Below are 288,358 nucleotides of genomic sequence, written 5' to 3'. Positions count from 1 at the left end.
GCACTAGCCAGTATTTTCAGATGACTACATTTTAAATGCTTGACTCGAATTTTACTTTAGTTAATGACCCTTATACTGAAGTCAACATTTTTTGCTGGTTTAAGGCACTTCAGAGGTAAAGAATGAATTATCTCTGTAGACATTGACCAAATTGGATCTCAGTTCTTAATAATTTGTTTTCAGATGCATTTTCAACCTTGAAGTGATTTGCTTTTTATCACGCATTGGTTCAGCTAAGCCCTTTACTCACAGGTTTTGTTTTTCAGGTGTGTACTTTTAATAATTGTAAGTATAGGGAAAGGAAAAATTTTCTGGTTTCTGAAATTCTCTTTTTGAGGATATTTTACAGACCTTTACATGCTTTCTTTTGCTATACTAGTGGAAACTTTCTCTCCAGCTGGGGATATTAAAAGTTGTTATATTTACCATGAACCTACGGTTTGTTTTTCACATGTGGGTCTGGTTCAAATTGGCAGTGACAGAAAAGTTACCTAATATGCAGTACAGGGGAATTCAAACTTGCTGCACCAGTTACTTTCAGCATTGACCTGATGCAATTTAAGGTGCAAGGTGAATACCCATCAGTAGGAAAATGTCATTATTCACCACAAATAAACAGAATTACCTGTTCTTAAGCAGTAAGGTCATCTGTTTCACATTCTATCCACCTTGGGCTGATTAGAGCAAATTAGGTCCTGTGTTAATCAACTCAAGACATGTGCTGAAAATGTAGAAATCCATTGTTTTCTTCCAGTAATTATCAGAGAGCTTTTATGCCCAGTGAAGAATGCAGAAGTATGTAACCTTGGTAGGGCCAGATTCCACAAGGTTTTGGGAACTAGGCTGAGAGGTCTCAACAGGTTAAATAGGATCCCTTACACAAGTGAACACTGCATAATGGGCATGGTTGGAAGGTGGTTTTATAGCCTGACAACAGCATCTTTTTAGCTCCTTCTACCAGTACCTTACTTACTTCTTGCCAGTACTTACTGTACCTTATCTACCCTAATTTTGCAGAATTTAGAAATTAGTAGGTTTAGCTGCATCTTTTCACTCCCATCAGGAATGAAGTGACAAGACCAACACTGGACAATTATCACTTTATATTAGAATGAGACTTCATTGAGACATGAAAGGTCAGGGGACAGTTAAGTCACTCCTTTTTTAATTTAAATTTCATTAGTTTTGCACATTACATTTGTCATGAATATACTAAAATAAGTCCTAATTCAGGTCATCTATGAAGAATGTAGGAATGAGAGTCTAAGTAGATTGTTTCTATTTTTTACTTTACTGTTTCTTCCTATATGAGCTTGGGGAAATCAAATAAACTTCTTTTTCAGCTGCTAAATGAAAAAAATGTTTAATGTCTTCTGTGAGTTTTACTTTACTCATAGAATTAAAATCCATTCAGAGTTTCATATATACTCCATAAATCCATATTTCTAAACACCAAATAAATGCATTTATAAACAGTATTTTTTTTCATTTGTTACATCATCATTTCAGTATATTTCAATGTTGCCCAACTTTAGGGCTTTAATTATTATCTTCCAAGAGATGCACATCTTTGCCTCATAGGTGACTGCCTTAAAATCAATTCACATTAAAAAAAAAAAAATCATATTCCTACAATATATTTTTTAGAAAAATTTATGGTTATTGTAACAAAATTTATTCAGGCCTGAAAGGCAAAGTGACAAAGCAGAGATTGAACAAGTTTACAGGTCAGAAGTAGAAATTCTGCATGGACACATATCAGATTTTTTAATTTATTTCTAGCACCATACTGGTAAAATTATTCTTCTTTAAAATTTCAAATTAGCTATGTTACTCTGTTATCTTTGCTGCATCAGAGGTGTGGGGAGTTCTCCCCTCACATTTATTTGCACAGTTCTGAATGCAACATCTGTCGGCTGATTCGTGCAATAGTGTCCTATGGATAGCCTGGAAATGGTAAGAGACTTTTTAGTTCAAGGTAAAGATGCTGTAGGTTTTTGCAACTGGGGATTTCCTTCATTACAGGTGAATTCAGGGCCACGCTGAGGGGCAGCGCCAGGAGACCAGACACTACGTAAATTCCCAAAATGGGAATGAAAAAGAATTAGTGGCTCTATGACTTGTTACTGGATGAATTTCCCTGTAAACGGGAACTGCTTCATTAGCACATACCCTCTCCTTATCGCAGGACTAAAACCAAATAAATCAAACCCTGGCTAGACTTAACCAATATTTTTTGTCATCATAATGTCTCCTTTTCAAAAGAGTTACATGATTCAAGTTCATTTTAATAGCAAGCAATGAAGAAATTACAGTTGTTTCCATTCACACATAGCTCTAATGGGAAAAGCTTGACAGTAACTGCCGTTTCAAGAAATTCTTAACTTTTTCAGGAAAGGCACTAGTGTTTCTATATAGGTAATTACATCATGATTCTGAGGTTTTCCAGAAAAAAAAAAAAAAAAAAAAAAAAAAAAAAAAAAAAAAAAAGAGACAATATCTTTTGTCCCCTAGATTGGAGAGGACTAACTGGGAAAGAAAAAAATTTCTTCAGAGATTTTTGAAGTTAAAAAGTGATTGTAATAGAAAGAGTCAATTACATCATTCATTTCCATAGAAACAAAACTTGTAAAAGAACAATAATGTTAGCAAAAGTTATTTGAAACAGCTTCATTTTGAGTTGACATTAAACTTCAGTGAAAATACGATATAGATAAACAGAAAGATTTGCTCCTTCTATTCAGGACTGATCTGCTATTTGTCCTCCTTCTAGATCTTTTCCCTTTAATATTTTTGAATCTTTTTGGAACAAAGAAATATTCCTTTAGCTCTTTTATAGCAAAAAAGCAATTTCGTATTTTTTATTCATTCTTCCTTGGCCTATCTACTTCCCCCCTGCTCTTCTGCTTTCCTATGGTTTTTTTCCTTTGTTTTCGGCCACCTTTATAATTTTCCCCATCCAAACAATTTTCCTAACAGACTCAAAAAAATAAAATATGTTACATTGGAATAAAAACGAGGAGGTAAATCCCAGAATAAAAATAAAAAAATACCATAACACTGATGGCTGACCTGTATCAGCAAGGATTCCTTCACTTTTACTTTTCCCCTGAAATATTACCATATTCTTCTCTAATCAAAGCTCAATTTAAATGAGGACGACAAAGAGAAAAATGCTTATCTTTTGAAATCAGAGGCTTCTTGAATCTTCTGCTGTGCCAAAGCCTCTCTTTGCTCACGATAAATAGAAATGTGTTCTGTAAGTAAATTCTGTAGGTTTTTGCTGTGACTACTTTCAAAGTAAACTGCTACACAACAGTAAAAAGGATACTAGGCTAAAACTACTTGGGAAGTGCTGCACTGAAACAACTCCTAGAAATGTTATGAACTTTCCTTTACAGGCAATGACTTTTTTTACAAGAAATGTGGAAAACATTAGCTAAAATTGTGTTGGTCTGTACAATTTTATTCTGTTAAAGACAGGTTTTATGATACATTTAGCCTTTTAAATGACACTAATAGTCTCTGGAGATACATGGTCTTTCCTGCAGTTCAACAATTAAGTCTATTTCAATGTTATTTGGATAAGTTGAAACAATTCAGTTACTGTATGTCTGCTCAGTGGCATGTACTGTAAGGCTAATGGAAACCACCTAGAGTTAACTTAATAAGGCTTTAGCCAGCCTTAGACATCCACCTAACTTTTGGAGGGAAGGCTGAAAAGTGAGAGGGTGGAAGGGTCATTTTATTGGCAGAGAAAGGAGCATATTTTTCATCTCTCATTCCACACATATGAACCCCTCCTCCCATCCACCACCACACACACACTTCAAAAAAATGCCCTAAAATTTACACAGGTCATAAGTCTGAGTTGATAATGAGCATGATTAATCACAATTTTGTTTCTGTTTCTCCTCTCTCTCCTTTTGAAATGTGTTACTTGCTAAATTGTACTAGCAAGATTTTTAGATGTGTATGTATATATACACACATCATGCAGTTCTTACCATATATATATATATATATATATATTTACACACACACACACACATATACATCTTGTTTTGAATTGCTCACACTTCTGTGTAAAAACTGAATGTTTATATAAATTGTCTTATTTTGCTATGTCTAGACTGCTTCTACTATCAAACTAGCTCTTTTGGACCTAGCTTAAATATCTCTGCAGTAAGTTACTAAGTAGACATATATATAATCAGGTTTTTGCCACATGATTTAAGAGGCCTCCATATATAAAATATTGGCTTTATTTGAAATCTCAAGCCTTGAACTAATCAGACAGAAGAAGGATAAAATGTACGGGGGAGATAAATTAATCACTGGTTAAACTGGTTAATAGCTCTATCAACCTCTGCTGGGAGTGGGAACTAGAAAGGTGACAATAGAAATCAGCTTCCTACAAACCTCATGTTTTCCCAAAATTTTGGGTCTTGAGAATCAAACTGAAAATACTCAGTTAGGATTGATTTAATGTCAGGTATTTCTTTAGGTTCAGTTAAATCTATGCTAAAACTGTGAGGCTGCTGAGGTACATAATTAACATTGGTGTGACATAGGATAACGCACAGGCCTGATCTGTACATGAGCTACCTGAGGAGACTTGTCTGATCATGACATACAACTGGAGATACAGATGAGAAAATAATAGCAATCCCATGGATGAAAATTACACACATGTAGCCATTCAGTTCTAGAGAACCTGAGAAAAGTTTTTAAAAAACCCAAAAACATAGGAAACAGATGTGTTTTTTGTGCTGCCACAAGCTTGACTTTACACACAAGCATGCAAAACCAAGATGCTGGTGAAGTCTATTCCAACATTCCTGAAATTACTCAGTCAAAGTACCCCTAGGGCACCATCTTGTTCATCAGGACCAAAAGCGGAGAATTTGGGAGTAGAAATTTCCTCACACAGGTCCAGAGGATTCTTCAGTATTAATTGTCAAGGACAAACTGACAGTGTAAAACTCACTTTTTCACTGACAGTGTAAAACTCACTCACATTCAGGTGTTTGAGTACTTACTGATGTACCCACATTAATGTCAGGTCCATGACCACAGTCCAGATCAACAACAGAAACAATTGCAAATGCACCAGGCTCCAGATGAGATGTATCTCATATGTCCAAAAAGCCAGTACATCCTGCTCAAAGCAGCCAAATACTAGCATACAGCTAAAAGGGATGATATAATACCATATCCAGTAGGACTGGAAGGTCTACAGAGCCCTTCTCAAGGGCTTGGCTTTTCTGAAGAGATTTTCTGTAGTGATAACCCTCCTGTCAACAGTTACAGCAAGTTTTCCTCAGAAAACTCCTGAAAAAGCATATATCCAGACAAAGCCATTAACTCTACTGAATGCTGAATTTTGGGGGTACTCAACACTGATTTTGACCAAGAAATTACTAGAATACAACATTGCAAACAATTAGCTCCTTTGTCCAAAAGGTGTCTTTTTGCTAAAGCATGGTAGGTTATGAAGACGGTTCTGCATCCTTCTGTATTTATTTAAGAATTTTCAAGGGACAACAGGAATACAAAATAAGGTCTGTGGCAGAGCTTTTCTTTGATCTAATACAAACAGACTACTATTCTGCAAGCTGCAAAAGTACATTTTAATTACCACAGTGAAAGCAGATGTAAAATCAATAAGGTGTTTTATTTCTCTCATTGATGTGTATAAATACTTACTTTACAGCAAGGTTAAGCTGAGTTTTCTGTCATTAAATGTAAGGATTGATGCAGACCATTCAAACCAGGTTAGAGCACCAGAGAATAGAGTACCCCTCTATGTCACACCATTATCTGAAAATATTCATCCAGTGCTGCAAAAACTATTTTCTGGGATATTCAGAAATTTCTGATTTCACCCATTTGGGATTGAAGGCTATAATGGACAAAACTTTATACCAAATAACTGGGTCAGTGATTCCAGTGTTTATACAACTGTGCTTGCTCGTCTTAATTTATGATATAGTTCAATTATTATAGAGTTTCTTGGGGATGTCTCATTTTAATCAAATCATTAATTCTATGCTCAGAGGATGTATAGAAATTGACAGCCAGTTCCTGTTCTTCATTTTTAGCAGAGATGGATCCAATTCAGAGCCTCCCATTGAAACTTTCTCGAACTTTGTGGAAAATTCAGTCTGTATTCACAAGTATCAAAGGCCTGGCTTGTTTTGTTTTATTTTTGGTGGGATTTTGTTTGTTTATTGGTTTGGTTTTTTATTTATCAGGTGAAAGTCTCCTGCTACCTTGACTCTACTTTGAATGGAAATAAGCTTTGAAAAACTCCATGGAGAAAAAAGGCTGCCTCAGCCAGAGCAGCACCAAAATAGACTATGCCTCTTCTACAAACGCATCTATGACACTAGACAGAACAACAAACCCAAAACTTCAGAGGACTTAAAATATTTAAGCCTGGACTACCAAAGCACTGAAATCAAATGCAAAATTTTGCATTTTAAGTCTTCATAGATTTTTTATTCCAGTTTTCTTTTTTAGAAGTAATTTCCCTCCCTGACAGTGGTGCTGGGAATACACCTTCCACTCCAAGAGGCACACAAGTGTGTTGTTAATAGGTGCCATAGAAGTACTACTGATTCAAAGCCAGTTCCACATTATTCCCATAATTTTATATTTTCATTTAGAACTTGGTTTAAATGAGAACACCCCTATTTACAAGGCTTTTCAACCACAGCATTATGCACATAGTGCCCAAATGACAGTCCAATGTGCTCTACAAAAATCTGTAATTTTTCTTCTGCTTTTTAAGAAGTACTTTCTGTATTTTTAAATTTCATTTTAGCTCAGTTTATGACCTGTTTTCACACATTACTCATGTATTCCATTGTGAGGCTTCTTGGAGAAATCTACAGGAAAGAGGTACTTGTAGTGTCTGTTCAATGATGTGCAGAGGGACCCAAACTACAAAACATCTGGTTATACTGTACAGACAGGGGAACCATGGAGGCAAGTTTGCCAGTAGCAGAATTTTAGTCTTGAATAAATTAGAAGGGAGAGATCATTCACAGGCTCTTTTCTAGCAAAATGATATGAATACCAGATTAACATGGGACAAGAGCCCAGTGAGAATAGAGCCCTTATGATTCAAAATGCAGAAATATCAGAGGAAACGTGTCACAGAAATAAGGAACAGCAAGGATAAGGATGTTATGATTCTTGGATTTTCTTCTCTTTTTTACTGCAGTGACATAAGACAAAATGCCTTATCAAGGCATAGGCTTTAAGGGAACAATTTTGCTTCTAATGAAGTTGATGGAAAAAAAGCATTGAGTTGAATGATGCAACGTAATGTCCTTAATTAAAAAAAAGTGATCTCATGTTAAAACCCACTTTTGAACCCATTTAGCTTGATGGAAATATTTCTTTTGATTTCAAAAGCATCAGATTTAAATACCAAGTATTCAAGAAGGAAGCCATCTAGGAGCTCTCTTTACATGGAGCATACAGCATCTATACAAAGTTTGAACTAAGTCATGGAGAAACCAGTTCATGATCCTACAGATATGGTTGACTATTCGTGTGTTTAAAATCATCCAGGGCTCATACACTACAGGACAATAGCACCTGAATAACTTTAACTCTTTCTGCCAATAAAATTCTCGCTGACATTTATGGACCCTGCCATTTTGACTTACTGTGTGCTTATGCTAAAATTCCAAGGAAAAGGTATAATTTTTTTTCTCTCCCTGTATAGTCTACCTTAATAAGGAACAATTCATTTTACTTGGATTTTTCTTTTTTAATATCACTGTAGCCCTGAGACCAGGCAGAGAAAATATCAACTGGAATGTTTAAGGCAGGAGATGCTGGCAATGGGGGGAGGACATAAAGCGAAGAATGTAATGAAAGGAAGCTGCTGTGGCTCATCCATTTTTAAGAAAGAGCAACAGCCTGGAATGCAACTTCTCCAGTCTGAATTTGGAAGGCCCAAATTTGGGGAATAAAGGAATCAGTACTTCTGCTCTTGGGGTAAAGTTTACCTCAGAATAAAAAAATTTAAAAAACCCCTAAGTGCTGGTGGATCCAAGAGTTAGGCAAAGCTTATTTTTGTCCTGAACTAAACAAACCTTTAAATTAAAAAAGACAAATTCTTATTGTCAGGCATTAATTCTCTCATAGGCAATAGGAATAACACAGCACAGGAGAGAAAGCAAATAAACCCAAGTTGTTTTTTTTCATATTGATAAGACCATCTACTCAGTGTGTGATAGGAAGGTCATCAGTACAGGGCCACCAGGGCTGGGCCTCCACACTGATACGCTACAGGTGCACATTGGCCATAATAAGTCTCCAACATCTATAGGGATTATGATGGCTTTGGGACTCAGATTATTTAATAACACACTCAAAGCTTGGAGGTCAGAAAATGAGGTTACTTTCATCACTAGAAAGGAGAGCAGCAGAAATTCTGTTGAAGAAGACAGCAGAAAGAGGAAGAGGATCACTACTTCCACACAGCCCCCCAAACTGCTGACACTGAAATCAGAACAGGAGACCTGAATTTTAATTGCAAGACTAGACTTCCTATATTAATAAGGAGCAGAGAAATTCCACTGGCAATCAGGTCCTTAAGCAGGAAAAGCAGAGCATCCATGGGTATGACTTAACCTGTCCCACTTCACTTAAAACCTTGAAACTTAACAGTTAAGTTATCTGTGTTTTTCTTTTTAGATAGGAAATTTGTGGACAGGGACTATCTTCTTCCATATATTTGTACAACTAGACAGCACTAAAGAGACCTATTTAATATTAGAGCAGAGTATTCATCCTTTGATGCATATTTAATGTCAGTTATACATCACTGTTAGATCAGTATATAAACACACATATGCTCTTGGACAAAAGCATCCATGCATCAAAACTCTGCATCCATACTTTAATGTATTTAATTGAGTAAGCCATTATCACTAATTATGGTTTATATTTTCATAATACTGTTTTATGGTTATTACCTATTCCTTTCTATCTATCCATCTATAAGCCTTACATGCTATGATGCTATCTGAAGAGCTCTTTGTTTCACACAAGGCCAGAAATCACCACCCAGACTGATCTCAGAGCTTTGACACCAACCATTCTGTGATATTGGGGCTGCACACTGACTTATTCAATTTCACATACAGATTTCACACTCTGTGAAATGTTCACACATGCATGAGCACACTCCCCAGGGAGCTTTCCCAGTGCTATGGTGCCCTCCAAAATAGCAAGCACTACAGGGAGAGAAAAGGTGGTGCAAAGATGGAAGCAATGTTTAAGAATTTTATTAATTCCTTCTAAGGACATGAAAACAATGCATCAACACAGGCAGAAAAGTTCAGAAAAGAGCTGGACACTCACAGAGAAAAATATATTAAAAAAAAAAAGTCTTGAAATAAAAGCTATATTTTGAACATTTTGAAGAACATTGATTTGAGAACTTTTTGTATCCTCTGAAAACTTTTCATTCAAAGGACTGTCACTGAGTCTTTTTAAAAGGAGTAAAAAGACTTCACCTCCAGTGGTGTCATCATGCTACTGACTGGCACAGACTTTGTCCTTCTGAGGGGTTGCTCCAAAGGCACAGCTGGGTTGGCAGTGTGAGGATATGACAGCTCATGGTTTCCCCAATCACAGAGCAGTATCAGGAAACACCACAGGTAGCGATAAGAGAGCCACCAGTGTGCAAGCATGTGACAGGAGAAATAAGTATCACGTTAGCCCAACAATTAAGAATTGTTTTTGAAGCATACTTTATTTTATTTAATTGCAAATATTTGTATTAATTGAAAAGTCTGATTTTTATGCTGGTGGACCAGAGGCTACAGCTATGGCTTGGTGTCAGAGCAACTCAGGTTTGTTGGGTGTACTGGAAAAGCAAAGCTGCCTCCACATAGATCGGCCAGGTTTCCTAGATTTTTGACATCTGATACACAACTTTAGCTGGGGTGGTCACTCCAAAAAATAAATTGTTTTTCCCAGTCCATACTGCTGCCTTTCATTTTTCACCAGTTGCATCTGATATCAGGCACAGAAAAAACAGGGTAGTGTCTCAGTTGTCAGTACAGTGGTACAGAAACATCACAGCAAAGAAAAAAAAAAAAAAAACCAAAAAGTAGAACTATAAAACCTTTTTTGGTTTACTACGACTTGAAGCCCCAACTCCTGATAAAAAATTCTAGCAGGAATCACTGGACGTTTTTTAAGGACTTCAACCAATCCATACAGACTTCAGCAACAACGGGAAAAATAATCTAGCAATATTAAAACTGACCAAATAAAGCTCAGTTCTCAGGAATAATAATGGCAATTTTTGAGCCACAAATAAAGTAATGCATGTTAGCATATGTATGAAAGTAGGTAGCAAAAGATCCACATATAATTCAAATCATTCTACTCTATGGCTGTAATGAGCACAGAGGTAAATTCAACTTGCTACACTGAAGCTCCGTCTAACACATGCTCAGCATGACCCTCTCATCTTATCACTGATTAAATAAATATTATACAAAAAAAATTCAAGGGAATAAAAAAGAAAAATAAGGGGAAAAAAAGAGGTAGACAAAGACACTAAGAAAGAAAAGAACTATTGAAAGCCTGTGCAGACAAGTATGAATCAACTATTCTAAAAAGCAGATGCAAAATGAAGCTGCTTAAACATATAAGGCACTTCTACATTGTATTCAAATAATGCTGAAATTATAGAGCTGTCATTTGCAGACCTGTCGAGGGTGCCTTTCTTACTGCATTATGATTTAGCATTTCTCTTAGAAGGTTGTAGCAATTTTGACATTAAAGTCATTGGACAGAAAAGCCATGAAATGTACACAGAGCATCACTTCTCTTTTTTTGTAGTCTTAAAAAGAGCTCTGAGAATTTTGCTACCAAAAGAAAAAAATTTAAAACCCCCAAAATTATTTATAAAAGTGCAGAAATGCTAGTCTCAAGAGAGAGAGTGCACACATCTGTAGAACAAATGTAACTGTGAAGATTTAAATAATTTGATGGCATGTAACTTAATCTGACATGGCAGGAGGTTATTTTACAAACTGTGAAAGGCTCTGCCCACTGGTGTCATTAAAGCCTCCTTGAGAGGCAACTCAAAGATATGGATTTTTCTGAAGGCAAGCACCCAGCTGGTAAAACTGGAGCAAAGTAACTCTTGATGACTCGCCTCCCAGACTGCTCAGCTCCTGGTGAGGCTGCAGGTGTGGCACTTAAACACAGAATCCTATCAAACTGAAGGGCAGGTCCAGCCTAACACTAGCAGTGTGGAGCTCTGTATGGATGGCTTCACACTAGCTCCAGAGACAGCACTGGGCATCCATCAACAGGCTCCTGTCCCACCTCGGGTGTGTGGGGAAGGGCTGCAGATATCCCTGGGAAGGTACACTCCCCTCTGCCCACAGGTCTCAGGGCTCCTGCCTGGCTGCAGGGTGCTGCTCTGGGAGCTGGCACACGGATAAAGGCCTCTCTGTCAGGGAGCCTGAATTGCTCAGAGGATATTGCTGACCCTCACAGGTCTAATTAGTAAACGCTCGCTGAGACAGCCCCCCAGGCAGATCCTTTTTTTGCACACACATATATTGAAACTTTCATTTCACACTGTATTGTGTCTGATAGCTTTGCAGTTGGTGTTCAACAAATCAAAGGCATAACTGGAAGGCTGAACTGACTCTGGACATGCACAAATATATGAATCTATGCATACCTCCAAAAGATATGAATTGCAAATGTTGATGAAAGGTGCAATATATTTAAGGGGCTATTTTTAATTACTTTCTCAGATTGTTATATTTGATGAGATTATCCTAACCATTTATCTCCAATAAACTCACAGATCATGAGCAATGGCTGCATTAAATCCATTGTCACTAGCAGTAACACGAGGAGCAAAGGCTCAATGGCTCTTCTCACAGTGTTTGGTTTTATTCACTCAGTCTCTGATCCCACATCAGCTGCCATCTGGACAAAATTTAGAAACCATGACACCTGCTTGAAGAATAAGATGCTGATCAGATGGAATGGGCTAGGACTTTATCTTGAGAGCAGAAATGTGAATCGCTGGTAACACAATCGCTTAAAAGGTTTGTAAATTATGTGCCTTCAGCTCAACATATGGCTCATGTGAAATATGCACTTGTGAACTTTTCTCAAAACTTGAGCTCGAATGATATAGTGTGGTTGTTTCATAAACACAAGGTATAAATAAGTAAAACTTTACATGTAGACAAACAAGAGAGAGTGTCAATGTCTTTCAACACCCTTTAAAATAATGGTACTATTTTACTTTTACTTAGCAGCATACAAATAATAATTTTACCCAAAATATCCACACAAACCTCACAATACTGCTGTAAAATACAGGAAAGGAAACCTGTGGCCTTCTGGCTAAACTGTTCTGGTGTGGAAACCAGCTCCTGCTGCCATTCTGCCCAGGCAAGGAGTTGGCTGGGTGGAACACGGCCCCTCAACACTTCCTCCCCAGCAGAACTGTAATTTCCGCAAGGAGACGTATGGTCAGAACAAAGAATAGTCTATCTGGGAGAGGTGATTCTGTCTCCGAGGCTCTGGAGTCAGCAGGGAAACCCACATGAACAACCTCATCTTCTGCAGACCAGTGACCAGAGAAACTCCTAATACCTACTCACAGATGCATTTGCAGAAGCATAAACACCAGTCTGCTCACACAAGCATGGACAATGCAAGGATTTCTGGATACTGATAGTCAAGAAGAAGGATCTGAAGAAACATGGCTGCTTATTATCCTTAGTGACACCAGCCAGTGCTGCTGAGACATTAATGAATTTCTTTCCATTCCTTTCTCAATTTTGCAGAAAAAACCCCAAAATGCTAACTGTTCAGAACTTTTTTTCAGGAGAATGATAGAGATTTAAAAAAATTAGTCCCCCACTCTAATGCCAAGTTATGGTGCTTTATGGCAGCCAGCTTTGCAGTGCTAAATGATCTTCTGTAGCCTCATCTTTCTGCCTGCCTACAAGAAATAGTGACAAATTACAACTGGGGGGGGGGCGGGGGGAGAGAGACTGAAGAAAGAAATATTCCATTTTTAATTGCCTTTTCATTTTCTTTTTATAGCCATGCTTAAACAGTGAGTTATCAGAAGCTGTTCGAAGTCTTTCTTTTACCATTTTAAAATATATTCCTCCTAAAGCCAGATGAAAAATACGGTTAATGGGGTTTTGTGACTCCCACAAAGTCCCCTACAAATTAAGGGACTTTGAAAAAATGTCAGCTGCCCAGTTCCCAAGAAAGAAAAATTAAACAATAAAGGCTTATCGACTTGTTCCTGAGAAGATAAAGCACTCATGAATGAGACCCTCTCATACTCTCTGGTTTGTGATCAGAGCAATTTCCAAGATTCACAGAAAATATTCTGATTAGCCAAAAAAATGCTCCGATGAAATGAGGTTTAAGATTTTATAACTGAATCTCATCCTCCTTTCAACCTGTTTTCATACAATGTGCTGTCTTGTTCAGTCATGCTGCTATCACTACCAATTATAAGGAGTGCCATAAAAACATCACATTCATGCAGATCAGCTGATTGTGCCAAGTTCAAGAAAGGACAGCAGGATAGAGATGACAGCAGCTCCTGCTGGCTCTGCTCCAAAGTCCCTGCAGGTCTGTTGTTTTTCTCTTTTGGAGACCTCCAGGATTTCACTCTCTCAGAAAAATTAATGCCAGGCCTTTCTCTAAGAGGACCTGACTCCCAGTCTACTGACACCATTGAGGGTATTTCCACTGACTTTGACTTGTCATTTGCAGAGATCTTCATCTTTCATGTCTTCCTCTTTCACACTATTTTTGCTCTCCCTGCCCTGTGTCACCCTGCCCAAAAGCCCTATACTGCAAACTCCAGTCCCTCATCACATATTCAATACCTACATGCCACATACAGATAAAAGTAGGATTATGGCTGCCACCTTTGCTCTTCATATGGCTTCTAGATGGTCTAAAAGACCCTAGAGCAGAGTGAGGGGAAGAAGCAACCTGTGGAAGGCTTCTGATTTTAATTTTCTCTCTTGTGGAGTCTATGCCAACCAGTGAAAGGGAGACAACACAAAAGGAAAAGGCAGGCTCATACTACATTTTTATTGTCCAAGCACAACAAACCAGGCATCTTCCTAGAATTTTGCTAGACTACTGTTGAAAGCCTGTGTGGATTTCTGAATTAATTTCTTTGGAAATTGGAAACTATTTCACCTGGAAAACTATAACCACAGCTAGCTAGCTAAATTAGTCAGAATTGAAAATTGCTTTAAAATGTTCTACTTAAGCTAATGTCATTACCAAGAGTAAGCTGAGGAAACCACCTCTTCTTACAATGCTCAAAGGAAAATGAGATTTTAAAAACATTTTTCTTATTCTCTTTTTCTCTTTTACTTCGTTTTCCTGACATTAGAAATGTGAAGGCAGTTTCATCAGCAACAAGACAGTGGTCACCTGCAAAAAGGAGGATCATTCACATCTCCATATAAGCGGCAGCAAAACCTGGCATATAATGCTCACTGCGGATTTCTTTTTAAAATCCAATATAATAATGAAAGATAAATAAGGCATTTCTATCTTACTTATTCTGGTCCTAAAAAAATAAAAAAATCTAATATCAAGACACAATGTTCAACTATGCTTTGGGCCCCAATCTGTCCAGAGTTTCATATTTTTAGCATTCATCTGATTAGACTAACTAAGCAAGGACAGCATTAATTGCTGCAGGAGGCTGAAGTGTGAGAAGAGTCACATTCTTCCCTTAACGTGGCACAGTCTGCCATGACTCTGCAGAGTGACACAGCGAACCCAGAATAGCAACTGAACCAAGTGAGTCTTCCTAACGCCAGACAGGGGTGATAGAAAATGATGGAGTGTCTCTGAATTAAAAACAAGAAGCAGAAACTATGCAAAGTCTGTAAAAGTAGCTCATGCCGGGAGAATATTTGCTTTGATTTAATTGATGATAAAAGAAAACCCAGGAGAAGGGTGAGTTTGGATGACATTCAAGTGTGTGTCCTGTGTTAGGAGGAGGGTAGAGATACCATCTGCTTACATTACCCTTCATTGCTAGAACCACAATGGTACATTGTACATATGTACAACTATGAAAAGAGCCTTTGCTACACAAGAAGAGGCCATGGCCAACAAAGTCAAAGATTTGCTGTTCAATCAACTGCTGGCCTCTGCTAAGGCATCTCCTCTGGAGTGGCTGGTGGAAGGCAGAACTAACAGCTGTGGGGTGCAGCAGGAAGGAGCTACCTGCTCCTTTTGCAGTGAATTTTCCCTGTACTCATTCTCTTCCATGTAAGAGAGAAATACTAAAGCAGAGCAGTCATGTTTCACTCAGTCCAACAAAACTGACTCTAGACTCTTTGGTCTGTTAGTTATATATTGAAATTGATGCACTTAAATTCTAAAAAATGAAGTCATGTATTTTTTTCAAAGGTGATAGAAACAAATGAGGAAGCAGAGAAGACATTTTATAACCTCCAGGAACAGAAAATCCTTTGTCTCTTCAAACAAAACCAGATTCAAAGAACAGTCAGGCTTTCTGTATCTCATAAACCACCTGATGACCACCTCTCTTTCCCACCAGTATGAGATGCAGGAGGTATACAATCACTTTCCTGGTCAAATGCTAAAGAGGCATTGTATATAAAATGCACAGACAAGCAGAATAGGTTTACATAATGTTAATACAGACAAATGACATGTACAACATATCTAGCTGCAATTTAATTAGATTAATTAGATCAATATAATTAGCAGTGGTATATTACACTATCAAGACTTAGCCTTGCAAAGAACATCTCTAAAAATGGTTTACAGTCTTAAAGCATTGTAACAGCGTATGCAGTATCCATGCTATCACGCATCAATATCACCACTAACACACTATTAATACTGGGAGTTTATAGGACACTCAGGAGACACATAAAACACTACCCTTGCAGAGGAAAATTCTGATAATGGATCCTGGGAAATTATTTCAACAGTTGAAAACAGCTCATGGAACTTAATTCCAAACAACAGCGTGGCCATGATTATATAGCAAATTAATTTAACCCATCGAGGCAGGAGCAGACATAATGAAGAAAACAGACTGAGGTAGCATGACTTACCAATGAACACTTTGCTGAGAGTTCTTCCAAATTTTTGTACACATAATAAATCACAAGCGGCTGTTTAACTATTGCATCACCTACTTGGACATAGACTACATGTCATACTTGGTGAAATTTTATACAATTGTTATTGTTATCAATAGTGATTTTGCATTAAACAGGTCTGTGGGATTGTGCTTGGATATCTAAACCTCCATAGTGGTAAAAAAAATGTTAATTTAAATCTGCTAGTACTTTCAGTACACTTGGGCTCAAACTTACCAAATAAGCTATGTATGTGTAGCATCTCAAATCAACTACTGTGATATTCTATATGCTAAAATTATAGGCCTTACAAGGAGGAAAGAACAAAAACCCAGAACTTCCAGCTTGTTCAAAATAGAAACAACAATAAAATTTAACACAAAGTGATATATTCACCAGAATTTATGTTTATTGTTTCTCCAACTAAGCAGAAGAATTCATCATTACAAGTAAATCTGCATTTTTAATCTGAAGTTTGCACCAAAGTCTACTTAGAAATAAGATACACAGTTACTTAGCTAGAAAATGCTTGGGTTTTTTCTCTTTGCATGGGACACATGTAAGAATACATCTGTTAATGGAAGGGATAAAGTAAATGCCTTGAAGCTGCAATGCATAAGATACACAGACAAGGTAAAAATACCCAAATGCATATTTCCATTTTTTAGCCTTTACCAGTGAGAGATGGCTCAAACTGTATTTCCATTTGAGCATAGAATACTGAGGAAATAAAATCAACCCAATTCATAAAGATCACCTCATAGTTCAGCTACTACCACATTCACCTCCCTAGAAGACTGAAGAATGTAAGACAAAATGACTATATTTCAGTGCATGTGTCTTGACTGCCCACAAGAATTAGGTTCCAGCCATCCTCAAGTGTATTAAAAGCACAAATGTAGGAAGATTGGATGTGGATCAGATTTTATTTGGAACAGATACAGTTAAAATGTATGTATTTCCCTATAACAGTCAGAGGAGCTCATCCCCTTCTCCACAGTTTTTCAGGGTTATACTGTTCGTTATTATAGACACATTAAGGTTTGCACTAGTGCTACTCCAGGTATTCTGTCCTTGGTAATATATTTTATGGATTTTACTTTATATTACTTTCAAGAAAAAGTTATATGCACAGTGAATAGTTCCCTTGTTTGTTGGGATTAATGCTCTACTGAAGAAATCCAGCATCATTTTGGCCTTATCTGTCCTCGGTATAGTGTTGTATATGCACTACCTGATTTTGACTTTGGTTAATTTTGCATCCTTATTACCTACAATTTACAGTCTGGTCTTCAGTAGATTTACACTAGCAGATAAATAGAATAAAACATACTGAATAAAACAGACTGAAATAGAGTGCCTTGTGTCTGGAAATAATCACCTATATTATGGAAATTGTGAAAACTGGAAACAAACATTATAGCTTTCCAAGTTTTTTTAATGTGCTGATTATTTTAGTTTCTCTGATAGAAAACTTTGCTTGCTCACTTTCAGTGTGATATATTCAGAATAAGGTAGTACTATTTTCATGTGTGAGTGCAATTAGTAAAAAGCAGGTATGTAGTCCAGCTGATATTAAATTAAAAACTTGGGAGCAGAAGCCATTTGTGTCAATTTTCCATTTTGTCTCGCTCCTTTCAAATAGCTAATTTAGGATACTCCGTCACACACTAGTGTTTTATGGTATGTATGTTTTATGACAGCTAAATGACAAATTTGTCTGAAATGAAGCTATTCTTTGAAGAGTTAATTATAACCTGTGTAATATATTTAAGAAAATCAATATATATTTGGAATGAGTCATTATTGAGTCTTATTCCAAACAGAGCAAACTTATTCTAAAAATTAAAGCTCCATTTTTAACTCAGGTTTTGCTAAAATAATCTGATTTGAGAGTTAAGTAATAGAAAAGAATTAATTTGGCAATATATCTGTGCAACAATCCCTTTCTAACATAACATTATGTAGTCTGCTTGCATGATGTACAGCCAAAATGTTCATTTTTAATGTTGTTTGACAGCAAAACAATGGACCAGACTGGTCTAATTGCTGAACACCTTAACATATGTGATATTTGGACTTTGGAAAGCATCATCAAATTTTGGATATCTGTTCCGATCTTTCAACCTCTTTTAAATAATTAGACAGAGATCTGAGAATTTACTCTGAGAGTCTCTCAAGGAGAAAATAATATTTAAAAAAAAAACCACATTGCATTTTTCAGTCATCTCCACAACTAGAGTTTTTGTTCTCAAGTAACTATCAGTAATTTCAGCATATGGGTTTTGTCATTATAATTTCTTTCTATGTGTAACACTTAGAAAGCCATAGTATCTCAGTTCTGCAGCTACAGCCATCCAAAACATAATGAACCAAAATTTTAATATAAAATACCTCAAAATGTTTTGAAATTGACCCACCTTTTTCTAACAGTAATTGCAACACTTAAGAAACAGACTTCAAATCTATCACTCGTACAAACTACAAATACAGTAGTAAGAGAGAAAGGTCATGAAACAGAGAAACAAAAAGACAAGATTTATGATATTCATTGGTTTTATAGTTCCAAAAGAAGTTTGGAGAAAATTAAGGACATACACAGAGCCATTCCCACTCCACTCAGGGAAGAGAGGTTATTAGTTATATGTTCATGGTAGCTTCACATATAATTATATCTATGTATCTAGCATTATCCTGTCTCATCAGGTCATACTTTGTTAAGTAGGTTCTGCAACAGCACATTCATTTTAAGAAAACAGGCTTTATCACTGTAGCTGCAAAAAAAGGCAGTGGTAATGTTTGCAGGATTATGGGGAGATTATGACCAGGATTACAGGAGCAAATCAATATGTCATCTGCATACATCTGAAATTTATGGAGTTTCCAATTTTCATTCCTTGAAGCAATTCTTTGTTGCTGAAAAATCAGGCAAAATGTTCCATTACAATTGCAAAAAGAAAAGAGGATAATGGACAGCCTCGTCTAGCTCCCTGGTGTCATTTTAAAAAGGGCGAGTTTAAATTGCTAGTATGTACAGACCTGGTCAGGATATTACAGAGTATTTTTAATCCAATTTTTATGAAGGTCTTTCTAAAGTGAGGGTTTGCAAGGAGTTTGGAGGGGTTTTTTGTTTCATTTCCATGTATTTTTTTTTAAGAACTGTTACCAAGTATTTTCATTTTAATGAGTCCAAAGAGTTGCCCAGTCAGTTGAATGGACAAATTTATATTATCCAAGATCTTGCTTGGTTTGCAAACACAAAGCACCTAAATCATCCCCAGTGAACCACAATGGAAATAAACCAGACTGACCTATGTGGAAATCATTTGCAATGAGCTGGGGTAGTGTCTCAGATATTTGAGTGCATGTATGTGCCCTCTGCATGCAGGCATCTATTTCAGCACTTGTAAACAAATTTTGTCCAGCATTTAAGACCAATATTCAGTGATGCAGATATATAGGAAAACCAGTTCTTCAGGATTGTTGAGTTGTGTAATAATAGCCTTTTTGATTCAAATGTTCAGTTAAACACTTCCAGTAACAGTTCAGTTGTGTATCTAAGATTTCTCACTAAGTATTTACTGGCAGCCCATCTAAGCATGCATCTTTCCCCACTGTTAGACTTTAACAGCATTTATTACTTCTTATTAAGTCTAAGGTTACACTTTGATCTGTTGAAAGTTTCAACAAAGTGCTTTTGTTTACAAACTTTATCTCCTGTTTAAAGCAACTTGGAAGATTAGAGTGTCTGACACTGCTCTTTGAAAGTGCTATTTATGATTTCTAGATCATATGTCAAAGTTTGAGCCTTTAGTTTTAATAATTGACACAGTCTGGGATAGTTCATCTTATTCTTTACACAAAACACGTGCCACCAGTTTCTCATTTGTATTCTTGCTGGTTTACTTTATACAAAAGCTTTTCTGTAGCCACGGTGTGATGCCATTTGTTCACTTTTTGTCAGCTAATTCAGTTGAGTTTTTTTACTACACATATTAGTATTCATTGATTTTTGTCATTTTAAAACTATTATTCAAAATTACTATTGTTGTATCTCTCCTTTTTGAGGACTGCATCATTGTTAATTGTAGTTTTTAATGATTCACATCTTGGATTTTATAGCATATTATTACTATCACAGAATCAAGTTTCAAATTAATATTTTGGTCTGAAGAAAAGCTCTCCTTTTTTCAAGAAATGCTTGATGTTGTTCATGCCATTTCTTGCTTGTGACAATTGTAAAATTATTTTTTTCTGCTACTTCTAGAGTGGAAAAACTACTCTAAATATCTTACTTTAGTCCTAAAGTCTGTGAGACAGGGATGAAACTCATTTCCTCAGTCTTTGGCAATGAAAATTTTCTGTGGAAAATAATCCAAATCTATCTCCAAGATACAAGGCAAATCATCCACAGAATCCTCATCACCATGGGCAGTATCTTTAAAAAGCTGCAAATAGCAGATTGGTTTGGAAGAATTAAGTCACTAATGAAAAGACAAACATGTGCAACACTTCTGTCACATTTTATCTGGGCCTCCTTTTTCTATGAGATAGATCACAACATTAATCAATTTTCCATGTGCCATTCATATGCGACAACAAAATGAACTGAACTGCTGTAAGCTGGGGACATTTTGCAAACATATCACTGAAATTAGTCCTTCACTGAAGGCAAATGAGCATAGACTTCTTGCTAACCCCAAAAGAAGATCTTCCTCATCATTGCCACCTATGTGCTCATGACTGATGGCACTCCCAGCTGAAACTCAGGTCTGTGCATCGCGCTGTCAAACCATGGGGAAGAGCCCTCAACAAAAGTTGGGCTCTTGAAGTATTGCCTTTCCCTGCCAACCTCACATGGTCTTATCGACAAAGAGCTGCATCCTGATTCTTTTCAACCATGTAATTATTTCTCTCAAGCACTGGGACATCTGGGCAATAATACTGACTGCCTCTGCAAAAGCAGACAGATAGCTGTGCATGTGTGCGCTCAATGACGGATCCCACAAAGATATTGCAAAACATAGAGGTTTGAAAACTACATAGCCCACAAGGGAGGTTCTTTGTCATTTATCCAAGAGGAACAGGCACAGCCAGCTCAGAGCTGTGCATCCAGCCCAGCCAGGACCTGTGGGTGAATCAGCTGCACCCAGGAGACTGGTGGTGTCAGAGGCGCTTGGTTAATCAAGCAACAGTGACATACACATCTTTCCATATGGAATGTACACATCAGGGACCACTAAAGCTGTACTCCAGACTGATGCTTGATTGCAAGGAGCACTGGATTTTGGCAGCTGGGGTTCTAGACACAATTTTCCCAGTATTTTTTGCTTAGACATAAGAGTTAAGAAATCTCAGGTACTCACATTTCATAAACTTGGTAAGGTGAAGATAGATGGCAGAGAGAGGGCTAAGAAGCTTTAAGCATCCTAGCTTTCAATCATTTCTCAGCTTAGCTTTAATATAAAAATCTATTATTTCTAACTCTAAATCTTCTGTTAGAATTTTAACTTTAAAATTAAAGGCTTCTTTCTCCTAAGAGATTTAATTTATTTATGGATTTTTGGATTAAAATACAATCTTCTGATTGGACTTCTCCTTATTTTTATGATCCTAACTTAAATACAAGGTTTTTGGTCGACAAAGAAACCAAGAGGGAGAAAAAAGAAAAAACTGTACTTGTATGAAAGTCTCACATAGACAATATTTTCCAGTAATACAGAAAAGAAAGGAAAAAGGAAAAAAGGACAGCAGCTATATTATGCAAAATAGTTACTGGTAATTGAGAGAAATGGTGATGAATTTTTTGCTAGAGTGGTGATACATACACCACAGTACCATGGGAATTACTCAAAACACTTGCACTAAATTTCAACATATCTCATGTATTAACTGCCCCAAAACTTATATTAGAACTTCACATCAAGAATGGGCAAGTAAATTTGAGGTAACTTGAGATAGCTCAGTTTGCTTATAAAGCATGAGAGAAATTGGTAAGATCACGAATACCCTTAAGCTAGTCATCGTATATTGATGTCCTAAATTCACATTTTAAATCAACAGAAATTAAAAAAAAAATCTCTAATTAAACACAAAGAAATGTTGAAGGACTGTAATTTATTTCATCCATGCCAAGACAGCACATACAGCTGATACAGACGTAGATGCAGGGCTAAGCAAAGTGCTGATGTATTGCTTACAAGTATTAGAAGGCAACCACAAGAGCACTAGGAGCAAGGTAGATCTTCAATTTGCATAGGACAGGGTCTATACCCTACTTTTATTCAAGCTAATATAACAAATTGAACCAGGGAGATATTGCTAACAAATAGCTCCTGTTTGGGTAGGATATTAATGGAAGGAAAAAATATATGAAGGCTTAGGGTTAGGTTTTGATTGAAGATTTTAGGCAACTGAATCTATTTAGTAATTAGATGAGGACTAAAGGGAACATTTTATCTCAGAATGAATACAAGTTATTTGTTGGGTCAAAGAGCCAAAGTCCCAGGTGCCATGTTTTCATCTACTTACGGCAAATGGAGGAAACTTGGCTTCTCAGCAGTAGTTAGTAATCAAATGTGAAAATTCAGTCAACCTAGTATTTTCTCAATTACAAAGCTTTTTAATGTATTGTTTTAAAATAATTGAAAATAAGCATGAGTGGGAATAAAATTCTCATTTAAAAAATGTTTCTGCAGCAGGAATGTCTAAAGAAAATACAGCAAATAGGTCCATTCTTAATAGTTTCACTCTGCCTATTGTAAGTGCTAATGTAAATTACACCAGGGTTCAGAGCTACAACATTTTCTCTACTATATTTTTCTGTTTTCATTCCAAGGGCAATTTCACATAGGAAGGGTGAAAAGAACCACCAGGAGGGGCCAGGATTGCACAAGATGAGGGGCTTTTTCCCATTAATTTTTCTCTCAGTGGACATATCCTTAGGAACTGTTATAAAATTTTCTACATAAAGGGATGATTTCTCAAGGTGTAATTCTGCTAGATCAATTATAAATGTATATTTACAAAAATTTGGACATGGAAACTTTGAAGTCAGTTCTTGTTTGGTCAATATTAATCTGTTCACTATTGCAATACAACAAAAAAGACTAAAAGTGGCAGGAAATGATACTGCAAACTGTATCTAAAAATGACAGAGAAGCAAAAGACAATCCAGATTTACATCTTCAGATTATATGCATGATAGCAAAATCTACAGAAAAGGAGATGCTCTGTTCAACTGAGGGATAGTTATGCTTTCTTAAATAACCACAGTCTTCATTAATTTTGTTTCCCAGGGTTCATGTGCTTTTATAATTATTTTTTTCCTTTGAATTTCACTCTAAGAGAATATAGAATCTATGTAAAATTTAATTATGATTTTGAATTTAGAATTCAAGATTATTAATTTGCATTGTTTTTATAGTAGAGCCAGATTCTGAAGGATCAAAAAGAATTGGATTTTGAGACTGTTTATAAACAAACAATGTAATTCATTTATCTTCTGTCTGTAGTTTCTTGGAATCAGCCTCTCTAGTAAAATATTGAAGAATCTGATCCTTTACATTCCTTCATCTTCTATTGATAAAAGAGGAGATAAAAAGTGACATGATTTGCATATTTGCTACTAAAGCATTCATGCTTCTCTTGAGGTGCGCAAGCCCCAGTGCCATGGTAACACACAGCCTTGCCTAGGAACTTTTGCACAAGGAAGGCCTTCAAGATCCTTCACAGACAAGTCTCATGGGGAATAGATTAGGGATACTAAGAAGAGATTGTTCGTAACATTTCCATCTGAAATCTGGGAAGCATCAAGTGGTGCTATGCAAACTTAGCCAAAATTCCTGACACAATCATGAAAGTAAATTCAGTTCTGTCATCTGATTTTTGTCTCAAAACCCCATAATTTGAACTGAAAGTTTCCAGAACCTAGCTATGCTGAAAAATTGGGAACAAGTGGACTGCATTTGAGCATTTAAAATGGATGCACTCAAGAAGAGGGTGAGTTTTTTAAACTCTTAGGAAGAAAAAAAAATCCAGCCATTTGTGTATGAAGGCAACCTTAGGCCAAAAAAAGAAACAAGAAAATCAAAGACAACATGACTTCTGTCTGCATAGAAAAGAACTTTGCATGCAGAGATTTCAGATTTTATTCTAAGTATTTTAGAAATCTGTTTATTAAAAAAGTAAGATATATCTCCATGATGCATGCACGCACCAAAACAGAATTACAGAATTAATTTCTACTCCTCTCTGTTTTGGATATTGAGAGATGTTACCATTAAAAACCTTCAGCAAACATACAGCTAAATCAATCAGTTAAAATTGTGATCAGAGAAAAACAAGCTATAAGTGAAGCAGACAGAACAGCTAATATCAGGCAACTGAGACAGAGAGTAGCATAATAGATTGATCAATTTAATGACTGACTAAAACTCAGTTCTAAAATAAGCTGCAGGACAAATAGGGGTAAAAATTCTTCCTGACTACACAGTCGTTTCTTTATGATCAATTTCTTCATCTACATTGCACAGTGTTGCACAAACTGGTTGAGATTAAAATCTTGAGACTCTGTTTTTTGGATTTGTCTCAACTGGCAGCTTATCCAAGGTTGTTAGTCAGATCTGATTTATAATTCTCAAAATGTCATGAAGAGAGCTCACATTAAAAAAAAAAAAAAAAAAAAAAAAAAAAAAATCATGTATATCATGCGAACATCATTCTGGAGATGACTCAGTCACTGTAGGTTGTGCCACAGCTCTGTTCCAATATGTAGCACTGTTTGAGTCATTGATTCTAACCAGACTTCTTTAAACCTGATTTTTCCTGGAAATCCTACAGATTCTTTTTTTTCCTCTCTTCCCCTACTCAGAAGACCAAGAAGACACAAATTAATCAATCTCCTGTACATTACTGCAACCCTGCCATACCTTCAAAACACCCCAGAAAGGGAAAGGTGCAATTAAATCTGAATGTGGTTGTTTTCTAACTATACATTTGTTACAAGCAACAATAACAGCAAGAAATAAAATCAGGAGTCTAGGATAGAAAATTTTTCCTTTCATTAAGGGTGAATCAGTCACCAAAGGATTGCAAAGTTCTTCAGGACAAAAAGATCTTTTTTCATGATATTTCAACTTCTTGATAAGATGCTCTTTGAAGGGGATACAACAAATGTGGGGGGGGAAAGCCAGTGTGGAAACACCATCTATGCTGAAGGCTTTTCCATAATCCTGTGGGTCTGCTTCCATACATTAAACACAGTTGTCAGACTAAATAGGAAAGGTAGGCATGTTGTTTTGAATCAGTTCAGTTGGAACCTCAGGACATTGAGAAACTGAGTTGTAAAGTCTAGAGCCTGACCTTGATAGATGAAATATTTTACAAAGACCTTTTCCGGAGTTAACAACAAAAGGCTTAAGTCCTGAATACAATCCATTAAATAGCATTTCTCCAATTAGAATTTTCCAGGAAAATCAGTTACCCATAAGTAGTAATTCAAACAATAAAAATTTTCTTCCAAAATTCAAAACATGTTGACGTGAAAATACTCTTATATTGCCTATATATATTTATATTTATGTATACATATATATGTCAGACATTATCTGCTCTCATTGTCTTCTGTTGGTCAATTTTGCAGGCAGCTTTCACCCCCAGAAAGTCATTTCAACCTTTCCTCCAGGAGAAGTCAAAGACAATGTGCTGGAAAGCATCACGTATGTTTTTGGCTTCAGCATCTGGGTGATAAACACTGTGTATCTGGAAAGCCTGCCCCTGAAAGAGAATGGAGACAAAAAAAGATAACCCCACAACTCTCACAAAGTCTAATTTTCAAATCCAAATACTTTGGTTTTTGCTAAAATTGTATATAAAGTTCTGTAAACTTTAAAAAAATGCTTGGTTTTTAATGTCCCTTGATGAAATCTGAAATCTAAAAAATAATAATATTTCAATAAACTAACAATGTCTGATTAAGATAATTCAACCACATAGTCACCCATGTGCTTTATATTTCTACTTTAAAAAACCACAGTTTTAGCTAAAAATGGTTATTACAAGCATAGGTATTTGTAGAAATACTACTAGAGGTTCAACTAAGACTGATACAAAAAGGTTCATATGCTTCTTAAGAAAAAAATCCAGAAATCACAAATGATATTTCAGAGTTGCTTTATATGAAAAAGTCAAGACATAATTTTATATTGTTTCATATTTCAGAAGAAATTAAACTCCATAAAATATAAAATCCATCTTTTACCTGTCTATTATATAGTGTCATGAAAGGAAGGAAATAAATGTTTTATCACTGTCAACTTGAAGATGCAGCTTAGGCCTTTCTTGCTCCATTTTAAGAATAGTCAAGAAGGAAAAACAATATCAAAAGTTGATTAACATGTTCCGTATGTTAAAAGGCATATTTCAGCATCTTTTGTATGAACACACCCTGGAGTTTTACTACCTAATTCTAAAGTGTATTTTGTTTTTCATACTTAAGCTTGTAAGTAAACCAAATTCTGCTTATTTCAAAACGCAATCTTATACTATGTACTTTCTAAATAGATACAAAATGCAAATACTTTTAGTTCTAATTAAAGTACTTCTAATTTTGATTCAATATCTACAATTCTACTTAGGTTGCATAAAAAGTAACCTTGTGTCTCTCCAATTTGGGTAAGTCTAACATACAGTCCACAAATTATATATATATATATTTTAACTGGGATATTAAATCACCTTAATGAGATACATTGCATCTACCCAAGGTCTAGCATGTCACCCAAGATCACACCAAGATTCAGAACTATTTTCCTCCACTTTGCCCATAACTCCATGCTGCTGTTATCAGTGACAACCAGAGTTATTTTCTACATTGGAAAAAAAGACATAGTAGAGAACACAACACAAGAATGTGGAACAAGGCTATCACACCCTGAAGTGGGCTCTTAGGAGAGTCACATGAGAATTTTACTCTGTTTTTTTCAGCTGAACAATAGAAATAATACACATTTATTACTAAATCATTACCACAGCAAATTCTGTACACCCTCCCTTAATATATTATGGTAATGTATGCAACCCTTATTTCAATATTATTAATATAAACAAAAATGATTTTTTTTCAAGTGTACCTATTTTCCTGGACATGAACATGGAGATCAAGCACTCAAAAAAATGAAGATCATTGCTAGTACAACTGGCTGGAAATACTTTTGATGGAATAATTTTTCAAAGGAAAATTCAAAAGTGTCTTAAGATGCTTTGAAAACTTACATGGGGTTTTGCCAAAATTTTGTTTCAGAGAAAAATGAAGACAAAAGTTCTATGAATGAAGAAAAATGTACTGTTTGGATATTTTCCAAATGAATCAGTTCAGGGTTTTTTTAATGCATTACAAATCTGTGTTTTTCAATGCAAAAGCAGCAAGAGGCAAAATGGCAGTAAAAGGATGGGACTTTTGCTTTACTGACCAGCAACATTTTGATATGATCAGAAGATAAAAACTGAAATTATTCACTCCATAAAAATTTAATCCTTGCATCTCTTACATTTTCTTTCTTTCACCTGCACTGCTCAAAGTAGGCAGCAGAACATTAAAATCCAGGTTAAATGTGTGCCACAGGAAGTCTTTTTCTTAAGGTGTTTTTTCTTTGTCTTCAAGCTTCAGCACCAAAACCTTCTATTAAATAAGCTGAAACAGCCCCTATAATGTTCAATAAATGACCAAACAGGTACATTTGTAGTTCAGCCTACAAAACTCTCAATAGATGCTATTTCCCAGGGATCCAATTGCAGACCATGACTCATTCTGGAAAAGGTCCTGCATAGGTAAAGTATTTCCACAAGGTACATAAAGCCTTTCACCCAGTAGCATTGCCAATGGCACAGAGATTTTCTCAAATGATTTTGGTATAGTTGCAAATTGAAAAAACATTTATATACTTCAGCAAAAGAGCATTCTGGGTACAAATTCAAAAGCTTCATTTCCTCCAGTGTATAAGAAGAAACTTGCAAGCCTACACACAAATGACTAGGAAAAAAAATTAGGAATAACTTCTGCACAGATTTTTGGTTAGCATCAGTAGTTTTGTCTAAGGATATTTTCTGTATAATGCTGGCTGCTTGCTGCTTCATAACACTTGACAAATTCTTGGTTCTTAAAATCAACCATAAATGTTTTGAGAATTGCTTCATTTAGCAGGGAGTTTTCAGGACCTTACCATAGTATTCAGTGCAGTTGTGTCTTCCCTCTTTAGCCTATCTCTATTTTTATACATTTTCAACTCTAAAAACTTTCTTTGTCTCCCTCCTCTCCTGGACCACAGGCGAGATTTACAATCTGTAAACTGGAAGTTCCTCAGGCATGAGAATTTCTCCTGGAGGGGGGCTCTATTTTGGGAAGGCTAGGGCACACAGAAGCGGCACTTCTAAATCTAGTGTTTAGGGGGAAGAAAAGAAGACAGTAGAGCAACCAGGGATTTTTTTGCAAGTGCACAACAGTTGTGAGTTCCTAACAAAGTCGAATAAAAAGATTACCAAAATAGCTATTATATAAACTCTCTCCAGAACCACAATAACATATGTTTTGAATAACAACCATTCAAGAGAAAAGAAATTATATGCAGTATATTAAAAAAAAAAAAGGGGAGGGGGAGGAGAAGGATAGTGAAAAAAGGAATTTAGGTAGGTAACTTAGCAAAAATCACATACTGAAAACCCACTTGAGGCAGAAAGCTAAATTGATCTCCTCCAAAAACTAGCCTTCAGAAGGCAAGATATCAGCACCTTTTTTGGAATGTTTTGCTGGATAAATTTTATTCAAAATGAGATACCATACTGTAAATATAAGATCATCTGTTCAATAGTTGTGTCAGCACTCAGGGCTTCTGTTCATTCCCCAAAGTACAGTATAGCAGATATTATACCAAGGCTGTATAGTACAGGTTTCCATCACTCAGAAATACTACATTTTAAACCAGAGCTTGTAAATGAAATATTTTATTCTGCAAAACAAACCTTAGCCTCGACATAACCTTGATTCACTGCTATTTGCAGTACTACTGAAAGTAGAAATCGCAACTTGCAATAATAAAAAAAATTATGTCCGATTTTACTAAGAACCTAGAAAGTCACTTTAATAGTAAGTCCATGTTTCTAAGATTAGCAAAGCAACACCCAATTCAGAATGAAAAAAATAAAACCAAAGAGTTCAAGGTGCTTTTAATATTTCCTTATGAGTAACTCTGAGTATGTTTTGATTGTATGCTAGAAGTCCACTTTCTGAGAATTCTATAAGAATTGCCTGTATAGTATTTGTTTTGCATGCAACTTGAGATTAAGGCAAAGAAGCTATTTTCTCTAGTACCTTTAGTTGGTAGTCATGGTAATATCCAAAACATATTATTTTTTGTAGGATTCTTGAATTTTTGAGCTCAAAAACTGTATCAGAGGACAAGAATTCCTAAGTAGCACAAGCAGAGCAGCACAATTAAGCCACATAGGCAATATATTTGCCAGGAAATACCATGTGAATCCTTGGAGGTGCTCCTAGGATCTTTTACTCATGCCTGGGACAGCCCTGCCTAGTGTTTCCTTCCTATGAAAACAAAGACAGAGATTAAAGAGAAAGAGAAACCTCTTAGACTTTCCCTTTCAATGTGATATAATCTATCCTCTCACAAAGCAAGAAACTAGACCTGAAGAATAATTGTTTTATTTACATCAAGAGAACAAATAGTTTCTTGAAATTTGGGATTGTCAGGGCACTGAAAGACAAAAACACTGATTAGGAAAAGGAACTGAAAGCCATGCAATTCATGGAATTCAAGCTACTTTAAAACAGCAGGATTTTGGAAGATTGGTTGGAGGTGGTGATGGCTTTCTTACTCTTTTACTGCATTTAACTTACCAACCATGCAGTCAATATATGCTTATCTGCTCCCAAGTCATTATGGTTCATGAAAAGCCACGTTAGACTGGACAATATTAAAAAAAAAAAAAAAAAAAAAAAAAAAAAAAAAAAAAAATTTCACAGGCAGCAAAATTGTGTGGTTTTTTTTCACCTATGCTGTCATATTCTGTTTTCCCAAATTTTGGAATAGGCTTTGTAGAGCCAAGTCTGTCTTTTTTGGAAAATAAACTATTATCTCTCCAAATTTTATTTTCTTCCAATCATAACAAAAGAGTGCTAGCACTGAACAACCTCCGAAAGCTCTCTGAGTTTGAGTGCAATGCTTACAGAGAAAGAAAATCTTCCTGACAACTGCTGGTTTCTTTGCAGATGAAAGAAAAGTTCACACCATTTGAACTTTGATCACCCACAGACCTATACCATTTTGACCCATATGTTTTATTGAAATAGACTAAAATATATTCCACCTTTATAACCAGCTCTATAAAAAGTTAATATCTTGTACATCCCTCTCTAAAAGTATTTTCTTCATTCATTGCTGCCTTTTGGAAAAGCTGGTACTTTGCATTTAATTTTTTATTGATTCCAAAGTTTATTAGGAGTCTGTATAGGAAAGGAAAAAATCAATAGAAAAAAGTTGCAAGTACCCCTGCAGATGACCTCCCCTGTAGACTGCTCAAGATTTGACTGCTCAAGGACATCTGCTTTGCCAGTCAGTGAAAACACTCTGTTACCTACAAATAAGTTAAAATGGCAAAGGAGCTTTGAGAATCAAAAACACAGCACCACAAGCATTGGCTAATGCTGGAATGCGAAGCACAGTCCTTGGAAACAGATGGTTTAATACATCACAATAAATCTCTTACCAGCCTTTGAAACATAGTGTTTCAGATAAAAATATTTTTAAGTCACAATCTGTGGACAAAATGCTGTCCTCAGAGGCAGAAAGGAAATGCTTTTGACTTGACTGAAAGTTGTAGCTCAGAAAAATTTAATAAATGTTTCTAAAGAAACTGATCAAAAGCTCCTTCACAACTTATTTTGTAATTATGAAATTCAACCTAAAAGACTACATAGTAACTTTACTCTAAAAACACCTTCACCTAAAAAAACTGCCATTCAGCATTTATCGTCCTCACCCAGGCCCCCCAAAGAGCAGCTGATGAGATACCTGCATCACAGACAGGTGTAGCAAAGGCAGGGCAATCATCAGAGCAAAGTAAGGTTGTCGTTTTAGCTAAATGTTCACGTTACATACAGCTGACACATCAGAATACCTGACTGGATGTGCATAAATGAAAGAGCTATAGACCATATCTGCCACAAAGATGCCACATCAGTAAGACCATGCCTCCTTCCTCATTAGGTTTTTATGGGGGTCAGTCCTGGGAAGGAGGAAGAATGAAGGCAAGAAAGAAGGGTTAGGTATTTTGGACAACATAGTACAACTGCAGTCTCAGTTTTTGACAGGTTAAAGACTGCATTTTTAGAATTAAGAACTTAAAGGAGATGTGTACAAGATGGTAATTTCTTGATCTAAGGAGCATTAACATTCATTTCTAATTCATACATGTTGGTATGCATCTTTAATTGCATCTGCAATGTTTATTCCATCATTTGCTTCGTTTCACATGAGTTCTTTCATTTAAACAATATTCTCCTACAGTAGGGGTGATGGGTCCTCAGCTCTCTCCAGTGGCATCAGCAGCTTCTTATGTCTCCCTTGGTGAAGTTAACAGCGGGCAGAGTTTGCACTGCATAATTTATCTTACTCATGAATGCAGTTCATGAACAAACTGCAGTTTTTACAAGTTCGTTTTCTATTTGAAGCTGTCCAATAAAAGTTTTGGGCAAACCAATTTCTGTCTGCAAATTGCTCATAAACTGCTCACAGTGTGTAGTAATTGCAGTACTTTCTATTTGTAGTTCAGCAGTCAGCCTTTTGGATTGGTCAAGTTGATCATAAGGCCTGCTTTCCTTCCCTGAGCATTGAGCTAATCCCACCAAACCCCAAGCAGACCGGAAAATGGGAGGTTGACTAGGTACGAAACCAGGACACACGCCCAAGAGGACTGGCAAAGACATGAAGGTCAGTAAGGATAGACTACTTTAAACGTTAAAAAACAGTGTCAGCTTGGATGTTAGTAGTGCAAGAAAGTGCACAGCAGTTCCCAGTGAGGGCATGCAAGTTCACTCTCTTCTCTGTTTTGGAGGAGGACTCACACCAAGAAGAAATTCAGGTTTGATATTATCAAAATTGCCAAGCTTCCTGTGATTAATAAAACCATTTCATTTAATCAACATTATAGAAAGTTGTGTTTTTCACTACTTGACATATAGCAAGACCGTGCCCTTCCCAGATTATTTATTTCAACCATCAGTTCACAACAACCAGGTAGGAAAGAAGAAGAGTTTGTGAAACAACATGAACACTGAGTTTTCAATGATTCTCAAGATAAATAAAAATTGGTAATCTAAAAATGTTCTTTGATGTGTGTGAGGGTACTGTCCCCTACTTCAGGCTCCATGTTCTAGAAAATACAAGAATACCAAGCATGCAATATCCCCTCCCACTCCTCAAAGAGTTGCCTTAGAATTGAGAGAGAAAATAAAAATGTTATTTCTCCATACTACATATAAGTTTAATCACAGTGCATTTTTCATTCAATTTTTCTCAACGCAAAACAGAAATTTTAGAGTGGATTGAACAGTTACCAATAGAGGTAAGTAGAAAGGCAAGGAAAGGACATAAAGTATTATTGGCAAAGTAGAATAAGCTAAGTGGACTCAGTAGATGAAATGTAGGTCAGAGCTAAGGTCTTCATGTCCCTGGGGGCTTGCAAAGAAAGTCTGAAGCTACAGCAAAGTCACACAGAGTATCTTCCAAGATGTGATTGTGCAGTTGACTACTGGTGCTGAAAAGGCTTCAAACAAATTACTATAATAATAACTGTAATTTCTATAGCAGATATTGCAGGAGTTAAATTCTAAAACACTCTGATGTCTGGTTCCTCACAGAAAACAGTGCTAAACAATGTCCAGAAGTACTTTTCTTCCAGCCCTTGTAATCAATATTGGAAGAAAAAATAAACTTGAGGCAAGTCAAAGGAAGTCTAAAACATCAGGCATTTGCTTTGTTTCAGATGAGTGGGGGTTTATGAGATGGTGTGTACTCACATCTTGCCAGGGCCTCAACAGCTGGCCTTATTGTTTGCTGCTTCAAACACAGCAGTGGCCCAGAAATTCCCAGGGTAGGAAGTGCTCTCATGAACAATGCAGACCTCTAACCCAGACTCAGACCTTTTCACATGTAGTATCCTTCCGGTCAGGGTCATCTGACAACTAACTGGTCGGTTAGTTATCTGCAAATGTTAGGGAGAAGAAATAATATGCTGAGGAGTAAAAATAACCAATGAAAGTTTTTTAGCTGATGGGGTGAGATTTGGAGGTATTCATCATAGACTTCATGAATGAATGACTTCATTCACCAATGATGAAGAGAAAAATTCTGCTCCAGCAGAAAACTATCACAAAAAGCTTGATAGTGTGAAAATTCAAAGTTCAGAAGTGAAGCAAGTATGAAATAGAGATAGCACCAATCACTGTTCTACCATCAGTTAGTGGCAATAGCACTGAAAATCCAAATATTCATCACATCCCATCATACAGGTCAACTGTAATTTTACAGAATAGAAAAATGGCATTCTTCAACTAAGTAGCAAAATATGGTCATCATGTGTAGATACATATCATACTTTGATTCCTATTTTTCATGTAAAATTTTGATCTCCAGCATCTAAATTAAATCAGCCATTTGTAAAATACTGTTACATGAAAATCAGCAACACCTTGATTACATCAACACAAGTAAAGAAAGCATCATACTAACAAGAATAACAAAACCATTTGTCCAATATTGCTGGCTACACATATTTTCCGCCACCGTGGATGGTAGTTATTGTTCAGAGACTTCTAGAATAATAATGCATTGTGCATGTAACTCTGTTAGGAGACATAAAATAGGGATGAGATAGATGATCTTTCAAACTTTCTCACTGGAAACTCACTGGATTCTTCTCAGCACTTGGTTTCCCTAGTCCATCCATTTCATCTGGTCACTTGGGATGTCAGCAAGCAGTGATGATACAAGCACAAAGTCAGGTGCAGCTATTTACCAAGCATCGTGCTACACCTATTGCTTGAATAAATCTGAACAGCATCTTAAAGCAAAGGAGACACTGCTGCAGTAACATTGACAGAAGACCCAGCTATTAAGCTGTCTACAGAGTCTAGTATCAGTGAAATGTTTGACAGCCGCAGGGACAAATATGTATTAGCAACATTGCTTAATCCATGTTTCAAGGGCAGAATTGAAACCATGCCTTCACCCTATGCAGGAACAGATTGCTGGAAGGATACTGTCATAAATAACAGTGCTGGAGGCCATACCATTATGCACCTCCTCTTCTCCCTCATCCTTCCACTTAGCTCCCCTAGGCCAAGTATATCTCATAAAGCAGAAGATGCACAAGCTCCTGGAACACCACAGAGTGCAAAAGAAGTAATCACAGCATACCTATAGTTCCTGGGTCTTCCTTTATCAGCTCAGAGTGGGGCAGTACCTCCCAGGAAAAACTCAATTTGTTCGTATCATGGGAAGAATCTGTCCATTATGAAAGGTCTATAGGTGTCATGGGAGACCTTTTCATATGCTGGGAAGTGAGAAGTTGACTTTCGAAAAGATATGCTCTAGTTCAGACAGGAATTAATTCAGTGAAGCCTATGGCCTGTGTTAAACAGGAGGTCAGATTTGATGATTGTAGTAGTCCCTTCTGGCTTTAAAATCTATAAAGACTAACTACTTTACAGGGTGGAGGAGGGAAAAAGACAAAGAAAGAAACCAATACTGGTACTTTTAAACCTCCAAATTCCCCACTATCCAATATGTGCTCAGATTTCTTTTTCAGGTATGTGTCTGGCACTGAGACTGATCAAAAAAGTGGGTGTAATAAACCACAGCATAGAACACCTCTTTCTTAAGGGAGTGATTTGAAAGGCTTAGTAAGTTAAACTTGCAACATACAGGTGATTCTTTAAATTAGCCTAATGGAGGAGACTGCAGAGGAATCTATCAATCAAAATTCTTACAGAAGGTGAGGAGACATTTTACCAAGTGTAGTGCTTACACTCCCATTCCCTTTTTCCTCACTTCCCATATATTATATAAAAGATTTTCTCTACTATCTGCTTGAATAATTTGGCAGAAGATAAGAATTGTGCAAATCTCTGTTCTGTGAGAGCTTTTCTTGAAGCTTTGATTCACCTGGGTTCATAAATCTCTGGGTTTTGCTTGGAGGTTTAAGGATATGTGAGCTGCAAAACTGCAAACTGATCTCATGTTAATAGCGTGCAAAATTGCAAAATTACAAAGCCATAAATGGATTTACATTTGCAACTTAGGAACAATGGGCTGACTTTTCGTTTGTAGCAAAAATCTATAGCCAGGCACATTTTACCATATATCCACAGCACATGTGCCCACAGATACATATGCAGACAATTTACTTGCTGGAAATTTGTGAGTGAATCCAAAGAGTGAAAGCTCATAGCAAGTAAACAATTTGTAGAGTATTCTTTCTCAAAGTATCCCTTATTATAGGCTTCTGGATTATTTCACTTTTATTTTCTCCTGTAGTACTGAATCTTAAATCAAATAAAACCCATACCATGTAAAACAAGAAATCAGTCAAACTACAGAGACTGTAAGGTTTGTGTTTGCACTAGAATATTTAAACAGAAAATACAAATCCCAGATTTCAATGCACACATTCAGGTAAATTCAGCAGGTATGGTAAAATGGAATAACCTCTATTTTCAATGAACTAATTTCATAACACAGGAAGCTCCTTTCCAGAACAAACCAGGAAAGAACAGTTGTACCAATAACAAAGTATTATATTTACATATTTTAACTAAAAGCAAACTAAGCAAATGTAATACAAAATACAAAAATGTAATACAAAAATGGTAAATTTATCTTCATTTGAAAAGGAATATTTTTCTGAGGATAGTTACAGTGACCATAAGGTTTTATTTTGCTTTGATAAAACAAATTTGTCAGGGGACAGAGAGAAGAAGGTATTTGCTTCCCATTTTTCATTTAAATTTCACTTGCAAAACAAAAAGGGAAGGGTCTATCTCATTTTTGATGAATTTTTGGCATGTAAGAAGTCACCCAACCCAATTTCCATCATTATTCCACATTGCAGAGATGAACAAGTGTTTTTCCACCTATTATTGTTATTGTTACTGTTTTTATCTGTGTAACAAAGAGGAAACGTAGGCTTAAGGTTCGTAGTCTTAAGCTGTCTCCTGATGTTGGGTCCCTACAAGTGTTATCAACATGCACCAAATGTGTAACTTTCAGGTTAAATGCAACTCCAAGAAACTACTAAATGGCATCAGTTAGTGATGCAAAGTTGAGGAAAGATGCATAACCAGAGACAAACTATTTTCAAAGAGAATTAGAAGCATAAGAATGCCGACAGTTTTGAAAATCCCATCATTAAGGACATCTATCCCCATGAGTTACATGCAAGTTAGGCACATAGAGCAAGACACATGATAATGCTAGAGGTTTTTCAGATTCCTGAGGCATGCAAAAAGTTCAGCTGAACTGTCCAGGGGCTCCTTCACCTCCTAGCATCCCATAAAGAATGCTCTGACTATCCATATAGGTAGATCCTCCTCTCTTGACAGGAGTGCCAAAACAGCTAATCTTTCCCTTTAGATACTGTAGTTTGGAGGTGTGTAGTCTGTTATATTAAAACCATTACTTCCATGACTCCCTGTGTCACACTTCATAACATCTATCATGTGAGATTGCAAGGGCTTATGCTTCCTGGTGCTACGTGTAGGGGAAAAAGACAGTGCAGGTGGAGATGTGGCTGCCTGACCAGAAAGCAGCAAATCCTCTTGACCCAGCGCTCTGCAGAGGGGAAGAGGAAGAGTAAACACTTCTTGCCTGCAAGTTCAGACCCATTTCCCATCTGGAAAATTTCCCATTTCCCATCTGTTCCCATCTCCCCGCTCGAGAGCATCTCCCATGCTCTCAGCACTTTAATCTCAAAGATACATGCACACAAATTCACAACTACTAAGTGTCATAGAGCAGGTCAGGATTACATTTTCTCTGCTACTCTCAAGACAAGTTAGTAAAGAAAGAAACTTCTCTGTAGACCTGCTGCAGCCAGATAGCTTTATGAAATGTACCAGGCAGCTTTATGAATGCCCATCAGGAAAAATTTAGATACTTCAGGGCAAGGAGTGTGTGTGTCTGAAACCCATGTGACTTGAAACATTTTCTGCCTCTACATTCTGGCTGCAATGCTGCAGTTCTGGGTAGGTCAGAGAGGTTTCATCAGGTAGCCATGGGCACTGAAAGGCTTCTAAGGGCCAAAGTCTAGAGCCTTGGCTTCACTAGCAACACTGGGAATCCTAATACAAAGGCAATGATATTTCCTGTTGTCATTGTATAAACTACATTATTTATTCCCATTTGGAACAGACAAAGTAAACACAGTATTTAAAAAACACTTTGTCTTCCTAGATAAGACCACTCAGTGGTTTTGGACCTGTGAAGCAATAGAGAGAAATATTTGCCAAAAATCTCCTCAAAGCAGGAAGCATTAGGAAAAAGTCTCAGGAAAGCCTAATCCTTCAGTATTTTAATTCATAAAAGTTTGGCTGAATTAAGAAAAATAATAATAATAAAAAAGCCCCTGGAGTCTAATGTGGATTGGAATCACTGATCTTTTCAAAAATTCAGTTTTCCCTCAGAACCTCAGAAGCATTTGAAGCTCTCTTCTTGCTGCTCATTTCAGCTTAGGTAACGTCAAACAAGTTTTATTTCCCCACTGCCACTGAAGGCATGTCTACAACACACATAGGATCAGGCTGGCATAGGTGATGGCAGAACTCTTGGCAAGGACTTTAGAAGAGGCTGTGAGATCCCACCAGGACTTGCTCAGATCACCAGTCCCTACTGAAGCCTGTACCAGTGTGCCTTCATGCCTCTTGATAAAACTCAGCAGATTCCACCGTTTCCTGTCCAAGTAACTCAGTAAATGTGGATCACCAGCAGTAAACCATTTTTTTAAATTTATTTTATTTTTTTTACAAGACGCAAGGGGAACCGGGTCTTGGCAATCCATGCTCTATTATCACTTGCCAACTTTGCTTTCCAAGGGTGGCAAAGTTCTGGCAAAAATAAATATATAAATAACTATCTGCAGCAATCAGCACAAGGAAAACAAACAGAAGAGAAAGCTTTGCCCAGCAGCAGGCTGAGAGGGGCTGATAATGAATGACTGATGATGATTAGGTGTAATTTTTTACTTCCTGCAAAATGATAGATACTGGCCAAGTCAGCCCCACAGCACCACTGTCATAGAGCCAGGCTGGAAAGCCAGCTAAACAACAGACCTCTGCTTCCACTGTATGTGGAACATCCAGCTTCAGGAGGTGAGCTGCCCTGGGCACCCACAGGGCACCTTGCACACAGCAGCTCCTGGGCAGCACAGCCCCTTGGCAGGAGCAGTAAAGGGAAAAGAATGGCAAGGGGATGCTTTCAGAAGAGAAAGGAGAAGAGAAGAGAAGAAACCCACATAACAAAGGTGCTTATGATTAATGAATTGGAGATGAGAGGAGAGTTTACATACGCAATTGGAGAGGAGGAAAGGATGTTCACAAGCTTCCTCCATGACAAATGCAGGCAAGAAACAAGGAGGAAAGAGCTATTAATCAGTGGTACAAAGAGGGATTTTTTTCCCCCAGGACAAGCCAGTCCAGGTAATCTGCTTGAAACTGCTACTTCCAGCTTGCCCTTTAGAGAAGTCTGCTCGGCAGGCCCCACCACCCTGCAATGAGCCAGTGCCCTTTAAGTCCAGCACCTCCTTTATCTCCTCACACAAAGTGGAAAAGAGTCCTAAAGACGGCAAATGAGTAAAATCCTTCATCTTCATGTTTAAGCCACTGTTGTTATTCACAGCGCACCTTACACGCATGGCCACCTGCCAGTCAAACAAATACCACTCTGCCGAGTCCCCTAAACAGCCATCTGATCCTTTTCTAACTGTTGTTTAGAGTTGTTTAGGGGTGCCCATGGAGTGATGATTAACAGCCCCAGGCGCTGTGCAAGCACTTGGAATATGCATTTCTTTCTAGTAGGGACATTTTTTCTTTCATATTTTTATTGGTTGTGTTTTATTAGTCACATTGCTCTTCAGCCTCCCTGCAGCATTGGCAGCAATGCCATTAGCTCGAGATGGAGGTGCGTGTCCTCCCTTCATGGCTGAGGTGAGGTACCACAATAAAGGCAATATCAATAAACAGTACATTGCAGGAAATTAATAAGCAGTGTAGAGTTGTCAGCCAATAGTGACTACAGAAAAGGTAACACGCTTAATATCAAGTCATTTCTTGTTTTGGTTGCTAAGAAAGTATTTAGGAATCTCGATAGAATGTAGTAAAACTGACTGGTGAAGGCACAGAATTATTAAAGGAAGTCCATGAACATTAATTACTTAATAAGAGCTTGTAATTATCTGACAACCGGAGCACCTTGCTTGATCTGACATATGTAGTGTTACTCCCTTGCACCAGCAGCAAGAAACATTGTGGAAACATTATGTGATAAAATATCCTGGTCTTATAGCCCAGTATGTCAGAGATTCCCAGAGCAGGGTGAAGCCTCTCAGCATCCTAGCAGTTAGATAAGCCTTTCCATACCATTTTACAAACAAGGACAGGTAGGGACTCTTGGAAGGTCTCAAAAAATACAGTGAGGTAAAAAAGAAAAGCATCATCATGCAAGATTTTTGATACAGAAACAGGCATATCTGGTTTTTAATTTTTGGCTTTGTCTGTAGCATGATTTTTCCCTATTTAAAATAAGGATGACACAACATCTCATCATATGCACATAGTTCCTCCATGATGATGATTAACACGTCATCCAACTAAAAGGGACTTCCATGTCACTACTATGCAGTTTAATACTAAGCCATGAACATCACTGCCTATAGGAGTGCAGTCTCAGGTGCAAATTCTTCAGTGGCTGAGGACATATTTGTTTTCTCTGCACACAGGTGCAGAACAGAGCACAGAAGGAGTCTGATTTTGCCTGATATTTTTAGGTGCTGCTACGATCCAGCCAACAAAGAGCATGAGCACACACAGAGAATTCTCCAGGTACAATGACTGAGGCACACAAATGGAGAAGACTTTATACACCACCTGCAGATTTGCAAGGACAAATAAGAGATTCTCCTACAGCTAACTCCTTTTTTTTTTTTTTCCCCAATTTCCGGAACTTTCTGGAATGCTTTATGGCCTAGTCCTTTCATTAACTTGTTTAAAGGCAATGAAGGAAAAAATTATGTGAAGGAAAGAACAGAAGATCAACATTTTTCCAAACATGCTATAAAAAAAAAATTTAATCACCTGATCCCTACCAGAATTTCACAGACTAAATTGTTAAAGGCAGGGGGGAGAACCCTGTACAACATCCCATCCAGATGGTAGTTCCAGTGCTCCATGGTCAGCCTGTTTATTAATGAACATCTGTTTTCCTTACAAAACAGGATGGACTTTCTACTATAAATTCTCCTTTCATATATTTCTTGGAAAATGACATTAGGAGTTATTTGCTGTCACAGAGATAAGCCAAATTTATTTTTAATTTTGGAAACAGCATATTAATTATAACATTTCTGTCACTCACTAGATTATTGATGAATGCATCACTAAAACATACAGCTAGTTGGATATTGAAAAAACAAAAATATTACTTTCTCTTTGAAGCTATTTGGCTCCAGTCCCTTTAGTTGTCCTTTCCTTTTAGCTTCCTGCATAACTGGATGAATGCTGCTGGTAAAGATGGTAATGGACATAAGACTTTAAAATACTTTACACATAATATTAGACATCCCTAAAACAATCACTACATTCCAGCCCATCACTGTTTGGGCATGGGTATTTTTTGAATAGAAAAATTGCTTCGCTGTAATTCAAGATACATTTCTCTTTAGTTGCATCCATACCTTATAGTTTACTGAATGTTATACATTGAATTACATAAAATACTGAGATTTGGTAATCTAAAAGGCTATTAAAATTTGAACACAGACTAGAATTGTAACTACAGAACCATATGTAGGGCAATATTTTTTATTACAAATGAGAAGGCAATGGAAGATTTCAGTCCTGTCTCAGAATCTTGAAACATCACATCAAAAGAAGTTGAAAGGGAATGTTTGGATGCAACCTCTTGAAAAATAAGGTTTAGGTTTGAATCCAAAAAGATTTAATTTTCTATTAATGATATTCACCTTCTAAGGATCTGGAAACTCATTTAGAACATTTTTTTTCCTCTGATGACAATGTCCCTTTTAAAACTGTGGTGCTGAAAAACAGTAATCTTATGATATCTTTCTTTTTGTGCTCTGACATTACCTTAGGAAAGAAGCAAGCTCGGAACTGGTATATCTGCTTGTGAAAAAAGTTTCAAAGACAAATGGTTTTTGTTTGGTTGGTTTTTTTTGTTTTTGGGTTTTTTTTGTTTGTTTGTTTTTGTTTGTTTGTTTGTTTTAACAGGAAAATTTCATGCCTTTGAAGTTATAAGGAATACATGTGTATGCATGGGGTTGGTGGGGGGGGAGTGGTGTGTACAAGCATGTTGTGGTTTCTGTGTACAGCCTGGTATTCAAAGCAATCACTTATCTGCAGTTCAATGGCTATTACTATGACACATAACAGATCAAAACCCTGTGAATAAATGGCATGTTACTTGTTTCCTGAAAGCCACAATACTGAGGGCACTGGAACTGTGCTACTTAGAAACCATGGCTCCTTGCTACTCTCAAATTATGTAGTACAGCTGCCATCAAACTTAGCTTTTCAGCTTCACCGGTGGTAAACATTTCAGCGAAAAAGTATTAAAAAATGGACAAAAATACACTAAGCAATCAAATGCACAAGACAAAACTGAGATAAAACACATAATTAAGTGGTTACATGGTCTGTGTTGTATATCCTGCAATCTGCTCTTTCAAAAAAAGTGTGGACATTACCACAGGGCACAGGGCAAAGGAGGACAGTAGTGAAGTTCAGTGAGGAGCTCTTGGGAAGGTGTTTGGCTTTTAAGAATTGATGAGCTCTCTTTTTTCTGACTGCTTTCTGTCCCATGTAATCAGGTTTGCCACACCAAAACTCAGCTAAGCTCAGGCAGGCAGAGGGATTGGCTCAGGTGTGGCTGTAGCTGGAGGGCCCAGCTAGCTCAGATGCTGAGCAAGCCCCAGACATCCTACAGCAGCAACCAGGCAGCATCCAGCTTCCCCTTGTGTTTGCCATCCCCTCCTGTTCACTCCTCTCGCTTGGGAGGATTGCACCATCCAGCAGCAAGATACTCAGCCATGGACAAGAGCTCAGTCTCTGGTGTGAAGTTCTTGCTAGAACAGTTTTGGCATCCAACCTGAAGTTTTAGATAAGCACCTAGATACCTAAACGCTCCAACCTACACCCACGTGGACTTCAGGGAGCAAAGTGAAGCCTGGGATTGTTGTTTTTTTTCTATAGATGACAAGCAGAAAAGTAGTATGCGACCTTATATGCCACTGAAACTGTGTAAAACCACACAGAAAGATCCTCCTTCCAGCTTGTAGCTGTATCATAAAGCAGAAACTCCTCTCAGATCTGTTCCAAGTCCATTACAGATGACCCAAGTCATATCATTTTTCTGTGCCTCACTGCCACCTTTGGACTACTCTGTTCAGGCAGTAAACAGGTTCCAGAAGGAATTGTCTCTGGCTGTGTCTGTGTTGCTCTGAGTTCAGTGAAGCTCAGCTGAAGGAGTATCGTAACTATCTGTTTCTCTGCTGCAGCAGAAAATCTCTAATTATAAGCTTAATTGAATGGCCTCAAAAACAGGGAAGAGCATCATCTCCTATGCATGTACATTTAATAAAAATGGGATTGTGAGACAGAGCTGTTACAGCTTGCATCTTTCAGAGAAAAATTAAATACAATGGAATATTTCAGGATTTTCAGGGTCAGCTCATGATACCCCTGCATTGCTGTGTGTGGGAGACGTGCATTTTAAGCCCCAAGGTTCTTTAAAAAATCCTGGCCTCAGTAGTTAACACTGTTTTATCACCAATCAAGAGATCCTTTCTAACCCCAGGGGAAGTCAGTGTGATCTGCTGGATAACAGAGTGGCCTGGAACTGTACGGATTTGCTTTCTAATGCCAGCTATGCTATTAGTTAACTGAGATGACCTTGAACACATCATCTCACTCTGCAAAGCTTTAATTCCCCATATGAAAATGGAGACCCTGACAGTTGCTTCATTTTTAAAGAACTTGAAGATGTACTAGTAAAGATGTCTTAGGTAACAGGCTAATATTATCATTAATAACTCACAGTCCTTATGCAATATTCTCTGTGCCAAAGATTGAAGTAATTCAATTTCCAGAACTGCCATTAATTGCTCTCCTGCTTTTAAAAAAAGCAGAATAAGTCTCAAAAAACTCTTGCAATAGAAGTAGTGGGGGCAACACCAAGATCAGCTTTCATGCGAGACTGGTGGAACTTTTTTTGGTGCAATTGCTTACAACAAAAAGAAGGTAGGTCCACTGACCTGAGGAACTTCCTCCCCATACTTTCAGGAGTGTCCTACATGTTCTTAAAAAATGCTCTTTTCAGTGCTCAATCACTGAGTCTCTAATTAAGCTGAAAAATATTTTGACCCTTTGCTCAATTTCAGTATTTTACTCAAAATAGTGTAATGCATTTTAATTAAATGAAAACTTTAAGGTGTGAATGTTTTTTCTTTCCTCACTGGCACCTTCAAGGTACCAGGAAGCTGCAAAAGAATGTAGCCTGTTAGCAGGGGTTTTTAAATGAAAAAAAAATTTTAAATGGAAACTCTAATGGGTTCAAAGCAAATGTTTGGTAGGCAAGTTGCAAGCTCTTCTTATTCCATAATTAGAAGTGAAATATTCTTTAATGTTCAGTAATAATATTCAAGCTATGCTATTTTACTAATTTTACTAACTAATAATCATATACAACAGCAAGGAGCATGACAGCTAGCAAAGATTTCCAGCTAAATGTATTGGCCACATGTATCTGCCTTTTTTTCCAGTGCCTTGGCTTTTCAATCCAGCTTTTATGCTAGAAATTTGAGACAGAGTTGAGAAGGAGTCGCTTACCTTTTTAAGGACAGAGTTTTATAGAAAGACTGCTGAGTAGCTCAAATCATTCCCATACAGAGCAGTGTATAATAGATTTCTCTTTCTTGATTGTTTGTGTCAAAAGCCCTAAGTTCTTTCCAAACTCACACAGTGTCATGCAAACAGGGGAAACCGAGAGGAAAAAAAAAAAAAAAAAAAAAAAAACACACCACACCAGAGGTCATCAAGACCTAGACCTAGCAATGTGCATCAATTTTGCTTGCAAATGAAGGACTAAATTTATCATTGCAAAGACGGCATTAGTTACCATAGGCTTGCACCATTTCCAAGATTTCTCCGGGGGTGAGAATACAGCTTTCCAGAGCCAGCTTCTCCATTAGGCTTTTAACCGCAATGCTTCCTTGTTTTCCCAATGAGGAGCTAGATTTAGAAGCACAGGGAGAAGAAGCAAACACACAGAAAAAACACCAACCCTCTAGTTAAATTAAACTAAAACCTAGGTGAAGCCTCAGTGGGAAGCCTGCTGCACAAATTGGATCTTCAAATGCAGAAAAAATTAATTATGCGATGCACAGCAATGAAGTAAGCAACACCTTGAAGTTAACCTGGACAGAGTTATTGATTCAGCAAAAAAATAAGCACTTTGTTTCACCCACTCTGTTGTTCTAATGTTAGCTTGGACTGTTGCCTAACCATTTCCAGCTAGCATTTAGTTCATTTGCAGCTGTTCTAAATGTGCACCCTTCTCCAACAGGTCTCACAAAAAACTGATCCCATCTGAGTTGGTATGTTCATTGGGAGAAAATACCACATGTGCAAAAAAGAGTTTGCTACAAACACAGCAGAACAGACCTTGCCACCAGCCTGGAGCATGGAAGTGGATGGATCTTAAAATCTCTAGGAAAGCAGATAGAACTGCTCAAGCAGTTTTGTCTACTACTGCTCCAACAGCACCACTAGAAAATGATGAGCCCTCTCCTACTCTGAGAAATCTCATTCTGTCCTGCACAGATTTCTGCCATCTCCACTTTTCCATGTTGTGTGAATGGGAACCCTGTCTAAGAGAGATGATTTGGGCTGCATGTGAGTGATGCAGGGGGCACACAGCCGACCCAACACACTTTACATACAGCTTTTTACATGCATAACTAGCCTGTTATGCAGCCTCCTGACCAGCAGTGCCTGTCTCACTGCTCAGAAACCCTTGGGGAGTCACAGCTTTGCTGACCAAAAGCATGGTGCTCCCAATCCACCATGCTGATCACAGCCAGCATTACCTCCTGGAGCAGCTTCACACTGAGGTGCTGCCATGGCTCACTGTGACACTGCCCCTATGGTCATTCTGCCCCTCTGCTCAGCCACACTCGTGCCTCCTGCCTGTCTTCCAGTGCCACCTTCCACTTAGAGGCACTGGTCTAAGTGCCGACTTTGAGTTTTGAATCCCTAAATAATTTGGATCCACCTCTTCCTAGAGGTCCACCCAGTAGTATTGTATTGACTGACAGAGTTACCTGGGAGTTACCTGAATTACCTGGGAGTAACTTGGCCACAAGACAGTTCATGTGAAGGGTTCTTGGTTCCAGACTTTTTACTTCCCTCCCTGGTTTAGCAGAGCCAAGATTTATTGACCTTCAAGCCATGCCACAAAACCTTGCTGTTTTTCTTGGCTTTTCTCAAGGAGGCTATGGAGGCAGACCAAAGCAGTATGGAACTTTGTGTTGGAGTAATTTTTCAGACACTGAGCTATTAAAATCTCTGTACTTTATAATGATGTGCTGTTGTGTCTGAAGTTTCAGTCAAGTGCCTTTATACAAACCAAAAATAGTCAATCAATTTTTTGTTCTTTATGGACAATAGTAAAATTCCATTATTTGTTGGTGGCTCATCTTTTTTTGCTTCAGTTTTAAATGAACATGAAAGAAATTAAAACATATTTAAAAGAAAAAAATTACCATTTGCTTCTTACTTGGAAGACTAGTGAGGGCCAAAGTATTGCACATAGGAGCTTCTAATCAAGTTTCTCTTTTCCTGTCCTCTACGTCGCAACAATGAAGACAAAGCAAAATTTTCCACTGTCTTAATTAGGAAGAAAACAACTTTGTCGCAGAATGAAAATAAGGCCCTCCCCAGCAGCACTGCAGTCCTTTCAGCTGACTCACAAAGAGGCCTAAAGGAGCATGATCTCACTTTGTAGAAAATCCTAACAGCTGACATCTTGTGGATTGAAGTGTGTCAACACTAAGGCATTATTCACTACAGCAGGAAAAACATTACTGTCATGAGGCTGGAATGAGGATACAGAAGTATGGTGATGCATTATTTCACTTTAAAGAGAAGTGAAAATGCTGATTGATTCCCTGAAAAATTTTCCCGTGAGTAAAGTCTGTTAGACTGTGAAATTTTTTAGAACAGGGAGAGTCTGTTGTAGAAGGGGGGGAAAGTAGTCAAAAGATCTATGAAGCCTATTGAAGACTTCTGTTGTATTTAATATTTCTAGGCAAAACCCCAAATGAACCAGATCCACAAAATGCAAAACCCCAAATGAACTGAATTCAAAAAAGACTTGACACTGTAAACTTTGTCTTTGCTATTTTTGCCATTAACCCATTAACCTCGGCACCTAATAGAAATGCCTGCTATGGGTCAGGTGCCAGCAGTCAGCCACAGGTGGAATTCAAAGAAAATGGCATGGTCGCCCAAAAAAGGCCTAAACCAGCTCAGGTAAATTGTGCTCACAAGCAAAAAAACTGGCATAAGAGCTGCTCCTCAGGCAAATTTAGAGACTCAACTCTTTAACTGAACCTTAGCATTTCTTTCCCCTGGAGGTTTTGAGCCATGTAACATTCCCTGGATTTTGAAGAAGCAAGTAAGAAACCAAGCATCAAGTACTTTCCTCACCAAAGCAGAGTTCAATTCTCCCACATTCTAGTTTGCCACTCTAAATAGCTTTTATTAATTAAGATAAGAGAATAATTACCTCCATATTATAATTTCTGAGCAGAATAATCTATGAAAAGGATCCCTAGCATATTAAATCCTAGTTACAGAACATAGCATGTGAGTCCTACTAGGTCCTAAGCACAGGCTAAGCTCAAAGTGCTTTCACATTATGAAAACAGCTGATTTTGCATACAATACAAAAATAGCCAAGAATCTATATAATTAATAAGGGTCTCTCTAGCATCAAAGAAGAGCTCTGAGGTTTAACAATTCATGTATGAGTATCTACAAAGACAGCTAGTCACACAGATTCTACCCCTCCCCAAGTTATGGTAGTAAAATTAAAGTATAAAACCTTGAAACAGAATTACTTTCTGGCTTGTACTTTCAACTTCTAACATTTGACCTTGGATTATCACTACTAAGAAATTTTCCTTTGCTAAAAAGTTCTCTACACCCACGAGTCACCCATGACTCTGTCCCTCTAAACACCAGACTATCTGACTGTCAAATAACATGACCCCGAGCATGGTCTGAACTTCAATTTCTCGAGTTCAGCACTTTCATTTCTAAAGGGGAAGGAAAGTATCATTTTCAATAAATAAAAAAGAAACCAGTTTTCCTATCCCTGAATCACTGACCAACACAGGAAACAATGTATTCTCAGAATTTTGAGACCTGGAGTAGAAGATCTGCACAGAGGATTAGATATGAAGTGGACTAAGAGAGCAAGAAGCATGTGACCAATGAAAACCTTGACAGTCTTAATATATGATACTACATCATTCTGATTTCAGGTAGCCAGTTCAGTTAAATACAGTTAAGTGCTTAAGTGACGAAAAACCAGAAAAGTTAGTCAAAGTTGTCATTGACTTCTATGTCTATTTTTAACACACTCAGTCCCTTGATGCCACTAAGTTGTTGCAGGTTAATTAATGACTACATAAATGTAAAGAGCTTTACATTCTTTTCATTTAGGCAACACAGACTACGTTTCAGGGAAAACAGAAAGCTCACCAACCTCAGTTATCCAAAATGATTCATAGCAAAATATAGACACAAAGTCCATCAGTAATACAGTAGAGCAAGGACATTGAGTATGACTTTGTTCAGAAAAAGGGCATACCATTCCCAGTGAATAAAGTTAATCAATTCTCCAGGCCTTTTTTTTCCTTGTTGAGTTACCTGTTTAGTCCCAGTTACTTCAAGTTTGCTTAATGTAGCCCTTGGACTCTTCATAAACATATGGCACAAATATTAATGAATCACTGTTGCCCCAGTGTAATTGGTCATCTAACCAAATGGCTCTGTTTGCATTCCTTGATTGGATTACCTCATTTTCTTTACAGAAGTGTCTAAAAATTGATTGTAGCTTGCTTCTTTCAGGAGGTTTTTTCATTACCAACCCCATCTTCACCCAAACTACCTATTGTAACTTGCCATCCTTAATATTATTTCTTAACCCTTATGTTCCTTTGCAACAAGATCATTCTTTTTCTCCAGTTTTAATTATCTACCTATGATAATGAGCATCACTATGATAGCTTTAGCTAAAATTACTCCAATGCATTTTTTGTACACTTGTGATTAACACTTTTTCACTTTTTCCTTCCTTGACTTCAGTTGCTCAGCTAAATATTCACAAATAAGAGCCAATGAAAGAGTGTATATTCCAGTAAAACAAGTATATGTATTTTCTTTTTTTTTTTCTTTTTTTTTTTTTTCTTTTTTTGTATATTCATCTTGCTGGAGGCAAAAGAAACCCCTAACATCTATAAAGATCTGAACCACACATGACAACAACCATTCCTCCTAGAGTTAAATGCTAATACTTTTAGATAAACAGAACTTATTTATAATAACACCATCTGCGGGATTCTGATAATGTTGGGGGAGGAGATTAATTTATCTTGCATTTTAAACAGAGATGGCCGCTGGCATAAAAATCCAGATCTAGCTTTTAGCCACCCAGTTATCAGGGAATTTCACATTCAGGGTACTGCATCCCTCACCAGAATGTCTCCATAATACCAATGGACAAGTGCTAGGAGGTGACATAATTGTAGCCTAGATCAGTTCATCCTTCTCCCCAAAGAATACAGCATGTCCAGAAGGAGCACAATGAAGAACTCCTCCAGTAATTAAAAGATCTAAGAGTTAGGACTGGATCTTATTTCTAGGTTTTTAATTAGTATATCATATGAATAGGGGTCTTACAACTTTTTTGTAATCTGTTGAGATTACTACTGTACTTACTTGTCTCAGGGAAACAGTATGGAGCTTCACATCCAGACAGAGGCTTTCAGACCCAGCAAACCTTGACTAAAAGACTACACAATACATACATAATATATTCTACTCCAAAAGAGGAGAGGAGAGGAGAGGAGAGGAGAGGAGAGGAGAGGAGAGGAGAGGAGAGGAGAGGAGAGGAGAGGAGAGGAGAGGAGAGGAGAGGAGAGGAGAGGAGAGGAGAGGAGAGGAGAGGAGAGGAGAGGAGAGGAGAGGAGAGGAGAGGAGAGGAGAGGAGAGGAGAGGAGAGGAGAGGAGAGGAGAGGAGAGGAGAGGAGAGGAGAGGAGAGGAGAGGAGAGGAGAGAGGATTCTCAAAAATCAAAGTTAGTCTTGTTAAAATAAGTCAAAACAAAAGCCCGTTATCATATACCAGCATTTCCTTCCTGTGACCTTTTAACTTACTGACTACATCCATCCCATAGCCCTTTTGATTAGACAACTTGGATTCAGTCTGTAAAGGCATGGGGAAAAAGGGCACATTTCAGTGATTAGAGGCTGCATATGCACATAGACAACATATGAACAAAGAGATATCAACAAGCAAGATCCTTAAATTTTGTTAACATTTGTGTATTTAAGTAAAGTTGAAAACCAAAATTCTTTTTCTTTTTTTCTTCCACTTAGTGGCTAGCGTTTGCAAGTGTGAAAAAATAAATTCATCTATAAATAAACTGCATAAAATTCTTTACATTCATCTCTGAGCTGGACAAGAGGGTTGCAGAGGAAAAATGGCTGCTGTTCATGCCAGGCAGGACACTGTACACTTGTATATACGATACACACCTTGAAAACATAGCCAAGCTAATTTATGTACTGGGAGCAACATAAGAGCACTAGTGCCACCAACACCATCAAGGTGAATTCTCTCCCAGGTGCCTGCACCTAGCTCAGGTACCTCCCCACAGCACTGCACAGAGATGCACTGCACAGACACACACACACCTTCTGCCACACGCTGCGAGGTGTCTGGGGAGCAAAGTTGGTAAGTAGATGCAATGCTGCAGGAGGAGAGATTGAAAGACAGTTGAGAAAGGCTCTGATACATTTGAGGCAGTATCACCTATGTGTGAGCACTATGTGTGAACCTGATACATGCCAGGCAGCATCATGTAAGTAGCAGTGGGTTTGTGTGCCTAAGGATTTTTCAATAAATAGTCAAATATATCCATGTCTCCTCATCACTCCAGATCTCAGAAACAACAGCAGTTCAGGAGGGCAGGACCTCCAATGCTGCTGCACAGCAAAAAGAAATGGATCTGAGAGAGCAGCAACAATCGTGAGGGAAACGAGGATCGGAAGCGAAGAAAGGCTTGTATTTGTATTTTTATTTGTATTTGTATTTGTATTTGTATTTTTGCTTGGTTTCCTAAGAGCTGTGTATCTTTGTGGCATTATGTCCCTTGAAAATGTGCAGCAGAAAGGGCTGATCCCCACAGGGGAGAGGAGAAGGGTATCGGCGCTGTGGGTGCTGCAAAAGCAGACTCACTGGAGCTCTGCATTCCCTTAGCCCAGGAAGAAATCCACGGGAGGCTACAGGGAAGTGAGAAATTACCCCGACAACACATTTCACCTGGCAGTCCAACATTGTTTATCAGCATAATAAAAAGTGCCAATACTTACCACCTGTCTAAAATACGCAGTAATAATAAACAGAGTTACAGGGCATATTATGGTCAATGATGAGATATTAATTTATAGCCCTGGAAGGAGAGAAGGAAAGCAGAGGCTACAGTGCCTTATGGGGGCAAAGCTTGTTGGGGATGAGGCCAAGGCCTTTTCTTCTCTGATGAGAATGAATGGAAGATTGCATTGATTTTTTTTTTTTTTTTTTTTGTGAGACCTTTTTTCTAGTCTTAAAATAATATCCCTGCTAATATGATCAAGTTAGAGAAACAAATAGCCAGGATATTACCTTTCCATTCCTATGTCAGCTGGTTATATCTGCACAAGAGCATGCGTTGGTTTTGTACAGAATTAAAGACAAATTAATCCAGGCTTGTGTATAGGGGGAGGTCAGGGATCCCTGGAGCCAGGATGGTGGGGGATCCCCATGGGGGTCTGTCAGGGTGGGTCCTGGCAACCAGGACCCATCCTACCCCCCATATAGGAACTGGGAAGCCAGGGACACCAGGGCAGTCCCATTCTTGGGCACCAGGTACCTCCCTGGAGCCTGGGAGGAGGCAGGTCCAGACCAGGCTTAAAGTCCATAGCCAGGTAGGGTCAGGCTATGGGGAGCTGAAGTCCAACCCTGGTGCAGCACCACTGGGACAGGGGATGACAGCCCTGGGGGCTGAGGTGGGGTCCTGGGCCATGGGCAGGTGAGGGGTTGGGCAGGGAGGGGCAGGGCTGTGGATGCTCTTGGGACCCTGGCAACCAAAACAGGCAGTCCCCTCTCACCAGCCTCTGCCTATTGACTTAGCTTTTTTATACTACCTGCTACTCCAGCTCTGAACTAGAGCTTTTGTGGGGTGTTTTTTTTCTTCTCACTTTGGGGTATTTCCCCCATGGAGAGTGAGAAGCCATCCATGAGCTGCCATTGCCACCAGCACCATGTGCCCAGCAAAGGAAGGAAGGAAGGTTCCAGGATGCACAGAGCTCTCCCAGTGCTGCCTAAAAACTGAGTAAAACCTCATTACTTCTGGCATAAATTTGGATGTGTGGACTCTCTGCCAAGCAAAAATATATAAATTCTCCGTGCAAGGAAGCATTTTTACCTAAAAAATCCAGAGTCACCTTCTACCCATGAATAAGAGCTTTGTCAGTATCCCAGCATGACAGAAATTGCAGGTGGTTGTTATAAGCAATGTATTTAAAGATATTTATTCTATTTCTTAATTTGGAAAAGCAACAACTATCTTCCAGGACAGGGTTTCACTTTTTTATCCCCGGAGTTTATACAGAAACTTGCTACGGTCAATCAGGCCACCCATGTAGGACATAACTTCACAAACATCACTGATTATCTGCGTAATACAAAGAACTTAGGTTGTGTTTTGCCTTAAGGTTATCGTCACCTGTAAAAACACTACCATTTGAAAAGGCCAGACTATGTATAGGATGGGAAGAGCTGACAGTGAGTCAGTCAACAACTGCATGTTTTTGTATATTATGGCACTGGTTAAGAACACAGCTGGGAAATTTTGGGGGGAAAAAAGCCTATTTTTTTTTGCCACAAAATTTCAATTAGCTAAAGTTTAATTTAAGGTCATGGCTATCAAAGGGGCTCAGTATTTTCCAGAAAATTATATGACTCGAGCTCATCTTAGGAAATAACTGTAAGTTTAAATCAAAAGAGGTCAATGTCTTCCTACCATATCAACAGCTTCCTACAGGTAGCTCTCGACATATAGCTTTAAGCCTGCAGTGAAATGGGGAGGTAGCCCAACACATAGAAATGTGGTTATGTACAGCAGCTACTAAATGCATCTAGGATCAGACTGGGGTTTCATTTCACCGGGGTTTCACTTGATTGTCTTGCAGCACAGCTGGAAGAGGAAGGCAGCTTCAGGAGCATCTTCCTCTGACTTCCACTTCCCGCTGGAAGATGAAGATGGACTCCAAGTGCTCATGTACAGGAAAGGAAAAGAAAAAGGGGAGGGCCAAGTGAAAAGCAGACCATCTCGGGCCATGTGCAGGGTGAGCAAAGAGGACAGTTATAGCATTTAAAGAAGTGGGGAGTGCCTTAAAGCCTGGCTCAAGCTTTTTACCACATGTTCCCTGGGTTAAGCAGATTAATGGTCAGGTTTCTAGCCATGTTTTGGCTAGCTCCAACTCATTCATGAATAAATTTTAGTAGAAAAAACAACTCCTAGCAGTCCTGTTAAATACAACTTATATTCAAATACCTGTGGCCTGATAAAAATCCTCCTGCAGTGAACAATAATTAGGACATTATAATACAATTGCAAGTCCCAGAAGAGAGAAACACTGGGATGGTGCTATTTAAATGTAAATACAAATTTTGCTAATGGTCTTGCAGAAAGATTGGGAACTTCATTCAGCTTTTGGGTCAGAAGTGTTTTACTACAAAGAACACTAGAGAGCAAAGATGCATGAAAACAATTTTCCTGTCTGATTATTTGGGGCAGGGATCAGACCTATTCATTGCTTCCCTGTACATTTTTTCCATTTTTCTGTAACATAATATGTGGTGTCACTCTTGGAAATGAAATAAAGTCTCACATATTGGTGAATTTGAGAGCAAACGAGTTCTAGAAATCCCACTTGGAAATTTTCTTGGCATGCCATGTGAAGTCAAATGCAAGATTTCCACATCACTCCCCCCTGCCCTCCAGTTCTCTGAGAATTATTTAGAATCAGACTCACTGCCTACCAAACATCTTTTTCTCTCTCACACACATGCACACACCCCCCCACCCCACCCCCCCACTGCCACACTGGTGTGTGCATACAGCTCTCCAGCTGTGTCCTGGAGGTTCCTGGGAGCCTGAAGGGAATGCTCATGAAACATGACTTTCCCAGATTCTCCGTCCATCTGGAACACTAGGGCAGCATATGGCGGGCAGCACAGTAACTGTTTGTGGACATGTCAGACTTTTTTTGCCTTGTGTATTACCTGATTAAGGTAAGACAAGACATGCTGATATAAGCTTCTTTCTCCCACATTAACCCTCTCCAATTTTGTTTTTCAGTTTAAAAAGAAAGTTGTTTTTTTGGCCAGCCCTGCAGGAGTAGTATCCCCTGGAAGTTACAAGAATGTGTTCACATAAACACATTGGTGATACAATTATACCAGCTTTGCATAGACAGAGATAAAAAAAGAAAGGTGAGCAAGGGAAGAATGTTTTTTAATATAAATTGTAGGGTTATCCCTGGGGCTGGAGAAAAAAGTACAGTTAAAAAAAAAAGATTAGGAAATAATAACTAAAGCTGCATGCTTTATTACTTCAGGTAAAAATATCTTATGAATAATATAATCATTGTCTCTGGTTATTGGGTATGAAAAAGATAAGTGTAATCAGTGTACTGTGATACAGGAACATTAACACTTTCACATTGACTGGATACAGACTTAGAAATGAGTTAAGAATCACTGGGTCATCTAAGTGGAGGATTATTCTACACACAGGCCCCTAGGTCAATTTAAATTATTTAATTCATCTTGGTGACTGCAGGGGCCTAACCATCCCTGTGCCTGCATTTTTATCTTGCAGTCCTCTTAGCATAAGTTTAATTCTGGGGGATCAGAAAGGCTAGACTAGCAAGACAGTGCACTAAAATGCAGGCACTGGATCTTATAGGGTTAATGATAGAACCACAAAGAGAAATGACTCAAATTATACCGAGGACATTTTATTACCCAGCAGCCTTAATCAGTATATATATTTTTTTACACATTATTATACCAAGGGTCCTTTCAGTGCTCATTGGCTTGTTACAAGCATTAAAAGAGGGGATGATGCTTTGCAATTAAATCCATGTCTTACTCTGAGTCTCGCTATTTTCTTTGAGAAGAGCTGGAAGAAGCAGACAGATGCAGCTGAAAGCTGTCCAAAAAATACTGGAAAATAAGGTGAATAAGTTCACTGGCATGCCACACTTTCACTCATTTCTTTCACAGACAGTTAAGATCAGTAGTCATTTACCCTCAGACCATATTTAGTGCCAGGGTATGCAGGGTTTTTGTAACACAAACCCACACTTGTGAATACCAGGCTGGTTTCACCAGGCTGGGTCACTATGTGTAATACTCATACTGATGTGTTTTGGAGCTGTGAAAATTTAGCACTTTGGCTCTTTTTTATCAGGTGAAAGATATTTTAAGATAAGTAGTAGTTAGCAGAATTTCTCTAGAACTTTTGGCTCTGGTAGCTTTGTTGCAAAAAGAAAGAAAGAGTACACTAGGGCCAAAGGAAGGACACTAGAGCACTGGTGATACAAACTGGGAAAGAGTTAGTGGCTACAGTCTGTATTTAAGTATTGAAAAATATAGTCATGCTTCAATTTGAATTTAAATTCTCAGCTACACAGTCAACTGTAAGATCATCTTGATCCCATAGAAAAAAAAGAGATGAAAAGCCTGCTCTCAAGGAAGATGCAAGTCTGTTGAAGATAACAAATCAATGATCCTACAGGCTGATACAATATGCAGCCAGGCCGTGAAATTTCCAAAGGCCTTGTGCTTATTTTCTGGGAAGCTAGGAAATTCATGTTATCCGTTTAGTCATACTTTACAACAGATCAATAAGTTTGAGCTTCACATTGGTTTCACTTGTGATGGGAAAGCTGATGTCCTCACAGATATTAAGGTATTTCCCTTTGTCTGGTGCTCTTTGAGCAAGCAGATGGTAGGAAGCTACCAGGTCTCTGCTGTGAAAAGCATTGGCTGAAGAAATCACAGTTTAGTGACCAAAATACAAATTTTAAAAAAGGAGAAATTACCTGGACTGAAAATCTTCCTAGTATGATATTTAAGGATGAAACAAACAATGGAGAATTGACAGCTACCTGACCTCCTTATGTGAAGTGCTATACTTCAAGCTTGGGCTGCAGCAGCAGCTAAGCTAGCACCATCCAAGGCATTGTTGATGGTGTTGAATGTTGCCTATCAGGTAGGATTCAAAACTTGATACACATTGCTTTGTAGCTCCAAAAAAGAAACTGTGACCAAGAAAGGAAACTATGTGAAAAAACTTGGCTCTCTTAATATTGCACTTTTCCTTTATCAAACTTACATTATTCAGTTCTCTTTAAATTCTAAGTATAATAACATCCCAAACCTGATGGATAATTTACCAGAAACAATCAACTTTTTTCTATTCAATGCCTGCAGATCCATACTAGCTCAAGGTTGTGTGTTGAGTGACTCAGCCTTTGCTTGAAGCAAATCCAGAGGAGGTTTCCCCTTGGGAACTTCGTTTTAAGTTAAAGCCAAAACCTGATTTATATAAAGAGTTAAATCTGGTAATTAATTTGGTTTTGTGTTTTTTATTCCCCAAAAGTAGAACAGAAATCTCAGGCAATTCTACAGTGTCAAAGAAATTCAGATCTGGATAAAGCTTCGGCAATTTTAAATCACAGTAAGGTTTCAGAATTGTTTACAAATATCTGATACAAAAAAAGTAACAAAACCACTTGGTTCTGTAGTAAGAAAAGAAAAGTTTGTTTGTTTTGCTGGAGTTTTGGGGTTTCTTTTTAATAATTAACTGCTGAGAAATCAGCCTTGTTAATATTCCCAGAGCTAATGTTCCCCCATCTCACAGGTTAGCCTGGGTTACTCTTGGTGGTTTCACACAGCTTGTTCTTTTTAGCAAACCAGCCTTTTCCACCAATGTCAGAAAAAGGACTGTTCTAGTCTCCCTGTAAAAACCTGTTTATATGCAGATTTATGCAGTCTATAGGTAATGTTTCAGGGGAAACTCAAGGTTGAAATTGTTGACTCTATTTGATTCATACATGACTGTTCAATGTGCACCTGAAACGATGGTTGAACAATGCTATTCAATGTAACTTGATAAGAGCTATTTTTTTAGTACTTATTCTTTCTTTTTAGTTGGAGATTCACAGAAGGAATGATATTTTAAAATAAAACCAGTTTCATTTCAAAATATTATTTTTCCAGAATTTACATGCTATAAGCAGGGTCCTACAAAACACTACACTTCAGCCAATCTGCTAGAAGAAAATGAATATTTCCTGACATTAAATCAGAGTTGCTAGACACCATGAAAAACAAAGAAACAAACAGAAATCCCAAAGGAATCTGGATACAACAGTAGTTTAGGTAGAGGATTGTGGAAGTCTTACAACAAAATGCTATAGGCTGGTTGCAGAGCATGTTTGTTAGCCGGAAAACTGTAGAGCACCAATTGGAAAATATTTTGAAAGCATCTATGGGTCAAATATTCATCTACTGCTTATCCAAGATGCTCAAGAGAATCAATTTTTTTATTTGCTATCTTCTGAGAATTGGCAACAGGCCTAGATGCCTACAAGTGTAAAACTGGCTCTTCCAAATCATTACAGAGGAAGTGTTTGTTATTACACTAGTGCAGCAAAGCTCCTTGTTGCAATCAGTATTTTCCTTTTATTGAAAAAATTCCTTGTTTCCCACTGCTGTATAAGTTACTTCTCCAGTGAAGCTTCAACTTTAGTCCTCTTATCCCTCAAATTAATGGAGGAAAGTGAAGTTTATTAATACACTGGAGCTCGTAACATTAGAAACTCTTGCCTGTGTTTGCAGCTCCCCAAATGCACAGCCTCATTTGCTGCCCAATCAAACTCAGTAGTTGTAACAGTTACCTATGCAGGTCTTACTCTAGAGTTTAAAATTCCCCACCTACAATATATATAGTTAGTCTTAATAAATAAATGACTTGGAGTATGCATTATATATCATTCAAATCCACGAGGACACAAATTATGTATAATACATTGGCTGTGTAATTTATTTATTAAGCAAAACGTGAATTTTCCATGGTTGTGTTTTGAGGCACAGTTTGTCACATACAGCTAAATGATGTATTCTTATTAGTCCCACTCAATTACCAAGTCATCCCTCTGTGCACTGTATATTTGTTAATGATAGTGCCACAACGCTGCATCTACAATACCTGTGATTTTAGTGATTCATAACCACTCACTAAAACTGTGAAAATGATAAATTGACTGCTGTTGATTAAATGCCGCCAACAGTGTGTTTCGTATGTGTTTGTTGCAGTTAGGAGTTAAAGAAACAGCATTGCTCCAATCATTTAAATATCTAATTAAGCAGAACCCTGTCTAGATAGAAAGAGCTTGTTGGAATGAAATATCATTAAAAGAAAAAAGAAAAAATAGTATAGCACTGATTTTTTTCATGTATGTACATAAAGACTTTTCATCTCAATCCCACTGGTCATAAATATATCATGAACAAAACAAGACCAAAAGATAAAAATTAAGAAGGCTGAAGAACTTGGATTGGAGTCCTGTGGACTCACTGCACAGCTGCAGATGGTTGATTTGATGGCTTTAGCTGATACCCAAGATTAGCTTGAAACAACAGTGGATGCCAGTAACATTAAGGCAGCCCTTAATAACAGCCCTTAAGACTGGGGGAAACAGAGAGTGGAGAGGAGAGGATGGGGAGAAGCTATATTCCACTAAAGCAAATAGCACCTCTCAGCCTCCCACTGCAGGGAAAAATCTTTGAACATTTGTAGCAGAGGAATGACAGAAGGAGGGGAAAATATCTCTTTCAAACTTAGATTAATTATTTTTATTGCTTTGCTTAATGGGGTTTTTTTTCTGCCTTTAGATTAATCCTGTATAGAGTCCTCAAGCTGGAAGAAGAGTGGAACAAGACCAAGAAAAGTGGATGTTTCTGTGCCAACAATTTGACTTCTAGCTGAGGATGCTGGAGTAGACAGTAATAAAAGCAAAGATTTGCCAACTTATGTCATCTTATTAAGATGAATTGGAAGGGGCTTTTTTTTCCCCACCCTCATTTTGAGTTTGGAGGTAAGTAGATAGAGAGTATAGTAGATTAGAAATTTCTCTTTTTTCCTAACCACTCTCCACACAAGCAATGCTTCCATATTTCTGTACCTAAGTAGTGACTTTCAGTTCAAATCACTTTGCACACTCTGTGGCAACAGGAAAAGCAGGGGCAGGGGCAATATCTGGTGCAAAGCCTTTATTTTCTATTGTCCACTGTACATTTTCTCTTAAACAGAAGAACTATGCCATGTCCTAAAATGCTTCACATTTGAAATCTGCAAGGAACACATATGTGCATTTTATTACAATTCAGGAGTGAAGGTCTAAGCCAATTCTACCTAAACTTTAACTTGTGTCCTCAAGGATAGTAAATATTTTAGACATGATGCCACATTTTCGTACATATTTTAGACATTTTATTTCACAAAATCACATCTTGCAGCAGTGCCTTATTGTTATGGCAAGTATTGAGTTTTCTCATTTTGTTTGCATTAGGTATTCTCTTTCTACAGAAAATGTGTCCATCCACATGAGTTCCTGCTCCTATACCACTGGACTCCCAGTCAGAGTTGTGTAGAAGTCCATACATTAGGAGCAAAGCAAAGATATTTGTCTTTCCCAGCAAATGCTTTTCATAAGGTGAACAAATATTGTGATAAAGAAAGCAGCTCCAGGCAATGCAGCCCTGACAGGGATAAAATAGTTGTTGAGGTGGTTAACACTATGGTTAAAGTGACATGCCTAAATTAACTCAGAAAATAGGACTAAAAATTGTAACATGCAATGAGTACCTCTGAAATTTAGACTAACACCCTATGTTCAGAGCAACAAACCATCCAATCCTCTTGTTAGTCAAAGGGACTGTTAAAAATACTTTGCCCTTAAAACCTTTTTTTTTTTTTACTGTAGAATCAAAAGTGTATATTCCTCTTTACCTGTGCATTTATACGCCACAAAGACTAGAATATTAAATATTGTTCTCTTACAGAAATTTCAAGCTTTTCCCTTCAGTCCAGTAAACAGTGATATTGGCTAAATCACTTACTGTAGAAGTCAGAAATGAGACTTATCTATGCAGGTTCCACCCTTACACTTCCATGGGTAGCAGTGGTTTTATCCCAATGTAGCAGAGTAGAACTTGTTGTTCCACGTTAAATTTCACATAGCAGCAAAGCAGTTAAACAGTACAAACTACATACAAAGTGCAGCAAAGCAGCAAGGCCCTCATTCCTTGGGATCCACAATATTCACCTTCCTAAAACAAGTAGTCCTATAGCTGACTGTGGTTTAGAAGGACCAAAGGACCAGTCTGTTTTTTAAGTTTATTGGTTTGGCTACATGCAACAATGCAGGCAGAGAAGCACTGATCTTAGCACAGATTCATTCATTCTCTCAAAGAAAAAGGAGCCTCTGACAGAAGCCCTTGGGTTTTTTTAAGAAGAGACTCTTTTTGTGAGTAAACATAAAAAACCCAAAACCTAGAATAAAAAGTAGCTAAAACACTTGAATATTGTTAAAGGAAAGAGGGAAAACCCTTTTAGTCCATGCTAAGTGTGGTCAGAGACTTTTCTTGGCACATTTCCACTACAATCTCCACCTGAAGCTCTGCTCAGTTTGCAAAATCTCTATGAATGATTTTTTGGGCAGCACGGAATTCCTCCAATACTCCAGAGAATAAGCCATCCCTGAGGACAGATATGCAAAGTACCAATAAGGAGCTGGCTACTCACTGTAGACTTTCCAAAGCCCTTGGAAAAGGCCACGTCATATCAAAAGAACAATCAACAAAACCAAGAACTTGAGACCATAACTCACAACTTCCAAAGAATCCCACTGTTAAATTACTCAGTAACCTGCCACAGAGAGGAACTTGATAGAAAGCACAGAAAAAGAGAGAAAAAAAAAAAAAAAAAAAAAAAAGAGTAAGTATCCAACAAAACCTCAGGCATTTCTGGACTAGGACAAGCTAGGGAGAACATGCCTGTGAGGATGGGTGGGTGACACTTCACATATACTGTTGTGTACCTGCACATCAGCCAATTGCCCATGGAGAGGGCAGGGAGAAGAGAAAGCTCCAGGGTGCTAGAAAAGCTCATGCTAGGGTTAATTTGTTCTTCCAGGTGAGTTTTGCACAAGAAAGTATCCAAAGCCCATCCCCCAGCTTACTGCAAGCAGATATAGGAAGAAAAGGCAAAATTTTCCCCAGGCCAGAGACTGGAGAGATCGGGAATTAATGTCTTGTCATTGTTTTTTTCCGCATTTTTACCCCAACCAGACCCTAAATGCAAACCCTGCATCTTGCCACAATAAAAATAATAAATCTATTATGCACCAATGGAAAGGAGAGCTGGAAGCATTGTTGTATGTCTAAACTGGCAAGAAAGCAGTGCATAATATAAGTCTCCTGATTTTTCATGACAGATTCACCATCCCAGCAATTAAATACTTTAAAAAGGCCAAATCTCATGTTATTTTGCATCTGAAAGCCTGCAGAAAAAGAATAAATAAAAAGCATTGCATAGAAGTGCCACACATTAATACTTCAAACACAAAATTCTACACTATAACAGGATCCTATTGAAACTTACCTTTCAGACAAAGTGCCTAAACAGATCTTAACTATAAATAATTGGGGGAGAAGGGAGTAAAACAACAATTTTGACAAAATAAAAACCCAAAGTATTAGGTGTCATAGAAAATGCACATGTCATTCTACCACAAATAAAGTTGCTAAGCAGATTTACTGTGAAACAATTTACGCTGTGTTATGTAAATGGCAAAATTCTTAAGCCTGTTTGGTTGTAAAGAACAAACCTGTGAAAAGAACCCATCAGTCACACCATACATTTAGCAGGTGTCTATTTTACCCACAAGCCTTGCAAATATGCAAATAAATACATAAATTGCCAAATGTTTTAGCTATTGTAATAAAGTTTTTCTGCTCATTATTTTCTAAAAGAAATGAACAATTGCTTTATTAGACCTGGATGGATGTCCCTTTCTAATTTCTTTGTAATCAAACAGAAACTTGGCAGTGTGCCAAAGCATTTACTCTTTAGTGAACACAATGTTTTAGCTACTACTTAGCTACTCCTTCTGTAAAACACTCTTGTCAAGGACTCTATCATATCATGAAGTGTACTCATTATAGAAAATAAACTTCTCAGCTGGCCTTTTGCTTACCCACTGCACAAGCAACACTGAAGGGAAGGTCAGAGAAGCACAGATATTGCTGGTTAAAACCCTGCTTTTGTTTGTGGGTACGAAAGCAGATAAGAAGTGTTAAATGAGCAGAGTGGCCACAAGTTACTCCTTGCATGGCATGTCTGTGAGTCACATTATAGCTTTCAATATCTATGATTAGCCATTACTGCTGAATATGTGCTTCTGTACGTTTTCCAATATTAGCTCTTCTTCCTTCATCAAAAGGAAAAATCTGAAAGTTTTCTATCCCCCCCAAGTTTCAAATAGTTATAACAGAAAGATCAATCCACCTTTCAGTTCATTCCTGCTTTGGGCCCTGTATTTATTTTCTGTGCACATCCACAGAAAGAGAAACATCAAGTGTTCAAATGCCTCTGAAAAGGGTGACTGCTATCATAATTCAACTGGTTTGAAGTTATTCTTCCATACTTGCTCGGTCTATATGGTGGTGTCCAAAAAAAGGGTGGATAGAAGGTAGGCAGAAGATGCACTTCTGGCACAATGAGAAATAAAATGCCAACAATTCAATTGGTCATGCTATCATCACAAATCTTTGATATTAACATTTGAATTCAAACCCAGCACATATTCTTCTACCTACCCAAACCATGCAAATGAAAAAACCAGGCAGCACAGAGGGATAAGCTGTCCCTCTAATTCCCCATCAACATCTGACTGGGACATACCCACAGAGGCACCAGGTTTGCACCTGCAAATCAATGCACCTGCTAAGCACAGACAAATAACATCCAAATAGTAAAAGCAATCTGCTCTGGATTTGCACTGAAGATTTAAGACTAAAAAAAGCCAGAAGACGTTTCTTTCCACTGGGTGTGTTTGTCTTCCATTCTCATGGCTGTCCTCTATCATCCTCTATTGTTGCTCACCCTCCGTGATTGACCTTGGAATGAAGACCTTGCAAAACTGCAGCAAATGATTATGCAAGGTACTGCTATAAATTCAGTCTTTCAATCAAAAAAGTTGCTAATGTTAGATCGTTTATTTAAGAGTGTTAGTTTTTTAAGTTAAGCAGTTCCCAAAACTTTTATGGATGTTACTTTTCTAATATTTTTCATTCTTTTTCACTGATCACTAAGGATGATTGGCTGGCAGACTGTCTCAATCAGCCTGAGCAAGGATTTGCACAGTTCTGTATTTCCAAAAAAAGTGCAGTGAATATTCAGGCTCTATCCTCACTGGATATCCTAATTAGTCTGTCTGATTGGATCATGTCTTCCATTTTTAAGCTGTTCACTAGCAGCAAAGGTGTCACTCAGTTCCAGACTGGCGTCAAGTAAGAGAAGAACTTCAACATGTATGAGAAAGAACAGTACCAACAGAAAGTGGAACATGAAAATTAATAAAGATGTCAATTCTTAATAAACAAATATAATATTCCTGTTTTATTTCTGGCTTATGTTTGCCCCCATTTACTGTCTGCATGGAAGTAAAGTCTCAGTTTTTCCAACAATAATTCATTTGTGTTTTTGGAGGTGTTGTGGCAACTCAGCCCCACTCAGCTGATCAGTCACTTTGCCCTGTGGGATGGAAGAGAGAATCAAAGGTGTAAAACTGAGAGAACTCAGTAAAGAAAATGCCATGCGTGCAAGCAAACTAACACAAGAAATTTATCACCCACTTCCCATGGGCAGGAATATGTTCAGCCATGTCCAGGAAAGCAGGACTCCATCACCGATAGTGGTGACTTGGGAAGACAAATGCTAGTACCCTGAACATCCCTCCCTTGCTCCTTCTTCCCCTAGATCTACATGCTGAGCACCACGCCATTGGTATAGATTGTCCCTTGTTTCAACTAGAGTCAGCTGTCCCAGCTGTGTCCCCTCCCAACTCCTTGTGCACTCCCAGGCTCCTCTATGGTGGGGTGGGGTAAAAAGCAGAAAAGGCTGTCACTCTGTAAATTCTGCTCAATAATAATGAAGACATCCCTTGGTCATCAACACCATTTTCAGTTCAAATCCAAACCACAGCCCTATACCAGCTACTGTGACAAAAGTTTACTCTGCCCCAGCCCAAACCAGCACAGAAACCAAAAGGCTCCATTATCAAATTCTAAACTACAGCACAAACTAAAACTTACTGTGATTATTGCAGAAGAAGCATGCACAAATGTTATAAAGGAAGAGATCTGTGAAGTGGAAACCATTTGAGAAGAATCAATACAGATTAGAAACTGATTTACCCTCAAAATTTTGTTGAGCTGCTTGGGGTGCTGAATGGGTGGTGTTACTTACATCTTTACATTAAAAATGTATTTAGGGGCATTTTCAGTTAGCCTGGCATGCCTACTTAAACAACATGTTCACTTATTGTATTGCAAAGTATTTGTTATAATTTCTCTACATTTCAATAAACACTGTTTTCATTCATTGCTTGAGCCTACATAAATTAATAGTGGAAATAAAGAAAAACCTTTTATTGATGTTAATACTTTTAAGGAATTCCTGATAACAGAGACACTAACATTCCTGTTTACTGATACCTTCAGGTTTCATCAGATTCTTTTTCAGAAAATAAGCTTGAAATCAGACATAGGTATGTAGCCTTCCAATTTTCTCAGTCTTAAGTACAGGTAACACCTCATCAAAAACAAAAACTTAAACCTAAACAAACAAAATCCCGTACATTTCTAGTGCAACTGCTTCTAGTGCATGCAAAGTTATAAAAGGAGTCTATCATTTATAAAAGGGAGTAGGCTTTACTTCTAATGCAAGAAGTAAACTTCAATTTCTGGGGAAATTTACCCTGAGACAACTGTATTAGTCAATACATAAAATAATGACAGTTCCTAGGGAGTAAGGGAATTAGAGATTAGTGATGTATCACAGACTGCCAGAATTAGAAACACAGGGTCTAGGAGAAATTTTATTCTAAGCATTAAGTTCAACTAACCTGGAAATTTTCTTTCTCTCCCTCTAAAAAACTCAAAAAACTGTTGACTGGAGCCATACGGAACAGACTTAGCCAAATAAGGATACCACTGAACTAGAGAAACCTCAGGACTATTCATTGCAGGTCTCCATTAACTTTAAAACAAACAAACAAACAAATAAAAAACCAACCAATCAAACAAAAAACCAACCCTACACCAAACCTAGTGCTTTGTTTTCTTTTCACGGTAGTCTTAGAGAGATTATGGTTTTTTCCTGGTTTCCAATCCTTTGCAATTCACTTTTTGATCTTTCTTTCTCAGTGCAAGAGCTAAAATGCTTAGCTTCAAAATATGAAAGCCATATTTTGGTCACCCATAACCTGATTCCAGAAGGTGTAGATTTAAGGGTCACAGAAAGGTGCTACTTTTCCCCTCAGAAGACTACAAAACCCCAAATATTGAGGACTCCTTAAGTCCTACGACGGTCATTCCAAACCCAAAGAGAGGTAGGTGTTAAACAGTACAGCAGCTATTATACATTCAGATAACTTTCTGACATCCCAAATGAGTAAAAGGTAACGGGACACAAGAACTCTGACCATCACCCTCCAATATATGTTGAACCTGAGTAAAAGAAGGCTCTCTGAGTATCTCAAACCACAGTTACATTTCAGTGCTTTTGTTCTTATTTTCCACAGGTATGTAAGCTCTTACCATGCTGCCAGAATAGACCTATGACTTAACGTACTGTAAAGTTATGCTTTGAATATATTTTTGGCACTTTTCCATGCACTTCTTGCTCTGTTTCTTTAAATAAGAAGCACATTAATTACCAGGATGCATCGTAAGCAAACACACTATTTTGAGTACTGCTGCCTTCTTGATAGAAGATTTCAGTCCCCGTTTCAGTTGCAATCTACAGAAATACACCATAAATCTGAAATTTCAGAAAATCAAAAATCTACAAAATCCAATTTCAGGTACATGGGATATGAAAACAAAGTATTTCCACTGTGAGAGCTATTATAAATTTCTGTCCTTTGTAGGTGAAATCAGGATCTGGACCACTGAATTTATTTTCCCCATTTGTCTCTTGTGAAAACCAGTTCTGTGTAGGTGTCCACAGCAGAGACTAATCTGTTCAGATTCAGTTGTTTGAGCTACTTTGCATAAGTTTAGGTAAATAGCAGCATGCCTTCCATTTTTATTTTCTCAGACATTTTCTTTCTTCTTAGAGAAAGCTTTAAAAAGAAAAAAAAGAAGTGCTTTCTTCGTGAATCTTCGGCCTTACGTAGTGGCCTGTCCTCCCAGTGTCCTTCCCCAGGCCCCAAGTCATGCATCACTCATCTTGTCACATTGAACTCCAGATGCTCCTACCCTAGAGAATGCTCTGACTCTGGCAATTTTTCTTCATTCTCACTAACAATTTGGTAATGAAATATTGATTTTTAGTTAGATTCATATTGATGCTATTAGGTTTGCATTGATAAATCATGCTGGCCTCCTGTCTGAGAGGCTAGAAAGTGCTACACTGAACCCTGGAGATTACAATCAACTCATTGATGTGTTAATTTGATGGATTTTTTCGTTCTCTTAGAAGAAGTAGGAGGGGTAGGGGAAGATTTTTCAGTACTGCTGTTGTAAAGTTTTCACAGTGAAATCAGGGACAGTAATTGTGGGTTTTTCTACGTGCATTTGCTTTAAAAGTATCTTTTTCCCTATTTGTCCAGAACATAAAAAGAAAGGAGGGGGAAAAGGACTCTGGGGTTGAGAGGATATGACACACCTTGTAAACAGAGCTCCAGACTCCCACATGCAGTGGAAAAAAATAGGAACAGTTAAATCCCTATTAAACCCTTCAGAGGTCATAGTCAAAAAACATTTCCTTCTGCTAAACAGGTCTTCATGTAGAGCTAAATTCCAGGTGAAGTGAAAATATTGTGGACATGTGAACCCCCTCTGCTGGCCCTGTTCTACCATGAGCTGCAGCAGTGGGATAGTTCCCCCTCCCCTCTCCAGTGAAGTGCCACTTAGCAAACGTCCACATGCATCTGCAGCCTATTTAAAACAGCCCCTAGCTTTGATTTATAGTACTGTGCAAATGTAATGCCTGTCATTAAGGGACAATACGTGCCAAACCAAAGGATTACATTGTGATTTCCTTCAAAGGCACAGGGTTTCAAGGGGGTGCAGCAGCCACTACAGCACAGGAGGAAAGGCTTTTAGAGAACACTTAAGTCAAATTTAGCTGTATCATTATTTTGTAAAACAAAACCATTTCACATTTAGTGATTTTTTACTTATTTTCCCCAAAATGTCATCATCATTCCCTTCATCTGCATCTCCCACTATGACCCACAGCACCAAGGGACAGTAGAAAAGCCCATTCAACAAGGGACCAATCCTGTAAGCTTCATTAATGAAACCATCTCCCCCAAAGAAATAACTTCTCAAGTCCTTAAGCCAGAAGCAATTTACTTTTTTTCTTTTTTCTTTTTTTTTTTTTTTTTTTTTTTTTTTTAGCATTTCTGCCCTGTCTTTTCCTGTCCTTTTAAGAACACCAGTAATCAGCATGCCAGGTCAACAACATATCAACCAAGTTTGAACTTTGGTTCAAACCTTGGCCTATGGTTGACCAAGAAAGCTACCAAAAGAGCCTCAATGAAAGACATTGCAGCTACCTTTGATTAATAATTATTGTATGGGGCTGGGGGGAGCAGAGGGTATGTGAAAGAAACTCCATTATCAACTCTGCCTGCCCTTCCAAGAGGCTTCTCTCCTCCATTCAAGGTTGAGCTACTAAAACTAATAATGCCACTTCGCATAGGACAGTTTATTGTTACCTTAGCAGCTCTGTTTTGGTGCCAGTTGGACTAAAATAAAAAAATAAATCTTTTCATGCCATATGGAAATGGGAACCTTTTTGCTGGAACTTGCTTAAATAAACCACTTATGTAGCAGGATATTTTCTAATTAGCTTCATTTCAAGGCTCTCTCCACACCTCCCTCTCCTTCTTTGCCCTCCCAGATGAAAGCATACAAAGACTCCTGTCCTAAAGAAATATGTCCTAGTACATAAGGAGGCAATCATCTGTACCTTCAAAAGATGATGTCAATGATGAAACTGTTAGTTAAATTCTGTTGTACTATTGACATCTTAATGCCACAAACCCAGCTGGTACGAGATCAGTAACGTAAACAGTCGAGTTCAAATTAATCTCTTTGAACCTCACTGCTGAGCTGAAACCTCTGTTTGACAGTCTAAACTGCCAACTTCATCTTCTTCTCCCAGTTATACTGTAGGCTAAACATGAAAAAAAGAGCCCTGTTAATGTGAAAAGGTTTTGCATGTAGCAAGGAATTTTAAGCTCTGGCAACCACTTTGAGTACAGCTCTTATTCTTTGCACACATGTAGTATTTTGCATTACCACATATGCTGTTAAACAATTTACTCATTTATTTAGATTTTCACAGCACTTATCCCATGCTCCAAGTGCTTTTAGAATTATTTAAACATTCAATGCAACACTTAACATTTAAATTTACAATTCAGTTAAGAATACTTAGGTTATGGTAGAATAACCAAATTTAAAACTAATTTACTCTACCAAAGTACCCTCACAGAAAACCCACAGGGAGCTAAAGCTAGTGTCCCAGCTCCATCCCACACGTTTGCCTGAAAAAAAAAACTGAGGAAGAAAGCAAAGGCAAGCAAGGCTCTGTGCTGCTGTAGCTCAAACCAATACAGACTCTGAAAGGAGAAAGGAACTATATTCCAAAATCAGAAACTCATTAAGAAAGTGCCCTGCCAGGTACTCTATTCCTTTAAAAGCCAATTCCAGCCTTTCTATCAATGGCTTACCACATCCCAAACTACTTCATCATGAGTTATAAATCTGTGTCTGCCGAAGTTCACGTCAGCTCTTTCCTATGAGCACAAGGCCATTTAGGGTTTATACCCACAGTCCAGCTACCATGGCTAAGCAAGTTACCAGAGATCAGTTGAACCCAGATAACTCTCTCTGAGTGCCCTTATAGCCCATCATAAATACGAGGTAATTCAATTTAGCCTGCAATGAAAATAGATTAAGCTAAGTCAAATCACCTTACATCTGTCAAAGGCGAGGAGGACACACGCGACTGTTTCTGCAGCTTAGCTGATGCATGGTAACCCGTTAAACTGCAGTAACTCAATTGCAGGCCTGAGCCCTCACCTGCAGTCATTCAGAGGGGCTGAACCACTTGATCTGAAGCATGCCACTTTCCAGTAGGATTTTTTCACTAACCTCAATAATTCCAAGGGCCCGTAGTGTAGCACAAGTCCTGCCCTGTAAGAACCCTAAAAACGCTCTCAGGGAAACTTCCAGGCTTTGCCCTGGAATGATTTGCAATAGAGTTCCCTCCCTAGGCTGAAAGAGAAGACTTCCTTCATGGTGTCTTCCAAAACTACTGCCAATCTACCCTGGATTGCTTCCTTCATTGGTCACTTAACCCTGCCCTCCCCAATTGTTCATGCCTCATGCCCCTCTATAGGTTGCCTTGCTCTTTGTACCACCCCTATGCCCTCAGATCATTGGCACTGACCCCACACTTAACCCCTGAGCATCACATGGTCTGAGTCTTCTGTCCCTGATCCCTTTGGTGTGCTGAAATAAACCTTGCTGGAAAATATCAGAGAGGAGGCCCTTCCTGTCTTTCCTTCACTGAGGCATGTATGTATGCATGGACTTGAAATGGCTGTTCCTGTGGCCTGCTCTGAGCGGCTTCTGGAGGAGATGCTTTGAGAAGGTAGCAGCATTTCTCCATCCTGCACAATGCTACACTGCCCCATGGTTTCAGCCAAGTCTGACTTACCAGGTGTGGAAATGCCTGCACCAGACTGCACATTTGAATTAAGCTTGGAGTTTTTATGTCATCTCCCCTCATCATTGAAGTGCTCCCACCGCCAATTTAAGAAATTTCCATGGTCTGCAAGACTCCAAGAAATAAATGCAAAGCTTCTGCGACAATGCAGAATGTATTTAAAGTTGAACTACAAGTGCGCTATTACAAGGACAAGAATTACAGGAATGGTGGGAAGAAAGGAGAAAATAAGTTTAAGAGCTAATATCTAGAAATTGAATCTTTTGTGACTGATTCTGTAGTATTTGTTGATATTTTCATGAACTGGATAGTAGGAAGAGCATAGGTGTCTTGAGATCTGTATGTTCTAAATCATAAAGAGCACCAGGTATATACATATATATACCTACATCCTTATAAGCATTAAATTATTTTCTGACTATTTTTTTTCCTAATTACTTCCATATCAGATTTCCTCAAAATTTCTTAAATACTTTCAATCCAATTTAAAGAGTTTTTATATCAGCCCTAATGCTCTAATACGGAATTTCTTCCACACAGTTTGGAGATAAAATCCATCATAAAACAGCCCCTAGAAATCCTGGGACACTTCATACGTGGTCTTCAAAATTTCCACACTTTGGGCCTTCTGCACAAGTCTCTTCTTCTTTGATCACCTGCTATTTTTACATTGCAAACCTTGCTCTCCATTTTGCTTTTAAGTTATTACATCTCATACACAGGACCCTGGCCACCAGAAGGGCTCCAGGCTTCTGGTACAGATGTCAGCCATGTCCATGATGGCTTTCCAGTACATGCAGAAGTTCACTTGCTCAGGAATGGAAATCTCAGAAACTGGCAAATCTTAGCAGTACAGTAGGACATGATGCAGGAAGGGCTTTAAACTGAAAAAGTGCAGATTTAGATTAGATACTTTACTGTGAGGCACTGGAACAGGTTGCCCAGAGAAGTTGTGGATGCCCCATCCCTGCCAGTGTTCAAGGCTAAGTTGGATGGGGCTCTGAGGAACCTGAGGTCCAGTGGCAGGGGTGTTGGAACAGGATGGTCTTTAAGGTTCTTGCAGCCCAAACCATTCTATTCTTCCATGTATGTTTAGTTAACAAAGCCTGAGGGACCCTTTGGGGAGATAAAGGAAATTAAACCATCTGTACCAGTAAGCTTTTAGTGAGTTCAGCCTGAACAGACGATGAAATCCAAGGCCCCTCTCCAGAGAATGCAGCAGGGAGCAACATTTTTCCACCAGATCAGCTCCCACCTCCTTCCACAAGGTCATCCTGTCTCCAAGGGGAGAGCAGGGACCAAGGGTGCCCAATGGAGCCACTAGAATCAGCTCTTTCCAGGAGATGTCTTGCTGCAGAGGCTCATGTGGCTGGCCTTCCCCTGACCCTTCCCCTCCCCGACCAAGCTCCACAATTAGATTTCATTAAAAAGACAAAACCTCTCTTCCTCCTTCTCACCATAGGGGTCCTGAGCGGGGGGGAAGGGATAGAAACATCATCTACATGGAAAATAATTTCCTGCTTGCCAGTGTATCTGAAATTGATGCAGCCAACAGCATTCCTTACGAATGTTAAATTAATTTGGAAAGTCTTCATGTATTGTTTCTTACCATGAAAAGCACTCATCACTTCTCACTGGCTCTCTGCCCTGCCTAGGAACAGGGAGGGAAGTTTAACAGGCCACAGCAAAAAATGTTCATGAGGCTGCAGCATGTGGCTTAGCATGAGAGCTGGGAAATTCCTATCCCCCAAAACATAGGGCAGCAATGACAGCTTGCCTCAAATGCAGAGAACTCAGAATTTATTAATGTTGCTTCACCAATTGTGAAAGGGAGATTGAATTGTCCTTAAAGGAAAATAAAGGTAAATAATTACGTTCTTTTGGCTTCACACTTACTTAAAGCCTGCTTAGAGGTTTGGTACCTAAAAGCCCTCTGGACTAAAAACTGTATCGGTATGGAAAACGATATTATCAAAATGTCAAAAGAATCCAGAAATATTTTAAATACCTAATAAATCTTCTTCTGATGAGTTTGAACTGTGCATGGGAAATTGTACTGGGTTTGCTTAAATGCTATAAGGAAGCAAGAAGGATTCAAATTAAATTCTGGAGAGCAGGTTCGTTTCTTTGTTCTTTTAAAAACCACTATATTGTCAAAATTTGATTCTATATTATATTTAATTTTCCATTGCTGTTTTACTTCACTCTAGATGCCTCCAAGTGTAGCCAGTTTCTCTTCCAGTGCTTCTCAACTATTAGGTCTATTTATATTTTTTGTTATTGAACTTGCTCACGCTTTCCACCTGCCTTATATTTCAGAGGATGAGGTTACATATTAAACCATTCTGTCTTTTACCTGTCTAGTAATTTTGACTTTTTTTTTTTCTTTCCTTCTCAGAATGGATTTTCTTGTTATTAAATCCACGTTCCGCATCAGCCTGCTAAGTTGAAGATTGACCTTTAATTTCATTTTGCTTTTAGGCTTCCATTTCCTTCCCTAAAAACTATTTATGGTATTTCATTTCTAATTAGAAGTAAGTCTGAGTAGCAAGAAATCTCTAACCTTTATAACCTCCAGAACATTTAAATCCAGAGGTTTGGGCAGCAACAGCCAGGCTGACCAGCTGTGGAAGCTGGATCTGGATACAGATTTCGGTTGCCTGAAGGTCACAACTTGAGGAACCAGCATTTCCATGAAATTCATTATTTAGAGAGGGCTCAGCTATTTTATTTTAAAGAGCTTATAGTACACTAACAAGAGGAGCACAAGTCTGGTTGTCCCAGCAATTACTGAATTCCCATGCAAGAGAGAAAGGTCTCCTAGTTCACTCACTTAGGAACTAGAGTATTGCCTCATAAAACAGACTAGAACTCCCCTGTTATTGCTCAATTCATTCGCTGAAGTTTAATTATGAGATATCATGAAAAGAAGCATTCTAAAAGCCTATTTTTTAAAACTGCCCTGAATAGCACTCATAAGAGACCAGATTAGAGACAAAACAAAATGGCTGAAACAGCATTATCTCCTTTATTCCACAGAATGTGGAAGTCTCCATGTAGGTGAGAGGCTGTGTTAGAAAGCCAGAGGATTGGCAGAGCTGCACTACCCTTTACCTTATCCCTCCAGATGATGTGTGCTGCCTAATCAATTCTAAAACACTAGTTAGAGTAGGAGGTGACTTCTCCTTCCTGACCTCAAAATTCTCTCCACATCTGTTGAAATGCTTCATAGCGCATATGAAAAGGTACATCTTTAATACGTTCAAATAATCTTTCTCACTCGTCCCTCCCCCACTCTGTGCCCCCACATGCATATGCCTGCTCCAGAGGCACTAGTGGACTTGATGACTTTTCCAACCTGTGTCAGATCATGATGTGGGTAGCTGTTTTTCCAAACAGAGCTTGTGCCCATTGCAGACCAAGGAACAAAGCCGGAATGATTTCTTTTCATTCTTTCCATTTGAGACTTTTTAAGTTTTATTTTCCCTCACAGCTTTACCTGAAAATCAACTCCTCTTTTGCCAGAGACAGTGAAAAGTAAATGGTACTCCAAATGGCTCCCTGGCAGGCAGGGTAGACTAAAGCCAGGAGTAAAGTAGTATCTCCATTTGATAGTGAGAAAAAAGACACAGAACAATTAAATGGCTTGCCTAGGGGATGACCAAGAAATAAACAACTTCCTCAAAGGTCCAGCCTTTAAGGTGAAGCTTTAGTATCCATATTTGCTAAAAAAAGCACCATAGAACAGGCATTTAGGCGGGGAGGTAGGAGGAGGGGAAGGCTTAATCGGAATAGACCAGTTCTAAAGACAAATTAGTAATAGTAGACAAAAAGGAAGCATGCTCCCCTTTTTTCCCTTTCCGGCTCCACAGCAAGGATTTCCAAATTGGCCTTACTCATTCCAGGTGACCAGGAAAGCTGGAAAACATGGATTTTAATAGCACACACTATCAGGTATATAGATCAATCACAGGGACATAGTGAGACATACTGATGGCTCTGTAGATTAATAAACTGAAGGTTACTTGCCATTAGAGATGAGGGAAAGGCTACTTAGGCAGCCTTCCTAAGCAAAGGCACTTTAGCAGCCATATTGATTTCCTGCAAACACCTCAGCAGCAGCAACAATTTTGCTTCACCAGGGAGGGCCTGACCTTCAGCCCGAGGTTTGCCTTCCCAGAGCATCCTGTATAACCCCAAATGATGATACATGAGAACAGAAAGAAACGAGAAAGATCTTAACAGGCCCCAAGTGCCCAGAGGGTTTCAGGGCTTCTCACACATACATTGCCAGCCTCTGCTTAAAACCAACAATTCAATATACTGCATTTGCCTCAGCATGCAAACACCCAGGTAAATCTCAGAGAAGCTAACCATTCTCAGGGCTCTGGAATGTCACTCAAATCTCTGGAAAAATCTACTGATTTTTCAGCAAGCAATGAACCTCGCTATCCTTCCTTTCATAGTTAAATTGCAAGAAAAATATGGCAAGGGTTTTTACAAAATCATTAGTTAAAGGGGAAGACATTTTCCATTTTCTATGTCAGTAGAGAACTAATCCTAGTTGTTGTTGTTGTTATTAATTATGCACCATCATTTTTAAGTTTGGCTTTTGTGGTTTGGCTATCCCAGAAGCTTTATTCCTTACCAGCTTCTGGAATAAACTAGCTAATGAGCTTTCTCTGGGTGTATCACATGTCAAATGAAAGACTAGAGAGAGGAATGTATCAGGTATGTCTGAACAAGTTAAAGAGCACAGCAAGGGGGTAGTGGAAAAGACACCTACCTGTGACTATCCCATGCAAAATCCACACCCAATCACTCCTTCCTATTGGTAGCCCTGGTCATGGAGAAAACCATGCTCACAGATAAACAGAGAGGATATTTGACATCATAGCTAACAGTGGAATGAAAATAAATGCAAACTAACCAGAAATCCTGATAATTCTTTCTAGTGGGTCTATTCCTTGAAGGTGATGTGGATATTTTTTAAGGATTATATTTTAAGCATTTTCAAAAGGAAAAATTGACCACTGCCATGTATATTTTCCATCCATGTTGGGCTTGTATTGGATCATCTGTCGTAGGTAGACATTTTTAAAGCAGTTTGCTACAGAGTTAAGGTAGAGATTTGTTTGTATCTAATTCACAGCCCTTTAAACAAGATTTCAGCATGGCTCCCTGGACATGTAATGCTTGTGTGTTTCCTTTGTATGTGAATCAGGTAGAAGTCCATAAACCATATCAATTGGATTGCAATTTTCTAGTAATTACCAATAGGCAGCCCGTCCCTTTGTGCATACCTGCTGGGAAAAATAGTATTTATCTGTATAACCTCTATCCCACATTTTAAAATCTTGCTACTTATTCAGATTAAATCTTACTGTCGTTGTTTCTAGAAGCTATCAGGCTTTGTTGGGGAAGTACTTATCTTGCTTTTCCAGTCTATTCTCTGTGTGAAATAGGATTTTTTTGGAGTTGCAAATGAGAATTAAAAAATAATAATAATATTCATCAGTCCATCAGGATATTTTGAAAATAGGTGACACAAATAAGATACATTGCTTTAGCAAATTAATAGAAAACAAACAAAGGAAATGCTTATCTTCCTGTTTTAATACATTAGTTCACTTTTTTCTAATATTTAAAATCTGACCACCTGCAAAAGATTATGAAGAGCCTCTGTGGATTTGCAGGAATGCTTGCAGTACTTGGAACAAATGAGATACTCTCACTAGCACACACTACTCCCTGTCATTCAGCATGCTAACAGCGAGAGACAGGGCCATCAGCAATGCAATTGTTATTATTTGGTAAAGCCTGGTGGTGACTTATGAGTTTCAGAATGCAGCTTCCTCATTTGTTTAATGTCGAGAGATTACAGTCTCCATTTAGTATGGTTTTATAACATGCAGGTGGGAAAAATCTCTTTTCTGAAAGCCTGTAACTGGTGCCAATGCTGAAATATTCCTGCTTGATTCTTGCAAACGAATCTGTGCTGGTTTTGGGTAGGGAACAAGATCCAGATCCTGTAACCAGTGGCTGCTGCCAACTGCTGCCATGGGCTCAGACACAGTGGCCACGGACAGGGAGCACTGGCCACACACAGTGGGACAGGAGCCAGGCTGAGATCAGCCTCTGGGAGCTGCAGGGGTGCAGCCAGAGCTGGAGGTGGCTGGGTGAGCAGTAGGACTGCTGCACTCTCACAGTCCTCCAGCATGACTCCTGGCCCTGGTGTCTTCCTGTCTTGGCTTCCCCACCACTAAGCAGGATAAATAGAGTATTTCCTGGTATAAAAGGGGTCTTGCACTGAGTATCTCCCATGTCCTGGAGAAGAGATCCATCTGTACACTTTTAAAAGGCTGGGAACCATTTTATGGACATCAAAAGAACAGGTCTGAATTGGAAGCTATTTGAAGCATGGGCCCTTATGGCATCTTTCTCCTGGATAACCCCAGCCTGACGACAGCATGCATGGATTCACATGAGTCCCTCTGTTCCAGTCATTCATGTGATGCCAGCCTCATCCTCCAGGCTGCCAAAACCAAGTCTTTGTTTTGGAAGTTCAGGCTGAGCTGTGTTTTCATGCTTCAGCTCAAACCCAGTCTGTTGAGTAGGTTGGCAATGCCAAATCATTTTGTCAGAGGGCAAGTGTGGACAGGCAGAGCTCTGCCATGGAAAATGTCATCTCATGCTCCTTGCCTACCTCCACTCCATTTACTATCTCAAGTAGAGTTGGCAGCTCATTAGTGTCTGTACTGCATGCAGCATGAGAGTAGTAAACAGGATGGGGTACTAACAGGATTCTATTAGTGGACATTAAACATGGAAAGTTAGTAAGGCAGGACAAATTTCAGGCACAAAAGGCCTACAGTTCTTCACTTAAGGGAGCTTCTTTTCCTTCTCCTTCTCACTTTTTCCTAGTGAGAAACAGGACACTCCCACCAGCAGTAAAACTCAGCATGAACATGGTTCATTCCCGTGTTGAATGGGTCCCCACAAACATTTGCTGAGTGTGGGTAGACACAGGTAAAAATACTTAAACAGAGGTGCTGGGAAGCTGTGTGACAAGGACAAGTAGGGCACTTGCAGTCTAATGCTACCCTGCAGACTAATGTGTGAAAATGGACTTTGTGCTGAACAGGCCCCACCCAAGGGATCACTGGTTGCATCTGAATTGTTACCATGAACCAACAATAGGATATAGAAAGGGCGAGTTTGGGGTTAAATTCAAAAGTTTTCAAAATAATGTTTCAAGTTGAATTCAGGCTCAAGAAGAGGAAAGCTGAGTGGGTGAGTTGATAGAAGGGTTGTATTCTTAGTGCCCCTATATTTTTCCTCATTCATATTTAATAATAATGGTATCAATGTAAAATAAAGGCTCTTAGCACTGCTTTGAAACAGTGCCTGCTGTGATTTCCCGATTTACCATGAATGTAAGGATGTAGGCATAAGTACGTCTTGTTTAGGGAACTTTCTTCTTTTGAGATGTGTTTGTGTTGTCCAGCTTTGCATCATCACAACATCTGCCACAGCATGAAATCAGAGTGACAGAGGGTCCAGTCTGAAAGACTCCGGGTCAGCTTAGTGAAAAACCCTCCATGCTAGAGTAGGGGGCCCAAGCCAAAGCAGTCTGATTGCCTAAGCCCTGAACTCCAGTGAAACTGTGATCCAGGTGTTGCAGCTGTAGCTGATCCCAATTTAAAACCTCAGTTGAGATTAATCTTAGTCACATTAGCATTATTATTCTAAATATTTGTTCCTCTTCATCAGAGTCCAAAGGTGCAGTGTATTTAGTGTGGTTTTCCTCATCTCTATAGACAAAGGAAATGCTATTTGATTCCTTTTTTCCAAGCAGGGAGTTGGTACATGCTTCCATAGAGAATTTATCCATTGTAACCCAGTTAGTTTGTAATAGGAAAAGGAGCTCTCCTGAGTTTTATGTTTATTTAATAGACCATTTCTCCCCTGTAGTTATGAGATGGGTCAAAAATCATATTCAGATTTCATGCCCTTGGTTCAGTCACAAACAAGCCTGCAAAACACAGTAGTTGCACCCAACAATAACTTCCGTTTTTGCCTTTACTTTTAACATTGAATCTTCTTACCCACAGCTGTTTGTAAGGGCTGTAGTGCTGATCTAACTGCCAGGTAAAAGATGAAAACAAAGTTAAGAGGTTGGTGAGGGATTTAGTGCTCATCCTCCCTGACCTTGTTAGTAGGTTTCAGTCTGGACTTTTGAACACAGGTGATGACCTTCATTTAGTCATGAATTACATGTTTGGGCAAAGTGGAGTCTAACATAGTTGGCCCTGAAATAGGAAGGACAACAAAACAGTTTTATTTGCATGCCAGATCAGGAGATCTCTCTACTAATTTTAAGATCTGCTAAGGCAGGGATAGTTTACTTGTCCCTTAGAAAAATAGTGGGGTTTAACATAAAGTAAGAAACAGAGCGAGGCTTAACATATTTCCTTTATAATTAGATTGATACAGACAGATTATCTGTCCCTTCCCCCATATACAGAATTCTGTACTGTGTGTTTAATTATATCTCACATTTATTTTAGACTTTGTGTCCAAAGATATCTGAAGTTAAAGCAGAAAAATTACTTCACCCATCACTGAAATTCAGTCACCTCTGGGATGAAGAATGACAGTCAAGGGGACAGCTAGTACATAGTGACCTTGGCCAAAAACTCTTGTGCAGAAATCTGCTCCCACCGAAAGTGCCATGGGACATAGCTTTGAAAGATTTTCCCATAGTAAATTAAATGAAAGTGTATTTATCTACTTCAGCAAAATGAAATGTTGAGTTGACTCAGCCAAGCCTCAATCTCTCATTTTAGAGGCTCTGGGCATTTTAAGCATAATGCAGAAAAGACCATGCTCTTGCACTTCCAGCTTATAGCAATAATATTAAAAAGTTGTAACAATACAGTGACCAAGCAGGACTTTAAATTTCTCAATAACTCAAGCTCTCCAAAACCATGAGGTGATGGCATAATCAGAGCTTAGATTCTCCCTATTACTTTTGCTTGTCCACACCCTCTCAACAGTTAAAAAAACCCAAAAAGATCACTTTCATCAGCACTGGGACAGAGACTCACATTTATCTGGGATGAGATATCCATACACATAGCAAACATGCTAATTCAATGGTATTCCAATGCAGTGTTATTTTCCACACTAAATGATCCATTTGTGAAGTTACTTAAGCACTTATATGCATATGAGATTCTTCTCAACAAAAGGTTGTCTTGTTTCAATAAGTTTGTGATAAAGAAGAAACATGACACTGTTCTTTTGAGCATATTTAGCAGAAGTACAGCTAATGGGCACTGTGACATTACTGGGTTTTGTTACAAACACCAGACTTTTTTTCCCTTCCACCTCTTTAGGAATTGGAAAGACAAAGTTTCATTGGAAAAGCAGATTTAATAAGTGATTAATAGTGAGGGTAATCACTATTCTCTCATAATATGCATAGGGCAATTTTGGGTTGTGAGGTAGTCCGTGGGTCATGTGAATTTAATTGTCATATCCAGAGACTTATGTCACATTAAGTGTATCCCTAGTGAAACAGCAGAGTTGTAAATCGGCGAGATAGATAGATATATATATATGCACACTATTTTTTAACAGAGCTATGGGAATAGTCCATTACCTATAAAATAAAGAAACAACGTTAAATATGCCAAATCAATTTCCTCATGAAACCAGCAACAAATACTTAGCTAGTTACTACAAGAGACTCCAGTGTTGAGGCCCCCCTTTACTCCATTTTAGCTTGTGCTTGTAATGCCTATATGGAAAGGTTAAACAAACCATCTTGGAAGATATGAGAATAAAATCATCTCTTTTTTTCCCATATTTCTTTGAACAAAAATCTTTTCAGTAAGAGAAGCTGAAACAAGCTGAGAGGGACCACAAGACTTTCTATACAGAAAATCCACATTGACCATCTTGTTTGGGAACTTCTTAATCTGAAGCTGAAATTTTACCCACATGAAGTCAATAGGGATTCTACCTTAGGTGTAAACAGGACCCAAGATTATTCTGAATCGTGCACAAGCCTACACCTTGCCACTTCTTCTCTTCACCCAGTGTTGACTTTCTACTCCAACTGCTGAAATCAAACAACCCTCCTATTTGCCAGCAACCTGCAACTCAGCTATCTCCCTGAAAACTTCTTTTTCTCTCTGCTGCCTTCTGGACCTCTTAAATGATCTTTCCTTTCTGAATTATGGTTTAAGTAGAAGGAGCAAAACTAGATAACATAAAAAAGTATTTTACAGATACAACAGCACACCAGTTTGTCATTTCAGATACCCTGGCACACCAGTTTGTCAACACACATCCCAAGATAGGAATCTTAAAGGTCTTATAGTGAGCATTGCTGAAAAGATATTTGCCATTTCAGAGTGATTACATTACTTTGATATCACTACTTCCACCGAGAGAAAGGCATTGGTTACCACAGGTAACCTGAAGCAGTGTTTGAGAAATGCTTGCTGTAACAGAAAAAGAGTTTAAAAAGTGCCAGAAGAGAAGGGTGCAGTAAAGAAGAAAGTCCATAGTGGAATCTGAAATGTAGTGTGCCGCTGCAGCCTTAATGCAATTCATTTTTGTTATTATTTTGGTATGAGGCCTTGTGCCAAAACCAGAGCTGCAGCCAGGATTTTCAGCATTTACACTGAGTTTCCTGGCTTTTATAGGTCTAAAGACAACTTTTAATGGTACTTAAACAGAGCCCTAATGTAGCTGAATAGATTTAACAGTGTGCTAAAGCGAAATGGAGAATCTCCATAGCAGTTACTTCAAGAGGCTCAGAAGCTCCAATCACAGAACACCAAGGCACCCATTCAAATGTGCCTCTTAATAATGTGCTTATTCCTGGGCTCCAGGGGCAGCCACTTTCATAAAGAACTATGCTAAGTATTATTCTTATAATAACAAAACAACTGCCCTGGTTGTTGTACACAAACTGAAAGTTATTCAGGACCCACTGTTTTGCACAAGAGGACAGCAAAACCTCCCTCAAATTTTGCATCCATTTGGTTGTTAATGAGAAGATCCAGTGTTTCCAAGTGGAAGCTATTTCAAAAGTAACACCAGATTACCAAAACTACCTGTCAGGACATGGGGTGGTCTCACAGCATTGAATGGAGAACCAGGTTGTATATATTGCACAGGACATGGTAAATACACACATGCAGCTTTAGGTGAAGGGGAACTGATTTAGTATTTCTATTTGGAACTTCCATGCTCAAAATCCCTTAATTATTGTAGAGGTATGACCTACATTAAGGTTTTCTTTCTTGTTTTAGGGAACATTCTGCAGGCAGAGATAACTGTTCAAAAATGGCTCCACACTACAGAAGTGACTTGAACTATGGTGCTACATACATTAGGTACTAAAAATGAACAGCTGGATACATTTTGCTTTTGACAAACCTCTTGTTTCTTTTTCTACTGGGTTTTGTTTTGTTCTAGCCTCTAGTTATGTATTTTGTGAGCATAAAGCAATCTCGCATGCTGTAAGGCCAAATGTGTTTAAAACACAAATCATGATTCAGTGTGGAGATTTGAAGTAGTTTTTGAAGATGATAATTATTGGCTTTGGCTCCTCACGGCTTATATCTGAAAATGTAAACCTTACTTAAAAAGGGAAGGTTGTCCTCTGTAGAAAGAAAACAAAAACTAATTCAGAAGTGGCCCAACGCTTTAACTGAGCTGAAGGTACTCTGCATGGTGTGTGCACATGAACAGAACACACATGATCAAATGGGAGCACTTCCAGGTCTGTTCACCTGGTTTGGTACATTCCACAGAAGTGCTCTGCTCTGCTGTGGAGTCCCAGGTTAGAAAGGCTTGGTTGCTTCTGTAAGTAATGAGCAAGGAGGAGGGAGGGGACTCTCCGGGAAGATGGAAGGAATAGCAGGTATTCTTGCAAAATGTTACAAATGTTGCATTTAAATAGAAAAGTCTCAAATTGCGGAGCTGGTCCATGTAATAGAAGGATCAGTAATTTTAAAAGAGTGCCAGAAATGAGCCAATTTCACAAGCTATTTGAAGGATATTTTCATGTAACTTTTAGCCAAAGCAATGTTCCAAAAAGTCTGAAAATTGAATCCTAATTAGTTGCAAGTATCCCTCTGGCTCAAGTTGACTATTATATTGTGCTCCATGCACCCGAAGCAGATGAGAGGCATCACACCTTGCCAACATATGACAAGGAGAAAGGTAAACTCACCATGCCATTGCTTTCAGAAGAGTTTAAATCAAGAAAAGAGAGAAAATTACACAAATCTTGAAGGAGAATTGCCATTCTTTCCACATAATAACAGTCATCTGGGATAATACGCCTGTATTTCACTTGTCAAAGCATGCTGTTTACTATTTGGTCTTTTAATAGTGAATTTAGTGAACATTAAGAGACATTAAGGCAAAGCAGGAATTTTGATGTTATATCAGCTCACTCCCCTGCCCCTCAGTACCCAGGTCTTTACATTTCTTTCTGTGTTCTGAAGAGACCTTATACATCTTTTCATTTAGGTTTAGCTGACACTGCAGAAAAGAACCTGACTAATTTAAATCTTTATTAAAAATATAAATATATCAAACACTAAAACTGCCTATTCATAAATGATTAATAAGTTTGGGGGTTGCTCTGGGGTTAAGAATATACTTTGAGTTTTTGGTTAGTGTTCCCCCTGCACCCACCACTTCCTTGTGAATTTTTTCTTGTTGTTCTACAAGAAATGAAATGCTAATCTCAGCTCCACCTCTATTGGGTCACCTCCAGGTCAGCATATTAGAGAAATCAGCAAAAGAATGAAGACAGTCTACTTCAACTGCAGGGCAGGATGACCCAGTTATTAATCAATCTGATGGCAGCATTTGAACAATGACAGTCATCTGTCAGATAGCAGGAGGTGGCTCCTCATTAACACACCACTCACCTGCCCTGAGCTACAACTCTTTTATAATAATATCTATCATTCACCTCCAAGGTGTTGCTTCTTTCTCTGGCTACATGAAATAACAGGCACGATTTTCTGCCCCCTTGCCGGTACTTCATTTTCTTGGAGATACTCAACCAACATTGCCTTAAAAGAAGAAAAGAAAAGAAAAAAGGAAGAGAAAAGGAACAAAAAAAGCCTAAACTAGTGCAAACCAGGGGGACCAAATGACTTCTAATTTTTAAGACCTTCAAGTGTTCAGATTAAAATAAAAGTAAATTGAGTTATTTAACACAGTAACATACCATAGTTATAAATTGGCCTCTTTCTTCCAAGTAACCCTTATTTTTGCCAATCTGATTTCACCACGACTGTCCCAGCAGGTTACCTCACACCATCTTTATATTGTCATATACCTTTTAAAATTACTCTGTTTTGCTCTGACAGTTTCCAATCCACATGCAGATGTTAAGCCGCAATAATATATTAAGCAAATAACTCTTTCATAAAATACCGCTTATCAACACACATTTTTGTTATTAGATACACACATGCAGGGAGGTCAGATACAGGGCTGATGACTAACAACAGGCAGACCTGGTTATGCCATTATCTATATCTAGGGATGGGCTCACACCAATTTCCGACACTCTCCCCAGAAATCTGACCAGAAGACATATCATTAAAGGCAAGGTAATATACAGTTGCACAGTTGCATTCAGTATGATACACTGTACCAAAAAGCTGCAAGGCACCTATAGATGTTTTTCTTACTCCCCTGCCTTTGATTACAGTGCTTAAGTTACTGCACACTCTTTAAAATCTCTTCAAACAAAAAAATGGGGACCTATGTGGCCTTTCATTAAAGAAAATCCCCATGGCATTTGACATAAACACAGTGGGTGCTATTATTTTACCCAAAGGTCCTACTCAGCTTTCCACATGATCTCCTGCAGCTTTTCAGCAGCTCCCTCTGGCCCTTGACCCCACGATCCCATTATTCCCCTACCTACCCTCCTGTTGATTTTGTGCAATTTGTATGAGGAGAAGCTTACACAGGGCAAGAGCCCTAAGAGGCATCATGTTATCTGCAGTGGATGCTGTAGCATCCCTTTCAAACCTAGAACTCATGTGATGCAGTTCCTAAAATGACATCAAACACCACAATGGTCAAGGGGAGGTTCAAATTTCTCAGGCTTATTAAACTATTACTAATCATATAAAGTACAGTAATGCCTGAGCACCAGCCAAAATGAGAAGCCTTGGTGTTGGGAAAAAGCTGGCTAGGGTTGACTCTGTATCCTGAAAATCTTGCAATGAAAACAGACACAAGAAACAAAATGATGGAAGGAACTTCCAAGCACAGCAAGAATGCATTTGCTGCCAACATTCCATGAGAGCTACAACGTCCTTTTGTAGGATGTGCTCATAAAAAGGAGATCTATCCCCAGCTATGTGGGGTCTCCTGTATCAAAACCAGGTGTGGACAAGCCACCTTCCTCACACCTAACCCTGAACAGCCCAAGAAGTAAAAGGCAGCAGCTGTTTGGCAGTCATTAGTAACAGGCAGTGCTTCCTCCACATGTTTCTGGAGGACCTCTGCAATAGGGCAGCTGGAGAGGAAAGGGTAATCACTGACTCTGAGTGCCCCAAAAACACTGAGGCAAACCCCATCACAACTATGTCTGCCTGCTCAAATGGACTGGAAATGTAGCAGAGATACAAGAGTGCTGGTATTTCTGGTTCCCTTTTCACTCCTGCAGGAGGGACAACATCTTAAAAGCTGTCTTGAAAGCCACTTCCAGTTTCAGCTGGGCATTACTAGAACATGCTAAAATGGGAGAAAAGATAGCACCATAAATTCTTTCAGTACTCAAAAGTAGATATTAATTTCAAATTTGGGAGTCCAGATAATTTTTATTTCTCACTTTTTTGTTAGCAGGCATGAACTGTAATTTTACTAAAAGGTGCAGTTTCATATTTTAATTTTGTCAATAAATCAAGGCAGCATTTTCTGCATTATGCTATTTATTAGCATTAGATACAGAAAAAGAAACAACACAAAAACCCAACCCAAAACTCACAAAAAAAAGCAAGAAAACAGACAAAAAACGCACAACCAACGAACCAACCAAAAATACCCCAAACATAACCACACATTAGAAACATGAGAATTACAGTTTTTCTGTCTAAACTCTGTTTGTTTAGGCAATTACAGTGCCTGCTACTTACCCATAATATTCTCCTTTTAGTTAGAGTGCTCTGTGGATGATTTGATGCTGGTAATGTCTAGTTTTCTGGGGGGAGAAATGAGAAAGGAAATGTTACTCCCGAACTCTGACCTTCGTGGATGGCTTTCTGGGGAATGCACTCCACTAATTGTCTTCTTTTTGAGCTGCAGTGGATGTAATTGCATATATAAGGCCTGTGTTTCGCTTGCGTTACTCTTTTATGATACAGGACTGTGTCCACAATGGTGCATTAAAGTAATAATAATGAAAATAGTATCCATCAAGTAATTTCAATGCTGTTACCACCCTGGGATGGAACTGTCCTGCAAATTCTGCGTGGTTACACCCGGGCTCCATCCACCCCCATGTCATTAGCCCTCTGTTCTGGATGGCAGGGCAAGCAGCACCCACCTTGCAATTCCCAGGCTTGCAGCTTTCTTTTCATCTAAAAGAATATTTGGTGGTGCAGTCAGTCCTCCCTCCTCAGCTATAAGCACACGTGCATTTTGGTGTGTGCACATCTTCAGCACAGCTGGAGCAGGAGCTGTCAGGGAGAAGCTCATGAGCCCTCAGCTTCACCCTCCTATGAGGGAGAAAATATTATCATGTTACAGGTGAACAATCAGACACAATTAAGCAATACACCAAGCACTAGCATGTGAATTAGTTTAAAACTAATGAAGGTAGCCACGCTGTTATTGAATCTTTCTCTCACTCTGCAGATGTGCCTGCAAACCCTCCGTGGCTGACTGTTTGTGCAGTCGGGCCCCGAGGCACATACTGGGGCTGAATTCTCCCCTCAGAGCTTTTTCCTCCAAATAATGCTTTTTCTCCCAGGGAAAACAAAAGCAAAAACAAAAAACCAAAAAAAACCTCCGCCAAATATACCACCAACAACAGCAGAAAAATGAGCTTTGTTTTATTTTTCCTTTTTTTCTCTCATTTCCTCCTTCTCTTGAACAGTTACTGTTAACACTAGTTCCAGGCTAAAGTGACGTGTCTCATATTTTGTTGGGGTTTTTTTCCCTCAGTGGAAAACCTTAGAAATAAAATATTCCTAGGAGATCATCCACCTATCTTTCCCATATTATATTCTTCACTAAAGTTTTGTCTGTATTTGAACAAGAAATTTGTATTAAAACTCCTGTTTTCTCTTATTAATTTTGTCCAAGTGGATATGTTAATTTCAGTACAAACTTGCACGAATTTCTGTGCTGAGTGTCCCTCTTAGATTGCATATATAGATGTCTAGTCTCCCTCTATATACAAATAATACAACAGTACATCTGCCTCTCACGTTCTTTGTGCTTATAGACATATATATCCATGTGTATGCATGTTTATATACATATCTTTGTGTGTGTATGTGTGTGTGTTCCCCTGTATGTGTGTGTGTGTGTATATATATATATATATATATATACATATATGGATACATATATATATATATATATGGATAATACATACATAATTGCCCGGGCTTTACAAACGGATGCCAGCAAGCGAATACCTGTCTATTGCTCTGTCAAATGTGACTCGCTGGGAAAGCTATTGGGTTTATAGAAGAGACAAACATTTCAGGCACGCCATTCTGGGGTAATGAAGCATGGCAACAAAATATACCTGTGCAACATTTGATAAAGATGAGCTGACACACCAGTCCAAATAGGTTCTTTTGTGTGTCTGCACGTGTCTACCATCATTGCTTTCATCTTAAAACAGGAAGGTAGCAATAGCAGCAGCAGCTGGCAGGAACCACAAGAGGAAGAGCAGCTCACACAATTAAACGTCGTTTACCTCTGGCCTTTATTTCACTCCTCTCTCCCCCTAATTTATTATGTGTTTTCTCCATCTCTATGCAAAAAACATGGGCTCAATTTTTCTTTCTTTCTCCTGCTATCTAGCTCTTTTTACAGAGGGACTAAACAAGACAATAGGCAAAATCCCATGGCATTTAGCTTTGGATCTTAACTTGAAATGCTTCTTAGTGGGGTTTTTATGGCCTTTATTGTTCTTTGATTAATGTAAAGTAAAATTAAACCCTACAGTTACACATTAGAACATCAACTAGAGAGGAGGCAAAACTGCAGTGTGTACCTCGCTTTACAGAAAACATCCTTTGTTGTGTTTAATCTTCAGAGCAAAGGAAGGGAAAAGCCTCACCTGCTGTGGGGACTCTTCAGGGGTAGGGAAAGGAAAGGAGTCACAGACTTCAGCTGTGGTGCCAAGCACTGCAAGTGACCCAAGTCACAGCACACTCCTCATTAGGAGCTGAGCAGTAGCCCTAATTTAAGCACAGCTTCCAATAAAGTCAACAGGAACTGTTCTGGTATATAAAGCCAAACAGAGAGGTGTCTCATACTCTGCCTGACTGCCAAAGATCTTGTGTTCAAGAGGGGTGATACCTAGACATAACCAAACTTTTTGGTGGTTTTTTACATGGTTCTGCTCCAGTTTTTACCTATGAGAAAGTGCTGCATAAATCTTTCATTGTGTGGAATTATCAGGGTAAATTTAAAACTAGATTTCCATTGCCTTGAGATGTTATACAAATGTGTATGCTTGCAAATATCTGTATTCAACTCAATGAAAACTTAATTACTTCTAGTATTGTGGTTAACATCTTATACTGAGTAGGCTGAGGTTTTTTCTTCTATATATATTGTATATGGCACATATGTGGTTTCTTTTCTTTTTGTTTTAATAAATATGCCCTGCTCTCATCTCTTCTCCTTGCACAAAATCTCCTTGGTATGTGTGATTTTTCACTTCGCCAGCTGCTAAATTCATTTCTACTCCATGTTTCCAGTGGTTCTTTTCTTCTTCTTTTTCCACAGATGTTTCTAGGCAGAATGCATAACAGTCCAGCTGAAGTAAAACGTTCAGCATTACAGTTTTTGAATGGGGTTGGAATAGGGGAGTGAGAGAGAACGAGCTTGGCCCCTCATAATATCTATACTGAAGCAACACAGAACTGAAACAGATCTTTTTTTTTCCCCAGCTAGTAAAACTCCTGCTAAATCTTAAAGAGGGTTCACAGGTTTGGCATTGCATATTCCTCAGAGCAGCAGTATTTTCATTATTTACTACTACTCACTGTGGCTGATTATAAATGCCTCTTAACATGCTTATTCTTTTCAATTTTCATCGGTAGTCAGAGCATGGGAACTTCAATTTCAACCTCTGGTTGTCCCCCACCTTGCACCCATTTCATGAAATCTATTGTATCTGTAGCCAAGTTCACAAGTTAAATGACACATGTGGCCTTTCTGTTCATTTTATCTGACACTAAGACAATTCAATTGACACTCTGCATAAAAAAAAAATCCCCAAAATTACAGAGCATCTCTGCCAAGGGTAAGAATAGGTCAAGAGCCAAAGGAATTTAAGCAAACTGTCTTTTATACACAGGAAGCAGTTAACATATGGAATAAAAGAACAGGGATAGCAATTGATGAAACATTTGGGAGAAACTTAGATAAACAATCATAAAAAAGATTTAGACAAGTGCTTGGAGTAGCCAAAAAAATAAATAAAACTGGTATAGAGTGTGCGAGTCACTTCATCGTCCTTCCATTCTGAAATAGCTGAAATAAAATAGCAATGAGCAGATAAACTGCAAAATATCATTATGATTTAGTAGCCATTTCTTTCCATCAGAGCTACTGTTTTAATTTTCATTCTTCCAAATTACAAAGTAACAATAAAATATCCTTTTAGATTTATGGCAATGAGACCTTTTTAATTGAATTTCAGAAATGAGTTGATTTGACTGATGGGTAGGTAATGGGAATATACTATTTACAGTTGGAAATGCATTTCCAGTGGAAGGATATGAAAAAGCACAACAAAATAGATATTTATAAGCAGGATTTTGGATGGCTTTCATACATACACACAAAAATATATATTTTGACCTTGAGGCACAACAAACAATATTTCTATTTAATCCTAAAAGCCTCTACCTATGAAAAAAAGTTCATGAACACTTAGACTATTTATTTTAGTAACAGCCAAATGTACAAACACTATGACCTCATTATAACTCTTACTTTTTCTCTCTGTACAGAGACATGGGATTGACGGGGTTTTTTTCCCCTGAATGTTATGCCAAATCTGGAAATACTGGCGACTTATGGGCCATCTCACTCTGCCCAAGAGTTAATGTGGAGTAGCCTACATCAGCCATCACTTTTTGCATTGCAATGGCAAAGTTCCAGCTGACTTTAATGGAGCCAAAATTTCACCCCAGGTGCATTATTACAATTGACTAGGGTCTGATAGATTGATTCCTGAGATGCTCTGGATTCCAGATGTGGATCTCATAAAATTGTAGAGTGCTGTGTGCAAAGCTTTCTTCTTCTTTTTTTTTTCCCTTTTTTCCCCACCATTAAATAAATAATAATAAAACACAGTCATTGTAAGCAATGCAATGGAGAGTATATGCTTTTTTCTCCGCTCTCTTCCAAGAAATACCTCCATCTTCCTTCTCTAATGCTTATGATCTCACATTTATATAGCAAGGAGAAAAAAACAAAACAACAACTAAAAAACCCAGGCAGTGAGCTGCATCTGGTTTAATGTACATGCAGAGCTGAGTCTGTATGCCTGCTGAAATTTTATCAGGAACACCTACAATAGAAAGTCTGATCAGAAGCCAATTGTGTTAACAGAGACTGAAAAATAACCTAAAAAGCCAGGCATTGTAAGAGGAATAGAGCAAAAGAAGCCTTTCTTTTCAGGAGGACTTGGTGTGATAAATAAAGGGAGAAGAGAGGAAAGGAAGAGAGTTCTCCCACTCTAAAAAAAACAGACACTCTCAGAGACCTGGAAACCACATGATGCCATCATCAGGGTGGGTGTTTCCTATTCTTTCTGGGCTTGTCTTGCCTTGGAGAAGGGAGGATGGTTACCCTTCTGTAACTAGGTATTTGTGCTGGCTCTTCCAGTTTTCCATTCTGTTCTCTTTTGCCCTTACAAATCTTGAGGTAAGTCCATCTTCATCCATCTTCATTTCTACCAGGAATCTAGGGATTTCCAGGGAGAAGAAAAATATCTCTTTTCCCAAGAGCCAAGTAACGGTGGGACAGTTTCCACTCAGTAAGGACATAACAAAAACTGAGTATTTTTTCCCACTTCACTCAGTAGTAGCAGAGAGAAATAGTCCTCATGCATCCCAAGACAGAGATGGGAGATGGGGACCACAGAAAAGCATGGAAGAGGAAGATATGCAGTCAATAGGGTTATCCTTCTGCTTCCTTCAGCTGCCCAGGGGTTGGGAAGCTGAGGAAGAACACAAGTGACAGAGACCAGGTAGGGAAATGATATTCAGTGCTGCATTCAGGGTTTGTTTTGCTTTTTCGCACAACTTGGTGGAGCCCTCATGTGCTGCACATGAGTAAAAAAAAAAAAAAAAAAAAAAAAAAAAAAAAAAAAAAAAAAAAAAAAAAGCTAGGAGAAACAGGAGAAACATGGTTCATGTATGTGAAGGGTGGGAAACATGCTATGTAGAACAACTTGGAAATATTTCCTAGCAAGGATGTGTTGCCAGAAGCAGAGGACTGCTAAGAAGAAGCAAGGGCACCAAAAAGATGAACCTAGAGAAGAGGAGTGCCTGATCTTGGGTAATGCCACCCAGAGCTGTAGAACCTGCTCCTACTCAAGATAGAGTGCAAAGCAGCAAAAGCAGACTGCACTACACCAGGTGAAATCCCAGAAATTGATAGATCGTGTGTTAGATGTGATTGAAAGACAGAATGACAAAGAAGGAAGAGGTTTCATGAAGTTACATGAAGCAGAGATTAAAATCACTATACTCTACAAAAAACCCCAACATGCCCAGTATATACACTATCAAGGAATACTAGCAATAACTATCCCTGTTTGTGAGCAATACAGTGGTGTTTTAAAACACTCTGTAGCCACTGTATTAAAAGACATGTCTGGTCTTGTATTTCTCAACAAATGTCCCTGTTTACAATTCCTACTGTGGACACAAAAATATTTTGTGTGAATCTGTGTTTGTGTGGAATTATCAGATGCACCAACCCATGGAAGGACAAACATGGACAAGGTCAAAGGAAAATATTCTTTAGAATAGCCTTTAAGCAGGCAGAGGAATTAGGCCTGATTTATGAATGTATTTCCACAATTCACTTGAAAATTTGTAATGTCTGTGCAGCCTGGCAAGAAAAAAAGGTGAGGGTAATGTGAAGGAATGCTTCTATTCCACTTTATTGTAAAATTATCCCATGTTACCTGCTCTAATCCCCTGAAAACAAATTAAATCCTCACTAAGCTGACTTTAAATCAATAGTTTCATTTAAGAATAGTGTGACTTAATAAAAATAAAAAACTAACTGGTCCAGCCAATTTAAGAGGGAAATAAATCATTGCCCAAGGAAAAAAGCAGATTTGACTTGTATATGGGCCACAGTTTTGTTGAGGGGCTAACCTGCTGTCTAAATTAACTTTGGGTATATTACAAATTTTATCAGCCTCATTCAGAAATCTGCTCCACTGTACTAGGGAAGAAGATTGCCAAAAAAAAAAGACCAAAACAAAACAAAAAAAAACGACCCCCAAAAAACAACCCAACTGGAAATGTTATGAAATGAAACAATATTTCTGAGAACACTTAGTAAATCATATAAGGAAACATGCCTTTGAATTGCCCTGAAACATCACCTCACACTCCAGCATCTCCCTTGTCTAACTTGTTTGGAGAGGATGTTTGTGAAGTAAAAAGGATGCCATATTTGCAGCTAGGGCAAGAGCAAAAGATTAGAAATGGGAGAGAAAGGAGCAGAGCAATGAAAAGACAGGCAAGCTGCCAGCTGTTTAATTCATTCATACAACAAAACTAGTTAAAAGAAAAACTGAATAAATGATTTTTAAATCTATAGATTGAATTATCCCTGCAATCTTTGCAGCTTGGTGAAGATATTACTTCAATGTTATTAAGTGTGGACATATTTATCACTAATTTACTTTTTAAATGTTATGAAACTTGCATAATAAAAGACTTAGAGGTTCAGAAGACCAGAATATAAACAGAGGCCACAATGGAGTGGCTTAGTCAAATAAGTGCAAGTTATGCATTTGCAAGCCACTGACAGCGGGAGAATTTAATAATCCTGACTCCAGTTGACTTATTCTAAGCATTCCCGGATGAATACCTTTCTCTGTCACCATGTTTCCAGGCAAGCCTCTGAAAAGTATCTTTTAAATAACCCATGTAAGGGCACCCCACAAGTTGGCAAGAAAGGACAGGACTGGCTTGTCCAGAGGCTCAGGAAACGCTTTAACTATGCACCTGTCTTGTAGCCCACTGTGATAATCTGTAGGAGCTGACAAGGGTTCTGGCTTTGCCTTAAATACTTTGAAGTGGAGGAAGGGATTGCGGTGAATCTGTGAGCTTACAAACCTAGCTTAGAATATAAGACTTCTCATCCACCATTCCCTTACATTCATCTGATTCCCCCAACACAGTCCAAAAGGATGTTAATATCTTCATCTCATTTTTTCATACAACATCCCTGGACCAGTAGGACTAAACACTAATGATTCTGGTGATGAGAACACTAAGAAATGGTATGAACGGGGAAGAAGAATTAGAGGCAAGTGAAGGAACAGTGACAGGGTGTAGACTTTAACTTCTGTATTCTCCATGCTGCACGAACAGCACAGCCTGCCAGCATTGGCAGGTCCAACATAAAATTACCTCACAGAAATGTTTCAGCGAAGAAAGACAATTTATAGTAAGATGTCAAAGTTTATAAAAGTGAGGAAGTGATCTTCTTTGCTTACTTTTATTACTAACACAAACATTACCATAAAGAGCAATTATATTTTATAAAAAATAAAGATGCTCAAGAGTGCCTAGGTTTTCAAAGAACTGGAAGAGGTGGGCTTTAAGAGCTCTAGAGGAAATTGGAGAGTATATTGGACAGCAAAATGCTCCAAACTGCCCTGAACCTGCCTGACAGAATACTGTATGACTGTGTTTAACAGGTAGTTTGGAGTTGCAGTTATCCATATTTGTATTCCCCAGTAAGTGCTCCTAGGCTCTGCTATCCCACTGTGATTTTGAGATATGAGGTCTTAAGGGGAGCTGGATCAAGTAGTGTCTCACAAGATCATCTGCACTGGGTCTTTTTTTCTCTTGGTTATAATTTTTCTTTTCCTTTCTCAATTCTGAGCCTTCCTATTTATTTGTTATAGGGATAACCATCTGTGTTAGAGCTAGAATGAAGGATCATTGTACATGTTACATTTGTATTTGATGGACTTGTTCTCGCTAGATAAAAATACAGTATTGCTGCGGTACACAGTGTCAGACTAAAAATACAGAAGTTAGTTTTCTCTCTGGCTTGGAAGTATGCAATGAGCTTTAAGATGAGCTTCATATTCCTGCATATTTATGGCTGCACTCTACTGAGTGGGAAGGCCTTCACAGTCCTCTAAACTTCTAATTTCTTTTATTTCCAATTTCCTTAGAAATGAATGGTTTCCTTCATGCTAGCCAGAATTCTCCAGGAATCTGTGAAGAGAACAGTCAAAGCTGCCCGACTCATTGGGTCATTCAGTTCCCCCAAATCAATATTTACAAAGCATAGTCTCCTTTTGGACTTCTCAATAATTATTTTTTTAAAATTCAGCATCTCCCAACCACAATTAGGACTCTCAAAAACTGGCAATATCAGAAATTAGTGGTATTTGTTTGAAAACTTCCCCAAGCCTTGGGTCATGACATTTCTGTTTGCAAAGCCTTTCTGTCTTATTGGTCCTCCTCTTGTTTCAAAGCTGAACGTTCAGCAAAAGGTGTCTATTTTGCATTTGTAAGGTATCTTCAAATCAACTGTTGCCTGTAGTAACTTGTAACTTAAATGTGCAAACTCCAGCCTGTTAAAGAGAGAAATGTGAAGAATGCAAATCAGGTCAGAATTGTACTGACAAAATTATAACACTCAGAAAGCACTTGTAAGGTTGTGCAAAAGGTCCACACCTTGAAGCTGAATTTTGAATACTTGCCCTTTAAATTCTATTATAAGTTTAAGTCAAACCTCCAGGTTTCTTAACATTCAGTTTTGACAAGTGAATAAATTAGTAAGAGAATATAATTCATTGGTTTAACAGAAAGGGAGAATAAGGTAGCATGTAAAGACACTAGTAAATGATGCATTACAGACACCACCATTGTGATGCTCACATGATATTGTCCTGGGGCAGAAGATTATTTTTATATTTTTTACCTAGAAAAGAGACAAGGACACAGCTTGATTGGTTAAAAAAATAAATAAGTAATAATAATTAACTAATATAGTGAACACACCATAGGTACATATGGCATATACACTGCATAGGGAAAGGAAGGAAATAATTACATTTAAAAACCAAAGTGTTGCTAGAATCTTTACCTTGTTACTTGTGCTTAAAGAGGTTTTTGTTTCAAAATTCTAGGGTCCCATTATTAGCAAAAAGGATTTGTAACTCAGTATAAAATTGTGTGCTTTTCTATTTAACAAGGTTTACATATATGAGGTCACTCCATGTCCCTGGATTCACTCTACTGGTCAGACTTTCAGGATACACTTGGGTGTAACAACCAGTATATAACAACCAGTTGATAACACTACCTTTTAATTTCAGAGTGCTTCATAAATTAGATTTTGTAATCTGTTTGCTTTTACATTTTAGTGTCCTTGGCATCTAATGCACCATCATATCAATTTTTAATCTGGATAACATAAACTACAAGTACTCAGATGTTTCTGATCACCTGGATGATGAGAAAATAGAAACAGTCATTCAAACTTCTGGAGATGAAATTGCAAGAGTTACAAATTTCTGAGAAGCTCTGGCACAATCTGAGGATATGTTTAGCTAGGACAGTCCATTGTGCATCCCCACAGAGGGATGTTCCCTCTGCAGGTGGTCAGTTCAGGAAAGGTTGTGTAGTGATTACAGAAACCCAGACATCCATTCCCACAACAGAGTTTCTTTTGTTACTTGTACATGCCTAATGCAATTGGAGCTAAATTTACAGCCTGCAAATAGCTTCTCCTGAAAGAGCCAGGTTTTGGGGGCTATGAAAAGCTTTTCCTTTATAAGGGTATTTGTTGTTAATTAAAATAAACAAATGTTCTAAATCTTAATTACTTCCTTCTTTTCATGTTTGTTTGTGGAATCACAGTAAATATTTGGGGTTCTGGATTGCTTTTGCCCACCACTCTCCCCTATCATTGCCCATCATATAGCTGACTATATGTGAAAACTTACCAAGAGACCAAACAAAGAACTATAAATCTTTCTAGCTCATGGTAATCTCATGCATTCCTGGCTCCCAGCTGATCTATCAAGAGGTCATTTGGTTGAAAGCCAACTTGCCAGACCTCCTTCTCTTGTCACTGTTTTAATTTCCTCTTTTGCTTGCTTTATTCTCAGTACTGGTACCTTTTAAAAGAAATAGCATTTGCATCTTTACAAGGAATGCCATTTTAAATAAGACATTCTTGGGCAACAACAAAAAAGACCCTCTGTCTCTGATGATGTGTCTTGACAACTTGGTTTTAGTGTTTAGGAACACATACCACTTTGTTCAATTCTGTACAAGCAGATAGTTTCAGACTACTATGTAATACTACCCCAAGGGAAAAAAAAAAAAAAAAAAAAAAAAAAAAAAAAAAAAAAAAAAAAAAAAAAAAAAAACACAAATCATTGGCTACTTATCCCAAGCCTGGATACTTACTGTAGACAGCTGTCTTCTCCCTGTCTGATGGCAGAAGTATTTTAAACACACAAGCAATATCTTCTCTTGCAGATTTGTGTATAGTCTGACACACAGAGAATCAGACACAGGATGGGGGCAGCAGTCTTCCAACATTGCAAAGGACAAACTTCTTGCCTGGCTGGTTTTCCTTTAGCTTTTATAAGTGAGAAGCACATCTTGGCCATGATTGATCTAACAGTCTGGTTTTGGCTTTCTAGTCCTTGGTCTCTTTCCCAAGCTGGCTGTTGACAGACTATGGAGTATTACACATGGGTTTTAATCTTCAGGAAACATAAAGCATATGTAGCTGGCTCCAAGTCACCAGCTCTCCCATACCACAGAAAAGGAAAGATGGGGTTTAGGGGAAGGGCTAGAGTACAGAGGGGTGGAAGTAGTGGAAGCTTACGGAATATCCCCTATAACCCCAGCCACTGCTATGGTCCCACTGAGACTGAGACAATTAAAATTATTTGACCAATGTTTCAGCTATTTGAAGCTAGAACAGGAGTTGCTTGGTCTCTACAAATATCAGAAAGATATCAAAAACACAGCATAGTGTTGTCTCTTTCTCTCTTCAACTGCAAGCATTTCCGTTTACACTCAGCTGGTGCATTCAATATAATGTCATGTTTCATTCTTACCTGGGATGCAATTGGAAATCAAAACAGTCATTCAGGCAGAAAAAAAGGAAAACTTTTCCACAGATGATGTCACTTTTTTCTCTCCTCTCCCAGCATTTGTTCCTGTTGTTGTTCTTTGTGGTGAAGAAAAAAAGCCCAAAGAACTCACTTGATTTGCTGCCAGTCAGAGGATGGCAATGCTCTAATTTGATCACATTCAACCCCAGACTCTGGTGATGTGAGTTGAATCCTGTCCCAGATTCTGCAGGTCAGGCCTTTTCTAGACTAAAACTCTCTCCAGCCAACAGTGCCACAGCCCAGGGTCAGTAACACCACCAGACCAGCAAAGACCACTGTCGCCTCCTTTGACAGGCTCACAAAACAGACTCTTTAACAAGTTACTTAGGAATTTCCCTGTATCTAGGCCAGTCTTTGACAGAAGAATTGCCTGTGGATATTTGCATTGGTCACAACACATTTCACAATATAATCCAGCAACTGGCCCAGATTTTCTGTAATTAGACCAGAGTAATCCTGGCTCCTGCAAAATCCATGTCCTTTCTCCTTCAGCAACGCAACAGGTGAGGAACAACCTCACTAATCAAGTTATGCCTCTGTCCTACTGTTATTTGATATTTAGGGAGGGGGAGAGGGGAAATGTCAATAGTTTATAAGGACATTCCTGGAAGAAGAAGCCAGGAAACAAGAGATTTGTGGCACTGTAAGATCAACTACATGAAGGATAGGATTTCGTACCTCCAGCCAGCAAACACATCCTAAGACTTTTTCACCTGCGTATCTCTATATTATAGTATTATTACTCTTTATAGTTTAATAAGTTTCCCCATTGTTGTGACATATGACAGCAGCACTTGTGTTGGTGGATGAAACAAAGCAGGAACAATGCCTTGTTTTCTGTAACAAATACCTGTCAATTCCAGATTGACAATTTCTACTTAAGATAATTTACAAAAGGTAAAACACCCTCTCCTGGGGTATTATGAAAAGAAATAACGAAACATTTGATATACGCTTTTACAAATGGAACAAAACCTAAAGCTTTATATTAACAGCATAAAAGAATAAAATAGAATGAAAAAAAAATTTACATGTGACTTGATTGACAGTTGCTACCAAAAAAAATTATATCTATGCATATATTCTTATCTATAAAACAAATGTAGTCATCTGGAATCTGGGTGAAAATCTTTTTCTTTCTCTTCTCAACTGAACTAAAGGAGCCACATACTACTCCAAAAGCCATGATCTGTAGGTGATGAAAGTGGCTTTGGCCTCCAGGGCCAAGCTATTACTGATTCACTTACTCATTGAGCACAAGGCCATACATGTGGTTTCTATCAGTGCAGCCACTATGTTTATAGCATTTACCAGAGCAGACTAAAAGCTGTCATACAAAGGGCTAGATACACTTCGGAAAGGGACTGCTTTAGCAGTGCTCTCCTTCTTTTTGCTGCTTTTGGGTATTTGGTCATGGAGTTCGGCTTTCTCAGGGCGCTGACCACCTTCAACTGGACCCAAACAAGGAAAAAACATTAGGTGTCTTTCTCCAAACACCCTGTATTGTCTTGGGCAGCAGCATGCAGAGGGTGCTGTGAGAGAGTGAATGATCCCCCTTTCCCTGCTGCCAGGTGCGGTGCGGAGAGCGGCAGCCCCAGAGCCCGCAGGAGCGCGCGGCGGATAATGGACACATTAACGGGAGGCCGTGCCTGCCAGAATACGGGCAGACAGACGGTGTGCTTCCAGAACGTATTCTCTTAAACACATCACTCCCCTATTCCCTACCTTCGGCAACTCACAAAATGAGACTTCATTAATGTTATTCCAGACAAAGAGCGGCAGAGAAATGTAACGTTAAAAAAAGCCTATATTTTTAAATTGAGAGAGACCAATTACAAAAGCTATAAACACTTTAATCATTTCTCTGAACATGTGGAAATACATACATTGGGAACCTTTTTCATAGGAAATGCTGAAATCCTTTCCTTAATGGCACATTTTCTTAATGGCTTTACAGTTTCTCAGTTCATTTCAAAGGGCTGTTATTTGTTATGTGGACATAAGTTTAGATTATGGTTTAGAATGCTGAGAGATGTTTGAAAGAATTATCTTGTGGATGGTGGCAGCTACTTTTGCGTTGCCTTCTGTTCTTACTTTGAAAGATATGGGGGTGGAGATACAAGGGGTTGGAATGTGTGTGTGTTAAATATTCCTCATAAAAATGTGGGGTGAAATCCTGTCCCAAGTCAAACAAAAACATATCTGGTATATTTTCATCTTCCAGATTTTATCCAGGTATTTTACTTTATTAAGTACAAAAAGTTTATTAAAAAGCATACATCTATTATTTGCAAGTAGTTTTTTTTTTTTTTTTTTACCTTATGCTATGAATCTTTGATCTTTGGGGGCATAACCATGATATGTGCAAGACTGACAGAAAAAAAAAGGAACAAAAATGTGTTGTATAAAAGAAGTCATGACAGGGGCATTGCAGATGATGAAGTCAGAAAATTAGAAAACATTGATAATTTCTGGAAACAGAATACTCTTTCTAAAAGATTGAATGTGGGCTACATGAGTGTCTTAGAATAATGTGTAGGTCTTGGATGAAATCCCAGCCCTGTTAAAACACAAAGGGAATTTTCCTTTTCACTGTAAGAAAAATCAAGTCTTCACTTGCCCCTCTCTTTAAAAGCATGTGGAGGAGCACCAGAATTTCTCCTTTGGACAAAAATCTTGCCTGGTTTAGACATTTGCACTCCTTTCGTGTCCTGCACTCTGCTCCGTGTCTTCCAGAGCTCCAAGCCTGAGTTCCTTCTCTACTCAAGTATCTCACAAAAGGGAATTCTCACCCTAAGTCAGAGACTGGTACTGATTCCCCAAACCCCTAATTTATACAAATTGCATTGAATAACTATCAACACCCCTCTACCTTTGGTAACAAGCCCATTCCAGTGACTCTGAGCACTTACGCAGACTTGGGAAATTATGAAAGAAATTTTTCGGAAGTCCAGAAATAAACCTATGTTAAAATCCTGTTGTTCATATTTAAGTCTTGCTGGAAACGCTGAAGTATTTAGGGGTGTCTGGAAAAGAAAAAATTAAAAAAAAAAATAACAATGGCTAAATGGCTAAATCTGCCTCAGTTTCTGGATTTGTCCTTACTTCAAAGCAAAAGGGATTGCTAACCCAATGCTACACTGTGCTATGTGAAGTGAGAACTGCATCTTCCTTGGAAGCATCTCAGCTCAAGTGGGTGTCAGCCTTCACCATCCTCTGTTCTGGTTTCCATCTCACTGAAAGAAGAAGGGATATGATTGCCTGTGAATCCTAAATGTTTGTAGTTCTCATCACTTTAAACATAACTTCTAAGACATTATTCCACTGTTACAGATATTTTGCTTCTGTTTGTTGATGTAAAGGAATACTCTGGGTCACTGATCTGATGTCTTCCATCACACATCCAGATTTTGCACTAACACCTCTTCAAAATAACAAGGCAGGTTCAACATGACCAGTGGGATACACCCTGTGAGGCACCACCATTTGGTCCAAGACAGTAGAGTTCAGCTGATGTGGACACAAATCCATTGAAAGTTTGGGGTTTTTTTTCCCCTTAATACTGTGCCTGATTTCACAAGCAACAAAGAGTTTTATTTGCTGAAACACTAAAATCTGTGACTTTAATATTTTCCCCCACCACCACACACACATACTAGAAGTCCATCTGGCATTTGGAAGACAGGTACACATCCTCCATATTACATAGCATTGTGGAAGACTATATCCTATTACTTTTTTTGTTTTGATCAAAGTCTCACATTACCTATTCTACTTGCAGACTACAGTCTTTGCAGGACTTATTCTAAGCAGAGGTAGATGCAAATTGCCTTCCCATCTGCATCATGGATTGCTGCTTGCCGCATGCAGGCTTTCCACATGCCCAGTCGTCTCAATTGCAGTGTTGACAGGGCAAACATTACCCAAAAATTTTAGGATAATTCATATAATTTGTGCAATTAATCTGTGGTTTATACACTGCACAAAAGTGTTGGAATGGTCTCACTTGTTGGAGGATAAATTCCCCAAACGTCAACCTCTAAAGAGCATATTCAAACAATGACGTTGTTCTTTGTCTCTGGGGGTGAAGACTGAGCCTGGAAACCAGATGTCCACCATGCTCTACACCCAGAGAAAGAGAAGGCGTGTTCTAGTGTGCATGTTTGCCCAAGCATGTATGCGTGTGGTGGGGAGAGAGAGGGAAAGGAAGAAATCCTCCTGCTTTTTAACAACAACAACAAAAAAAAAAATTTAAAAAAAAAATTAATTCAGGGTATGCCTCACATTGAATAAAGCACACTTAAAAAGGGTGAATTTGCCTTCCTCATTTAGCACAAATTATTCTTGTATTTTAATCCCAACCTGTATAGCAGGGTATTTCAATGACTTTTCTTAGCTGTTTGAAACAAGCTGGGAGGTCTGCAATATATCATGTTGTAGCTCTTCTCAATAAATTTGAAGTTGGATTGCACATTGCAGCTCTGTGTTGCACATCTTAACAATTATAACTAGTGCAATATGAACTACTTCAAAACAATGTGTAAATGGTGCCTGAAGAGCCAAAAGCTTCCTCTTAGGCATTCAGATAGCCTGGGAATCTCTGTGAATAATCATGACTGGAGCTGCATGAAACTCATGGACAAGTTACAGAGAGTTCTCAACAGTGATTTGATGGATACCACTTGGAGAGAGAAGAGGGTCCAATGGATTTTGGATGGGGGGAGATTCTCATGCCATCCTGCCCTGGGGCAGAAATACCAGTCACAGTTTGGTGCGTGAAAGCCTATGCAAGACAATTGAGCATTAAATATTTGTTTGAACACTAACGCCCATTCTCAGTCTGCCTCTCAAAGTTGAGGAGAGGACCTGGCATCTTCCAGGAAATAACTAGCATAACTACATCTACCTGATTCAACAATTTCATGCTTCCTACCTGAGGAATGATGAAAGGCAGAAGGACCTTTATGCAAAAAAAGAAATGTGTACCACTCACATAGTAAGACTGGATCAGTAATTGGATTCTCAGGAGGACCTGTAGCTCTGAGACTTCAGTGAACATCTAGAAATTCTGTGCACAGCCCAGAGACAACTTTATCAATATACAAGAGCAGAACACAGAGCTCCTCATGTCCAAGAAATCTCCATAGCCATCAATAAGATTGGATAGCTTTATTGCTTTCATTAGCCAGTGTCAGATTTTTATGCCAGCTGAGGCACAGGTAAAGAAAGGATTGGCTTCCCTAAGATATAGTGCTCATGTGATTAGCCTTTCCACCCAGCCCAGCTCATGATGCCATATGTACTCACATGACTGTCTTATAGTACTGCTCAGACACCACGAAACCTGTAATTTATTTCTTCCCCCTAATGTCTCTAAAAGGCTGGGAAGTGCCATTACCCTCATCTCACAAATAAGGAAAAAAAAAATCACTGGGAAGCTCAGCAGACAGAATCACCCCAGAAATTCACCCAGGATGAAAGAGGGTGCTAGAGTCCCTTGTAATAGACTGGCCAAGCCTATTTCTTCTTGACATCTGTGTGTGATTTGCTAATATTTTCAGAAGCGCAGATGTTACAACAGCCTTCCCTCCCACCAGTTCGTAAGCATGCTGGGAGGCCCTTCCACTTTGAAGGTTTCAGGTCACATTTAGCCTAAATCCATCTTTTTGCAATCAAACAGAGAAACACCTGTCAGTTTTGGGGAGCACACTTCAGCTTTAGGAGGTGAGGGACACTGAATATGGAGAGAAGAACAAAAGAACATCTGCTGGTGCTCGCTCCAGGGCAGGAGATCAAAGATTGCCCTTTTTCAAAGGTGGTCATACTGTCCAGGAACATGAAACAAAAGACAAACTGTGATTGATAAGTAGATTCTATCACTCCATAGACCCTTAACAAGAGAGAAAATATTTATTTATGTTTTCTATATCCCTTTACCTATTGCTTCTTTCTTCTCTCAGGCCCTATCTTTTGATTTTTGGGTTGCTTATTATTCTTTTTCACTATTGTATTCCTTACACTTTGGATTATGGTTTAGGTTCAGATTTTTGTTTTACTAGAAATGCAACATCCTGGTGGAATTAAAACCCAAATTGGATTTAGAGTACTGCTTAATTTGAGCTCCGGTGTCCCAGGGGTTGGTTAGGTGCTCTGAACACCGTAAAATCTAATAATATTTTTTGCCTTAAAAAGATCCATTAATTTAACACTAAGAATGAGATGTGCTGAGAGTGCAAAAGAAATCTGAGTAAATGTTGCAAAAGTGCTTTTTCTCCCCTCCATTCCCACCCTCTCCCTGGGCTTTAGGCACTGTAGCACATGTGGAAAGCCCCTGTAACACAAGGAAATGCTATACAGTTGTGGTTTCACAGAACAAAACAAATTGTCTTACCTCCTCTAATATTTAATCCAGATTTGTAGTTTCCCAGCATGCTGCTGTAAAATCACCCAGTGTGGCGGGGTCCTTCGATAGCGCAGGAGTGCCAAGTCTCAAGGTGGCTGAGCTGAGGGTTATGTTTCAATTTGGCAGTGGAACACCGTTTCCATAGACAAATTAACATTGTTTCATTTCATTTTGACACCATAATGTCTTTTCCATAGACCTGCACTGACATCGTCATGAAATCATTGCATCCCAATCAAGTGAATGGGAAATTAGCACCATGACACAAAACATACTGAGAAAGTAACCACATCTTAGTTTATTTGTCAAACTGAAGTACCTCAGCCACCTTCAAATGCATTTTCTGAAGCACCAGATGACTCAAGTGGAGGATTCAACACAAATAAAACATAGCCTGCTAAATATGTTCCTTTCATTCAGAATTTTAAAAAGCTGCTACAAACTGTTGGTCCATCCTACTGGATCTGCACATTAGGGCTGTCCTGGTTGAGGGCAAATTTGGGAGGAAACTTCCAAAGGGATCCCTCTAGAAGGTCTCATGCCCTCTTTCTCTCCCTTTCTTCCTCCCTCTCTCAGCATTTCTCTTTGGTGCTTGCATCTGAGCTGAGGGTTTGTAGTTCCAAAGAATCAGTGCAATCAATCTCTGTGTCCCTCAGCTGCCCAGTGTGCTCAGTTGCAGCGGGTGCTGAGAAACTTTACTGTTAGCATTTTGATGGGACTAGAAAGAGAAATCATATTGGGATTTCCATGGTTTGAGTTTGAGGACTTTGGTAATAATGCTACTATTGAGAGCTAAATTTGGAACCACAAAAATCTGTTTATATGAGAAACATCCTGTTTACATTAACATAGAGAATAAGCAGGAAAGGGGGGAAAAAAAACCACAGTAGCCCAAATCACAGATTTCTTAAAATATTTGCTCTCAGTCACATCCTAGCAATAGAAATATCCATCTTCTGGTCTAAGCATAATAAAGGGGTCACATATTCAATATTCCTCTATGTCAATGATAGTGCTAGAATATCAACCCACATAATCATTTTACTTTCTCTTCATTCCATTCATACATATACACAAATATTAAAATAAGTCAAGGTTGCACAGCAAGCACTCAAAAATGTCTGAATTTGCCTCTCTCATGCACATCATACATTATTACTCCACTCTTGTTATCTGTCACCTTTTTCTTTTGTGCCAGTCCACAGCAGACCTTTCCCAACTCACAGTATCTACTCTCTCCTCATTTCTGCTCCCAAGCCCTTTCCAGTGCCCCATTGCTTCCCCCAACTCTGTCTTGCACAACCCATCCATCCAATCTGATGGAGGAAGAATCTCTGGGCTCTGCTTCTGTAACATTGTCAGGTGAGAACACTGGGTAACAAAGAATAAGTTGTATTTTCCACAATCATATGTTTTAGGCTTTTGGAACCAAATTCGTCTGCACCACGCCCCAAACTCTGAGATTATAATCCTGCCAGCAGGACTTTGGTTCAGTAAGGAGAAGATTTCAGGTAAGGGGAAGGCAGTACTTTTAAAAATGGTGGTAATCTTGTATATCAGCTCACACTCTTTGTGCTCTCTTTTGAGCTTATGGGACCATAAACATCAGCGTTTAACACTCATTCACCCCATCTGTGAACCCCTGCCAACAAGGTACCTCTCAGCAGAGTTCAGCCAAGATGATGCCTAAGTGGGACTGCACCATAGTCCTCTCCCTGAAGCCTGGCCCCAGGCACTTTTGCTTGCTTGTACTTGTGCAAAGGGAAGAAAGAAGCAAAAAAAAAAAAAAAAAAAAAAAAAAAAAAGGCAAAAGGTTAAAAAAAAATTATTTCCACATTCAACAACAAAGCAATTTTCTTTCACTCCTACCATCTCAATCTAGTCCATTCCAAATATGGAGGAAGTGAATTAGATTGAGCCAAATTCACTCTTTTAAAAATCATCTAGGCACTGCCTTTCAATTTTCAGTGTCTTTTCCTCTTTGATATGTTCATATAGTTTCCACTTACACTAGCAAGAATCTCAGATATTCATGAAGAAGCAGCTGGGCCAACTCGCCTGTCACTTCACTCTCTTTCACACTGCCCTGACAGCATGAAGCAGATGAACTCTAGTGGGTATCACCCTCTGGATTATTTCTCTTGACTGATGGGAACCCTCTGTTGTCATCAGGCTGTTGGCCAAAGCACTGACTTGGGAGGTGTTTGCCTCTTCCCAGCTGGCATCAAATTACTGAAACAGCCTCTTGGGTCTTCTGGAATAAGAAAGGGTTCAGGATTAAAATCCTGCCCTGTTTGTAAAGACTGTAATTGCATTTCTCGTATTCATGCCAGCCTAGGGTGAGCTCTCAGATGGAGCCAGGTGTGTAACACTGTGGAGATTCGTCCATCCCAAATGCCAGCCCCTGGCTCATGGTGCTGCCTGGGTGTCTGGGACCACCTAGCTGAGCAGCCCCATAGCAAAAAATGTGAACATGTTCCTCTCACTCCAAGCAGAAAGTCCTTGAAAGGCAACCTCTGACCTTCTGGAACTATACTTGCATTCTCAATCACTCTGCAGACAGAAACATGGTCTATACTGGTCTGTAGACATTTTACTACTCCTCTACAGTCTTTTTATGCAGTTCTAAGTGGCCAGAATAGGTGGACAGATCTTGCTCCCAGACCTTGCCCTGACTGCTGTATGCTAGTTATTTCAAAGTATTAGGTGGTGAGAGACCAATTAGGGCTCTAACTATAATTTCCTAACTATCTTCATTCTTTCACCCTAGCAGATTCACTCTTAGTTATACTATATTCTAGCTCCTTTGCATGGAGAATAAACCACAAAAATCCAGTCTGGCATTTGTGATTGTTTTGAATTGCCTTTCCAGCATTCTTTAATCTCAAGTTTATGCTTATTCAAATTCTAGTTAGTCTGTTTATCAAAATCCTATGCGGAAAATATGCTAATTGGCAGAGAAGCCCTTTTTTCAGTGTCAGCTTGCTCACAGTGGATTCCTTACAAATGGAGCTGTAGTTTATTTTACAGGATACCTCACAGCCCACAACTTCCTCAGGTATCTGATGCAAACCAAGATGAGCACCCAGCTGACATCCTCCTGGGCTCAAGCAGATTCATGAGGTGAAACCACACTGTGATAAGTGAACTGAAGAGATTACTAAGGAGGAAGATTCTCAGAACAAGGCTGTAAGTCAACACATTGCTTTTGTTTAAAAAAAAAATCTAACAAGAGAAAGTTGCCACATTGATATAATAACTCTTCTGAAAATTGGCACATGTCTGTTCTTCAGGACCTGTGCTGTTATTGTGTTGTTTGGCTGGTAGCCTGGCTGTGGAGGGACAGAGAAAGGGAAACAGAGAAAAGCAAAAAAAAAAAAAAAAACAACCCTAACTTAGGAATCATTTCAAGGCCTGAGCTGTGGACAGGTTTGCTGAAAGATATCTTGGTACTGTACAAGGTAAACATGGTCTAAATCACCTGCTTTGGGAAGATAAGTACCACGAGTTCTCTAAGCTAAATGTACACCACTGAAATTTGATTGAAAACTTTGCGATGTGAAGACTGAAAATCACAAGAAGGAGGCAGGCAGCGTTTAATCTCCTGTTGGATGACAATTCAAGATAGACTGATAGAGATACCTGCTGCCTGATAAACCAGTCAATATTGTAGATGGTAGATACTTGCAGGAAACAGACACTGCAAAGAGGGAAAAATTCTCAGTATTTTTATATTTTCATCCTGTTCTCAGCTCCCTGCTAAGCAGGATGAGACTTATATTTTCCTCTGTTAAGTTATTGCACTTCAAATGCTGTGAGCACCCCAATTTCTTTTCAAGCACATGTTGTTTAAGATAGAGTAACATGTACAAAATGTATGCATTAAATCCAAGGAATTCTAAATGCCTGGAAAGTACAGGATGATAGAAACCAAGGGTGACAGATCCAGCCACTATTCTGTACTAATTTTTTATCTTGTCTATTACAGAAGAATTATTTGCCCACTAAGCTACTACAAACTCAGTAGTAGTGTTTAGTATAAGCAGCAGCTCTTTCAAACAAGGTTACCTGGGTGTGAGACCAGGAATGAAAACACATGAAGTTTTTAAAAGTATGAGGAAATCACAGACAAGCAGAAAACACTATTTTCAGTTTTCTTTGAAAGGACTTGGTCAAGTCACTGTATACACATTCTCACCGCAATACTTCAGACTTTGTGCGCACCAATCCTTCGTGTTATGTTTATTACAAGAGCTAAGACAGCAGGCTTTCTAGCAGCACTCTGCTGCTGCTGTCTTACTATGATTTTCCTATCTTTTAATTAAAAGTATATTTCACAGCCAAGCCAAATGTTTCATAATAACAAGAAGGAAATGCAGTGAAACAGCAAGAAAAACTTTCGACCTACTGTGGACTGAACATACTTCTTCTTGCCATGCAACAAGACTAAATCATCGCATGTGTTGCTGATGGACATTCATCATTATTTCTTCCCAAACTGAAGGCATATTTCATTTTCCTGAAGCCTGGATTTTCTCCAAGTTTTGCAGGGAAATGTTGCTGCCATTGGAGCTTGTTGCTGTGTGTCACCACCTGCTGGCAAACATCAGTTGAGGGTTTCTCTCTTGATTGTGCAGCTAAAACAGTGTAGACAAGGACTTTTATCTTCCTTGATAGAAACAGATAGGTGGCCACAAACAGAACATATGTTATTTAAACAGATTTTTGGTCTTGAATGCATATATTCAGACCAAGCCTGTTTGTATAACATGCAGTCTGGATCCTGCAAACCATTACTCAGGTAACTAGCTCTTAGTACAGGAGAAAAGATGCAATTGTATAGAAAAAGTTATCATTATGGGAAAATGTTCATAGGCAAACCTGAGCAGAAAAATAAATAACTAAAAAATTAAATATACTTGTCAAATACTGCTGCAACATTTAATTAAAAATAACACAGAGTGAAAACTTACAATAACCTTCTAGGGACAGTCTCAGGTTTAAATTTCCTGATCTATGCTATTTGTTTTACAGGTTTAATGATTGGAGTTTGGACTTTTCTCTTTTTTTTTTTTTTCCTCCTACAGATGTTTTTAGGAAATTTTGAACTTCTGAATATGAAAGTATATTTTTGAAGCATATAATATTTATTCTATCCACTCTAATAGGTAAAAGTACATTGCAGTGTGGGCTCTAATGCTGATAATTCATATCATTTATCTGATAGATCAGGAGCCATTACGGCCTGTTGTGTAAATTCATATTTTGGCACTCTTTAAAAAGTGGATTATTATTGACCCAATAGACCGTAACAGCTCCAAAGAAGCCATTACTGTCTATTGTGTAAGTCCTTCATGGCGCATGTTTTATTGACCCTTTGGAGCCATCATGGTCTGTCTTGTCAATCCGGATGCCATACGAGCGTATTAAGGCTGCCTGCGTAATATCCGTGCAGCGCCATAGCCGCCTTATTGATGCGTGCCCCTGCAAAATCACATTTCGAGCCACGTCACCCAGCTGGTTTTCTTCTCAGGTTCGAAAACACCTATCGTTCTGGTTCGCATCCCGAACTAGAGACAAGGGCTACAAAAATCGCCTGGACATAATTAAGCCATCACTCTTTTTTCCTTTAAAAAAAAAAAAAAAAAGAAAAGGGTGAACATCAGGCTCTCACTCACCAGGAAGAAAAGAGAAATGGCTGCAGGTGGTCAGATCACCCCAGTTCTTCTTCATGACCCCTTCTCCTCTCCCAGCTACACATGTATAGGATAGCACTGTATAAATAGTCCTTCCTTAATAGCCCACAAAAACCACCTCCCTGAACAGCAGTGTCCATCTTGCCTGTGCAGGGGGAAGACAAGAAGGGTTCACCCTCTGTGAAAAGGTGACCACTCTGCACAAGGAGAGAGCAGGCTTGCACACAGCCCTGGGCAAAAGGGTTCATGTGCACTGAGGGGCCTGGATCTGAGGGTTTTAATGAAAAATAGAAGGAAAAAAATGAGACCTCAGTAGAAAACCTGTCCTAAGGGAGTGCCTACCGCTGCTTCTAAGCTCAAAATAACTCCCTGGCCAACGCTGCAAACAAAACTTCTGCAAATTCTTCCTATCTGGCTGACCCCTCCATTAGGCAGAAGACAACTCCACCCTGAGCATTGCTCTGCCCAGCACACATCTGTCAAGGCAAGCACAGCTCACTGTCAGCAGCCTGTTACCTGTCTCACTCCTTTTCTTCCAAACAAAAACTGCACACAAACCACACAACCTAAGCCACCTCCAAAGCAATGTCTTCCTGGGGCCAGATCAAATTCAGCTGAACAGCCAGTAAGGTTAAGTTCAACCTGCAGCTGCCTAAATGCTTGAATTATTCTCATGCTTGGCATAATAAAGATCTAGTGTTGGCAGTGCTTGCTTGTCTTATACATTCATAAATATTTATCCAAATATTAATGAGCAGAAAAACAATTTATTTCTTTTTTTTCCTAATTGTAACATCAATTCTAATATATTTTGTTACTTAGTCACCTCACAAGTATATTGATTTTCTTATCCACCAATGGGTATTTAAATGTTTTACAAGTGGACGCCAGGATCCTGAAATGAGAACTGTGCTTGAAACTCATGGCAGGGCTAGTACTTTAAGATTTATTTGGGCTCTTTCCTAGCACAGTGGGATCTATGCCATAAAAATTCATCATAGAGGATGGGTAGTGGTTTCATGCAATGTACATCTCTGAAGGCTTCTTCAGACAGTAGGCAAATGCAATGTACATGTGCAAAATGCACATAGTGTTGCAGAAGAGTGTTTGCTCCTACTGCTCTTCTACACACATTGTTCTTCTCCATTCATGCCAACACACCCTTGTGCATAATATTGACATAATTTAAAAATTCTGGTTACAAGTATGAGTATCTAAATTCCAAGACGGCATTCAAGAACTATACTTGTACTTTAGCTTCAAATTCAGCAGCCTGCTGAAGCACACTGCTGGCTGAATGCAGGCAGAGAGTCCCAGCAAAGCCAGCTACCTGCTTAGCCACCTTGCTAAGGTTGAGGCCTCACTTTTGATAGATCTCAGTGACTTTTCATCACCCACCTAGATAACAAAAGATGCAGGTAATCTGACCTTGCATAGTAACTGAAAACTTTTTCAGCAATATTACTTGTGACAGCTGTATATTTCCTCAGAGGGGAAGATAAAGCCTTCGGTCTCTGCAATTCACTAAAAGAACAGTTTATTAGTTCAGCATTTCCTTGTGTGTGGTTGGAAATTTTATCAAGTGCTCACCAACACCCTACTGTGCATTGATGCAGAGGACCACAGAAAATAACCTCTGGTGCTGATAAGAATTAGTCATGAAACCCTCTTCTTTCTGCATAGGTACCCATAAGCTCCCTAGGTGGCATGTACAAAAGATGGAGATTGTCTGACATTAATGGAGTTACATTTCTGATCCAGGAAGCTCATCTATTTCAGGCTGTTAAGAAATGACTCTCAGTGCCCTTCCAAATAATAAAAAAAGGGTGAAAAGTGGAAAGTTTTGTGTGCCTTTTGTATGGACATATTTTGTCAATGCCTTTTATCCTGATAGTGGTTTATTTGTCATTATTATGGCAAAGATAATAAAAAGGTCTCCTGATTTAGCCAAAGTATGCAAAATCTTTCTGCCTTTTACTTAATAAGATCAAGAAAGATTCAGGTAGAGCTGGTATCAATGAAGTTAATACACAGGATATAATGTTTACCAAATAAACACATTTATTTTACAAATGGTAGCTTTACTTCTTTTCTAATTTACTTATTTTTAGAAATAGAAATTGATTTGTTCAGAGGGAAGAATAGCAGCTTCACCACTAGCTTCAGGGGAGTTATAGCCAATACACTTACTTACACTTACTTACATTGTACTTACTACAAGCAAATTTCAATGCAGCATCCTGAGTTAAGGGCTCCTTTCCTTCTCCTCAAAAGTTTCTGAGACAAGGAACAATTTGTAATGCTGCCAACTAAAGCACCTACAAAGGGAGGGCATGGGGATTCAGCAGAGCTCAAAGTCTGTAAGGAAGCCAGATCTTAGTTTAACTCAGGAATAGGGACTGCATCCTCTGAGCATATTATGTCTCTCTGGTCCCCACAATAGCTACATGAAAGGGAAACTAGGCCAGGTAGCTCCATCTCAACACTCAAAAAATATGCACTCATATAATGACCCTACAGTTCAGATCAGAAAAATGCACAAACACCTTCAGCAACCATTGTCATGGGTTATAGTAGGAATTTGCAGGATCTGAATCAGTACATAGCCTTATATATGAAAAAAAAAAAAGATTAGGGGTTTTGTATTTCATATATCTATAGTAGTGCTCCAATTCTGCTTACAAAACCATGGACAAGCAAGCCTTTGCCTAGCTTTCTTGGGGCACACAAGCTGAGCTGCCTAAAGCAGCAGGGCCACTGAGAAAAAATACAGCCAGAATGTTCAGCATCAGGATCACCTCACTCATAAACTCCTGACAGGCTGAATACACCAGGGCTGGAATTACTGGAAAGATGATGATTTACCTTTTTCCCCAATTGCAGACAACTCTGAATCCTGCCACAAAAGGCAAACAAAAACCAAGAAAATATTTGATGACTTTGTGTTTTTCTATGACAACCAACATCATTTATGACCCATTATGTAATGACATGAGCATTATACATTGAAAAGCTGTCTAGAAAGACGTTGTAAATAAACATTTCTGGTTTGCAAACAGGAAGCCAGAGATATTACTGTGGAAGCTGAGAGGATGGGGTTAGATTCTTGAAACGTGAGTGATTTGTTTTTTCCTTCCATCTCTCCTAAACTCATGGTGCAGTCATATTGTTATTAGCTAATGCATGTCATTTTCTCTCCACTGTTATAGCTAAAATATAACTTGGGAAAAAATGAACAGCAATAGAAAGACAGACTCGATAGATACAAGACAAGAAGGAAAAGAGGCAAAAAGCTAAAATAGGAGGTATAAAGTATCTGAGGCTACAGGGATTCAAACCAATTGCTGGAAGAGTCTAATCTCCAACAGTGGCCCATTGTAGGGGCTTCTACCAAGGCAAAAAATCACCAACAATTAATATTCTGATGAGAGAAGCATCTTCAAATTCCACATATTGCATATGCAGGTATGTTTTATCTTATGGGAGGTGTTTTTCAGATGTGAGTAGTCATCATGGCAGTTAAAAGGGTACAAAGAAAGGTAACACTTTATGCTAGCCTAAGTATTTCTGGGAAAAAAAGCCAGAGTTTGGGTCTCAAAAATCGTCTTTGAGGCTAAGCCAAGCAACAGGCTTTAAGCTAGGCTTTGGTGATTCCTTTTCAGACCTGAAGAAGGGTCTGTCCACTCAAAATCCTGTGTGGTTTTTGAGCTATGTGTCTCAGTCCAGAAACAACCTCTCCACAAACCCTTCTTGGCTCCTATCCTTAAGCCATTACAACTACTACAGCACTGCACCTGCCCCTGGCTTGAGTGACTGAGCAAACTCCTGACAGCAATAGGTCTTAGCTGGCCAAACCACACACTTTTCTCACTGCAGCCTGCACAGGGGATCACACTGCCAGCTCCTGCCCAGCCCTCCAAGTCCAGTGCAGTATGGCCTGCCAGTCAACCTGGGAGTTAGTGGAGGGCTCACCACCACAATCCATCAGAGTAGGACTAGGCTCTTTCTCCTTCTGACATATTTCAAAACATCCCTTTTTTTTCTAGCTGCTCATAACAGTTGCTCCATCCAGCCATCAAATAAACACTGAGGTTTCTTTATCCTGGCACTGGTGTTGTTGTGAAGGAAGTTTTCAGTCAAACAATACCACTGAATAAAATCTTTTTTCCTAGTGATGTCATGTGACAATTTTTTTTTTTGTGCTTTAACCTGAATTTCTAACCCATTTTAAACCTGCCATTTTTTCACACATTAATGGGGAGAATTTTTTTTCTTCTTTTTCTTATTTCTCTGCCTTTTTCCCCCCTTCAGTAGATGAACTTTAAATGCAATAGTGCTCATCCTAAGTGACCCTGCCTGCTGGGAGTAATTGTCTAGAGGAGAATAGAAGAATATAAGAGCTTTTGTGCAAGGGAATAGAGAAGACAGACTTTATTATGATTCTGAATCATAAGCCTGCTCTCTCTTTTTTTTTTTTTCCCTTTCTCTCCCTTTCTTTTTTTGGGAGGGGAGGTCCTAACAGCTGTTTCCCATCACAACCAGTGTTTGAAAGACACAGCAAAATTGAGTGTATCAGTATCACAATTAGTTTCACAGGCGGCTAATAACTTACTTGCCAGCCATGCCTGATTTAATCAGGACAGTCCTGATTTATGGTTGTTTGTCCCAGTGTCCGATTTTCTCTGCCAGTTCCAGCACAAGGAGATGCATGCAGCCTGCTTCTGCACTCCGTCAGGGCCACCAGGCCACTTCAGTGGGCTCGCTGCACTGGAGGGGAAGAAGGAGGAGGCAGCCAAAATGAGAAGTCTGGAGTCCTCTAACATAACCCAGGAAACAAATTCTTCTTCCTGTGATAAACAGAGCAGCTCACACTGGTGCAGGCGTGCCAGGCTGACATGCAGGGGCTTGTACATTTATCAAGGTATCTCACAGTGGCCTGCTACCCCCCTCTTCCCTTGTGACCTGGAGGAACCTCCCGGGTTAGGGTCAAGAGGTGATTTTAGCAGCACATTATCTCAAGCCTGCAAGGCCCTGAGCTGCTGCGAGTGAGTCTTCTGTCAATGGTGCCAAATTACGCGTGGCTCATTTTTGCAAAGTGATCTACTGCTGCTGCTCATTGGGGACAGAGCTGAGACCATCCAACTCATTTTTCTTAGGACTGCAAGCTGGTCTGGAGGAAGTCCCAGCAGCAAGAGCCCGGCTCATGCCTTTCTCACTCAGCAACTCTACTCCTCAGAGCTGAAAAAAATGTCCATGAGAAGACATTTAATGGATTGGTTGCAGCACTTAAAAGATGAGATCTGAGGCAGTCTTGCCTGTGGCTACGAAAGGGTAGGAAAAAGAAAATAGGAAAACAGGTTTGTAGGAGGCTTTTGGCTGGGTTGGCTATACCACTGTTCTTCCAGCTTAAAGGAAATAGGCAAATATTCCTTAAAGAATATGGAAAAGTAAGAAATGTTGTGTTATAAACAGGCATATGAAATAATACCCACAGGACTCTTCAGGGTAGATTTCTCCACAGTCACCTGCAAATTGCTCCAGAGCTCTCCATCGTATCTCTCTGCAGCACTCTGCATTGGGATTGTTACAAGACCAGAGCAGTGACTAAGCCTCCTGCCCACTGCTATCTCACTTTCAACTTGGGGTCCCCAAAGTATGGCAAGGTAAAAGGTCTGTTTATAGATACTGTTTCTTTCTCATCTTTTGGTTTGTTTTGGTTTTGCCTATATTTCTGAAATGGAGAGAAGGCTGATTCCCAAACCCATAGCTGTGGTTTCTAGGTGCCACTACTGTAACAATAACCCTCAGAGATGTCTAATCAGGAGAGCTGGAGCAGGTTCATGTCAGAGGGAGTCTGTGCACCGTGATTAAGAGTGTTTCCAACCTGCGAATAGAGCGGGTTTGCTTTAGTTTGAAAGATTGTCATGGAAAATCCCTTGTGTCACCTGTTTTAAAAGGCGTGCATTACACTCCTGTAGTTAGCTTTGAAATGTGAAAGACAAGATGGGCCTTGTCATCACCTTCTTAAGTCAGGGATCCAGAAATCTCAGTCCTCTGGTTTGAAAGGCGAGGTGCAACCAGATGCTTTGCACTTTCCATGTATGCATTGGGGAATCACACTGCAGTGGCACCACTTATGGCTGCCACAGAGTCCTGGTCCTTGCCCTAAGGAGCTTGCAGTTTGGGTAGAAAGCCAGTAGTCCCACTGGGAGGCTTCAAAGAAGCCTGCAAGTTGTGGTTTTTTGTTTCTTTAATTTTCCTCTTTTAATACTTATCTATGGCATTTGGTAGTACATGACAGAGAATATACATCTTGGTTAGTTTTTTATCTGAAGCATAGCAGTTAACCAAGCTAAGAGAGGGTACTGAGTAGTTTCCTAGAAGACAAGACATGAGCAGAGGCCACAGTACCTGTTCTTCTCCAGCTGAAAAAGCTGAATCTACATTTGCAAGCTCCTATTGCCCTAAGGAGCAAGAATAGGGCATGTCAGTTCAGATTTCACTCAATCTTGAGTCAAAATGCAATTTCTTTCAGGTTTTGTCACTGAGTAAAAGAGGTCTTGCACAATGCCTTTTACAGGAGGTATTCACGCTGCTTCACCTGGAACATTCCTATCCTCCTCCTGGGTTTCCTACCAGCTGTTTCTAGCTGGCCCTCCCTTTAGACATGCTGACTTGCCCTACAGCAGGGACCATTCTCTCCATAAGGCCCATTAATGGGAGACTTAAGCTTCTCTCAAAGGCCTTTAGAGGGGACTCATGCTCTTCTTTGTTGCAAGCTAAAGGGGACCTGAGGCAGTCTGGACATCTTAACTGAGGCAGAAACCTCACTTTCCAGGTTTTACACTACTGCTCTGAGGTCCTAAAGCAGAACCCGGGCCTAACGTGTCCATACAAGCAGGAATGGACAGGGATTTGAGTGCAAATGTCTCTGTCATCTTTCAGAAGGACACGGGACTGTGTTCTCATCAGTGGTGGCAGAAAGTGGGACTGGTGCTGCAGAAACTCCAGTAAGAAATCTAAACTTGGGATTCCTTCCTGCCCTTCTCTTTTCTCTCTCTGTTTACACAAAAGACAGACCACGTTCAACGGTATCAGTGCAACCCAACCATGATACTCACTGAGCAGTTAACACACACGCACAAATACAAAGAGAAAAAGAAAAAGTGGCAGTCTATCCATCTCACTTGGCATGTTTATATGTCCTTCTTAACCATAAAAAAGAAGCCTGTTTACAAAGTGGAGTGTCGGTAACATTGTGTAAAGGAACACTTATCTGAGAAACTTTGATCTCCTTCTGAAGCACCATTACTCTGGGACTGAAGGGCTAATGGCTCTTTGGGTGGGAGAGAAAGTTTTTCAACAGGAAAAGAAGGAAGTTTATTGTGCTATCTAGTGGACACATTTAGAAAATCCTGCTCCTTGGAAATAAGTTGTGGCTGCATCACCAGCAGCCTTATCCCACATTGCACAGGCTGCTGAATGGGGGGAAAGAAACAAGACATTGGGGCCTCCTGTAATGGGATAGCAGGGAAGTTGTTACTCTAGGGCAGGCCTGCTATCTCACTAATTTAAGTAATGGACATATTAATGGGGCTGAGAGCTAAACCAGACACAGAGCACTGCCTATTGGAGCAAACGTTTTCCATTTACAGACTCCGGGACGCATTTTACCATGCTGATTCACATATTTAGGTCCTACTTGGATGAGTAATCATATTGGCTTTGAGAGCACAAGCAGAACATTGGCCTCAACAACAGGAGTGAAAACCACTGCCAGGAGAGTGATGGAGTTGGATCCTAAAACATCTAGTTAGATATCACTAAATATATATATATATTTAATTTTTATTATTATTATTATTGGGTTTTTTTTAAGGATCGAGAATTGCTGGAATGCAAAAAAGCAGGTTGAAAAACATACATGAGACTCAGGTAGATTCAGTTTCAGATAGGCCTGAAATCCCACAGGAACAACATCATTGACCCTGCTGCCTTTGCAAAAATAACATATAAAATCTTGCCCAATCCTTTTTTTCTTCCTAATTTCAAGTTTTCCAGGTCTCCCTTAAGATGCTGAGCTTCACTTGATGTTTCACTACAGTCAGAGATCTGGGTATCTCTAATCTTTCCTGCAAACGCATTTCTCTAAAATGTTTGTTAAAACGTACTGTCAAATTGAAACTTAATAGCACAGACCTTCCCCGCAAACATAAATAGCACCTCCGGAGGCTCACACATCACTGCTCTTCGCTTGCATCTGTCCTGCCGCTCTCCATTTTATTTCTCCGCGCTGCCGCTTGCACTTTTCAACTTCTTCTATCTGTCGCCGAGTCCTCCATTCAAAGACCACTGAAATCCTTGGGAGCCCATCCAATACCTGCCGCTGGCTTTGGGCCCCACCACAGCAATTCTGCCCTGCCAGCACTGAACACTTCCTCCGAGGCACTGAACAAACCCATTAACTAATCTCGTTAAAAATACTCCTTCACTAGCCCGGCTTTAAACAGTGGCGTCTATTGTATAAACGTGTATTTCTCTTATAAACAGTCCTGGGGAGACAATATAGAGATAGGCTGGAGCTGCCTTTTGCCAGTTGCTTGGCCTGTGGAAACAATTAGCTTGAAAGACAGACTTTAAAAGATGAGGGGTTTGTGCCCACAAAAGAAAAGCAGCGGCTTCAAAAGAGTGTGATTTATTCGAAAGGGAGAAAAAAAAAATAAAAGGAAGCAGAATAGTTAGGCTCATTGAGTTTCCATCCTGTAGTTTCCTTATTTTGCTGGGCTGTGAAAGACCGTGGCCAGCTCTATAGACGGTGCACATTTGAACCCAGATTTACTAATGACTGATATGGCAGTCACAAAAGTTCCATTTATGTTTCTCTTTTCCCCAAAAAACAAAGGCGTTCGTAAACCATCGTATTTTTTTGATGGGAGAAAAATAAGGTAACTGTTATTGCCAGGTTTTTAAAATAGATAATACCCCGTTTGGAAACCAAGATGAAGTACCCTTCTATCTGGCATAGCCTTGAAACATTTACAGAAAGCCTTTTAATGGAGATTTAATGCATCTATAATAATAACACAGAATTTGATACCCTCTAGGAAAAACTGCCTGGTGCTCTCTTAACAACCACAATTACTGCGCAACTTGTTATACCTAAAGTTAATAAACCAGAATTAAGGTTGTGAATAAACTTTATTAACCAGCACGAACCTGTGTCTTCTCCCCCTTCTGACTGTCCCACAGGCACCAATGACCCTGTGTTTGTCCTCTGGTTTACCTTTCCTGGAGCGGGTTTACCTTGCTGGCCCTGAAAGCTCTGGCAGGGACTGAGACATACTGGGGCTGAGGCAAAAAAAAAAACAAAAAACAAAAAAAACACTACCATAACAAAACAAAACAAACAAAAACAACAACAGCAACAAAACCAAACCAAACAAATAAAACACATTTTAAAAATCAACAAGGAAAGGAAAGGAAAGGAAAGGAAAGAGGAAAGGAAAGAGGAAAGGAAAGAGGAAAGGAAAGAGGAAAGGAAAGAGGAAAGGAAAGAGGAAAGGAAAGAGGAAAGGAAAGAGGAAAGGAAAGAGGAAAGGAAAGAGGAAAGGAAAGAGGAAAGGAAAGAGGAAAGGAAAGAGGAAAGGAAAGAGGAAAGGAAAGAGGAAAGGAAAGAGGAAAGGAAAGAGGAAAGGAAAGAGGAAAGGAAAGAGGAAAGGAAAGAGGAAAGGAAAGAGGAAAGGAAAGAGGAAAGGAAAGAGGAAAGGAAAGAGGAAAGGAAAGAGGAAAGGAAAGAGGAAAGGAAAGAGGAAAGGAAAGAGGAAAGGAAAGGAAAGGAAAGGAAAGGAAAGGAAAGGAAAGGAAAGGAAAGGAAAGGAAAGGAAAGGAAAGGAAAGGAAAGGAAAGGAAAGGAAAGGAAAGGAAAGGAAAGGAAAGGAAAGGAAAGGAAAGGAAAAGATAAACAAAGCAGAGCGGTCTCTCCCCGCCGTGGCGGTGCGGTGCCGGGGCCCCGGGGCCGGCCGCGGGCTCAGGCGGGCGCACGAAGCGGCGTGAGCGCCACCGTGTGGCCGCGGGCGGGACTGTCCCTGTCCCTTTCCCTGTCCCTGTCCCTGTCCCTGTCCCTGTCCCTGCCCCTGCCCCTGCCCCTGCCCCTGCCCCTGCCCCTGCCCCTGCCCGGGCCGTGAGGGGCGGGGGGGACACGGCCTGTCCTGGGCCGCCCCTCGGCCGCCCCCTCGGCACCGCCACACCCGGGCTCTCCGAGTGCCCCGGCAGAGGAGCCGCTTCTTCCTCTCGGCAGTTAGATGAGCGTGGAAGACAGAACTTGCCTTAAACTAACTCTGGGTGCTGCCGGGGAAGACATCTGCCTTTACGCTCCGGCAGGGCCGCCCGGGCGGACTCCGCAGGAATGCTGCTCTTCCCTGTGCCAGCAGGCTGAGAAAGGGAAGGGCTCTCTTTCCTCAGCCCTGGCTCCTCACAGCAGCCCCTTTTGGACCCGAAGTGCCAGGGGAAGGAGACGCGCACAGCTCACTCCAGGCCGTGCCTTTCTGGGTCAGACCCCTCGCGGGGAAATGGCTTTATTTAAAATAGACAGAGTAGGTGGTGATGAGATAGCCTGTGCTGGGCCAGCAGAGCTACAATGCCTGTGGTTTGGGCCTCTGTCAGTCTGTCCTCAATTATTTTTGTTAGTTTTGGTGCTTCCCCAAGTCTTTCAGATAGAGCGTCTTCACTCATGTTTTTGTTCTTCCAGGAACAGGCAGAAGAATCCAAGCTCCAGGCCTCGTCTGACAGAACGTCCCTGTGCCAAAGAGGCCAAAGGAGTTGTAATTGCTGTCAGAAATGAGCTTTCAGCAGGCCCCCGAGAGGAGAGACATTGAAGAAAAAAACAATCCTTCTTTTCTTTGGCCTCCAAAACGCCTGTAAGCTGTGACCTGCTGACAGAGAGAGGCCAGTGGTGGAAAGGGCGTGCTGTGGAGTCGTGACCTCTGCTAATGGACCTCCTGCTTGTGAAGCTGTTCAGGGCTGCCACCTGCTCTCCCCAGAGGTATTCAATAAAGTATTAAAAAGTTTTGTAATGTACCAGTTCTCACAGGTAGAAAAAATGCTTTTTGCCCCTCAAGATGTTGAAGATATTAAATGTAAGGTATATAAACATTTCGTGCATAATGGCAAATCTCCCATTAGCCTTTCTCCCTGTTAAACACCATAAGAAAGTCTGAGGTTACTGGACATAAATTTCTATCACTGTTTTACATGCTGTGGGATTTCCAAAATATCTTCATTATCTGAAAGAGATTATATCTGAGTTGCAGAAGATCCGTATCTTTCCAGAGAAGTGGCTGATTGCAAGGTAGGTGGTCAAAAGCATAGAATCACGGGATGGTTTGGAAGGTACCTTATGGATCACCTTTTTCCATCCCCTGTGCCATAAGCAGGGACACCTTCCATTAGACCAGGTTCCTCAGAGCCCCATCCAACCTGGCCTTGAACACTTCCAGGGATGGAGCATTCACAACCTGTTCCAGTTCCTCACCATGTTCAAAGTAAAGAATTTCTTCCTAATATCTAATCTAAATATCCCCTCTTTCAGTTTAAAGCCCTTCCTTCTTGTCCTGTCACTACATGCCCTTGTAAAAAAAAATCCCTCTCCAGCGTTCTCGTAGGCCCTTCTTAGGTACTGGAAGGTTGCTGTAGCATGTCCCCAGAGCATCACATCTAGAATGACACTAGAAATGGATGTTTAGGCAACTTTATCACACTCATGTACCCAACTGTTTTCTCTTATGTACAGACACACAAGAAATCTGGGGTCTTTTAAAGATCTCCAGCACTTAACAGAAAATAACACATGTAGGAGATCACCAAGAATCAGGTAGTATTTGAATTTGGTCAAGTGAGGCCTCTCCGCTCATGCTTCAAAATTTCAGGATAGATTTTGCTGCAATGGAAAAGTCTTCTCCATAGAAGGTTTATTTATGTCCTGCTGCCATAATCCCTAAACTGACCTTATTAGTTTGGTGGAAGGAGCGTATGCATTTCCTGGCCATCAAAACCCCATCTCAAGCTGTTGACACCAGGAGACTGTCCACCTCCAGCTGTCACCAGATCAAACAAAGCACCCACTGTCCATCCAAATCCTCCCTGTTGCCAGACTAACTTTAAAGGGAGAAAGGAAATTACTTGCACTCCAGCAAAATGTTATTTTCACTCCATTGAAAGTATGTTGAGACGATCACAAAATTGGAAACAAGGTCACAAAATAGAAAAATAATGAAGAATATTTATAGGTATGGCTTTTCAGAGGAGAGCTCTTCTCTTAAGACCCTCTAAGTCTAGGTATATAATGGAAAAGCCATGTTATCTTCAGATCAGTGTAGAGAAACTATCAAAGTATCTTCTTAAGAAACACAGTATGATGCTATATAATACAATATTATAATAAAAGAAGACTAATATAGAAACTTTTATTAATATAGTTGAGTTTAAACTGCCTTCCCTGACTGATGATTGCTATAGTGACTGGCACAACAGAAAATTCTTTCAGTTTATGCCATGATATGAAAGAGAAGCAAGTGTCAGCACCTCAAAGTACCACAGAGCCATTGATTTTTGCAATGACTCATGTGGATCCATCAGAAACATATCTGCCTGTTCTGTGTGGTGTTTTGCAGCACTCTGGTAACTCAGATGTTAGATTTCTTGCAGGAGGACTCCAGTTCTGTTGTACAAACACCTGGAGCCTGTCTGGGAAACTGGTGGTAGCCCTGCCATGGGACTTCTTCCCTCCCTTTCTTGACCCCACTGACGCCGACGCCGTGCCGGACTGGTCTACTTTGATGAGCTCCTGGGTAGAGGGAGGAGTGTGGCCCACTGGAGGAAGACAATAATACTGTCCATTCATTTTTATCCTCTTGTCAAAGCAGAAATGTCACAGAGATATGACTGCCCCAGCTCTTTGGAAAGAGATTGATGAAGGCCAGGACAAAAAACTCCAGTACTACAAATACTGACATAATATCAGCATTCAGCAGGGTTTGATATTGGAGACAGACTCATGATGTTACTGATCAATCATGATATCAGGATGAATTGTGTTACCAGTACCTCACCTCCTCCATGTTACTCTCCATTCCAATGGCTAATTCAGTGGCGAAAGGACACTGAGTGCAGGGTTCACTCAGGCAGGTTTTTTGGCTCACCTGCAAGGTCTCAGAGGAAGTGGTTGAGGGCCTAGAGGTCAGTGCCTTCAGAGGGCTGGAGCAACCCTTTCATCTCAGTAAATGGTCTTCTCCTAACTCTTAGCCTGCCTGAATTTATGTTCTGGGCTTGAAATAATGTCATTGTGCATGAGAGCTTTCAGGCAGTCCGAACAATGAAATCAGCCCCCTGATGATAGATTTGTGGTGAAGGAACTCCCAGATATTTGCTCTTTCCTTCTGTGTCTCAAAGCAGACAGTCCGTAATGTCCAGAGTTATCACCACAATGTAGCCAGATAACTAAATTGCTTAGACTGCTCTTCCAATCCCTTTGCTAAGAAACATCTAGAAACCTATCAAAGGACGTGGCTGCCTATCTAAGCATGGGAAGAGAGTTTCAGATTAGTAAAATTAGAACCTAGAAAGCCAAAGTGGAAAAACCATTACAGAGGAAGGACCCTTCCAGACCTTTCCGAGTCTGGACTTGTGTCCCCTTCCTAAAGAGCTGTGGTACTTCCATTGCCAGTCCCAAATGTATACCATGTCTATCTTCACATAAGGAAGATGTTGCTCCTTATTTAGGAGCTTACTTAGCTAAGTAAGCCCCTCAGGTAGATCTGCATCAGTGAAAACCAGAATACTGGCCCTAGCTGAAGACTGACTGGATCCCAGCTCAGACAACAGGACTATGAACACATGGTTAAAGACCCCTGGTATTCTGCACTGATTTGAGCTTTCTCTGCAAATTCAAATACCATGTATTCCAAAAGTGTCAAAACCATGAACAATAGTGGCATTTCAGGAAGGAAAAGTATATGCACTGAATTTACCAAATAAAATGAAACCATTATTCTTGATCACAGCCACTACCTTGTGAGTTAGGTCCAACCTAGAATTTAGAGGGGTGTTTAGGCAGCCCTAGTTCTGTGGCTGAAAGAAGTTTTACCAGTTCTTCTCCCTCATCTGAGTATTTGGTTTCATGTAATTAAACATCCCAACAGAAAAAAAAAAAAAATAGTCCTTTGTCAGATTGACAGCTAAGCCCTGACATAAAACCATAACCTCGAGTGTGTTCAAAGCTGAAAATCCAATCTGGTTGACATTTTGTCCTTTAACACATGTTGTTGTAATCCCAAATTAAAGGCTGCCCTTATATTGTACCAAAGTAAATCACACACATTTCAGAAACTTTGGCATGTGAAGGAAGCACAGTGCTACATAAAGATGGTGTCAGACCAAATTTTTAGCCGCCTTTGTTGGTGTTTTGGATTTTTTTCAGACCTTCAAGGTTATATACATTTCATGGTTTAATTTCTGTTCTTCCCTAAGGCACTGGTGCATATTTACCCACTAACACAAATAATTCCTTTGAAACATAATATTTTATAATAGGCATATTATGATCCTTTCAGATTTATTGTGATCTAATCACTAGGCACATATTTAGGAAATATAAAATCCTTTCAGGACTTTTACCTTGAGACAGGCTGAGAATGCACAATGCAGAAACACACAGTTATAGTAGTTCCCAGTTTGGTAAGATGATCCATTCTCCAAAGCCATATATATAAAAAAGTTAACTGAACATTAGCCACCTTTCAAACCTTAATTGCACAGCTTGCTTAAAATAGAAAAGTTTGCAGAAATGTTTTTGTCAATTAAAGGCATGTTCAAACTGGACATAGAGAGAAATGGAAAAAAAGTAATTTTTGGCCAGATTGTCACTTTGGTATGAATTTCAGTTTACAGATTTAAGTCAGAATCTGAATATAACTCAAATAATGGTGCTTTCTCTCCACTGGTGGCCAAACTTCAAGAGTTTTACCTTGAATTAAGAAGAATGCCTTATCCTGTATCAAACCTACTTTTTAGTGGTTTGGTTGTTTTTCCTGTGAGTCCTCAAGCAGCTCCCAACCCCTGTGCACTGGAGCTGTGTCAGCAGAACAAAGTCCTGGCACACCACCACTATTTTTGCTTGCAAAAGACTTTCTATAGTAGTGTTACACCAGCCTGAATGTTCCTTGTTCCTGCTAAGGGATTAATGATGATAAATAAGTAACTACAGTAGGGCAAGTAGGTGATGAGAGTTGGAAAATTTGGTAAAATTATAATGTGTGGTTTGATATGATGGATGGCTTTATTCAATTATTTCATGCCATGGCATACAAACTTCATTCTTGAGTGGATGAACTTGAGCTGTGACTAGTGTGAGACAGAGAAACTATGACTGCAATGAGTATACTTATTGCTGATAATAAAATATGTGCTCCCGACATTTCCTTAGTGAAAGAACCTCTTCCACCAACATCTCATAATTAAGCAATACTCATATTGTGTCACTACCTCTTTTTAAACTTTCAATTGCAAATATATACCAGGATGTCTGGCAGACACATTGTTTTTTGAACATAAATTTCTAATTGTAATGTCTACAAGCTAAATCTTGAAAGCATGAACACTTAAGGTTATGAGGCCTGCAGATAAGTAAAATAAATCCAAATCTTTACAATTTAAAAACCAGTTCTGTAATCTCTTCCTTATAATCTTAATTCAAATCACTCTTTTAAAACTATTCATCTCTGTAAACACACTTAGACAGTCCATTATTTTTGTTTGATACTCACCAGAAAAGAAACCCCAAACCTGACAGGCTACAAAGTTGGTGTTTCTTATGAAACCAGACAATTCTTTTACTGATAATATCTGGTTTCATAAGAAATTATTATGTTGCCCTTATATAGTGAAAGTTGAACAAGAGGGATGGGTAAAAGTGTTTCTTTGACCAAAAAATATATTCTATCCCATCGTTTGATTTTCCAGGTATTTATACTTTTTTCCTATTTAATCCATTCTCTGTAGCACAGAAGAAAATCCTGAAGCAAAATTCCTTTTTGAAAATATTCCATCAATCTCACCATCCCATACTTCCTTATGGTTTGAGCTGCCCTTGGTGGGTTCATGCCGTGCTCAGCAAAGAGAATAAAGCAGCTTAGAGAGGGGCTTGATAAGTTTTGGTCTGAAACAAAATTTTCAAAGTTCTCCAGTGCTCTTTAGAACTGTACTAACACTAAGTGCTGGGGTTAGGAGGGCTGTGAACAAAACAGGGGATGAAGAAAAGGCAGAGAACAAGCCACTGGACTAGGTGGGGGAAAATTGGAGAAAGGAGGACTGGTGTACAACCCTCAGCCATGGCTCCAACTCTGGTTACCCGAATTTCAGATGCAGATACAGTTATAGGTACTTCAGCTGTGTGTCTCCATTTTAAGCTACTTCTTAGTGTTCTAATAAATAAACTGTGTATAAAAGCTCTTTCTATAGTGGTATCAGATCATCAGCCTAGAGAAAATAATATTACTCCTCTTGGTACCAGTGAGAGTTTTTTCCTATTTTTGTTTGTTTGTTTGTATGTTTGTTTTTGTTTTGTGTGGGGTTTGTTTGTTTTTTCTGTGGGCAGTAATAGGAACCTCATTAAACTCTAATCAAAATCCATGGAAACTTAGATAGACTTTGAGTAAAAGCTTCAGTGACAGAAATAAAGTTAGATAAATAGATAAACGGATAGACAGAGAGTTATAGACAAAACAGAGGTTTTTCCTGTGATTTGAACTTCCATTATAGATGGGTACTTCCAGGTTAAACACAGACACAAATGTCCTCCCCTCCTCCTTCTTCTGTGCAGCCCTGTGGGATAGGGCATAGCTAACCTTACTCCAGTTTCTCTGTTTTCATCAGCTGAGGGACAGTGAACAGATCAGGAAGCCTGTTGTTCCAAATCTGAAATTCCAAGTGCATTACTTGTTCAAATTAAGCCACGTGATACTGTTTTAGATCATTGATTTGACAACTGTGACATTTAAAACATTGTTTCTGATACAGAAACTGCTGGAAAAGCAAATAAAAAATGTCCCAAAAGCAAACTGTTGTGGAAAGTAAGCACATCTGGACCCTAATTCTTTAATAAATTGGAATGAATGTTCCTAGAACAAATTTTCAGTATTTATCTGTGTTTTAAAATTGCAAGGCTTCTGAACTTGCATGACACCTGGAAAACATACCATCCTCCTTCTCTCCACAAACTGAGTATTTCAGGAAATTTTCTTGTCTGTACAAGAAAAAGCCTCTAAGTTCAAGCATGATTGTCCCTAATTTTAGGCATAAACTTTAAAGCTGCAATACACTGAACTTTGAAATAATTTAAGCATCTAACAGTACAAATATTTATCTACTGAGATGTTCAGGTCTACCAAAGTTGCTTAAAGCACCCCAAAAATATGTGGTTATGTGAGCTGGGGTCATAGTCTAGTGGTGAACATGGTGATGCTGGGTTAGAGATTTATCTTCCTATCTTAGAAGTCTTTTCTGACCTTAGTAATTCCACAATTGTATGAAAGTGTGTTTTAAAATGTTATCTGCTTGTACCTGTGCTTTCTGCCTTTCTATTCTCCTGTCTTCTCTTGTCCCATTGGTCTCTATTGCCAGGCTTTTTTCCTCACTTTCCTCCAAATCCAGGCTAAAAATACTTCCCTTCTGCTTTCCCCACCTAGGTCTCAGCATGCTGACCATACCTTTGCCTTGATTCCCAAGACCATTAAAAACAGTCTATGAGGGATATTGCTGCACAGCTTGATCATGTAAGTAACAATGCTCTAGTGTACCTGTAAGATGCAAAGGCACTGTAAAAATAGGAGGGGTGGGGGGGAAGTGCTGTTCTCATTCCTCCCAAGTGAAGTAAGAGGTTGTCATGGAAGTTCAGTTTCCACACTCTCTCCCTACCCAATTTTGTGGCCAGTCTGCTCTTCCTTCCCCACTCATCCGTGAGGAGTTGAAAAGGGCAGAACCAAAAGCAGCACGAAATGGGAGTGAGGCTTGTAAAGACAATGAAACAAAATGAATAGACATAAGTAAAATAATCCTAAAACAATGACAGCTCTCTTTATTGTAAAAACCGAGATGATAAAATGGATAGTAAAACTTTTAATCGCCTCTTTACCGCTGTGCAAGACTGCTGCTGTCAGAGTCCTGCAGTCAAGCCATGGCCAGGCTGAGCAGGTTTTTTAGAGTTTCATTCTTCATCTGCAGATTTCAGGAATGAAAGGATTATTCCTAAGAGAGGGAGTTAAAATTTAAATTGCCCAATTTCTTCCTTAGGCTGGCATAAATCAAAGATATCAATTGAGTTAGGCTTGTTGGGAAGAGATAAAAATCTGGTCTGCAATCTTTAAAAGAAAATGCATTTCTATTGCACATTATTAGAAAATTAATTTTTATTGCTTCCATAAGACAACAATAAGAAAGGGAGGGAAAATAAAATGTTTTAAGTACTGTACTATGTCCCATGAACTCTTTTTGGAGTCAGTCATCAGTCCCAAAATAAGATTCTCTAAGGCTGCAATGGATTCCAGGTATGCAGGAATCCCGAATTCATGGCCAGAAGCCCAGGGTCCTGATGACTGACCAGGAAAAAGAGGCAGACTTCCACCACAAATCTGTCAAACTTGAAACATTTCCATGAAGCATTTCAAGTTAAACTAATCATACCTTTTTGTGTTTTGTCCTGGCTCTACTCAGGGGGCCTGTAGTTGTGCCAGGATTCTGTAAGAGAAGAGCAGGAAAGCCTGAATCAAACCCATCCAATTTTAGATAAAGGTGATCTGCAAAGTCCTGTTCTGAGTCTGGCCTGAGGGGTGTCTCAGCTCTTCCTTTACCATTTATGATTTTTCCCCTGCATTTATTTCAAAAACACAATCTTCTTTTTTAATCTTGGACCTATTTTATGAACTGAAGGCCAACTGCCACTCCTGATGACTGGCTGAGGAAGTCTGCTTCTATTTCTAAAATAAAGCCAGGAGCAGACTAAAGCATGCCTGAGCCAGGCTAGGATGAGAGGGATGCTTGAATGAGAGAGATGGTTGCAGTAGAGAAGGGACAAGTCAGACATTTAGGCTCTGTGTTTCTTCTCAGGCTGGTGATTTAGGACAGACCACTTTGCCCTTTACCAATAAAAGAGGAACAAGATTACCCCTCTCCCTGCTGTTCTGCTGCTTTAGGGCACAGGAAGCGGGGAAAGAGAATAATGTATTTGTTTGGAGCATCCATCCACCATTTAAATCCTGGAACCCACACCCCAGTGTTATGCCCTGGCTGCACTGCTACATCCCAGGAACAGCCCTCCTGGAAGAACAAGGTGCTCCTGGCTGCTGCTGTATGTCTGACAGAGTTGGTAGGCAAACTAAGATGAATTTGAAACTTCTCCTCCTAGGACAGGAGGGAAAAAGATTAAAACAAATGGGCAACAGGATGTCTAATGGTGCTGGTACAATCACTGGCAATAGCAGCTGTAATAGAGTCAGCCTTGAAGCGAGCTGCAGTGGTGATGTTACTTTATTCTTTGTAATGATCATTGTTAACTAATATTTGTCTGCTGAATGCCCACAGGTCATTGTCAAGGATCAGGCCCCCACTATGGCTGGCCCTGAATACAACCTAATAAAAAGCTGCCGTCCTCCAGAGCTTGAAATTGAAGCACAAGTCAAAAGACAATAAGTGAATTCTGCAAAGAAACAGGTGGACCCCAGGGTAACAATGAGACAAATGTGTCATGACGTGGCCTGAAAGTGGCCAAACAGTTACATGCAAGAGAATGAGAAATGCTGCTATTTCTGTTAATTTGAAGAGTCTCTTGGACAGTCTATCTAAGTTAAAGTTGCCAGGTCTTTTGATGCCTTTTCAGAGTTGAAGTCCGCCTCCTGGTAAGCAGCTGTCAGCAAGGCAGGGAAGAGGTAGCCTCTCTCTCAAGGTGACATGAAGTGAATGTGGGAGCAGCAATGTTGATACCTAAGGCTAATTTTCTGCACATAGTCCATTTGAACTGCATCTTCCAGAAGCCAAACCGGACTTCACAGGCAGCTAATAAAAGGGATTTGTCTTCTGTAAAAACTGGCTGCTTCCAAACGGCCACTGCAGAGTAAGCAGCCAGTCCTTCCCCAGGCTCGCACTCTTCAGAAAATAATGATGGCTTTGCTGTCTCTGCTGACCAGCTCTGTACTGAAATGGGAAAGGTTCCATACGTGTAATAGGAGCTCAGAGACCATGGTAATGAGTATGGTGTAAAAAATGATAGATAGGTGGATGGACAGATACCTCTTTATCATTTTTCTGAGCCATCCAATTTCCCCAGGCACAGAGTACACCCCGGAGATTTGGGTTTAAGGCAGAGAAAGCTTTACACGATGGATTGAGTGTTGCATAAATATGTAAATAAAGAATAGCTCTTTAATTTTTTATGAGGAGTGCATTTTAAAGCCCTTCTTTGGTCTTCTCACTCAGGCAAAATTGCAACCAAACAAAATGGCAGTCATACCTGAACAAACATAACTATGTTCTGCACATAAAACACCTCTATTAAAAATTAACTAATGAAAAAATATTTGGATAATTTTAAGAAAAGCAAGAAGCTTGTGCATCAGACAAAAGCTTCCTGGTGTATGAAGTGCATTTGGCTATCAAGATGCTCTTTGCAGGCCACATGCTGCTTGCTGACATGCCTGAATCCTAAATAAACAGACTTTACACAGGGAAGCTAACAGGGTTCAGGGGCAAATGGAATGTCACAGCCACCCTACTGCCATGTGTGACGTGTCTGGAGGCAGTCTGTGCACAGCAGCGTGTAGTGGCGGCACTGTAGAGGACTGAGCTGTTCAGCAGCAAGACTGGCACCTGAGCACCCTGAAGATGCCAGGCCCTCAATTTGACTCCTGCAGGACTGTCAAGAAAGACTGCCATGGGATTTGAGCACACTAGCTCCCAAACTGGAAGCTGGCAGAGGGAAGTGGAGGGGTAATCAGTGCCCTCTGGCATTGTCTGAGCTGGCTCTAGAGTGCTGGGTCCCAGGCAGGCATATCTGCACCCTGTGTCTCCAACATACAGCCTGTGCCTCAGCACATCAGCTCAGGGACCTCTGATGTGACTCCAGTTTTTGTGGTTTCCTATGTCCCCACACAATCCCTTTGTGGGTGCTGCAGTAAGGAGACCTGCATGGCTCAGTTCCCAACTGCACAGAGGAACTGGCATGTTCTTGCCTGCCTGCCTTCCCCTGTCCTGGTCTGCCCTTATGCACTGAAACCATGAGGGAAGAGGAAGCAAGCCCCCAAAGCAACGCATTGCAATGGCTAAGGAGAATGGCTAAGGCAAAGCAATGTGTGCGTCTGGGAACAATCCCAAGCTGGTAAGAGCACAGACAACACAGTCCAGTCATAATTGCTCCATTCCCCCTCCAGGATCTCCATCAAGATGTGAAAGATTTCAGCAACTGATCACCATCATTCAAAAGGAAAAATAATTTTCGGAGCTCTGATTCTGCTTGCATATAAGAAAAAAATCTTAAAACTGTTTTACTGCTAGAAGTCCAAGTGTAAATATCATCCACGAGAACAGACTCTCTGCCATTAAAACCATCCTTGCTTTGTTCATACCACCAAAGACACAGTGTTCTGCCTAACTAAAGGTCACAAACAGCAGAAATTTGAATGCTTCTATCAATGCTTCTAGCAATCCAGGAGATTTCACATGAAGCCTGTAATCCGTCCAGTAAACATATCTACATACATACAGACAGACAGACATTTATATACACACACATACATACAATGAAGGAGGAAATACTCCCTTTAATAGCATGACCTTGTTGTTTTGTACCACTGTTTAAGAAAAGGATTATTAATGAAGCCAGCAGAAGTGCAGCAGTGTTTGTAAGGCATCGAAAAACCCATTTCTCCTTTTTTCAGCTGAACTGAAATCCTCACATACATCCACACTCTTGCAGTGTTTAGGTGTAAATAACACCCGGTGTGTACAAAGCTCCCCCTTTCATATTCATTACTGTCATAGCTTTGAAAGGAAAAAAGCAGAGGTCATTTATTAGAGGTTACTTTTCATGCAAAACACCCTGTGGTTGCTGTCATTCAGAACTACTTAGTCTACGCCCTCAGTCATCTATTAGCAGGGCTTCAGGTCATAACCTTTAGTGGCATTTGGAATCCCAGAACCTCTGATTAGTGCAGGATTTACATATCCTTCAGTAAAAAATGCTCTGCTATAGAAATGCATGAAGTGTTGTAAATTTGTTTGGCCTTTTGTCTGGAATACATATGAACTCTGCATTCAAAGTAGGTTGCATTAAACTATATTTGTTTATCGTGTTGTAGCTCCTCTGTTAATGTGGTGTCCATTAACCCATTAAAGACAAACTGTCCTTTCAAAATGGGCTCATAATTGAGCACAAAGAGGAGGTAGACCCCAGTGCAATTAATAGGTTCAGATCCCACAAGCCAAATGTTGGTGCTTCTTTAGGTCTGTCCTGTTTTTCTCAGAGAAGTAGCCATGCCTTTACAAAGTTTGATTTAATGGTCTCTGCTGGGATCCGTATCATGAAATTTTACTGGAAGGTGTGAAAATACTACCAAGTTGCTGCCTTGGCAGATGGTAGCAAGGTGTAACCAATCACACATTTTTGAGTTTCACTAGTGTAAAAATGTAATTCGTTTGCAATATAGGATCAATACATATTGGGTTGTTTTGTTGCTAGAATTTAGAAATAGAGCCAAATTACACTGTTCTTCTAACAGAAATGCTATTAACAAGCATTAGCATGACTAATTGGCTGATTTAGCTCAGCAGAGAGGATTTGTCAAACAATACCAAGCCAGTTTCCCAGATATTTGAGTACTTGGGGTGCTCTTCTACACTCTAAGGTATTTCAAAGAAGACATTTTTAAAGAGTGTAACATTCACAGCACATGGCTGGAATCAGTCATCTGTGTGTTTGAGAGGACCTCAGCTGAACTGAAGTTCTCTAAGTCCATACACAGTGAGAGACCATCTATGTTTTATTTAGGTTGGTTATGACTCTCTTGCCTGGATGTGAATCCTGATAGTGATAACAGAAGTGGTACCCCATGCAGAGGGGGCTTCTCCATACCACCACAGAGCTTCACCTGGACATTCCAGCCTTTGAGTCAAATGAAATTCCAGCCACAAGTTCATTTAGCCTGTGGTCTTCCTCCTTGGAAAGTTAATTCAGATGCCAGTGAGCGCCAGTGAAAGCACAGCAAACAAATACTTGCCAGGAGTATTTTTTATATATACATTATGACTTTTTGTGGTTACATGTCCCCTCTAGGTAAAGCTGGGGATATTTTCACCATAAATTTACCAAAATAATTATTATTTGTAAATATTATTAATACCTCCTCACACCAAATTAATACATGACCTTGTATACAGGCCAGTGGACATATCTGGCCCCCAGTTCCTTTCAAATTAGAATCCAACTGAGAGGTGATGCTTACAAGTCAGTCTCTAAATTCTTTGTTGAAAGAGCAATCTCAGCCGCCTCTGCCAAATCCATCCTTATTTCTGCATGTCTTGGTGTTTCATGCATTCACATGTGAGAGGAACCCCTTGATGTCCTGAAAATATCAATGGGAGACTCAGTGTGAAGGGATGCTCCCTGCATGGATGGTGTTTTGGCAGACTGATCCATGGTCAGCAAAGAGGATATTACCTTTGCATATCTATCACATATCAACATCCAAATGACTGTCCAGTTCTGTACCTACTCTTTGACTTGCCTGCAAGTTGAGAATGTCAGAATGGCCTGGCCTCTGAGTATAAAACTTGACTTTTGAGGTCACACCTGTGCATTGCTTCATTCAGAGGCTGCATCTCTAGAGGAGTGAGGTCAGGTACTTAAATGTATTTCCTGGTTTGAATTAAACTCAGTGATAAGAACCAGAGGGACATACAAGCTGAAATCAAGAGCACAGGTCTAGACACAGCCCAAGAAGAAAACCTCTCCCTTTGTCTCTTTCTTACCACAGAGAAGCAATACCTTTTCAATTATAGGAGACATCAAAAGGTCTATCTGTGACAGACAGAAGGCTAAAATACTTACCTAGAAAATGTCATTTTCCTGCAACATCAGGTTCTGGCATGGGTATCTTCACTGGTTAGGCTTTATAACTCCTCAAGGTCACCAAACTCTTCAGGGTGGAGTCACGTTGCTCACCTTTCATATTTCCAAGCAGAACTAGAGGAAAGGGAGAGTGCAATTTTCCATTCTGCAATATCAGAAAAGAGAATGACACAGAGCCTACAATTATGTGAGCTTATGAGCAAAGCTGAGGACATTTCCTGTGGGAATGTGAAGTGGAGAATGATCAGCCCCAAGATGCACTGAAAATAACATCAAGGGTCCAGCCATGTCTTCCACTCATGTTCATGCTTAATGCATGGGACAGTGCTCACCACCCACAGAATAAGAGTCCTGGGGGACATCTCAAGGGTAAGAAAGGATTAATAGAGGCAAACAATGAAAAGTAATAGAGAATGTAAAGTAAAAAGCAGGAAAAGGCATGGAGGAATGGGATCAAAGCAGTAAAATCACTTTGAAAGCAAACTTTCTCACATGGTTGGTTGAAAAGAACAGTTGGCCCATGGACAACCCTTAACTTATTACAGCTGCTCGTCAGCACAAGTAAGAAGTCAAGCCTACAGATACCTCTGAGCCCAAGGACTTCTGCTTGCTTGTGGCATGCCATTTATTCAAAGTTTAAAGGGTTAAAGTAGCACTCTAAAACAGAGATTTTTCTGGTAATATGAAGAAAGTAAGTTGGAAACCTTTGTTCCACAGTGACAGAAAAGGTTACCAGCTCCAGCAATTCATAAGAGAATTTGCTTTCTTCTACTATTTAAGCAGTTAATCTTCATTCATCAAAGCTTTTACACCAGCTTTTAAGCTGTTTTATAACAACAGGACTCTAGCCCACCTTTAGTTAAGATGGAACACAAATGTTTTGCTAAAATGACATCCAAGGAAAGCATTGTTTACATAGAAGTCAGGGAATGCTTTGTGGCCACCTTCAGTGAAAGACTGAATTCCATATTGCACAGTTACAAACTGTGTTTTAAAAAATTAGTTTAATTTAGAAATAATTTTATTAATATAAATACCATTTTTCCTCAAATAAATCTTCTACCCTTTGTTTTCCTCAAAACTTGGTTATATGAAAGTATACTATTCAGGAAAATATTTGAAATACTGCTGTTGTTTAAACTGAAGATGATAAATTCGAACATTCAGTTCCTGCTACTGAACAGGAGGAGCTGCTGTTGAGGTCAGCACTGAGAAGGGTTGTCACCAGATCCCTGCCATGTCCCATCAGTTACTCATGCACTTTTGACGTACCAGACACCTACTGTGGTTTAGTTAAATTAGATGGGTTTAGCTTCTGTTGGACCTTGAATGTGAATCACATATTCTCAACTGAATTAGGAAATAAAATTAAATACAATTTTGGTCAAACCCCTACCACAAATGACAGGTTTATATTTCTATGTACAGATACTTAAATCTCCATACATGCATACAATTTTTAGTGGATTATTCCAATTGTCTGCCTTACAGCTGCATCGCATTTGCTGTGTTTAAGAACACTGTGACCTTCCCCTGCACAGGAGACTGTGAATGTAAGAGAAGACACATTCATATGTTCTCCTCTCTGCTTCTCCCTCCTCTGCTTCCGTACTCCCCCACATCCTGGCACTTGCTCAGACAAGAAGGTCTGATCATTTTCCCACTTCACAGGTTAACTCATTTCATTACTCCACCATTCTTCAAAACTCTCCACTGCTGCCTGTGTCTGCAGTGTCTGTGCACTGCAGCACCTCCAAATATAACTCTCCTCTGTCTTAGGGGCTTGTGCACTGACCTTATCAACTTCTCTTGGAACGATAGCCATAAACAGCACTTTAAACACCAGATTTATTTAAAAGCAAAGTGATCAGGAGAGCACAGCACAACCAGAGCTTCAGGGAACACGGTTTTTTTTTCCCTCTGGCTCTCCCACTGACTGGCTATTAAGACTTCAAGTTACTGAGTTCCTCTGTGCTTAAGTTCAGTGCTCAGATATGTTTCTCTCTGAACTTCATGCTCTCAGAGACAAGGCCTGTCTTTTGCTCCTGTGATTTGTAAAATGACTGGTACAGTAAGGCCTTGTTAGGAGCTGGGGTCTGTGGCTATTATGGCAATACCACAAATGCTGTTAACATTTCATAATCAAATACTGCACTGCAAATGCATTTAGCACCTGACAGTCAAATAATGTAATAGGTCTCTGCCACAAAATCAAGGCTAGATTTCACTTAAAACAATAAAACTAAAGAAGTAACCTGTGTATGGAAACTGCAGCAGGCTTGAGATACAGCCTCTGTGACAATTCCCTGGCTTACACAAGCATTTTCTGCCTTCCATCTGAGCTGCCAAGGCCTGACTTGTTTGCTCTCATAAGAGAAGAGGCAGTGGGCTTAGGGTCACAGTGGCCACAGGGTTTTTTGTCAGCCAAGCACATGGGCAGCATGGGTGCTTCTGCCTGGAAAAGGTGCTGTGTAGGAATATCCTTACTCAGCAGATGACTGAGAGTGAAGCTGCTCAGCAGAACACAAGGTGAACAAATGGACATGGAGGGGAGAGGAAATCACTATCTCCTAAACGACCCTGCAAGACCCTGTGCCCAGCCAGGACTCTCCTGTCCCCTCCTGCAAAGAGGAGGTTGCAGTAGCTATGCAAACATCTACTGACCTCCCTGAAACACGAGGCAGAGATGAAGTGGATGACAAACAGCAAAGGCATGATTTCCTAAACAGCCATATTTATAATTTGTAGGCATGCACACACACTGTAGAGAAAAACTGGGACCTAAACAATTTGTGTGCATTGATTTTTGTACTAGACTCAAGCTGTTCAGTTCACCTCTGACATCTCTTAGCAGATTTTTTTTTAAACTACCATGTGACATGAAGTGATAAATCCCTGTTGAGCTGTCTCCATCACAAGTGTCTTCACCTCACTGAACTTTGCCAGTAAAGCATCCAGGAAACACAATGATGCCACTTTTAGTCATAGTCTTATTTTCCAGCTGTTGGTAATGGACACCCTGTGCCTTAGCCTGTAATGATAAAACTGAAACCAGACTCTGTGTTTTATAGGCCTCTGCTCTTTCGAATTGGTAACACCTATTCTAAAATAAGTCTTTTTTGACTACAAATGGAAAAAGGCACCAATAAGACAGTTGAAACACATTTTATCACAAAAAAAAAAATAAGAGAAGGATTATTCTTAACAAATTTCATAAACAGAATGGCTGTGGTTTTTTAATTATTATTTTTAAATACTAGAGGTTTATAAAGAAAAAACAAAATAACAGTTCTATAAGGGTCTTGTCTTTCTGTATCATAGGGAAAAAACCTTTGAAAGGTTTTAGGTGTAGGTGCTGCTCAGTAAAATATATCCTAAAGTGGTCAGGTTGAGGATTCTTGGATTCTTTTGGAGAGAAGTGCAAAGCCAGGAAACCCAGCCAGAACAATGTATTTATATACTGTGTGTGAGCAAACCACATTGAGCTGGGACTGAGACTGCCTGGTGAACACTAAGGAAAAAGCAGTAGCCTGGAGTAGGGAGAATCCCTCTCTCTGTTCCTGGGAGTCTTGTGCATTGCCATAAATGACCATCTGAAGGCTTTTCCAGAAAGACAAACACACAGCCAAGGTAGTGGGTGGCATTTTGAAATTAGCCTGTGGCACAGTCCCAGCTTGAGGGACTTCAGCAACACAGGGCTGATGAGAGAACCCCCTGGGTGACTGGGTCACATGTGTGACTACATTAAATTACAGCAGTAATGAACTCTCACTTACAGTGGGCTAAGATTTGGGGGACCTCAAAAATTATAATGAAATGGCCAGTGCTGTGCCACTTCCCTTTCCCAGTGCCCTGCCCCAGGCTGTGTCAAATGGCCCTCGGGCTGGAATTCCCCAGCCAGCCAGAATTGTTTTCAAGATCTACTACCCACCAGAATTACCCCCCATAAACACCGTCCTACATTTATCCCTCCTTCTTCCACTATCCTCAGGAGCAAGTGGAATGCATGAAAGGAGAGAGGAGAGAGGAGAGGAGCAGCTGTTTCCAGAACTCCCAGCTGATCTATCTGGAAGATGTTTCACACCTGGGAGGGAAACTGCTGGTGCGTGAATGGCAGTAGTTACTTAATCCCTACACTCCGGAGAACTGGAGGAGAGCAAAAAGGCTGAGGCAGTTCTGCTTGTTCCTATTGCTAGCCCGTTTTAGCAGCCCAGCACCATTTCCTCCTTACGGTGCCCCTCTCTCCACTCTCTCCCCCAATTTAAACTGGAAACCAGACAAATGTTTTCCTTAGGCTTGCAAGTCTAATTCTTTGGTTTGTGTTGGAGCTTTTTTCAAATGAAAATGCCCAGTTGTGTGTGACATATGGATTTTATAAAGGTGGCTATGTATTAAAGGTAAAACAGAAAAAGAAAGAACGAAGTTTATTATTTTACACAGTGGAGTAGACACCTCATATGGCTAATTCTTGAGTTAAATGAGTTTTCCAAGAAAATGTTTAGTCTTTCATTGAACAATTATTTTAAATACTTTGCCACCAAGAAGTAAGGCAGTGTAAGTTTTATGAACATATATTTTTTTTTTTCCTTTCACGGAAACATTTGCTTGACTGATCCCTTATAGTTCCAGAAACAAATACGAGTGCATTTGCTTAAAATAACAAAACCACACACAATACTTAACTCATTAGGATGATTTACCGGTGGTTCAGTATTTCTTTTGGCTGAGTGCTCTGGATGAAATCCCGTGTACACAGTCTTGTATTTTACACTAATACTTTTACTTCAGGTTATACAGTAATCTCTGTCAGGCGCTGTGCCCCAAGTATAGCATTAAAAGCTATCTGCCAGTGGAATGTCTCTGTCAAAAGGGCATGTGCAAAATAGATTCTAAAAATTAAACTTGTTTAATGCATTACACTTCATGGGTGTTAGAGCGGAGAATTAACTGAGATAGTAAACCCATACTCCCCACCACTTAAAAGATAAACACAGTCACTGAGCAAGGGATATATTTGTAACTATGAGGAAAAAAAAATGCCTCAGTTCTAGAAAAACTGTCTCAAACTGTCCTCTTTCCTTTTCATGCCTGACACATGTAGAAATTAAAACTGTTAAGTTGTAAATTTAATTAAAAGAAACCTCATAAAATATATTAATACAATCTCTAGGAGTACTCCTCTGTACAAAACTTTTATTGGCTTCCCTTTTTATATGCCAGAATAATCCTTTGTGAAAATTCTTCTTAAATATGTTTAATTTATATCTCTCTGGCTGGTGACACTCACACTTAACATTCCTGCAGTATGGAGGCAGCTGGCTGTACCCTACACACTGTTTCGACTGTGTGGCACAAGCTTTTCCAGCTGAAAGTTGCCAAATGTTGACCCCACAATCCACTGCCTGCTGCTCGTGACCATTTTAGGTACCTAAAAGTTACTTTGAGAAGGGTGACAGAATCCTGACCTAAAGAAGACCATGTATTTACAGGCACAATTCTGCCATCCTTTCACAGGTTTTTAATGTTTCTAGTTTCCTACTGGCTTAATTAGAGCTGCAGGGGAGCTTCTAATTTTTCTGGTTACATTTTATTATCTTCTGATTACTAACCATTAGTCTTCAACTTTTCTAGGGCTTGGGGTTTTGAATTTTTTTTTTTTTTTTTTTTTTTTTTTTTTTTTTTTTTTTTTTTTTGGGGGGGGGGCGGTTTGGAGGCATACTTTAGGGTTTCTTTGCTGCTTTTTTTTTTATTATTATTATTATTTTTTAATGGCCAGGAATGAGATATATGTTGAAAATCAATTTCCTCTTGTCAAAGTAATTGCTAGCTGGGGATGATAATTTCTTTGTTCAGAGCAGATCCGGAACTATTGTCTTGGCCTCCTAAATTGGTACGCCATACCCCATGCTGTCTGCAAGCATCAGTGTGGAGCCATGCACAGTAGATGCTGAATATCCCACATAACGGTGGTGTCCCTGTCTAACAAAAACTAACTCCTTCTCCTTTTTTTTTTTTTTTTTTTTTTTTAATGGAAGAGAAATAATGAGACAACTGCACAGCATTTTAGTCCACGTTTCTCTATTTCCTTCTCATAAAAGGTCTCAAAGAAATGCAAAGCACCATTGAAGAGTTCAAAGACATACCTCAGAATGTGACTGCACATTCAAGGCACACTGACATATTCAAGATTGGATAGCTCTATTGGAAGGGGAAAAAAAAAGGGGAAAGAAAGACAGAGAGAGAGAAAAGAAAGAAAAAGGCTCAGCATACAAAACACAATACACAATATCTACTTCTACTGTGTGAAACTCACTGCATTCATTTTGCTCACTGAGCAAACTAGGTCCCAGAGTATAACACACACAATAAATTGAGCCTTTTTTTCCATAGGAGCTGATTTCAAGAGAAGCTAAAAATTATCCAGTGTAAATGATGCACAGGCTGATGCAGCTGAATTTATAAATTGGGTTGAAAAGTTTGACATGCTGAATTAGATTATACTATATAATGCATCACTAAGTAATTGATATGTACATTACATGCAGAGAAAGCCCCGCTAACTCATGTGTAACTTTTTTTTTTTTCCACATTATTGTGTAACTTGGCCATTGGCTCATTGTTAGTTGAACAAATTTTCAAAAGGAGATTTAGTCCCTTATGAGCTGAATAAAAACTTTGTTGCAGTCTGGCATTCTAAAGATAGAATACAGGATAAAGATATATATTTTTTTAAAGTAGAAAATATATAGGAACACATCAGAGTATTTAAAGCCTCTTATGGCTTTTTTTCTATTTTTAGGGAAGTTTTCCTTAGATTTGCTCAAGAAATGTAAAAGTCCAGATGAAAGATACGCAGTGCCAGCACCAACTGGAGAGGTCATCAAAAATTTAATGGAATGGGGAATATACCATTTCCTCAGCTAAAACCAAACAATGTAACACAGATTTCTGTCTTCTGGGAGTACACTTGAATTTTTTTTTTTAATCAAACCAGAAAGAAATTTCAGTTTGATACTGGCTGTTCAGTATATTTACAGTCATCTACTGATGATCTGCATTTATTTCAAGAAGACGAGAGCATTTCCCTCTGCAATTACTGGCATATCTGCTCTGATCCAATGCTGATTGCAGCACAGGGCCTTAAATCTCTGTAATCTGTCTGAAATGTTATTAAATATTAGATTTCACTGTGATTTGTTTTCTTATCACTTTACTTGTAACTTTACTGCCATTCACCGCCAAGAGACCTTGAACTGGAGGCTTTAATCTCAATTTGTTATACTAAAATGCAAAATTAAAGAAGAATGAAAAAAGTTGAATATTACCAAGGAATGTAATTGATAACACTGTGTCAGTTTTGAGTTTTAATATTATAAACTGAATTTTATGATACTCTACCCTAATAGTGACATATTTAACATTTTAAGACTGGATATAATAATTTTATGGGACAAAATGGGTATTGTTAGAAGGTTATACAGTAGTACTTTATCAAGCCCTTCTATATTAAATACCAAAACACTATGATAAAATAATAGTAAGTCTCACTTCTCCTTGGAGAAGAAAATCTGTCTTTAATGTCTCATCTCTGGTTGAAGACCTCCTGGAGGTCTCTGGTCAGGAAGCAGTGCAGTGCAGTACATGCCACCAAAGCTCTGTGCACAGGGGTATGGACAGACAGCATTCACAGAGTTCTGGCAGTTTTCATTTGAAAATGTAAAGCAGGGACATTTTTATATCCTGACAAATTCTGCTTTGCTTCCAGGAAATCCTAGTTTGGTAGGTGCCCAAAGGACATATACAAAAGAGAAAATGCATGAATATGATTTCAACCAGTATAGGAACAGCCAGGAATGGATGATTTTGTTTTCCTCCCCTGTTTGACCACTCCCAAAAACAGAGGTTGTCTCTTCCATATCACCAGCCAGACTCAAACTTGCTTACATCTGAGTCCCTCTAATGCACCTCTGGCACACTGCTGGTTATGATGCTTGCTGATTTGCATCATATTTTCCTCCCAATCTTCTCTTCCCCTGACCTTCATCTACCTCCCTCTCAGCCCATCCTTAAACTGTGGAAAACATGAGATATATTTACAAAAAAAAAAAAAAAAAAAAAAAAAGGAAGAAAGGTAGAAATCCAAATTGGTGTTTCAAATCTGTGTTTCAAGTGAGCTACCTTGCCAGAATATCGCAGGATGTCATAATTTGTAACATTGGTACACATCTGACTGGGAAAAGGGAATAATTCCCTCTTGCTAGGAGTCTGAAATTCAGATGATGTCTAAATGCAAAATAAAACTAAAAAAAAATAATATTGGTAGAAATATTAGACTGCAGTGTGGCAGCAGCTCTGGAGATGAGATACAATATGTGAGGGTACAGATGTACAAAGAGGAAGGATAGCACAGGACTTTCAACCATGGATATATCCAGATCAGGATACCAACCCAGCAGTTCCATTCTGCTTTGTCTGTCTCAATCACCCAAGCAATGTTCCTCCTTAACAGTCTATCCTTAAAGTGCATATAATAAAATGAGGCCACTGAGACTCATACATGGCTGGCTCTCTCCACTGATTTAAATTCACTAACTAGAAATGCTGCACAAGGTCAGTTTTTGCAGAAAATTCTGTATCAGCAGAGGCTGACATTGACCCTTCTTTCAGAAGAAAATGATAGGATTTGAAATTGGGGGTTTGTATAGATTGGGAAAAGTGTCCACAGAAAAGAATGGCGACTGAGATTTGACACAGACACATATAAAGGTTTTGAAGAGCTGTGCTGTGCTTTTGTTACTTATATAGGATAGTTTGTGATCCATAAAGATCAAAACTGTCAAATAAAAGAGGTTTTGGGGAGTTTCCAAGAGGAAGGAAGGAAGGAAGGAAGGAAGGAAGGAAGGAAGGAAGGAAGGAAGGAAGGAAGGAAGGAAGGAAGGAAGGAAGGAAGGAAGGAAGGAAGGAAGGAAGGAAGGAAGGAAGGAAGGAAGGAAGGAAGGAAGGAAGGAAGGAAGGAAGGAAGGAAGGAAGGAAGGCTGGCTTATACTTTGGATATCACTAAATAGGAAAAGACAGTCTAGCTACATTTGATGTTCATGAATGGGTTAATGTTAGAGTTGGTTGCTCTAGACAGTTCTGTCCAACAAGCTCAGGTGTCCCTAATGCAGAGCCCCAAGCATAACACTTTATTGCTTATATTTGTCATCTCTTGCTGCAACTGCGATTTAGGGACAGATTTAGGGTGAGATTTAGGGACAGAGTTCTTTTCTCAATTCATCCCCACAAAATACAGGTCAACAAAGGTCTTGTTAGCTGCTGTATTTTCATGGTTTGCTTTCAGATTCACATCACAGATGAATACCCTAACACTTGCACTGTCTTTGTCTCTCTCCTTCTTTGTGTGCATTTACACATAATATGAAACATTATTCATTTTAGTCCATCAGATATATATATTATTTTCAAATTTATTTTTAATTCTAGAGTTTCACAGGATTGGAAAATGTTAAGAGTAAAATAGAGATGCTATCTATAGCAAGAGAAAACCTACTAAAACCTTCAAAAATACAAAGAACAACATTTACCCAAAACAGGATCCAACAAGATTCTGTCTCCATCCATGGACAGTCCTGGAAAAAAAGGTCATGATCATCTTCCTCTTGGAAGAGGATCACAAAATAATTTCTGAGATGTTAGTTTCAAACAGACATCAATCACTCTGCCTGCAACATTATCCCAGGGCTCAGTACAGAAGAGAAACATTTATTTAAACATGCCAGCTGTGTTCAAAGTGAAAGAAAACTCCCCTAAAAATACTTTCAAAACAGAAATTAACATCAATTTAAAAAAATAAAAATCAACTCATATTTATAAAACAAGAAGAGAAATAAAACCTGTCTGACTGCACCCCAGAAGTATGTGCACATTTTGTAGTACAAAGAAAGGAAGTGAAGCTGTAGCTAATTTTCTCTGAGTTTTGTCTCTTTTTTTTTTCCCTCAGAAAAGAAAGACATTAAAAAAAGCAAATAAAAAGTGGGTTCAAAAACACGCAGGGAAAGGAAACCCTCTCTCACAAGATGGTTCTGTCTAATTCCACCTTCGGAGATGTCAGCAAACATAAAAAGCTGTGCCAGCAGCAGGACAAGTCGTTACAAACATGAAGAGCCACATTTTGCACCAGGCTGAATTCCCGGGGGAACTGTGACCCCTAAGCAGGAGCAGCTGGCAGCTCCCCCAGAGCTTTTGTGCCTGGAGCCAGGAGGGCAGAGCTGGCCCTGCAAGGGGCTGAGGCTGGCACCAGGCTGGACTGACCATCCCAGCATCAGGGCACTGCAGCAAAGGAAGGGCTCTCTGTGTGCTTGCACTGTGGGGTGCTGTTCTAAAAATGACTCTTCCTGACACAATTGCTGTAATTTGGCTCACTACTCTATCAAAATAAAAAACTAAGATAACTCCCAAAATCCAATAAACAAACAAACAAGAAATCAAATTTTAAAAAAAATTCAAAATCAATCTTCTAGAAAAATTCTGTTTATGTTCAACCTGGACACAAAAGCTGAGACACCCAAGAGGTCCATCCCAGAGCCATAGCACCCCAGCAATAATTAAAGGAACATTTTTGTTTTATGGCACAATATAGTCATGGTGTTTGGACTTGTCAAAACAAACAAACCATATTCAGGGAAATCTGTGGTACAAAAGAGCAAAACAAATTATGGGGTAGAGGCAAACATGGCCACACCATCAGCATTCAAGACCTGAAGAAAAGAGTGGAAACTTTCAGGGTCTGAATGCAGGAGTGGAAAAGCTAATTGAGCACAAATGAAAGGATCTATTATGGCTGAAAGAATAAGTGAGAGTACAGGCAGGACAATACTCTCATTTATGATTCAAATATCCATGGATAGTGCAGTACAGCTTTAAATACAATTTACAGCCTTGATTACAAATGACTATGTGCATCAACTTGGAAGCAATGCAAAGACTGTGAGCGGGAGAAAGAGCCTGCCTTGTCAGAAAGGAAGGAGAAGGGGATAAGTGACGGCAGAGCTGAGCTGGACACTCAGAAGCAATTGGAATGTGCAGAATTATGAAATAGAGCTTTTAAAAACCTGAAGATGAACTGTTTAGTGGGCAAGAAGGCTCACATTTAGAATAACCGAATTGCCCAGTGATAAGATTATAAAGGGAGATTTATGTTAGATAATCACAGTGAGATCAGGGGCAAAGGAGTATCATTCTGTCCCTGTGCCTTCCAAAAGCAAAATATAAATATATGAATGTGGTAAAAATAATAAGTACTGGAAATGAAGAGCAAGGACAGGCTCTTATTTTTATGGAAAGCAGCAGCAGCAGCTTTTTTTCTCAGCCGGCATGAGACCCAAAACTGACCTGAAACCACCCAAGTTGTGAACTACTTTCTACCCAGAAACTGCCTGTATCCTCACTGCCTTTTTTTTTTTTTAAGCTATGTTATGTTTTATGAACCAAACATTACTTCTGTCAAATTTCCAAGAGTTGAAAAATTCTAAAAATCTTATGAAAAGCATAAAATTATTTGGGCCATGTAGCAACAAAATTAGCACTGGATGGACATTGGACGGCAAAGACATTATACCCTGAGGTGCCACAGGCTGTATATTTTTGTATTTTTTTTCTATTCCACATTCATTCTGATCTCCAGCCATTGGGTACCACAGCAGCTAACAAAAGTCAAGAAAATGTCATCAACCCTCCACAGGTCCCACTTTCCCAGTTCTCACAGAGCCTCTCTGAAATCAGAAACTCACTAAAAAGCTAAAGGTGGGAGTAGACCTCGGTGACAAGGAGACAAGCACAAGCAGAAGCAGATAGGTGAAGGTGTGGCATTCACACCTGCAGGAGGACATCAGTTCCTGAGAACTCAGCCCTGCCACTCTTCACTAGGATTGGCTAAACAAGACAGGTAATTATTTTGCATTTACCTCTTCCCCTAGGTGGCCCTGAGATGTTGTTTCTTCCAAGTGGAAATCACTCACTCGAAGTGATCTGTGCATCTAGGACTGTCTGTCTTAATCTTAGGCACTGCACCATGTTCTCAGGAGTGAAACCCAAATTTTAAAAAACCTTCATGCCTCGCGCAATATGCAGCAGTCCCTTGACTAAACCAAATTAAGGGGTGGCTAAATGAAATTAAGGAGAGCTGTACATATATCCCTGCAACATCCCAACCCATTCTCACTGAACACTTGTCAGAACCAGTTTTCAAAATTCACAAGTAGTGAGAACAACCAAACATCAGGAATTACCCCTCCTCTCATAACCAAAAGCCACAATCTCCATAATTATATGCATAGGAGACTGGAACTGTGTAATGAGGAGAAAGAAAATGAGAGACTTCTGATGGCTGATTCAAGACAATGGAGGCCTCATCTCAGAGCCCAAAGGGTAACCACACAAAGGACAAACCCAAAGCCTCTTCTGTTTCCTTCATCATAACCATTCATTGCAGAGCACAATAATTCTGGGGCAACTGTGTGTATTTTTACTTCTTTTGTAAGGGTTCAGGTAGCACCTTTCTTAAGCAAGGTAGTTAGCATGAGTAGCCCATCATAGCACCCTTTCTCCACAGTTATTCATTTTTAAGGACACTGTTTCCGAAACAAAAAGAGAATGAAACTCCATGGCATGCACTCCCAGTCTCAGAACAGGAGTAGAAGAAAATAATGGCCACACACTGCTATGCAATTAGGTCTGTCTTGGAAAGAAATTATACTGATGTTTTTCTAAGCAATGCCAGGTGGTTTATTCACCAAATAATGAGACACTAAATGGATCTAAAGATTCTTGGCGACTGGTAAATGCTTACATTGGACTCCCTATTCCTCTCTTCAAGAAATGGTTTGCATTTCCCAAGAGTTTTCTTAAGTAGCTCCTCAGCTGTGATTAAAAGTAATTAACAGTGGTCTGAAGGTTGGTTAACTTACACTTGTTTAATGATACAGCTCAGGGAACTGCAAGTGCACCTCAGATGCCTCATTGATTTAGTAAACAGCTTCAGCCATCAGAAGACCTTGTTTTTAAAGTCCATAATTTTCTTCCAGAAACAAAAAAACCCTCCCAACCTGTTGTAGTTAACTTTTCTCTACTTAATCATTGCCCAAAACCCTATTAGAAGAAAAAAAAAATAATAATAAAAAATCTTAGCTTCATTTCTTGCAAGAGCAACAAAAACAGACTCTTCTCCCTGACACTGCAGAAGGAGGGAACACAACACAAGCTCTGGGAGCAGGAGGTGGCCACGTGTGGGCAACAGCACAGCAGAGTGGTGATGTCCACAGCCCAGCACAGAGGAGCAAAGGAGCCAGGCTGCCTCCAGAGCCGAGCAAAGAATGGAGATACCATGTGTCAACAGGAGCGTCTGGCTCCTCTTCGGCTGTGGAGCAAATCTGCGGACAAAGGACTTGAGTGGACCTTGCCCTAGTTAGAGCTGGTGGGGCAGCCAAGGACCTCAAAGCCAACATGGCAGTAACTCCCAAGGTCATCCCATGCCCCTGGGGCCAGAGAAAGACCAGCTGAATGATCCCACTGATCACTGGGAAATTCAATGTTCCAGCAACAGCTCTGTCTCTTGATAAAATCCCCACCCTGTGCTGCTCCACCTTTGAAAACTAGAGAGTGCTCCAGCTCCAAACAAAACTGACCTGGGGACAGGACCCCTCCTGTACAGCTACAAAGCAACTTAAATAAACCTGGGGCTGCTAAGGGCAGGCTTAGGGGCGGGTGGCTCACTTTTCCCCCTGCTGCACTGGCAGGGGTGGACACAGCCTGGTGGGCTGGGGTGGACACCAAGGTTAGCAGAAGCACCAGCTCCCAGCAGGTGACAGCGCTGGGATGTCACTCAGGAAAAAGGCTTTAAAGGAACAAGCCATTTCAGAGCTATCAGCAGACAGCAAATAGAGCAGCCGATGGATTTTGCTTCCCTTTCTTTTTGTCAATTTAGGGAGAGAAGCACATTATAATAATATTAATAATGAAAAAAAAATGCTGTGAATAATTTTTCGCTTATGGTTCCTCCTCCAAATATTTAGAATTAGCATCGCTTTGACCATCTTTGTCCGAAGATCAGTCCCATTTCAAAAGATGACTGTTCACAGCCAGAGATTCAGAATTTCGTTTATGTGAATACAAATTGATATTTATGAAAAATCCTACATCTAAAGTACATCTGCTAGAGTAATTTTCTAGAATATTCCACAAAACTCTAAACATACCGAACACTGCAAGGCTTCCCAAGAAGAACTAATTACAATGCTCAAATTAATATTTGAATAAAATTTTGAAGCAATGGTTCTGTTCTCATTTAAATATGTGACTACTCTCTTTATAATGGGCAAAGCATTATAACCATTTATATATGTTCCAAGTGATATATTACTGAGTTGAACCTAGATTCCCCTTCTTTTGTTCTGGGTTCATAACCTTGCTGTATTATCTTCCATAACTCTATAGCTTGCTAATGCATAATTCAAGCTTCTCTTATTGACAAAAGGCAGCAGAAAGAAAGAATATTTCAATGCCACTTTCCCACGTAGACAGTATTGCTTTCACTTCAGCCAGTATCATTTCCATACTAAAGCCAAATCTTTTAAAGTACATTAAGTATCATTTTCATAGCTTATTCACAATTTATTCACTGGGACAACTACATCTGTTTACCTCCATCTTCTGAGACTATCTTACTGCAAGTTTTTTATTGGGGTTTTTTTGAAGTGGGTTTCTTGCCAAAAGAAGAAACTTCAGTTAAAACATTGTGCACTAATGTATGACATCATCTTCACACTAATCTCTTAACTAGAGCTTTGCTTTAGGACTAGTGTCAGTTTCCCCACATGCAAATGTGGAGCAGAACCATTTTGCCATCATCCTGCAAACTCTGTTCTAATCCCTTCCCTGTATAAAGTAACAGGCAAATATCATGTTCCCATGCATTGTCCTCACAGTCAGCCATGCATCTATGCAAAAATCCCACTGATGTTAATGCAGTTCCTTCAAATACACACAGGTGGGAAGGAGAAGATAGTTTGCCCATTTTCCATGTTGGTGATGAATACAGAGAACTCCAATGGTTTTCAGCCTCCTCTCAGAAACCAATTGCCTCCTCCCAATGGTACAAAAGTGACACAGGCCCACAGATAGAATAATTAAAAACAAATACTCCAAGAAACAGCCAAGTATCAACCTTTCCTCATCATTACCTGGGCGGGTCAAGACTGTCAAGTTCTCATGTCTCCAGAGACACTCAGTTCAATGTCGTCTCATTGGAGCATTCTTTGGGAGCCTACAAAAGGATACATGTTCCTTTACAGATGGCCGTAGGGTAGCGAGCAGCTACTCTCCCAGGACAAAGATTGTCACCACACCCTTCACACAGTCCCTGCAGAGAGTGGCTCAGCACACTGTGCAGGGAGCTGTGTGAGGTGAGGCTCCTCTGCAGCCTTCCTCCCTACCTGTGCATTTATCTGAGCTGTGAAAACAAGCTGCTCTGATCTTATCTAACTTGCCCTGGCAGGCAGCCAGACTGCCTACACATGGCACCTGCCTTGTGGCAGTGAGTGTCCACCACCAGCCACCATGACTTGTGCCATCTCTTGGCTGCAGTAGGAGCAGAGGCTTGGGGACATCAGCCAAATCTGCGAGTGCCAGGGCACATCCCCACAGGAGGTCTCAGCTGCAACTCGTTTGCCTCACAGGCAGCTTAAAGGCATTCAAGCAGGTAAGTGCCATGGTCAGAAGGGGAATTTGCCCCCAAGGCTGGTGCAGCATCACTTCTGCATGGCAGCCCACATGCAGCTTTAGCATCAGGAAATGTCTCTTACCATACAGTGCCCAGCAGGGATGGACACATACCTAAGAGGCCCTTTATATAATGAAGGTAACTGCAATCTTACAAAATATTCTGCCAAAAGTGGCATGAAAAATTACCAGAGGAGGCCCTACAAGGCACCTGCATTCCCTGGAATCGTGTTTACGAAACCAGTCTCAGTAATAACACCATCTAGCTGGGTTTACAGTTGTGGTGCTTCTCTCTGTGCCACCTCAGCCACTCACCTGTTTCTTGCAAATTCAGCTTCCTGAAGCATTTCAATTTTGGCTACAGTCAAAATGATTTCTCTAAACTTAGAAGCTTGTTTATTTTTTCCTAAAAACTCTCAAAGACTCATTTTCTGCAAAATACTCAGAAAACACAGCTTGAGAAGCAAAATTCAGGTGGGTTTAATGGTGCCTCCAGCTGTGCCTCATTTTAAAGTCACTGTTTATTCAACAGAATCAATGCAAAGGAGAATTAGCTCAAGTTATCAAATACTTTAAATGTCATGGTCTGAAAAAGTAGCAGTTTAGGAGAGTAACACTGCTGCCACTTGGACTATCCCCCTTCTACTTGCCTCACCTTAAAAGCCATGGGATTTCTCATAATAAATGCTGACAGAGGAGACAAAATAAAAATAACTTAGGTAACTTCATAGGGAATTCCATGTTTCTAACCCTGAAAGCACAAGTACTTCAAGGGATAGTGTAGGAAATGGTGCTGTGAAGTAAATCAGCAGCCTCACCAGCAGCAAGTAAAAGGCCCATGGCATTTCTGGCACTTGCTCACTGCCTGTCCTTCCCCCTTGAATTTTGATTGGGTCTGCCTGGATTTAATTCTAGTACTTGCACTCAACCTAGCTCAGGAAGTTCCTGCAGTTCTCATTTCACCAGACATGACCCCATGCCTTGCATTTCAAGGGCAGCTTAACTTGCAGGGGATGAACAGAGTCGCAGTGAACCTTTTCAGAACACACTGCCCAGACTCTCAGTTGTTCATCACATTCAGGGTCCCCCAGAGATGCCTGAACACCTCTCCAGCTAAAGGAGCACATGGCTTCTGGATCCTGGGCTGCTCCCATTGCATGGCTGGTGCAAAACAAAAAATGCCAGAACACAGCTGTGCCAAGATACCCTCCTCAATGGCAAGGCTGAGACCAGCTCCAATTCCCTTCACACTTCTGTCCTGGCAGATGTAGCTCTAGGGATGTGAAAAAGCTTTCCCATTTGCAGCTGTGAGCTGGGAAGCAAGCAGATCAGGGGAAGAAGCCCAAGAAGAGCCATGTATGTGTGTCACTGCTGGGGACACAGCAAGTACAGGTCCCCTTCACCATCTGAGTGGCAGCCCAGGGCTGGTGGCAGCAGGCAACCTTGCCCTCTCAAGGCACAGGGATGGTGAGCAACCAGACTGAAGACCTGAGCAATTTCCATGTAATTCCACCTTCTTGTAAGCAAATTTCCAAAAATCCGTCTTTGTAAAGAGCCCCTAGAACCTACCACTAGACCTACAGTTCCTAGAGATAAGAATGTGCTTCATGTTGCACCTGCGCTAAGCTTCCTCCTGTCCCTCTAACAATGCAAACAGTCAAATCTTGGGGAAAGCCAATCATTCCGATATCCACAGCAGGCTTTTGCACATCATCAGGAGCAAGGCCACACAACTGATTTGCCATTTGTCAGGACAAGTAGGCGGGAAACCCCAGTACAGGGGACAGGACTAGGCAAGCTCCTGATGTGAGCTTTCTAAAAACAGATTAACTCTTCCCAGCTGCCTGTCCCCACTGCTGCTTTGGAGATGTCACCTCCTCTGTGGTGCAAGCAACAACCCACATCTGTGTTCTCTGAAGGAGAAGAGGGACACAAGGAAGAAAAATTTAGGAAAGCCATAGCCAGCAAACTGGTTACCATTTTACATGCATGTCTTCTGTGGGTGAGGTGACTGCAGTGACCTCCCACTGCTGCCCTGGGGAAGAACAGACCCAGTATCCCTGCAGCAGCAGCATGACTCTTGTGAAAACTCATGGTAAGAGCAAGAAATGGTTTGGTTTGTGACCTACCTTCGCCAAAGGAAGTCCCTCACAGAAGAACCACGTTTATAGGAACACTGCTCCAGCACTCTGTGACAAGTTTTAGACCTCAGAAACCACCATGGGCTTGTGAATTGTCCCAGACAAAGCACAACGCTGCCCTGTCCCAGAAAAATAAGCTGAATTCTGGGAGTAAGATGAATTGGAGGGTCAGTGTCTCTTTTATTTTGTGTCACATTGTAACAATGAATATTTAGAAGATAAATAAATCATTTTTCTTTGCTCAGAAAAACCTTCTGAGGTTCCTGTGGTACTTTGGGTTGATGGTGATGAAAGATGACATGCACAGCTTTTCACTTAGAGAAAGGGAACATGGGTAACTCACATTTTCTAAACTCCTGACAAGTAACTCACCTGATGACACAGGAACAAACAAATCAAGCCATCTGTACCAATCTCACATGAACAACTTAAATATGAGATTTCACAAAGGAAAGAGCCAAGTGTCTGAAACCATTTTAATACTGTACATATTTTCTTAACAGCTTTAAGCATCTCCAGCTCTTTTATCCAACATACTACAAGGCATCTTAAAACATTCTGTATTACAGAATGCTATCTGAATGTACCCTCTAGCATCCTCAAAGGATTGCTCCAGTTCAGCATCTGCTTAAAACACTGAGTCTTCTTGCCTGCCTTTTTTTCCCCCCGTCCTGCTTGGGGCTAATCAGTCTACTTGTTTCTCCAGAAGAGCAATATGCTTCTCAAAATGCCTTAGGTACTGGAGAGACCCTTCAGTCCACCCTCAACTTCTCATAATTATAGTACTACCTCTGGTTCACTCATCAGTCAAGAAAGCAGAAATCAAAAAAGGCATTCCCTTATTTTCTGTCAGAACATCATTCAGCCTAAGAACATTTTTGCAGAATAAAATGATTCACTGAGATTAAATTATATTCTTATTTTCAGAAGTTTCCAATCCGTCTTCCCAGAAGCTGTCTGCACATTCCTCCTCTCTTTCATCTGAACAGAAGCCCTCTGCAATGGGCATACAACTGTTCTGGTTAGGTTTCAGAGGTTCTGTTCCATCTCCAAATTCTTTTGATCTCTCAAATTGTTGACTTTGCACTTTCTGGCAATCTTTTCACTCAATGGTGATTCTTGTCTGAACTTCTCACTCCACTTCTGGCCTCTCCTTGGTCCTGTTCTCAGCTTCAGCCTACCTCAGAGACTGCTTTCCATCTACTCCAATTTTAGAGGGTCAAAACGTAGCCCCTTACTGATCTTTCATGAGCTTTTTTCCTCTTTCTTACAGCCCTGTGAGCAACATCCACTGCAGTATTCCAACCCACAGAGCTGGGAACAAAACAAACCCCTGGTCTGTGTCTGCTTCCTATTCACAATATACCCCTTCCTCTCTCACTAGCAAAAGCTTCCTTTGCTTTGACCAGTAACTGGTGGTCAGTTTGGAAATACTTGCTTATACCCAACATATATGGATTCGCTTCCCCCGCCCCCGTACTTTACTCTGTGGCTAAAAGTCTTGAACAAAAGGGCTTCTTTTTCTAATGTTTTGGGATGCTAATGGTTTTCTTCCTCACAAACACAGTATTAATAAACCCAAGGGAAAAAAACCCAAGCAAAAGTATCTTTGTAACAGCTACTGTATATTTGGAGACAGCTAATGATGTCATCACATGGGTACAGTCCCTCTTAATAATGCCAGAACTCCCAGAGTCCCATGGAAAGCAGCTAATAGGGAACCATGTCTATGCTTTCAATTATCTTCAACTGCTTTACACCACTTGCTGCTCCAGAAACAATCATTTCATAATTTTTAACTTCATAAACTGAAGTGGAAGGTTTTTTATGCATCAACACACTCCATTTCATTTGTGTTACCCTCTAAATATTGGGACTAGGCTGGTGTTCCTTACCTGCGACCTCCCAGCGAATCTACCCATGCTCTGAACGCTGGACTGCCCTGAAGTATGGGCTTCTCAAACACAGCAAAAGAGAAAGAACAGAGCACAAGTGGAGAAGACTCTGCAATTTGGTGCTTTGCACAGAACTGCTGGCTTAAAAATACCAGCTTGCACAGAGGCTGAGAAATCTGAATTGTCATAAAATGCAACCTTTCCCCCAATAATCCAACACATTTTATGTAGTAAGAACCTAATGAGGAAGTTACCTTTTTCTTTGTTACAGGTCTTGTGACAGATTGGTTCTCCAAGGACAAATCCCCAATGAATTCCAGCATTCCTGGTGGAGCTGCTGAGATACACTTAAGGCAGCCCAACATGGGAATATGGCAAGGAAGAACAAAATCAAACACAGCCCTGGTCAGAAACTCTTTAGGCATGAGAAGGATTGAACATGGGGGATGCACTCCCACTAGAGTAACAGGATGTTGTAAGATGGCTCCAAGCATCACACATGTTCTGATGCCTCCAGTAGGGTAAATGAAGACAACACAAAGCTCCCCAAATCACAAGAATGCAGACACACATTTTCAGGGATTACCATGAAACCTGCAGGAATCAGTGCCTCGAAATCCCCCTAGTGAGAGATTTGTATCCTACAGTCAATAGCAAACCACTTCTTGCACCTACCAGCAGATGCTGTTTTCTAAAGGATAATACCCAGTTGATTTCATTAAAGCTCAGTTTTCAATAGGACAAAGGCAGCAATTTACGCTAAGGTTTATCACTAAGGACTTTTAAGAGGTTTTAAAATACAAACCTAAAAACCGTCTTGGCTTTACACCTGGCTTTACTTTTTGTAAAATGCACCCATTTATACACAGCATTTCTGACAGAAGGAATTTCAAGAATGCAGCATGGTGGCACTGCAGTAGCTGATTAGCCCTGTGGAGAAAGTTTCTCCAAGCTGCACTTTTGCTCAGTGTACAAGATTCAGGATACAAAAATACTCTGGTGGTCTTTCATTTCAGCCATAATAAAAGAGATCTCCTACATTTTAGCTAAAATAAACCACACACAAACCAGAGAGAGAGGGAGAGGGGGAGAGAGAGAGATGGCAGATACACGGAGAATCTGCAGCGTAGATAATCAAACCCTTTATTGTCTAAGTTACATTAGACTCGCAACACCATAAAAACCTGTTAAGAAGAAGAAACAGTAGATTGGTAGAGGTAGTAGAAAGTCCCTGTAACAGTCATAAAAGGGCTTTACAGGAGTGTGTCATGCCAAAAAAACTTATCACGTTACTTAAAAGAGCTGATCAAAGCCCATTTGACTAAATAAATAAGAACACAACTCATTTTAAATACTATGGTCTAAAATAACAAATCAATACAATACAATGATTTAAAAAAAAAAATCAGAAACCGTGGGATTCACTTTCAAAAACAGATGGTCCTTAAGGTTGGTTTTCCCACACCCACTCTTATTTCTTGTTTAATTAAGTGAAAATCTCACTTCTGTGCTATACACAGCATATAATTATTTAAACTGATTTCCCCTACTGATGTTCTTCATGAAGCAAAATTATGATTGTAAACTTTGCTGATTAGTACCCTGGTAATGGTAGTGACAGCACTAGCTTCTCTGGCAAGGATTTGGGAAGAAAATTCCAGAAAGAAGGTTTTGGCTCTAAATATTAACTCAGATTTTCTAGTTCAGCTTGCCAAAAAAATACAACTAAAAAAGAGGAGAAATTACAAATGTACAACTACACTTCTGTGCCATTTTGGGTACAGAAGAGATTTGAATAACTAAACCACAAACAAATAGGTTAAACAACTAGCTTTTGTGCATTCCTGAACTGTCACCATTACTTTCTCTCATGGAAAATATGACTCAGAAAAGCAACAAAACAAAAGAAAACACCCAACAAAACAAACCCAAAAATAAAAACAAAACAAACAAACAAAAAAAAAAAAATAAAAAAAGGAAAGCTAGTGCAAACCCAAAATGATAATCATTAAGCACACACAAAAAAAATTAGGTTTTCTTTTTTTTTTTTGGTGTACAGTGGAATGTGTCTATGCGACCTCCCTCAAAATAACTTCACAGAACAGTTAATTACAGTCACTTTTAAGTACTTGCACAGACATTCCTAACTACACCGAGACTTACAGAGATTTCTGGTTTGCATCTCATGTAATAGCATAAGGAAAATCTAGTTTGAAAAAAAAAAGTAAGAAAGTTAATTTGCATTGTTGCAAGTGTTGCAAAGTAACAAAATGTGTCAAGTAATTTAAAACAAGTAACAAGTAGTATCCAGCCCAAATTATTGACTAGATTTTTTTAAAAAAGAACCCCCCCCCACCCACCTGTTAGAACAGAACTGTTAGAAAGATCACATGTTAAGGTTTTTTTCTGCCTTTTTTTTTTTTTTTTTTTTTAAACAAATCTTTCATCAGAAGCCCATTTCTACAAAAACAGCACTATTCCATTACTGTACTAAGTAAACTGTGGTCTCACCTGTATTAAAGGTTAGCATCATTTCTGTACATGTAAAATTATTGCTTTTTTGAAAAATATATTTAGCATGCTAGTTGTTTTTTAACTCCATTTCCTGCCTTTACAAAATGTTACAATTAAAAAAAAAAAACTAGTAAAGCTTTTGCAAAAATTTTCACAGAACATTTTCTTTCAAGGCAGCAGTAACTTCTGATAATGCATAAAATTATATGTGCAAAATCTGAAACTTTCAGAAATATTACCATCACACATAGTGTCACAGCAATAAGAAAAGAAAATATTTATATCTGTGGAATACATTTTTAATTGCTTACACTGCATGGTTTAACAACCTGTTATGTGCCACAACCCCACCTTGAAAACTTGCAGTTAAAGAGTTACTGTAGAAGAGGTATATAAAGCTTTTTTTTTTGCTTTTTTTTTTCCTAACACCACCAGTGATCACCAAGTACAAGACATGACACATTTATATGAACATTAACCCGCCACCACAAAAGAAGTTCCTCATCTTTCCAGAACGTCAGCGGGCCCAAGGAGGAGCAGCAGCTGGTCTGCTGAACCAAAGGCAGGAGCAAAGAGCACCTTATGGCCCCAGGGCTGCCTGAATCCCTTCAGTGACACCTTTTCTCTTCTAAACAGACAGATCAGCGGTGTTAGACAGCTGCATGTTTTATTTTTTCCTTTTTATTTTTCATTAAGTGAAGACTTCCTTTGTGACCAGGTTGAAGAAAGTAGCCCTGTTACAAAAAAAAAAGGTCCTGAGAGTAAAACACAGAAGCCTGGGTTTTTTCTTAGTGTTCAACTAGCTTTTCTTTTCCAAAGCAGAATAGAAGCTTTTCTCTGGAAGTGTTTCAATTTCCATATTCACATACTATTAATGGTGCGCAGTCAAGAGCAAGAGCACTCGAAATGCAAGTGGTCCCCAAACTGTAATGAAACAAACCATTGCAGAATGACGGTCTTTCTCTTTAGTCCCTTTAATCCTTCATCAAGCATTGCTTTCTCAGCACCGAATGCCACCTTCTCCCTGCACCCCCCATTCTTCCTCTCTGTGTTGCTGTTTTTTTCTTAATTTGCTTTTCAGCATGACAGGCAGTGGCAGTTTCATTAATTAATACTTCTCCAGCCCTCGAATCCACCGCTGTTTTTCAAATGTATCAAATAGTCATTGTGAGCATCAGGGAGGTTTTTGTTACAGTGCTTAACTTCTTCATGCTGTCCAAATCACATAAAGTTTAATTTTTCCAGTGTCTCAAACTTCTCTTGATTAATATAGATGCCTTGTGCCGCCACAGTGCTTGCCAACTCCACTGTTTATTATAAAGGAAATAAGGAACCATGGGACTGATTAGTACGTCAATTTATATATATCTTGTGAAGCATCTTCATTTATTTTAAGATGATTAACAGCGCGGAGGCGCTCCCCCCTCCTGGCAGAGCGCTGCTGCTCCCGGCCTCGCGCAGCAGCTCCGGGTGCGGCCATGGCTGGCAGGGGGATGGATGGATGGATGGATGCTCTGGAGTGCTGCCGGGGCTCCTCCACCCAGGATCTAGGTTCCCTTCCGGAGATGCAGCGTATGGGTGACCTCTGCACTGCCGTGGTCTCTCCCCTGCAAGAAGGACAAGACGGGGAAAAGCTCATTCTCGCCCCTGCTCCCAGGCATGACCCTCCAGCAAGTTCTGCCGGCATTCATTACTCTGTATTAGTTAGCATCATGGACATTCATCTTGACCCACCACGTGAGAACCATTTGGATTTGGGGGGTTTTTTAAAGCACCTTCACCAAGAGCAAAGCATGTCAGGCCCATATAAAGCCCCTGATGAACTAGAACAAGAAGTAACAGGATCTGGCAGAGCAGTTCAGAGAAGGCTGAGAACAAGGAAGGGAAGAAGAGGCCTCCAAAAAGTGGAAATTATGTGCTAGCCAAAAGGGATTCACAACTATATCAGTGCTTTAAAAAGATTGAAGTCTGAGGTCACAGAGGCAGCTAAATGAAGAAAAACTGAATTCTTGTGCAGGTCTGTCAAATGCTAAGGCAGCTTTTTTTCCCCCCTTGTCATCTTCCTTTTATTTTCTTAGAAAATTTTCATGAATAATTACCACGTTGAAAAAAATTGCAGGGATATTCTAAAATCAAGTGAAATTAAAGATAACATCATGAATAAGTGGGAGCCTGCAGCTCCCAAGAAAAGCTTTAAAATGACATTTAGAACATCACTGTCGGAACAATGCAGTTTACAATCCTGATCCTAAAACAACATGGCAAGATTAATCTTACATAAACGCATTATCCTTAAGCTAAAGTCTTGATGAAGTGAAACAGACCATTTTAAATTAATGCAACATAAAATACGGCACCCATGTAAAATCCAAGCAAGTTTCAAGCTGTGCCTATGGCAGCCCTCGAAATAGCTAAAGAAAGCCCAGCTCTGGTTGACATAATGTATTAAGTGCATCTCTTTTGTTAATAGATTTAGAAAATTCCTAATTAAACCTGGCCCGAGATTCATGACATTTACCAGTCAAAGTTTGGTTTTAAGTCGGAAAGATTTGCAACAAAATTAAAGAAAAAAAAAGCTGCTGTACAGACCGCAGTATATTTGAAATGTAGGAAACAGTAACTGAATGAGAGATGTGATAAAACTTCCTTAGTTGGATGCTGAATTTCCCGCAGTAAACTAAGAAAGATGCTTTACATTTTTGCGCGGCTGCATCATGCCTGAGAGACACGGCCACAATTCCAGGAGGAGGCATTCATCACTGGAACGCCTTATATCGAACCGGCTCCATGCACACGGGGGAGCGCGGCACAGCTTCGCTGGGCTGGGGAGGAGGGAGGGAAGGGGGAGGGAGGGGATGGTAGGCATCTCGCCCCACTTTCCCTCAGCAGAAACTGAGAAAAGGGGTGTAATTAGGGGCTCTCTTTTGGGATGGATGGCCTGCGAGGTAATGAAAGCGTGCCCTGCATGGACCACACAGCACAAGGGATCCAGGAAAAGAACGATCCATCCTCCCCACACCTGCAAGGACAGTGCAGAGGGGATGGAGGTGGTGGGTGGCTGGGCCCCTTGCAGGCACAGCTGTGCTCCCAGTTTCACTGGTGAACAGGACCTGAGCTTCATGTGTGCCAAAACCCATGCAGGGGCTCACTACCCTGTACTCACACCAAGGTATGGTCAGATTTTGACATAGAGTTGGATTGAATTCTTCCTGAAATAAGGATGTTTTTTTCCTTTTAAAAAGTAGGCTTTCTTCACTTTCATTGAAAAGCAGCAGATCTTTACGTGAAACCTACAGTTGCCATGCCAAAAGCTGCTTTCATGGCAACTTCCAGTGCTTTTTCCCAGTTAATAGGAAAAACCCAGTTTGTGTGCACATTAATATGCTGGAGACAGATCACTGCATGACATTGAAGTAAACCGCAAGGAGCACAGATACCACTGCAGTTTCCTAGCAGGGGACAAGTACTGGGACAAGAACTATAGCTCCTAATCCTGTCTCTAATGCTCATAAAGTAACAGACATACAGTACATGCATATTACTCAGATGCCAGTACAGCAGCCTCCATGGTTCCTTGATTGTTTGCATTATAATCTCCATATGTATGAACGAGACAAATTAGGTTGCCATTTATTTGTTCATTATCTATTATTTTGATTAATGGAATTCTTGTTCTCAGAATAACTATTTAAAAATAACATTTGCAATAATGAGGACTGAACTATTAATCATGATCTTTGGAAGAAACTCTACAAGGAACTGAGGCAGGACATTTCATATGAACAAATGTCATAAATAGGACTTTTAACAGGCAGAACTAGAATTCTGAGTGCAGGAAAACCCAAACCAGCCGAACTCAGAAACCAATAGTTTAAATAACGTTTTAATCTGGATTATGCTTTTTTTGCCTCCTCCCCTTCTCTGTAAAGTTGCTTTAGGACAAGCAGAGCTATAGTGTTGCTAGACTATAAAAACATTACAGGTAACAGATATCCCCAGCTTTTCTCCCAAGCTCCTTTACAACACACATATAGAAATGTATATAGTGTTTTTTTGATGGTTCTTTCCAATCTATCCCCCAAGTCCAGGCTACTCACATTTGTGCTATTTCAAGTATTGAATGCTGCAAGAGGTATTTTAAAATACTTATAGTGGAGAAAATAAAGGTTTATGGACTCCTTAATGAAGGGTCACAGAGTAGGCACAGGACCTACTGCACATCTTTCTTTTCAGTGAATGAGGCCCAAAAACTGTGGTGTCCAGAGCTGTTTCACAAGAAAAGCTAATCACTGCCTTCTGGCATGTGGAAAGCTTCAGCCAAAGAATTCAGGATACCAACAGTTTGGTTTTTTTTCCCTGGGCTGCAACTTTTAATTGATTTTCTATAAACAAAACGCTGTTTTTCTGGAAAGGATAAAGGCTGCAGTTTTGGGGGTTTTCCTTGTTTCACTCACACAGAAGATAGAGAACTTGGTGTCTCTGGCTCCAGTGCTGTAAATATGGTTCACGTACATATACACTCAATTAGAGAGCTCTCCCTCACTGCTAACCAGGAAACCATGCCTTTTGAACATCCTATTTCTTGTCCCTTAAAATTTTCATAGCTTATTGATTGATACTGATAGAGCACAAGCTATACTCCAAAAGTAGGCTGAGTTTTTATACAGCTTTAAAAAGGCAGAAGGAGAAGTCAAACGCGCGGCATACGCATTATAAACTGCCACCACTGCTGTCACCACCGTGGAAAAGCAGGCTCCAGACTGACTCCTGTACCGCTGGGAATTGGGCTTCTGGCTGCAGCAGCAGGCAGCGCCTCTGGAATGACCCCACGCTCTAGGAGGGCCTTGCTTTGAGACACACACACTCACAGGGCCCCTTCTGAAGGGGAGCCAGCTTTTGTCTTGCCATGTATATGCAATTGGAGCATGCTCCCCGAATTCGTGGCCGCTAAATCACGTCCCTGGATGTCGCTTAAGAGTATTCCAAATTAAGATACATATTCATTGTGGATAAGCAAGTTTAATTATGTATATACTGGGATATTTAGCATTTATAAAAATATTCAGAATATTCAATATGTTTTATATGGCAGCTTTTCAAGAGATTCTACATGACTTAGCACAGATTGTATTGACTTGGCGTATGTAATGAGCATTTTTTGTCCTTTAGATAAAGAAGAGTAGGAAATATTCCAAAGTTCATGGGATATTAAATTTATGTAATAATGTAATTTTGTTGAGTTTTTTTTTAAGGTATTCAGGTAGAAATAAGAAACCACAATAAAAAATGTTATGAATGAACATCTTATTTCCAACATTTTATTTATATTTCATTGGTGCTGATAACAAAGCACGAAACACAGCCCAGTGCTAATAGTAGCGAAACTGTGTGTGTTTGATCTTTTTTACACACTCCTATAGGTGACCTCCTTTTCAGGGATGCTGAACACCTGCACCTCCTGTTGGTGGCTCATTACCCCAAAATAGGGCTCCTATTTAGACACCTAAATATAGATTTAGCTGGTTCATTTTTTTAAAAACCTGGCTGCAGACCCTATTTTTAACATGCAGAATTATAATTATTCTGTGATAAAACCGCTATTCAATACAGCACTGTTCTAAGCTACCATGCTGGGGGATTTTAAAAGCCCTACCTAACATTGTTTCCTAAAGGAAACCTTTAGAGATGATCTTCTGGCTGACTAGAGAAGGGAATGGGGGAACTGTGAAATACTAATGTTAATATTTTTATTCTTTAGCAGACTACTCAGGGGAAGATATTTTACCTGTGAGGTGGAAACATTATGTAAAGTGAATCATTTCCACTTGACATCAAAAAAACCCCCCTTTCCTTCTCAAACTACCGTACATGGTAACTATTGTTTTTTGCTCGGAGCATGTGCATGGCACTTCTGTAACTTGAACTGACTTTACACCATAAACTCTCATGAATAGATCTGTCCCCAATTAAGAAATGAAATGAAGACATGGAGTGACAACGTTTAAAGTGGGAAATGGTAATGTTAACGGAATGCTGCAGGCACCGTTCTCACTGAGAGCTCATTTCTGCGCTTCTGAAGGCCCCTACAGCTGCCTGTGGAAATGAGAGAATCCCCTCTGTAACGCCCAGGGACTGTGCAGGTGGAGTCTTCTGGGACAGCACAATGCCTGCCTGCCATGAGAGCTGGCAAAATAGCAGACAATTGAATAATCCCACCCGACACAGACGCTGACAAATTGAGACAAAGGCTGGTACTGAGGAGCAAACAAGACAAAAGAAAGGGAACGATCTCCTGCAGAAGTGATCACACGGCATCTTCTGTGTAAGAAATACTGGCTGGCACAAGATGAAGTCATTCAAGAAGCTAACCCCTACTCAGTGTTCTGCTGTATTGAGAGATGCTGCAATTTAATCAAATGCTTCAAAGGCAGACTGGCAGATACAGAGAGCGAGCTACCTTTGCCATGGAAGAAGTTAGTCAATAAAGTCTGAGATGACAATAGTTTACAAAGACAAGATTATGAGTTGATTTATTGTGCAGTAATATAACCCAAATGACAAAGAGAGTCCAGATGTGGTCTGAGCTGCCACATTTCTTTTTGGATATATATGGGCATTCCAGAATTTTTTGGAAATGTATTTCCAACTTTGACCTTACAGTGTCTTCTAGAAGAAAGCTCACATGCCTTCAGAATGTGATCTCAACTACACATGAGAGAAAACCATGAGCATGAAAAGATAAAAAAGTGGAAATATTGGAAGATGGTTAGGTTTACTAAATCTGTGTTACTAAACTGATGAGAACCAAAGACTAGTTGAGCGAGTTGGCAGAGCTACAGTGTTTCACTGTCACATTGACTGTGTGTCTCTGTCATTTACTCTGTTACTCAGAGATGCCTCACTCAGAGATGTGTTCTTGCACAGTTGTATCAGATAAGCATCATAAGAGAGACACTGCAGAATAACTTTGCAGCTACTGTCCTACAAAAGCAAAGCAAACACTGCCCACAAAAACAACTAGTGAAGTGCTATGTCATCCTGGAAACTTTATGAGAATTGCTGGCCACTCCTATGACTTGTTGTCAGTTCAGACACTCCTGTGACAGAGGCTGGGTTCTCCATGCAGCCTTCGGGCTTGAAAGATGCAAGGACATAGCAAAGGTGCCAAGAGTCTTCATGAAGGGTGCAGCCTATAAACTAGGCAGTGCAGTGGTACCCAGTGAGAACGTTTACTGAGCAAGTAGAAACCAATTCCTAAACTTCATTATGTTGGGAATAGCATGGAGATGCATTCTCTAAGCATGGCTAAAAACATCTGCAGTCGTTTAGTAAGAGTACAGGATGACAGGGGCTGCTATAGTGAAAATGACACTAAAAATGAGGATGAAAGGAAAAGTGAGTGATGCTGGAGCTGGTTTCACAATGGAAGAGAAGCACCCATGAAGAAGGTGTGCTCTGAAACAAAACTGCAAATGGAATGGGAAGGTCCAGGCTATGACACTATTTTCCAACATAAGACACATGAAACAAATTCAGTTTAATAATTTTCTATGTAACGGCTTTGTCATGTATAATTCAGAGCTCTGAGAAGTGTTTGTTAAGACAGGAAACTGTATACTACAAACAGGAAAGCACAATAAAAGAGTCCATGGAAACTGGTGGATGAGAGCTTTTCAAAGGCCAGATACTGGGTATCAGGGTACAAATATTCTTCAGAAAAATATAGACTAACTATTAGTTGTCTTGCAGCAGGAAACGTGATAACTGTTGAAGCAAATTTCCAGGATTCTTTATGTACTATCCCACTATTACACCTCAGTGCACATTACAGAGTTACCAATCCCACCCAGTCCCCAGTAAGCCAGTGACATGTTTATTTTAAACATTACCTGCTTTACAATTAACTGACTCTCTATATATCAGATTCTGATAAAATGCTCTAAAAATTTAACAGCTAAAAATTAAGCAATACCATTATTATTTATACATCTTATAAAACAGTCAGCGCTTTAGTGATGAGTATCACTGTGCAATTTTTTTCCCAGCTACCACATTAAAAACCAAACACCCAATTAATTGTAAAACATACTTGTTTTGGGGCATCTGCGGAGGTGGTGTGAACTTCAGTACCTCGGAGTCCATTAGACTCAAATACCACTGTGGGAACAAGGGGGCTTGTTAACAGATGAACATTCAAGCTTCGTTAGTGTGTGTACATTATTTGAGACCATTACAGATTAACCGCGTTCAAAAAAAGACACCAGCTACTAGCCTGTGGCCGGAAAATACCAATTTACCGTAACACTTACTGTAAGAGAGTGTGCTAATGGCAGCCTAGGGCCACTGCCCTTTTTAATTCAGACTTCAGCGCTGAAGAAAGCAATCACTGACAACATTAATTATCAGTGTACGTGTAAAGGGACCCTCTTCTTGCATTACTTACCATTTGGCTTCTGTCATTTTGCATCAGACTGGCTTATGTATGCATCATTCACACTTTTGAGGAGGAACCTGCTACTCTCACTGTCTCATGCAATGCTCAGGAGAGAGGGCTCATGACACTGGTGGCTTCAGCCTCCTCCAGCCTCAACCAGACCATGTCAGGTTAAAAAAGGCTGGTAGGGATTTCCCATTTTAGGGCTGACCAGTCTGAGGAAAAATCTCGTTTCCCACAAAAATGTTCCTGTCAACAGCAATGATGAGGCAAAACAAAGCCTTATGTTGTGCTGAAAGGGGTACTTTGATTTCAATTTGTGCTGGTGGCAACAGAATTCATTAGCATATTCATCTCTGAGTACCCTACTCTCTAATTAAAATAAACCATTTGCAAACAGACTTATCTTATATGCATTGCAATTTTATGGCGTCCGGGCAGGGATCAGGTAAGCAATATTTGGAGAACAAGAGCAATAGTCATAAAAATAAAAAACCTGTCTATTAGATTTAGGTACTGAAATTACTTAGCTTAACATGGTATGTGAAATGTAATTCTTGCCATTTTTTTAGCTGAATCTGAAAGCAGGCAAGAGGGAAAGGGAGAAAGCAAGAGCAAGTGTGAAAAGGATACCTGCATGGGACTTCTGATGAGTCCTGAGGTGGTTGGGCTGGGTAAAGCATTTTCCACATTCTCTGCAGACACAGTCTCCTTGGCGTGTTTGTGTCCTGAGCATCCCTGTAGTCAGGAGAGAGGGAGGGGGGGTGGGGGGGAGAGGAGAGAGGAAAGTTGAGAAGAAAACATTATGCCAGAAGAAAACATCATTAGTATGTCTAATGTGTCATTATGTGAGGCTACCTTCAGGCCCTGGATGACAACTGTCAGCCTTCATCTAGGCACTGGCTGACAGGCTAGGCACACACAGGACTGCAAGAATGCATAAATTACATTGAATTAAAAAATGCTCCCCATGATGTGCCCGCACCAGGACTGGCATGTCAGGTGTGCGCTTTTCAGAGCAGCTGGATCCACTTCTCAGCCATCACCCAGCTTTGTCAAGCAGTACATCAGGCAAATCAAAGTGACTCCAGCGTGGCGGAGACAAGTCACATGGATAATAGGAAGTGAGTAGGACCAGAGCCCGACTGTCCCCCCCAGGCAGCAATACCTCAGAGACAAATGCAGAGCGAGCGGAGCCATCGCAGACTGATCAAACCTTTCGCCCCTGCCTACCTGCCTGCCGGTGCTGCTTTGACCCCGGACCTCTGAGGCACAGACGAAAGACATCTGTGAATGAAAGTGTCATTCCGGACATTTTGAGCTGGTAGCAGCACAGCAGCCTTCCCCCAGCCCTGGGTAAACATGTTTTCTAGGCCATTAGCATTTGTGGAAAACCGCTCAAACCTCTCCTTTTTCTCCAAAGGTCAGTTTACAGCATCTGACTTAAAGGGCTGGTCTTTGTCTTTTTGCTGCTGATCAAAAAAGACACATTTGACTTTTATTGGGCTTTTTTATTATTAAAAAAAAATGTTTGAACATCATCTTTTCTATTTTGGTACAACACCCTCTTTGGAAGGAAAGAGTTGATGTTTCCATTTGCCACTGGAATGCTTTGGCTTTTAAAGAAATTCAGAAAGGGATGTCAACAGAAGTGAAGTTTCAGCTTTTCTTTCCTATCCCCCTCCCCAGCTGCAGTATTTAAAAATAATAAAATTGTGACCAAAAAAGCGGCAACAAAAAAACCTCCACACAACTGAAAAATCAACTGCATGATGCCACAAGATTCATCCAAACTACAGATGCTGCATCTGAAAATTAATGGAGAGGAAAACAGCTACCATCTACTCTGCTGGTATGACACCAAGCATCCTGGGATGGTTTTCACCAGACCATATACTGCAAAGAAACGTCCTGCTGCAAAAAAAACCTCCAAATGCGCCATTCACAGATTGTTTTCTCCTTTTATAATAGCACCTCCTGCAGATGGCAGCACAGTCTGCATAATGCACCTGAACTCTCATTCACAAAATTAAGTTTCTGACAGTCAAATACAAGATCATGATTTGGAGAAAAATCCAGATCAGGTATACGCACACACACAAAACCACAAACAAACAAACCAACCCAAGAAAAAACCCTCCAACAAAACAAAATTTTTAAAAAATCACGTAAATGTTCTAAATATCAATGAGAACCTCACTGAACTGTAATGGGACAGGTTTGCCCTGTAAGGCAGTCAAGATTAAAGCAGGATTTCTGAGCTGTTAGGAGCATTTTTCCCCTCACTGCCCAGAACTGTAGCTGCAAGCTAGAAAGCAAAGGGAAGTGTGTGGAGGAACCAGTTGTGGCCTTTGCAGTGCCATACTGACTGCTGGACAGGCAGGGACTGGCAGAGCAGCTTTGTGAGGCCCAGGAGAGCTGGGTGCCTCAGGTCATGGCTCTGAAACCTCTGCAAAGACATTTAACCCCTCTATAACCCACATCTCCTTCTGTTGAAGGGGAATACACTTATTTCAGCAGCCATCACCAACCTGACCCAACAGCCTTCCTGGAAGCACCACTCCCACCCATGAGGGAAGGTTGAGGATGCTGTTTGTAAACCAAAGTATAAACACCAAGGGTGAGTAGGTTAAGACTTCCACCTAACCACTCCCTAGCACTCACTTTATGGGAGTTATTAAAAAAGCAGGTGCAAAAAAATGGATTGTTTCCAGGTGTATTTGGCATTGTTGTATTTCCCAGGTACCACCATAAGGCTTTTGATAGTTCAGAGCTTTGAGCCATAGGTGTGGCTGGCCCAAGGCCATACCCCCATGAGTCATCACTCAGGTTATCCTCTAGGTGAACAGAAGGGGGTGGATGCCGACAGGTGTTCACAAATTAAGGTAAATGAACACCACTGTGTGAAAGGGAGTTCCTGTGAAGTCCATACTCAGAGTTGGTCCCAAAAGAGCCCCCAAGAAAGAGTGCATCTGCTGCCATAACCCACCCTTTCCTAATATATAAATGGCACTAATAAAATAAATAACTTCTATTAAATATAACAGTAAGATTATCTCTACAGGTATTTGGGAAGACTGGGCAGTGTGAAAGAAACCTAGCCTAAGCACAGGAAGCCTCAGGCTTGCAGCTGTATCACAACAGTACACACACCAACTCTCTTCCAAGGACACAATGGAACAAACACAAACGTAAAAGAAAGGATCCCAAACCAAATGCAGCCACTCAAAAGAAGTTGAACACTGTACTATCACACACCAAAATAATCTAACATGATCCAAGATGATATCATATACCAAAAAACCCCAAGGAAAGTCTACTGGGAATATTCAAGTGAGAGGAAAAACATGACAAACAGTATACCTAAGCAAGATTTTTGAATATCCTTTATGTCATGATTGCCATATTCATATTACAGTATTAAGGCTAAATGGGATGATGCATACTGACTCAGAGGACTCAGCCTATCTAGAGCCATATATTATTTCAGATGAAGTTCAATTACCCTCCTGTTTGCGGTTGGTAGGATCGCGTTCCTTTTGCCTGAAGTAGCTTTTTATTTGAGTGCTATAAAAAACTGCCATCATGCCAATTGGTTTGGGGAAACATCAGCAACCTGGAAGTTGTATATAAAATGAAGACAAGGTACATTAAAAAAAGGGGTTTCAAATTCTGAAAACTTGATTGCTGTAAAACACTTGGAATGAAAGAAGAGGTTTCAAAGCAGACATGGGCACGAAGTAACTTCCAGTTGTCCTAAGATGACTTTATGATGCTTGTATCCCCAACACTGCTCTGTTTATGCTGGATATTAAGTTCTGCACCTTTAAGACTGGCTCTGAGAGAAATAGGGGGAGAAGAAGCGTGCAGTTTATTTTCAGAAACTGCACTTGCTCCCCTGCATTCTGCCCTGGACTGTGTTGTCTGCAGCAGGGACAGTGGGAGACAGTTCTCCTTTGCTTTTTAGTTAGGTTTTTTTTTTAGATAGCTGAGGCAGAGAAGTTCCCCTGACTGTGGTTTTTCTTTTTCTTGGAACTGTTCAAACCTGCTCTGGACTGAAAACCCAGAACACCAGGAGCTCACACCTATGGCCCAGCAAGGTCAGGAGGGACTGATGAGAGACAGAGAGAGCTGAGCTATGGTCTACAATAAGGACTTTCTGAATTTGCCATCTCTTCAGAACAGCAAGAGGTTTTATTGTTTAATAATATTCATTTTTTATGTTTGTGGAAACTTTGCTTGTTAAATAAACAGGTTTTTTCCACTTTTCTCCAAGGAAATCTTTTCCTGAAGCAGCAGTAGGGGGAGGGGCCACTTTAACCTGCTTTCTAGAGAGATCCCTTTGGAAGCTTCCTCTCAAATTCGCCCTAAAACAGGACACCAGTTCAAGTGTCCCCAGAAATCACATCCCAGCTGAAACATTTTGGCAATAAAATCCCCCTTTTAAAAAGCAGGTAAATAGAGACCTCTTTAAAAACCCTGCCACTATTTTACTTTGTTCCGAAAGCCATCATGAATTTTCCGGTCCTTGCCTTCACTTCTAAGTCATCTTCTATTTCCTGGCTTTTACTGTTTTTCTCGTATCCCACCCAACACGGCTGGGAGCTCACTGGATCAGTAAGATTTCTGTGAGCAGGCTGACACAATGTACTATTAAATAACATCAAGGAGGGCACCCATCTGAAGGTACCCCAAGTTGGGGGTGGAACAATTAACTGGTACTTAAGAGCAGGAAGTGGGCAGGGAGAAACTCTAGGGAACAATCCACTGGGATAGTGAAAGCAAAGCTAGCTGGACAAAAAAAAAAACCTGAGGAACACTAAAACTGTAGTTTTAGAAACTAAGCATGTCTTCCTTTGCCTCCTTAAAACCCAGGAGCCTGGTGTTGGTTGCAATCATCACGCAGGCCCCTAAGCTCCTGTGAAATGACCTGCTCAATACGTAACAGGCCCCTACACAGCACCACCTCTGAAGTGACTGAGCAGAGCTGACAATGAGGTGGATGAAAGGTGCAACTCACTCATGGACTAGGTCAGACAGATTCTGCCCTCCTGTCTCCTCCAAAAGGCCCTTCCACCAAGACCTGACCTAACAGTAGGCTCCTTCCTTGCCTTAACTTGCACACACCTCATCATGGGCACTAGATAGCAGCTGTCCTTAAAACTACCAGCTTCCAAGTGTCCTGGATTTTCTACCACTTGCAAAAGTGGTAGATTTTCTATCATTTCACACATGCTTTTGACAAAACAGAGCCTATTATGTCAAGTGAGGACACTGAAACACCAGCCTGGAATGCATGCTCTTTTCACATGGTGTTGATTTGCACGACTTCTACAAAGAGAAGAAGGGTATAAAAAATACCAAGGTTTACAAGTGGTGAGAGGTGCAACTACGGCTCCAGTTCTCCTCCCCTGAAGACACAGGCACATCTCATGTGTAATCAATCAGTGTGATTTTCAGTTTTCACTGAGACAAACTAATTTTGGCAGATCATCAGAGTACAGTTTCAAATGCAAATACATAGGTGTATTTTTATATGGCCATTGAACTTTTTTAGTCCCTAAACTTTTAAACTGGCTATTTGCACAACTAATTCTTCTGCTTATGTGAATTAGCAGGCACATGTTCAGCTCTGCCTCTTTTTAATTATAGGCACACAATCAGATCAAAAGACTCATTTGAAAAATACCTAGTAGCTTTTGATACGGACAAGGAAGATCTTAAGACTTCTGTCAAGAAAGACAAAGGACGCTGACAAGCGATTATCCCTCTGTGTTGTTGGAAGACTTGTTTGCAGACAAAATTGAACAAAACCTCCAAAATAACATCACAGATAAGCCCCAGAGGATGTTTATTTTGCCTGAAGCAAAAAGATGATGATGTGTGCCAGCACCAGCATATCAGGGGGATCTTCCTGTGACAGCACATCTGTGTAACACTAGCCTGCTTGAAGCAAGAGGACAAAGGAACAGCAGTACTCCAGGTGGAACCAGATACATTTAACTTGCGACAGAAATGTCACACAGTGCACAAGGGGGGATGCTGCAATGTTAACAGAGCAGTAAACAAACCCATTCAAGCCTATCCAGCAATGATAAGAACAGTGAATTTGTAATCTTAACTGTTAAAGGCAGAGAAAGAAAAAACTGGGAAACAGCATGTCATGGCTCTGAACAATGAAGGAACAAATAAACCACATCCTCAGCTATGGAAGAGCTCATGAAAATCTTACCTGTGTGATCTAGGACAGGGCTATTGGCACCACAGGTTTGGTACAGTGAAGCAAGGTCCTTTGGAATGTATGTTTTAAAGATATTTAAAATGTCCAAATGTTTCTCATGCCCATCTGATCCCAGATCTTGTTTGGAGTGTAAAGTCGGAGGAACTCCCACGGTGCCGGGCTGAGGCTGCAGCACTGGACTGGCTCGTGCTACTGCTGTGCAGTTTGCCAATGTCCTCATCTCATTTCCAGCCTTCCCGTGAGGCTCCCTCTGAGGCACCGCCGGCTCCTCGTGTTTAGGGTACTGCTGCTCACTTTTACACAGAGGGTGGTACTGCAGCGGGGGGGTGTATTTGGCCTTCATGGGGTCGGATGCACAGTGCTTACCTGGAGAGGCAAAACCAGTACTTCCCTGGGGAACCACATACTTTTCCACTTGCTTACTGTTGGTGGGCTGCATGCTAGGCCTGGATATGACTGTTTGAGTAGGTGTTACACTTCTGCCATAGGTTCCCATTTGTGTAAGTTTGGAATTTGCTTCGTATTTGCTTTTCTGTTGTGCTGCTATGCTGTACTGCTCCTGGGAATGGTTTAACTTGGGCTGTCTGTACCCATCCAGCCCTGACACGCGGGAACCACAGTGGCCAAGCGCATGACTGTCCTTTGCCGGATGTGTACTCCCGGACTTTGCAGCCATCCCAACAGAAAGAGAGCTGGGTTTGGAACCTGGCAACGCACTTGGCACTTGAGTACGTGTAAATCTGGCAATAGGCAAAGGCTGGCATTCCTTACCACCGAGAACAGGAGGGGGGCCAGTGCGCCCACTCCTCGCCAGAAAGACCAGGTTGTTTTTAATACTCTTGAATCCGTTTTGTTGAACCCACGGGGGTACCATCGAGTTACAGCTGATTTTGTGCAAAATTCTTTTGTGCATCCACAGGACTTCAGGGTAGTAGGTCTTGTGACTGCAGAAAGGACACGGGTAGACAATTAAAGCAGCCTGCAAGGATGTATTCAGATATTTATTGCATGAATTATCCCTTGTTGATTTTTCGCTCAAATCAAGTGGAGCTACCTCTAGAGCTTCAGCACCTTTTTCTATCAGAGGATGCTCTCTGTGCAAGTCTAGCAAATGTTCTCTAGCACGACTAGCCTGCATTTCAAGTGACATTTTCAAGTCCATAACCATGTTTGAAGATGTCTGGCCCATACCCGAAGCAAAGCTAGCAATGTGACTGGAGCACGGAAGCCCTTGGCTGTGATGGAATACTGGCATCTTTATGTCTGCAGAACCATGGTATTTTGAAAAGGGTTCCTTGATGACACTCTCCAGTGCTGACACCAGAGAAGGAATCTCTGGTTTAGATTCCCTGGCCTCAATTTCTCTGGCGTTGCGGCCACCCGGCTTTGGAAGTTCACCCAACTGAGATGTTATCATTGGGGTTTCCTCTTCTGGGAAGTTGCAGTGGTATGGCTTTCCATCTAAATGGGACAAACAAAAAACATCATTGTCATTTTACACAGAAAGGAGCTCAAAAGGCAAAGCAGAATTCAAGATTAGAAAGGATAGCAGGAGATAAAGGAAACTTTGGCATTACTATGGTAATGATATGTTACAGACCAAATGTACTGTATGAGCAAGAAAATCTTGAAATAAGACACAACAGTTCAATTACTTTTAAAGATGACTGTGGAGTCTGGATAAACTCTCTTATACCGTATGTTCATGACATTTTGAAGAAAAAACAATTCAACAACATACCCATGTTAAAATTCTGGGACTGCAAGAAAAATAAACAAATCTGCAACCATTTAATGCTTTAACAAAAGCAAAGATAATGGAGCCAGATAAAACTGACCTAGTTAAAGGTCTGTCAGTGCTTCCATTACAAGCCCCTATTTTCAAAGGGTTTATAACTCAGCAATAAAAATTGGCTCCACACGGAAACCAACCATACAAGCAGGTATAGCACACAGAATAAATTGGCCACTTAAGGGGAACTTTTGCAGTGGCCAAGTATAAAAGATGAGTTATAGAGAGTGTAAAGTCTGAATTTTCCATCCTTTAGTTTAAAGCAGATATTTTTCTATTTGTTTAATTATTTTTTTTTCTTTGTAAAATACGTTTACATTTGAGTCAAACTTTAGGAAAATTTTGTGACTGCTCAATCCATAGGAAGATAAGAATTCAACATTTCAGCCATTTAGATTACAGAATGCAAAACACACTTTTAATTTTCCTCATCTTCTTTCTCACTTCTCAGCTCTCCAAAGTAAATGTATCCACCTAACATATGTCCTGGAAAGGGAACATACTGGCCAGTAATTAAAACTGTTTAGGGTGAAAGAAAAGAGCAGGATTTGTTTAGCTGGGAGTGTGGCTACGTCTGCCTGTTCTCCCAGTACTGACCTCTGAGAGCCACTGATGAAGCCAATGAATCCCTTTAAAGCAGTTCACAGATCAATTCCACAGAGATTTTCATCACAGCAGTAATGCTTACTGCACTGAATCCATTTAGCATGTAACTGAATTGAATCATCTGACAAACTTTCAGTTTCAATTAACACGCAGTTAATGAGCCACTGCCAGGCAAGTGTAAGGAGACCGTGCTGTGCTCCATCTAAAACGTCACCAGTCCGAAGTGATCCACAGGAAGGGTGAGAAGGGGAAAGGAGCGAACTGCTCTAGAGACGCAAATCCTCTCGCATCAGCTCAGACAAGGCAGCCCTTCAGAAAATGAGCGCCGTTCGTTAGCGCAGGGCACTGCCACGGGCATTATTCTGCATGGCGCAGTGCAAGAACCACGCTGCTGGCTGGAGCTGCTCTGCACATGAAGCCTACTTAGCCTCACCTTCAATTCAAGCAAAAACATTCTTAAGCTGTTATTTAATTCGAGGTAATTTGGTTAAAATAACCCATAGGTCTGCAGCCTCCCAGAGCTGAATGCTCACTCTGCTAAGATCATTTTCCTTTCATACTCTCCAAGGGGGTATATTCAGAGGGGAAAAAAATCCCCCCCAGAAACTTGTTTTCCCAGTGTTGTAGGCGACAAGGTTTTGGGAAAGCACATGCCCAGCACTACTAGCCAAATTCAGAGTTTGAAACAAAGACACTGCATGCAGCAGTGAAATCAGACACTGCACATCTGTGTTGTTTTCAAAGCATATCTGTCAAAGCCCAAAATATTTGTGCTCTTAAATAAAATTTTAAGACTTCTCTTTCTGATCACAAGGAGTGGCTGCTTTGATCATTGTAGTAAATAATAAAGCAAAGATAAAACAAATCCTTTGGTTGCAGCAGTACTCAGTGGTGAGAGAACCGACCTGCTGGCTGTACTGGGCAGAGGAGGGAGGTGGGAGACCACTGCCAGCCCCATTCCAGGGACGACAGAGCTGGGAGGCTCCTGCTTCACCTGTGCAGCTGTGATGAAGGGGGGCATCAGCAGATACCTGCAACTCTGAGGCAGCTCAGTGTGCCACAGACATTCCTGCATACTTTTTTTGCTTAGTTAAAATCTATGTCCCAAGTTGTTTCAGCAAGGGGGACAAGGTCAGACTGTGAGAGGTGGCAGATGTCAGCTCTGGGCTTGGTCTTTAGGTCTGGACTGTTCAGTTTAGGTCTGTACTTGGGGAGGGGAGGGGAAGGAGGAACCACAGAGACAGCCCACATACATCCCCCCATAAAGCCCAGGACTGCAAATTTTGAGGTGGCTGCAGCCCTTTTTGCTCCATTTCCTAGTGCATCCATCTATGAAAAAGGGATTTTTTCAGGTGGAAAATGTAACACAGAGCAGAAAAACGATGAAGGCATTTCTGAGTTGTATAGGCCTGTAGTTGCCCCACTGCTCTCAGTGCATTAAAATGATGAAAATGAAAATTTGTAAGGCTATTGCAAAACACAACTATAAGCTTCTAACATCTCTTTATAGAGTCTTGCTAGATTCAATTCCTCTGATGCCTCACAAGAACAGTAATGAACATACTAGGAATAATTTTAAAGCTTAGATCCAAAGACTCAATAGCAGTACTTGTGTTAATTGCCCAAGCTGTACTTAAAAAGGACAAAACAACAACAACAAATGAACAAACAACAAAAACTCAAACAAACAATAAAACAACACATCCCTACCCCTACTTCCCAAGATCTGGACAGAAAAAATTTTCACCTACAGGCCGACTCAAGATTTCTTTATCAGTAAAAAGCACAGCCTATGCTCTTCCCTAGTCCCACCCTGCCCTCCACAAGAGATACAACACTACAGATCTTAACACCCAGACTGCCTCATGCTGTCCTTTCCTTCATGGCAGGTGGTCCAGGCTGGGGAGTGAGCAGGTACAAAAGCCAGGTGGAAGAGGGGATGTAGGCAAGAGCACAAGAAGATGGTAAGTATTCTCAAAAATATAGGTAAAGTCTTTTTTAGAAAAATAGATTAAATTTATTTTGCCTGCTCCAGCTAGTTGCCCCAGCTGAAAAGGGGTACTAATGATCCTTTTAAATCACTGGTATAAAATACTGTTCTAACTAGCCCAGTGCAGGCATTACTGTCACCAGAAACTTTTGAAACTTTATTATGGCCAGGTCAAAGCAAAAAGCCATGAATGAGATGCCTTCTGCTTGATCTCCAGGGACTGTAATTTATACTCCCCATTGAAAAAGTTTTTGGCTAAGCATGGTCTCACTATTATCCTACATTCTCTATCATCTCCTTATATTTTGTCTCAATTCCTTTGTTTCTTACCCCAAACAACTGTTTTTATATGTTGTACTTTGAAGTGAGAAAGGTCCTTTTACTACAGCCCTGAAGTGTTACAGATTTTCTGTACCACAGATACCTCAGCAACAGCTAAAACAGAGGATTTTTTCAAGGTGCCTAGCTAGGAGGTGGCTGCTGCTGATACCATCTCAGGACTTCAGCTTGGCTGCAGCTTCAAGTATCAACAGCATCACAGGCCACAGCGAAAGCAAAGGAGGAGAATGCAAAACACTTAACTGTATGAAAACCAAGGTCTGTAAACACAAGAATATTCAGGGATTTGAGCAGTTCCTCAGAAATACACCTAATGCCATCACTCAGTTACTCACACATACAAAACACAGGTAAAAGCAACTTTCCTTCTCCCCACACACATATATATCCCTCTTCTCTCTTTCTTCCCCTCACATGCATAAACTGCACTTGTTTTTTTTCCCAGCACTGTTTCTCCACAAAACAGAATTTTAGAATGGGCTGCACAGCTGTTTTAATTCACGAGGCTTCCTATAAAGTAAACCAGGCTACAAGGCTGAGGACAATGAAATCGTGATTTCTATTCAGAAGAGCAGAACTGGCTAGAAATTGGCCCCTTTTCTGGCTAGTGTTACAGCACTAGGAGTCTAAGGAAAAGGAGCAGATGTGGTGTGTTTGATTTTCAGTAAACATTTGATAGTGATTTGCACTTTGAGATGAATACTGTGGCTTGATTTGAAAACAGACTGAAAATAAATCATGATAAAAGCAAAGGATAACAAGGGAAGAAGGTGTAATATTGCAAAGACCTGTATTAGGTCCTATTTCACTTGGTATTTTCTTTAATGTTCCAGAAGAGATTCTAGACAGCATGCTAACTTAAATCTCTAGGAAATATCACATTTGGAGGAGCTGCAAAAATAATGGGGACAAGGAAATAATGCACAGGGACTCTGAGAGAATAGAAATGCAGTCTGAAAATAATCAAATGAGATTCATTCTGGGGAAGAAAAGCAGGCTAAGACAAGTGAAGGGAAATGATCCAAAAAAATCCATGCAGTGGGAAGACAAAATCTGGTAAGAAGTAATGTTGAAAATAACTGATGGTTCAATAAAGGCATGTTAAATGTAAGTGTACTAGATTAAGTTCTTCAGCTTAGCTTTCAGAAATAAAAGTACACATTATAAAAACAAAACAAAAAAAACCCTATCCCTCTGAAGAAGACACTAAGGCCATGCTGGTCACACCTGGTTTTAAATATTCAAAATATACGAAAAATATACATTAAAAATACATCTATATAAATATATCCGCACCATAATAATGGGCACTACGCAAAAGCCCACAGTAAGCATAATACAATGGGACCCAGCAGGGGAAAAAGACAAAAAGCAGTTTTGCAGCAGAAAATCAGGTCTTTTATTCTGTGAAAGGAAGGTTCAGCAGAAACAGTCCATGCCCCTAGAATATCTGTGCAGATCTGCAAATACAGGTAAGCCAGGAGTTGTTCAGAGAACTGCCACAGAAAAGTAACCCACCAGAAAATAAAGACAATGAGTTTCCCCATGTGGCTGAGTGAAGACAGAAAGAAGGGCGACAGGCCAACGTCTGCAGCCTCCCCAGGAGTTCAAGCTCCAGAAGAATTATGTCATCCTGAGCACTGGAGTCTATCAACAACAATCAGATACACTTGCATGCAGAAAACCTCATGATTAACAAAAAAAAAAAAAAAAAAAAAAAAAAAAAAAAAAAAAAAAAAAAGATAATACATATTTGCAGCTTGAGGAATAAATGTCAAGGGAAGAGGCAAAACACCATTTGGAGTGTAAAATCTGTATGGACAAAAACATGGAGACTATCAACACATAAAAATCCATCTTTTTCATGGGAAGGCAGAAAGCATGAGTTACTCCTCTCCTTTGCTCTATCAGCACAGCAAAGCAAAACCCCACATTAGCCAGCATCCACACACTGTAACTGCTTCACAGACATGCCAGAAAACTAGCCTTCCTTTGATATTAATTCCAGACGCACTCAGCTTAAGAAAGGACTCTTGCAGCGTTCAACAGTGAGCCCACAACACTCCTCAGCAGCAAGTTTATCCTCCGAGTGTAGCTCAGGCTATGCAAAGAGACCTGGTATCTGTTTTTCAGAGGAAGATTTGTCTTAGCCAAGCCATGCCCCCTGTGCTAGTTGCCTGTGGGTCAAGTTTTTATACTCCACACGCTGTCCACCACTTCCCCTGCTTTCTGATCCAGTTCTGCCACTCAGAGGATCCCATGTGGTGGCAACGTGGGCATGAGGTGAGAGTCAACTCTTTCAAACTCTCTTAGGTTTTCTTACCCCACAGGGCCACGTGCCACAATGAGATACTGGGAAGAAAAAGTTATGCTGTTTTGATAGGAGATACAGCTTCTCATCTGCAAAGCTCCTCTTGCTTTACACGTTAAATGCTTTGAGGGTCTCCTACATGAGCCCCCCAATAATTCAGAGAAAGAGAAGATCAAGGACTAGACTGCAGCACTCAGCACCCCAGATGGGGTAGGTTAGCAGGCAAGAAGGTGATGCTGAGGGTAGAAAGCACACAATCAACTAATATCCCTGCTTTCTCTCCAACTAATTTTAGAATTGACAGTGAGTAGTTTTGGCTGAGGTTAAAAGGTTTTCAACGGGGCATAAACCCAGCACAGCTCTTGATGCTGGCTGATACAGATGGTTTGTCAGTCAGCACACCTTGTCCCACAGAGGTTTCCCTTCAGCTAAACAAGTGGGAAAGGAGAGTAATGCTGTCCCACACCACAGTCCAGGAGCACATGGAAAGCAAGTCCCAGGTGCCTAAAGAAGTCCTGCCTTCATCTGCTCATGAGCAAGATGCTTCTGGTTTGCATTACACTGGTTTTTTCTTATTACTTTTGAGTATTTTTTCTCTTATTTTTTGGGGGGCTAGTTGTTGGGGAGTCAGTTTTACACCTCCACGCATCAGCTGAACATTCCTAGCAACACTATACATCCTTAGCAAATAAACCCAGGCCATGGGTTCACCAACCAGAAGTAGCAGTCCTTTGGTACAGTTTACATTCATTGTCTCCTCGTTCTCCTTCTCTACATCTAAATTTTAATAGTTCCTAAAATGATTTCCCACTGACTTTTTAAACTTATAGCTGATAACTTCAAGCACAGCATCCTAAAGGGAACTCTTTACTTTCTACCAAGTATTTACTGGAAAGATGATGATTACAAAAACCTATGATCCCACACGTAGAAAGGTAAGAACTGCTGCTTTGTTCTGGTTTTCTTGGGGGGCAGGGGGGAGTGGGCCCAGAGCAGAAAAACAGTTACCTGATGAAAAAAAATCAACTTTTTTTTTAGGCACTGTCCTGGTCTTGGCCAGGACAAGGTTAATTTTTTTTGCAAGAACTAGAAGGGACCATGGCCAGGACCCTAACGTTACTGGATACCTCCCCAGGTCATTGCTGGGTGGAGGGGGAAGGGACACTCTCCCACTGCTTAGGAGAAGGGAGAAACCTGGAGACCAGACAAGTGCTGTATTTGTTTGTTGCTGGGATTTTTTTTTTCAGTATAAATAGTTTCTTTGTCTTATACCTCTTATTATTAATATTGTTTCTGTTTGTTTTTTTATCTCATTTCTGTTTCCAGTAAATTGCTTGCCTCAATCTGTGATTTTTGCTTCTTGCGCTTCCAATAGGAAGGGGAGGAAGAAGTGACCAGCAACAGCGTGATGTTAGTGGGAGTTCCAAACTGGAGAATAATATTCTTAAAGCACAACAGGCACCCTAGAGTAACAAAACTTAACATTTTTTTATACCATTTACTTTGCAAAACAGTACTACTGCTGTTGCCACAATGATTATATGACTAATGGTTGGTGCCTTTAATTTAATTTTTTATATGACCATGCTATTTTTCATCTAATTTTCTTCCTGGGTTGTTTGGGTTTTTTTGGGTTTCCCTTTATTCCTGGAACAACAACATACTGATTTATTTCAAAGTCCCATTTCTTTCATTTCACTAACTTTACCATTCACAATTTCTCACTTTACCTGCAAGTTACTTTTTACCCTCACTGTCAAATGTATCATCCTTCCAAGCCCCCAGAGAGTGCCAACAGCTGAAGCACCCTGCTGCACTGTTCATGTCCTTTCCCCTGCAGAACTGGGGAACACTGCAGGGGACAAAAGCGGGACAGGCCAGCCGAGCCCACCACTTCCAATGCTTCCCAGTCTCCATTTGAATAATCTCTCCAGCACTGTCCAGTAGGACACCTGCTGCTTATGAAAACAAAACCCACAGAGCTCTTACAATCCAGACAGCAAAAAACGTGAACAGGTGGCCATCAGACTTAATAAAGTTTGTTCAGTTCTGGACTGCACGTTAGACTTCTGAATTATTTCAGATTATTAGTGTTATTATTATCAGAGATACTGCATTAGTTTTGCATTCCAGAAAGAATCTGAAATGTCACCAAAGTGAGTGGAAAAAAGCACAAAAATTTTAGATGATTACATTTAAAACCTAACCTTTTAAGATGAGTGAAATCTGAGTCTGAGAACAGTAACAGTGCAGCACACAAAAGACCCCTCTCTACAAGGTATTCCCCAACTCAGTAAAATTACAAATTCCTCTGCACAGCAGAAATGCTTTAGAGTTTTGTCATACTTCAATATCACTTTTTTTTTTCCAAAACAGGAGGTCTGAAACCATCCACACAGCTACAGATGTAAATCCCAGTAAGGTTATTGGAATTTCAAGTATAATTAAGAGAACAGTCACCAACAAAGTAACTAAGAAACTAGGCTGTAAAGGGTATCAGGTCCAGAATCTCTCAGAGTGAAGTGCACATTGTTAGGTACTGAAAAAATGAGCCTGAAAGTTCACAGTGAACTTTTTCTCTCCAGCTACTTGCCTACAATGTTTTGTTTAAGAATACTTGGGCTTTGTTGTTATCTAGGGCACTGATGCTAATACAAGCCTCCCGAAAGTATACTCCAGCTCCATGTGCAAATTATTCCAATATCCTCTTGCACAGTATCTTTCCATCACGCTCAGCTTTGCACCAGTGCACATCAGGTGCAAAAAGCTTAGTACGATACCCCGAACACAAACCCTCTTCTAGGGCAGATGCTTTGGGATCTATCTCCTAGGTATCAGCCCTTCCAGAGGCAACACAGACATGGGGCTTACAGAAGGAAAGCATCCACAGCAGGGCATGTAATGAAGTGAAAGTTCAAATGTGGGTAAAATGGCTGCTGCTGGCAGTGTGCCACAGACACGACATTTTCAGTGTTCATCACACTTCTCTGTACCTCCTCAGCAGCATTTTTTGGGTTAGTCATTCTGTACATGGTACACAGGAATTCTGGGCAGCTAGATGTGACTTACCAGTCCTTTCACCAGTGTATTTCTCAGAAAGATCTGCAAGCATATTCTCTGCCCACCAGCAGGCAAAAAGTCCCAGAAAACAATGTGTACTTATTTGCAGATGAATCTGTAGCTCCTGTTATCACAGCCTAAAGTGCCTTTTTCCCCCTTCATCCATATTATACCAACCCAAGGGTAGTGAAGACATCACTGGGGCTTTCACTATTTGAGAATGAAGTTTGTCTTTTATCTAGAGCTGAGGGCAAGTGACACTGGTCTGATCAGTTCTACAGAGCAAGGCTGCAACTAATGCATCTGATCCCCATCCTGATGCCACATCCTGCTCACATTCCCAGCACAGCCCCTTCTGGGACTTGGGACCAGACTTCCTGATCATGGCCCACAGCCCCTCTGCCCTCTGAGCTTCAAGAGTATCCTGATGTCATCCTATCTCACAGAGAGCTGTCTTAGCTACAGTTTGGAACCTGGAAAAAGGTGAAGGAATGGTAACTACTTACCTAAAAATTGTGGGAAAGGGCCAGAGGAATGCATATACAAAACTAATACAAAAACATTTGAAGGGACTGCTTGCCAAAATGAAACTGTACAATTTGGCATTGCCTTAACCTTTGCTGCTCATAATATACTTAAAGAAAATTATGGGATATAAAACCCCTGGAACACTCTGCAAAATTAGGAAGTGATTAGGCCAGATGATAGCAATTTGACTCTTAACACAGCTTTGTCATAATTTCAGAGTTAACAGCAATACAGTAGAACTGGTCCAAAACCTAGGCAGAATACCTCCAGCATGCTGCACATTTCTCTGTGTGGGGCCCTGCCTGTGAAGTTTGGTGCAGGTAGATGGGGGAAAAAGAAAGGGCCTAAGACCATTAACACAGCAGGATACATAATTAAATTTGAGAGGGCTGGACTTGGACAAGGGCTGTTGTGAGGGTTTTGGGTATTGGTTCTTTTATTTTAGTTTAAGGCACAGGAAAAGAAGCGCAATTGGCTTTGATGCATCAAAAATACTTGCAGAGGAGATGGAAAATTATGACTCAGATTTTTTTAAGCAAGTGGCAGCTTGCCTGTACAACCCCTCCAAACACAGACCCAAAGAGTTGTAAATCTTCCTGGAGATTTTCCCTTTCATTCCAACAGTCAGATTTGCCACAGTGTCTGCTCCACAGCATCTTCTTGACCACCACCTGTTCATCTTCCTTCAAGTGCAGTAAGGAGGAAAGCTTTCCAGGCCAGGACTGTGGACTGGCAGCCGTCCCATACAGCTTAACATTCCTCATCCAATATTTCATTTCTCCCATCACTTGTTAAGCACAAGTAGTGTACTGCCATACATCATAAAGCCCTTTACTACAGCTACTCAATCTAAAAACAGAGGGTACAGCTGTGCTGTCAGCCAGCATTCTGCAGAAATACCTCAGCTACAGCCGGCAAGCCCAGCATGGTAACAGAGGCAGCAGTCACAGAAATAAGTAGCTCTGCATGACCTAATTTACCTTGTTTCTCCTGCTGAAGGCCATGCTACCATAGCTGGTGATTCTGCTGACAGACTTAAGGCAGTCGAGAACCTCTACTGTGCAAGTCCATCACATAAAATACAGGCGCACATGACAAAAAGGAGAACTTAGATTGTAAGTATTACTCAAATTTAAAGATTCAGTAGTTACACAGTGCTTGGACAGAAAATATGCTTTCTTAGGCTTATTGTTTTTCTGGCTTTCAGAGGAACGAGGACTTTGAAAGGAGAATGAAAGAAAACAGGGCTGGAATAGGGAAAGAAGTACACACTTTCAAACCCAAGACAGGCTGGACAGAACTATGATTCTTTGACCACCACTGGAAACTGGATGGCCTTGGTGAAGTGTGACATTGCTGGATCATAATTAGCACCATAATGTGGTGCTGCAAGCACATGGCAGGAGAGATGAGCAATCAAGCCCTGCAGAATTTCCTCAAGGTAGAAGAAGGACCTATACTACTGAAAGTTCAACAGTTGATTCAAAAAGCTCTGCTCTGGATGGACCAAAGGGAGCCCGGGCTCCCAAGAAGGATGTGACTATGAGCACATGGGCAGTCTTTGGCCACTCAGCCAAATCCAATGACTCAGTACCCATTGCAACTGAATTGCACCAAAGGCACTGTCCATGTGACACAACCTGCAGCCCAGAGCCAAAGGCCTCAAGAGCAGAGGCTGGAGGTGCCAGACACAGCTCCCCTGTAGCTGCCTCTGGCTCAGCATTGGCAGTGCTTGCCCCTATTGACTGCACAGGACAAAGGTATTTGCAGGTTTGTTAACTCCTCCCTTTCCCCTTCCTTCCACTACCCTCCCTTGCAGTAACAATAACAAAGGAAGGCACTTCCAGAAATATAAATGGTCTTTTGGACCTGGCTTGAAACAATGCAGTGACAGCCTTATACAGATCACTAAAGACATCAGCCATTGACTGGCAACTTCCATAATCCCCTTGAAGAGCTGACAGGCAAAGCAGCCTGGAACTTAGGCACCACCAGCACAGCAGCAGAAAAGACAGCTGTCTGCAGGCAAAATGCACTCTAAAAGGGATTTGCAGCTTCAGCATTTTTCCTGACACCATTCCTTCTATGCAAAAAGGTAAATCTGAGAGCTCACAAGAACACCAGAGTTCTGGAGTCACTTAGATTCTTCCTTTTAAAGTCTCACTATTCTGAAAAATCAGTAAAATCCTAAATTACTTTAAGATGTAATTTAAAAGACAGAATAAATAAATACCCATATCTATTAAACTCTGGTGGAAGAGTCAGAGGAAGTCTTCTGTTTGGGAAAGAAGTCAGATGAGAATCATCCCAGGGTGCATGATGTAACACAGAAAGGTCAGGAAACATAAAGACTTCTTGAAAAAAAGGAGAACCAGCTATAAATGTGTTTTAATGAATCTTTCAAATGATAGAAACTTTGTTATGCTAAAGGAGGATGAGGAAGAGAAATCAAATCCATTTGAAAAATGCCAATAGGAACACATCACTTGAAATAAGCCTCAGACACAATGAAACGGTAATTCTGCACCTGTGAGCCATGATTATTTATATCACTGCCTCATTTTAATAACAGCTGTGTGAAAATGCTAAAATATTATTAAATCTGAAACTAACTACTGCATGTAGCACATAGAAAGCTTCTCCACTTTCCAATCATCACTAAGGCTTAAGCTTTAAAAGCAGCAGAAGCAAAAGAAATGCTGAAAAACACTGCCACAGGCTGGCTTAATTTGGAATTCCTCCTTTTCAAAAGGATTAAAAACAGAAAACCAAACAACCGAATACGCACATCCAGAAGGATAGGAAAATACTTCAGAATCAAGTCCTTCTCCCAGTACTCATTTTATTGCATTCCTTACAAGTGAGTAGGTAGGTGTATTTAAGGGCAACTTAAAAACTTGGTTTGATAAAGAACTTTTACACACGTCCCTGCAGCATTTTGCAAACACCACTTTGGGGGAGAGGCTCCATTAACCCTCCTGGCATCTCTCACCTCCCTATCGAGAGCAAACCCCATAAAAGATCCCAGGATCTGCCATGGGATTAACAGAGAAAGATTTTAGAAAGTCGATGATTGGTTATTTATGAGGCGTCCTTAAACAGAAAGATGCCTGACATTTCAGTGCAAAGCTTGTCTGCTCAGATATGCAGACCTGGCAAGACCAAAGAGTATCTCACTGGGAACAAGGAACAAGCTGCACAAGCTCTTGGGCAAGGGCTGTGGCTTGTTGTATTTTCGTAGGAAGCAGTACTGACAGCTCTTCTCTTGAGGAGTTCAAGTGTTAATTATTCCCCAGTGTTAAGGACTTACAGGGACCTGATTTTTTGGAAGCTCAGGAAGGCCATCTGCTTTCCCAGCAGCACACAATAGGTGAGAACAACTCTGCTGGGGAGGGATGAGGGGAACTAAGGTAACCAAACCACCCTCACTCCACTGCCCCAGACCTGCACCAATTGCAGGGTCTGTTTTTATGCACATAACACTCCACATGGGGAAGAAAAAAAAAAAAAAAAGAAAAAAAAGATTAAGTTACTAATAAAGAAAGAGTTCCTCAGATCTCTGACATCACTTCCTTATCATTTATCCACACCCTTTTGTAACAAATGGCAGGACGCCACCCCTCCCAACCACAGGTGGCCCCTTAAGACTGCTTCCAGATAGAAATAAAACTTATCTAGAGAAAAATGGGCTTAAGAAATTAACCTAGTTGATTCACATTCTTAAACAGTAGAAAATCATACAGAAAAAGAGATATTTGCCCAGATATTTACTAACTGTGTGAGTGTGTCTTCCCAGTATCACCACATAAAGAAGTACTTAGTACCACAACTGCTCTGGCAAAGATACAGATTAAGGAAAAAAAAAAAAAAAAAAAAAGCGTTTTGAAAATCCTTCTCATAGTCAGAGTCATTTTGAATCTATCCACTAAGAGGCATTTATTTAATCTGCAACTTAATCCACCCGCACACCTGACTACACACAAGGTCCAGGTGATAACCAGTCTCTATGAACAGATATTGATCACATCGAGCCAATTTCAGCTTTAGTTCCTTAATCAAAAGAAACACACACAAAAGGACTTTAGGCCGTTGTGAGGGAGGTTCCACAGCAAACGGAGCTCCCATGCCCGTGTGCTCTTGGCACTGCTGAGCTCACACTGGCACCTTCACCTGCACACAGGTAACGCACTCAGCTGAAATCCCAGCCTAGGGACCTACTGCCATGTGCAGCACATTCAGCCTTCTCCTGCCACCAGGACCCCCACCTCAGCTCCCCAAAGAGCCCAGGGACACCCATTTGTACGGGACATCGCCTTGTAAGACAGCTCTGCTATTTTCACTGCCACTAAAGGCGCAGTCATTTCTCCTGCATACCGATGTCAGTGCCTGGCTCGGCAGCAAGGAGGCAAACGGCAGCTGCGGTCTGCTGAGCAGGAGAGCAGGCCGGGCAAGAAGAGGAGGAGGAGGAGGAGGAGGAGGAGGAGGAGGAAGGGAGGGGAGGGGAGGTGCCGGTGCCGGCTGTGGCCGCCAGGTGGCGCCGCCGCCCAGCGGATGATGGCGGAGCCGCTTCCCAGGGCAGCGCCGCCTCTCGCTGTCTCCAGTTGGGACCCGGTCCGGATGCTGCCCCAGCCTCCTGCTCCAAACCCTACCCACGGCACAACCCCCACACAAATAAAAAAGCAAACAAACAAGAATAGGGAAAAAAAATCCCTACCAAAAATCCCCTGTCATCCACAACCAAATTCATACATATCATTCCACCTCTGTGTATGGGGGACACAAGTCCTTTGGTGACCAAGGGCAGGGCTCCTGTCAGAGCTGTGGGTCAAGGAGAGGCTCCATCAAGCGGCAAATGCTCCCTGCAGGACTGAGGTGTGCTGGTGACACCCAACTCACCCTAGGTCAGAGTGTTTGCCACCATCAAGAAAATATAGCTCTGTTGAGTCCAGTAACTTGGGGTGTAATTACAGAAAGACCATGGGTTTTCTATATAATGAACTGTATTATATATTTTTTCTTTTTTTTTTTTTTAAATACCAGAATTCCCTTTCTTTAAATAGTTCCTAACTGGTTAATATAGATTACTTTACAAGGAAGCACCATGTTTGCAGATGGCAGAAAGGCATCCATTTTAAGGGAGAGAAAACCTTTAGCAGAGATGTTTTGACTTTTGTTCACTGCCTCTACTATGTAGAAAAATCTCTGTCAAAACAGGCCAAAGTTTGGGTGGTCAGCAGCAGGGTGAGGTAATGCCAACCTCTATCTTTCTTTACAGAGTGTCCTTCTTGATGCGCGGTAATCAGCCCACATCTTCCTCTCCACAGGAAAGGATGGCTCCAACTTTCCTAACGCAGCCACTGGGGAAAATACAGAAACACGGGAGAAGAGAATACAAAGACCTCACAAATGCAAAAACCTCTGCCTGCCAAGTGCTAATTGAGAGAACATTCTTGCCAATTAAAAAAGTGCTCTGCTAGTGGGAGAAGCTTCACTCAGAGCTAACAGGAAAGTAAACTAATAAGCAGTAACTTGCACAAGAAAACAGGTATCTGTGGAAATAGCAGCTGACATCTGCAATCAGGTACGTTTTAAACTACTTCAGATTGCTGGTTTGTGGTTACAGGAAGGCAAATTAAGATGTTGCAGCAACACATTATTAAATTCAAAATGTTTGGAGAGTGCACGTGAATAAAAACTTCAGATTTTGCCAAATGTAGTGAGTAAGAAAAAAAGTACAATCTTGTGTTCTGAATTCAATTTAAGACAAAGACCAGGAGAAGAACAGATAGAGCCAACTCTATTCTCAGGAGGAAAAAAAATCAATTATTTAGAGGAAGGAGTCCTGAAATAAAGGCCTAGGTTTTTGGAAGCAATGAAAGATTTGGGGTACTCCTATTTTATGGAATTAAAACATACTTCAGATGCTTTCACTCACAAAGCATAGCTTCCAAAAGACAAGCACAATTCATCACGTTCTGCAGAATGTGGAAACTCTCTGCCACTGGGCACCCAAATGCACTTGGTACTCTGGCATTTGTTTTCACTTCCAGCTTATGAAGAAATTAGAGCAAACCACTGATTCTTCCCTCATGCCTCACTTTTCTGTTTGACTATCTGGAATGGAAAGCAACGGTAGCCAAGTCAGAACACGTAGTTTAAGAATGTTTTAACAAAACATTAAGTTTTACAAAAATAAGGACTTCCAAAGTAAATTCTCACAAAAAATTATCTTGGTTTAAAGATTTAGGGTTAATTCACATAATTCCTTCATTATTTCAAAATGAAAGTTCCCTGAAAAATATAAGAGCGTAAATGAGCACTGAGTTTACCAGGGACTTTCCAAGGCCATCATAATTTTGTGTATTTGTTGATGAAATACTGACTTTCCCAAGCTCACTGCTGACAATTCCTCCATCTCCTTGTCTTTTGTTTTTGCTTCTTAAAGAGCCTTTAAAGTTTTCTTTTGTCTATAATTAAGAAATTCTGCACTATGAGTACCTCCTTTCATCTTTTCTGGGCTGTGCAAGAAGGCTTCCCATGAGAAGGGAATCAATCCTTGGCACTGTTTCTGGATAAGCCAGGTCTGTATTTAGGGTCACAGGTGTGAAAGCCACTCTTTTTACAGCATGCAGAGTGTTCAGCAGCAAGCACTTTCTGCCAACTATGAAGCTGAGTCAACCTTTCTATCTCCTCCACTAAAGGACTTTACCCCAAGAGTTTTCTCCTTTGCCCTTCCTGTCTGAATCTTCATGGGTGTCTTTCTGTATTTTTTTAGCCTCTGGAGAAGCTCATTACTTTCGTTTAATGCCTTTTACCTCTATCACAACTATAAAGATGTCTTCTGGACCTCTTTTCCCCACACCCTTCCCTCACTGCCTTCCAGTATCTTCTGAACACATCCTTCTTGCTAGTCATTAGCCTCTTTCTCTGTCCTTTTGTCTTGCTCCTTCTCTGCTTCAGAAGAAAAAAAAACTTATCTCAGAGGGTGGGATGGTTTTGTAGTTAAAGTCAACAAAAGACATTCCAAGCTACAGTTTCTTGGGTTTACTACATACTTTAGTCCCATAAACAACCATGAGAAAGTTGTTCAGTCCCTCTGAGATTAAAGTTCTCTATCCTCTGGAGGAGGAGCACGGTTGCTCAGAAGCGAGAGTCTCTTAGCTCCAACTAAGAAGATTTGTCCTCTACTGGACTCAGTTCTGCACACAGAAGTCTCTGTGTTAATTTCAGTTTCGGTTCCTTCATCACCTGCCCTGGCCAGGACAGAGAACTTAGAAAGCTGGTACATCTCCAGTTTTGAAAATGTAACACACTGAAAAAGGCCTTGCTGATCGTAACTCCTCGACACATCTAGTCCTCATCATTTACTACAATTGAGCATTTATATCAGAGTTTGTAAGCTCTTATTCCTTCTTTTGGTTTTTTCCCTCTTTTGACTCTATTTAACTAGTTGCAATGAAGTTCACAGTAATTATGTAAGGCAAGACAAGTCCCAGTCATTATGAAAAAAAGGTAAATTTACAATAAACAGTCCTTTACATTCTCCTTGCCTTTTTCCTTGTCCCAACATCTCTGAACTCCACTCTTTAGTTCTCAGTTTTCCTTATATTTTCAATGCATTGTATTTGCACTCAGGCTAAGTCAAAAAACTTTCTTTAGGCAGAAACTCTTGCCCAAAAAATTCACGCTCCTTTAAACTAAACATGAAATTCAGACTTCAATTAAACTACTGTGAATTTCATACAGCTGAGTATTACTGGTGCTTACACTGTGTTAATAAATGTTTTCTTGCTGCTTAGTGTTGGACTTCAAAGTAGTTTTACCCTGGAAATCCTCTCAACTGACAAAACACAGAAGTTTTAAGATTATGGAGTACTTTCAATATTGTGGTAAAGTACAATCCTCATTTTCAAACTCAAGAGTGTAAGTGCCACAGCAGCTCTTCTAAAAATCTCTTCATTTGGTTTACCTAAAAAATGTTATTGCAGTGTCATACTCCTGTATTTACAATGAGAAGTGCCTTTAAAATGGAGATGAATTTTTTATGCATATCCTATTTTGGTTCAAAATTGATCTACGATTACTGATAGTAAATTTAAGCTGTAATGTTAGGAACATAAAGCTATATTTTAACAGAAATTGTTTCTATGTAACCTAATTATCCAGGTTACTATCTGAGTCATCTTGTTACTAGGCTGAAAAAAAAACCCCAGAAAAACAAAGCAATACTTTGTCTAACACTACTGAATCACAAGAAACGAATTATTTTCTGTGGAAAGCAGTGGTTTTAGTATTATAGTGTTACAATGCTACAAACAATACTTTCAAAATAAGCATATTTAGATCTCAGATTCACTGTAAGTAGCTTTCATGAAATTTTTCAAACCTTCACTTTAAAATAAGGTATGACAAATTCAATGTATCTGAATGAGCTCAGTTAAAGTTGCCTCCAAGTTCTGGGCTGATGGGTTCTATAGTCCAAGTTGAAAGGCACAAGGAGGGGTAGTGAGGGTTTCTCTATCCCTCTGCCAGTCTTCTTAAACTCAAATCCTTGCCGATTTAATCTTCCCTGTTCCACAGACTCTCTCCTCAAGAGATGGCTGCAGCCTCAAAATGGAGAATCACCACTGAACAAGTCTCACCTCTTTGGAACTCCCTCTGAGGAGCTTTTCCATTCTCCCAAAGCTGGAAACAGACAAACAACAGCCCCCTTTTTACCATGGTTGTCCTGCTGCAGGTGGGTGCCATCCTACTTCTTCTAACCAAGCTCCTTCCTGCATCTAAGAGGATCTAAGAAATCCCTCACTTGATGTGGCCTGTCCTCTAAGACACGAAGACTCGGGGTGATAATGGGTCAGTACAGTCTAAAGATAGATCAGCTTGCTCTAACAGCTTAATAGCTCGTTACAGGCAGCTGTAGCACTTAATGAGGCAAAGAACAACAACTCTGCTCCTTCGAGGTTCTGCTCCCAACTGCTGGGAGTGGCATTTGCCAACTTGGCCAAAAAATTAAAAACTACCCAAAAAACCCATAAAAACATACACACACACAAAACAAAAACAGAAAAGAAAAGAAAAAAAGAAAAAAAAAAAAAAAAGAAAAAAGAAAAAAAATATTTAAAAAAAAAAAAAACCTGAACAAAACAAAAGAGAGAGAGAAAGAGAAAAAAACCCCCTCATTTTACTACTCATTCCTAAGTTCATCTCAGAGCTGATGCATATCCCAGATGCAAAGCCTGTGTCTATCAGGTGATGCTGGCCAGAGACAGCATAAATCAAGTCTGCCTACTCACTCACTGAACTGGTATGAAGACAGGCTCTCCAGCAAACTGCTGGAAATGGATGCCACCTCCACCACATCTGATGATCAGTTTAAAGGGAAAACAGGAAAGCTGTTGGACTAGCAGCTCTTTCCTTTTCCCTTGCTGAACTCCAACACCAGATTAGAAGCCTGGCAGACAGTTACAGGTCTTCACCCATTCTCAACCTACGTGCTCTATCAAGCACTGCCAAGAAAGAGCCCTGACACTTCACTGCAGCCTCGGGATACACGATTTGGAAGAACGCAGAAGCTCGACCTTCTTAATTAGTTAATTCCCCAGAAGGAGTTCATTCCATGAACATCTGCTCTTCCGGGGAATGTCAAGCTTTGCTGGAAGAAGCAAAACCAGTAGCAAATCCACAGTATTCATAGGACTGACATTTTTAAATAAAACTTGAACGGCAGTTACTTTAAGCAATCTTGTCACAACTCATCTGCTTGGGACTCCAGAGGAGAACCACCTACATTGCTGCGACTCCTGACACAGGCCATTTTCAGATTTGAAAAATCTGGTTTGTATTTTGCAGGGAAGAAGTAGTAAAGGAGAAGCTACTGCAGGCATATCTAAGAAAAAAAATGAAAAATGCTAATACTGCTGGATCATTGCAGTCACTGGGTTCAAACTTCTTTCCATATTAGAAAGCATGATGATGTTTTGGACCTGATAGGAAATAATCAAAATTTCTTCAGTGATTCCCCTGTGAGCCAAACAAGTCAGGAACAGAACTGTATGAGCCACTGCCCCAAGTGCTCCAACAGTACTCTGAGGCACATCAGACTGTGCTGAGCAGTGAAGCATCCCTTAAGCGCCGTAACTTCAGTTAGAACTTGTAATTCAGAAATCTCCCAGTGACCCCATTATCAGCGTAGCATAGAGAAAACAGGGCTGGTCTTGGTATATGAAGGCAATGACTATTCAGGGAGCTTTAATCAGAAGGAATTTAACTGAACAAACAGCCGTGGTTCCCAGAGAAAGGCCGAGTACTTTTAAAAATTGAAAGTAGCTGAGCGTATGCTCTAGAACAATAAGATGGAATTATTATACTAAAACCCTTTAATTAATGCATGCGACAGAAGCTGTGATTTTTAAACCCTAATCTCCCTGTCATTTCAGTTTTTAAGAAATAGTAAGAAGCACCCATCTGCTCAAGCTGCCATACGAGGCCCAAAGTTCTGTTCTCACACCAGTTTTCTGCCGGATGTCTCAATAAATTTACTGCTTATTTACATCAGCCAAAATGGAGAAGAAAGCTGCTGATCTCCTAAGTTCGCCCTCATTCTAAAACAAAACATATTTTGCTGTTACACACAGCATTCTTCCCCCTAAAAGCAGGGGTTTGTCTCCCCCTCCCCCCAAAAAAGAAAACCCATAGGGCATTTCTAAAACCCTGACAGATGTTTAATTACAGGGGCACTAGCAGGCATTATTTTGAGAAGCTCGAACACAGAACGACTGTATCTGACGACCAAATGGCTAAAGTGTCTGCTGTACCACTAGCAAAGCAAAAACTCTGCTAATCCACGTTTTGCTAATTCAAACACCTAATAATTCATATGCCAGCAAAAAGCTGCCAATAGTGTAACACATCAGAATAACCATTTAATAGGAAGAATCTGTGGTGTGATCTCACGTTACCAGGGGTGTATTGGGAAATACAGCAAACAGCAGTCAGCGCTGTGTTGTGAAATATCAAACCCAACTCTTACTCTCAGCATCTGAGAACAAAGTACCTTTTGTAATGCAGGTTTCTCCCTCGTTCTGCATTTATTAATTCATTAACTTCATTCATTTAAATAGGTCCTTTAGTCACTGATGCAAATGAACAGGGAACTACAGTACGCCTGTGGGCTGTGTGGTAGGAAGAGAATAGAGATGGCACTGCCTTCTCCACTGTTATTTCCAGCTGTTTCTTACAAATTTCTCACTGATTCCCCGGAAGTTCTCCCACTAGGTTCCAATTAAAAAACTTTTTTTTATTCAGACAGAAAATCCTAGTTAGAGCTATTAAAAAAATAAACAAAACCCAAAAATCCAGTCACACACACCTTTGACTAAAATTTCTTGGCTATGCCTCTGAATGTAGTGGAACCTGCACCTTCTTTGCTGAGTCAAATTCAGTAGTGAATAATCTTCATCCTTTACCCACCCTCAGAGCTGAGTGAGGCATACGCGCCTCGCTGTGCTGTAGAATTGTGTACTGAGCACGCAGCAACATGAAATATTGTCCTAACAGATTTAAGCATGCCTCAAAGCACATTGTTCTGACAGCGCCTGGGTCTCCGTCATCACTCTCGTAACTATCAATGATTCTGGTTAATTTTACAATCACAAGAGGTACAAGCCTCCATCTGGTTAGTCTACATATTGCTGCAGAGTTGGAATCACACTGATCAACAAAATATGTTGGCTAGTAATGCTCTGTTAAGGTGGACTGATAGTGGAGAACAGTCCTGCTTTCAGCTACATTGAAGACCCACAAGAAATACAAGGGAGTAGAGCACAGGGATTCGTGTTCCCTGGGGAAAGGTGCTTAACACTCTAGGGCTACTGGGAGAGGCCAGACAGACAGATCAGGATTAGGTGTGCCAGCAGATCTGCTTGGTAACACACCAGGTACAGTCCCTTGAATGCCTGCAATGCATAAAGCAACAGCCTGCCACAGCTTCTTCCCCTGGAACAAAGCTGAAGGGAAGAGATTTCCTGGTTTAATGCCTGTGACTGAAGCAAACTTGGGAGCACAGGTGGCAAGGTTTCCGAACACTTCTTGTTCCCTGCTTGCTCAAACCCCAAGTACAACAGCACCCTCACCCAAAAGGGAATCATGGCATAGCTGCCACTAAAGAGCAAGTCACCATCATCCCTGTCATGCCTCACCAAGAAGCCCGGGCTCACAGATTTTAGAGGGTGTCAATGAATGAATCCTCATGCCAAGAGTACCAAGGTCACATCCATGCCTACAGCCAAAACCAGACACCCACAGGACTGTCAGCATGGACAGAGATACCATGGCAAGGCTTTTGTTTGTGTTATAGCTCTTCCTCTAAGCCCTTCCTCTACACAAAAGCCAGCTGGAAGTGTCACTTGGCTGGCATTGTTGCATCTGCACCTGGGGTCTCCTTTCACCAGGCCTACAGAGCTCAGAGGGTAATGCAGCTCTAAGCCTAACACACCTAACACAGACAACTCTGCTGGCAGAACCTGCAGAGTGCATCTAAGTCTCCTGTGAAACAGGTATTTCTTGTTTATCTTCCAGTTCAGGGTTACTTTTGGATATTGTCACAAACTAGGACTCCCCTCCATCCCCTTCTGTCTTCCAGCACTGGAGCCAGTGTTGATTTCTCCCAAGTCTGACTCAACTGTTTTCTTACCTTCTAAACAGGCCCTTTCTATGAACTCCTGGTAAGCATCACGTTTAAATGCAGAACCAACTTTTTACAGATCTTTACCTACAGCTCTCCTCAAACGAATTTGCAAAAACACAAATTACTGTGCTTATATGCAATGTACTCAATAAGCAAAAGAAATTAAAAATTCAAGAGCCTTTTCTCACTCTGGACTTCAGAAAACACTGTTTCAGTAAGACTCTGAGTAAACTGATTTAAATGCTCTTAAAACTTCAGGTTATTCACAACTCTAAATTTGCATCCAAGGCTCTTCACAACACAGTATGTGTAATGCAGGATTATACAATGGGACTCCCTTATGCTGCAGTTAAGAAGCAAAACACCTCAACCCTTACAGCGTTTCAATCTTTTTGCATTAACTTACAAGGCAAACAGAAACAGTCCACAAGCAAAGGGCAAGCAACACTTCTCTGCTTTTGTTCAGAACTCCCCTTTCCATAGCTCTACTCACTTCTACGCATCATCAGGCAAAGCACAGAATCCCCTAACCATGTTTTATTTCATTCATCTAATACTATTCTAAATATGTACAAGAAGCCTGCTGTGACCCCACTGAAATCCTCAATGATGCAACTAGTAATCTCAAAAGGAAGAGAACTAGTCTGAAGAACATAAATAGATAAAAACCAGTAAATTCAGAGCCTCTCCTAGCTCTGGACAGCTGGAGGTTTTTAAAAACACAGTAGCTCCATAGCTTAAGCAATGAAAAACAGGTTGGAGACCTCAGGAACAGGAATTAATAAAAATGACCAAGGGTCATCTGTAGTCTATCAATCACTGTATCATTTACAGTTCGTATTACAGTAGAAAGGTATGAATGCTGTCAGTGTTATACACTGGCTACTCAGATCTATCATGAATAATTGATAGAGGTCATCCATCTGAGTCCCAGACTATTAGTCAAAACTCTAAATCTGCTGCTCACTAACAGTAGAGCACTGCAGATGAAGGATAGAGGGGCACTTACAGGGAACTATTTTCAATGATGCAAGCAGTTATAAGGGAATGCAGATGATCTGAAAACAAAAGCTGAATTTTTCTGAGACCTAAGACACCACTCTTTGCAGCAAAACAGCATTTCATATATACCTATTCTGTACCATTAATTGTCAAGAATAAAATCCAAAAGGCAAAACTGAAGTTGAGGTTTCAGTCTTAAATCACTTAAAAGCCTGAGAAGGTTTAAGAGTGTTTGAGTTGAAGGCTGGGAAGTGCATTTGCCTCACACTCTCTTAGATATCTTGCACTGATCACTACTATGTCTCATCCTGATAAAGTGACTTTGAACTAAAATCAAAGAATAAAAAACCTTTGTATGATAGACCAAAGTTTTGATGTTACTTTTAAAATGAGTAAGTAATAAACCAGGAATAGCTATATTTAGGAATACACCGGGTGTTTGAGGAACTAAGACTTGCAACATGACCTACACTGTATTAACCCTGACACAGACACTACCCAACTAACTTACTCCATGGTGGTATTAATTCTAATGGTAGCAAATGGCAGCACACCTTTGAAGTCTGGAGCAGAGTTAATACAACAAAGAAGCATCTACTAACTACAAACAGTCCTACTAACTAGTGCCTTGTTTATTTACTTATAATTCACCATGACTGAACTGAAAAAATTACCATCCTGACTCTCAGTCCATACTGCAGGGCGCAGAATAGATCATAATTTCATTTTAGATTTAAGGTCAAGCTCACTGAGCTGCCTTTGTATGGTTTGTAAGGGCAGAATAATCCTTCACAACAATGACGCCTGAGACGTGGAATAGGATTGTCTACAAACAGCAGCCCCACTTTTTAATCTTTTCAGCAGCAGCGGTATTTGAAACAGCCAGCCATGATATAGTTACATTCTGACAAGCAACACCTGAAACGCCTTCCCTATCTTTGCACATCCCAGGAATCAACAAAAAATGTAACCATTTTTTTTCCAATAAATATGAGATGCAGGTAGACAAATACAGTTTTCTCTGCAAATTTAGGGATATTGGAGCCTACTTTTAATTCCCTTTGCTGAAATACAAGGCTCTGTCTAGACACCAGCCTTAAGGCACTCTCTTTGCATATAAGGCAGGTCAGGGTATACTGGAAGCATAAGGATTGTCAAAAAACCTGTTTGGGCTTTGGCAAAGTCGTAGTACATATTCTGTAGACAGCACAGTTCTTAGGCTCCTGTCTGACAGAAGCAAAAAAATGCAACAGTGTTTTTGACAAACTCAAACTTTCCTTGCCAAAAGCCATCCTCTCCCTAACTCAGCCTGTTAGGAAACCAGCCTCAAGAAGGCAAACCTCCACCTTTTCTTACCCAGAGATAAATTTTGTTTATTTTGACTGAGTTTTGGATGCTGCATACTCTTGGAGACTGTTGCAGACTCCAAGATCAGTAATACTGGTTTTATCCTTGACTTCTTACAAGCTGCCACTCATCTTTTCCACCAACTCAGCCGAGCCACTTTTTGACCAGAAACTAATTAACATCCTGCCTGAACACACCAGTAGAGCCTCTTCTCTCATGCTTCCTGTAAACAGCAAAAACCCAATCCCATCTTTATTTTAAAATATTTTTCTTGCACCAAGCTATTGTTCAACAGCTTGTGTGCAGTGGTCAGGCTGTAGACACCTTGCACATGTACAGTCAGTGACTGCTTTTGATGGGTCAGACTCACAGCTATTCCACTGCCAAGGCTCATGAATACAGACTTCCAGGCAAGTCTGGAATTTGGTTTGAAACACTGGTTTGGAGACAGGGCAGGTGAAGAGACTGAATAGTTTCCATTAAGAAATTTACAGCTGAATTGGCTGAGCAGTTGGTATGGCGGCAGGGTGAGGTGAAAACAAGACAGAGGGAAATGGATTTAATAGCAAACAAGTAATTTATCACTCACTTAACTTTGTTGCTTCCACATATTTCATCAGCTAGTTAAAATGCCCACACGATACTTGACGTGGACAGGCAAATACAAACAGCAGCATTTAGTAAATGAGTTATTAAGATCAGCTTTGCCTTACAACAGCTGAGTAAAATACCAGATAATAAGCTCAAACTTCATAATGTAGGAAAAAAACTAATTGCACTTTAAAGAAAGCCTAGTAAAATTACTACACCTTCAGAAAGGAGTAATTTATTAATTATGTGATGATCATGTATTTCTGTTCTTTTTAGCTAGGCCTAGAGCTGAAATATGAGCCTTATATGGAAAGAAGCTTTGATGACAGTAATTTATTTGGGAAAGCTTTTCCAGCCTTTTTGTTTCACACAAATGATTTGAATGTTTAAAGTATTGAAATAGTTTCATATCTAGGTATTAATAAAGAGTTGTTGTCTTTTCAATCTTTCATATTTTTATTAAGCTTCTAGTGAAAATGTGGCTGCTGGCTTATAAGCAATTCAAAAATAATATATATACAAGCAGGCAGCCATTTTCACAGTCTGGCAAGTAACAGATTTCCATAAATAACAAAGAATACAGGGTCATGATATCAGCTGTTCAGAAATTCTAAAAAGTCAGATTGCTTCTATTTTTGCAGTAACTATTTGCTGGATTATTTTTATTTATGGCTTGAAACAGAATCTAGAAATGTTCTCCCTGAACTTCAGACACTAAGCTCCTGACTGACAAGCTTTCTCTCTGCTCTCTTTTCACTTGACTTCCCTGCATCTGTGTCCAGTCTGAGGCCAGGGAATGGCACTGGCTCAGAAAGGGTCTGCAAAGGTCTGTGAACGTCTGAATATGCTCCTCATGCATTTGTATGCCCAGACTGCACAGATATTGGGTTATTTGCTCACAAAAGTGGTCAGCTGCCCTGTTACCTGGCTCTTCAGATGCAGCATTAATTGCACTGTACATCAGTTTTAAGTAATTAGACACAGGTGTGTGCTTGAAAATGCTAACACACAGTGGGAAATCCTTCTGGAAGATTTTGGTCATTAACACTTCCACAGTTCTCAGATATACCATTATCTACTCCTTAATTCTATTTTGATCCCTGTTTGAAGTTTTCTTTTACTTTTCCCTTGGGGACTTTGCCAAGCTTTCCACTTGAAAATGATTCTGTGACACTGTGACTCTGCCTCTTCCTAACAGAAAAAAAATCATATATATAAATCTGTGAAAATGGAAGCCATGTCCTTAAAAGTTACAAAAAAAGGGGGAAAAAATTATTTTTGACCGAAATATGTCAATGGACAAAATGAGGTTGCTGTGTTTTTTTCTTTTGAATGACATATGAAATAATGCATTTCACATACTTCTTCCTCCCTAGAAAAGCTGACCATTTTTCTAGAAAGAGACAGGAAGCTCCTCTTCTGGGAAACAAACCCTAAAAACAACAAACACCAAAATTGTCTCAGATCTGCTCAATTAATTTTCTGCCGCAAATATAGGTTACAAGTCATGTTAGTTTAGAACCAGATTTTGACAATCTCATTACTTTATTATTCAGGTAACTAAAAAAAAAAATCTATGCTATGGTTATTCATCAAAATTATGAGACTATTTTTGTTATTGCTTATCTGAAAATTTAAAGTCAGGTCTCAGACATCTTGAAAGAACAGCTTGTTTCATTTTGCTGTACTGGGGGGGTGCAAATAAAGAGGGAAGAGATCACACCGGTAATTGTGAAAGCATGAAAACAGGCACAAAGGCATACACAGAAATAAATACAGCAAAAATAAATACAGCAGAATAAAATTAAACGGGTTCATCCAGTCTGACTGCATATCTGGCATCCCAGAACCAGAGTACAGTGTTAGTTAAAGACAATGATCAAAGCAATTTCTTCTTTGGTTTCAGGAGTCAAGAGAGAACACCACCGTAAGAAGAGCAGTAAGTTACACAGTAACTCTAGAAATTAGAGAAGTGTATATTGCTTTAATTTTGATTCATGAGTGAGGATTTCTTTTCTTCCTTTTTTTTCCCCTAACTGCCACTAACTGTATTTCTGGTGTTCTGCTTCAAAGGAGCACCAAGCTACTAGGGGATTTCCTAAGTGGGATTACCCCTGTTTCTTCAGTTCCTGCTGGCTGCTTACAGTTGCACCTGTGACAACTTAACCAACTTGGCTGTCAACGACCTGCAACCAAACACGAGGATTTAAGCTCTCTCAGAAACAAAGCACATGGATGAAACGTAACCTCAGGGTGGGATTTCTTCCTTTGGCTGCAATCAGTAAGGACTTCTAAGTCCTAAGAAAGAACTGAAAATCTAAACTCCCCTAAAAACTTCCGCCTTTTTTCAGGAGTCTTGTTTTTCCATTCAGCTTTTGCTGAGGTGTAGTCACAGTGCAGAATATAATTAACTCTTGAGTAAGAGATGAATGGGAAAACGGTTTCCCTTCTCTTCTCAGGAAAAGCCTTTTGGGGTGGGAGGGTGGGCGTCAAAACAGAACAGCGCCAAAGCTTAAAGTAACAAGAGGCACAATTAAGCTTTCATACAACATCTGCATCACATTTACACATGCGCTCACTTCCAGGGAAGCGACAGACATCAAAACTAATGGAGAACATCCCGACTCTCCAAACGCAGGAAGGACGCAGCAGCTTTCCCAGCTGTGCTCTTGGGACTGTAAAACAAGAGACCAGCAAAGGAGCCTGTTTTTTATTGCTTTTACTATTGGTTTTGGCGAGGTATTGTCACAAAGTTCTTAAACAGAGTTATCCTACTGTACTACGAGAATTGTGTACACCAGGACTACAGGAAAACAATAGCTGCAGAATAAGCCTCATCATCCTCTGGATGTTATGCACAGTAATTGGTTCCAGGGTCAACACTGTGATGCTACAACAAAGGGTTGTAGCTTAAGGGTAAAGAATAAACAACAAGAGTTAATGGAAGTTCTGTTAATATATAAATGTCCCCCAAAACGAAGGAAAGGCAGAAAATAAAATACTCTGTATAAACAAAACTGATTATGAATCCTACATGCAACCTTAGCTCTCAACAAGCTGTTAATTTCATTAAAGAAACAGAGCAAGTCACTGTAACGAGAAAGCAACACATTAAGATTCTGAAGCTAGTTTGACAAACACTGTGCTTGCAATGGGTGCCAATTTATTAGTGTGAAAAACACAGACAAAGAAAGGTGTCTGAAATTACAGTATTATTCACAAAACACCATTATTAGGGTATAGGCAACTTTGTTCAAAACACCATGTGTGATTGATCCACTGAATCTAAACATCTGGGGCAAGTTATCCATCTGGCTTTAGTGCCTTTGAAATGACATGCTACATTTAAACTAAGAGGTCCAGACACACCAGTTTTAAGTAATCATGTTTTCATAGCCCAGCACTTTATCATTTTGAATCTTTCATTCAATAACACTTTTGATAAAAATATATTTAATTCTTTTCCTCACACACCAGGAAAGTGGAACAGATATGAAGGTACAAATGTTTCCTTTCTAAGTATTTCTCCAAATAAAACAATTATCTCCTGCCATTCGAGAACTCAGATGAAAAGGTACAAAGGAACATCATTATCCTTGTGGTTTGCCAGGTGAAACACTAAGACGTTCAACATATCAAAATGGAATCCCTCATTAGTATGTTCCCCTATCACTTCTCCTTCCCTTTCCATTTCCACCGTTCTTACGACCTGAAAGAAACTTTTACCTGCTTTTCTTTCACCTGTTCTGCTGCGGTGCACAGCTTCAGATGCTGGGACTGCTCATTCAGGGTTGTAGCAGAGGCACTGTGTGACCTCCTTCCCCAATATACTCCCACCCCCTAACATGAGCAGGATGACACTGAGTTACAGCACCTTCTTCTTTGGTGCTCCATTTTTTATCCCGTGGTCACTTATTTCCTTCCTTTGAACAATACTCTGTTCCCAAATGCCAGCTGTGCCCCACAAAGGGTGAGTTCCTACAGCATGCCAACCTCCCTGGCACATGCTGCTCCAGGCCTTGGCTATCCTCATGGACCTTCTCTCATTAGTAAGCCAACACTATGACATCATATATACAAACACAACATGCTTTTACCTCCATCTTACTTCCTTGTGCCATTGATTCAGCTTTTTTCTAAGGCTGCTCCTAAGGCTCCCCACTCCTACATAAACCACCTATGGTTTGCAGCTGACAAGAGCCTGAAATCCAGACTCTTCAAGACAAACTCTTCTATCACTTCCTTCAGCTCACGAACACATGATGGTTGCATCAAAGGAAAATACCCCCAGCCAGGTCCCATCCATCACCCAGCTCTCGGCAGCACCAGCCTGAGTGCCCAGTTCGCCCACAGCAGCACCGGGATACATCGTGAAATGGCACTCTGGCTCACTCCCAGCTGGGATCCTCAACAGAAGAAATATAGATTGATTATCTCACAGTGTATACAGCGATAGCATGCATCCAATCAAACATGTGCATGTCAGAAAACAAATTCACAGATAGGGCAGTTACTGCAGGAAACCACATTTCTGGCTTGTGCTTTACCATGGCTCCCACTCTCCACTACAACAAGGATCTCTGGAAAGCTGTCAGCAGCAGAGATCTGCTTGGAACTATCAATGAACTTCCAGAAGAAGCTGTTTACATCATTTGGATGCACCTCTAATAGTAACACATCATCCCTTTACCATTTAGATCTATTTATCTATACATGTTACATAAACTCACACACTTTCTGAATTTTTGTCTTTATCAAACTTTTTTCCGCTGGATGGACTTTTCAACTACATTATGGTTTTGGCCCTTTCCAACCTTCCTTTCCTCCCTAGGTATCAGGTTTCTTTCCTTTTGGCTTCTAAAAGCCTCAAAGAAAGTTGCAAAACTGGAATTTGAGTAAATACTTTACAAAGATTACTTTCCATGATACCCTGGTTGAACGAAGTCAGTATTTCAACTTACTGAATATATTCTAAGATACTTCTTTTTTTTTTAAACACAATCTTGCTCTAATATAATTGACCAAGAAAGGTCAGTATAGCATAAAATCTTACCCAGCACATAAAAACTTCATTATGAATTAACAGCACTTCATTTCCATTATGAGCCTTAGTATTAGACATTTGCATGCTGATAACACCCGAGATAAAAAATCTTAAAAATTGCAAAATGATATTATTATGTTTGAATTATAACTAATGCATCATGTCTGTGTGTATAAAACTTAAAAAAGCACAACACTCCCTATTTCCACACAAATAACAGCATTGAGGCTTCCTTGTCAAATATATTTAGCATTACAGTAGCAAGTTAAGTGATCCTCACTTATGTGCACCCATTTTGTTGTCCCAGAGCAATCCAAGTAAAGATTAATTTTTTCCTGTTACAACTTTACTTGTCATTCTGTGTTTGGCTATTTTTTTTTCAGGCTTCTCCAGGCTTCAACAGTACTTAAGGTTAAGACATTTCTGGGAAATTGTTGTGCATGTGGATACAGACATGTGCAAGGACAAGAAACTTCTGCAAAGTATTATAAGGGGTTTAGGATTAATATGTTCCATGTGCAGCGTAAGCTGTACTTCCTGAATTCTCTTTTAAGGGAAGAGACAGATCTGTTTCCTTCATTATCTAGTAAAAAAAGGCTTTACTACCTACTGAATGAAGGCTAAACCACAGAAAACTGATCATACCCTTGGTTCAATATTGCTACACACCTACTAAAATATGCAAAAGGCAACGAGAAAACACAGAATCTGCTCCACTACCTTGGAGTACAGCAGGCATAGGAAGAGATGAAGTTTTTTATATCCCATTATCATCCTGAGTCATTGCATTCAGTCTTTCACCCTCACAACACTGGTGAAAGACCTCCACTGTCAAAACACACAGAAAATGTTTCACAGGAGAAGAGAAAAAAAAAAAAAAAAAAAAAAAAAAAAAAAAAAAAAAAAAAGCCCTTTAGACCTGAGATTCACATTTCCCAAAGAACCCATATATTTCCTTTGTGGTTATGCTTTTCCCCCCCCAACTAAATATTTAGGTTTTGCTGACAACAGCTTACCTCAAATGCTATTTAAGCAGTAAGACATCACAAGACATATGTTATCCTAAGATAACACACACCTCTGAAGTGCTGTTAGGTGTAGCTGATGCCTTCAACTCTCTGATGAATTTGTTATCTCAAAGAAACACAAGGTTTGGGAGTGCCTTATATTGCAAACTAACTCTAAATTTAGTCTTTAAATAAATAAATAAATAAAATCTGGGATTTTGCATCCTTAAAAAAAATAAAGAAGAAGAACAGATCTACTTGGAGTAAATCCTAACTTCTGGCTCCCAAACAAAACTAAACTTTTTAGCTTTATACTGTGATATGATAAAAACAATTTTAATGGCTATCTATTTTTCTGTTATTTGAAGCAACAGAGATAATGAAGTAATAACTGAGGTTTGAGATTACCAACCTGGAAAACAAAGTTCTGAAAGCAGGAGGGCAAATCTTCCCCCATGGGTCCTCTACAAAGATGGTCTCTCATGCTCTAAATCCACATTAGGTGAGCACCAGTATAGAAATTACAAAAATCATCAGCTGAGCAAGTACTTTTGTCTTTCACATGGACACTTTCTCAATAGAGATTCTGCACTTGAAAAGGATGAAGGGTTGGATTTTTGCCCTCAGCATTGCTAAAGCGTAACCAAATCCATCAACAGAGTATCCACAAAAGACGATTCTGAGACTGGCTCCTCCCCTAGTCTTATCCACTGTAAAGTTTGCATGCTACGGTACATTTCAGGATATGCAATTTACACTGGCATTGAATACAGAAAAGAAAGATTTCCCTATTCTTCTCTAATCTCAGGCCATTAGGTGCCAAGTGGTTTAACAAAGCAGTTAACAATGATTCCAATCTGACTGCTTGTATGCTTAAAATAAAGCCAGCAGTTATAACTATTGCTGTATCAGGGCCAAAGTATTCTGCAATTTTCCAGTCCAAGCCCATGCTGTCTATAAACAAGAAAAACAAATTCACCATGACAGTAAGTTCCCTACACGTTTACAAATCCATTCAGGGCATTGAAAATAATGTCTATCTGTCAGTTACAAAATACTGGACAGTAGCAATCACACACCAAGTACAAGGATCCAAAAGTCTCATTCAAGACCTAAGGCACTGAAAATTATAATGCAAAACACAAATTTTCCCCCACAGTTTTAATAAAATCCACTATATGCTTTTCATGTCCCTAAAAAATACAGGCTTGCTGATGATAAACCTTGTAGGCAATCAAAAGAAAACTGAGAATAAGAAAAACTATGGATGCTCCCATCATAGAGTTCCCTCAACTACAGCAAAGTCGCTCTTGACTTTTACTGGTACCACAGTCAGGCCTTTTCACAGTAAAGTAATCCAGTGCCTGAATGAGACTACTGGGTTAAAAAGTAATAAAGGGAAGTCAAGCGAGACCTAGTAAAACTTGTATTTGTAAAACACACCTGCAGAAAACAAATTATCTACCAGCACTAGGCCCAAATACACATCACTTTTATACCCTGTGCACCCCTGGGACTCCCCCACGTTTCAGCTCCCCCAGAATTCATCCCACCCCACTGAGAGTGCCTACTGCCAAACCTAATGATTTAAAAAAGAAAAGCTGACTCTTGATCGAGGGCAAACTATGAACCATAATGTTAAGAACAGCAAAAAGATTTAACACTAAAGACATTTATACAAGCCCCTCGTTAGCAGTCATTTACAGATCAGTAGAATCCCACTAAGCACAGTCATGGAGCTACCGAAGTATTTGGGAATCAGATTAAAACACTACCATCACAATTTTCATTGCCTGAATCTTGTTTTACTAGCTGGGGGGACACAGTCCCCTCTCACTGATCAGAAACTGCTTGAAAATAAAAGCACTACACAATGCGATCTTTTGACTATAAATGTCACAAAGCAGTATTTCACACGCTATAGTTTGATGTAATAGAAACATCCAGTACAAAGGATTACCAGAGATGCTAAACTGACTTTTACAAGGCAGCAAGGGCAACGCAGGTGTCAAGAAGGGAGGGGTTTGTTAAAACTGAGGTTCTATGCAGCTGGATTTCCAAGTGCACATCCCTACATGCAGACATTTATCATATTTACTGAAGAAAAGCTAAAAGCCTAGTATGAACACCGGAATTCCTGTGTAACTGACTTCAATGTGAAGGGGTATTTTTGAATGCACAGACTGAGACCAAGATGGGCAGTAGCTTTCAACACCCTTGGAAATATTTTGTTTTATATGCTAGTGTATAGTAAATGTGGAATGGTGACTGATAGCTCAGGAAGGACTAAACACAGACACAAGCAATCCTTTGAAGCAGCTCTTGGAACAAAATTTCTAAAAACTGTGAAAGTAGTAGTATGAAGAAATAATCTTGGGCATTTTCTACAAGCTTCAGGGCAAAGCTTATCCTACTATCATCTACCTTTAAGAAACCGCACTCACTTCCTTGCTTCATAAGAGATAAAATAAAGGCTGGGTAAACCTATCTCTCTCTTAGCATCTTGTACCATTTTTCTTCCAAGCTGAGCTGTGTTTTGGTCACTCATATCACAGAAGTACAGCAACAATAAACTGCCTAAATAATACTTCTATCTCACTGTGTCACTTGTTATTGCATATGGTAACCTGCAAAAAAAAATAACAAATCAAGTTAAATACAGCAGAAGTATCTTTGACATGCACAAAGCTCCTCTGCACTTAACACCATCACTGAAATGTTTACAAGAATAAAAGTAGTTCTACAGTTGGTCTAATAACTTCAAAATGCTGCGTAAGAAACTGTCTCTGAGCAACAGTAAAGGCAGCCTCTGTCATGAGAGGTCATTAATCTACTCAAGTATCCCAAGCTCAGCCAGCAATCCCTAGTTCTGACTTGAGCTGACCGTGTGTTATCTGTTCCTCATCACCATGTCCCACTTCAAGAAGAACTTCAATTGCTGTTTAACACTATTGCTGGCCACCCACACTACACAGGACTGAGTAAAACAGGCCTTGGTAACGCAGAGCAAAGTGTGGTGATCAGGAACACACTGGAATCTACCTAAGATTCCTACAGGGCACTCACTGCATGTTCCTTAGTTGGTATCGTGTCAGGTTAATGGATGGCATTAAAGGGTACAGACTGCTTTATGCCAAAGCATTGCTTCCCTGTTCCAATCAAACACTTTCTGCATGGGTTTCTTGATGCATAGCTCCCACCATCAGCCTAAAATACAGAAGGGGCAAGCAACTTCATGTGTGCGAGGTGCACCTGCCAAGGAAGGTTTTAACCACTTTTTAGATGTCCCATGGCTTTTCTCTCTTCCTCTCCTTTCAGTACACACTGCATTGATCCTGGCTGCCAGAATTTTTCTTGCTATCCATTTCCTTAGGACGATCAGCATAATTTCTATTTTGTTCTGTTTTCTCAGCAGTTCTTCCCATTACAATTCACAGTTAAAGAGAAACAGAAGCATAAACTATTGCTGAGCACAACACCACAGGAATATATATATATTCACACAGGAGATATCATTTGCAGTCCTGAGGAGAGTACAAGAGTCCAAAGAGGGGGAAAAAGGTAACAAAGGGCTGCTGTGGAGAAACACACAGGCCTGTACTGGTCAAAAATGATGGTTCAACCTGCAGTGCTTTGCAGAGAAACCTCGGATCACGAGAAAGTACCACACTGCACACGGCTTTGCTAACATGCATCAGCACTGGACTATGTGCATTACAGCACGGCAGGTATGAATGCGAAATTTCTAAATGGTATTACTAGATGTGTTCAAGCTAGGTAACAAACTAGGTAAAAGATCTAGTCCAAATTTGCTTTAAGGAACAGTTGAATTCTGGTAAGCCCCAACCAACATCTAATGGATGTCTTACTGCTAGAACAGGGTCCTTGCCTCTGCCCAACTTCCCTTCTGATCTGAATCATGAATTTGTTTGTAATTCCAAGTCACAGAGTTTCACTGATGTCACTGGAGTTAAGAATCCAAACAATTAGTTTGAGTTGTAAAGCTGAAAGGGTTTTATATTCCAACAACCACCCCTCAGCAATGCCCAAATTAACTGGTGAATGTGTAATCACAGCATAACACTCGTATCTTCACAGTTCTGAGACACTGTTCCTTCTTGAAACTGCCTTATTTCTTGGAAGCCTGGGGCAATAGTTACCAATCATCCAGCACTGAAACATTCTCCTGTTATTTGCTCCTTCAGCAAACTAAATATGCTAAATAACTTAAACACACTTAAGACTGTACATATAGAACAAGATATCATTTGGTGTAAAATGCCCAAAAGCACTGCCTTTAGCAGCATGATACTATGGGATTTACAGTAAGTGAGAGACTGGCATGAGAAGCATCCGAAGTTTAATTAATCAAGATACGTAGTAAAAATGTTTAATTTTTACTTAGTGGAGAGACCTCCCCTTGCACACAGAGAAACACTTTTTCATGTAAGAACAATGAAGTCCTGGTACTGGATACTGTCAGCTGTTCCTTACACTCATGCTAGCAACAGAAAACATCTACTAGAACTATCTCTGTTCTCTGGAATTACTATACATTTTTATTTTTCTAATTTCATTTGCTTAGCTGTTCTATTCTTACTGCTGTTCTCCTCCCAAAAATTACAGCCTTGCTGCTTTACTAAAATATTAAAGCAACTCTAAACAACTTTTAGTTTTGAATTATTTTATATCAAAAGACTTCTGAAAAGATTCACTTCTCAATAAACTTCAAGCTCTTGGACTCATTATAATTCATATTAACAAAGTCCAAATTTATGGTTCATAAATCACCCCTACCCTTCTGCCACAGAACTTGCTAATGTTATGTTTCTATTCAAGCATTCCAGTTTATATATAGTATTTTCATATAACAGGCATGAGATACAAGTTACATCCCCAAGACTGTATAACCTGTAAGCAATTCATAGGCAGCTGTCTCTTCTTCAGTTTACTAAAAAAGAAACTAAATCAGTCTCTGGCCATGCTCTTCTAAGAGTTTTTGAAATGTAACAACAGAAGAGGTCCTGACCTTTAAACCAAGAGGTTTTCACATGGAAATCTCCTTGGAGTTACTCACCTGAGCACAGCACATCATGAGCCTTTAGAGCTCCAGTGCAGCCCACCCAGCATGCTGGCCCTGCCTCGGAGGGTTTGAACTCCAATGCCCCTGCACACCTCTCTTCAGCCCCCCATCCCCCTTGAAACCTCATCACACGGCTCAGCTCCCTTCACCAAGGTCCTGCTTCTCTCTGCCTTCCCCCATTCTCCTTTCTCCATCCTGCACCTTACTCCCATCTCATCCCACTCCTTCATGGTGCGTATGCTCTAAGCAGGTCCCACCACGTCACCAGTGATTCCTGAGGCAAACCAAGCACAGCCACACATCACTGTTTTGTATTCGCTGTTGGAGTTTTTTTATATTTTGCAGTCTTGTGTGCACCTCAGTCAGGTCTTGAGCTTCCTGGGCTGAGAGCAGTATTGGTACAGGGCCCGGCACAATGGCTCTCACTTGCACTCAGCCCCTTCCTGCACTGGCCAGTGTAGCAGAAACATGTGTGCAATACAAGCCAATCAGCCTCTCCTTAAAGCATTTCAAAAAATCAGGAGTCTGACAGAAGGGAAAAAATGGCAAAGAGAAGAGAGAGCTGAGAGGAGCTAATGGAAATAGAATAGACAAGATGATTTTCACTGGAAGCAGCATTCCAAGGTGATACATCCTTTCCTTTCCCTGACATGGCCATGCTAGAAGCAGCATTCCATCTCCTTTATTCCTATATAACACTCCTTTCCTTCCCTTCCCTTTCCTTTCCCCTTTCCCTTGTTTTCCCCTCCTAGATTAATTTTAACATTTACTTCCACCCCAGACTAACAGTTACATGCAAGAAGTAGTATCACCTTTATCGTACTTTCTCACTGGCTGGGCTATCTCAGGCCTGTGCTTTTACTACATGCTTGCCAAGAATCAAAAGGCATTTAAATTCTTTTCACTTCTTTTCCTCATCTTTCCACCTGCCAACAGCAGTCACAGCCTCAAAAATTATTCTTCTTCATTTCAGGACTGACATAGAGCCTAATGTAAAAAACTCAAACACCTTTGCTGCTAAAACCACCATGGCAATGAAGAGGGTCATGCCTTAAAAATAATAACAACCAAATTACTTTGATACATCTGAAAGTACATTTTAGGTGAGAAGTTGGAAGATTATAAAAATAGTGTTTTCTTTTTACTTTCATCAACATATATATAATACATCTCTACGCCAGTCATATCTCTGGGGTTCTTTTCAGGGAAAAATGAAAATCATGAAAAAAACCTAACCAAAAACTTCAATTTGGAGAAGAGGTGAGCAACAACCTACAGATGGTTCACTCAGCTTTGGATGCAATTTGGTGAACATTCAGGTACAGTTTTGCAAGTGGCTTGAATGATAAATAAAAATGAAGAATCACGTGGGGCTAGAATATGTCAAAAATATTCAAAGTCTGGTCCCGACAAAGCAAACGTGCTCTGAGCCACTTCTTCCCACATGGCTGTCACACAAAGCACAAATACTTCATGCATGATTTCTGCATGACAGGTATCACAGAGTACACTATGTGTAACTCTAGAAAACTCATTTTTACCCTCCCTCCAACCAGATGAAGTACACTGTGTGGTCAGCCAGTTTAACCCCAGCAGCTGATAAACAAGGTTTATGACACAACACCCCGGTGCCTGAGAAACCATGATGCTACTCGACAAAGGCAGCAGGGGCAAATTACAGACGTGTAAAGAACAAAGGAGTGCCTGCCCTGGAGGCTCTCAACCCCAATTCTTGCTCTTCTCCCAGTGAGCCCTGTCAATACTTCCCTGCTGCCGCCACCCTCAGCCCCGACACCTGCTGGCCCTAAGTGACCACAGAGGTGCCTTGCCAGCTTCCCTGCTCCAAGACACTCTGTGTCAACAGCACTCCTCAGATTATTAAGAATTAAATGCACAAAGAAATACTTTCAGCTGAGTCAAGGCCACAACATTCAATACTTGGCAGTCTCAAGGCCCTTTTCTGACACAGGGTAACACAGTAATGCGTCAAGGGGGGAACAAAAGAGTAAAGATAGGAAACTAAAAAAAAAGAAGACTCAGCAGATATTGTGGAACTTTTTGAGTAGCACAAGATTTTCCTGATTACGACCTGAGTAAAAATAATGCTGTAGAAATAATTTCAGGAACAGGAGCTGAGAGCCCTGTTTGTCTGCCTCCACTGAAGAGGAAGCTTGTCCACAGGGCTGGAGCTCTATTCTTGATGGAAAATCTTCACCTGGAAGAGTAACTAAAAAAAGCTTCAGCAAAGGATAGCGAACTACAGCAGTTCTAGGACAAAATGTGCTTCAAGGCCATACCAGAACACTTCATTTTCACAGGCACATACATGAGGGCAGAATCTGGCCTATATTCCATACACCTTAAATTACTGTTCATAGGGGAGGGGAAAAAAAGCCTCTAGAGTTAAAGCAGAATCTGCAAAAGGGTAAAATTAATCCTACAGTTTGGTGGACAGAAGGACCCCAGTTCCTTAGACTACAATACCAGGGCAATGCCAATAAACCTGCATACAAAAAAAGAGACAACTGGGAAACTTTAGTCCTGAACATTTACCTATGAAAGATCATTTTAAACATTAAGAAACAGCAAAAAAACCCTTAAACTTTCTTTCAAATTAAAAAAAAAAAACTGTTACTTGTAAGAAATGTTCCCTTCATTGAGACAGTGATTTGATTTAATAATCTCTATTAATAGGCAACATTGCTCTTGCACTGAAATGCTTCTCATTAGCCAAATAAATACTTGATTAGTTCTTCAGCTGTGATGTTAGCAAATAAAAAATGCAGCAGCCTCCCTCCCAGCCCATGATTGCAAACATACCCTTTTCCAAAATACGCCTTTATTCAGGCCCAACAGTTTACTGCTTTACAGTTAAAGCAAACAAGGATCAATTTGGTACCCAAAGAAGTGAGTTTCCAGTTGTTGGCATCAGTTAAGCCAGTAATGTTAATTCCTATAAGAGCAAAGTGCTGTGTGACTGACTCTCCCCTTTCACTCCTGCAAAAAGGGCTCAAAGAATGAGTTGAGGCAAGAAGCCAAACAGGCAAAGAGGTGAGACAACTCCTCTTGTTAGAAATAAAAAATGGAGAACATGTAAGAAGAGTTTTCCTATCTGAACCTCATATGAAGAAGTGTTGTGGTGTTTTCAGCCCATCTCCAGAGAGATGGTTTTCCATCACAGCAGTTCTGACCGCAGCACTGTGCATTACACTCGTGAAGCATGGCAGCCCCATTTAATTCCAAACAAAGCTGCAATTTTATCACCACACTTTGTGTCAGCTGTACCAAAGTGTTTCAGGTGGCAGCTGATGGTCTTGCACACAAACTAGGCATTTACCCATAAAGAAATTTAAGTGTTCAGGAATCCAACGGCGGATGGAAAAGCCAAATTCTGAGTCTTTTAAATGTGCAAGTAATTATACTGCAAATATTTAAGACTCTGTAAGAATCCAGCTTTCACTGGACATTTTGGAGTCGTTTTTTATGGAAAGGTGAAAAAGCATTAAAAAATTAGTATTCTTGGATTAGTTTGCATACATCCAACATTGCTTCAAAAATTTATGAAAACATGTAACAATTGACAATTCTGGAAAATGTTGCTTTGTTGCTGTGGGGTCTGAAGCAAGGAGAAAAGGCAACATTATATAATATCCTGAAAGAGCAAGGTAATTGATTAAACCCACTCCCTTCCACAATGGCAAAGATTACTTCATCCACGATGGTCTTGAAAATGAGTTTAACGCTATAGATAACTATGTTCTTCACAACAAAAGGAATGAAAATGAGAGGAAACCGTTTTTGTTCACCAAACAGAAAACAAACAAAAACCAGCAGAAGGGCTAGTAGGAAAAGAATGGTTAATCTCGCATTTCTAAAAGGGTATTATAAACAAAGCATGGCGAACAACAAAAATAAAAGATTTAAAAAAAAAAAGATACGAAAGTGCTTAATGGTGTTCTTTTAAATATTTACTTTGCTGCTATTTGGAGAATAATTTGTTCCATTTAGTAGCATTGGGCTCAAAGGACCGCTTTAATCCAGAGAGATTAATTATAGCCTTTGGAGTTATAAACACAATTTGGGAAGTGAAGCGGAGAAGAGGAGAGAGACTCCTCTCACGCTGGCGCTTAACAAGTGTGTGCGCTTTGGGACTACACTACGCAGGCTACACCTGTACACTGCAGGCCTAACACTGCACAGGACACCCATGAATTGTGGAGAAACAGCCCCCAAGATATCCAGGGAAAATACTACCCTACCCTACTCTACAGTGTTGCTATAGGCAACTAAAATACTTTTCAGGTGTCCTTCATCAAAACACAAGTTCACCGGCACATTATAAAAATGTCATCTCACTTTTATTACCTGCACCAGAAACGAGTTGCCACACTGAGACAAGCGGTGGGCATGGGACCTTTAAAACCCCTCACATATTTTTCTCCCTGGTCATCGCTGTGTCCCAGACCAGGAGACACAGGGACCAGCAACAATTATCAGGGCAAAACTGGGAAAGATCTTACCTAGCAAGGGGTTGGCTGCTCCTTCCTCCGAGCTTTCCTCAGCCCCCTCCTCTCCCAAGCCAGAGGTGGCCGAGTCCTCCGGGGCGGATGCAGAGCCGGGGGTGCTGGGCCCGCTGACGGACCCCGAGTCCCCTTCCTCACTGCTGGAGCCGTAGCGGTCAGGCTGGGCAGCTGTCCCGCCCTCGCTGCAGCTCCTCCGCTCCTTGCGGTGCACCCGCGAGTGCAGCACCATTTGGTGGTAGGTGCGGAAGATCTTCCCGCACTCAAAGCACTCGGTGGACTTGTTCTGGGTGGCCCGGCGGCTCTGCCGCGAGGCAGGGCGATAGTCCAGATCCCCTGGGGCAGGCGGGCAGCTCTCCCCCGCTGGGACGCTGCCAGTCTTCTCCAGGCGCCCGCTGGTGCAGCTCTTCTTCTTGGGGTTGCTGGGTGAGTCCTGGTCTCGCTTGCGCTTCTCCTGGTTGACAAGGATATATTCCCTTTTATCCTTGTCATAAGTCACGTCTGCATCTGCCAGGGCCTCATCCCATCCCACATACTTCACATACTCTGAGGGCTCTACTACTTTTCCTTTGGTGGCCAGCTGCCAAGCTTGGTAGCTACTGACCGGATCCAGCTCAGCTACTCTTTTCCCAGGCTGTCCTCTCGTAACTCTATCCAGCCCTACAGATGGCCGTAGATTGAGACACTGCAAGAAAAACTGCTTGGTTACCGAGGAGCTCAGGCTCTCATCAGTCAAGCCCTCAGCTTTATCCTTGGTGCTGCCCGGCTGCACACGATAGTGAACAGCATTATGCACTTTCAGGCTTTCCATATTTGTAAACAGATTTCCACACTTGGTGCAAACTTCATACAAAGATAGGCCTGTCACAATTGTCTCCTCTTGTATCACATCATTGATAGTGGCAATCAGCTCCAAATCATTTTTTGGTTTATTTTTGCTCCCAGACCTGGGGCCGTGAGACTTCATGTGGTTTTTGAGAAACCAGGGCTCTTTGAATCTCCTGCCACAAATATGGCACCCATGATCAAATGACCCCCTGTGCTTTTTCATGTGAGCTTTCAGGAACCAGGTTTGACTAAAGGTCTGACCACAGACTTCACACGGGAACTCTCCCGCATTCAGCTCACTCTTGCAGTTCTCGGTGTAGGTCTCCCCATTTGGGACCTGAGCTGTTATATGGTCTTTCTCTATGTGGTTTAACAGCGTCTCCTCCCTCAGGGTCATGTAACTGCACAACCTGCACTTGAACGGTTTGTGGACCTGGTGGAGGTGCTGCTCCAGGTCCTTCTTCCTTTCGAACTTGTTTTTGCAGAAGGTGCAATGGTAAGAGGTTAGCTTGTTATCCTCCTCAGCTGGTGCCATCTCTGTGACCTCCTTCTTGCTGCTTCTCAACAAGATCTTGCTGCTATCAACCTGAGCGGTACCGTTCAAGATCTTGTTGCAGGCAGACGTACTTTTAGTGGGGCTGGTGCACCCGCCAAGGCCCTCTGAAACACCCATCTCCCCCAGCTGTGCCTCTCCCATCTCTGCCTCATGCCCCTGACTTAAAGTGCCTGTCCTGTGACTGCGGATGTGAATCTTCAGGTTGCCCTTTTGGGAAGCTCTGTGATCGCAGTAAGGGCATTTGTAGGGCTTCTCACCTGTGTGCTTCCTCATGTGCTGCGACAGTGAGCTCTGAAAAGGGAAACTTTTACCACAGATGCAACAGCTGTGGCACATGGTCTTGTCAGCATCCATGTCGTTCTTGCTCAGCTTGCCAGGGCTGGAGGATCTCCGTAACTCCATATCTGCCTCTCTGCTACGATCCATCTGTATTACTGCAACAGTGGGTAAGCGGGGCAGCAGGACAAAAGCATGTCCAGCAGCAGAGAAGGGCTGGACCGCGTTCTCAATCATACGGTTCTGCAGAGAGGTGTTTTATTGCCTCATTCTCAGGGTAACGTTTCTCCTTTCAGCTGCTCCGCAGAGGCCACCACAACAATTTATTTCTGTGTGCTCTGTAAGCAGATGGCATAGATCACCTGAAACAAGAACAAAATCATACAAATGTACAGATTCTTAAATATATTCAAACCTATTCATGTTTTGAATTCAACGGCTTCCATCACTCACTCCGCACTCAGAAGCACACCATATGACAATCTACTGTACCAAAAGGCAGTTGATATTCTCTTTTTGTTGATATTCTAGACTTCAATGACAAGCATAATTACTAAATAAGTAAAATCGTAAAAGAGCAAATACTCATTTCCATACACTGACATCAGTGTCTTGAATGAAGTGCAAACTTTAAAAATATTTTTTGTTTTAAAACCAGGCAGAAGTGGCTAAAAATACACATTAAATGAGGAAAACATTTCTTGTGGGGGTTATTACACTTTAAATCTGTGGCTTTACCATCATGTGTAATTTCATGTAAAATACTTACTTGCCAAAGATAAAAGGCTTTCCTAGAGACTTTAGCAAGTATCATATTCCTGCTGGCAACTGCATTACTGTGTGCCTCAGAAATCTCGGCTGTACTTGAAGTGGCAGGCGCAGAAAGGCGCAAAGGCTGAGGACGCTCAGTACTTTGATTACAGAGCAAACAAGAATGCAGAGCCTGACGAAGCACTCATGAAAACTAAAAGTTATTTCCTGCTTGACAGTGAACTAAAAAAAACCCTCCAAGTATAAATTTTAGTCTCAAACTAACAAAGTAAAGTGATAATGTGGCTATCAAATTACCTCGAAAGTGAGTGATTTATTTCAACATGACACCCAGGAAATGACACCACCATCCACCTCAATGAAACAGCATTTTAACCATCAACAAACAAACAAAACAAGAAAACTCTCTGATGAACAGAGCAGACTAATAAAAATTTAAATATTTTTGTATCTTTTCATTAATAAATGCAAGGGTCAGTATCTTAGCACAACATGAAACACACCAGCACCTTGTACACAGCAAAAAACAATGATCAAAATCCACATAGGCTGTTTCTTTTCCAATTACTACACTGTAAAACAAAATCTTCCCCCCCTCCTATCCTCATTAAGGACTACAAACACCACATGACTAAGATCAAAGAACACAGCATTCTCTAATGAAGAGAACCAATCTATTGCCACATTACGAAAACATCAGCTTCTTAAAATGTAGCTAAAAATATGCAGAGCACTAACGAGACCATATATTCTCATGTCCATCACTTGACATCTATAACTCAACAAAGAGCTACAGATCTACAGCTGCAAATTTTAAGATCTCTCACTGTATTCACCTCTAAGTCTCTTCAATATGTAAATACGCAGTCTAACCACATCACCAGCATGAGCTAAACAAAAAGCAAGACTGTCGCAATGATCATCTCAGTTACAGTCTACAGAAGAATTTCATTATATTTAATTTAATCTAGCACTCTTTATTTGCTGCAAGACATTCATTTCTGCATAACTAGTATCCATTTAGTATGTTAGGAGTTCTCAAACAGCATCAAACCCAAACTACCTTTTCCTCAGAGAGCTGACAATAACATTTAAGGGATGAGTTACAAAAGCATTTTCATTTCTTGAATGAAGTATTGTTTTATTATTCAGAAGTCCATATGAGCAGGAAGTTTACAAACTACGGAATCTAAACTATTCTTTGAAATTAGTAATTTAAAATCAAACTGAGAGACAGCCTCAGAAGAAACTTCCTGGGTGAATCAAGGATGACAGCCACTGAAGTTGTGGCTGCACCAGAAGGTACAAACACACCAAACAGAAAATACAAGTTTATATTGTCCATCAGTGGATGAAACAACTTAAGAGTAACATCTTACTTATCTGACCCACAATCTAAAACTGCCAAGTAACAACCCATATTGTCTTATAATCAAAGATTTAACCTAGAAGTCATCAAATCATATGTAGAAACGCCAGGGTTTTTTTGTTCAAGTACACTATGCTAAATGCAAGAAACAGTTTCTTCTGAAATGTTCCACACCATTTCAGAAAAAAAATATAAAGTTTTGGGAACAAAATTTTTCATGTATTTATACAGTGTTTTCTACATTCTTAATTTTCTAGAGCTCACACCAGTAAGAATATTGCTTCTATTGGCAGCCTTATTTTTAGACTAAGGACTTTTTTGTTGTTTTAAAAAGTAGGGCCCATTTTAACTCAACTTTCTGCAGTGTTTCCTGTCTGCAAGTTCAAAAGAGCTTTAAGAGCCAAGCTTAGAGTAGAATGCTGCATGCAGCAGCCCAAGCACATGTAGATTCAAAGCTTCAGAGTCCCTTTGTTTACTTGGCCACAGATTCCCTGGGCTTAAGTCTTGACATATTTCACTTTAATTATTTATAGCATTTTCATTAATGAAACTTAGTTATGAAAATGAGGCTATGAAGAAAGCATTACTTACAAGAAGGGTATTAGTCACTCACAGGAGATCCCCCTAGTCCTAGTATTAAATTAGACCTGAGGGGGAAAAACGTCAGACTTAAGAATAATTTTATTAGTCTAAAATACTGAATGGCAGTGTTATTGTCTTCACAAAAATACTCTCAGAATTTTTTTTTTCATCTTTATTATTTTATCTTGCCCAATGCACTGGAATCAGTGACTTTGAAAGTTGAAATAAAGTATTCCTAGACTTGAATTATTAGAATTCATGCACATGTAAAACTCACAAAATTTCAAGTCTGATATTCCACAGACAAAATTCCAGGGGGGTGAAGGGTATTCACCCAATCAGAGCTTGCTTTACACAGTACGTGGAGGTCAATCTTTGGCTTTGGTCAAATATATAAACAACTCACTTCTCCCTTCTCATATCATTTGAGTACATACTTAGAAGTAATTCTTCCACAGGGGTCTTTGCAGAACAGCAAAGCTGGTTCATTGGAAAGTAGTAAATTAAATTGCAACTTTGAAAAAAAGCTTAAATTTGGAAGACTGAACTTACAAAATAAGGGAAAAAAAAACCTATAAGGAATCCTAACAATAGAAAATAACATTCTGTCTTAATAATTTCTACCTCAGGATTAATTACTAAACATCAAAGATGGCAGAATGGATCAAAGACATCAACTGATAAATCAAACAAAACTAGTAACTTTTTCATTAGGAGTAAAATTTTTCCATAGTTATCTTTGTTTCTTTCTGGCTATGATGATAAAAATAGTTGTATTTTGAAATAATTCCAAATTTTCAAGTATTCTGAAATAATTCTCTATCAGCACTCATGGAATGCAGCCACCTCCAGCTGCCCTCAGGCTACTGAAAGTGTTACACCTCTCAGTAATTTCAGGTGGTAACCAGCAGCCTTTCAGTGCTTTGGTCCAAGCTCACCCTGCAGTTCCATAGCACTGGCTCATCACACAGAATCCATGGCACAGTCACACCCAGCCTGCAGATTCCTCCCAGACTGTAACAGCACAAAAATCCCCACCAGCAAAGAGGCAAAGCCATAAGAAAACACACATGAATGTAAACCATAAATTAATATGTAGACTTTAAAAATATTTTGTGTGTTTTAATGGCTCTGCAGTCTGTGCCAAATGCCATCCGGCTACTTGAAGGAGCTGTGATACTCTAAGGGGCACAGGAACTAGATTTAGTTTATTTTGTTGAACTAGGAGTCAGCAGCTCATGTAAGAAGCAGCTGGCCAGTATCCATGAGGCATTTTCAGCCCCTTTAAAATACACTTATCATCACTGTTTACATGCGAGTTTGGAATATAAAGCAAGATGGAAGAGAAACACGAACAAAGACCCAAAACTAGGAGGGGTGGTGTGATGAGAAATAAATGCCTTTGCACAGCCAAATATTTTAGTAATAAGGTTTCTTCCTGCAACATTGCCTCACTGGATTCTTTGCCTTGACCCACATGGGAACAAATACAAACAAACTTTTTTTATTCCCCTGGTGCCCTCAAAGGGAAAACAAGCTTTCCTACATGTTCTAAAGAAAATACTTGTCAGAATCTACTCTATTTCAAACACTTAGGCATCAAAACTCCTCTAGTTTTTAAAACTAAATTGGATAGAGTGGTTTCCTTTCAGAGAAAGCACACTTGACCGAAGTAACTTCTCTTACCACAGAGCCCCAGCATCTTTTCCATCATCATCCATAGCTTTCCCAGCAAGGCTGTGGTAGCCTGTCCCTGCTGGCAGCTCAGCAGGTACCGTGGTGCATGGCTGTATCATCCTCTCAACTTGTGCAAGACCCTCATTTAGTCTTGTAATGAAACGTGCACAGAAGTACTGGGAAAGAGCACTCTGTGTAACATAGGAGCACCCTGAGATAAAGATTACTCTTCTCTTCATGCCATCTTCATATTCTGGAAGAGGACCAGGTATTGAGGACTGCCCACAGGGAAAGACAGAGTGTCCTAGGGACCTTTTGTGCCTCTTGGAAAACAATTAATGAGAAATTGAAAATAACACAGGAAAATTGGGGGGAAAATAAAATGAGAAAAAAAGAATTTGAAAGATACCACACTGGAAAAGTAATTGCAAATTCATTTCTTATATATAAATATGCTGTGCAGAGAAAAAATACCAAATTACTCCTGTTCCAACATCAAACAAGCAAACTATACATTTCTTTTAAATAATTAAACATGATTTTTAAAATCATATTGCATGATCTATAGTGGCAAACAGGGAAAACTCTTCAGTAAGTAAAAAGAAGAAAATATAATTTGGGAAGCTACACAGACATATTCAAATAGCACAGTGTATCTCTCAAAACAAACTACTTTCAGTCTGGGTGTATTTCAAGTCCCATCTGAAAGATAAATGCATTGGAGAAATAATCGCTCTTCTAATCTCCAAGAGGTTTGAACATACACTGCAATCACTCCACCATGTTCCTCTGCCAAGAACAACAAGGACTTAAAAAAAAAAAAAAAAAAAAGAAAAAAAAAAAAAAAAAAAAAGAAAAACCTATGGGAGGCATGATCTTGTGGAAAAATACCTTACTGAAATTCCCTCTAGATGATAAAATTATAGGACATAGCATGCAAATATCGAGATGAATTTGAGGAAGTTGTGTTTTTGAGGAACAGCAACCTAGAGAGAGCTCTCTGCTGATTTGAGAAGGCTCAGGTCGCCCCAGAGCCAAACAGGCTTTGCCATTCAGAGCAAAGACACCAGACGAGAGCAAAGTGCAGGAAAAGAGGAGACAAAAGACAAGGAACATTTTACAGCTGCCCCACCAGCCTTGGAGCTCACTGAACCACAGAGGCCTTTCTCCCCCTCCATGTCTTCTCCCTAGACTACAGACTGTCCTCCACACACACCAGCCTTGCTCTACCTGCATGCCCTCCTCTTCACTTTGTGAGGGGACATGGCTTCTTCTTGAACAGCCACATCCCACAGGGGTCATCAGTCCATCACCCTGAGTAAAGGCTCAATCCTGCCATCCTTATTTACACACCAGTCCTACCCAAATGCCTCTTACAGACCTTATCACAAGACTATGGATCACAGACTAATGAGAGCACAGAAGAATGAGCTTATCTTTAATTAATATGCCTGTACCTGAATTTGCAGGAAATTCTGGCATTCTGCAGCCTGTAAAGGTAAAGGCAGCATAGTTCTAAAGGGATTTTTTGAGAGTAACCCAAACTAACCCAGTAAAAACCTATTCAAAAATCCCAAGCCAATTGCAAAAGACTGGCAAATTTTCCAATGTATTCAGTTATCAGAAGTAGCAATCTTGACAACAGACCTCCTGAAATCTGTTGAAGCCTGCCAAAATTGACACAGGACTGAAAAAGAAAAATAAAAAGTTTCTGGAAAAACAAACAAGAAATTTCTATTAATCTGTTTCCACTCAGGCTTTTAAAATCCTTGAGCAGCATTTTGCAAAATGTTTTTGTTTAATTATTTTCAACTAGCCTTCCCCTGCAGCTGGTGAAGCTCTTCCCATTTGCAAAGTTTGCTGTCTGAACCCTGAGATCTTATTTTGAGCTTCTCCAAATACATCATGTGTTTTTGTGTCTTTCCCACTCCATGAGCTAATGGCATTTTGCAGCAGGCTTCCGAGCAGCAGCCAGGAAAGCAGTCAGGCCTTTCCCAACCGATGCCGCACCCTTAGCAGAGGAAGGAATACATGAAATAAAGGTAAAAACACTAATGCTGAAAAAGCTGGAGGTATGCATTTGCAACGAGGGGATCACTCTTGAAATGAAATCAGCAAAACCTCTGTAACCCAGATTGTTTTGTGAGTCCTCAGGAATCAGTTCAGGAGCAAGGCTGGGTGGGGGGTTTGTTTTCACACTGCTACAGGGTATGTTGAGAAACACAGAGCTGTCACCCGCTCAGTACATACTTTGTGTTTTAGTGTACTGTGCCTGTTTGTCTTCTGAGAGACAAAGAAATGTACTTTACTAGTTATACTGTAGTATTCTAAGCAATGAAATGAAATGTATCATTAACATCCAGGACAAGCTTTATCTTGCTACCCAAACAAAGGGACTATTCTTTGAACAAATTGAGGGGGAAAATCCCATAATGACAATGAAGAGTTCCTCTCCCTAAAAACTGTGCTGCACAAGAGTAACAATTACGGGCTTATACTCTACAGACTGAGGTTGAGAATGGCTGCATGAAGCGATGCATTCACTATTGGGAGAGTAAGTACCATTGATGACAAGGCCTTGGGGCTTCTGCTGTTCGCAGACCAATCAATAATCCATTATGAACAAACTACATTTCCCCCTAATATGAAGAAATGAATAAAAGGGAACCACTAACACTAGTACTTTCATAGAAAAAAACCCAACAACAATGCAGAAATCACAAAATGCCATCACAAGGCTTAAAACTATTGGTGATGTCTAACACTGACAGAACTACTCACAATAATCCTTTATTTTACGGCAGTTGTCAGAGACCATTACATTATATATATATAAAAAAAAAAAAAAAAAAAAAAAAAAAAAAAAAAAAAAACCACCAGCTTATTTTAACACAAAGATTTTTTTTTCAAGGCTACTTATTCTGGCTGCAGGACGAAACAAAAAGCAACATTAATCTTTCAAGGCAAGGAGGAGAAAATGAACTAACTTCACCCAAACATCTACCAGCTTGCTTCAAACTATTTTCTAATGCAACGTAAATAAGAACTTCTAATTAGAAATAACTGTCCAAATGTGACTGGTCAACCATAACAAGACTTTATTGCAGCAGCTGCGTTACCATCCAGACATGAGGCCCTGAAACTGTTGTTCTCCCATTGTCATTGTCAGATGCTACAATACAATCAAGAGAAGATCCATTTAAATAGCACAACCATAGCAAACCTCAGCATCCCGAGTTCAGTTTCTACCCAGACCTCTCAGCACAGCACCAGAAGGCAGAAGAAAAAAGTTCTCTTGAAAAATTACAGATAAATAAATTTAAAAAACCAAAGTTACTGATTTTTCTTATGGGCAACAGTAAATTAGACCCAAAGGAAACACTGAGACTGATACTACTAATGCATAAGGCAGTCTATGTCCTTTTTATGAAATGTAAAGACTAGTAGTTAAAGTTGACCTCGCAGGGTGGGGGGCTAGCGGGAATGAATGCACAATGTGATTATTGATCAGCCCTAGAAAAGCCAAGAACTGCACCAGTGCAGATGTGATTTTTCTTTTCCTAGGGTCATTAATGGTATATATTGGCAAGTCAAAAGCTTTTATTTTGACATGCTGTCACTATATCATTAATTCTGAAAATAAGCATCAACTTAGATTTTAAAAAAAATAATCCCTTAAAAACCCCCAATAACAACAACAAAAAACCCCTCCATTACTTCAGTGTAAGAGTAATGTTTTCTTATTTGGCCACACCCACCAAGGGAGTTACTTTAGTGGCTGAAAACCTATGATTTAAAAGTTGAAGAAACATTTACAGTTCTGAGTTTAAAACAAAAAAGTAAGTCGGTTACAAGCGAAGTCACCTCAACACTGTGTATTACCTCCTTATTCAAATCGATGGCATTGATGCTGTCTATTCATGCATGTCTATGGAGATGCATATATATTTGGGCAGCACAGTATTTTCCCAGCATCCAATAGTGCTTTTATATTTAATGATCTCGTTAGGGTTTCCACTGCAGACCAATGCACACGGAGTTGTAACATAGCCATTTTAAATCTTCAGTGTGGGGGCTGATTTCAAACTGTATGGGCAGGATATTTTTCTGTGAATATGCTCTGTTCCCAGCTCATTTTCTATCTTACAGCAGTAAAAAAAGTTAGAAGTATCTATTTTTATTTGCAGTGTCATGACAAGGATACTTAGGGTTTTTGCTATTTTTACATTTTCTGTATAGAAGAACAGGGACTGCATCATCAGCTGCCAGAAAATACAGGAGTGCAGTGCCTGGCACACACAGACACGTACCCATCCCTTCTTGCTGCTTCTCTCGTTTCCCCCATCAATGCAAGCTACACACAAACCACATCCTCAGCTGCCACAAGTGCACACAGTGCCATGAAATCAATCTGTATCAATTCAGGAGCAGTACCACTAACTAAAACTGGAATGCATTTGTTCTATGTACATTAAGACCTGAATGCAAGAAAAACATGAGCATAATTGAAGGTAAACATTTTGAATTGTTGCCTTCCTACCCCAGCGAAAGTTACACGAAGCAACCTTGCCCTAAGTGCCCAAATTCCACTCTGTCACAACTAACAATTGCAGCAGTAAGGAACAAACTTCAGCGCTTTAGTAGACTCATGCAGCGCTCTAACTTGTCCATAGCAGACCTCAAATGCAAAAAGCTGTATGTTTAATACCAAACAAGTTTACTAGCTACAGCCATGTGTTCACCAGGCCAATGGAAGGTAAATATTATTTCTATGGGCCATTGCTACAAGATTAGCTGTGTGAAGAATTAAGAAATTCAAGGTAATAAATTAATTTCATTTATACCTAATATATCCTACTGCTCAAACTGCAACAGTAAAATCATTACCTTATAAACAGAAGTGTTGCCAAGTGTTAACCTGTTAACAGACTTAGAATTGTAGCACTGTGCTTTGATTAACTACTAATGTCTTACTGTAACAGAAATTATTTCAGAAGTAACACCACCAAGTTGCTTGCTTACTTCTTCCCCCTCCACAGTATTATTAAGGAATTTTAAAGAGGTGAAACAAAAGCAAAAGGAGTGCACTGGAAAAAAAAATGGGGGGAGGGGACAAGGAGTGGGACAGAAAGGGCAGATGGGAAAGGGATAGGAACTTGTGCCCTGAAATTCAATAATCATATTGAGGAGGAATAATCATATGCAATAAACCATAAAAGCACTCTGTTAAACATTACCTTCTGAGATAGCACTGAGAAGCAACACAAAATTCACAAAACACACAGCTGGCACAACCTCATTTGTAGATGTTGGACTACTGTTTTTTTTTTCTCTGTGTGTGTAGAGGTAAGTATGCGTGTCTATGTATGTGTGTCTATATATAAAGTATTGCACTGTAAGCTCTTATAAAGCACAAAACAGCATGGACAAGCTCTATTTTAGGAACCTTTCTTAAACTTCTTAAGAACTTGAGCAGGTAATTCATTAAGACTTTCAATCACAGTTTTTTCCATTCTCTGCAACGTTTCTGAATGTCAAGCATGCAGACTACACCCAGGCTCAGACAGACACTGCACTTCAGAGATCCCTCACCACCCAAGCTGAAGGTTGCTCTACACCAGCTGAGACTCAGGACCTACTGTGCTGCTTGAATTGCACACAGCTTTGACTCCATGACACCACCAGTCCCAGACTGGCAGAGGATAGTGGTGAGGATCAATCTGTGGACAGCCAGTGCCTTAAAAATATCTTCATTTCACCTTCTTTGCACTAAAGTACACAGTACCCCTGAAGATCAGTCCATCCAAGAAGTGTAATTTGTGATGATGAGCTTATCTTACACATAGCAGTAAGACAGGTGACTGCTAGCAGTTTTAAAGAAGGATCAACAGTTCCTAAGTTCCCCAGTAGTTTTAAAGATGTCAGCTGTTGCTTCATTACTCCAACAGTTCATTTTAGAGTTTTCTGCAGTTACCATCATTAAAAGCCATTTCCACTACATATGTGATAAATCCAACTTCAAAATATACTCAATCTTGTACTGGCCTGTCCCTGCCAGCATAAAAAAGCAAACACACATAGCCAGTACAATAAAAGTGGCATGACCATAAAGCATGAGTTGATTTGCACAGTGAAGTAACTACTTTTCTCCTCTTTTCATTCATTTACTTCTTTAAACACAAAGAGAAGAAAGGAATAATCTTGTATGTCAAATGAATACAAAGCACAAGATGACTTTTTCTGGATTTCAAATCTTCCAGTCAGGAGAAAAGAAACTGAACCTGAAATCAAATCTTTCAGCTATCTGTTGGTCAGGCTTATTTTGGTATGAAGTGCTGAACTATCTCGGTGGAACATCGCTGCAGTGTATCACCTAAAAGAGACAAGCATTCCATCCACTCCTTATAAATACAATTTCAAAGCACACTTTACCAACCCTGTCAACTTTGCTGTCATAAAAGCACGATGCAGAGCACGCTTCAGAATCTGGCACATCAGGACATTGCGGAATCACAAGATGAACCCCGATAACTCTGTTCAGAACTACTCCATGTACTCTGTTCAGTACATGTACTTCTCCTCTCCTTGCAATTTAATCAAAATCTTGGAACCTTTGGCCCAGTCCTTCACCTACAGTGTACAAGAGACTTTCCCAGAACTCCACAGACAGAAATTTACCCATATACAGAAAATTATTCTGTGCTAGATCCTCTGTGAAAAAGAAGGGCCTGGGTGGACATCAATCTCCAAAACCATTCCTGAGCTCACTGCTGGCCTTTGGTACAGGAAGGTAGAGTTAAGTGCAGAAAAAAAGTTAAGGAACAAACCCCACCCCTACTTAGATACTCTTGTAACAGCCTCAACATTCAAATGCTGAGCAACTACTTCAAAATAAACCAAAACCTCTGAAACTATCACTCACAGGACAGCAAGCAAGCAAGCCTGCAATGAAGAAAGGTCTGTTGCACAGGCTATTGCCAGTTTACTTATTTTTCCATACACTACAACTAGAACTTGTAAATCTATCAACGGGTAAGAAAACCATGAATTACATACACCAAAAACACCAACCTGTTTGCATCACAAAGTATGAGTTAGAGTTTCTTACTGCTTCCAAACAGTGAGTGTATGTACCACATCCACAGACCAGCACCCTCTCCTCTCACCACTCTTCACAACAGAGACCTCAACACACCACATCGCCGCTCATGTCACTGCACCCCCCACCACAGCCCACATCCCTGTCCATCCCACCTGCACCCACACCACTTCTGTGGCACTGATACTGCTACTCTCCGACCTGGCTCCACCCCACCGCTGTCACCACCATGCCGCCTACCCCCAGCTATCTACACACACTGCTTGCCTGTCAGATTCCTTCTGGATCACCTGAGGCCAGCTGCCAGGCTCACACTCCTTTCCTGGCCACTGCCATCCTGCAGATGTACTTTAAAGGCCACGTCTTTTCTCCACTCTTCCCCATCTGTCTGCCTGCCTTCCAGCCCTTTCTCGGTTGTCCCCAGCGCTTCTGCTTCTTCCAGGAGCACTTTCACTTCCTTCTCTCTCCAAAACCTGTTTGAGCCCTTCATGACTAATTCTTCCATTTGGGCTCTCCCTCATTAGTACAAGCCTCAGTTCCTGCTCACTGGCTTGTTTGCCAGGACATTCCAGTACACACTCACATGCCTCCCCCTTGCCTCTTCTATCCTCTTCTCCAGAAGATGCCCACTCTTTGGGTCTTTATATCCTCAGTTAAAACAGAACCATCTCCAAGCCTGTAACTTGTTCCCCTCTGTCTGTTCAGTAGGTGCTGCTGTCCCAAAAATCAAAGGATGCCAACACCCATGCCAAATGTCCCGTGTCTGAGGTTCAAGCGCCATTCCTCTTCTCCAAGAACCTACACAGTTCCACCCTACTCTCTTTTGTGTGGGCAGTGACTCATTCTCCCTAATACATCTTTTATATCAGCAACCTTGTGTTCTGACACTGCATTTAGAACTGGTTTTTCATTATATTTTCATTCATTCTTAAATTATATTTTCCACAAATGACTCAAAATTATTTTCTAAAATTAAATCCATCACTTGATTTTGTATAGTTTTTTGTCCCTAATGCACATTATGTGTACTACATACTGCTATGTTCTAATTCGTATGTATATTCCTCAAGGCAGGAACTTGAGATCTTTTATATGTGCTCTTTTATGTACTTTTAAACAGTGCCAAATGTTCCAACTTCAAATAATTTCTAATAGCAAATTATCATTATAAAGTCAAGATTCACCTTTTCAAAGAGTCAAAGTCCTTTTTTTCATCAGAGGTACAGACAGAAGTTCAGAAATAGCTTCTTTCCCATGAGCTCCAAAATCCCTTCTTCTGCCTACCCAGAGTTCATATCTTAAGATAACCAAAAGGTTCATCAAATAAATAGTAAAGCTAAGCTAGTAAAGAAGCTAACAAGGTATAAATCACATGTCACTAACCTTTAGCCTGTCTGCCTTTTTCAAACATACACCTTCAGCCAAAGTTATGCATTTACATTTAGTAATAAACAAGAAGCTTGACAAATAGAATTCAAGTGCTGCACTTCTCTCTCTCCATTTCTTCACAAGCAACTGGGAAAAAAAGTAGGCTATGCAGAACATCAAATTAGAAGGCAAGATCCTTAGATGTGATGCTCACTTCCATGATGTATTCTTCTTACAGGAGGTAGTCTCTTTCTACACCTGGGACTATAAGTATGATTTGAAAGCTTTTCAAACTCACTTTCCTCCAGTGATGAGCATGCTACTTTATATCACACATTTAACCATTCTGCAAATAGAAATATATTTCTTCACCCCTCAGGGCAATGCTGAAGCAAGTAGATTTTCCACCAGAGAAGCACAACATAACTGTGACTCTTTAACTCCAAGAGCAGAATTTGAGCCACACTGCTAAATCCTTAAACCTGTTACACAACAAATAAGCATGGATTACAGCGTGGCTGGTTCATTATGGGATGTTTTGTGATGCTATTCCTAACATACAAACGCCATTTGTCTTGGCTACATCCATAAAGACCATTCTCCTATTTTAGGTTATCCATCTTTACCATCACTTTCACTTCTCTGCATCTCACCCATTTATTACTCATTTACTCCCTATTTAATATACTCCTACACTGTAGACAGTGCTAAATACTCATAATGTAACCTCACACTATTATATTTGCTCTACATATAAACAACTGCTACACTACAGTTACTTGACACTTCTTACTACCAAAACAAACCATTTATAACTACATATTACTTTTAGCACTCCATGCAAGTGGCTACTCCACTTGCAGCACTAAACAAAGAGCATACAAATAAAAGGAAGCAATCTACACCAGGGACATTTATATTTCAGTAGAAATAGCAAGCATAAGTTGCAGAAAATGCCTGACTAAAAGCACATTTTTAGACAGGTGTAATCTAATTTTGGCAGATCTACAACAGTCAGCTACAATGTTTGCTAATACTTTAGAGGATTTGGGATTTATTTTTTTTTAACAGGTTTAGATAAGCACACCTGTATTCCTTAAGTAACGGGTCCATTTACCAAAGCTACTGTTTATAATATGAAGAGATTATTTTCTTACAAATAAAAACTTGCCATATATATAAGAAAATAATAGCCTTAATTTGACCAATAGTAAAAAACCACCACCTTAAAAGCAAAACACATGCATTATTACTACCATGTATGGGGTCAAAAGTACACCATCTTATCTATAATCAAATATTTTGTAAAAAATAAGGAAAGTTTTTCCCTAAACCCTTGTATCAGGTTTGTATTTAAACAGGACAACTCCCTTCAATATCACAACTTAGAAAATACAGGTTTACAACTAAAAGTATTGTCCTTCATTCTGCTGCACTTTTTTTTTGATAGGCTTTCAAGCATCTCCTGAACTTGATTAATTCAAGCGTGATTCATTCAATTAACATTTCAAATCAAGGTGTTAATTAAATACAATATCCAAAACCAGGTATGGATAAAACTTGCAAAGAAAGCACAATAAAAATGGTTATTATAATACTGCCAAATCAGAGCACTAAACCTCATGGGTCAAGCACTCAAATATCTTGGTACATCTATCAACTTAGGCAAGGTTTTTGACCATAACTTGGTTGTGGTTTCTCTTATTTGTCTTTTGAGCTTTTATTGTGCACTCAGTCATATCTCAAGCTTCTTCCAATAACCACAAAGTCACGGAACTTTCTGTTTTCACAGGCTTACATCTTCTCTTTTGGAATCACTGGACTGCAGAAAAAGGGACTTTGGGAAACGATCCCTATCTTCTCCTCTGAAACAACTAAATGGGAAAACCGTAACTGAAGCAAACAAATGTGGTATTCTTTTGCTGTGCTGCTTCACTCATAAAATACTCCTCAGAAGGTTACCTATTACAGTTTACCTATAAACATCTAATGCAGGGGGACAGAACAATCCCTCCACATATGCATTCAGTGGATGGATGGTCAAATGCACAGAGCATGTGCAATCTCCACCCCTTCCATGGGATTTTGAGGTAATCAAAAAATTAGGTAAAGAAAGATCTTCTGCCAGAATGTTTCTAGTATAACCCTAATATAAAAACAACTGTGAAAACTGTGTCTGTCTTGAGTACAGCTAAAGGCAGCTGCAGCATCTGCTAACACTGAAAGCAGTAAGAGGTTGTTTCAACCCAAGCAGATCGACCCTCTGACATACAGCAATAATGCTGGAAAATGAAGTCCAGAATAGCCTCTGTTTTATCACTTATTCTCTAGAATATTATCAATTTGAAATGTGAAAAAGTATGCTCCAGATAACAAACCAAAGGGACGAAGGGTGGTCTCATGCTGTTACCTAGATGACTGGACCATGAGAAGCTGGTCCAGCCTCTCAAGTGGTGTTTGGCCATCAACAGGCCCTGTCATTGTTCAACATGATACCTCTTGCACGAGGCAATTGCTAATAACTCCATTATGGCAGCTGGATACAGCTCATTTGATGAACAAGTTTCTCTCATCTTGGGGCTTAAAGAAAGATTGCCAGCTTGCAAGATGTTTACACCCACCCAAGGCTTTGGTTACAAACTGAGGGTCAAATTCTAACCTGAGTCAGACTAAGTGTCTCTTTTGACTTACTGTGATGACTGTAGTACTCACTGCACATTTATACAAGAAGGGAGATACCAGCCCTTCAGCTTTTGTTTTAAAGTCCAAAGCTGATATTTACCTTCCTTATACATTTAGAATTACTTCCTTTTGCACTGGAATTCTTTTTAAACCCTGCCTGAGCCTACAAGGTGCACACCAGCTGAAAACCAAGACATCCAAAATTTTAAGAAACTTCCCAGTTTGCTAGCACACCTCACCACTATCTAACCAATTCACATAAGGCTTAATATTTGCAAATGGACAAACTCCAGAAAGAAAAGCCCATCCAGGCCATGAAATCAAGGTATGATCCCTAGCTTAGTCACTGAACTGCAAACTGGCCAAACTGAGAGAGTACCCCAAGAGGCTTCAATGCTCCAAGCACTGTCAGAGGAAAGATAGAGGATGGAGCACATGAATCTCCAGCCTGATCCAGTTCAGACTCTCTTAAGTTCCCATAACTATTAGTAATCCAAAGCCATCTGCTGCTGCACGACAAAAGGGCGAAGGCCTCCCTGCAATCAGATCCTACAGCCCAGCCACCTCCAGTCAAAGGGTGAGGAGTCACTTTTATGTGGCCGCAAAATTTCAGGGCAAGGCTTATCTTTCATGGCAAGTTGCAAAACAGCTGGTGCTGCAGCCACACAGAGCACCGCCACCATCTCTGGCACAGCAGCAGGAATATGCCTTGGCAAGGTAAAGAAGACTCCCTTCCCTGCCTTTTTATGAACATATGCAAGAGGTCAACAGCATCCGAAAGAGCTGACAACACAACTTTCAAGCTGGGAAGGCAAATAGTACTGATTCCCTGGAAATCCAAGGAAACAAAACTCTAAGAACACACACATCTCCCACTCTGCTACCTGCTCTTTTTGTGTGCCACCACTTCCCACTGCACAGGCTGTCAGGAACACAGACACCTTCCTTGCTACAAACCAGACACTGCGACGGCTGCCTGCAAGAGGCTTCAGAGCCATCCTCCTTGTGCCACCAACAAATGAACTTGAGTGACTAACTCACAGCAATTATCTTGCAGCCAAAAGGAAGGAACAAAAAACAACTTAATAACCTTTGGTAACTAACGACAGGGATTTTTTAAATCCTAAACAATGACATATAAAAAAGATGTCAGTAAGATTTAAAGGGCATTCAGTTCACAGATTATTTTAATAAAGGGCATGCTACTATGAAGAGAGGACATTATCAGTGTATTTGTGCACACACCAAACTTCACAGCTTTCACTGCAAAACCAATAGTTTCTCTGTCTGAAACTGAGTGAAGCTCATCTGTAGAAATTTTGCAGCTAACAAGCACTTGATTTTACTTTCCAGCAACAATACAGCCATCCTATTATAAATGCCATCAAATGAAATTTTTAATTATTTTCTAAGAGTCAGTTGGTAGCTATTAATGGAGGCAAACTGTTAGGGAAATCCTGCCAAAAGAAAGTAATGACCAGTTGTGTACCAGTGCAGCAAGGTCTAACTTAACTGAATAACAACTTTAAATCATTAAGAAGAGGTGAATTAATCTATTATCAACCTTCATCCCAACATTTATTTTAAAGTATTTCTCGTAACCCAGAATCCATATAAGCCCTTGACCAAAGTAGTTCAAAAATCATGAAATATATGTTAATATGTAAATAAGAGAAAGAGCAGTAATTTTACAGGCTTTCACATTTAAATCTCAAGTTCTTTTGAGTAACTTCCATTAATATCTCTACAGCTTTTTCAGAGTTCATAATGCTTCCTGCAGCCTAAAATAAAACAAACTGCAGAGATGTCAGAAAGTTATAGAAGCACACTTTAATTACCCTATATTAATAATGTTTGTCATCTACATTAACATTGCAAATGAAAACAACACATGCAGATCCAGGGATGTGCATGCAATAGTTTGTACCCTTGGCCACCACGCCTGTGCGGCAGCAGCTAATTACAGGGGCGAGCTATGCCAATATGGAGCTCGCGCTTGTATTGCAAAAAAGAGCAATTCATAGCCCAGCTTAGGTTTAACTGCACAGCGTGGGGCTTGGAGAGAAGACCCACATTTTGCACTGATATTATTAGAGTGGTATTTTTCACAAAACTGAGAACTGTTTCCATACGCATCAAATAAACCAAAAGTGCAACTGAACCAACACCTCTTGTACATGTTGCATTTTCTTATAAGGGATCTGCAACCCAAAATATTTAAACTACTCTGATAACCCCCTGACATGAACATACGAAACTCCAAGGCATAAAAACACAACGTATCTTTAGTATAGCACAGAAATATCAAATTTAAAAGCTATTTCATTTGTAAATGCATCCTTATTAGAAGAATGTCTATTGCTTCACTGGTTCATATTCCCAAGTCTCTGGCCTATTGAGCAAGTAAGTGAAACAACATCTCTGCATTTTATAATTAAGTTATCTCCACGTTATTGTTCTTGTTCTGCACTGATGAAAGTACTAAAGGAAGAAATGCAGCTTCTGAGCACCAAAGGTGCTCCTCATTTAAAATACCTTACAGAACAAAGGCTCAAGTCAAAAGCTGGTCACATTCATTCAGTGAAATAAAACCTTTCCAGGGAGAGTTGCCACAATCATCAATAATCAATCATAAAACATGCAAAAAAATCAGCTTTTCACCCTTTAATTCCAGCATCCACAGGCAAATTTTCTGCTAGTGTTACACTTACTTTTATCTATAATTATTTGAATCAATTCTCTAAAGAAACACAATCAACAGCTGAAAAACTACATGTAAGGTTTTAATTATTCTCTTAGTGTCTTGCCATGAAGTTTGTTCTAACATTTTTCCAGCTGGCCAAGAAAAGCAAACATGTGTCAAGGTCAGAGAGAAATAGCTGATTCTTGCTTCATTTGAATTCCAGTTCTGGGCAACAAAAAAATCCAGCAATTTAAACAGGAAACTGGTTTAATAGTTCTAAATTCATCTTTTCCACAAATGGAGAAACAACATGCAGCAAGTCTGTCTGCTTCTGCTCGTTTCATCAATGAAGAAAAAAAAAATCAAAGCCTCAGATTTGGTCTTGCTGAAGCAGATCTGCAAGCAGTGGCTGATTTAATAAAGCTAATCTTCAGTGAAGCACATGACATGTAAGTCACAGACCACAGTAGTGTGTAGCTTTCCTAATACACAAGTGTTGGTTTCTAACATGAATTGGAACCTCTTGTACAAAACTTCTGCGGATAAGGAAGTGCAAGTGCTGCCAGATCACCATTCCTTGTCATACAATTTAGTGTCATTTCAGTGACATTGCAAGTACTCTGTGGATTTACTATGGCTGACTCCGAGCTTAACTGCTGCAATGGCTTCTTTTTTTTAAATCGATTTTATCATAATAAATTCCCTTTTGTGACAGACAGTGTTCATATTTGGTATCAAAATAACAGAGCACGCACAATCATGAGGACACTTCCTTAAAATCTGAGCCACTATAGCAGTGATTCGGATGAGAAAAATACTTTTTCTAAAACCAGAGCCATCCCTCATCTTAAGAAAAGCAGTAAGAGATGATGCCAGTTCCCCAACTTCAGAGGGCACGAAGTGATTTAGAAGTAGGCAAGAGTATCCTTCTTTGAAAAACGTGTCTTCTTGACCTCACGCTTTGAGTAGCCCTCTTATGCCAAAAGTCATGCGTCATAACCTCTCCATCAGTTAGCCTGAGCTGTAATGTTTCCTCTGATAATATCTTGGTATAGTGAGTTCCACGGGTCAAATGTCTTTGAGAGGTCAGCTCATTCTGGCACTCAGCTACATGAAGATGTTTCCTTTCACTCAAGCCTCACTCCAACTCCACAGACTATGAACAGCCAATACTGGAGTTTGAATAGAAGTTCAATGTAGAATATTGGTGAAATAACCTGAGCCTAAAGCAATCTTTCCTCAATTACTACAATTTGAAACAGATGTTTAGCCAGTTTTACCATACAGTACATTTTATATACTTGCACACGCACAGATGCGTAATACAGGCAGACAATGAAAGAGGCATAAACTGAAATTTTCAAAGCAGCTGAAGAGTCTTAGAAATATTGTTATGGAGGTTCCTTTGAAAACTTTAGCTATGCTTTTTGTAAGTCTCCTCATTGGCTTTTTTAAGCAAGAGTTAATCATATAATTTAGTGATAAGTGCTCATGAATGCATAGCTAGAAAGGAAAAAAGTCTCTAGCACACAGGAGGAAGTGGGGGGAAATGGAGGGAGGTTATAGTGTGTGTTTTTGAGGGAAGTACTTTTTGGTCTACGCTTTAGTGCATGGGAGTTTAGTAGGCTTTAACTGCTACTTTGAAAATGCCCCAATTTGTCTGCAGAGCAAACTAAAAGATTTAGTCTGAATGGTCTGAAACCATTAAATTTCCAGGTATTACCCAGAACAACTACATTAAAGGACACAGTGAACCCTGCTTAGAATGAAATAACAAGAAGTACTTTATATTGTCTGAGGAAATCTAGGACGTACTGAGCTTCACAGCATGTCCAATAGTATGGAACTATTTCAGGATGTATTTAAAACTGCTCATTCATGAACACACTTTCCTAAAATATGTAGTCTTATCATTTCCATGTTTTGTTGTATATTGCCTGAACAAAAATATCTGTTGCACATTATTCAGTGTCCTAAAGACACCTGCATTTGAGAAAGCCTCATCTGTCTTCTCATTCCACATAAAACCATTAAACTGCTCCAAATGGTAAAGTCATCATTTTGTAATTATAACTCTAAATTAAGGCTTTTGTGTTGTTAATTCTCCAGGAAAACTAGCACCTATGTTTTACAATGAAAGGAAAAATATCAGATACATCTTACTAAAGGTTCATGAATGAATCCATTGTATCACTGATGAAACATACATAAAACCAAAATCCGTTCTATTTCCACATCCATTATTTTCCTTCTACATGAACAGAAGTTGACCTAAAATGATTTTCCTTTCTGAAACCAAATGTAGAGAGTGAGCTGTGCTGTAAATACTGGCTTTTCAGACATCTTAAAAATAAAGCTATTAAGAATGGAACAAAAAGAAATTTAAGCCATTAACTGAAACTTTATACAACCCCCAGTCCTGCAAACACTTATGCAACTGAGTAACTTCACACACATAAGTAATCTGCTTAAGTCCAGTGGGGCTACTCTTATTTTCAAAACCACTCATACCTTTTGCATGTGAGCAGAATCATGACACAGTACATTTAAGAAAAAACAAAACCAGAGATTTCACTAAGAGACTTGAAAATTTCTTCCAAAAAGACAGTACTTAAAATACATAATTTGCACTAAGCAAAAATACCTACAAGATTAAGAATTATTTAAAATTAAACCTGGTATTTCCCAAATTATGTGAAAATATTTTTCAAACACTTTATTGGCTCTGGAAATACAAACTAGGTTACTAATTTAGGTAAAGAATTTTCATGTCTCGGGTATCTCTACAAACCATCATGTGTAAGTGCTTAACAAGGAAAGCTTGCTTTTCAAAGTGCTTATTATTGCATTTCCCATTGACTGCAATGGGATTTCCAAGTACTCAGCTCTTCTGAGTAAGGGAATACTTAATAACAGGACACAGGAGTACAAATTAGGAAATCTGAAATTAGGTCATCCAGATTTTACTGTTTCTACCTGAATAACTAATCTGTGCATTGTATTAGAGATGACAAACTATCACACAAACAAAACAAAAAAAATAAAACAAACAAACAAACAAACAAACAAACAAAAAAAAAAAAAAAAAAAAAAAAAAAAAAAACAACGAAATCTCTAGAAATTATGACACAGTAAAATACAAAGCACACACCCTTGCTATGAGAGAATGCCAATAAAGACTGGAGCTTTGATCTTCTTTTGAACAGTCACTCATACAGTGGCAGAAATACCCGTAACTCCCCAAAATATATTCAGCCAAGACTACAAGATGACAGTGCTTTCTCCATAAGCATTAAAGAGAGGATGACTTCACCTGAGAAGTCCTTTAATCCTTCCCGTATTACTTTGTTGTCTAAGCACATAGCAAAAACCCTCCTGTCGTACCTCTCCCTGGATCCACAGAGAGCACTCTCTACAACCTGGATGCAATAAACTGCAGTTCATTTTTCATATGTGGAATCAATATTGTTAAGTGGGAATCAGGGTGGGTTTTCCTCCCCTTGTATGAATGCTTGTAACCATTATTGAATCATTTCTCATCTGCTATCTTGCATAACATCGGCATTTGCTCTTTCAACTTTCACCTTTGTTTCTGCTGCATCTCCATTTTCAGAACCTGCTTCCAGACTCATTTTGGAGGCACTTAGTCATAGCAGGGTGGTAAGAGCAGTTCTTTGGGATGCTCATTTTGTGTTATGTTAAACAAACAAACAAACATACAAAAGCACACCAAACATACAAAAAAGTTATTTCCTGATACTTTCATTGAATTTTTTCCTCCTAAACTTCAGGGCATTAGTGACTCAGCTCCCAAATGAAACTGATGCTGGAAAGCTGTCAGGAAACTATATTTATCTGGCAAGTTATTAAGTATTGCAAATGTTTATGTTGTAATTTAGAGAAATTATCTGTTACCAATACTTCAACAGTCTCCATCACTGATTTCCTAACATTACACACCCATAACCAAAAGACAGATCAATATGCATTTGATAATCACCAAACATAAATTGCCCTTTTATAGTATTGATCAGCAGCTTTTTCTACACGTGCAGCAGTTCGAGGGAGTAACAGGCACTTGGCAGTATCAACACTGCGCTGACAGAAAGAGAAACTGGCTGGCACTCGTGCAACATCATGTCAGTAGATACCACGTCCATCAAACACTGACAGTTTGGCAGATCAGACGCTCTCTGCCATAATGTCATAATGACTTCAATTTACTTCTCTGCAGCACCCAAAGGCTGCGATTTTATGAGCTATCCAACTCTCTTCTCTTCAAGAACAAGGCTCTCTTGCTTTTGCAGCCTTGACAGCTTCATGTATTTCCTTAAAGTTTCCTAGTAGGCATAACCAGAACAGTAAGAAACACAAAGCTGCTGACTGATTTAGTCATAATTTACACAAATAACTAAAGTTTTATTTAGCAATTAAAACTTCACTCTCCAAATTCGAACAGTGGCAAGTTTCAATTACTGAAAAACAAACAGAGGCAGATGAAGGAAACACCATAAAACCCACTAGGACAGCAACTTTCACAAGTCCAAGGTCAACAGGGCTGCCTTCACCCCTGAGGAGTAAGATGCCAGTGTTCAGCATTCAGGAATGTCCTTCCATGCACCAAGAGGAGGAAACAACAGTTTCAATCAAGGACAAGCAGCAGCACAAAAGCCTAGTGCTCGCTCCTGTCCACTGTGGATATAAGAAAGCCCTAGCAGCAGTGTGTGTTCAGGCACCAGTGGGAGAAAACACACATCACTGCATGAGGTCACCAGGACACCATCAGAAACCAGGAGACACTCAGGTATTTCCTCACAGTTACTCAGATGCTGCAACTGATGCTGCAATGATTGTGTCAGTCAACAGTTGAACTGAAACTGCTGTTTGAGTTTTGGCATAAAAATGCTAAAGTTTCCTTAATCTGCACCAGCATTTTTAATTGAACAATTAAACATTTGTTTTCTCTTCCTTTCTACCCAGGTCTTCTCTGCTGGCCAAGACAATTACTTAAATACTTTACATGGTCTTGAACAGCACAATTTGAATTTTGTCTTTTAAAACTTATTAAGTTAAACAAAAAAAATGCAGCAAAACCATTCTTTTGTAAGAACAGAGAGACTCAGAATTGAGAAATCAAGCATGGGTTTCTGCATGCGATTTCTGTTTGCCACAGGAAATATTTTGTTCTTGTAAAGCACAGGCAGCTAAACCTACACTTCTGGTAAAGTGTAGGTAGAAAACCTACCCACCCGAAAGCAAAGACAGGGGCGAGGAGGCAGGCTTTCCACCAGAGGACTTCAAAGCACTCTCCAGCTCAAACAAAAATGTCTCAACGACTCCACGGAGGTGAGGCAACACCTCCAGGCTGTATCCCTGCCCTCATGTCTCCACCTCTTCCATCCCTACCCCTCCACCAGGACTCTGCCCTCCACTGCACAGCCACTATGACAAAGACAGTCACCATGACACGAGAGACAGGAGCTCTTTCTTATGAGTTTCTGCTGCTCAAGAAGTCTGGCCCATTGTCCTTAAAAGAAGAGATACATACAGCACAAGGCAGAACTTCCATGCTGTTGAATCTACAGAAAGCAACAACACCTTTGTTGCAATCTGCACCACTACAGTGGTTATATCCTATGTGCAGGGGAAAAAAATAACTTGACCTTACCTTCAGATTTTATTTAAAAGAAAAATAAACCAACTTTTTATTCACAGTAACAAAAACAATCCTAAAGAAAAGTTTATATAAACTACCTCACTTACACCACAACAAGCAATTGTTATATAAATACAGAATAATTATATCTTAATCCCCCTGCTTTAAGAGACAGATCTCCTTAATCTGAAGTAGGATGCAAACTCCTTTTGTTATGCTGTGCAACCACCCCAGATTATTAAATCCATAAGATCAGGTACTGTATGACCCAGCTCAAACATGCAGATGCCTGCTACACTGCAGATGCATCACCTGTCAGTAACCACAGGAAGAGTAACTAAGCACAGGACAATCAAATCTGACTGCACCCCAGTGACTGCATTCCAGTTGGTCTTACCACACTTCAGCACACCTGCCAATTGCTACATCCCAACCAAATCCCTTCCTCCTCACCCTGGCAAAGCTACATAGGACATCTAGTGTGTTAATGATGTTTCTCAGCAGACCTGGTTTTCACCTATGTCAGTGTCACAATCACCAAAAAGGAAAGGAGGGGAAAAAAAAAGCGCACATGGATTAAATCCAAAAATAAACCCAAAAACCCACACTTCTCAATATTGAAACAGCCACTCCATACCAAACCTTTCCTCTGAAGGAAGGGGTAAGGGGTACAGCAGGCTGAGGAACCCACTCATGCCAGAATTTCTAGTTTGAGTCAGCTCTCCACAAACAGTCACAATGAAGGGCCATCTCTGTCCCCAGGTACATATACTGATGTGCTTAAAATATTTTTTTAAAAAAAACAATAACAACAACGAAGTTAAAACACCATTTCAGTTTACCCTAAACCTTTTATATTTGCAATACCATGTCCTTGATCTGGAGTGTTCTAAACTCAATGTTTCATATCAAAACTAATCACCTCCTCCCAGATATATCCAATGTTGACATATACATTTTTGTTAAATTAATGCAGTTTTAATGAGGAAGAGTTAGGGTTTGGTTTTTCAAAGAAAACTAAATAGTTCTCACTAACTTCTTTGCTTTGTAACCTTTCAACCACACACGAGAGAAGAGTTGTCTTTGCAATGACACCTGCAGTGACTCCCTCTAAGCACATATGCAAGCAGGCAGCGTCAAAACATGCTTCCTAAAGTGATGCCTGAGAGAAGTTTTTGGCCAGAAGACATCCATATAGGAGCTGCAACATGAAAACTTGTAGAGGGGAGAGGATACGTGCTACCCTGCTCAACCACCTCAGCTGGCACAACGGGGCATGTGGAGCAACCAGGCAACAAGATCTCACCTATGCTATGTCAGCACTACATTTATTAAGCTGTTTTCCATTGATGCAAGTTGATATTTTAGCCTTCCTAAACCATCTTTCACATTCTCCTCACTGCTTAGAGAAAAATCCACAGGAACAACCATTCCTGCCTGCTCCTTCTGTTTCTGACATCGCACCGGCAGCTCTGCCATTCTTCAGGTGCCTGGGCAGAAACATCAGCTGGGGCCAGAGCCCTTGACCTGCAGCAGGGCTATCCTGCACACTGCTATTGCATCATATGCCCAACGAGGCTTTTTAATCATCCTGATGATGACAGCTCCCCTTAGGGTAACTTCAATGGGCTACCTCAGTCCTCTCTGACTGAGCATAAATCACAGCAGATTCGGGAAGAGTACTAAGTGCCTCAACATCTTGAAAAACACAGCCAGTAGGGAGATGTAAGGATGAAGACACTTTATAGATCTGAAAACTACATCTGAGCATCAAATGCTAAATCTAGTGCTCAGGGGCACTGTGGATCTCTGACACTTCCAGGAGGACCCTGAATGCATAAACTTGTGGATGAATCCATCCACGTTACACTGACACATAAACACAGTGGTTTCGTGCAGTAGACAAACTGTTTCTCCTGCCATTTAACATAAACTACTTGTTTTTCCACCCTAGTTAGGAACACTTCAAAAAGAAGCACTGATAGCAAAGTAATTATTTTAGCTCCAAAATTAGGCAATAGTGAATCACTGCCTCTGAAACTAAACCCTCATTTGTACAGACTGACCCACATGATCAAATCTTTGCAGTCAGTTCAATAGACTTCCAAGTAACCAACATCTGCCTACAGGGATCAGCCTGCCAGACCAAGGAGTGTTGAATTACAAGCTTTGTACTCATGGCATGCATGTTGATTAAATAAATAAATAAAGATCCATTTTATTATTGGCAGCATGGCAGCCCCATGCAAAAACTTCAAAACCTCTTTTCATTTTGAGCTCACTCTAATATTAGTTAAGAAAATATCAAATCAACAGCATCTTTTAATGTTTAACCAAACAGCTACACTTGTCCCTGGTTAAACTCTGCCACACTGGAAAAGAACCAGAGATTAATTTGGTTGAATGAATTTGGCTTTTAACTTAGACAATAAAATTTACTAGTATAAAAGCTTAAATCCCAACTGGCAACATAAGGATGCCTTAGGGTACACTCTGCTTCTTGCCAACACCACACATCCACCTTTAAGCTTTAAAATAAATCTCTGACTTTTGTTTCCACATGTATAGGCATATACTATGCTTACACTACAAAAAATCAAGACTGACTTGCAAGGGTTAATACTAAGATGCTAATATATAACCTCAAAATTACAGAGGACTACAGATAACCTACGTCTGCAAAATTGGAAATAGGAGAAGGAAAAAAAAAATCTGCTCTTTACCAAGACAAGAGAAGCAGAAATAATGAATGACAACAGGATTCTAAAGTCACTCTATTAAACTACATTGTTATCTTTGCATTGAGTTCATCATATACTTACCACTATTCTAGCAAGCATCTTTTTTAACGATACCTAGCTAGGTGTCTTCTGTCATACTTGAGGAACTACAGAAAATAATCTGTTTCTAAAGCCATCATCATGACAATATTGCCTTCACTTTCCCATTACCCAGCAAGGCATGTACCATTTTCTGTTAACAACTGACCTTTTGTTTAAACAAATATATTCAGAGCATGAAGGTCTATGTCCTCCTATATAAAGAGAGAACCAAATTGGCCCAGCCTACACCCCTGAACTCTCCAGGTCAGTGGGTGGAGATGGCAAAGCGTTGAGGAACATCACAAAGGAGGCAAAGGGACAGAAGCATGTCACATTGCACTGCCATAAACATAAAATGCTCCACATCATTATGTGCAGCCAAGGAGGCACTAACACCTACCTACCTACAGGGCTGCTGGTATTCTGTTTGCCTGACTTTAAACAGCATCAGCAACAGACACAAAACCAACTATTTGTTTTTTTCAAATCCTGGCTAGGTAATACCAACACTTTTTTTTTTTTTTTTTTTTTTTTTTTTTTCATGTGTGTGTATGTGCCCGTGCCCAGGCAATGCCAGACTTAGGGCAACTGAGTCATATACCATCATCCTCTGGGGCCAGGCTGGGCCAGCACTGCTAACACTGGCAAACTCCTACTCAAGAGAAAGTGCCCCAAGTCAGCGAGGCTCCTCAGATGAGTAAGAAGTGCTCACTGATGTCAGTGAAGATTACCCAGTGAGGGCTTTGAAGCTGCTATTTTGTAGCGGGGAGGTGTGTGCGTGCACATGCACAGGAGCAGACATGACTCCCTAAAAGCCATGAATTCATCATCAACCTACAAGGCAATATGGCTTACAGAGAAAAGCAGTCAGAAAGTGAGATAATGACCCTATGCCACGACCTCAAGGTAGAAATAAACTGGGCGTAGGCGGTACCTGCCGATACCAGGATTAACATGACTCAGGGAATACAGGGCTGAAAAAAAGTATTCAAGAGACACAAAACAGATGCCATGCCCAGTTCCCTGTCACCTTGCTCCACTTTCTATGCCACAGTGCATATTCAGCACATCTAACGCCAAGCTCTAGTCTCACATATGCTGATGTAAATTTAAATTAACTGACCAAAGTAACTGGAGAAAGCCCACCAAAATGCATAGTAACTGAGCGAGGTTTAGCCTCTGGAGTCAAGTTGATGCAATGATGGAATATGTATCATTTTCTGACCACTGTCTAGAAGAAAATTACAATGCCATTTATGTGTCCACGGGATGTGGCCCCACTTCACTTCCAATTGCACTGATCAGGAAATACGTAAAAGTAAGCTTCATATCTGTGCATATTGACTATGCCACACAGCTCTTACTAATAGGCTGAATTACCAAAACCAGAAAGTTGTTGCTGCTGTTTGCAAAAGGAAAACTATCTTTGCAATGAAAGAGAATTCCATACACAATACTTTTCCCCAAGGAAGAGAGATGTATATTATTATACATTATTATTATATATCTTATACATTATTATAATATATATATTATTATACATTATTTTACCCATGCTATATGGCATGCTAAACCTTTTCCTCCTTGGTCTCTGATCTCTTATGTGACTTTTCCCTACCAGCCCTCTGTTATGGACACAGAGAGGGCCAAAGAACCATCCTAATATTTTTCAGGTAGCTGGCAGGTTTATTTCTGGTATGACCCAGGTATGCAGGCATTCACTACATTTCTAGGCACTCATGCTGTGATACAGAACCAGAGTCCCGCGGTGCTGTTTTCCTGCAAGCCTGGGGCAGGATCAGTTTCTGAGTTTGGAGGAGAGCAGAGGACAATTCCACAGCACCACCACACAGGCAACCTTCAGTACCAGGAAGACTGGCCAAATTTTTGCCTTTTATTATGCATACACATTCAAATGCCAGATGAGGATCAAACACCAAAGTTGGCTTCCCACCACTGTAGTAAAATGCACCGTAAATTCAATTCTAATAACTTATTATTGTGAAGAGGACTGTGATAATTAACAGACATTTATCAGCAGTTAATTTGACAGCAGATATGCTTTGGAGAACTTTAATGACCCCTTAATGGATCCATACAACCACATGTACACAGAGGAGATACAATCAAGTCCTGGAACTTATTCTTACTGTTTGTTTGTACACACCCCAAAACAGCAGCAACACATCATCATTGCTACTGGGTGCCACCATATGACAACAGCTTATAATTATATTCTCTTGATAAATTGTAATCTTCTGTAAGCCTAAACCGCTGACTTTGTGTCAGATTAAAAAAAAAATGCCTGCTGTGTTCCCACACACCTTTACCTGACCATCATGTTGTGGTTTGATGTAGAGCATGATTGCTAGCATAAGGAACTGATCAGAGCTACAGAAGCCTGGAAAAGGGAACTGTTGCAGGTCCTCATTTTATCTCCTGTGTAATGCTAAAAACATAAAGCTACTACTGCTTTTTAAGAGAGCAGAAACATTATACCCAGCAAAAGTCATCAGAGTTAAGGCTGTAATAGTAAAAGTCATGTCTAGAAAATGTGCTTTCAGGACAGATTCATGACAGTATTCACAGAAAAGACAGGGAATGAACAACAGACTTCCCAAGTGCTTTTTCTTCACATGGCTGTTTTTGCTGATCTGAACATGCATCTTTCACAAACCCAGCTAGTCCTAACAAATTCTATTCATTAACAGCAGTTTCTTTTTCAAGGAAGTTTGCTACCAGTGCTAAAAATTAATCAGTCTTAGGTGGCTATTCACATCATGCCTGACATCCTCCCAACCCTTCTATGACAACAGCCTGGTTTCTCAGCACAGCTTCATCCTTCTCACAGGCCCCTTGCAACACCTGGATCACTCCCATTTTCATTCTGAACACAAACCTGCTTCACTTCATATTCCTCCTCCAAAAACTCTCATGCTCAGCATGCCACATCCACCCACTCATTCTAAGTCTCTGCCACCTTCAAGTTTTGAGTGCTGACACCAGCTCAAGTTCAGAAGTGCGCAACAGCCAGGAAAAAGCCAAGATTGCAGAGCAAAGTATGCCTAGGGGACAAGAGACAGGCAAGGGGTCTACAACAAACAGTGATTTCTGCAGTAAAACCGAGTCTTAAGTCCCTTCAAGAAACTACACAGAAGAAAAATTCAGTTACCTCACACACATACAAACATGTGTGCTCAGCCAACCTCCTCTTCTTCTTCTGTTTAGTATCTCCTCTCCATAACCACCACCACTCTAATTTCTCCCAGGGCTCCATGAGATTAAGCAGGACTTCCCATGCAAGGCACCAGACAAAACACCAGGCATCTCCCATATCCTGCTTCTACACAGTTCTGCACACACCCTATCTCATTCTGGTGCTGCTGCAGGATGGCAGAGACCACCCAGTAGACCAGTGCCCCAGGAAATAAAACAAATCTCAGTCAGAGCTCATTAACGCATCCCAGACATCGACATCCAGCAACATCATACAGGGATATCATGACCAGGGGAGCTCTGGACACCACTTCAGCCTCACCACTCATGGAGAAAAGCATCTACCAAAGAGCAATGATTCTTTTACTGCCTCAACTCAGATAACTACAGATTCCTGCCATAGTGATTTCTGATGAAAGACATCCACCTATAAAACTCAGCATTCCTAGGCACAAGAGAAAGTAGTTCTCCACCTTCAACAGTCTTCCTGGACACTCACAGCTCCGCCAAACACCCATTTCCTCCTCCTTATTCCTGTATGATCTTGATACAGTCTTCTTCCTTTAAGGCTGTGTTCAGCTTATCACATTCTGTTTTCTTCCCCTCTAGCTTTTGCTGTGCCTGCTGCTTGCACCAGCTCTTCATCACTTCTGAGCAAAGAGGCAGACACAGATGCCAGCCATGAAATGGCTGAGAAATCTCTACAAGTGAACCAGTTCATATTGCCACAGCTCCGCTATCCCCAACACAAGGTGTAATTACCTTACTTGTGGGTGGAATTACGCAAGGAGTAATTCTGGTTACCTGGTCTACAATAAACTTCACAGAGCTGCTCTAAGATTCCACAAGAATTGAGTTATACTAGGCAAAATCCATTAGACCCTAAGCACATGGGAGGAAAATAGGGAGAACCGTGTGAAGAGCATTTGTATTATTTGTCCACAAAATTATTTTCCTACATTCACATACTGTGATACCTACAGATATTTTCTTTCTAAAAGAAGATTCAAGTTCAAAACTTCATTTTGCATATTAGAATGAGAAACTGAGATTTCAGCCCTTCAAATATTGCAATCTTCTTTAAAGTGCAAAATACAATGAATAAAGCAAAATAAACCGGGTCTTTAAAAAAACAAAAATCTGTCTCATGTCTAGCATGTTCTTAGATGACAGACTCTCAACTCTCATCATCTTGTCCTTTTTCTTACATGCCAAAGAGAGTTTAGTTTAAAAGATAGTGTTCTTCTTCCATGGTGATCACAGATGACAGAGATTGTACCAAGTGATGAGGTTTTTCTCCTGTTCAGAGGAAGTACCAACTCAGAGGGCAGCACTCCCAATCCCACTGAGCCATCAGGACAGCTTTAAGCTCCCTACACACTCCAGAGTATCCTGTGCTGGAGTGCAAACTGAACTGCAGGAGAGAAGCCTTGAACCAAAACTCAGACAATTTTCTTGACCCTGTCACTGCCCTGGGCTGCTCATCGTTCATCAAGTCCATTATGCTCTCTCTCCCATCCTCCAGGAGGACAAAACTCACAGTACAGCCACACTAAGCAGGTAACTATCTGTCTCCCTCTCCAGTCTTGATCCTTGGATATCAGTCTTAGAACCTGCAGGAAGCTCTCTGCTAGAACAGAAGACCTAGTCTTAGAAGGGTGAGGAATTAGCTTGACATCTTCCATTGACATCAAAAGGTCCCCATTTCCTTCCCTTTTGCTGGCCTGCCAGATCAGCCAGTCCTCAGAGGATTCCTTTTAAGCTTGTATCTTCCACTCCTTAAACAAACCAAGTCAGCATTCTTGAACTTCTTGTTCTCTCCCTTATCTTCCGTCAGAGCCAAGGACACAAAAACAATTATGGGTCTCTCCACCAATCTTGTACAGTGCTCTACATCTAGCTAAAAAGTTGCAGAAATGTTCACCTGCTATTTCATTACATTTGACTAAGCAAGTATTGAAAAGCAAAATATATGTTACTACGTTATCTCAAGCTGTACATCAGGACAAGGTAGCAAAGAGTGTGAAAGTCACAGCATCTCCTGAACTAGGTAGCAGAAGATAACAGTAATATCTAAAGAGTTCCATCATGGGTGTCATCTTTCTATGAGGACTCAGAGGGAATGCCCTGGTTTGCAACTCTATTCCTAGCTCAGAAGACTATGTGTGATCTGCAATAAACAGGTGGCAATTAAAGGACTTTGTTATGCAGAGGTACACACAGTTTGTTTGCAGTTTAGAACAGGACACAAAAGCCATCAGTCTATTGCACAGACTACACATCATACACATTGTTGTCAGTACGAAATGCCCTGGGTTCTGCACCGAAACAAGAGACACAACAATAGGCAATTCAGGAGCAGGCATTAAAAAATTTCTTAGTGGCCTGCAGGAATTCCAGAGATTACTGTTCTGTACCATTTTTCAGACTTTTAGCATGCTAAACCATCCCTTTACAATACCCCATCTCCTTAGACATCTACTTCAAAATGTAAGATTCTGATGGGAAAGGCTACCCACAATCGAGAAACCAGTTTTGAGTTCCAGACACCCTCTTAAATTTATGAAACTTTGAAGTGAAATATTACCAATCCTTGCCTTTTGCGCTGCTTACTTTTGTGATGGCAACCTATAATCCCTAATCAACCTAGAAAATAAATGACCGATAAACCAATCTGCTTGTAACCCCATTAACAGATTCTGGCTTCAGTATCAACAGGGTAATTTGCTGAGACTATTTTTAATCCCAACTGCTAAACCATTAATCCCACAATTTCCACATCGTATTTCCACCACCCCCCAAATTTACTCAAGGTAACCGACAATTTTGCGACTCATTAAAAAGCAGATAAATAAATAACATTTGCAAATATACACCTCCTGGCACTGGAGAACTGACAGACTCCGATTACTTGGTTGATCCCGTTAAAGCCATTACTTTCTAATTGGAAAGAGTCATTCAGAAGCAAAGCTGTGTGTCTGGCATGTCACTTGACACCTGGTATGTACCGCTCATGATAAAATGAACCCTCCAATATGCTTGCCACAATGAAAAGTAATGGGTTATTTCATCATACCACTGATAGTCACAGCTCTCTACTAAAATCTGTTCTAATTTAATGGGACCAAGGTTATCAACATAAATTGTCATGTTTTCTCAAACTGGCATTAAAATATTCTCCAACTATCATTATTAATGTCAATATAAATTATGCATTGAAGATCACAGCATTCATTACTAAGGTAAAATTTATCTGGAGGGAAAGAAAAAAAAAAAAGACAAACAGAGCAAATCTAATTAAAGTAAGTATTTATAGATTTCATACAGCTCTTCTCTTTAGTGATGAAAACCCTCCTTTAAAAAAGGTTTTAAAATAAGCATTCACAGGGCCATCAAAAACAGTACCAAGAAAGCATTGTGTTAATCAGCTAAAGGTACAGTTACACACACAGGATGCTGCAAAGGGACTGATGTGATAATACAGGAGCCTGGTAGTTTATCCAAGGACATATCAACATGGTAGCACAAGAATCTGGAAGACAGACCCTTGGTTTCACGTAAGCAGCTACACACAGGAGGAAGAGCTATATTTAGTGTTGGAAGGGTGGTGTTTAATGCTCCTTTCAACTTCTATAAATTACAACATCAGCCATTCCTAATTGGTATACATTAGCATTCAAACACCACGTTGAAATTAGAAGCTTAGCAGTTTTTTGGTACACTTATAGACACTTCATACAAACACATGAATAACCTTGTCGAAACATTTTAGAGTCCCAAGGTTAAAAGAAATTACTTTAAGAGACAGATGGTGAGCAACTGGTACCTCAGTGAGAAGTGCCACCGACTTTTGAAAGTTCTCACGCAACACACCGTATGGGGCTAACTCCTGTTTACTGCACACTTTGGGACTTTGCAGTAGAGCCCCATCTCCTGAAACCCCAAAGATGTGCATAGATAGGATGGCACAGGGGAAAGAAAGCCTAAAAATACAACTCCCAAGGAAATCCAAATCCAAAGGGAAAATAAGATATCTTATTTCCCTAATTGCATAGTTTAAGTCAGTCCTTAAGTCGCCTGATTCGTAGTTTTATCATACTTGTGGCTGCCAATACCGGTACCAGCTCACCAATACAGGTGCCTCAGAGTCTACCACAAAGGAAAGCAGAATGCATCCATTAAAACAGACAACTAAGCAACCTCTGTGTAAAGACTGGTGCATGAGGTGGGGGAGAGAAAGACTTTGCAAGCACACACTGAACCATCAAAGGAGCAGCTCTAGTTTCAGCCAGCAGACTGTAACACCTCGCCCCGCAATCCTTTACAACACACCGTGTCACTGGCTATTGTTCATAACTCTTCCTGCAAACCATTTCAACATTCAGAGAATGACTATTTCTTAAGGAAATTATTTCAGAAGGGAAAAATATTGCTTACTCATGAACCTGGTATCATTGTAACAATGAGGCAAAACAGCTACACAGACAATTACATTGCACAATACTAAATGCATCTTTTATTGTACTAGATTTCAGAAAAAGAACATTCTGAAACACTGAAATAAATCAGAGAATAAATGTGACTTCTTGTCAGCTCATACAATATGGGTTAAATGCTACCATATGGTGAGTGCGCACACGTTACCCTTTTAAAAACAAAGAACATGGCTAATTTCATTTCCAAATCTATTTTTAAATAACTAAACGTGAGGATTTTAAAATTAGGCTACAATTGTGACTAGAACACCTCAATTTCCATCGGCTTCTCTCCCTCTTTCTTTGCTGAAAACTAACACCACTTCCCTGTTCACCATCTTTTTAAAAAAGACAAGGAAAAATTACTATTCAGTCAGCTTTATCCCCATAATAAGCCAACATTAAGCATTTCTATGCAGTGTAAAAATAGTGACGAGCCAACTCACCGTTCTTCCTTTATTTTACCTGCAGGAAAAGCAAAGCATGCGTGCGTGTGTCTGTGTGTGTGTGTGCAGTACGTTAAAACTCAATGACACACGATCCGGTTTTCAGCAAACACTCACAACAGGACCTGCCTGACAGACAGAGCTCTCATTCTCTCTGCACCCCCCAGCATGTACTGAGACCGTTTCAGTACACTCCCAGCCAAAAAAAGAACAACAAAAAAAAAGAACCAAAGGAAACATGTATGAAACACACACAGGGTAGCTGAAGTGGATGCTGTTGGTTTGAAAATTGTCTGTCTAGCCTCTGTGCTATTTGTTTTTATCATTATACTATAAATGAAACATGTCAGGAGTCTAAAAATAGCTACAAATTGTAATTACATATGCTTTGTAGTTTTTATTTTACTTTGAAAAGCAGATTAAAAGCTAGATCATTTTAGAAACTGGCCTTAAAGATTTAGGGAGCCACAAAATTCTTCTACTTTGCAATTTGAAGTACTCTGCTGGAAAGCATTTCCTTTGGGACATAAATATGACAGCCCCAACATGGAGAAGCAAGCTCCCAACACCACACAGTGAGATGGCAAGAAAGAAAAGGGAGAAGAGTAGACAAAGGAAAAAGTAATTTCTTAGAGATTCTAAGGGTGCCCTGATTACGGATGTAATACTATAAGCTTTAATTAGGAGCTAAGTGCTGTGTGCTAAATTCATCCCCACATCCAGTGCTATAAATTCAGAGTCACCCTACTAAAGTTACCTTGGGTTTACCGCAACGGTACAACAGTAATGCCAGGCCTACAGCTTCTGCAACGGCCCATAATGAAATGTGGATTTTGTTGAACAAGCGTTAAGCGACACAATATCCTGCTGATAAAAATTTAATTCTTTTCCATAAGCAATCACTTAAATGAAAGGTTAGCAAAAATGAATTTTAAGTACTCCTCAGAAGATAAGAAGTCTTGAATCCACAGAAAAGAGCCTCTGTTCAAGCCATGACGTGAAACAGTTTCACAGACCAGAGTCTTCAGCAGCCCTTGCCCTGGTGTCCCTGTTAGCTCACAACTTGGGAGTGGTAAATAAGCAGCTTATCTTACAGCAGATGTGTGCTACTGCTATGAGACCTGCTAGAATTTATTAGGCAATAAACAGTTTGGTAGCAAGTTATGAGATGCAAGTTCTGTCCATCCGCACGCTAATTTAATCTCGGCTTAATGCCCCGCATTCATTTGCACAAGCGCCGTTGCCGTAATGCAGTTTCAGGAATGCAAGGAGAAACTGCTAACACCAAGTGTGTAACAACGCTGATGGGCCTCTGCAGATAACCGAGGATGTAAACAACATCAAAAAATGAACAACCAGCCTTGAGTAATCATCACACCAAAAAAAAAGAGAGCTCACTGGCTTCAAATGGCAAAGCAGGTTCAGCAGATCAAGAGACCAAACATTTGCTGACTAACAGTTAGGTAATGAAAGTAAACATTAGTAATGAAGTCATCATCCTAATGAAAGCCGTGGCAGTGTTAACTACCTGGACCATAATCCACTTGCATGCGGGCTCACTAACATAATATTTACTACAATCGTTCCTGCTGGAAAAGGAAAGGAAGTTTCATTTACTTTTAACGCAGAAGTGACAACCAAGAAATATTGCTATCTGTAAAGTCATTCTAACTCCCAAGCACTGTATAGAGTTTCTGTGCAGTTACAGTGGGTAACTGAAAAACAGAATTTTGCCTTCAGTGTCTGAGTCAGAACAGCTTTATCCTAGCACTGAAGTGTATAAATATTTGCAGTATGTAAGATGTCTGCTTTGAAAAAGCAATGTTGCTCCAAGTTTCAAATATTTATATTGCAGATATCTAATCAAATAAATGTGACTTTTTTTTTCCTGGGTTGGTTTTTTGGGGGGTTTGTTTTTTGTTTTTTGGTTGTTTGTTTTTGGGGGTTTTTTTTGCCACACTCTGATTAGGTATCTGGATTAAGTTTATGGCTAGAGGGAAAAAAAATAGTAAGTTTTAGTTGATTAACTGCCAATATAATTAAGGATTTCAGATACATATACAGAAACTGTAATTCCACCCAGAATCACCTTCATGCAACTCCCGGTGGTCAATGGGAGTGGAAAGGCTGCTTGAATGGGTCAGCAGTGGATTCACAAGCTACAAGTCAATTTTTAGGATGGCTGTACATGCTCTTATCCAACTAAAGAACAGCACATGGTTGTGAAAAACAGTTGTAGGTCCATTTCTCCTTTCTGTGCAGAAATCCAGTGCCCATTCAGTCTTAAAAGATACGTATCTACAAATTCATACTTCGTGTCTCAAAAACTTCAACAGGCACTTTTCTTGTGAAATTTGCAAGCTTAGACAAGTTGCCTCCTGCAAAATGCAATCACTTTGCATTTCAGCTTTCTATTTTGATGACTTTAAGAAACAGTATATAGCCAAACCCAGATTTCCAGTTTAAGGACATATATACAGACTTTATCACTGGTCTCAACAAAAGCTTATGCACTAGATCATTCTGCATACTGCATGTAATCTCAGAGAAGTCCCGGAAGTTCTTGGCACAAACTGAAGTCTTCACAGAAGGCCTTTCAAAGCTGACAGGTTTTGGATCATACTAAATATAGATACCCTTCATTACATGGGACCTCAGCATAAAACTCATCAGATCTTAATCACAGAGAATGACTGACAGAAACTATAGATAACTATAGTTATAGGTACCTATAGACAGATAATACTTATTGGTAATTATAACTATATATATATATAATGATATAAGATGATAGTTATAGGTAACTAAAGGTAACTGTTGAAGTCACTTGCACACAAAGACCTTAACAAAAAAGTCCAACTAAATAGACTGCCAAAGTTCTCAAGAGTTGGTGATTACACCATTTCCATGAGGATACTCTTCCAGAACTGCCTCTCTGGTGTGCACCCCACAGCAGGGTGCATTTTAAAGGTTATGCATTTTTCAGTCAACTGAAACCAATAGCCCAGCTTCTGAAGGTGATCTGTAAGATGTTAAGACATAAATATCCTCCTTTGCTAAAATGAGGATCAATTCAACAGGGAGAGATTCAAAACAATGGCATAATCATTTTCAACCCCTTCAATGAATGCTTCTGTACTGATAATTGCTATTATTAAATCTTGGTGACAGCACAGTACTATGACCAATTTTAAAATCACACAAGGAACCTAATTTTTAAAGTAAATACATTAGTCATTGCCACAGGAAAACTTTAATCTACAAAACGTTGCTCCATTCTAGGCAGATAGAGTTACTGAGGTCACTTGCAAGCAACGGTAGGTAGATTTCACCCTAGTGATGTAAACTCTTTTCTATGATGCAGAGAAAAAGTCGTTCGCATTCATGGAGAGACTAATACCAGTTTGTTTGGTACAACTTTAGAAAGTTGTGCTAAGCTCAGATAGGTGCCATGCTAAGCTCAGACAGGTGCCCTGCTAACAAAGAGCACTCCTCTCTTTAAACATGTTTTAGATCACTCCTTAGGACAATGTTATTCTCACTGATGCTTTATTTTTTTTTTTTCTCTCCTTTTTGTAAGCATTATCTTTGCATATTAATCTAACAGTTTAGAGGAATGGCTATTGTTCACACAGACTCCACAGTACTTATTACTAACTAGGTGTCACTTCAACACCACTCAGTTTTATAGGAACTAAAGGCTTGAAAACAAAACCCAGGCAAGAATTTTTAGCGACAGCTAAAAACCACTTTACACCAGGAGCTAGTAAAGGTGTGTTTGTGCCAGTAACACAGAGCTCCACGAAAATGACTTTATTATACAGAGCTCGCTCAAGATGGCTATGGCAGCCACCCTTGTGAAACTAATGTCTCCTGGAATACCTGCACCTTGATACTAATTACACCACATGCAACTTCAGCTTCCAGGTTCAACAGGGGGAAGCTCCAAAAACCACTATGCCCACCCTGGTGGGGTGCACAGAGTAGCAGATGACCAGGCTGATGATTGTGGGTTTGCTGTGACAAAAGTGAAGGACACTTTGGCAGAAAAACAAAGCAACAACATTCACTGACAGACAACTCATCCCCCGCCAGCTGCCACAGACAAAACTACTGGAGCAAAACTACCAACATACTCCCCACTGAGATGAAACTTTTGCTCCCATCACCAACACCCCTCCCTGGCACTGCTTCCCCACAAAACAGCCAACACCTCTTCCAGTACAGTTATCTTCTGCCCACTGGCAGCAGCCAGCCTGGGGGGCAAGCATATGGAGGCCTCACTAGAGAAGCCCCACATGCACTACAACCCACACCTGCCCATGGGACGCAGCCACGGACATGGGGGCATGAGCACACACATGCACCTGTGCTCCCATGAAGCTTTCCCCCACCCCACAGCCATGTGAGCTTCACTGTGCTGTGTGACAGCAGGACACACAGGCACACACATCTGACTCCCATGCAGCAATGCAACATACCCATCCCTGCCCTGCATCTGTGCACACACTCCTGTCCACCTGTGGAACGCCCCTCCCAGCCTTGCATGCCCCTGTCCCCAGCATCCAGCCCCCAGCATGTACAGGTACACGCTGCCCCCAGCCCCATCCACCTATCCCTTCATGGAGCTAAGGGGAGGCAGCTGAAAGTCACTGTCCTGCCACAGGGTCAGCATCCTCCTGCTTGCTCCAGGACACACAGGGCCTTAAAACACTGCTGGAAAGCAATGCTCAAAATTTAGGACACACAGCACATCTTACAAAATAAAACTCTCAGCCATCATCCCATCCACACACCATGCCCAGGGATGGGGGCACAAGGGAGACCTGACAGAAGATTTTGAAAAAGACTCCCTCTCCCAAATCAAATTCAACCCATGTTATGCCACTCAGCTTTTGCTTAAAATTACGCTTTTTGGGTTTTTTTTTCGGGGGAGGGGGGTTGTGGGGGGAGAATCCAACGAAATACACGGTTGCCAAGTCGAGTTAATGAAAAACCCTTTGGCTGTTAACTCATTTAGTGCAGCAAGCATGAAATACAGTCGGTGGCACGGGGCCAAAGCGCCGCGGCCTTTGCCGGGCGGGGACTGGGACCCTCCCCGGGCCTGGGGGGCCGGCCCTGAGCACCCGGCCACCCGCTCTGGGGACACTCCAGAAACCGGGGAGTCATCCTCAAAATAATAAAAATATTAAAATAAACCCCACAAAAATCAAAATATCGATGGCCCTGCCAATGGCCCGAGGAGCTTCTTCATAGAGGCGCTTTTGCACCCACTTCCAAAAAACAGCCGGATCCCAGCGCTGTGGGAGAACGGCGAGGGGACAGCAGGGACCAGGCCGGGCCGGGGCTGCGCTCCGGGCAGGGCAGGGCAGGGCAGGGCAGCAGGAAGACCGCAGGAGGCGGCGGCACGGCGGCTCCCCGTCCCACCCCGACACCCCGGGGCCGAGCGGGGCCGGGCGGGCGGTGGCGGGGCGGGCCCGAGGGCTGAGGCCGCCCCGGTGAGGCGGGGCCGCGGGCGGGGGCTCGGCTCGGCTCCCCAGCCCCCTCACCGCGGCACCCCCGCGGCCTCCCCGCCCAGGAAACTTCTCCGCTGGCCGGGAGAGTTGGGCTCCCCGGCCGGGAGACGCTGGGTGCGAGGGGGGGAGCGCCCGGCCATGGGGAGCGAGGGGAGGAGGAGAGAGAGAGAGAGAGTTGCGCCTCTCCCCAAAAAGGGACTTTGACCCCGCACCGCTCTCCGCCGGACCGCGAATCACATATTTTTATCGCAGGTCGGATCCTAACGCACGTCGACACAGCGTCTAATTTATGAACTCATCAGCCTAATTTCATTATTTAATCATGCGCCCAGCAATCGTGTTTCCTTAAGAAAGGACTGACCTATTTTTGGCTGGAGATAAACGATCATGTTAACAGATGTTAATCTTGTAATCTGTTTTTCCTGTAAGCACTTCGCATACCCGCGTTTCAGACATTTAAAAAAAAAAAAAAAATTAAAAAATCTTTGCCCGAACGACTTGACGTCACGATTCAGTTCTTATTTAAAAAAAAAAAAAAAAATCTCGCAGTGGTTTCAAAGACATTAAATCTTTTTTCACTTTATAAATGCTGATTTGTTCTGCCTCAACTCCCACAGGCTTTTATTTGCATTTCAAATTCCACAGGTTACACCAGTCGTCTTTTCAGAAAATGTGCACCAACAATAAGGCAGCAAATGGGGGGCAGGGAGGGAGGGGGGGAACCCTGCATCTGGATTAAATAAAGAACAGAATTAATGTTTCGAAAATAGCCCGAGCAAGATGATATTTGCACGTCCAGTGCCCGGGCGCCCCGGTGTGCACAGGGCACTGTAAGGGACCAGTGTGGGCACACACAATGCGCCTTCCCCGCCGGAGCCCGGCTGTGCCGGCAGATTGTTACCGCTCCCAATAAATAAATAAATGCTGCCGACTCCAAACCGACACTTTTCGCCTTAAAACACCGGGTTTGTCTCCAGCGGTTGATCGCGGGGGTTGGCTGGTTTGGGGGGATAAACAAGGGGCGGCTGTCATGCTGCACACGCCTCTGCACACGCACTGCCAGGGCCAGCACCCCACCTTCCTCCCTCCCTGCAAAGTTCACCCATCCAAACTTTCCCCAACTTGCCCGAGTGCCTAATTCGCATTGGGATCGCGGCTCGGCGCTATGCTAATGATCACCCAAGATAGTAATGGGGGGAGGGAGGGAGGGAGGGACGAGGAGGAGGAAAGCTTTTATAGCAGAAAATGTCTGGAACTGCATTATTTCTATTCTTCTTTTCTCTCCCTTCTTATCTCTCTCTCTTCCCTCCTTTCGACCCCCCCCCCCCCTTTTTTTTTTTTTTTTTTTTTTTTTTTTTTTTTTTTTTTTTTAACGTGTACATTAAACTCCCTGCCTCCCTCCCCCACCCACCCCAGCCGCATCAAACGGGCTATTTTTCCTCTTCTGGAAATAATCGCTACGGAGACATTGTCCTCCGAGTCCTCCTCGCTGTCTATATGTGAATAATTGTTTTCTCCGCCCGCCCGCCCCCAACTTCCTTTGATAAACTGTGCACTTCTGTAACGGGGATCACGCAGCGACCCCCTGCCCAGGGAGCGACTGGCAGAGAGGGGGACACAGGGACACAGCCCCGCATCGGGCATCCCACACACACACACACACACACGGGATCGGTGTCAGCGGGGCTGGGGAAAGGGGGAACCACCGCTGTTAATGACTGGAGTGGCGACCGGGGGCTCCGCGACCCATCACCCGCCTCCTCCAGCCGCAGCTTTTTACTTTAAAGTGCGGCAATTTGTTCTTTGTCTCTTAATGGATTAATATCGCCGTCCGCCCCCCCCGCACGCCCCTGAGGGAGCGTACAAAGCCAAAAGGCTCCCCCACCCCCCGGCACCACCACTGCAGCAAACCCGACCTCCTCCTCCTCCTCCTCCTCCTCGCCCAACAGCGCAAAGTTACCATTTTGGAGCCGCTCCGATGGCCGGGGGGACAGTCCCCGTACCCGGGGGGGAGGCGCGAAGTTGAGGGGTGTTTTTTCCCCCCAGGGGCACAGCCCGAGGTCCCCCCGCCCCGCCGCCCCTCACCTCCTGCGCGGCGTTCGGGGAAGGGCGCGCCGAGCCGCGCTGAAGGTGAAACCACGCGCCGCATGCGAGCGGCGCCGCGCTGCGCGCACACACGCACACACACACAGAGACACACACACCAGACACACACACACACACACACATGATCCGCCGAGCGCCTCCGCGGCCGGCCCCCGCCGCGCCCCGCGCCCGCGCACCGCCCCCGCCGCGCCCCGCCCGCCCCGCCCGCCAGAGCCGCCGCTGGTGTGGCCGGTGCCGGGCCCGCCGCACAGCGCTCACCACCGCGGGGACCGACCATTGTCTGCGCCGCGGGGAAAAGTTGGGGCGCGGGGGCCCCGCGTTGTGCGGGCGCGGAGCGGTGAGTGCTGCTCCTCCTGCCCACCACCGCCCCGCTTCCCACGTACCGCCTGCGCTGCCAGAGGTGCGGGCTGCAGCTGCCCCAGATGCATTTCTATGAGAAACTTTATTTTTTTTGCATTTTCTTTTCTTTTTTTTTTTTTTTTTTTGGGGGGGGGGGCGCGCGAATTCCGCTGGTAAAATATTTATGGATCTATTTAAATGCGCAGAAACAACAACATTAAAGTCCTCAATCAAGATCAAAGAGGAATACTGTTCAACAGCCACGCTGGGGAAGTTGAAAGACCTCCGAACAAATCAATCTGCCATATGGCTATAGAAAGAAAAAAAAAAAAAAAAAAAAGAAAACAAGAAAAAAAAAAAAACACGCCCCCCCCCCCCCCCCCCCCTTCCTATGGCTGAAAAGTTCAATTCTTGTTTTCCTGCCTGTTTGCGAAGCTGTTTAATCACGCCAAATCTGTGTGTGCCACAGGCGAGGGGAGTGTGTTTAGTCTATGGCTGGGAAGCCTAATTCAGCGCTCCGTACTAGACATCAAGGGTGTGGATGGAGCCTTTTTTTTTTTTCTTTTTTTTTTTTCTTTCTTTCTTTGTCTCGTAATGTGCGATGACGTACGATTGACACGGAGCACTTTTGGCGGAGGGACGGTGTTATCTCGCCGCCCCGGGCCGGCAGAACCCCATCACCCCGGGCACCCGGCTCTGAGCTCCCACCGGGGTCCCCCCGGCCCGGCCCGGCCCAGCCCTTCTTGGGGCGCCCTCCCTCCTCCCTCCTGCACTTGGGACCGCGAACTGCTCCGGCAATGAGGAGAGAACAAAATTGGGGCGGGGGGAGGCTTTAAATCCTGCCCTTTCCAGCGCTTATTACAAGAACCCTCGGAATAAAGGGAAGGGGTGGGGGTGGGAGGCAGCGGGCGAGAGGGGAAAGTTGGTAATGAAGGATACACGAATCATAAAATGTAAGCTATGTGTGATTAATGATCTGCACTAATTTGTATAGCAGGCGTGTTAAAGGTCATTGACAATTGTTGCTGCTTTCAGCATGAATGCCTGAGTGGGATGTATTTGGGACAATCAAATTTAATTCTAATTTACAGGAAAAAAAATAACTAGACGCGCATAGCAGCTGGTCAAAATACAGAGAGGACACACTTTAAAAAATGCACGTGTCCTGTTCTTCAAAAGCAGCTTCGTTACATTAATGGGGGGTGTCTTTAAGTGCCTCCAATAGTAAATAACGCATCTGGAATGTCTGGATTTTGTCCCTCATGCATCAGCATCTTTCCTGCGCACTTTTTCAATTGCAGGCCAAATTGGGTTACCAGTTGCTCCAGCAGTGCAGCATTTTGTGGGAATTCTGAGTTTACTGGTGCCAAATTTACCTGCGAGTGGACCAGAGCAGATGTCACCTCTCTGAGTCTGCAGCATCCACCCCAGGCACACGCCTATAACACAAGCGTGTAGATTCTCTAATCACAGTTTATATAGTACTTTAGCATTTCTTTACACAAAGAGTAAGAAATCCATTATAAATCAGCATTCCTGGGCAGTATTTAGAACTACAGTATTAAGCTAACAATTTCCATATGGCGAAAATTGACAAGTCAGAGCAATGAAAGGTGCATGAGACTTCTCAACTCCTCTACCTAAAAATGTGATTTTTATGACCTATTCCTTTTCTCTCAGAGTCTGTACAGATTCTTTTCCTTAGACAGTAAAACATGAGAATACACAACACAGTGCTTGCCCTATTACTTGACAGAGTAATGCTTAAAATGCTTGATATTTTCCATATTTTCTTCCGTAGGGCCCAGTCTTATACTCCTTGTTCCTGTAAGAAAATAGGAGGCTACAGGAATGAAAGGACTGGAGAACCCATCTCAAGCTTAGTACACAAGGGGTATTCCACTTTAATGGAAAGGCAATTAAAAATTCAGAAGATGCAGAGACCTTAAAAACAATCAAGCGGTATATTAATTTCACGGAAAGTCACCAGCAGAGTTCCTCTGTCCATGTAATTTTAAATAGGAGATTTTCTCACATTTCTTCTGCTGAGCCCAGCACTTCTGGGTTTTAAAAGCAAACCTGAAACAGCGTAAGAATTTATAGATTCAAAAGATATGCGGGATATATTTGCATAATATCATCGATGTCATGAGAAATTTCAGGTAGAGATGATGTGCTTAATTTTCAGTTTGTTAGTAATGTACCATTTCCATGGGTGACTAATTTGTTTGCAGACAGTTTACTCATTTTATCTTTCCCAGAAATCTTCCAGGAGATGTTTTCCAGTTTCAAATTCTTTAAATTACAGTATTTTGTATGAGAATGTCAGCGATATTAATGGCTCAATACGTGTTTTACTATTTATAGACTTGTATGTATAATAATTCTGGCTAATGAAATACTTGGAGCAGGAAAGCATTTATTTACTTTTGCTATGGTCTAATAAATTATTTGTTCAGCGTTTGGGACCAGGCTTTCTCAAGTTAGGGAAAATGGCAGTTTGATGAAATTCTGTGCGATGACTTGTCTGCATAACTTAGCCTTAGGAGTGATTGGTGGAAGTTTAGATAAGAAAAGGTTCCTGAGAAACACTGTGGTAGAGTAGTGAGGAAAAAGGCCATCTCTGTAAAAGCAAGGCTGAAAGCATAGATAAATACGTCAAGACAGGCAAACAAGCCAAGTTTGGATTACATTTCATATATATGTGTGTGCATATGTGAGTGTGTACATGTCACATACACAAATACAGTCTGTGAAATGTAATCTAGGGGAGTCAGTCTCTTTTTCTGCGTGCTTGCTCAGAGTTACTCAGGTTTTGTGCCAATTAATATTTTCAATTATTACAAATCTATCTGAAATTCTATTTAAATCTAAGACAGAGATTTTGCTCTGAAACTGTGCTTGGTCAGAAAAAAGAGCACACCAACTGAGGACAAATAACCTTTAACTCTTTACATTCTAAACCAGACTTTTTCTTGGTGTATCTGGATATACAAAAAAACATGTGCAGAAGTAACCAGCTGGAAGGCACAGACAGCTCTAATACCCACCTATGTCTGCAGATCATCACACAGAAGCATTTTCTTTTAAAAAAGAAATTCACATTTCTGACTCCAGTTAAAATGGGCCATTTTAACACTGGTGTGCTTCCAGAGTTTCTGTGGGTGGCACAAAGTTCACTCTGAAACAAAATAGCTTCAATTAATAACAAGCTTATACACTTGGATTAAATACATTGACTTCTGATGTGCATCACAACAATCTTCCTCTCCTCTCTAATCATGCCTCGGTAGCTTGGTGGTGTCAGGCTGCTTACAGAGTTTGTACTATGAAAACACACCCCCACCCATCAAAGTTTTGCACACCAGCATACTCTGGGTCTGCATGGATTGAGGTCAAGCTCTTGCACCCTGTTAATTTAGTGGCATAAATCTAGTGAATGGATTTGAAAATATTTTTCCGTTTGGAGAGGTGCACATATTTCATGATCCGACGTGTCTATTAATGTGTAACAGCAATAAGCAACTTGGTCATATCTGTTGACAAATTGTATCAGGTGTCAGGATGTGGTCATAACCTCTTTACTTTCTACTTATACAAGTTGTCCCCTTGCTATGCATGTAATTGCATCAATGATAAAAGATGACTGGTATTTGTTTCCATCATCTCATTTATGGCATGTAATGAGCTTTTCCTTATGGCAGAAATAATCTGGAGACCTTTCTTGAAGAATCAACATTTTTAACTCTAATGTCTTTCATATTTGCCCCTACCGCCAACACAGTTGCTAGGATATAGCCTGATTTTGATTTTTTGTGCTTTGATCCTCTCAAACCCACATTTTTTTTAAACTGAATTATCCAATATTGCTTTTACAATGACACTGAGGAAGAGAGCAGAGAAAGTTAATACTGCAAATAAGTACAGCCTCAGCGTACACAGCTATTTTAGGTTCATGCGAAATTTACCAACTTTTCCAGCCCTGGCAGTCAGATTTTCTCACCCATATGTAATTTTATAAACTACATCACGGCTTCACAGCAGGTACGGAGCCCACAAACCTGTTCTTAATTTCAGCTTAACCGAAAGCATCTCAGCAGCAGCTGGTTTCAGAGTAGTTGATCAGACTTCCACAGATGTGGCCCATAGAAGGTTCAGAAATAAAAAACAACTAGGCCACAAAGTAAAATTAATTTCAAGGAAAACAAATTCAATAAGGATGCGACTTTTAAGATTTTTTTTTTTTTCTTTGAGACAGAGATCATTGGGAGGGCATATTTCTGTGGCTTAGGATTTTCCATTCTGTCTACCAATAGTAATACTGCAGTACACTGCTTTTCTGGTGGGCTGGACCTGGCTGTTAGCGGGCTGTGCTCTCCCAAAGCAGAAAAACAGGATATTTCTGAGTTTGTGTCGCCTCCTCTCCCCTCCCCCTCGCCCTTCTTATGTTCCTCCAAGCATAACTGATAGTACTGGAGTGCTTGTGTGCTTTTCTAACTGGACCAGACAAAGACGTACAATAGCTAAAAATGACCAGTGATGTTACAGCGAATGCGCCGCTTGGTAAAACTGGGGAAATTGGTTGCCAGCTCTAAACAATGTGTTATCTGGGGCTGTTACGCAAAGTTTAAATGAAGGACTACAGAAAAAATATAGTTTTGCAAATATTCATTTCTGGAGCTTAGCAAGGAGAAGAATTTAAATGATTTATGGAACGGCATGGCAAATACATCGTTGTACTATCTTCTGCTGAGTAGAAAATACCTCAAAAGTAAAAGTGGAACAAAACAGTCACTTGTCCTTGCTAACAAAATTTCCCTTGACATTCTGTGCAGTGGTCTACGGTGGTTGAATAATCTCAGTTTATATGGTCTTTCAGCTCAGGCATGCGAGGAAAAAGAAACTTCAAAAATAGAATATTTTACCTGACGTGTACTATTTTAAGGGTTCAGTAATTAGAGACCTGCAAAGGTCAAAATAGCCATCAATATCACAAGCAACAGAGTAGAAGTAACATGTTTGAGAGGAAGTTAGTTGGTTGGCTGTAATATAATATGCCATAAGCACTCGGATGTGGATCTGCAATGACGAGCAGCAGAAGAAACAGTAAAAGTTAACCAGCATCAGATATTTACTTGGCTGAAAGCACACAGGAGCTTGCAGATGAGAAATAGAGATGCTTTAGAGTCTAAATCCCAGAGTTCATTGCCTTGCTGCAGAGATGCTGCAACTTACACCAAGGTCCCTCCACACAGATCTATTCACAGGCTGGAGTAAAAGTTTGCCGAAGCCTTCTAACCTTTCAGTGAGTCAGACAAAAACTCAGCATTCAGAAGTTCCCAAACCTTTTTTCTACCTTCTGGATCTCATTCAAATCAGAGAGGTGTGTCATTAGCCTAGTTTTAGCATACTACTGCCCACATCCTGAAGTAAAATCAGGAAATACTAGATTGGGGTGGGTAGCTACGATGTTGCCTGTGTGTCTGCTACTCCTGAAACTGTGTTTGCCAGCCTGTATTTCTGAACTGGCATAAATTAAAAACAAGTAAAAGTACAATGATTACATCTGGAGCTGCAGTAGTTTGCAACAGTGTAAGTCATAATAAATATGCAGAATTTGGGGGAAAATTATTTTGAGAACAGGAACTCTTCCAAAAACTTCCCACAATTTCTTTCATTGATGATAGACCATTTTTCTTCCCTGCACAATTTTATGCCAAATTGGCTATTTTTCTAATTTCCCCATAAATCACACAAAAATCATGATTCCTTTTATCACATTTGGATCCACAAATCAACCAACTGAATTTGTTCTAGTGAGAGAAAGAGGCTAAAACAAACACTCAGGATCATTAGCATAAAATTATCAGCATAAAATTATCCTGACTTATAACAACAAGTTGCAGGCAGCTCCTCATTTGTTGCTTTCATAGCATTTGAAAGACAGAAGTGAGTTAGGGGAGTTGATCTACTACAGATTTTGTGAGGCATTTGCCTTTTTTGCCCTGTTAAACTCCAAAGCTAATAAACCCAGAGCGTTCGGTAACAAGCGAGGCACTCATGTCAACAAAGACCTTACTTAGAGATGGCAAGGTCTTGAGAAACTTCTGTGGTGAAGATTTGAAGATATTTTAGTCATATGCAGTGCACTTTTGCTTCTCTGTTTCCTACAGTATAATCCCCTTTGCTTTCCCCCCTCTGTGTTTTAAAACGAGCACAGAAAAGGCTGAGTGTTAAACTACACTATTCAATTGTCTGGTAAGTACACAAATTCTGTTCAAATCAGAACAAACTTTCAAGTAGACAGAAAGGGGTATTTGGATTTCTATTTGGATTTCTATTTTATCCTGGAAACCCTGCTGAACACCAGTGTGATGGGGAATATAGCCATATCAGACCAACAAAAGGCTCCTAATGTAGTGAAGACCTCCTCCCCCCTCCTCTCCAAGGAAGCCGGCTGGCAGAGCTTTTGCCATCGGAATTGTTTGCAGAATAACCAAACTAAAGCAGCTCCCTATGTGGGTGCCTCATTCAGGAATAAGCAGCACTTTTATTCTAAAACACTTATCTAGCTTCCTGAAGAGAACAGGCTATTTGGAAGATCCTTCTTTGTTTTGAATGTTCTTGTGGAGCAATACCTTATCTGGTGGGGTTTTTTTTCCCTTCTATTTACATTTTCATTTGCTTCTCTGACAAAAGCAGAGATGTACTCACTCAATAAAGCAGTTATCATATACGCCAGCAACTCTTAGATTCCTTCTGCTGTTCAAAAGATTCCCAGGAACTGTTTTTATTGCAAAGGATCCCATTAATATCAATGGTGCAAACATCCTGTTTGCTCCTAGGGGCTTTATATAATAAAAGGGTTATGCTTTATAAAGTCAAATGCAATAGATCTGCATTTCACATCACTAGTATGACAACATTCTTGCAATGCAAGATATACCACTAGTCATACTTTTATTGCTATGAAGTATGTTGCTGTGTATAATTTCACATATTTTTCCCTAAGACATAAGAACGTTTCATGCCAAATCTCTCTATCATCTGAGAAGTCCAGGATCCTATTTATTTTGATGGAAGTTGGAGTAATAAAAATAATAGATTGCAAAATAACTGTGGTAACAATGCTGCCAAAAATGCTCACAGAATGATGCTGTTAGTATTGTCCAAGCCAATGTTTTGTCTCTGCAGAGAAGGATGCATGTGAGCGTGTGCTGTCAACTCCATTTGGTGTCAGTCACTAAGGCTAAAGTGTGCGTTGGTTTGTTTATTTACTTGTGTTACAGAATTAAAGAGAGTTGGGTACACCATTTGTTGCTTAACTCCATGAAGGCTCCAGCAGGTAGAACTAACACAACTCAAGCATCTACATCCGTAGTCCACAGGAGAGATGCCATGAGTGGGAAGAAGGGGTCAATGGGCTCTGAAGAGAACACAGGAGCCCTCTGGAAGTGCTCTCCTGCCTTGTAACCCCAATGAATGTTGTGGTGGTTCCAGTGCCAAGTCTGTGAGAGGCCAGCAGCTGGAAGCTGGTGTGAACAGCTGAACATGAACTGCTGCCCTAAGCTGCAGGAACTAAAGAGGGGTGGCTGTTGAGGTCACAGCCAGGAGGAGCTCTGCTGTGGGACCTGGGACAAAGCCGGTCGTTCTGGCTACCCCACTGCCTGGCTCTACTGCTCCTGGAGCCTCTCGTGTTCCCACCTTTGCTTTTTTTGGAGAATGCTACTTGGCAGAGCATTAATGCTAGCTCTGCACACTCCTGAGTTCATTCACAAGTACTTCTGCAAGGAATATATAATTACATTAAGTTTATGTTCAAGAGTTTTCTCCTAAGTTCATACCATTCTGCCCTACGCCATAGAGCAGGCGTAGTATCCATAATCTGGTTATTTAAAAAGTGCTGGTGAATGGGATATTTGCATGAATGACCTCATTTTTCACTTGCTCACTAGAACATTTTTAAAAGGAAGTATTTGCTTGGTTGGTAGCCAAGTGTTTTCTCCTTGACTACCAAATGTGTTTAGTCCATATTAAGGGTAAAATTCTCTCCAAAGTTCACTGGTAATTTTCAGACCCTGCAAGATTTGCACGCAAGAGACTGACATGAACATTCTTATTTAATCATTTCCCACCATATTTCAAAAAAATGTGGTTTTCCAGATGCTCCTGATTTCCAAATGCAAAGTGGAAAATGTCCAAAAAAGGCATTACTTCATCTAATGTCATTTATTTAGCACACATACAATCCTTCTGTCCTTCTTCTGCTTTATCAAAAGCAAGGCGATGTGTGACTAGTTTGTATAACTTAAATTTCTTATCTGGACTTGCATAAGTGCATTCAGCAGCTTCCTCAGATGTACAGTTAATGGGAAATTCCATGAGTTTTACACTTAAACGTAATCAGAGATATGAAAGGAAGAATGTAACCATCAAAGCTATTGCAGAGTCCTTCACTCCCTGACCTTAGGGCCCATAAACCCATGAATAAGTTACATTCATCCATGTACTAACGCCTTTTTTTCATCACTAATGCAAAACGGGTTTAGAACTCCAGCTATTAATCCAAGTTGAATTTCACTCTAACGGCTCACGAGTGGATACCTAGTCCTTACTAAGGGTTTGTAGGGCTCATCATCTCTTCACCCCGTGCAGCACAGGTAAGTGGGGAGAGGGGAAGGACTGCACCACAGAGCAGAGCTGATGTGGCTGATCTCAATCCCAGGCAATTACTGGCTGCCTGTGGCTGCATCTGCACCTTCCTGTCAGCAGGGTGATGTGTCCCCTCTCCCTGGGTATCACTGAAGCTGCGGCTGCAGGTGATGCAGGAATAACACATCTCTGCCCTGCTCCCAAAGCACCGTCCTGGGTCTGATCCCCATTGCAGCCGTACGTACTGAGTTTGGGGAGGGCACTCCACTCACTGCATAAGCTAATTTTTCTTCTCCCTGAGCCTCATTTTCTTGTAGCTGCAAAATGGGCCAGTACTTTCAGAGAGCTGTGCTCACTACTGCTGTAATGAAATACCCTGAGACTTTTGCTGGCCCTGGCGGAGCAAACCGTTTGGCACAAGTCATGCTTGGTACCTGTGCTTGGAATAGTGTTTTGGCATTTGGACCTCACATAGCAAGAGTTATATCCATTCAGCAATCTCTGATGAAAATGGTTTTACATCTTCTTTGAGTTGGCTGTGTAACCAGAGTCAGTCACCTGGCTAAAAGAGAATAAATATACATTGAATAGAACAGAGACTCTGTCCCAAACATGCACCGGAAAAAAAAACCAAAACAGGGTCTGCATATCCAATGCAGGTTTTCTTGCAGTGCTCCAAGACAGTAGATCAGGAAAGTGTAAGAATAAAGAACCCATTCAGATAAAGACCTCTAAGATAAAAATATCTCCGTCAACACAAACTAAATATTAACAAAAAGATTCAATGGACCAATTGAATTATATTTAGAGGATTTTTCAGTGAAAAGTTAAATGTTTGTTTGTGTTCAGATTTGGGAAGCGAATAGGAAAAAATATCAATATCAATAAAATAATATAATTTTTAAAAAACAGTCCTCATCCCAGCTCTGGTTGATAAAATTTAATATTTTTTTTTGTTTTTTTAAAAAGGAGTACCATCCAGACACACCTGTGAGCCCAGTTTTGACCTGACGCAATTTGATACAAGTGAGATATTAAACCCTGAATACCAAGTTAACAATGAAACAGTGGCAGACAGTTAACAGCAGTAAAGGGTAGTAGCTGCCATTATACTCATAAGTTCCACACTTTTCACAGCATAGTGGGTCAGCTGATAAACCCTGAACCTGCCTTGCTGCCTTTAGTTTGTCTGTAGTTTATTTCCAGGAATGACTTTGTATTTACTGATTAATTCTCTGACTCACTTCATGGGGAATTAGAACAACTAGAAAATTTTTAGTATCAAAAGCATTTTGCCTTATTTCTTCATTGTCTTTGTAATTTAAATATCCTGGTGTGTAAGCCTAAAGGCAGGAAGTGAGCTGTACAAACCCTTACAATAACAGTATTAGGTTGCAGATAAGCCCATGTGCTGAGTGGTGTTGGGTAATTTTTTTTTTTCCCCAAGGTAATACAAGTTCTGCCAATACTGTAAGAAATGCTAGAATGCTTTAACACATTTAAATTTTTTCAAAATGAGCTTCATCTTTTGCACACACACACATACACACACAAAAATATACTCTCTCAATAACAAGAAATTACTTTGGCCCTTTACGCCAGGCTTTAATTATTTATCTTCACTCTGTATTTGTGTTTCTGCCATGAAACCCAAACCTTTTCAGCAGGCAGAGAGATGGTGGTGGGGTAGGTGCCTACCTGTCCTCTCTTCCATTCTTTTCCCTCCAACTCAGCGTTGTTTTAATGCAAATCAAACCCTTGGCGCATACATAGCCAGCACAGATATCCTTACACTTCATGCACCTGGCAGTCAGCTTTCCTGCTGAGGCTGCTGCTGAACTGGATTGTTTCCTGTTGTGGTGATTACTCTTGCCTCTCTGCAATAAAAGACAACAAAAACTTCTTATAGATGATAAACACAAGCCTTCTTTTTTAATATGTGCATTTATAGGCGTAAGGGAGAAAATTCTGTTACTGGTAAAATTTAGAAATTCGCAAATGAATCAAATCATTTTTGCAAGCCAGACACACAACGAGCATTTCAAACCGTGCACAAGCCATGTAACCTACCAGTGCTGCATTTAACGAAAGTAGGACATGATTTCTGCATCTATTCTCCTTTAATAAGATTATGATCCTGACTGTCCTGTTCTGACTGCAGTCGGAGGTAGCGTTGTTGCTGAGTGGCTCACGAGCAGAAGGCTTGTGTGCTTGCATAACTGATCCCGAATTACACACGGTGGCTATCTATAGGTGCTAATCTTGAACATGACAAAACATTTGATCTCTCTGTGTATATTTGCACAAGGACATTTCCAACCACATGCAAATACACACACACACATCATCTCAAATGCACGGCATTATGTGTAATGAGATTATTACACGTTTGTGTAGATGCACTGTGAAAAGGAAAAATTGCCTCTCGCTCTACCTTTATAAGCCTGTCTTCACAGACAGCTAAATTTTATCAGTTTAGCAATTTCTGCTGTCATTTTGTGCAGCATCTAATTTAGGCCCAAATGCTAATGACAATTTCAGCCAAAACTGTTTAGCTGTTTCTGAAACAGAGAGCAGGTTGTTTTGCTTATCAATAAACAGTCTGGATTTTCTCTGGGAATTGTTCTAGCACCTTCACAATTTGAAGCCAGAGTCTGAAAAATCTGAAGTCTCCCGTGCTAGGGCTTTGCTTTTTTGCTATTCTTGTTACACATTTGGCTGTGTTGTAAGTCTGTGAAAAATCACAGTTTGCACATGCTCCATCACTACCTCTTCAATTGGAGTCGCTAAATTCTAAGATTCTGCAGCAACTGAGGATGCTCAGGTTTCTCACAGCTGGTAGCGCTGACTGAACCACATATGCCACGTCCTCAGTTGTAGACTACAGTGTCCCACTATTCTATGCTCGAATGTATTATTCTAGGGTAGATTACATGGGCAAAACCAAAATTTCATTATACTATGAACTCAAAGCAGCAACGTTGGGATGAGTTCCAACAGCAACTGCCAAGAGAGAGATGAATTAATTTATGTTCATGAAGCGTTCAAATACTGCAGCACTGGTCACCACAGAAAAGCTCACCAAAAAATTAATTATTTCTTTTTGAGAGAAGCATTTGAATAAAGTTATTATGTGGCTGTACAATTAAATATGATACCATAAAGCACACATACAAGGGGCCGAGTGAACAGACTGAGTATTGGAATCCTCGCTGTTGGAACTTTCTACATTAGTTTGTCTACATGACTTAAGAACACAGTAAAGAGCCTAGTCCCTTTAATTTATACATTCACACATCCACATGTCTATAAGTAGCTTGCCTCCAGTTCGAAATAATGAAATAATGGCAGGCAAGGGGTTAATAGTTAATTGCATTTAACAACATAAAAAAGGCAGGAATAGCTTATTTGAAGTTATCGGAGACAATGATTCACTAGATGTTACGGACAACCCACAGCACAGAGTTTTCAGCTGTCCTCCCTGGGATTTTAAAATGTGTGATATCAGTGAAGTACAGAGCAAGGGGCCTTCTGGAGTTTCCATTCATGTCTCAGCAGGCTTTTAACAGAAAAACCAGGGGAAACTGTCTACAATAAACTTCTCTTTGTCTTCACCTCTTCCAGCTTCAGTATGCAAGGAGCTCCATTTTCAGCTATGGAAATGAACCATTTCATTTTTATGAGATTTAATTTCAGTAGCCTACTTTGAATAATAAACAACAATTAACTTTCAGAGCACAGGGGAAGATGTATAATTTTTAAGGCACATCCTGTTTCAAGGACTTCAGGATATAAACTACCTAAGAGCAAGAAATTATAGAAATAAATGAGAGAGAACAAAGTTGTTCCCAGTACAGTGAGGCTGTTAGTGTTTCTGTACTCCTGCCCTTGTAATTGTATGCGTTGGGCCTGATTCCCTGACTTCATTTGAGGCCCCTTGGGAGAAAACCAAAGTAACATACTGTGGGATCATTTTCTTCTCCCAACATTTGTTTTTTGGAGGGCCCGTCGAGTGTGGTGCTTAAAAGCTTCACATGAGCTGCACAGAGCTTACATGATTTCTTATGGTTTTCTGAAAGGGTGAGTACGGTAGAGCTTGTGCAGCGTTATTTCCTGAGAGCCTATTTAAGCAGGTTTTAGTGTTAACTTCAACTTCTTAACAAGCTTAAATACAGCATCACATTTGATTTGGTTTTGCAAATGTCTGGAACTTTTCATGTGGAATTAGCAGATCTCAGTCTTCAAGCCTAATGAACTCAGATAAAACTCAGCAGGATGTCCTGTTGGAAACTAATTTTTTTGTACGAAGACAGCTCTTTGGTCCTCTTTTCTTGCCTTGCGTTTGTTGACTTGTCTCAGAAGCTCGTAAGCTATCAGCTCTCTTATTGATCTACTCTAGAGTCACTTGAAAACATAATTTTGAAAGCAGCATTTCAGCACCTCTCCTTATTTGATCTCGTTGCTGTGGCACAGTTTTTCAAGCACTAGGCTGAAAATCAATGTTGGGGGTTATTTTATGCTTAATAATACATTTTTTAAAAAATCTTTACATCTGTCTAATTTTTATTTAAAATGCTTCTCTATATGTTAAATTTTCTGCTTTGTTAAAATCTGTCTGAGGGTTCACATCCCTTCATTTTAATTTAGCTACAAATTGATTCTTAAAGTATCACATCTAATAGCCTTTGGGGTTTGATGCGCAAACTATTCTGACGTCTATTCATAGACCTATATAATGGGACCCACTCCAGTTTATCCCTTGAACTGTCAGGCTCTTTGGGAAATAATAGCTCCTGACAGTTGTAGAGTTAAAATATAGGATTAATGATCAGCTTTTAATGTGCAAATGGGGTATTCAGCTTTCCTCTTACCCATCCTATTTAATGCAAATTCACTGTTGAAACAGGTAGCATGAATTTCTTCTCTCACTAAACATAGATTAATTTATCAGGGTAAGTCTGTGAATCAAAATAGAAATTTAGATATACACCACAAAGTAAATACAGGGCACTGCATTTGGGCTGATTTATAAGCAAGTATTTTTCTTCTGCCAAGTCCATCATTTATTTTTAAGGTTTCAAAACCTCACTTTCACAGAAAAATAAAAATAGCTGTGCATTGCGGCAACCAATTTAAGCAGCAGGATGGACTCTGCTTTTCTCTATTACGTACAGCTGAAGAAAGTCCCATGGACTTTGATTTAATTGTTTCCATTAGTCCAAAACAATCAGCTACCTGCACTTAGTAAAAAGTAAAAAAGAAATAAGGCAGGGATTTCTACAGTGAAGCATGGAGGAGATCAGATGTTTTCATTAGGAGATTAATGGCATGTTTGTGATTCTTGGCCTTAGGAATTGTATGGTAATTGTCAATTGGGGCATCTTATTAAAAAGCTGCCTATCTATACAAAATTAGACTGTTTGTTTAGAAAATGTTATATACTCATGTAATTGGAAAATGCATTTTGAACATAATAAGAATAAGAAGCACTTGTCCATTATGGTCTGCAGTGATAGGCAGCACTGTGTCCAAGGAGCAGAGCATGGGGAAGAGATGTTGGGTTAGGGTGATGCCTAAAGAACCTTGCACCTGAAAGAATCTGGGGGGAAAAGGTTTTCAGGGTAACTTAAGTATAAGTCCAAATGTGATAAGATAAACACTGAGTCATTAAAAAAAAAAAAAAATCTTTCATATTTGAGACAGTCCACACTGCCCATGCATCTCTGATATAACCACTAGCTTTCCCAAGCACATGAAACAGAAAGGTGTCCCTCAAGATATAAGACTAAATCCTTGCAGTGCTTGAATGCCTTAAGCCGCCAATAAAGCAGAGTGAAGTCTGTTGTCTGCAATTATTCCTTGAAAGGAGTCACATCAGAGCAGCACACATATATAAGTACCTTGAGAAGCAAAGGAAGATGGAGAAGAGCAAGAAGAATGCACAGCACAATGCTTGCATGCAACTTTTGTGTCTTCTATTATTATTGCTGTTACCTTTGCATACATGCTTCAATACCCTAACAGGGAAGAGTACCATTAAGATTATTTTGGAAATCTGGTTTCAACAGCATCTAAATGGCCTCCAGGGATTTCTTTTGTTGTTTCGATAACAGTGTCAATTTACATGGATACTGTCCCTCTGCACCCCCACCCCCATTTCTAAGAATGCAAAGTAATCTATCATTAATGACTCTTGAGAAACATAAGCTAAATTTAAATTAACCTCACAGACATTGTTTATAACATCCTTAGCTACTCTGCTTGTAATTGTTTGCTGCCTTCTACCTTGTATTCACAGCTGTGCAAAGCAAGTCTCAGCAGCAGTCAGGCAGCAGTGTTCTGCAGACAGGCTGCAATCACATTGCTTTGGCGTAAGTTAGGGACAATTCAACAGAAAATAAGTGGTTGCCGACATTCAGGTAAATATATAGGCATAATAACCATAGCAGGCTGTGGTCACTAGATGGACTAAAGGCATTTACCTAGCCCTCAATGAGCTGGAGGATGCTTTAGCTACCTTATGCAATTTCTAACTCTCACCAGCAACTTCTGCCTCCTGTGTTCATCCTACACTATTTTCCTGGTAGTGTAGGAGGCTGGATGGTGGACCTGGAAATAAAAAACACCCAGGAAAGATAAAATAGACAAACAAATAGAAAATACAAGAATAAATGATGATTTTCCCAGGGATTCAGCTCTCTCACCCATTTCACTGTAAGGCAGGACAAATGAGTAAGGGCCAAGGCCAAGATGAAGCAATGGCAGGGGACAGGGAAGAGGAGGTTGCTGGAAGCCTTTCTGAAAAGTTGTTAATCAAATTACACCAGGATAAACCACAGTATTTTAATTCCTAACCAGGCATCTCCTCTCTGTAAGAAGCTACAGCCAAACTCCAGCTTTTTCATGCCTTGCTGCTACTATGTGTTCCAGTCTTCCCTGAACAGAAAGGGAGTGATGTTTTCCCAACACAAGGTATTGTGTGTGCTGCAATAGGTACACAGGGAGGCAGTTTGTACTTGGGCTTGTAGCCTTAATTTTCAATATCTTAGTGTTTTTGGCTTACGATGGTTCTAAAACGCCTTCAAGCTTGCAAAATCGTTGTCATGCCTTGTCATAGTTAAACCCCCAGGTTCTAAATTATATGGCTGTTTTCTGTATTTTGAGAGAATTTTCTCTGGAGACACATTTTTATATAGAGAGATGGGAGGGGTTTTTTTTAGACTTTCTGCAAAACCCTTTCAGAATTCTTAAATGAATGAACTTAAATGAAAAAAAAAAATTAAATTAAAAGTTAGTCACTACGTTTAACAAGTTTCACCAATAAAACCGATTTGTCACTCATGGTTGATTTGATTTCACAATCATAGCCAGGAAACCTTAATATTTCTTTTTTGACTTGCTCATTGGGCATTTAAATTTAGAGATCAGAAAAAGTGCAGCTCACAAGAAGACAAAAAAGTTTTTACTGATCCAGTGAGCAGAGATTAACTGAGCTTAGAATTCAGCTAATGAAGGGGAAAAACACTAAAAACCAGGAGCTGCAATGTATGTCAGAGGGCCAGTTTGGGGGCACTGGGGAAAAGAGGGCTCCAAGGAATGAGGAGCTGCTGATGGCTCTGAAGATTTATTCATTTGAAGTATCCCAGAAAACAGATCCAGCAGAGCTAGGAATCACAACTGTCTCCCAGGCACCACCAGAATTCATCAGTGCACGAAACTCAAAAAAACCCACCTATTAATCAGAGGACACTTAATATTTCTCTATGTTCTCAACATTGCTGTTGTGGTTCATATTTGGGGAACAAAAGGGATGGGCCCTTGATATTGGAATACCTAGCTGCTAGCACAGGCAGCAGCCTGGACTAATACGAGCACTGAATCCCAGCCTGTCCTCCTGTTTTTCCCCAGAGCAGCAGATAAAAAAAGAACCATTTCACACACCCACCTAGTTCAATGAAGCATTTCATTTTAACCCCAGCTATTAGCCTAAAATGATGTCAGGATTCAAAACACTTAGAAAACTGGAATCCAAATTTCTGTAGTTAAGGGAATGACCCCCACCTCATCCTCGTGCAACTCACCACTGTCCTGATTTCACGTGGCTAAGTGGGCATAATTGAAGGGAATGGACTCTCCTAGCTCACCGTTTTTTCCTGCAGCCATTCAATTGCCCCTCTTTTGTTTTGGCTTGTTTTGTTTGTATTTTCTAACCTTGCATAAGTTTAAAATGGCCATGCATAATTTTTTGGACAGTTTCCATTTGGGGTAGAAACCCTTCTTGACAGGTTCAGCAAAAGCTGCAATTTAATGGATGCATTTCAAATTCTCTGAAAGCAGGGTTCGAAGTGCTCAGACACCAGTTTCAGCATTTCAGGAATCACAACACAGCAGAGGAGGTGCAAGTGTATGTTATTTATGTTTGTCTGCAGCTTTACTGCTGTTTGAACATAAACAAGGAATCAGATTCAATCACAGTCAGTCCTATGTCATGATGATACAAACCTCCAAAAGGGGCCTCTGAGGTGGGAAATCTGTGGGTGCAAAAATTTGCTGCAATTAAAACCAACCATAACCCCCCTGTGTGTGAGCGGGACCTCCTGGGGATGGCAGCAGCCCCCAGGTGGGTTCTGCTGGCCAGGGGGGTGACAGGACGTGCTGGCCCTCACAGTCTCTGCTCACAGTCACAAACCAAAGTCTGAAGAGGGAGGAGGACCCAGTGGGAACTTGATCTCTTCAGGGAGTGGATCCCACTGTGGCACAGGGGACTCAGGAGTGGACATGGTGGTCTGGGTGCTGCCATCCTGCTCCCCTGCGTGGGGCTGACAGGCCGGTAGAAGCCTGTTTGCTGCTCTAGCTGACAGCAAAAATAGAACATGAGAAAAAATATTTATAAAAATTATGATTAACAAGGAAAAATAGTGTAAAACAAATCCAATAAAATCAGATGGGAGAGTTCACAGGGCAATTGGATGTTTACATTGTCCCAGGAAAGTGAAGCTGAAGGGAATCAATTGGCTTGTATTCCCATTTTTTCCTAAAAACTCACGGTATAACACTAGCAACCCACAGGGATGCTGGGAAAAAGCAAGCAAACAAACAAACAAACAAACAAACAAACCCCCCCCGAGGCTTCTCCCTACACTCATCCCCTCTCTTGTTATTTTTTAAATCAGGGAATGGGGCAAAGGGGCAAAAGAGCAATCCTTGTATTTGCCAGCCAGTAAATCTAACTTCAATCTCTAGTGAAACAATGGGCCAACCAGTTAAGGGGGGAGGAAAGGAGGACAGAAAATAATGGAATGGAGTCACGAGCAATTAAAAGGTTTGACCAAATCTGACCTTTGTTTTAATGTAATTTTGAATCAGCAGAGTTCTATCTGGGTTAAATTTAACTGCCTGGTTTTCTGTATTTTCTTTTAAAGAAATAATGCCAGAGAAACTCAGTTTATCTGGTGGAATCAAAAGATGTAGTGGGAAAAATATGGTTTTTTCTTGCTTGCAACAGCTGTTAAAATTGAGCATGCAAAATCATACAGGAGGAAAAAACCTTTCCTTAAAATTCCAGTATCACCCTCAGTTCATCTAAACTGTGAAAAAGCTCATAATATAATCTCAGTCCCTCTCTCAAAAGCTTCCAACTTCCTCATCCACAAGCAGGGGAAAACTAGCCTTGGCATTCTTCATATTGCCAAGACCAAATGAGGTTGTTTAGATTTCCTCTTCCCTCCTCTTATAAATCAACACATTTTCCAGATTAATTTATACTCTGTGTATCTGTTTGTGCATGTGTATTTATAAAAGAAAGGGTCATGAGTCCCATGCTTTTAAAGGAAGGAAGCCTTTTTACATTATGTTTTAAAATTAGCCAGGACTAAACATTGTGATGCAGAAATTCTCCTCTTTCTATTACACAGCCCCTGGCAAAATATCCAGGGAGCTGTTTCAAGACAGTTTAAATTGGTCAAGCTAGTGAGGGTCCTCCCTTTTCCCTGGACTGTGCCACATGTTGCTGATGCACAGAAGTGCAGTAGCACTGCTGCTTATCTGACTCCTTATTGAGCCAATTTAAACAAATAGCCTTTTTTTCTCTCTCTTTTTTTTCTGTGTTACTTTTCAGTTGATTTCAGACTTCAAATTGAGTCACAGGGAGGTCAGGGGAGCACTAGGGCCAGGAAAAGGGCAAGGTCTGGAAATACATCACAGAGTCCAAGGTGAGGATGGCATGGTGGCACTCACAGAGACGGGGTCGTGGCTCCCCATCAGCGAGCAGCCTTTCTTGTACCAGCCATCCTCACTCTTCCCACTCCCGTGGTTTATTTTTAAAAATTTCGCCTCGATCAAGAAATTAATCCAGCAAAGGATTATCCAAAATGAGCTATTTTTCAGCCAGTTTTCTTACCAGTTCAGCTCACTGGATACTCGTGCTACCACAGGTGAGACTTTTGAAGAGTGGGCAACCAAGGAGACAGATGTGCTGCCCTGAAAAATACACTGTATGGAAATTGGGGCTGTTTTGTGAGGAAACAGTGCCACTGCTCCAGAATCTTCCATTGAAAATTGTCTGCATTGGAAAAACAAGTCAATTTTAAAATCTAATCAGTTTGTTTCAGACATGTCCGCTAACGAACTCGTAACCAAAGCGCTGTGTTTCAGTCGCTCCTCTCTGCCACCATTCATTGCTGTGTGTTCTCAGCAGAGAGTAATTATCAGCCCTAAAGCCAACAAGAGTGATGTCATTTTTAATTCATCAAATACCAGGTGTCTCAGGGGCATCCTTCACCAGAAATGTAGCAGTTCTGAAACAGTTTGGGATTTTGGCTTTGGTGGAAGGGTGGTAACTTTGCAACGAATAGCTTTTGTAAATCTTCTGTAAATCTGAGAAGTCATCGCAGAATAATGACTTTTTTGACTGTCTCTGCAATAATAGGCTACCACCATGAATAACAGCTGACATTTCAGACTCTGAGTGACCCTTGGATGTTTTCTAGGGTTTTTTTCTATTTTTTTTCCCCTAACTGGTAAATTTGAATAGCTATGAGATGAAACAAGGTAAAGTATACTGAGGGCATCAGGTTACCTATATGCCCAAAGCTGTCATTTAAACCAGATAATTTTGCATGCAGAACTGCTTTTGTGTGAGGATGCCTGTTGCACAATGTTGTTTTTAAGTGAGAGAGCAAAATAGATGAGCTCTCAATATGATGCAGAGAGCACATGGTTTTTCTTGCATAGTTTTACTGGATTTATTCTAAGTTACTGAGGCTTCCCGCAAAAATTGTTTAATATCTTTGGTGGAAATAGTCAAGTTTTTATAATAATAGTGATGAAAAAATCATGACTTTCCGTATCCAACCAAAGCCTGATTACACTCATTGAAATACAAATGTCAATATTTATTAGCTAATACTAAAATTACTGCCATCTCATTTTTGCAGTTAGTCAGAAAATCATTATGTATCCCTTTTCAAAAATCATCGACTTTTCCTTAGCACAGAAAACTCTATTATCAGTCTTTATAAAATATTTATGGCTTTCCTTGACATTCTTATAATATCCCTAGGAGAACAATCAGCATTCCTTTTGCTGAAAATAAGACAAACCTCTTCTCTGTAAAAAATAATTAATTAAAAAAATGTAAATTAAATCAAATCAAAAAAAGTAAGAATCTGCAGCTTGTTAATCTAATTTTTCCTCTTACATTAGGAAAAATCAAAGGCATCTCTGTTTTAACTACATTATTACAATTATTTGGGCTAAAAAGTGGTCTTGATTTGTCACTAAAGGATGAATTACTATTAATTTCACATGTAAGTATATGGAGAGAATTACTAGGCAAAATGGAAGGGCTTTTCACAGACTCATTGATTTTTCTGTGCCCTTGATTGTTTGTGCCACTGTTTCTAAGTTACCAATATGGCCCCTCTCCGAGGTCCAGGGAAGGGTTTTTTTTTTGTGAAGAAGTGCTAAATCACCCATATTTTCATTGGAAGGTGCTGGAGCTCCACATGATCTGAAGGAAACATCATAATTCCATGTTCCTGGTCCTACTTGGTGCTGATATCCCTTCCTGTGACTGTTTTCTGGAAATCCTCATATGTCTTATCTCCCCGTTTGTGTTTTCACTTTGCTTGGTAATGAAAGGTGACAAAAAGGGATTCTCCCCCACCACTAATATCCCCACAGGAGTCCTGTATCAGCAATGCCCTTTGTTTAGTTAGCAATTCTGTTTTCATGCAAACTTTTTTACATGCAGTTGGCTTGTTGCATTTTTCTGTATACTTAGCTGTATTGCCATGGCAATAGGAAAAACATGATGATACAGATTTGGCGAGAAAGCAAGGGGAAAAAAGAGATAAACCATCACTGTAATCTCATGGCTAGATGAGGTCAGAATTGGCTAATTTATGAAGTTAAGAGACATGCAGTTTGAAAGATCAGAGAGGTTAAAAGGAGTCCTGAAGTGAAAATTTTCCAAATAATAAATGTGTGAAGATGGGGATCTGAATTTCCTTAAATTGGGTCAAATAAGTCAGCCTGCACTCCGATAGGACGCATGATCAAAATCTTCAGGTAAGGAGTAGGAGATTTGACTGATGCCTTTTAGAGCAGACATACCATAGAAATCAAGTTTAAGTTTTTGTCTTTGTATTTACACAATGTAAAATTATATATATAGATATAAATTTTACATTTTTCAAACATTATCTTTACATAAATAGCTAAATACCCTATTGCTATTTATATGAAAATGTTCATAGAATTAGAATTTTTTTCCAAATTTCCAAGTGTTTCTGTCTTGTTTAAAATTCTTGTGGCTTAAGTGTAATTTCCCCCATCATATTTACAATTTCAGCATCCCAATGTGCTTCTATTTCAATTCATGCATCTAGAGAGATGGTGAGCTGCCTTAAATGGACAGAAATTCAGTACAAGAGCTTCATCAGAGAGCCCAAAGTTTGATCTTGCAGGCATTTGCTGCTGTGAATACTTTGAATCTCAAAAGCATTACTCTGGTGACAATGTTACTCTTACAGAAATTGGATCTTTCAAATGCTTGCACATGTGAATAATTGTATGCATTTGAGCAGTTGTCTTCTGTGAAACTACTGCCTTGTGTCAAGTTAACCATGTGTGGATGTGCTTCTAGGGATGAGCAGGTTCCCAGATGATGATCCTGGGGGTTTTTAGGAATAAGCCTTATTGACCACTGTATGGATAGACTATTGCACATGAGATCATGCCATTAGCAATATGCAAAAATTCCACAAGCAGTATTATGAAATTTAAACCCAAATTTTGAAGAAAATGCAGATTTGATTTTTAAATGGGTGTTTTAATATGAAAACGCCTCTTTAAAAATTCACTGCAGCAAGATCAGTAAATATAAATAAAACATGTGAAGAATATTAATCTTAGTAAAATTGAAGAAGCAAGCTGTCAATGGCTGTCAGACACAATATGAACTGACAGTTGCATGGCTTACAGTCTGACATCGGGATCGTTACCTGTCTGTTTCTCTATCAAAATACCTACAGGGAATAAGAGTTTGCAGATTGCAGGCATGGGTGGGAGTGGGTAAAGGGGAAGAGCAGTTAAAATGGAAGCTTAATGACAGCCGTGAAACATACGTATGCAACATATTCATTAGGATTAATCATCAGTCCGAAGGAATGGCTTACATCATTCATTATCATCAGTACTGGAGAAAAGCTTTAAAGCAGCATCTACAGCTTTCAGATCCCACTCCTCCCTCAAATCAAACTCAAACCTGACACACAACCTTTTTCTGGCTGCCACACAAAACCCTTAAATAAAGCATTAATTGTTTTCACATATTAAGACAATTTACAGGAATGGGTCAGATATTAGCAGCAGATCCACATGTGGAAGGATGCTGCAGGCTTTTCCCCACCCTCCTCTCTCAGTCAGGCTCCCCTGACCAGCCACCCACCCTCCCAGGATAACACAGAAATCCCCTGGGTCCACCTGGAATGACAGGCAGGAGAAATGACTCACAGGCAGCTACCTCTGTGACTGTGGTCTGCACTCCCTGGAGTCCATCCAGAGAACAGCCATCTTGGTAAAAGCTGGTTTTTCATGGAAACTATAGTGTGAAAGGGTGACTGGGGTAACAGAGAGCACCAATCACATTCCTTCTGGGCTCCCAGGATGGCTAAGGTTTGTGTGGCCATTTATGTGATATGGGAAGAACCACTGAGGAAATCTCTTCATGATAGTCCCTTTCTACAAGTTATAACACCAAATAACTTCATCCACACCTGCAAGACCCTGCTGAGGTTTGAGCTCAGTACTTTGAGTGCTGTGTCCAGTTCTGGCCCCTCAGTTTAGGAAGGACATTGAGATGCTTGAGCGCATCCAGAGGAGGCAACGAGGCTGGTGAGGGGCTTTAAACACAAGTCCTGTGAGGAATGACTGAGGGAGCTGGGGTTGTTTAGCCTGGAGAAAAGGAGACTCAGAGGGGACCTTACCACTCTGTACAACTCCCTGAAAGGTGGTTGTAGCCAGGTGGGGGCTGGTCTCTTTCTCCAGGCAGCAGCTGACAGAATGAGAGGACACAGCCTTAAGTTGCACCAGGGGAAATTTAGGTGGATATTAGGTTGGATATTAGGAAACAATTTTTTGCAGACAGAGTGATAAAGTACTGGAATGGTCTGCCTGGGGAGGTGGTGGAGTCACCATCCCTGGATGTGTTTAAAAACAGACTGGATGTGGCAGCTGGTGCCATGGTTTAGTTGAGGTGTTAGGGCTGGGTTGGACTCGATCTTAAAGGTCTCTTCCAACCTTGTGATTCTGTGTGTTCAGTTCTCTGTGTGTCTAAGACTGACTGCACAGAATCACCAGAAAAGCTCAAAGAAGTGTAAAGCTCAAGAGGAACTAGCAGAGAGGGTGGGTCAGGCCCATGTTCATAGAATCACTGACCCACCTTCCTGCACTCATTTGAGGTAAATGTGTGCACAAAGCCACTGATGTGCAAGCATCTCCCATTACAGCACTTGGCTGGAGAACCTGGGGTCAGGTGGGCACACCTGGAGGCTGCCCAATGCCACCATGCTGAATTCCTGGTGTTTTAAAGAAAGCAGCACTGCATGCAAGAAATGCACTGCAGTGTTTTAACCCCTAAAGAACAACTATAAATTAGGACTGGAAACAAAATGGGAACTTGTTCGCTTAAGATGTTAGAAAGTGTTCCAGAGAAGAGCTAGAAAAATACAGTTTTTCCCCTTCAGATCTAAAACTGTACCTTCATATGTTCTGAGAAGAGCATCCCAGAGCCCACAGAATTCTCATCTTCCCGGCCTGGGTGGCTGGGCCAAAGGCCACTAGAGTCACAGGAACCTTGTCTGTGGGCTTTTCTCAGGCTCCTGAGTAGCTTTGTCTGCACAAATGGTGACTAGAACAAAACACAGTTGGGTGAACAACACAAACTTTTTCTATTAAATTTTGCTCAGTATTAAAATATGTATCCATTTCACCCATGCTGAAAGCCGTGGCATCCTCTTGTCATAAACATTCATGCAAGAAAATAGTACTAGTATATCTTTATGGAAAAATTTATGCACATACATACTGATGACTTCCATTTTGAAATGTATTTCTTGTGAGGCTTCAGACAAGGATCCTGATGAAGGTTGCATTCATTCACTCTAGGAGCAGAAATGATACCGTGTGACAAATCACCATCAAAAATGCAGCTCTTGTGGTAAGTATTTAATATCAGCCAGAGAGTGAAAAACAGCTCACAGGTAGAATCTTTGCAACATTTATCAAGAATTTTAATAACAAATGCATAAAAAATAATGTAATCTCCTAGCAGTAGCTTGTTAAAACTTGACTGAATCTCAGAATTTCAGCAGAACATTATATTAAAATTTCAAGTGCCAAAGAAAAATAAACCACATTGTTAATGATAATTTATGCAGCAGAATTTCATGCTTTTCAACTTGTTCCATGACCTTAACTATTAGAAAAAAGTCCCACTTACAAAACATATTCCTGCAAACTCCTTTTGTTATATTACTGACAGTGAAGAGAATGGATGGAGCAACAGGAAGAATCCTCACTCATCTCATGCAGCTTGCGTTTTTGTTGTGTTGGGGTTTTTCATGTAAGATATAAAAAAAATTAAGTCTCTCACACTTGATAATTTCCCTAAAAATTCCCAGGAAAGTGTAAATGAAGATACATCTATTTACTTTCTTTGGTAAGAAAATTGTTATTAAAATATTTATATTCATTAAACAATATATAACTATTTAATATTAATACAGTCCAGATCATAAAGTGTTCATTTTCAGAGCTTCCTGTAATTCCTATTGTGCAATGAAAGTGATTTCCACAGGCTTACTAGCTCCCCAAAGTCAAGAAATTGCAGAAATTACACAATCCTTTATATAGACACCTCTTCAAACTGTGGATGAACTCCCTAGCAGACAGGGACTGAGTACCCATCATGATTCATAACATCATCACCCTGTCCTGAGCAGATGTTAGAGGATATGGATTTGCGATTGTTCTGTGTGCAGGTGGAACTCTAGCATGAAAAGAAATTGCCAATATTCCCACTTTCATGTCATTGCAACACACATACTGAATTCTTAGGATATTAAAAAATACATGTGCTTAATTCCTATTTATTTAACAAAATACCTAACTCTTTGGGACAACAAATGCAAAACTTTCCCAAGGTTATAGCCATAACTTACATGGAGATTTCTTCTGCAGTGACAGGCAGTGGCCATAGATTTTTTCCTGTCTCTCTCCACCTCCTTTTCTGGTGTCCATCATGATGAACAACATGAAAATCTATCTGTCAGTGCCAGGGATTTGACCTGGGGACTGCAAACAGGTCTTAGTAAAGGTCATTTAGAAAGGCATAGCTTGGAAATGGAAGACTGTTTTTTGGCTGTTTTACTAGTACATCCTTCAAGCAGCTTTAGGTACAAGCCTGTTTTCACTCTCTGTCACACTCTTTGGCTTGAGTTTTTTTAATTAAAAAGAGAGCTTAAATCTCAAATCCTAGTAAGCATTAATGACACCTCTCTCTTAACTCTTTTCCTTCCCCTTGCATTGATTACTACATTAAGAGTAGACTAGACATTCAAAAGCTCATGTGGAGGAAAAGCCTGCCCAGTGCTGAAATGATGTGAGGTGAGATGCTCTTCAGTGAAGGGAAGTCCATGGGTAAAAGTCACTCAAAATATTCCATCTGCCTTCCCTGGCCTTGCGCCATGTGTGGCAGGGAAGGGCATTTGTGGTGCTCACTGAGTGTCCGTGTGAGTCAGGAGACAGAAGGATAGGCTCTGGCAAGTGTCTCAGTGCTTAACTCCTACTCTCCTAAGAGGTATAAGCACCCTGCCCTTAAATCCAGTGTGGAGAGTAAGAGACAAGCAAGGAGTGGGGAGAGAACAAACACCCCTAAGAACACATGATGTTGAATGAAGTATTTAGGCAGATAAAGTGAATTCTCCCTTCTAAGAACCTGATTCACAATGGAAAGACACCAGGATTTGTTAGCCTGCGATCAAGGCTTTATAAACTCCCTTGATAACCATGAAGGTGCACTCTCATTACAGCAGAAATCATCCCTTTTACCCAGCAAAAATCTGCTTTTGCATGAGGCTCATTATCCTCATCCTCAACACACACAAGCTCAGCCTCTGCTACTGACAGAGCCCTCCAGCATCTACTTGGTGCCATGGGCTGCTGCAGGGTGTGATGTACCAGCTTTTCCCCAAAGCTGTAAGAGACACCACAGGGCTCCTTCAACTGTCTTACAGGCCTTGTAACACAGCTGTGCTTAGCATGCTGAATGCTCCCCTCCTAAACCAGCTTTTTGGACATCCAAATAGAATTAGTCTACATCAACCTCTGTGTCTTGAGTTGAAATAACAGAAGCTTTTTCTTTCAGGGCCAAAATACAAGTTTTGGCCTCTAAAGCTTAAAAATTCTCTCTAAGATCTAAAAAAGCCTTTCTTAGTGTGGCACATTCTAGATTTGTAAGCTAAGTTAAAAATACATCTAGTTCATATTCCTTACTTTTAAATTAACATATGTCAGTCTAATGATTTGTCAATTAAATTAATGCAGAGACAAGCATTGTCTTCAAGATTGTCTGAAACAATGGAAATGAACTGTGACTAGATGGATAAGATTGAATAAAAAGTGTTTCTTAGGTGTATGGACATACATTTTTAAATTCAGAATAGAAGGAGAAGGGTCTTTTCCAGCTGAAGATATTCTATGATATTCCTATCAAAAGGAGAGGGAGACTTAGAGATAAAAAAATGACTAAGATCTTGGTTTAGCCACTGTTATTTACATGAAAGCAGATCTTAAGTTGTGTACAATAAAGACTTAGGAGTAATGACACTCTTCCTCATCTGAGATTGCTGAAAATACCAAATATTAATTTTCTCTTACTGTGGGCCTCAAACAGATAAAGAGGCAGCTCTGGACCCTACACAGGCAACGGTAGAAAATGAGTAAATTGTTGAGTTCCTAGGAAATGAACCCTAAACATTTTACTCACAAGGGCTGCATGCCATATTCAAGACCATAATCTTTGTGTATGAGCAAGGAAAGTCTGATAAAAACACATGCCCACACATTCTTCTCTGCTTCCTTATTTACACATTTTGTATGTGAACCAATAAACCACACATTTTTCATCCACACTATTCATATTGAGCAGAGTCATGACAGATTACTGCAGACTGGTAAAAGCTTTCTGTGGAAAATTTTAACCCATCTGGAGTGTTGAAGATCACCTGATTGTTTCAAGATATTTTTAGTAAGAACGATAGTTGGTCTTTAAATTAAAAATTAAAAATCTCCATCCTTTGCCAGATGCTTTTACTAACTTGTCAAGAACTTCACATTTTTCCCTGTTGGTGATAATCGGGTAGTTTGAGGCTCAAGTGTTTACTGGAAGACAAAATATGGTTTATTCTGTGCCTGATAGCCAGTTTACATATACTACTCCATCTTGAGATAGCTCTATAAACCATATAATTTGGTAGAATAGGAGAAATCATCTGATTTAGGCTGTAGCAAAATGTAATATTACTGTTTCATTCTGAAGAAAATTATGGGGTCAGTATTTGCAATTTTTTATTTTTATATTCTCATCAATTGTTGTTGATTTTACCTGCAAGAAAAGTATCCTGTAGGCAAGGATCTGTGCCTAATTAACATGAACCAGTACACAAGTTAAAAACTATATAAAAGTGAAGTCCAAATTTGTTGTTCCATTTTTTGAAAAGTCACAATTTAAACTTTTAACGATCCACAGAAATGAGCCATGCCAGTGTGAAATTTTTCATGTTGGTTTCCCATTGTTGTTAAGTGAAATTTCAACACCATCAGTGTCAGACCTGAAGTGTCTCACCTACATCTCACTTGCTGAAGGTAATGGTAAATCATCAATAAGATGATGAGGCACTTGTGGTTTTCTTTGGGTAGGTGCCTACCACCAGGATGTACCTTACTTCCACAGAGAATCCAAGATAATAGCATATGGATAACACCATCCTGAAAGAATCACACTTTGCAAGATGTGAGGTGTGGTTTTCATTTCCTGTTCCCATTTCTACTGACCCCTTTTTTCTCAGTTCCTTTCCATTCCTCTTTTATGGTTTTCCTTCTTTAGCTCAGTTTTAATCTTAATTTCCTATTAATTCATTTTATCTATTCAATATTCCAGGTGTCCTATTCCTGCCTTACGCACTAGCCCTGTTCTACCAGGAGTTCAGTGAACACTGTCAAGTGTTCAAGAGAAGACTTGGCAATAAAGACTTGGCACCAATAAAACTTAGTACTTCTGCATGGTGACCTTTAGGCACATCTAATATGAAGTCAAATATCAGAAATGCTCATTAAACAGTTAAGAAAAATATCTGAGGATGAAAAGCTACTAATTTGGGCCAGAAGGTGAATCAGTGGCAGAGCTGGGAGAACCTCAGGCTTGTGTGCCTTGCCTTCTGTTCAATGACTTTTGCTCCTTATGTCTGCAGTGACTTTCATCTGGAAAGCTCAATACACATCCAAGTAAGGTCCATGCCTCTAAGAAGTTGAAAGCATTGCATTTTATCTCTATCTCCTCTATCTCTGCTGCACATGTTCAGGAAGGTTTATAACTTGGATATATTATTAGGGCATATTCAGAGTCAATAGTAAGCAGATCCCTTGGTCAGAGACGTCCAGATGCATCAGAGTACCTTGGTTTGTTTCTTCATCATAACCTCGAAATTCAGATTAGATACATAAAAAGGTTTTCTCAAATTCATGTAAGCCAATACATATTTACACTGACATCATGTGTAATGTGTGATAATTTGCCTCTCAGAGCAAAACTGAGACTATAATCCAACTTCACCAAATATAAACCTTGTTTTGTTTGATTTTCAGAGAAACATCCAAAGCTTCCAACACACCCACAACAGGTATTCAAAGCAAAAGCCAACAACAACTGTTGTTGTGTGTTTGTACACATCTTTTCTAAGTAAAACTGCAGTCATTATGCAGTTCTTTTTCTGTTTCTTGCACTACCCTTTACAGTATATTGCCTTCTTGATTCCCTGTTACCGGCTGTACACATTCTTTGAGATCCACCGCTTATATATTTAATCCAGAGGGTATGAGTACTAAATCTATACCATCACACTGTCTGAAACAATGATAATTGGAAATTAGTCAACTGTTTTTAACCTAACTTTAGTATCCATATTAAATCACAAGAAAATTTTTGAAAATTAAGTTCCCTGAAAACAAATCTTCTGCAGAAAATCACTGTAAAAAAGCTAAAGGAAGCAATGAAAAATGAAAACCTTTCCCTAGTTTTAATTGATGTGTGGAAAAAACATAATCTTTTGTAAAGTTGTATTTAAGTTCATTATTACATTTTCCAGTTAGTTTTAAAATGCTATAGAAGGTTTTGTATTTTCTATTATGTCCTGCATAATGGTACAATATCTCTTACTAAGACAATTAGCAATCTTTGCATATCAAAATGCATATCTGAAGGAATTTTTATCTGATATGCAGGTATCACACAGCTTGTGGAAACAGTAAGAAAGTAGGTACATTTTTTATTTCTGTAGATATTCTGCTGTCCCATATCTGCAAAGCTAAAAGGATATTCTTTATCTTTTCAAGCATTAAAGAAATGTTGAATAATTCATTTCCAGAAGTATTAACTCTACAAAAAATATGAAGAAAAAATCTCTTATTAGTTTTCCAGTTTGAAGATATTTCAAATCTTTCTCAGATACTAATTTTACAAATGTAATGTCCTTGGGAAATGAAACTCAGTGCCTGCTTTTCTAATCAGACTTGACTCACTGTTTACTTTATGTGTTTCTGCCTATTCTGTCATTGACATAAATAGATGAAATTCCTGAATAATAGCAGAATGGTAATTATTAGTGGCTATTATAAGAATTTAAATCACTATTGGGTTCTTGGATTAACTTTATAGTAGGTTTAAAAACATTGGATCGGAGGAGTCAGAGATGGGAAAGAGAGACAATGGGGCATTAAACTATTTTTTCTTCAATCATAAAATTTAAAGTTATTTTAAAAATGAGAAGGTGGGGGGGGAATCTAGTTTTTGCTGCTTTTCCAGCTAGTCTGCATCTTGGCAGGTATAGATTCATCACTAAGAAGAGACTGAAAAGTTTTACCTTTGCTCTCCTTTTATGATGTATCTCTTCAAAAGACCAAGTCACTTAGGAAATGAAAAATCATCTTTCTTGAGCTGGATAACAATTGTGATTTATTTCTCAGGTATTCTGAGCACCTTCTTTGACTTACTCAGCATGCTGGGCTTTGAGGTGAGATTAGGGTACTTGCCACTAACACCAGGCTTGAGACCCCAGCCTGGTGTGAGGTGAATATACTTACTTTATTCCAAAGCCCTGGGGAGAAAAGGAGAAAAAAAAAAAAAAAAAAAGGACACCTCAAAATGTGTTGGAAGAAGAATCACATAAGGAATTTTAACAGATACAAGGCCACTATTACTTAAAATAAACTACTGCAATGATCAGATTGAGCTCTTTGTTCCTGTGGTGTTTTTCATGCAGCTAGGAGTATTTCTCTGCATGCTTTAGGCATGCCACTTAAGAGAGCAGTGTCCCCAAGGCAGGGACTGGCCCCCAGTGGGGCCGGGTAGGGTGCCTGCATATCCCAGTGAGGGCTTCTTTTTCCCAGCTGGTCTACAGGCACCAGAGCACCCTCTGAACCACCACCTCTGCCCACAGCCCTCCTGATGAAACCTAAAAGCTTTAAGTTCAGTAGAGGAAAGGATGGCAGGATGAAGTGAAACACAGAAAAAGAACCGTGCACATGACAAAGCCTAGATAATTTTAATTGCAAAAGCAAAGATGGTAATTTATACACTCTATCAATTGCTTTAAATAAACAGCGTGTAAATAGAACAATATAGAGAAAAAGTGAAAGACTGGGAAGAAAATAGAGAGAAGGGTAGGGAAGGGACATTGCAGTGCCCAGGAAGCAGTTCTCACATTAGGAAGGGAATAAATTATCCATCAACGTCAGATAACGCTGCATTAGAAGATCCATCAGTAAAAGATACTGAAAGCCTGTAGCTGTAAGTAACTCCTGTCTGGCCAGAAAACAGGGTAGCAAAGTCAGCAGTGTGGTGGCAGCTCTATTCCATCTCCTCATCTTGCTGGGAGATTAAGACTTAATTTGGGTGGGAATTTTATTCTCTGTACCCAAAGATCAGTGTCTCTGCTTGAATAACCCTGGGGTGCCACTTCAACTGGTCCTGGAACTACAAGAAACTGGACTGCAACAAACAGCCCTTTTGATAAAGACCACTGAACATACATTGAATGGCAATACCACAGTTTTCAGTAGCTAACAACCTGAATTTGATTAAAGTCAGTAACTTAGAAGGAAAAGGTACCATATCCTGTTACCAGTCCTCTGAGCCAAGTCTCCATCTGTTTTTATCTTAATGGCTGCTCTGCAGATTAGTAACTGGTGCCCCTCCATCCCTCCTTTTGCATTTTCTACTTTAGAAACCAGAGGAAGTTCCCTGTCTATACTCATATCCCATGGGAAGCTGCAAATAAGAAGCTCATTTTACTGTTTACACTGAATTATATCATGCAGTTATTGCCCTATTTATTTCCCTTCTGCATCTTCATCAGGTTTATAAAGTGAAAATATATTGGCAGAGAATAATTCTAATCTTGACATCTGACTTGTGTAACGTGTTAACAAAGGAATTATGAATTGTTTTTCTTTTTGAAATAGATACTGGAATAGGTATTCAAAATGCAGCCCACAGGACTCAGGACTATTTTCTATATTGGAGAACCACAGAAAAATCTTATGTGGTTATTATATTTTATTGTGAGGTCAAATAGTTGTATA

At 40.1% G+C, this 288,358-nt stretch overlaps 1 protein-coding gene across 1 annotated transcript; it reads right to left on the bottom strand.

Moving 5' to 3' along the window:
- Positions 1 to 156,733: 156,733 nt before the first annotated feature.
- ZNF516 (zinc finger protein 516) lies at positions 156,734 to 255,942 on the bottom strand. Its single transcript, XM_083881957.1, has 6 exons — positions 255,926 to 255,942; positions 211,819 to 213,840; positions 169,905 to 171,374; positions 164,306 to 164,410; positions 163,328 to 163,395; positions 156,734 to 156,845 (listed from the first exon to the last, which is right to left on the bottom strand). The coding sequence occupies exons 2-6, from the start codon at positions 213,713 to 213,715 to the stop codon at positions 156,786 to 156,788; spliced, it is 3,600 nt and encodes a 1,199-aa protein (XP_083738083.1). The 5' UTR covers positions 213,716 to 213,840; positions 255,926 to 255,942; the 3' UTR covers positions 156,734 to 156,785.
- Positions 255,943 to 288,358: the final 32,416 nt, after the last annotated feature.

The sequence above is a fragment of the Zosterops lateralis genome (genome assembly GCF_965231275.1).
Source record: "Zosterops lateralis genome assembly, chromosome: 1".
Taxonomy (NCBI): Eukaryota; Metazoa; Chordata; class Aves; order Passeriformes; family Zosteropidae; genus Zosterops; species Zosterops lateralis.
This window is presented reverse-complemented; position numbering and strand designations above follow the sequence as displayed.

What these genes read in the sequence shown, in the direction of transcription:
- ZNF516 (XM_083881957.1), bottom strand. Translation starts at nt 213,715, where the DNA reads ATGATTGAGAACGCGGTCCAGCCCTTCTCTGCTGCTGGACATGCTTTT. An exon ending in AGCAGCCAACCCCTTGCTAG is followed by an intron (nt 171,375 to 211,818) that starts GTAAGATCTTTC and finishes TGTCCCATTTAG; the next exon opens with ATGGAAAGCCATACCACTGC. An exon ending in CCGCAGATGCCCCAAAACAA is followed by an intron (nt 156,846 to 163,327) that starts GTATGTTTTACA and finishes TCCTTCTTGCAG; the next exon opens with GGGAGAGACCACGGCAGTGC.